Raw genomic sequence first — 260,445 nt, forward strand, 5'->3', positions numbered from 1 at the left:
TCCTCATCTGACTCCTCTACCCCAGATGACTCCTCCTCTGTAATGCCGCAGGTGTTGATGATGCCGCAGGTGATGTTTCCCACAACTCTTCCTCCTCCTGTTCCTGGTCACGCTCCTCTACAGCTTGATCCACTCTACGCACAGCACGGTCCAGGAAGAAAGCGTATTGGATCAAGTCACTGATGGTGCCTTCACTGCGACTCATTGGATTTGTCACCTCCTCAAACGGACACATAAGCCTGCAGGCATTACGCATGAGTGTCCAGTACTCCGGCCATAACATCCCCAGCTCCCCAGAGCATGACATTTCACTGTAGTTGTACAGATATTCATTGACAGCTTTTTCCTGTTGTAGCAGGCGGTCAAACATGAGGAGCATTGAATTCCAGTGAGTCGGGCTATCGCAAATCAAGCGACTCACCGGCAAGTTGTTTCTCCACTGAATATCGGCCAAGCGCGCCATGGCTGTGTAGGAACGCCTGAAATGCCCACACACCTTCTTGGACTGCTTCAGGACCTCCTGTAAGCCTGGGTACTTAGACACAAATCTTTGGATTATAAGATTGAGCTCAAGTGCCATGCAGGGTACATGTGTCAACTTTCCCAAACTCAAAGTCGACAAGAGATTGCTGCCATTGTCACACACCACGTTGTCGATCTCCAGGTGGTGCGGGGTCAGCCACTGAGCCACCTGTTTTATCAGAGCAGCCAGGAGAGCTGCTCCAGTGTGACTCTCGGCTTTGAGGCAAGACATGTCCAAGATGGCATGACACCATTGTACCTGGCATGCAGCATAGCCCCTGGGGAGAGAACGCAGCAGTAGAGTAGCACTCAGCCGAGGAGGAGGAGGATGACAGCGAAGAGGATGTAGCAGGAGGAGAAGGAGAGAAGGTGGCAGCAGGCTTGCCTTCAAGCCATGGAGGTGTCACAACTAGGTCTGCTGCACAGCCACTTACCCCCCGCTTGCCAGTGGTCGCCAGGTTGACCTAATGTGCCGTATAAGTAATGTACCTGCCCTGACCGTGCTTTGTAGACCAGGCATCCGTGGTCAGATGGACCCTTGACCCAACGCTGTGTGGCACAGATGACACCTCTTGCCTTTCAACATCATGGTACAGTTTGGGTATCGCCTTTTGAGAAAAATAATTGCAGCCTCGTATCTTCCACTGCGGTGTCCAAATCGCCACAAATTTTCGGAAGGCCTCAGAGTCCACCAGCTGGTATGGTAACAGCTGGCGAGCTAACAGTTCCGCCAAGCCAGCTGTCAGACGCCGGGCAAGGGGATGAGGCAGACATTGGCTTCTTCCACTCAAAGATTTCCATTACGGACACCTGGCTGCTGCTGTGGGCAGAGGAGCAGGAACCGCTCAAAGTAAGAGGCGGAGTGGAGGAGGGAGGCTGTGAAGGTGCAAGGGATAAAGCGGCTGACGATGCTGCACCTGAAGGAGGAGGCGGAGGGTGGCTTTGCATATTTTTTGCTGCTTTTCCTCAGGTGGTCATCCCATTGCCGTTTGTGCTTTCTCACCATGTGCCTTCGTAAGGAAGTTGTCCCCACGTGGGTCTTGGTCTTTCCACGACTCAATTTTTGGTGGCAGATAGTACAGATAGTATCGCTCTCATCTGAGGCAGACACACACAAAAAATTCCACACCGCTTAGCTCTGGAATGATGGCACTTTGGTGGTGGCATCAGCAGCTGACCTTGAAGGGCATGTTGCCTGGCTGTGCATAGGTGGCGATACATGGCGCCGGACACTGCCACGAGCGGTTTCTGACAAAGAGCCCCCCCCCTGCTTCTTTCATCAACTCATCTCCTCTTACTCCTCTCTGACTCCCCCCCTGAACTGTCCCCCTGGTCATCATGTCTATTGGGATCCCACGTGACATCCATGGCAGTATCATCATCATCGGCATCATCATAATAATACTCCACAGCTTCACTTGTATCAGACACCTCCAAAATTGCACCAACAAGAGGTACTTCATCATCCTCACACCTTACGTACATACTGACGCTTAACTCAGACATATGAGGTGGTGGTGTAACATGCTTAGCGCCATCATCTTGTAACAATAATGGCTGTGAATCAGTTAATTCCCCACCAAATAACTCCTGCGAAGTGTCAAATGGAGCGGATGTGGTGCTAGTAGTAGCATCAGTGGTGGCTGCGGATGAAGATATGTCACGGTTCCGTGCAGAAGCTGAGGAAGATGAGATGTTCTGTGTTAAATTGTCAACTACGTCCTGGCAATCTTGGGAGTTGATGGCACGTGCTTTCTGAACACTGTACTTTGGTCCAGGGCCGCACAAAATCACATCAGCACGACCTCGAACAACCCTGCCAATTGGCCTGCCTCTGGCTCTGCCTCTGCCTTTTGTTTTGTCCATATTGGGGGGTATGAAGTGAAAGGTATGCACTGACTTGACTAATACAATGTGCAGTCACACAGGTGCAGTGAAAATGGATGCACTGACTACTGGTATATAAAACAGCGTGCGGTCACACAGATGCAATGAAAGGTATGCAGTGACTGCTGGTATAACAATGTGCAGTCACACAGGTGCAGTGAAAAGGACGCAGTGACTGCTGGTATAACAATGTGCAGTCACACAGGTGCAGTGAAAAGGACGCAGTGACTGCTGGTATAACACTGTGCAGTCACACAGGTGCAGTGAAAAAGGTATGCAGTGACTGCTGGTATAACACTGTGCAGTCACACAGGTGCAGTGAAAAGGTAGCAGTGACTGCTGGTATAACAATGTGCAGTCACACAGGTGCAGTGAAAATGGATGCACTGACTGCTGGTATATAAAACAGCATGCGGTCACACAGATTCAGTGAAATGTATGCAGTGACTGGTATATAAACAGCGTGCGGTCACACAGATGCAGTGAAATGTATGCAGTGACTGCTATATAAAACAGCGTGTGGTGACACAGGTGCAGTGAAAATGGATGCAGTGACTGCTATATAAAACAGTGTGCGGTCACACAGGTGCAGTGAAAATGGATGCACTGACTGCTGGTATATAAAAACAGCGTGCAGTCACACAGATGCAGTGAAATGTATGCAGTGACTGGTATATAAAACAGCGTGCGGACACACAGGTGCAGTGAAAATCGATGCACTGACTGCTAGTATATGAAACAGCATGCGGTCACACAGATGCAGTGAAATGTATGCAGTAACTGGTATATAAAACAGCGTGCGGTCACACAGATGCAGTGAAATGTATGAAGTGACTGCTATATAAAACAGCGTGCGGTGACACAGGTGCAGTGAAAATGGATGCAGTGACTGCTATATAAAACAGCGTGCGGTGACACAGGTGCAGTGAAAATGGATGCAGTGACTGCTATATAAAACAGCGTGCGGTCACACAGGTGCAGTGAAAATGAATGCACTGACTGCTGGTATATAAAAACAGCGTGCAGTCACACAGATGCAGTGAAAGGTATGCAGTGACTGGTATATAAAACAGCGTGCGGTTACACAGATGCAGTGAAATGTATGCAGTGACTGCTATATAAAACAGCGTGCGGTCACACAGGTGCAGTGAAAATGGATGCACTGACTGCTGGTATATAAAAACAGCGTGCAGTCACACAGATGCAGTGAAATGTATGCAGTGATTGCTATATAAAACAGCGTGCGTCACACAGGTGCAGTGAAAATGGATGCACTGACTGCTGGTGTATATAAAACAGCGTGCAGTCACACAGATGCAGTGAAATGTATGCAGTGACTGGTATATAAAACAGCGTGCGGTCACACAGGTGAAGTGAAAAGTATGCAGTGACTGGTATTATAATACAATATGCAGCAGTCACACTAGGCACTGAATGTGCTGGGCCTGGCACAGTATAGCAATTAGCAAGAACCACCTGCGACAGACAGGGCTGTATATGAAGTGTCAGTGGTGGGCCACACACACACAAACAAAAAAAAACACATCACAAGAACATCAGCTCTCAAAAGAGCTGTTTTGGTGCTGCTTTTCAGCAACGAACAACTTTTCAGCAAGGAACAAGCTAACCAGAGCCTAAGTAAGCTTTCCCTATGTCTGCAGCATCCTCTCTGCCTTCTCTCCCTAACACAGCAGCACACAGAGTGAGAACATGGCCGATGCTGCTGCCTTATATAAGGGGGGGGGGGGGCTCCAGGAGTGAGTGCAGCCTGATTAGCTGCCATGTGTCTGCTGACTGTAATGTAGAGGGTCAAAGTTTAGCCCAAAGATGTAATATAGGGAGCAGGTCCAACTTGCATTAAGTTCGTGTTCGGCCGCGAATGCGAATCTGTGATGTTCGCGCAAATAGGTTCGCATGCGAACCGTTCGGGACATCTCTAACCAGGCATAAGGGGTGTCTCTTATGCTCTTATGGTGTGTACACACTTGACAGATTAATGAAAGATCTTAGACCAATTTTACCACCTTCCATGTAGTATGAGAGCATACTCTACACAGTATCTATTCTATTGAGCTGAACTCCCCCATCAGATAAAAATCTTTGCAAGATGCTGTACACAAAGATGCTGTACACATTCAACAGATCAGAATCTGCAAAAGATCAGTTCCTGCAAAAGATCCGTTCCTGCAAAATGCATTCATAGTCTATGAGATCTGCAGATCATCATACACACCTTGTTTAACAGACATTCATCTGCAGATCAGATCCACCAGGATGGATCTTCAGATCTGCAGATTGTCAGATATGCAGATGAATGTCTGTTAAACAAGATGTGTATGATGATCTGCAGATATCATAGACTATGAATGCATTTTGCAGGGACGGATCTTTTGTAGGAACAGATCTTTTCCAGATACAGTACTGATCTGTTGCATGTGTACAGCATCTTTGTGGGCTGGATAATCAGAGTTCCACTTAAGCTTCAATAACTAGGAGAAACATGAATATATGTTACAGTGTTGACATTTTAAAATGGCAGCTATATAATCAGCATATGAAGACAGTTGAAAACATTTCATTATTCACTTTCCTAAAAATACCTAAGCATTCTGTTAGAATGTCATTATAAACTACATATTTGTTAATCAAACTTGTTACATATCATTACAATGCCACAGATGGTCTATACCTGGCAATGAGAATCATTCTGTTTGGTGAACTGACATTGTGTATAAGCAAGAGTATGACCTCATTCAGCACCGTGATGAAAAACAATACACAGGACATCCCGCAACACCCAACTATAATATTAAACGGCTGGTGGTCTATTATTTTTTTTCTATTAACTCAGATCACCAAATACAAAAAAAAAAATAATGCTAAATGGACAGGAAATTGGAAATACGATCGTTACCTGTTATTGATATGTGCACAAGAGATAACCAAAAAAGCTTACAGCAAAATGTTTATTTGTCCCTTAAAGCCCTATCACAATCCCAGCATAAACAATATGCACTAATAATGATGATGCAAAAAGGTTTTGAACATATGGAACATACAGGTGCAGCAGATCACTGGTGTCAACTTCTTTTCCATCAGACTTGTTGCAGGTTCTTCTGCCTCATTGCTGGGTGAGTGGCAGGGCACATAGCTCCTCTCCACGCCCTTGGAGCTTTGTGCCCAAAGGATGGGGCATATCCAGCCTCCGCTAGGCTTGGCCCTGGTTGGCAATAGGAGTCACATGCAGTGTAGGGGAAAAAAAACTATAGAGTGGTAAAATGCATATTTAAACCACTTTACTGCAATAGGGAAGCATCACTTGCGTTTTTCTGTGACGCGAAAATGCATGCGAATCTTGCAAGTGTGACCCCTGCCTCACCAATTGATTTAGGAAAAGTTTTAGGGCCCTGTTCACACTTATATGAATTTGTCTGCATCATGCGTTTTTACGTTTTTGTTTCACCGTACATCAAATGTATTTCAATGACATCGCATTTGTCCTGTGTTTTTCTGTTTTAGTCCCTTACGCATTTGTTCTGTGTTTTTCTGTTTTAATCCCTTATGCATTTGTTCTGCGTTTTAAAATCATTGATTTTTTCCAGAAATCATTTAAAATCAATGGTGTGCGATTCACGTTTTATGGGAGTGGGAATGCAGTAAAATCGTGTTTTTTGAGAAAGTTCAAATACAATTTTGAATTAAATAGAAACACTTTCATGTAAATGAACTTCTTTGGTGTGCACAGGAAACAGACAAACCAAAAATATATGTACAGATGAGCACAGAAACGCAAACGCAAACCACAGAGGAAGAAAAGAAAAATCCACATTTATGTATGGGAAAAAAATATGGAAAATCGCGTGTGAAATTCACATAGATAAGTGTGAAGGCTGCCTTGGGGCGTGAACACATTAGAGTCTTTCTGTCTGCTTTTCAGCAGTCTGTAAATTGATTTGTTGCTAAAAAGTGGACAGAAGTATGTAAGTATGTTCAAACCCTCAGAGAAGTTAATGAGGCCAAAGCTGCAGCAATCTAACATTCCACTGGTTTTATTCCCCTTTAAATTTTAACATCGATTTTTCTCAAATGCTACAAGGATTTAAAGGGGAACTTCAGCCTAAACAAACATACTGTCATTAAGTTACATTAGTTATGTTAATTAGAATAGATAGGTAATATAATGTTTTACCCACCCTGTTTTAAAAGAACAGGCAAATGTTTGTGATTCATGGGGGCTGCCATCTTTGTCATGGGGGCAGCCATCTTTTTGGTTGAAAGGAGGTGACAGGGAGCATGAGACACAGTTCCAACTGTCCTGTGTCCTGATCACCCCTCCCAGCTGCACACGCTAGACTTCAATGTCAAATACAAAATGTAAAAAAAAAAAAAATTGCACCAAAACAGCAGAACGAGAGCAACAACATCAGAAATCCCATCATGCTTTGCACAGCATCAGGGGAAAAAAGCCCGGGCAGTTTTCTTCTGTGCAGCTAAAAATGAGGCTTGGATAAGAGAAACAAAGTTCTGATGCTGTGGAACTGTTAAAGAAACACCAGGCCTTTTCAGTGCTGCTAAGTCGATTTTTAGTCCGGAGGTTCACTTAAAAAAAAAAATTGTCTTGCTCCCATTGTTGACCTTGACATACACAGTAAATCTGGTGACAAAACATGTACATTTACAATGGCCAAAAATCCACTGCAACATGACATTGCATTAATAGCCTTCGGATAGCCTTGATATACATCCCAAATTTAGTGTTGACATCATGTATAAAGGCTTTGCAATCAACTGTGACAATTGGCCCCATAGACTTCAATGCAAATGTGAAAATTAGGTGAATTTTTTGACTGTGATTTAGCAACATTTTCGCTAAGCGATAATTAGTCAAATTCACTGTGAAATCATGTTTGGCAATTTTACCTGCTCATCCCTAGTTATAATGTCATGTAGTGCCAACTACTAAGCTTTCCTGTTTGGATGCTTCCTGAAATGATGAATCTCTGATAATACCAGCTACTGGATCCACTTCCTGTGCTGCCTGAAGTATTAATTATAGGTTGCCATGGTTGATGATGCTCTGTTTCTCCAGACGCTGTCATCTTTAGGAATCAAGGGCTATGCACATTCCTGGATTTCCTCTTACACTCTTACTCTTACACTCTTATACTGTCTCCTTCTCTTACACTAATTCCTCCCCATGCCCACTGTCTGTTGGTGTAACTCAAGGCTCGGTTCTTTGGCCACTTCTTTTCTCAATCTACACTCATGGCCTGGGACAACTAATTCGCTCTTTTGGTTTCCAGTATCACCTCTATGCCGATGACACACTACTATCTAGAGTCCCCGACTGTCTATGTGCTGTTTCTGCATTCATGTCCTCCCGCTTCCTCAAACTCAACATGAGTAAAACCATCGCTATCCACGCCCCCAATTGCAACCTTAATTGTAGACAACACCCCAATAACCTCAAGCTCTAAGGCCTACTGCTTGGGGGTTATACTTGACTCAGAGCTCTCATTTACACCTCACATTGTCTCATTAACTACTGCCTGCTATTTCAAGCTCAAAACATATATTCCATATTCGTCCCTTCCTTACACAAGAGGCCACCAAAATGCTTGTACATGCCTTAATCATCTCCTGCCTAGACTACTGCAACACCCTGCTCTGTCGTCTACCAAAGAACAGTCTGGCACCTCTCCAATCCCTTCTAAACTCAGCTTGCTGCCTCATTCACCTCTCCACCCGCTCCTCTGACACAGCCCCACTGTGCCGTTCCCTCCACTGGCTGCCTATTACCCAGAGGCAAAAAATATTCAAAGTAAACAATAAGCAATAAACAATAGGTTCGTAATCCATGTTAGAGACATTCAGAAACTAGATAAAAATATCTATAAACACATCTAGAGAATCGGTGTTATACCGACATTGATGCCTGCATGTACTATTGACCTGTATATATACAATAAACATATGTGCATGCACTCTTGTCCAGTAAGTACATGCGGCGCACACTGCATGCACCCTATATGCAGTACACGCCGCACGTACCCCTGTTCAGCGCATAAGCAGCTCTGGCCATGATAATAAACATGCCGCCAGTAGGCAGTGTGTATAAACAATATGGCAGCAAAGAGTAGGTAGGCAATTTACATATAAAACTATGGCAAAGCTCTGAGTACCAGAGTGGAAAAGAGGTATGGCAGTGTGTGTTTAAAGGTGGCCATTAAGGGTCCAATTTCTAGCGAAAAATCATTTGAGCGTTCAGAAATGTTGATCGGATTGGTTATAAATAATCTCCACTGATGGGCACAATCGATTACAAACGATTATTGAAATAGTCGTCCGATTTGATTTTGGTCAAACCAAGATTTGGATTTTCTAGTTGGTTGTGATAGATAGGAAGCAGCCTGTGCTTAAAGAGCAATGTGGTCATGATGCGCAGGAGAGTCCCGGGCAGCGGAGGAGGTGCAAAGCCCAGTGTGGGAAGCCTTTGAAGGATGAGAGTCAGTATTTGATTCTTGAGTCAAGGTTCACCTCGAGTTCTCTTTAACATAGAGTGAATTTCATTTTCGGATCCAAGATCATCTGCATTTTTTTTCTGTGATCAGCTTTTTCATCCTATAGCTTGGAGCACACAAGTAATCCTGAAACCCATTTTTGCATGGCCTTCCCTCTTACTTAGGCTGCATATGTTACAAGTGACTGTGTGCCACATGTATTTCTGTATATCAGTTTGTGTTCAGCATGACTGTTTGTTTAGGGTGCAGTTCAAATATCAGTGCTGTTTAACTACTTGAGGACCCTGGGCTTACACACCCCTAGTGACCAGGCTATTTTTTGCAAATTAGGCCATTGCAGCTTTAAGGGCTTGCTGCAGGGCCATACAACTCAGCACACACGTGATCCCCCCCCTTTTCTGCACACCAACAGAGCTTTCTGTTGGTGGGATTTGATCCTCCCAGGATGTTATATATATATTTATTTATTTCCTTTTTTTATCAATCATTTTTAATATTTTTTTTTAAACCCAGCCAGCCAATCAGCGTGATCAGCTGTCATAGGCTTTGCAACAGATCGCTTCCCTGCCTCCAGAGGGGACAGCCGTGTCGTACGGCTGTCCCCAGTACAGCACTGTATCACAGGTAGATGCCGGATTCACTGTGTAACAGTCTCCTAGCGGCGATCGCCACTGGGAGACTGATGACGGAGCGAAGCACTGATGAGGGAGTCCCGTGCAGTCATCCTGTGCCCACCCCATCACTACGGACCCTCCATTCAGAGGCTACTGCGCATGTGCAGCCCTGCGCCGCACGCACCCTGATTGCACTCCCGCCGTCGGGTACCGATTTTCCCATACTGCGCATGCACATAACACTATCGTGTGCAGAGGAGCCGCAATGGGGAGGCACATGGCTGGCCAGCTTTGAGGGAGTCACCGCTACTGGCTGGAGGGTCGCGGGATGATGGCGCAGGCACAGGATGACTGCAGGTTGCTGCAAGAAGCCCCAGGTACCGTAAGTTAAACTGCTTTTTTTCAGACTTTAGATATCTTTTAAGGCTGGGATTCCCAACTCCAGTCCTCAAGAGCCATATCCATGCCAGTGTTTAGGATGGACAGAGAAATAGCGAAGGTGTCCTGATTCAGTCAAATGAATAAAATTGAGCTGTGGCAAAAATGTGTGAGGATCTTGCCCCTTGAGGACTGGAGTTAGGCATAGTGATGCTCAAATACCCCTTTTTAAAATTCGAGTTTGGTCGAATTCGAATAGTAAATTATTCGAGGTCAGTCGAATATTCGAGTCGAATAATTTTTACTATTCGATTCGACCTCGGACTTCGAGCTCACTATTCGAGTCGGTATTCGAGCTAACTATTCGAGCTGACTATTCGAATTGGCCTTAAATAGCTTCCAACACTTGTTTTGAGGGTGAATGATGCAAGAAACCTCTTTTTTTCCAAGTAACAACAGCAAGTGATTATGTGGGGATGTTCCTTTAAAAAAAAATGTGGAAAGAGAAGTTGTGTCCTTAATTTTGTTCAGTAGTGTTACTGTATATACTTGTTCTTCTTCTTCTTTATCTTTCTTCTTCTTCTTCTCGATCTTCTTCTTCTATATTGTCTTCATCTTCATCTTCTTCTTCTTCTTCTTCTTCTTCTTCTTCTTCTTCTTCATCTTCTTCATCTTCTTCATCATCTTCTTCTTCTTCATCTTCTTCATCTTCTTCATCATCTTCTTCATCTTCTTCTTCATCTTCTTCTTCTTCTTCATCATCTTCTTCTTCTTCTTCTTCATCTTCTTCATCTTCTTCATCATCTTCTTCTTCTTCATCATCTTCTTCTTCATCTTCTTCTTCTTCTTCATCTTCATCTTCTCCTTCCTTTTCAATATCGTCTTCTTCTTCTTCACGTATTTCTCTTTTCAATTTTTTTTTTAAAGAAATGCAGCTATTTTTGAGCGTAACAAATAGCTGGTGGGCGCACGCATGTTGGAAGCGCCATTGTATGTGCTCCCTGGCAGTGGAAACACAAAGACAGCAGGAGGTAAATTCAGCAGCAGGAGGAGGAGGATGAGTGTGTGGCAGCAGGCAGTCAATGAGGCAGGCAGCTCGCCGTGACATAATAGCCCTGGTACCTAGCGGTGATACCAGGGCTGTAAATAAACACAACAGGAGGTCCCAGACAGCGGTCGTGCAGCCCACATTGTGTCCAATACACAACTGGGACAACACAGTTTTCAACCCGGGCACCTCAGAAAAATTAAACCTTTTTTTTTTTTTAATGGTTTGTTTGGTTTTTGGTTTTGCAACTAATATAGCGATTGTTTGACGTAATAGCTGGTGGCAGAGTGGCAGCAGAAGGTAAATCATCTGTGTACCCTGGCAGTGGGAAACACAGACAGACAGCAGCAGCAGGAGGAGGAATGGAGGAGTAGGCGAGCAGCTATTGTTTGACGTAATAGCTGGTGGCAGAGTGGCAGCAGAAGGTAAATCATCTGTGTACCCTGGCAGTGGGAAACACAGACAGACAGCAGCAGCAGCAGCAGGAGGAGGTATGGAGGAGCAGTGTGAGTGTGGCAGCAGGTAGGCAGCGTGACATAATAGCCCTGGTACCTAGCGGTGATACCAGGGCTGTAAATAAACACAACAGGAGGTCCCAGACAGCGGTCGTGCAGCCCACATTGTGTCCAATACACAACTGGGACAACACAGTTTTCAACCCGGGCACCTCAGAAAAATTAAACCTTTTTTTTTTTTTTAATGGTTTGTTTGGTTTTTGGTTTTGCAACCAATATAGCTATTGTTTGACGTAATAGCTGGTGGCAGAGTGGCAGCAGAAGAAGGTAATTCTGTGTACGCTGGCAGTGGGAAACACAGACAGACAGCAGAAGGGCAGTACACAGCAGCCCACTGTAGGTGTAAAATGTGTGGCTGCAGGCGACGTAATAGTCAAAGTGAACCAGGCTGGCTTAGTGAGCAGGAGCCAGGAGGTGGTAAAGGGTGGTAAGGCACATTAACGATGGTTCCGGCAGCCAGTTCATGTCCCCCTCTCGCCGACAACAGGGGCCAGGAACTCGCCTTCCACCCACGCCTGGTTCATCTTGAGAAACGTCAGTCTGTCCACAGACTTGTGAGACAGACGTGAGCGTTTCTCGGTGACCACGCCACCAGCTGCACTGAAGCAGCGCTCGGACAGCACGCTGGAAGGGGGGCAGGACAGCACTTCCAGGGCGTACTGCGCCAGCTCGCTCCAGATCTCCATGCGCTTGACCCAATACTCCATGGGATCAACAGGGGCATCGCTGTCAAGCCCGCTGTACGACCCCATGTAGTCAGCCACCATGCGGGTCAGGCGCTGGCTGTGACCGGAGGAGGATGCTGCTGCATGCATCTCCTCTCTAGTCACTGCTGCCGGAGCCTCTACAGTCCTGTAGAGCTCGTGGCTGAGAGACAGCAGGTCTGTGGGGCGCTTGCTGCTGCTGGATGCAGGCACCTGCTGCTGCCTCTGTGCTGGCTGCTGGACAGTGGGGGTGGAAGGCTGGGGGAAGGCTTCCTCCAAGCGCTCAACAAGGGCCTGCTGCAAGCTCCTTATTTGTTGCGCTGGGTCTCCTCCTGCAGGCGGCAGGAACTGGCTCAACTTCCCCTTGAGGCGTGGGTCCAACATCATGCTGATCCAGATGTCCTCCCTCTGCTTCATCTGGATCACCCTGGGGTCCCTGCGCAGGCACGTCAGCATGTGCGCTGCCATTGGGAAGAGGCGGGCCACGTCTGCTGGCACATCGACGTCAGTGCTGTCCTCATCCTCCTCCTCTGCCGCCTCATCCTCTCTCCACCCCCGCACCAACTCAGCTGCGCTGTGCTGATCCCCCTCATCAGCAGCCAGGTCAGGGACCTCCACCAAGTCCTCCTCCTCCTCCCCCTCAGAGGTGGACTGCGCAGCTGGTTGCCGCTCCTGCTGGTCCAAGGCTGCCGCTCCCTGTTCCAGCAAAGCATCGAGGGCCCTGTTCAGCAGAGAAACCAGGGGCACCCACTCGCAGACCATAGCATGGTCCCTGCTCACCATGTTTGTGGCCTGCAGGAAGGGAGCCAGCACTAAGCACACCTGCTGCATGTGCCTCCAGTCATCATCGGGGACGATGGACGGGAAGTTGCTGGTCTTGTCCCTTCTCAGAGCTGCGGAAACAGTGGCCAGGGCAAGGTACTGTTTGACAGCGCGCCTCTGTTCAACCAGACGCTCCAACATCGCCAGGGTGGAGTTCCAGCGAGTCGGAACGTCAAGGATCAGCCGATGGCGTGGCAGATCCAGCTCCTTTTGCACGTCTTCCAGGCTCGCACAGGCTGCAGCTGAGCGCCGGAAGTGACGCACAACATTCCTTGCCGTTTCCAGCAGTTCGCCCATCCCCTGGTAGGTGCGCAGGAACTTCTGCACCACCAGGTTCAGCACGTGGGCAAGACAGGGGATGTGGGTCAGGTTTCCCCTGTCTATTGCGGCAACCAGATTGGCCCCATTGTCGGCCACCACCTCTCCGACTCTGAGGCCTCTGGGGGTCAGCCAAATCCTCTCCTGCTCCTGGAGTTTGGCCAACACATGGGTTGCCGTCAGCTTGGTCTTCCCAAGGCTGACCAAGTGCAGCAGCGCTTGGCAGTGGCGGGCCTTCACGCTGCTGCTGAGGCGGGGGGTTTGGCCAGGTGTGCCGGAGGATGGCAGAGGATCGGAGGAACCTGCTGCAGTTCCCCTGAGCCTGCGGGGTGGCACCACCCACTGTGTTGCTGCTGCTGCTGTGCCCGCTGCTGCTCTCCCATCCTCACCCCCTTCCACCAAGCTGACCCAGTGGACAGTGAAGGACAGGTAGCGGCCTGTCCCGAAGCGGCTGCTCCAGGAGTCCATGGTGACGTGGACCCTTTCACCAACCGCGTGCTCCAGCCCTCGCTCCACATTGGCCATCACAAAGCGGTGCAGTGCAGGAATGGCCTTGCGGGAGAAAAAGTGTCTGCTGGGGAGCTGCCAGTCTGGGGCTGCGCAAGCAAGCAGCGCACGAATGTCGCTCCCCTCCTGCACGAGCGTGTACGGCAGGAGTTGGGAGCACATGGCCCGTGCCAGCAAGCCGTTCAGCTGCCGCACGCGACGGCTGCTGGGAGGCAGAGCCCTAACCACCCCCTGGAAGGACTCGCTCAAAAGGCTCTGGCGTGGCCTTTTGCTGACACGGGAATCAGCAGACACAGCAGAGGAGGCCACTGAGGACTGGCTGCCAGAACAGGCCTCAGTGTCGGCGGCAGGAGTTGCAGAGGGGGGAGGAGCAGTGCGTTTCCGCACTCCTGCTGGTGCTGCTGGAGGAGCAGGAGGGCGGGTGGCTGCTGTTGCTGCTGCTGCTGCTGCTGAAGGCTGTGCAGTGATGGGTGTGGTGCCACTGCCAGCACCAGATGCCTTCAGCCTCTGGAACTCCTCATGCTGGTGGAAATGTTTAGCCGCAAGGTGGTTGATGAGCGAGCTGGTGCTGAACTTTAAGGGGTCTGCACCTCTGCTCAACTTCCGCTGACAGTGGTTGCAAGTGGCGTACTTGCTGTACACAGTGGGCATGGTGAAAAAGCGCCAGATTGGTGACAGAAACATCCCCCTACGGCATGGAAGCGCTGCTGCCTGTCTCCCTGTGGTGGTTGGGGGGGGGGCTTGGGTGCGGCTGGTGGTGGTACTGGCTGATGCTGCTGCTGCTGCTGCTGAGCCTGAGACACCAGCAGGGTGTGGGACGCTGCCAATGCTTGCAATGATGCGCCTCCTTGCAAGGCCCACAAGCGCATCCTCCTCCTCCTCCTCAGAGCTGCTGAGGACGACATCCCCTGGAGGTGGTGGCACCCAGTCTCTGTCTGTCACCGGGTCATCATCATCATGCCCCTCCTGAAACATGTCCTGCTGGGATGATGACCCCCCAAACTCCTCTCCTGATGCATGGATGGGACGCTTGACTGTCGCCACAGTCTTGCTGTCCAATCCCTCCTCCCCCAAAGTGCCCATCAGCATCTCCTCCTCAAAATCGCCAACAACAGCAGACAATACCCTGATGGTGCCTGGGGTAAAAAGACTGCTGAGTGACAGGTCGGCGACTGATGGTGAACTGGCCTCCTCCCCAGGCCCTGCTGGGCGGCTGCTGCGAACAGGGGTGGTGGTGGTGGTGGTGGTGGTGGTGAGGGTGGAGGCCTCGGATGCAGAGCTGATGGCGGGCTGCTCATCCTCCGTCATGAGTTGCACCACAGTGTCTGCATCCTTTTCCTCAATGGGACGTTTCCGACCCGGCTGGAGGAAAATGGGAGCAGGTGCTACACGCTGCTGCTGCTGTGTCTCTGCAGCGTGAGTTGCAGATGCTCCTGCTGGGCGGCGCCCAAGGCGTCCACGGCCAGTGGCTATGGGAGGAATGTTAGCCACTGACGCTGCTGCTGCTGCTGCGGAACTGTGCATGGTGGCGCGCCCGCGGCCGCGGCTTGCCACAATGCTGCTCCCTCTCCTCCTGATTCCCTTGCTGCCCTTCCCCTTGCCCAAACCGCGCTGGCTGCCACTTCCAGACATCTTCAATGTTTTGGGCGTATAGACAAAAGTTTTTTAAAAGGGCGGGTGAAAAGTGGGGTACTTTAATGGAGTGGGTTGGTTGGTGAGGTGACTGAGTGAGTGTCCCCTAGTACAGTAAGTAAGTAGTAACAGTCAGGAAGTACAACTAGCAGTTACAATAATCAGTAGTAATCACAAGTAAATTTAGTGTGTGTACACTCAGACAGTGAGTGCGCGCACGCAGGAGCTAGTAGCCTATGAACACAGTGACTGAGTGTCCTAGACTCCTAGTACAGTAAGAGTAAGTAGTAACAGTAAGTACAACTAACTAATTACGATAATCAATCAGCGATCAGAAGGAAATAGAGTGTGGGTGGTGTGTGTACACTCAGACAGTGAGTGACCGCACGCAGGAGCTAGTAGCCTATGAACACAGTGACTGAGTGTCCTAGACTCCTAGTACAGTAAGAGTAAGTAGTAACAGTAAGTAGAACTAACTAATTACAATAATCAATCAGCGATCAGAAGGAAATGGAGTGTGGGTGTGTGTACACTCAGACAGTGAGTGCACGCACGCAGGAGCTAGTAGCCTATGAACACAGTGACTGAGTGTCCTAGACTCCTAGTACAGTAAGAGTAAGTAGTAACAGTAAGTAGAACTAACTAATTACAATAATCAATCAGCGATCAGAAGGAAATGGAGTGTGGGTGGTGTGTGTACACTCAGACAGTGAGTGCGCGCACGCAGGAGCTAGTAGCCTATGAACACAGTGACTGAGTGTCCTAGACTCCTAGTACAGTAAGAGTAAGTAGTAACAGTAAGTAGAACTAACTAATTACAATAATCAATCAGCGATCAGAAGGAAATGGAGTGTGGGTGGTGTGTGTACACTCAGACAGTGAGTGACCGCACGCAGGAGCTAGTAGCCTATGGACAGTGACTGAGTGTCCTAGACTCCTAGTACAGTAAGAGTAAGTAGTAACAGTAAGTAGAACTAACTAATTACAATAATCAATCAGCGATCAGAAGGAAATGGAGTGTGGGTGTGTGTACACTCAGACAGTGAGTGCACGCACGCAGGAGCTAGTAGCCTATGAACACAGTGACTGAGTGTCCTAGACTCCTAGTACAGTAAGAGTAAGTAGTAACAGTAAGTAGAACTAACTAATTACAATAATCAATCAGCGATCAGAAGGAAATGGAGTGTGGGTGGTGTGTGTACACTCAGACAGTGAGTGACCGCACGCAGGAGCTAGTAGCCTATGGACAGTGACTGAGTGTCCTAGACTCCTAGTACAGTAAGAGTAAGTAGTAACAGTAAGTAGAACTAACTAATTACAATAATCAATCAGCGATCAGAAGGAAATGGAGTGTGGGTGTGTGTACACTCAGACAGTGAGTGCACGCACGCAGGAGCTAGTAGCCTATGAACACAGTGACTGAGTGTCCTAGACTCCTAGTACAGTAAGAGTAAGTAGTAACAGTAAGTAGAACTAACTAATTACAATAATCAATCAGCGATCAGAAGGAAATGGAGTGTGGGTGGTGTGTGTACACTCAGACAGTGAGTGACCGCACGCAGGAGCTAGTAGCCTATGAACACAGTGACTGAGTGTCCTAGACTCCTAGTACAGTAAGAGTAAGTAGTAACAGTAAGTAGAACTAACTAATTACAATAATCAATCAGCGATCAGAAGGAAATGGAGTGTGGGTGTGTGTACACTCAGACAGTGAGTGACCGCACGCAGGAGCTAGTAGCCTATGAACACAGTGACTGAGTGTCCTAGACTCCTAGTACAGTAAGAGTAAGTAGTAACAGTAAGTAGAACTAACTAATTACAATAATCAATCAGCGATCAGAAGGAAATGGAGTGTGGGTGTGTGTACACTCAGACAGTGAGTGCACGCACGCAGGAGCTAGTAGCCTATGAACACAGTGACTGAGTGTCCTAGACTCCTAGTACAGTAAGAGTAAGTAGTAACAGTAAGTAGAACTAACTAATTACAATAATCAATCAGCGATCAGAAGGAAATGGAGTGTGGGTGGTGTGTGTACACTCAGACAGTGAGTGACCGCACGCAGGAGCTAGTAGCCTATGAACACAGTGACTGAGTGTCCTAGACTCCTAGTACAGTAAGAGTAAGTAGTAACAGTAAGTACAACTAACTAATTACGATAATCAATCAGCGATCAGAAGGAAATAGAGTGTGGGTGGTGTGTGTACACTCAGACAGTGAGTGACCGCACGCAGGAGCTAGTAGCCTATGGACAGTGACTGAGTGTCCTAGACTCCTAGTACAGTAAGAGTAAGTAGTAACAGTAAGTAGAACTAACTAATTACAATAATCAATCAGCGATCAGAAGGAAATGGAGTGTGGGTGTGTGTACACTCAGACAGTGAGTGCACGCACGCAGGAGCTAGTAGCCTATGAACACAGTGACTGAGTGTCCTAGACTCCTAGTACAGTAAGAGTAAGTAGTAACAGTAAGTAGAACTAACTAATTACAATAATCAATCAGCGATCAGAAGGAAATGGAGTGTGGGTGGTGTGTGTACACTCAGACAGTGAGTGACCGCACGCAGGAGCTAGTAGCCTATGAACACAGTGACTGAGTGTCCTAGACTCCTAGTACAGTAAGAGTAAGTAGTAACAGTAAGTAGAACTAACTAATTACAATAATCAATCAGCGATCAGAAGGAAATGGAGTGTGGGTGTGTGTACACTCAGACAGTGAGTGCACGCACGCAGGAGCTAGTAGCCTATGAACACAGTGACTGAGTGTCCTAGACTCCTAGTACAGTAAGAGTAAGTAGTAACAGTAAGTAGAACTAACTAATTACAATAATCAATCAGCGATCAGAAGGAAATGGAGTGTGGGTGGTGTGTGTACACTCAGACAGTGAGTGACCGCACGCAGGAGCTAGTAGCCTATGGACAGTGACTGAGTGTCCTAGACTCCTAGTACAGTAAGAGTAAGTAGTAACAGTAAGTAGAACTAACTAATTACAATAATCAATCAGCGATCAGAAGGAAATGGAGTGTGGGTGGTGTGTGTACACTCAGACAGTGAGTGACCGCACGCAGGAGCTAGTAGCCTATGGACAGTGACTGAGTGTCCTAGACTCCTAGTACAGTAAGAGTAAGTAGTAACAGTAAGTAGAACTAACTAATTACAATAATCAATCAGCGATCAGAAGGAAATGGGGTGTGGGTGTGTGTACACTCAGACAGTGAGTGCACGCACGCAGGAGCTAGTAGCCTATGGACAGTGACTGAGTGTCCTAGACTCCTAGTACAGTAAGAGTAAGTAGTAACAGTAAGTAGAACTAACTAATTACGATAATCAATCAGCGATCAGAAGGAAATAGAGTGTGTGTTGTGTGTGTACACTCAGACAGTGAGTGACCGCACGCAGGAGCTAGTAGCCTATGGACAGTGACTGAGTGTCCTAGACTCCTAGTACAGTAAGAGTAAGTAGTAACAGTAAGTAGAACTAACTAATTACAATAATCAATCAGCGATCAGAAGGAAATGGAGTGTGGGTGTGTGTACACTCAGACAGTGAGTGACCGCACGCAGGAGCTAGTAGCCTATGAACACAGTGACTGAGTGTCCTAGACTCCTAGTACAGTAAAAGTAAGTAGTAACAGTAAGTAGAACTAACTAATTACAATAATCAATCAGCGATCAGAAGGAAATGGAGTGTGGGTGTGTGTACACTCAGACAGTGAGTGCACGCACGCAGGAGCTAGTAGCCTATGAACACAGTGACTGAGTGTCCTAGACTCCTAGTACAGTAAGAGTAAGTAGTAACAGTAAGTAGAACTAACTAATTACAATAATCAATCAGCGATCAGAAGGAAATGGAGTGTGGGTGGTGTGTGTACACTCAGACAGTGAGTGACCGCACGCAGGAGCTAGTAGCCTATGGACAGTGACTGAGTGTCCTAGACTCCTAGTACAGTAAGAGTAAGTAGTAACAGTAAGTAGAACTAACTAATTACAATAATCAATCAGCGATCAGAAGGAAATGGAGTGTGGGTGGTGTGTGTACACTCAGACAGTGAGTGACCGCACGCAGGAGCTAGTAGCCTATGGACAGTGACTGAGTGTCCTAGACTCCTAGTACAGTAAGAGTAAGTAGTAACAGTAAGTAGAACTAACTAATTACAATAATCAATCAGCGATCAGAAGGAAATGGGGTGTGGGTGTGTGTACACTCAGACAGTGAGTGCACGCACGCAGGAGCTAGTAGCCTATGGACAGTGACCGAGTGTCCTAGACTCCTAGTACAGTAAGAGTAAGTAGTAACAGTAAGTAGAACTAACTAATTACGATAATCAATCAGCGATCAGAAGGAAATAGAGTGTGTGTTGTGTGTGTACACTCAGACAGTGAGTGCAGTGCGCACACGCAGGAGCTAGTAGCCTATATGAACAGTGACAGTGAGTGTCCCTACGGGTACAGTAAGAGTAAGTAGTAAGAAAGTACAACTAACTAACAATAATCTATCAGTAATCAGAAGGAAATAGAGTGTGTGTACACACAGACAGTGAGTGAGTGCACACACGCAGGAGCTAGCTAGTAGCCTATAAACAGTGACAGTCAGTGAGTGTCCTACTCCTAGTACAGTATAACTACAATACTATTAGTAAAGGACAGCAGAAATACTGGTATAGATGAGAGAAATAAACAGAGGACAGCTGCCCACAGAGGCAAGGCCCCCCTGAGGCCTAAACCTGTAAGCTTGCAGCAGCTGCCTGTCTCTAATGTAACACACAAGCTACTAACTAAAATACAATGTCTATCTAACTAACAACAATATAGGTGTATATGGCAGGTGTAGGTGAGCAAAAACGCTAGGTAAATGATCACAATAGAGCACTTGCTAAGCCAAAGCACAAAGGAGCAACTCTCTCTCTGTACAAGTCTCAGGCAAGCATGGAGAAACGGAACATGGCGGCCGCTATTTATAGGGTAGGGGCTGGCCAGGGTCCCCCTCTGTGATTGGCTGCCGTCAGAGGGCCTGGGAGCCCTCTGATTGGCTCTAAGGACATCAATCTGGGCTATGACGCTATTCGAGCTCGGTACCGAGCTCGAATAGCGCCGGGTTGCTCGAATAGCTCGAATAGTGAATGGGCTATTCGAGTGTACTCGGATAGCCCATTCGAATAGCTACAGCTATTCGGAGCTCGAATACCGAGCTCGAATAGCTGAAAAAGAGCTCGAATATTCGAGCTACTCGAATATTCGAGCTCTGCTGAGCACCAGGCATCTCTGCTTTAAGGAGTCGTAAGGGGAATGTAGTCAGCGAAGGATCGCAAGATGTATCACTAACCTTTAGGCTAGTGACATGTTCTGTTGTTAAGTGTGTGGGAGGGTTATAGTGCTAATGAAGCGGTGAACCAGTGATGTCACTTGGTGGGTGGGATAAGTAAGGAGAACAATGCTCTCAGTCAGTGATTGGCTGTCTGGATTTGCCAAGCGGATCGCTGGCTGAGCAGCTGGGGGCTGCTGAACACATGCTGGATTCTCAGCAGAGACAGTCTTTTGTGGCAGCCCTGGCCTAATTTCATCTAACATATGTATGGGGCTTTAATTGAGGTTGCCCACGGGACCATGAGCCTCAAATATACATTTGGCCGCAGCGAGCCGGCCACTTCAAACACTATACATTCTGCAACATTAACATTTTAAGTGACGTCAAGTATTGTATTATTCACCTGCAACAGATTTTTTTAATTGTTGCACTATTCATCTGTAACACTTTTAATTTAAATTGCTCACCTGCTATTCACCTGCTATTCACCTGCTTAGTATTCACAGAGTGAGGTAATCCTCCCCAGAGTCCCCGCCTTTACTTGTCAGAGACACAACCTCACTGGCATGCTATTTTTATACCCAATCATGGTCACAATCTGCTGACAATTAACTTAATTAGTTGCAAGGTGAGCCAACATGTTTTGTGTTTTTCCACTATTGCACAAATTTACCATTTTCTTGTTAGCCCGGCCCAACCTATTTTTGAAACATATTGCTGGAATCATATTACAAATTTGCATATATTGTCACAAACCAATTACATTTCTCAGTTTCAACATTTAAAGTGCTATCTTTGTACTATTCTGAATTAAATATAGAATTGACATGATTTGGAACTCACCACAACTACCTCCTAAGAATTTTTTTATTCTTTTAACTACTGGTTTTATACTTTTGCCGCCTCTGTTCTATTCTGGTCATATATATCCACCCCTGGTGGAGGGGGATACCCCTTTTTTCTTTCTACTATCCACAGAGAGCGACTGTAGCGATTGTGGAATTATCTCCGTGGTCAGCGCACAACATGTGCGCTGACACTGCGGGAACCCTCCACAAGCGTTTGGATAAGGGAACCCAGCTTTGGTGCAAATGCACCTGTAGAGAGAAATTCCAACCGGCAGATGGAGCTGTGGAGTACAGAGGACCGGGTGTCTCTGTACAATCACAGATGCCAGATGGAGATTGTACGATGTGGAGCAATACAGGGCAAATTAGCCACTCGAGATAGAGTGAGCACAGAGACAGAATGTATGTATGTCCACCAATCTAGTCGCCATCCAGCGACGGTTGACATACAACAGCAAAGACCAAAGTGAGAAAGCAATCGCAAGAATGGCGATTGCTAACAGAGACACTAGATGGAGTAAAGACAGGACATAGAATGAATAAAGACAGAACCAATTAGCAAACTGCAATCCAACACAAAGGAACAGATAGAACTAGCTAAACACGGTCACCACACGTTAAGCGCAATAGCGACAAAGCGCGTTCAAAGCACGGTCACCGCACGTTAAGCGCAACAGCGACAAAACGTACCAACCCTGACTAACAAATGAAACATGGAAAATGAAAGCTAACAGATAACGCGAACACTTGCTAATCGGTTGCCTCACCCAGACAACAGCAAGCGTTCGTTCCAGACAAGACAGACAGAAGGAGTAACCAGTAGAAACCGCAGCTAAGGTTAAACTCCAAGGTATAGACAACAGAGATCCACCGCCTCTATCGCTAGGGCGAATGCGATCTAGGAACAGGACAGAACGATTCACTTTCAGCCACCGCTGGCGACAGTACCATCGCACGGACCAGACAAGACAGACAGAAGGAGTAACCAGTAGGAACCGCAGCTCTGGCTTACACTCCAAGACAGGGTACAGAAGGATCCACCGCCTCTACCGCTAGGGCGGATGCGATCCAAACAGACAGACAGAAGGAGTAACCAGTAGCAACCGCTGCTCTGGCTTACACTCCAAGACAGAGTACAGAAGGATCCACCGCCTCTACCGCTAGGGCGAATGCAATCCAAACAGACAAGACAGAACTAGGCAATACAGATAATAAACAACCTGACTGCACTAGAAGGAATGCTAGTGCACTCCCAAGGATAACTACTCTAAGACAATATTAGCAAACAGTAGCAGAGGGCTGAAACTCAAGATAAGTCCAGCAGAACCAAACATTTATGACTAGCAGGGAATTCTGGGAGGAAATGGCATGTATACTGCAAGCCTTCAAGAGAGGCAGAGCTATCAATAACCAGATGAGTGAATGCAAATCCCTCACCAGAACAGCAAGTCTGAAACTTGCAGAGTGAAAACAGGTCTCCTTTCCAGGGACCTGCAGCATGCAGACCTGAAAAATGGTCAAAATGCTGCCTGCCTGTTCAGACAGCAGAGCAGATCATTACAGCGACTTCTTAATCCTGAGTGAGGACTGGACAATCTCCTCACCTGCCTATACAGTGGTTGCCTTGGAGGTAACCCTGGTTTGTGAGTATAAAATTGTACTCTGTCATTACTCCTACCTGTATAACAATCTACTACACTATATTGGGCTCTCGGTTTCTCTTTTACATATCACCACATTTTGTATTTATTTATCACAACTTTTTTTTTTAATGGGGAGATTTGGTTCTGGGCCCTTTTACACTTAATGTGTCGAGTTGAGTTGCGGCCCATTTTGGCAAATGGGACGAAACGCAATTAAACACAAAGCATTAAGTGTATAAGGGCCCTTCAAGAGAGGGACAGTTCCTCTAAAAAGCCCTAAAACAGGGACTGCTGGAATCTGTGTGTAAGGGCTGGTTCAGACGGACGTTTGGAGGCGTCGAGTTCATTGGCGTTGCGTTCGTGATGCGTTCAGGCTTTCAGCAGCGTTCGCATTGCGTTCGGATGCGGTCGCGTTTTTTCTTCCCCTAGGGGAACATTCCAGGGGCGGTTAACCGCCCCTGGAAGCAACATGTAGCTTCCAGGGGCTCCTTGAACGCCAGTGAAAATCGGGACCCGAACGCCGCGTTTGTGCAAACGCGCGTAAAAGCTTGGTAAAAACGCTCCCATTCACTTGAATGGGAGCGTTTAACGCCAAGCCCCGAACGCTGGCAGTAAACGCTCTGCAAACGTCCGTCTGAACCAGCCCTTATATCTACAGTATATTTCAAGACAGAATTTATTCATAGATTCTCAGATCTGTTTTTCACATTATATACTTCACATTATGTCCACTTTGTATCATGTGTACTTCATGGTGTGAACTGAGGAAAATACTATATATGTTTGAGAAATATGCCATCTAGTGGCAACAGAGACATCTGAAATTAAAGCTGAACTTGAGACAGACAGCACAAAGCCCACATAGTACAAAGCAGGTATGTTGGGCAGCGGAGGCTGGCTGGTAATATGAGCGCAATGCTGATTGCGGCTTTAGTGTTGCCCAGTGTATAATATCTGTGCCGGAGGCGGAGCATAAGTACAAAACTTCTTAACAACTAATAGCGCCGGCAAGCGGTGCAGATACCGGCAAAGGGAATGTTTAGCGGCTGAGATTGCAGCTCAGATATCGGTAAGAGTAGGGAGTGGGTGGGTTAGTGTGAGAAGAGGGTTAGGTAAAGTGGTAGTAAAATATCATTAAAATAACCTTTATTCTACTATTGTTATTAGCCAGTGCCCAATAGAAGAATAGCGGTAATTTTTACTGATATTCTATTAGCGACTTCACTTGATGCCCAGATTACTGCAGTGGCCATTTTCAGTTTATGCCACATAGAATAAACTGATCACCCCAACATTAAACCTCTGGCAGGTAAAGTGAATAACATTGATAATTCACGCACGCCATTCCAACGGGTTCTCAGACGCAGCTTTGAATAGCATCCTTATACGAGGTCCAGAAGATATGTCTGTTGCGATTTATCTTACTATTTTGTGATATATTTATAAACTGTTGAAATTAGCCTTAACTATGAGTTCTTTGAAGGACATACAAGGTGACAAATAAAATCAAATTTTACTTACATGGGGCTTCTTCCAGCCCCTGGAGGTCTTCTGGGTCCCTTGCCGCAGCTCCGGTGCTCCCCGGTGGCTAGCTGGCTGCCCATAAGACTCGCGGCCCATCGATGGGTCAGTGCTTCTGCATGAGCACGTGCGCAAACACGCCCATGTCATCTGACGCAGAGTAGTATACGCCCGGTGACGTAGGTCTGTTCATGCATAAACAGAAGCCCCTACCTGCCAATGGGTTGGCGAGCCTTATGGGCGGCCAGTGGGACACCAGGGAGCTCCATAGCTGTGGCAAGGGACCCAGAAGACTTCCAGGGGCTGGAAGAAGCCCCATGTAAGTAAAGTTTGATTTTATTTGTCACCTACTTTATCCTTTAAGCTGGGAATTTACTCCTGAATAAGTGAAAATTACCTGTGTGAGGTTCACGAAATGTGTCAAGTTTTGTCTTACCTCAGCTGAAAAAAGCATAATTACTGTGATATTTAAATAATATTATGGTTATATTCATTCATTAGAAGTGTCTGAAGCAATAGTGGATGCACTTCAGAAAAAAGGAGTTTCTACCAGCTTTTCTCTTTATGCACTTTATTTATAGGCAGAAATGTTACAATAAATAAACGCTGTTTATGTAAAAATGACTACTGTTGATGGCAAAGTGTGTTGTTTCGCCAATTTTATGATGTTTATATATTGTGAAAAAAACTTTCTATATATTTTTTAATAATAAATAAATTGACCTGACTTATATCTACTTTACCCTAAATGATGTTCCTATAAACGTACATTATGGGCAGCACGGTGGCGTAGTGGTTAGCTCTCTCGCCTTGCAGCGCTGGGTCCCTGGTTCGAATCCCAGCCAGGGCACTATCTGCAAAGAGTTTGTATGTTCTCTCCGTGTCTGCGTGGGTTTCCTCCGGGCACTCCGGTTTCCTCCCACATTTCAAAAACATACGGAAAAGTTAATTGGCTCCCCCTAAAAAAATTGGCCCTAGACTACAGTACTTACACTACATAATCTAGACATATGGCAATGGTAGGGATTGGATTGTGAGCTTCTTTGAGGGACAGTTAGTGACAAGATATATATATACACTGTACAGCGCTGCGTAATATGTCGGCGCTATATAAATACTAAATAATAATAATAATAATTATGCCTGTGAAAAATCCTAAGTGCTTCTCCAATTAAACAATATATATGCAAACAGAATGAGCAATAACAAATGTATACTCTACTTATGAGGTTGGAGGTTACATATTCTGTAGTGGCTGGATAGTGTACTGGTTAAGGGCTCTGCCTTTGACATGGGAGACCAGGGTTCAAATCCTGGCTAGGTCAAGTATCTATTCAGTAAGGAGTTCAAGGCAAGACTCCCTAACACTGCAGGGTGGCCTCTTGAGCGCGTCCCAGTGGCTGCAGCTCTTGAGCGCTTTGAGTCCGACAGGAGAAAAGCGCTATACAAATGTTCAGATTATTATTATTATTATTATTATATTCTCCTAATTCCAAATTTGAACTTTTTTACTTTTTTTTGTTATGCTGGGTTCCTTTATGGCTCTATGATTTAGAACACGGATTAATTTGTTACACTGGCACATGCCAAAGGTTGGCATTATGGCATATACTAGGATTAGACAGTAGGCGGACAGACATTTCTTGAAGTCCATGGCAACTGCAATGATCCAAGCTACTGTGATATGGGTCTAATTGTAAAAGTTAGTTAAACCAGTGAGCAGCTTCACAATGCAGGAGAGCATCTTCACAACTCATGGCTTCTCCCAGTTTGCTTTGGTTAATACCTCCCATAAGTGGTCCAAGGAAAGACAATCATTGAGTTAGTAATGCCCATGAGTGTTCAAGGCTGACTGATGCCCTGGGTGGGAAAGGCTAGCCTGTATTATGAAGTCTCAAAGTTGAGCTACTATAGCACAAAATGCCAGGAAACTTCATGTGGGCCATGAGATAAAGAATGCACACTGCAGATACTATCTACATGGAATTTGTATGCTCTCCCTGTGTTTGTGTCGGTATCCTCTGGGCACTCTAGTTTCCTCCCAAACCCAAAAGCATAATGATTGGTTAATCAGTCCCACTAGTCTCAACATTACCATAGACCATACGTGCCAAACTCTGTCACGTGGTGCCAAATCTGGTACGAATATCCATAAAATTTGGCCCACAAGCGTTTTACCCCCTCTGCATTATGTGTGGCTCACTCTAGACCACCAGGGAAGCTATATTGGAGGTGAAGCCCTAGATCACCAGGAAGCTATATGGGGCAGGGGGAAAGCACTACCAGTAGGGTACTGTATAGGGGTGCAAAGGGGGACCACTAAGCACCAGAAAACTGTTTAGGGGTGGGAGGGGGACCACTAGACTGTAGGGATTTTTATAGGGGAGTGAGGGGGATGACCAGAAACCAGATGACTGAACAGGAGAGGTAGGACCACTATACTCTAGGAAACGGTATAGGGTAAGTAGGAGGCATTAGACAGCAGGGAACTGTATAGGGGAGGGGGCCACTAGACAACCAGGAAATGTATAGTGGCAGTGACGTAGCAATAGGGGGTGCTGAGATTGCGACCGCATCAGGGCCCTTGGGCCAGAGGGGCCCTCCCTCAACTGCATTATTAGCTTTCTATTGGTCCTGTGCTAGTAATAATCACTTCTATAGATGCTTTGAAAAGTAGAAATCAAAACCAAACTGTTCCCCATCCCCTTCTTGCACCTCTGACAGTGTAGTTGTTCTTGGCAGGTTTTGATGCGCTGTATCAATTGTTATGTATAGAGCGCTTGGGGGGCCCCAAGGTAAAACTTGTACCGGGGCCCATAGCTCCTTAGCTACGACCACTGTATGGGGAAGGGAGAAGGACATCAGACACCAGGGAACTTTATAAGGGAGGAAGGTGGTCACTAGACATTGAGGTTGGCCCGTGACTTGGTCCTAGCGTTCGATTTCGGCCCACTTTGTATTTGATTTTGACACCCCTGCCTTAGACTAAGGATATTAGGCTGTGAGTATGGTAGGAATTAGATTGGGAGGTCCTCTGGTGGACAGTTAATGACTTTTCATTAATTTACCGATATCAGCTAGCTTAGCGATCTGTAGATAGTACATCCCATGCAGAGTCTTGTCTTGCCATGGCACCTCTTCTTGGTCTCCCTTCCATGTCTCCTGATGTTTTAGCATTATCTCCTCATTCGTGGGTGCCATCTGATGTACTACTGGGAACTGTTTTTTTTTATTCCCGGATAGCTGCTTTGACACTCACCAGATCTTGCATACCCTTTTTTCAGCTGCTATAAAGCCAATTATTATACAATTATAAAACACTGCATCCCATAATTGATGCTAAAGGATACACACTATGAAGTGCTAATGGTATGCAAATGCAAATTTTTAAAAACAGGGACCATTATATTCCTTAAAGAGACACTGAAGCAAAAAAAAAAAAAAAAAAGATATAATGACTTGTATGTGTAGTTAAGAAATAAAACATTAGGAGCAGAGAAATAAGTCTAATATTGTTTCCAGTACAGGAAGAGTTAAAGAGAATCTGTATTGTTAAAATCACACAAAAGTAAACATACCAGTGCGTTAGGGGACATCTCCTTTTACCCTCTGTCACAATTTCGCTGCTCCCCGCCGCATTAAAAGTGGTTAAAAACAGTTTTAAAAAATTTGTTTATAAACAAACAAAATGGCCACCAAAACAGGAAGTAGGTTGATGTACAGTATGTCCACACATAGAAAATACATCCATACACAAGCAGGCTGTATACAGCCTTCCTTTTGAATCTCAAGAGATCATTTGTGTGTTTCTTTCCCCCTGTTCTCATGCACTAAAGTTTCAGGCTGCTCTTTTCTTCCTGCAAACAGCTTTGCCCTTGTCTGTAATTCCTCACTATGTGAAAGCCTAGCCAGCTCAGAGGACGATTTATCCAGCTTGTAAAAGATAAGAGAGAAGAGAGAAGCTGCTCTAATCCTAAATAATACACAGGCAGTGTGCATAGAGGGGCCTGGAAGGGGGAGTTCATAGCAGAACCACAACACTGAAGAACTTGGCAGCCTTCCAGACACAGGCCGACAAGTCTGACAAGAGAAAGATAAGTTGATTTATTACAGAGACTGTGATAGTACAAAGTGCTGCAGTAAGCCAGAACACATTAGAATAGCTTTTGGAACTTGTAGGATGATAAAAAACAGGATGCAATTTTTGTTACGGAGTCTCTTTAAGAAACTCCAGTTGTTATCTATGAGAAAGGGCCATTGAGCTGCACCACTTTCAAAGTTGCAGAGAACTCTGGCTTCTGAAGCTTATTAACTCAACTGTCAGTCACTGTATTTTCTTTTTCTCTGCAGAGGACAGTTCAATAATTCATTGGCCTGCTCTGTAAAAACATTTAGAATGCTGAGTAGTATGTAAACTGCAAATATTAGAGAATGATGCAATGTTATAAAAAACACTATATAACTGAATATAAAAATATGAGAATATTTTCTTTGCTACTAATGTTTCAGTAATTATCCATACTAAACATACAATTCATTATATCATATTTTATTTTCCGCTTCAGTATCTCTTTAATAGCAGGTTTTGATTAGTGGGCTGCACCATGCCTGCGTAGTAAGCTGAAGCTGCTTGTGCAGGCACTGCAAGGCACCGTGCCTGCGCAGTAAGCTGAAGCTGCTTGTGCAGGCACTGCAAGGCCATACTTGTGAAGAGAAACATGGACGTGAACTTTCAGAGGGCCCCAGGCAGCGGAGGTGGTATGGAGGAGGACATGGGAAACCTCTGATGGATCCAGAGCCTTCCCTCCTCTAATGGCCCATACTCACGGGCAACTTTTTGGCATGTCGCTAGCACACGGGAGCGTGTGCGCGACATGCCGGCGACAGCTCGTCGCCAGGTCCCTCCGCATACACACGGCGGAGGGACCTGGCAACTGATGCGGCGGAAGCTGTCGCTGTTGTCCCTCCCCCCGCCGGAAGCGCCGTCTATTTGCAATTATGTTGCTGTCGCTAGTCCGCGTACTCACACGGACTAGTGACAGTTGCGGCGGAGTTGCTTGCGGCAGCGACTGTCGCCAGGCGATTGACCGCGCCAATCGCCTGGCGACATCAGCGACGGGCGACAGTTCGGGGTGCGCGCCCGTGCAACGCCGCATACTCACGGGCGACCCGTCGCCGCAACATGCGCGCGCCGCATGTTGCGGCGACAATTGTAGCCCGTGAGTATGGGCCATTAGGTAAGTAGCTGGTTTGTTTGTTTGTTTGTTTGTTTTATTCATACGCCTCAGGTTAAGTTAAGAAACATGGAGTAAAATATTTTATCCTAGGAGTGATATAAATCTCGTCCTGGACCATCCCAGCTACAAATTCCCACACAGTGCTGCTGCAATGTGGAGTTTGTATGTTCTCCCCCCAAACCACCTATCGATCATGGTGGCAACAATAAGCTATGGCTGTGATAGGTTTTAAAGGACCTCTGTTGCGAAAACAGAAAAAAATTAAGAAGTACCTTTTTTCCACAGTAAAATGAGCCATAAATGACTTTTGCTGCTGTCACTTACAGCAAGTAGTAGAAATTTGACATTACCGACAGATTTCGGACTAGCCCATCTTCTAACCCTGAGAACCCCCCGGTTCTCAAAGTTTTCTTTATTTTTAAAAGCACTTAGTGAATGACAGTTGCTCCGTCCAACTGCAAAAAAAGTGTGCAGTGAGCAGGGAGGCTGGGCATCATCTTTGTATAAATCTTTTTCAGGGAATGTCTTTATAAAGAATAAAGATCATACTGAGAATCCCCCATGAAGAGATGGACTAACCAAAAAACCTGTTGGTGATGTCAGATTTCTACTACTTACTGTAAGTGACAGCAACATAGGAGAAGAGTAATGTATGGCTCATTTACTCTAGAAGACATGTACTTCTTATTTGCATGTGTTTTAAATTTTAAGATTTTCGCGACAGTTCCTCTTTAATTGTGAATTAACTGCTCAGTCACAAACTGGGTTTGTCTCATATGTGGTGTATCAAACTACAAAAGAAAAGTGGAAGTAAGGTAAAATTAAAATGTCTGCGATGGGGGATTGTCACTGCATGTCTATGGGAAGCTTGTCATGTATGGTGGCAACACAATGCTGAACAATGCTGCCATCTAGTGTCACATTTGTACAAGTATTGCAGAACAAAAACTGATCACTGATAAATAAGCACTGTATGTTGAAAGTAGGAACATAAATGTTCTTGGCGGAAGGTAAACCCAAATATTTACAGTGTTACTACTCGTCTGATTATTAATTGCTAGGGAGGATCCATATTGCCATATATTGTGAAATCCTAGGCAGCTCATTTAAAAGGATTGCAAAGTTAGGTCTCGTTCACATCAGAGACGTTTCTGTGCGCTTTTCACAGTGCATTGCCCTGTGCGTTCAGCAAGGTATTGATTTTCCCATGTAATTGAATGTAGCTGGTTCACATCTATGCAAAAACGTAGTGTTGCATGCATTTCTGTGCATTGAGCTCAGGGGCGTAACTATAGAGCCTGCAAGCCATGCAGGCGCAGGGGGGCCCAGAAGAAGAGAAGATATGCCGCCTGAAATGGGGCACTAGGACCTGGGAAGAGAAGGCGTACTTCCTGGACAAGGGGTAGCTTGGATGCTTCGCTTCTCCATCCTTGCCATTGCCCCCCCCCTCAATCACACAGTGTGCATGACATAACCCCTCCTGCTGCAACACCACACAGTGCAGGCTGGGAAGAAGAAAGCCGTCGTAAGTGAGACCCAGCCTGCCTGCAGCCAGTGTCACTGTGCGGGCTTGTGACACAGCCAGCCTGCCTTCCTGCGGCTGTGTCGAGATGGGGACAGGACTGGTGGAGAGGCTGGCCTGAGACTACAGGGCTGGAGACAGTGGTGTTTTTTTTTTAATCTATATACTGCATGGCTGCCTAATTTATTTTTTTTTAAGGCAGAAGGAATTGGTCCTGATTACTGTTTTGGGAAGGGGGGTGGCAGGGTCTGGTGCCTGCCTGATATGTTTTATGGGTACTGGGAGGGGTGGGGTCAGGGGGTGCCTGCGTCATTTCCACTTTGTGGGGGGGGTAGGTGGGTGATTGACTGCTTAATTTATTTATTTATTTTTTGGAGGGGGGCTGCCTGATTTGCATTTTGTGGGGGTTTGCCTGCATGATTTCTGTTTGGGTGGTTCGGAAGGGGGGCCCCATCCAAAGTTTCGCAGGAGGGCCCAGTGGTTTCTAGTTACGCCCCTGATTGAGCTGTAAACCGCACTTCAATGCAAGTGAACGGGATGTGGTTTTTTAGCGCATAGAAGCGCATGCGTTTTTTACCCCTAAATACATTTACATAAAAAAAAAAAAAAGATTTATTGTCAACTGCTACTGCTACAATAAGCAAAATGCGCTTTAAAGAAGTGCAGCGCAACACAGAAAAGCGCACACAATCGTTTTCCACCATGCGCTTTCTCACGTTTCTCAGTGCAGCAGATTAGAGTTGGGCCGAACCTCCGATTTTAGGTTCGCGAACCGGGTTCGCGAACTTTCGCGGAAGGTTCGGTTCGCGTTAAAGTTCGCGAACCGCAATAGACTTCAATGGGGATGCGAACTTTGAAAAAAAAAATTTATGCTGGCCACAAAAGTGATGGAAAAGATGTTTCAAGGGGTCTAACACCTGGAGGGGGGCATGGCGGAGTGGGATACACGCCAAAAGTCCCCGGGAAAAATCTGGATTTGACGCAAAGCAGCGTTTTAAGGGCAGAAATCATATTGAATGCTAAATGACAGGCCTAAAGTGCTTTAAAACATCTTGCATGTGTATACATCAATCAGGTAGTGTAATTAAGGTACTGCTTCACACTGACACACCAAACTGTTCACTGAACAGAACAGGTATACAGTGGCGGGTTCACTGAACAGAACAGGTATGCAGTGGCGGGTTCACTGAACAGAACAGGTATACAGTGGCGGGTTCACTGAACAGAACAGGTATGCAGTGGCGGGTTCACTGAACAGAACAGGTATACAGTGGCGGGTTCACTGAACAGAACAGGTATGCAGTGGCGGGTTCACTGAACAGAACAGGTATACAGTGGCGGGTTCACTGAACAGAACAGGTATGCAGTGGCGGGTTCACTGAACAGAACAGGTATACAGTGGCGGGTTCACTGAACAGAACAGGTATGCAGTGGAGGATTCACTGAACAGAACAGGTATACAGTGGCGCCTTCACTGAACAGAACAGGTATACAGTGGCGGGTTCACTGAACAGAACAGGTATGCAGTGGCGGGTTCACTGAACAGAACAGGTATACAGTGGCGGGTTCACTGAACAGAACAGGTATGCAGTGGCGGGTTCACTGAACAGAACAGGTATACAGTGGCGGGTTCACTGAACAGAACAGGTATACAGTGGTGGGTTCACTGAACAGAACAGGTATGCAGTGGTGGGTTCACAGTACAGGTATGCAGTGGTGGGTTCACAGAACAGGTATGCAGTGGTGGGTTCACAGTACAGGTATGCAGTGGTGGGTTCACAGAACAGGTATGCAGTGGTGGGTTCACAGAACAGGTATGCAGTGGTGGGTTCACTGAACAGGTATGCAGTGGTGGGTTCACAGAACAGGTATGCAGTGGTGGGTTCACAGAACAGGTATGCAGTGGTGGGTTCATAGAACAGGTATGCAGTGGTGGGTTCACAGAACAGGTATGCAGTGGTGGGTTCACAGTACAGGTATGCAGTGGTGGGTTCACAGAACAGGTATGCAGCCAGGGACAAGCTAAGCCTAACTAATCTTTCCCTATGAGAGAGTGTGCAGCAGCTCGCCCTACTCTCACTAATGCAGGCACACGAGTGACCGTAATGGTCGCCGCTGCCTGCCTTTTAGTAGGGGGGGAGTGGCTCCAGGGGCTAGTGTAGCCTAATTGGCTACACTGGGCCTGCTGACTGTGATGTAGAGGGTCAAAGTTGACCCTCATGGTCTATTATGGGGCGAACCGAACTTCCGCAAAAGTTCGCCTGCGGGACACGAACGCGAACCACGGAAGTTCGCATGGAACCGTTCGCAGGCGATGTGAACAAGGCCTTAGTGCAGATGTGTATGCATAAAATGTAACTATGTTTAGCAAGCAGGGGTCCTCAAATTCGGGGGGCCGAATCAACTACTAACAGACTGCTGGGGGGCCAGAGTACACATAAAATGATGTAGAAAAACATTACATTGAACCTAGATATTGTAGACCACACCTATTATGATGTGTGGCCCTCATGTCTCCCATTTAACCAGAACAGATGTTATGCCCCCAATACAGCAAGTGCAGATAGCCTGTCACCCAACTCAGCGAGTGCAGTTATTATGCAACACCAACACAGCAAGTGCAGATACCGTGACCCTAACATAGCAAGTCATATGTATGCCATATTATCATGTAATGGCCACATCTATAAGTAATACATTTTGTGTGTGGGGGGCCAGTAAAAAAGCCTCAGGGGGCCGCATTTGGCCCGCGGGCCTTAGTTTGAAGACCACTAAGAAACTATGATAGCTAACATTGCTGATGACCTGATTTTAAAAGGAATACAGACAAATGGCTCGAGTTACAATGTTTCAGGCTAATGTAACACATGTGCAGTGCGATTGTCCTGCGGCAGGAGAGGCCGGAGCAGGACAATCACGTCGCACCATTCCCCCGGGCATAATACCCTGCGGCAAAGTGCGCTAACAGGGTAATATGCGTAGTAAAATTGTACATAGGTAGATCATTTTGACTTGTTAATTTTTAAAGTAGTTCACAAGCCGAAAAAGTGTGAGCACCTCTGTTTTAAATAATAATAGGTATACCTTAGTCCCTAGGTTCTCAATGTGTGGTACTGTTAAGCTTGGAGGTGTAATCTCCACAGTCAGCATACAACACATAAGCTGACGTGAAGGAGGTACACACACCAGCACAAGGGATCAGGATATCCCCAGTTTAGTGGAGGAGAGGACTGACTCCAATAGGAGATTGTGGTGCACAGAGCCGGTGCAGATCCGAACAGCCACAAACAACACTTTCGTAATAACGTCTCAGCGCAAAGTAGCGCTGAGCGCATAAACCAGGACTGAAGAGATCAGAACAAGTAGACAGAATGAACGCTTGCTAGCTAGCGGCTACTTAGCGACAGCAAGCGTCCAAAACCAGACAGACTGGAATGAGGCAGCCAATGCGTTGCGGCGATGGCGTGCCTCACAAAGACAGGACAGGATAGTCAGAAAAAAGCAGGATCAAGATAGATGAACGTAACACAGATAAATATACAATAAGTATGATTTCCTAGCGTATTACAATTACAGCTATCAATGAAACTATTCGTAACGTCTGACTAACATATGTATATATCGGCAATGAACCGATATATGACATAAGCAGGAACTCTGACTAAGACTGGAGTAATACAGGGAACAGGACTCAGAAGGATTCGCTATCTCTTTGCAGAGATGAACGCAATCCACAAACAGGACCAGGAACAGGATAACTAGCTCAGCGTGCTGGAACGCTGACTAACAGAACACAGGATATAAACAGTTCGTGTACGTATATATCAGCGACACTGATGTATCAACGTAACACGAATTCAAGGAAAATAACAAAATGCGCAAGTATGCGTATATATTGGCGATGAACCAATATATGACACAAGACAAGCAAGTAACAACTTCTAGAACAAGAGCAGAACTAGGAGGACTCGCTGACCCCTTCGCAGGAGTCAGCGCAGTCCACACGGACCAGGAACGAGGTGGGGCACGAGCAGAGTAACAGATAGAATCTGAGACTATGGTAGCCCATGAGGCATTGCAGGAAGCAGTTCTTTATACTGAGGTCATCCAATGGGAGCAGACCTGCAGATTCCCACACAAGTGAATGGTAATTAATCACAGGCTGATAGCAGGAAAAGGCAGACAATGATATGCAGCCTGCAGGAAAGGAACCGCCCCTCCACTGCAGCAGACAATGTTTGTTTACACAAAAGCATATTAAACTGTCATTAACTTCAGAGCGACTGCAGATGGAATCAGCAACTAGTTTAAGTGCAAACCAAACTATGCAAGCAAATGCATGTAATGACATTAGAACTGCTTGGTTTGCAATACCACTGCAGTCAGCAGTAAACGCTGCAGAAGCGATCATAACAGTACCCCCTCCCTTAAACGCGGCCTCTGGACGCCTATGAAAACTGACATATTTCTCCTGAACCACCCAAACCAAAAAATCAGAAGTGGGAAATCCAGCAAACTGATCTGACTGAAAATTCATGAAGGTCGGATCCGTCCGACAAAACCAAATTCCCGAATCAGTCTCACCAAAACTAGACCAATTGGAACCAGAACCTACCGAACCATGCCCGTCAGCACTACAAGCCTCAGTGTGACACCCATCAGAACCACGACTTCCAGAAAACAACCCCAAGAAACTCTCTGCGCGATACCCACCGCCTTCCAAGGACTGTCCAAAAACGCCAAAGCCTTTGCAATGCCCACCGGAACTGTCCTTACCAACACAAAACCCACTGTTGAACCAGTCCAAGGTACCAGGACAAGTTTCCTCAGAGATCTCCCAGAACACTTGGAAGCTCCAAAGAGATCCCCACAGGTCAGAACGCCCCTTAGGCTCACATGGAGAACTATCAAGAACCCCTATGGAACCCAGGGCAACTCCAGAGTCAGGGTCACAAGGACAAACATCAAGATCAGGGCTTTTAGGGACCAGAACCATCTCCGGGCATGCAGGCCAACCGGCAACATCAGAACATGTCTCCACTAGGGAAGCACGTGAGCACGCTAACACAGACACATCTGGGCACTCTGGTATACGAAGCACATCTGGGCACACCGGCACAAGAGAAACCTCTGGGCATGTCAAGGAACTGCGAACCTCAAAGTCAGTCAAGACAGGACCGAAACCAGAACCGGGCAAAAAAAATTCATCATGACTAGACTTCACAGTTACTGGATTCTCACTAAAAACTGCAGGATCAGACTTAGATGTCGCTGATTCCAGCAGGGTTATTAACAAATCATGTTCAGGGGCATTTACAAGACAGGGCAAATCTTCTGATGTATGCACTGAACTAGACAGGGTTCCCATAGCTTCTTCTGGACTAGACAGAGACTCATCAAATACACTGGACTGGAGCTCATGAAGGGCTGCAAAACAAGTCAATATTGCAGCAATCCCCACTGAACTAGGCAAAACTGAGAAACTCACTGGACAGGAAGGGGACTCTGGAACTACTGCCACACCGGGCAGAAAACCAGAATTTTCCAGGATACAGGGCTGGGTCTCAGAAACACTCATTAACCCGGACTGAAATTCTGAGATTTCTATTATTTTTTCCAGCGAGTCAGAATTATCCATGTTACAGGGCAAGACTTTTGAAACATTCAGAGGACAGGGCTGGAGTTCCTCGGCTGTTACAACACTGGAGAGGGACTCAACAACATTGGTTAAATCAGACTGTGTACAGGGCAAGGTATCTAACACACTTGCTGACGAGGACAATATTTCAATGGCTTCTGCTTCGCTGGGCAGAAATTCATCAAGTTTTATTAGAGCAGACTGTAATTCCAAAACAGCTGCTAGACAAGTGAATATTACTGTAACACCAACTGAGGTAAGCAGTGCCTCAGACTGCTCTGCTAGAGGGTTTGAAGTATCCAAAGTACTGGGTGAAGCATAAGACTCTGTGACCACAGCTTCACTGGACAGGATCACCGAACAGTCCACACTGCAGGGCAAAACCATGGAAGCACCTGCTGGACAGCATAATGATTCTGTGACCTGAGTTTCATTGGAGAGATCTACTGCACAATTCATGGTACAGGGCAAGTTCACTGGAACATTTTCTGAACACGGTAATAATTCTGCGATTTCGGACTCACATAGCAGACGCTCTGAGTTATTCATGAAACTAGAGTGAGGTGTAGAAACAGGAAGATCAAAACACAATGTTTGCGCATCTAAATCACCATTCAATTGTGAAATTGGAAAATTCAGATGCTGGGGTTCTGAGATTTCTGGACAGGATTGCTGGGACTCAGAAACTGATGTAGTGCATCTATTGGCATGTGCTGGATCAGACAGGAGTTGAACTTTATTAACACAGGTAATTTCTGCAGAAGTGTTTGCAGAGACAGGCAAGATTTTTCTGGTGTCTGTTTCACTGAACAAAGACTCATGAGTACTGGCTAGGCTGGACTCAGAAGTCAGCAGGACCTCTGGGTCCTCTGCTGAGAAATTTGTGCAGGGTAAGATTAAGGAAGTATTAGTAATTTCTGTCTTACTGGGAAGTAACACTGAGTTATCCATGGTACAGGGTGGAATTACAGGAACTTCAATTTCACACAAAAGGAGCTCTGAATCACTCGCTGAATCAGCCAAAGGTGCTGAAGCAGGCGAGTCCTCAGGAACTGAGGAAGTGGAACAATCTCCACTTGACAGTGTGTCTTCCCTGGTATCAACTGATTGAATCGTATAAAAATCGTCCAAAATCATTCTCCACACATCGATCAATGGAGCCACAAAGTCATACCCACACACACCAGTTTTTATTAGGTTATAGGCAGACTTAATGCATGCATTCAATACTAATTCACTTTTTGCACTGTAAAACTGACAAAATGAACTTGCATCTTTCTTCCATTCATAGACCAGGGCTTCCATCTCTCCTTTCTCAAATGGAGGATCCCATGCATATTTAACAGCTGAGCATTCCGGCTGATCATAGTTTGCAAATGTGTTAGTGGCAGAAACATACATTGGGTTATTTAGCAGGTGATTGGCCGATTTCTTATTCCTAAGGCCCCGTTCACACTTGCGGTTTTGCTAAAACCGCACCGGATGTCCGGACCGCACCGGAGCCGGATCGGACCTGACCCGTACGGTTCCAGTCCGGATCCGGTCCGGTTGCATACGGTTTCCGTGCGGTATGAACACGGTTGCGGTCCGGATCCGGATTCTTAAAGAGATAACAACCTGTATAAATACCTGGGGTTCTGGGAGGTCAGCAGAAGCTCTGGGGTCATTGTTGGAGACAGCTGGACGTGTGGAGACCATCCTTGGATACAGAGACAGCAGTTGGGACCATGGATCCAGTCATTTTTTACGCTTATTACCTGGGAATTCTCTCCTTCTTGTTGTTTACCTACTACTATGTGGGGAGAAGGCGTGCTCCTCGCAGGAGATGGTGGGTGCACCCTCTACTAGCCAGGAGGCAGAGGAAGGGAGAGTTCCAGGCCCTCTACCGGGACCTCAGACGACACCCACAGAAATTCTACAGCTACACTCGGATGTCTATTCCCCTGTAAGTATCTAGGCCTAAATACACCAACCCCCACCATCCCTAAACACCCCACCCTCACCCCCACAACACCTCATCCCTGTATACCTAGCTAAACACACCACCCTGACCCCCACACCCCTGTATACCTAGCTATACACTACACCCCCACCCTCCACAACACTCCCAAACCTCTGTAAACACACCTCCCCCATCCTCCACCCAACACCTTGTCCCACAACATAATTTACAGCTTCTTCCTTTCCATCTCCTGACAGGTTTGATACCCTTTTGGAGATGGTGAAGGATGACCTTAGGAAGAAGGATACCACGTTCAGGAGAGCAGTCACACCACAAGAACAACTACTCATCACACTGAGGTATGTAAAAACAAATTTTTGTATTGCAAAAACAACCACTTTCCAACATGGAAACATTCTTCCAACATGGAAGACAAAAAATAACATATCTATGGTATAGCCCGGTCAGTTTTAAGGAACACCAACCACCAACTTTGTGCTGGAAGAGTTGCAGGGCATAGCTGCCCAAGTGTCTTTCGGGGACACCAGTCCCTAATATTAAAGTGCTTCAAAAACCTAACCACTGGCACAGGACCCTCTGAGCCATGGATGAAGGACACAGGTCAGTGAAAAGGCTAGGCCTCTCACCGACCAGTGTAGGTGTCCTTCATCCATGGCTCCAAGGGTCTTGTGCAAGTGATTAGGAACAAGAACAAAGTGAGGAGCAAGAGGAACCGATGGCAGAGGAGCAGGACTACAGGTAGTGTCTTTCGGGGACACCAGGCCCTAAATTTTTAGTGCTTCTAAAACCTAACCACTGGCACAGGACCCTCTGAGCCATGGATGAAGGACACAGGTCAGTGAAAAGGCTAGGCCTCTCACCGACCAGTCAAGGTGTCCTTCACCCATGGCTCCAAGGGTCTTGTGCAAGTGGTTAGGAACAAGAACAAAGTGAGGAGCAAGAGGAACCGATGGCAGAGGTGCATGACTACAGGTGCAGTGCAACAGGCACAAGGTTGTGACCCAGGTAGTGTCTTTCGGGGACACCAGGCCCTAAAATTGAAGTGCTTTAAAAACCTAACCACTGGCACATGACCCTCTAAGCCATGGATGAAGGACACAGGTCAGTGAAAAGGCTAGGCCTCTCACCGACCAGTCAAGGTGTCCTTCATCCATGGTTCAAAGGGTCTTGTGCAAGTGGTTAGGAACAAGAACAAAGTGAGGAGCAAGAGGAACCGATGGCAGAGGTGCATGACTACAGGTGCAGTGCAACAGGCACAAGGTTGTGACCCAGGTAGTGTCTTTCGGGGACACCAGGCCCTAAAATTGAAGTGCTTTAAAAACCTAACCACTGGCACATGACCCTCTGAGCCATGGATGAAGGACACAGGTCAGTGAAAAGGCTAGGCCTCTCACCGACCAGTGTAGGTGTCCTTCATCCATGGTTTCAAGGGTCTTGTGCAAGTGATTAGGAACAAGAACAAAGTGAGGAGCAAGAGGAACCGATGGCAGAGGAGCAGGACTACAGGTAGTGTCTTTCGGGGACACCAGGCCCTAAATTTTTAGTGCTTCTAAAACCTAACCACTGGCACAGGACCCTCTGAGCCATGGATGAAGGACACAGGTCAGTGAAAAGGCTAGGCCTCTCACCGACCAGTCAAGGTGTCCTTCATCCATGGTTCAAAGGGTCTTGTGCAAGTGGTTAGGAACAAGAACAAAGTGAGGAGCAAGAGGAACCGATGGCAGAGGTGCATGACTACAGGTGCAGTGCAACAGGCACAAGGTTGTGACCCAGGTAGTGTCTTTCGGGGAAACCAGGCCCTAAAATTGAAGTGCTTTAAAAACCTAACCACTGGCACATGACCCTCTGAGCCATGGATGAAGGACACAGGTCAGTGAAAAGGCTAGGCCTCTCACCGACCAGTGTAGGTGTCCTTCATCCATGGTTTCAAGGGTCTTGTGCAAGTGATTAGGAACAAGAACAAAGTGAGGAGCAAGAGGAACCGATGGCAGAGGAGCAGGACTACAGGTAGTGTCTTTCGGGGACACCAGGCCCTAAATTTTTAGTGCTTCTAAAACCTAACCACTGGCACAGGACCCTCTGAGCCATGGATGAAGGACACAGGTCAGTGAAAAGGCTAGGCCTCTCACCGACCAGTCAAGGTGTCCTTCATCCATGGTTCAAAGGGTCTTGTGCAAGTGGTTAGGAACAAGAACAAAGTGAGGAGCAAGAGGAACCGATGGCAGAGGTGCATGACTACAGGTGCAGTGCAACAGGCACAAGGTTGTGACCCAGGTAGTGTCTTTCGGGGAAACCAGGCCCTAAAATTGAAGTGCTTTAAAAACCTAACCACTGGCACATGACCCTCTGAGCCATGGATGAAGGACACAGGTCAGTGAAAAGGCTAGGCCTCTCACCGACCAGTGTAGGTGTCCTTCATCCATGGTTTCAAGGGTCTTGTGCAAGTGATTAGGAACAAGAACAAAGTGAGGAGCAAGAGGAACCGATGGCAGAGGAGCAGGACTACAGGTAGTGTCTTTCGGGGACACCAGGCCCTAAATTTTTAGTGCTTCTAAAACCTAACCACTGGCACAGGACCCTCTGAGCCATGGATGAAGGACACAGGTCAGTGAAAAGGCTAGGCCTCTCACCGACCAGTCAAGGTGTCCTTCATCCATGGTTCAAAGGGTCTTGTGCAAGTGGTTAGGAACAAGAACAAAGTGAGGAGCAAGAGGAACCGATGGCAGAGGTGCATGACTACAGGTGCAGTGCAACAGGCACAAGGTTGTGACCCAGGTAGTGTCTTTCGGGGACACCAGGCCCTAAAATTGAAGTGCTTTAAAAACCTAACCACTGGCACATGACCCTCTGAGCCATGGATGAAGGACACAGGTCAGTGAAAAGGCTAGGCCTCTCACCGACCAGTGTAGGTGTCCTTCATCCATGGTTTCAAGGGTCTTGTGCAAGTGATTAGGAACAAGAACAAAGTGAGGAGCAAGAGGAACCAATGGCAGAGGAGCAGGACTACAGGTAGTGTCTTTCGGGGACACCAGGCCCTAAATTTTTAGTGCTTCTAAAACCTAACCACTGGCACAGGACCCTCTGAGCCATGGATGAAGGACACAGGTCAGTGAAAAGGCTAGGCCTCTCACCGACCAGTCAAGGTGTCCTTCATCCATGGTTCAAAGGGTCTTGTGCAAGTGGTTAGGAACAAGAACAAAGTGAGGAGCAAGAGGAACCGATGGCAGAGGTGCATGACTACAGGTGCAGTGCAACAGGCACAAGGTTGTGACCCAGGTAGTGTCTTTCGGGGAAACCAGGCCCTAAAATTGAAGTGCTTTAAAAACCTAACCACTGGCACATGACCCTCTGAGCCATGGATGAAGGACACAGGTCAGTGAAAAGGCTAGGCCTCTCACCGACCAGTGTAGGTGTCCTTCATCCATGGTTTCAAGGGTCTTGTGCAAGTGATTAGGAACAAGAACAAAGTGAGGAGCAAGAGGAACCGATGGCAGAGGAGCAGGACTACAGGTAGTGTCTTTCGGGGACACCAGGCCCTAAAATTGAAGTGCTTTAAAAACCTAACCACTGCCACATGACCCTCTGAGCCATGGATGAAGGACACAGGTCAGTGAAAAGGCTAGGCCTCTCACCGACCAGTGAAGGTGTCCTTCACCCATGGCTCCAAGGGTCTTGTGCAAGTGATTAGGAACAACAAAGTAAGGAACAAGAGGAATCAAAGGCACAGGTGCAGGACTACAGGTGCAGTGCAACAGGCACAAGGTTGTGACCCAGGTAGTGTCTTTCGGGGACACCAGGCTCTAAAGTTCAAGTCCAGCAAAAACAAAAGTTCCCTGACATGGTCATCTGAACACCTCTGAACCTTGGTTGAAGGAGATGGGGCAGGGAAAAGGTTGGGCTAAAAAGCCCTGGGATGGTATCCTTCCTCCGAGGATCGGAGGTATTCAGAGGAGCATGTCCAGGAACAATTTGACTTTTTTTTTCAAATTGTATCGGCACCACTACTAGAAAAGGTGGGAGTTGCTGCCTGGAAATCTGGACTCTCTTGGGTGCTGGTCGTGGATGAGCTGGACCCTGACAGCGGTGGCCCATATTGACTGCCTCTGTAGCCGGTGTACATCTGTGATGATTGCCAGGTGGGCACCGCTGTTGGTTGTGGGGGTCTAAAAATTGGTGGTTGCAATAATGGCGTGTCCATGTGTTGTTTGATCACCTCCAGCAAAGTGGAATGGCACGCCATCATGTTTTGGGAAGGCACCTTTTCCAAATATGGTATTAGAGACATCACAGTGTGAAAACACGGGTGTGCCTGCAATTTCAGTAGTTCCTTGCTTTGTTGATGCATTTGCTGCATCATGTTCTGCAGCTGGCCCACCGACTGATGATGCTGCGCACGCAGTTGGTCGATTTCTCCTCTGTGTATCTCATGCATCATTTTAAGCTCGTCCCTGTAGTGCCCATGTACAGCGTCGAGCTCACATTGCAGTGAAGTGATGTGGGACTTGTACTGCTCCATGATATGGCCCCTGTCCTCATCTTGCAACTGCCGGGTTATGAGAGTTTGGTGGCTCTGAAGAATCCCGAGAAGTCCGGAGACAGCCCCGGACATCTCGGACTCTGTCTCTCTCCTTGTTGGGGGGAGGGTACCTCGACGCCTCACTGGTGGGGTGGTCCTCACTGGTGGTGTGGCAGCATCTTCCCGTCCTCTGGCCTGTGTCGGGGTTGCCCTGCGCGCTGGTTGTGCTGCAGTCTCTCGGTGCTCCTCACTTTGTTCTTGTTCCCCTGGATCTTCCATAGCGGTCGATTGTGGAGGTGCAGCTTCTTCCACACTCGGTCCTGCAACCTCAACATCCAAGCTCTCTTCTACCAAGTCATCATCAAAGGAGAGAGCTGGGATAGCTAAGGACTCCCTCCTCCTACTCCTCTCTTCGGGGCAATAGGTTACATCGGCGACGTCATCATCCACCAAGCTCTCCTCACTGCTGAACCGTGCCTCCTGGGTCGGTTCCTCTTGCTCCAAATTGTCTTCAGTCCTGTAGATAAAAACAATATTTATTGGTGTGCCAAACAGCATGTGGCGTCAATTCACAGAGCTAGCAAACACTAGCAAACACTTTATCAACCGTTTCTACCAAACATTTGATAAAGCTTGTGAGAAAAGTTCGCTAGCCATGGGAATTGAGGCCAGTTTATAGCAATACATGGCCGAAGTCATGGTAGTTGTCTGCTAAAATGAGCTCTCAGTTCCTGCCCACAGTAGTGGTACTCAGAGGCGTAGCTAGGGTTTTCAGCGCCCGGGGACAAAGACTATTAATGCGCCCCCTAAGGTGAAGGGGCGTGGCCAAATATGGGCGTGGTTATGGGTGGAGCCAAACGTACATGGAGGTTAGCAGGCTCACGCTCACCCACCCTCCCTCAGTAGGTACCTTCCAGCATGTTCCAAGACAAATTCAGCAATCATGAGCTCCCCCCCATCAAGACAAATTCCGCAATCATGAGCAAACATGACCAACTCAGCAATCATGAGGCCCCTAACAAGACAAATTTAGCAATCATGAGGCCCCCAACAAGACAAATTCAGCAATCATGAGGCCCCTAACAAGACAAATTCAGCGATCTTGAGGCCCCCAACAAATCATGAGACCCCCAACAAGACAAATTCAGTAACCATGAGGCCCCCAACAAAACAAATTCAGCAGTCATGAGGCACATAAATAGACAGCATTTCACATAAATAGGCAGAATGCCCCCTTAATATGGTAGACACCTCTCACCTGGCAGCAGTTCCCCAAAATACACTCAATCTGACAGCAGTGGTTCCCCAAAAATAGGTAGCCCCAGTATAGGTGGCCAGCAGTATAGATGTCCCCAGAACAGGTAGCCAGGAGTAGAGATGTCCACAGAACAGGTAGCCAGGGGTATATGTGCCCAGTATATGTAGGCAGGGGTATGTGTCCCCAGTATATGTAGCCAGAGGTATATGTGCCCAGTATATGTAGCCAGGGGTATATGTGCCCAGTATATATAGTCAGGGGTATATGTGCCCAGTATATATAGTCAGGGGTATATGTGCCCAGTATATGTAGCCAGGGGTATATGCCCAGTATATGTAGTTAGGGGTATATGTGCCCAATATATGTAGGCAGGGGTATATGTGCCCAGAGTAGGTAGCCAGGGGTATATATGTGCCCAGAGTAGGTAGCCAGGGGTATATGTGCCCAGAGTAGGTAGCCAGGGGTATATATGTGCCCAGAGTAGGTAGCCAGGGGTATATATGTGCCCAGAGTAGGTAGCCAGGGGTATAGGTGCCCAGAGTAGGTAGCCAGGGGTATATATGTGCCCAGAGTAGGTAGCCAGGGGTATATATGTGCCCAGAGTAGGTAGCCAGGGGTATATATGTGCCCAGAGTAGGTAGCCAGGGGTATAGGTGCCCAGAGTAGGTAGCCAAGGGTATAGGTGCCCAGAGTAGGTAGCCAGGGGTATAGGTGCCCAGAGTAGGTAGCCAGGGGTATATATGTGCCCAGAGTAGGTAGCCAGGGGTATATATGTGCCCAGAGTAGGTAGCCAGGGGTATATATGTGCCCAGAGTAGGTAGCCAGGGGTATATATGTGCCCAGAGTAGGTAGCCAGGGGTATATATGTGCCCAGAGTAGGTAGCCAGGGGTATATATGTGCCCAGAGTAGGTAGCCAGGGGTATATATGTGCCCAGAGTAGGTAGCCAGGGGTATAGGTGCCCAGAGTAGGTAGCCAGGGGTATATATGTGCCCAGAGTAGGTAGCCAGGGGTATATATGTGCCCAGAGTAGGTAGCCAGGGGTATATATGTGCCCAGAGTAGGTAGCCAGGGGTATATATGTGCCCAGAGTAGGTAGCCAGGGGTATATATGTGCCCAGAGTAGGTAGCCAGGGGTATATATGTGCCCAGAGTAGGTAGCCAGGGGTATATATGTGCCCAGAGTAGGTAGCCAGGGGTATATATGTGCCCAGAGTAGGTAGCCAGGGGTATATATGTGCCCAGAGTAGGTAGCCAGGGGTATATATGTGCCCAGAGTAGGTAGCCAGGGGTATATATGTGCCCAGAGTAGGTAGCCAGGTCAGGTGTCCCCCTCCCCAGCAGGAGGGGAGCAGCGCAGAGAAGAGGAAGAGCTGCTCTCTCTCCCTCGCTGTCCCCTCCAATGTCTGTCCGGGACGGTGCTGGCAGCCGCGGGCGGAACTTACCTCCGTCTCTCGCAGCGCAGGATGGATCTGCCGCTACTCTGGTCTGGTCCAGACCAGAGCAGCGGCTGCGCACCCGAACTTCCGCCCGGCGCTGGAGCGAGACGGAGGTGAGTTCCGCCCGCCGCTGCCAGCACCGTCCCGGACAGACATTGGAGGGGACAGCCAGGGAGAGAGAGCACCTAAGGTGAGGGAAGGAGGGGGGATATGGCCCCCCTTCCCCACCGTCCGCACAGCTCTCTCTCTTCTCTGCGCTGCTCTCCTCAGGTCTCCGCAACAAAAAAAAAACAAACAAAAAAAAAACCCCGAAGCTCAGCTGGGCGCCCTTGGGGACCCGGCGCCCCGGGGCACTTGTCCTACCCCGACCCCCCCTAGCTCCGCGCCTGGTGGTACTTACAGTCTAGGTTCCAGGCTTGCATTGATGAAAGACAATTGCTTGGCAAATTGGTAGTCTTTTTGTCGCTTTCCCCCGCCACTGCCACTTCGTTCGGCAAGTTTTTTCTTCCGTAGCCATTTCACGTATGCATCACGTATATTGCGCCACCTTGTCTTGAACCTTTCTCCTGTAACGACATGAAAAATTGATTTCGATTATTTCTCTTGTAGGTACATCGCAACTGGACAAACATATACATCGCTACATGTCACATTTCGTATTGGGAAGAGCACGGTGGCAGGCATCGTCGTGAGGACTTCGAGGATCCTTTGGACGCGACTGAGGGCCAGATACATGCCTGTGCCGGACACCACGAAATGGGAGGAGATCGCCCAGGGCTTCTGGACCGAGTGCAAGTTTCCTAATTGTGTTGGCGCACTGGATGGGAAACACATCCGGATTCAGAAACCCGTGGGTAGTGGCAGCCATTATTTCAACTATAAAAAATACTTCAGCATTGTTCTAATGGCAGTGGCAGATGCGGACTACAAGTTTGTGTACGTGGACGTGGGGTCGTACGGTAGTTCCAATGACTCTGGAATTTTCCAGCGTACGACCCTTTGCCGGCTGATGGAGAAAGGCAGACTGCGTCTCCCCCGTGACAGACCCTGGCCTGGGACAAGGGCACCGGCCTACCCCTATGTGTTTGTGGGGGACGAGGCCTTCGCCCTGTCCGACCATGTAATGCGTCCGTACCCAGACAGGGGACTTGATGCCAGCCAGCTACACTTCAATGCTCGGTTGAGCCGTGCAAGGAGAATGGTGGAGTGCACATTTGGGATCCTGGTGTCAAAGTGGAGGGTGTTCCACACGCCCATGCTGCTGAAACCGGGCAACGCAGTTGTCGTGGTGAAGGCAGCATGCATCCTCCACAACTTTGTGCGGCAGGAGGAAAGAGAGACTCCGGAACCCCCGAATGTGCTTCCACTAATGCCCCTGCGGAGGTATGCAACCAGGCCAAGGGTAGTGTCACTGCGGAACAGGGACCAACTGAGACTTTATTTTACCACACCACCAGGACGAGGATGAATGTTTGGTTTTTAATATGTTTTGTTGAAATGTGTTTATTTTGGAGTTTCAAGTTTTTAAGTGATTTTAAATGTCTTAATTTTTTACAATAAATTGATGTTTAATAATTGGTCATTGTGTATGTTTTATGTGCACAGGTGGGGTACATCGCAGGTGGGTGGGAGACATCACAGGTGGGTGGGAGACATCACAGGTGGGTGGGAGACATCACAGGTGGGTGGGATACATCACAGGTGGGTGGGATACATCACAGGTGGGGTACAGGTGGGTGGGATACATCACAGGTGGGTGGGATACATCACAGGTGGGTGGGATACATCACAGGTGGGGTACAGGTGGGTGGGATACATCACAGGTGGGTGGGATACATCACAGGTGGGGTACAGGTGGGTGGGATACATCACAGGTGGGTGGGATACATCACAGGTGGGGTACAGGTGGGTGGGATACATCACAGGTGGGTGGGATACATCACAGGTGGGGTACAGGTGGGTGGGATACATCACAGGTGGGTGGGATACATCACCGGTGGGTGGGATACATCACAGGTGGGGTACAGGTGGGTGGGATACATCACAGGTGGGTGGGATACATCACAGGTGGGGTACAGGTGGGTGGGATACATCACAGGTGGGTGGGATACATCACAGGTGGGGTACAGGTGGGTGGGATACATCACAGGTGGGTGGGATACATCACAGGTGGGGTACAGGTGGGTGGGATACATCACAGGTGGGTGGGATACATCACAGGTGGGTGGGATACATCACAGGTGGGGTACAGGTGGGTGGGATACATCACAGGTGGGTGGGATACATCACAGGTGGGGTACAGGTGGGTGGGATACATCACAGGTGGGTGGGATACATCACAGGTGGGGTACAGGTGGGTGGGATACATCACAGGTGGGTGGGATACATCACAGGTGGGGTACAGGTGGGTGGGATACATCACAGGTGGGTGGGATACATCACAGGTGGGGTACAGGTGGGTGGGATACATCACAGGTGGGTGGGATACATCACAGGTGGGGTACAGGTGGGTGGGATACATCACAGGTGGGTGGGATACATCACAGGTGGGGTACAGGTGGGTGGGATACATCACAGGTGGGTGGGATACATCACAGGTGGGGTACAGGTGGGTGGGATACATCACAGGTGGGTGGGATACATCACAGGTGGGTGGGATACATCACAGGTGGGGTACAGGTGGGTGGGATACATCACAGGTGGGTGGGATACATCACAGGTGGGGTACAGGTGGGTGGGATACATCACAGGTGGGTGGGATACATCACAGGTGGGGTACAGGTGGGTGGGGAACAGGTGGGTGGGCCACGGGTGGGTGGGCAACACGTGGGTGACACAAATCCATAGCAAAAGTGGAATACATCATAAGCTAACCACAAGCCCCCCAAAAAACTTCTAGTCAACATACCCTCTGTGCCTTGCTGTCTCTTGCTCAAGTGCTCAAAGTCCTCCACATACAGCTTGGCAATTTTTTTCCACAGGCCTCTGCATTTTTTGATGTTGCTGTGGTCCGCATCCCCCTTGTCCCACAGGGCTGGTACCTGCTGCACCTGTAGGATGAGGTCTTCTGATGTGTAGGGCCTCACCCCCTCGTTATCAGACATATCGTCAGACATGTTGCTGCCAAAGAGCTCCAGCATGAAGTCACTGCTGCTCCACTCTGTGAACGCTGGTGACATGTGGTCCCCATCCAAAATGGCCACCATACCATAGAGTCAGCATAGGAAGTGTGGTATAACATCCGGTTTTTATAGCCAGTGTGTTGTGCGCTCTCCGGTTCTCATTGGTTTCCATTGGCCGGATGCAACATTCCGGCTCCGGTCCGGATACGTCAGCCGGACCAGCCGGACCAAAAAATAGCGCATGTTGGAACAGACGCCGGAGTCCGGATCCGGTCCGGCTCCGGTCCGGACGAAACGGACGCATGTGAACGGTCGCATAGACTTTCATTGCTATGCCGTGCGTCCGTTTCGTCCGGTCCGCATGCGGTCCGGCTCCGGCACGGCTCCGGCACGGCGATTCCGGATAGCAACCGCTAATGTGAACCGGGCCTAAGGATCTCCAGTACCTGTAGCAAGTGTTGAACTGTAGTGTATGCAAATTTCCCTTGCTGCACGAATAAATTGATCTGTTCAATACTCTGTAATATATCTTCATAATCATATTCAGATAATTCATTTAAACAAGAACTTTTATTTTCCCTGGCTAGCAATGAAAGTTCATTAGTAGTTTCATAGGTCCATTTGACTCCCCTGAATGGTGACTGAATTTCATTATCTGCTACTGGCGGAGTCTCATTACAGATCTGATGCGCAGTCGCCAAGGGCAACGACTCCGCTGATTGTAACGCTTTTCTTTTGGAGCGTTTACGTTTGGCTTTAGACCCTACTGCCTTAGCAGAAGAAAAGTTATCAGAACAATTATCTGCTTGCTGATTATTTTTGTAGGCAGTAGAAGGAGCAGCTGATTGACAAGCTGCCAGGAGCTTATCAAAAGGGCTAGGCAAATCGGTTTTGCGCAGCCAGTTATGGATCACAAACGCTAGAAATTCCAGTGGTCTCTCTTTTAAATTGGTATGATCCAAGACATCGTAGGCCCACTGAAACAATCTTCCCTTAAATAAAACATAAACTAGCTGGGGGGCCCACGTTGAAACAGGAGTAGCCTGGAGCTCGGGATTGGCCAGGAACCTGGTACATTCAGAAAAAAACTCATTTTCTGTTTCAGAATTGAGTCTCTCAAATTTCTTAAAGGAACAGGAACCATAACAAACAGTGTCATTTTTGCTGGGAACCCCCCCCACAATGGGGATTGGTAATGGGGCTACCATAATGTTAAGCTTGGAGGTGTAATCTCCACAGTCAGCATACAACACATAAGCTGACGTGAAGGAGGTACACACACCAGCACAAGGGATCAGGATATCCCCAGTTTAGTGGAGGAGAGGACTGACTCCAATAGGAGATTGTGGTGCACAGAGACGGTGCAGATCCGAACAGCCACAAACAACACTTTCGTAATAACGTCTCAGCGCAAAGTAGCGCTGAGCGCATAAACCAGGACTGAAGAGATCAGAACAAGTAGACAGAATGAACGCTTGCTAGCTAGCGGCTACTTAGCGACAGCAAGCGTCCAAAACCAGACAGACTGGAATGAGGCAGCCAATGCGTTGCGGCGATGGCGTGCCTCACAAAGACAGGACAGGATAGTCAGAAAATAGCAGGATCAAGATAGATGAACGTAACACAGATAAATATACAATAAGTATGATTTCCTAGCGTATTACAATTACAGCTATCAATGAAACTATTCGTAACGTCTGACTAACATATGTATATATCGGCAATGAACCGATATATGACATAAGCAGGAACTCTGACTAAGACTGGAGTAATACAGGGAACAGGACTCAGAAGGATTCGCTATCTCTTTGCAGAGATGAACGCAATCCACAAACAGGACCAGGAACAGGATAACTAGCTCAGCGTGCTGGAACGCTGACTAACGGAACACAGGATATAAACAGTTCGTGTACGTATATATCAGCGACACTGATGTATCAACGTAACACGAATTCAAGGAAAATAACAAAATGCGCAAGTATGCGTATATATTGGCGATGAACCAATATATGACACAAGACAAGCAAGTAACAACTTCTAGAACAAGAGCAGAACTAGGAGGACTCGCTGACCCCTTCGCAGGAGTCAGCGCAGTCCACACGGACCAGGAACGAGGTGGGGCACGAGCAGAGTAACAGATAGAATCTGAGACTATGGTAGCCCATGAGGCATTGCAGGAAGCAGTTCTTTATACTGAGGTCATCCAATGGGAGCAGACCTGCAGATTCCCACACAAGTGAATGGTAATTAATCACAGGCTGATAGCAGGAAAAGGCAGACAATGATATGCAGCCTGCAGGAAAGGAACCGCCCCTCCACTGCAGCAGACAATGTTTGTTTACACAAAAGCATATTAAACTGTCATTAACTTCAGAGCGACTGCAGATGGAATCAGCAACTAGTTTAAGTGCAAACCAAACTATGCAAGCAAATGCATGTAATGACATTAGAACTGCTTGGTTTGCAATACCACTGCAGTCAGCAGTAAACGCTGCAGAAGCGATCATAACAGGTACGCGTACCCCAGGGAGTACTTCTGGTGGTTCCAGGGGGTACTCTGGCTTGATATAGATAACCAAGTATAACAAATTTAGAAAATTATAAATCTTATTTAAAGAGACACTGAAGCGAAAAAAAAATGATGATATTATGATTTGTATGTGTAGCACAGCTAAGAAATAAAACATTAAGATCAGATACATCCGTGTAATTGTTTCCAGTACAGGAAGAGTTGAGAGTTGTTATCTCTATGCAAACAAGCCATTAAGCTCTCCGACTAAGTTAGTCGTGGAGAGGGCTGTTATCTGACTTTTATTATCTCAACTGTTCCTGGACTATTTACTTTTCCTCTGCTAGAGGAGAGGTCATTACTTCACAGACTGCTCTGAAAGACTCATTTTGAATGCTGAGTGTTGTGTAATCTGCACATATTATAGAATGATGCAATGTTAGAAAAAACACTATATACCTGAAAATAAAAGTATGAGAATATTTTCTTTGCTGCTAATCTTCTAGTAATTATTCAGAGTACACAACCAATTCACTATATCATATTTTTTTTTCGCTTCAGTGTCTCTTTAAGCAACACCAAATTGGTGTTTTAGCTCATTAAAATCAATAGTAAATGCTTATAAATTGTTTAAAACCAATTATCATGTACTACAATTAAATATATATTTGTCAAGTGGTACCTGTGATAATGTTTACTATGCTAGGGGGTACTTGGTGAGTACAGGGTTTTAAAGGGGGTTCACACCAATAAAATGTTGAGAAACGCTGTGTACTTCTAGGTAATTACATCACCTTCTTTTGTATATTACAGTCTTCTTATCCTCAAACTTCTTTCATCTTCTGTTCTTTAAGTTCTTCTGTCTTCTTTTCTTCTGCCTTGTCTTCTAATATCTTGATTGCGACTCAGTGTGCCTTCCATCCCCATCATAGAACTGACCAGGAACCCTGCCAGTGAGTATCTCAGTATTCCTAGTGTATCCCATAGATCCTTGGTGTGTACCAGTGGGAGTTCAGTAGGAAATATTAAATAAGCTCTTTGGCAGGAAATGTAATACTTAAATTTGGCATGGAGCATTTGTATTGGTCCATTAAGCCTGTATGAGGGACAAGGGGTTAAAGAAGTTGAGGAGAATGCTGTGATTTTGTAGAAAATATACAGTGGGTTGCAAAAGTATTCAGCCCCCTTGAAGTTTTCCACATTTTGTCACATTACTGCCACAAACATGCATCAATTTTATTGGAATTCCACGTGAAAGACCAATACAAAGTGGTGTACACTTGAGAAGTGGACCGAAACTCATACATTATTCCAAACATTTTTTACAAATAAATAACTGCAAAGTGGGGTGTGCGCAATTATTATTATCTTAAAGTACATCTCTGGTGTACATAAAGACCTCCTAGGTATGCAAATTGTGGTCAATTCAAAAAAGGCTGTGCCTTAAAAAAAAATCGGGTCGGGAAAATACTATTAGTCTTTCTTAATATTCTATTTAATTGCCACAGCTTAGATTAACTTCCAAGAAACTTTACACTGCTTGGGTAATTTCCCCACTAGCTTCTAACAGGTACCCAAGAGGTTAAAACAGACACACAGCCTAAGGTATTCAGGGGATGCCTGGCTTGTTATCATCGATATTGCTCTGCTGCTGCTGCCTGGGAGGCTTAAAAGCTTGTCCCGCAGTGGCGAAGGCTGCGGGTCTTATCAGATTACAACATTCAGACTTGCAGAACAGGGGCTGTTTCTATTGGCTCCCTGCTCCTGTCAGTCACAGCGGTCTCTGCTTCTGCTTGTGTGAGTCACGGCTCCTGCACAGACTCACACAGACTGTGCATAGTTAAGACCACACCAGAGCTGTCAGTAATTACCGTGGGTATTAAGGCTTGTTCTAGTTTTCATGAATTGACATTTGCTGAGATTTACTGACATGTGTTGAGGTATTTACCGCACAAGTCGGTAATTTACCTCACTGCTCTGTAATTTCAGCTTGCTGTGCGGTAACAGCCTTTATGAATTGACATTTTCCTAAGTGCTCAGTAGAGTCAGCTGTTTTCTGCATTACCGAATGCGGTAATGCTTTTTGAATCGAGGCCATTGTCTGTGTAGTAAGATTCATCAGAGCCCCATATCACCCAGCTCCTGGTGCGCAGCTCCGCCCCCTTGCAAGAAATGGCCTTTTCCTTTTTTATATCTGATAAAGACATTTTGGAGGGATTTTTATGTGATGATGCAAAGCTACACTCTGTAATCAGCATAATGCAGGGTTCCGGTGACTCCTATTACACAGATAATGTGCCAGGGCATTAAAACTTTTCAGCGGTAGCGTACCTCTGAAGTTTTTACGTACACCAGAGATGTTCTTTACTGACCCATATACAGTGTAGAGTAAAGACTTACCATGGGGCTGCACAACTCCCTATACTGTGTACTACGTTAGGGAAAGGGTGGGATTTCTGGAAAGGCAAAGGCAGAGGCCTTGGGCAGCTGATGCTCAACTGGGCATCTGAACATGGAAAAGGGGTTCCTGCATATAGAGCAGGAAACTGCAAATGGAATAGGGAGACTGCAAATTGGGGGAAACATGTAGAAGAGGGGCCCTATTACCCAAGGGAGATGAACCTGAAAGAGAGGGATTGCTATTCATGGATGGTACATATGAAAGAGAGGGCTGCAAATGGACAAGGAGGAATGGTGCTGCATATAGACAGGGAGGAGTGGTGCTCCACATGGAATGGGAAGAGAGGTGGTGCAGGAGGGGTGTTGCATATAACATAAGAGCAACAAAAAATTTGCTTAGCCCCCCCCCCCCCCAAAAAAAAGCATAAATATGGCCTTAGTTAATAGTTAGGGATGCTGGACACCATTCCAAGTCTGATAAAGTTGGCCCACATCAGCAGCCAGTGCCACCACACCACTTGTGATTTAGCACACATGGGTCCATTGAGCCGAATACGTAAACATTGTCTGAATTTGCACATTTTCCTATACAAATGGGTGGCTATTGTACTAGCCAGAATGGCAGCCTGCCCACACATTCACCAAACATTTTCAGGCAACACAGGAGAAAAATAGGTGTGTCCAGTAGAAAAACTTCAAGAAACTCCAGAAACCGGAAAGAAAAATCAGAAAACACTAGGAGAGCCTATATTGGGCTTGATTCACAAAGCGGTGCTAACCCAGTTAGAGACTTTAGGCGTGATAACCATTGCACCACGCTAGGGAAAAGCCAGTTTAGGTGTGATAAGTTTAGGCGTGAAAAGTTTAGGCGTGATAAGTTTAGATAAGTTTAGATCACGTGCAAATTCCCGCGCGCAAAGCAGTGCCATTAAACTCTATGTGAAGTGCACCAGACTTTGCTAGCGCAAAACTTGTGATCAGCTGTGCACTGCGGTGCTAACCCAGTTGGTGCTTAAACTTATCACACTTAAACTTATCATGCCTAAACTTATCACGCCTAAACTGAGTTTAGGCGTGATAAGGGGCTTTTTACCAGGGTGCTAACTGTTAACACCGCTTTGTGAATCAAGCCTATTGTGTAGTAAAACTATAAACATGATGATATGGTAAGTAAATTACTACTTACAAACCCGGGTTGCTAAAGGCAACAACGGTAATGAGCAAGTGGAGAATCTGGTCACCACAGATCTGTGGATGAGGCTTCTTTAAAATTAAAGCAAACCCAAGGTGAAAATAAACAATGAGATAAACAATTGAGGTAAACAATTGTATGTGTCCCCCTACCCCTAAAAAAGATTTTTTATAAAGATATCCCATGGTTTTATTTTATATTTAAACATTTACAAAGTAAATTTAATGTTTTATTGTCTCTGCTCAGTGGCAGCCTACTAAGTGTCCCTAAACAAAAATACAGGAGCTATTGACCTTTTTCTATCTCCCTCTCCTCTCAGAAGTTGTATTCTGCCAGGAAAACTTTAATGGCTGTAACTTGCGTATTGATGATGTTTACTTTATTCCCGACAAGGTACCAACAAGACAGAAGCTGCCACTTCCATGCCTAGAAATTAACTCTTTCAGGCAACAAAATAAAACAAGTAAAACAGCCTGGTTATTAATATGCTTTGTACTGTACATACACATGCCTATCTCATCATGTCACGTCACCTCGGGTACACTTTAATGTGGGTCGCTCTCCAAAAATGTGGATCACTGGGCAAAGTAACAGTAGAAAAACCCCTGTTTATGGGGAAGGATACTGGGAGGAAGCACCCCAACAAAAAATTCTTTATGTGCAAAATTTGTCAAGATTGTAAAACAAAACAATCTCACCTCAAACCATAAAAGACAATTTTTACTGAACACTCAAGAGGACAACAAGTTTCCTGTGTCTTACCCGCTTCTTCGGGTATCATCCTGTCAAAGAGAGCCCGAAGTGGGTTCATGAAATAAAAAAAAAAAACTAGGCTACCTGATCCGGGGGGCTGAGCGGAACAGGTAGCCTCCAAAACCGCCGCTCCAGTGGGCCGTAATGGCCCACTTTCACTTTCATGACCTCTGTGTCGCGACGCTGGAATGAGAGATTCATTCTCTCATTCACAGCATGCAGGGAGGCGGGAAAGCAGCAGTGGGTGCGGCCAGAGAGAGAGAGCTGCCCAATGGCAGCTCTGGAAACCCTGCAGGAATGCCCCTGGCGGGCATTTTGAATCAATCTCCCACGTTTACCTCCTAGATAGCAACGAGTATTGTTGCTAATCTCAAGGGGCTATAGCGCGGCCAGAGGCGGGACAAGGTCCTCCAGCACCCAAGGCTGAGACACCAAAGTGCGCCCCTCCATCCCTCCCACCCCAGCCGTCACACACTGATTGCTATTAGACTAAGAGGGCCACAGGGCCCACAACCTCCCCAACACCTTAATATCTAGTTATCTGGCTTGCAGTCACTGCTATGTATCCCCTTTTCTTATTTCTTTCTGCTTAAAACACAATTAGGAATGACAGCTGAATGAATTGTGCGCCCCCTCCTACACTGCGCCCTGAGGCTGGAGCCTCTCCAGCCTATGCCTCGGCCCGGCCCTGAGCGCGGCGGGGGGAGGGGGGGCAGAGAGCAGCAGGAGTGAGGACACAGAGGCATGTCATGAGGCAGAGAACATGCCTCTGTGCCCCATCTGCGCCCCCCAAAAAACCACCTCAGGTTCTCTTTAAGTGTCCAGTGAAAATTGTCTTATATACCTTATTCCCTCGTTTGAGAGGAGATTGTTTTTTACAATCTTGACATATTTTGCACATTGGATTTTTTGTTGGGGCGCCATATGTTATTACATAGGAGAAAAGTAATTTATAGGGCATTTTACTCTGGGAGAAATGTAGTATGTGTACACATTTATTTTATTTTTTTTCATAATAGATGTCCTTTAAGAGCAACACTTCCTTCAGCTTTGCTGTACATGTTTGTGAGTGAAACAAAACGTCCCTCCAGAGGGGTGGACATGAGATTTTGCTGCATTGGTTCACTAGTAGTAAATAGAGCCCACACCCATCATTGTCCTTCTGTAATGAAAACAGACTACATCAAGAGAACAAAGAAATATTAAAAAGTGAAGTATGAATGGAAGCTTTAATAATCTTTGCTGTTAGAAACAATCTGCTTGGCAGGAGTCACTGAACTGCACTCATTTCTGCAGAAACAGTTACCTCCCTTCCTCAAGAGGCAAACCCAACTTTCCATACAATCAGGCCCCTGTCTACATAAACAGCACTGTGGGAACAGCTGCTCATCAGAGTATTAAGCAGTAAATGAAAAGTAACAAATTAAAGGGAGTCTGAAGCGATACTGGAAAAAAAATACCCAGATACTCACCTAAGGAGAGGGAAGGTTTTGGGTCCTATAGAGCCATCCCTTTCCTCTCCTGATCCTCACGTTCCCCCGCTGGCTCCCCTGTAAGCAGTCTCCGACCGGTCACTGCCAAGGATTCAGAAGTCTTCGGTAGCCCGAGTGCTCCTGAAGGTGGGCCTCTCCGTACTGCCCATGCATGAGCACGCTGTATCGCGCAAGCAGTACGGAGCTGCCTGTCTTCAGGAGCACTTGGGCCCCTGAAGCCTCTTGCGGTGGGAGATTTGAACGGAGAAGCCTTTGGGGGAACAAGGAATCTGTGAGAGGAGCGGTAAGGCTGTATAGGACCCAGAGCCTTCCCTCTCCTTAGGTGAGTATCTGTTTTTTTTCAGTATCGCTTCAGACTTACTTTAAAATAGCTTCTCTGGAATACGTTAACCACTTGCCGCCCGCACACTCATACAGTGCGGCGGCAAAGTGGTAGCTGGAGGACCAGCGACGCAGATCTGCGTCGCCAGGTGCCTCCCTAATTAATCAGGGAAGGCCGCTCGCGCGAGCGGCCGTTTCCTGTTAGATCACGGAGCGGGTCTCCGTGAATAGCCTGCGAGCCGCTGATCGCGGCTCGCAGACTAAATGTAAACGTAGGAGACATTTGTCTCCTTTGTTTACATTGTACGGCAGCGCCGTTAGGCAGATTGGCAATCCCTGGCCAATCAGCGGACGGGGATCGCCGCCATGTGATAGAGGACATCCTGTCACAGGCTGCACAGGACGGATAGCGTCCTGTGCAGCCCCGATCCCCAGGGGGGCCAGGTAGGAGAGGGAGGGGGGGATTTTGCCGCGGAGGGGGGCTTTGAGGTGCCCCCCCCGCAACATGCCAGCCAGGAGGAGCGATTAGACCCCCCCTGAACATCATCCCCATAGGGGGGAAAAAAGGGGGGCGATATGATCGCTCTGCATGCCAGCTGATCTGTGCTGGGGGCTGCAGAGCCCACCCAGCACAGATCACAAAAAACAGCGCTGGTCCTTAAGGGGGGGGGGGGGGGGGGGTAAAGGCTGGGTCATCAAGTGGTTAAAGTGTACCCAAGCCATAACTTGGGTCACTACAGGAAATACTTACCTAAAAGGAGGGACGCCTCTGGATCCTGTAGAGGATTTTCAACATGGCCTCCAGTCCTCCGTTGCCACTTGAGGAACCCCCCCCCCCCCCAAAGTTTTCCAACAAGGGCTTGTTGGAAATCTGATAGGGACCACGTTCCGCTTCAAGCACGAACATCACCATGCTCTGCCTGTGTGACTATGGCCGTGTCTGCACAGTAAGGCAGAGCTGCTTTTGCAAGAGAGACTCGGTGCTACTGTGCAGCTGCGGTCATGCTCATGCGGGTGCAGTACGGCCGCACTCGTGCCAGAAGAGGAGTGCAGCTCGATGTTCTGGAGCGTCCTGGTGAACGTCGGCAGGAGTGAGGAGGAAATCAAGGCATACATCAAATAAGGGCGCAAGGAAAGAAGGGCACGGAGTATAGATGAAATTTTAAGATATTGTCTATAACAATTTTTTTTATCATTTCTTCATCTTTATCTAAAATTGAATAATAAATACGTTAAAATAACAGTATTAAAAAGGGCAAAATATCATCTATAACAAAGAAAACGAAAATATATTTAAAGTCGTAATGAGCACAGTAATACATTGCTAAATATTACCAATATTTTACTACAACTAAACCTAATCCTACTCTCACACAACCTCCCCTGGTGTATGTAACCCTAAGACCCCTCCTGGTGGTACCTAACTATAAGACCACCCCTGGTTGTGTCTAACGCTAAGACCCCTCTGGTGGTGCCTGACCCTAAGACTCCCCTAGTGGTGCCTAACCCTAAGACCACCCCTGGTTGTGTTGTGTTTAACGCTAAGACCCCTTTGGTGATGCCTAACCCTAAGAAACCCCCCTCCGGTGGTGCCTAACCCTAAAACCCCCTTCCTAACACCTAACCCTAAAACCCCCTTCCTGATGCCTAACCCTAAAACCCCCCATCCTGATGCCTAACCCTAAAACCTTCTTCCTGACACCTAACCCTAAATCTCCCTTCCTGATGCCTAACCTTAAAACCCCTTTCTCCGCTGCAAAAAACGTTAATTCAAAAAGCGATACATTTGTAAGATTGTCCATTAGCCCCAGGTGCCCAAATTTCCTGATTCCAACTTGGGAAGCCTCTATAGGATCCAGAGGATTACCTCTTTTTAGGTAAGTATTTCCTTTTTGACCAAAGCTTCGGCTCGGGTTCACTTTAACCCTTTCTCTATCAACGTGTTGAAATCTATGTCCTGTGCAAGGCTATGCGGGTCTGACAGGATGTAGATTTCACAAAGGCCACAGCACGCTCCCATCAATCCCACCATTTGTGCTGCTGTGGCACAGCGTCTTGATAACTCAGCTGTCATAGTGACAGCTGAGCTCTGTGGGCACGACAGAAAATGATTTCATTGGCTCCTGATCTTGTGATCACTGTGAACCAGTCATAGTGATCACAGCTTGATTTAAAAGCGAAAGGTTCTGGTCCGAGGCTAGAGCCACGCAGTTTGGAACTGGTTAAAGAAGCACCCCAGAATATGCTGAATAACAGATTGCCACAATTATATTACTATTATTATTGCCTATTTATTTAGTGCCAACATCTTCAGCAGCATTCTACAAACTATAGTCATGTTACTAACTGTCCCTGAGAGGAGCTCTAATATCAGTTATTGCAATTCCTTTTCGAATACTGTTTTTTGTTAAATTGCTGGAAAGAGCATTTCTACTATTGTAAATAGGAGTGAGTGTCCGTAAGCTTTAGGGAGCTTTCACACTAGGCTGGTGCGTTGCAGTATTTTTACCGCACCCCACTGTAGGGTAATGAAAGTCTATGGGGACTTTCGTAAAGACGCGTTGTGTTGCAGCGGAAGTGACATATTCACCGCATCCCCGCCGCTAGGACAAATCTACGTTAACTCACGGTTCTGCGTCAGCCTGCGTCAACAAGCGGGGGACTGGAAGTCGTGTAAGTCTATGGCGACGTACGTAACGATGTTGTGGTGCGCATGCTCAGAAGCATATTTTTACAATACGCTTCTGTGCACTTCTGTATTTCCGACACAGGAAGTGAGAGCAAAGGAGTATCACTTCCTGTTTGGCTGTCAGCCAGAAGGGGATTAGAGTGTATTAACATGGTAATCCCCAAAGGCATGTTATTGGTAGTGTGGCCCTGCTAAAGCCAGTCAGTAGTCTGAATCCGGCCTTAAACAATCGTTTGAAGCTTTTCCATACACCCTTGCTGTATAAACAGCAACTAGCTAAACCTAGGAAAGATCATGGCCGTATAACCCACGAAGCGGCCAAGGAAATTGCCCCAAGGAAACATCTGGTGACAGGCCCCCTAAACTGCGCTCCGATTTAGTGCAGATAACTGTGCGGACATGATTTATTATTGACCTGAAGAAGTGTGCAAGTCCCGTGAAATGCGTTGACCTTGTTTGGCGTCAAGTAAACCTTTCTCTACACCTCCAACCTGAAGTAAGACCGTTCCTTACTATTTGTAGAATCACATATACAAACATATTGGGGTGCCTCCTCCCACCCAGTATGATAAATAACAGCTTTTTTTCACAAGTGCAGAATTTTATATAAAAAAGGTAGACTGTAGTTTGCTCATAATGAAAGGCCATAATGCTTCCCAGAGCATGTCCTTTGGACAGATAAGGGGGTTATTTGGTAAGTCGCAACAACTCTATGTCCACAGATGAAAAAATATAAACTTTCAAAGAACGGAACACCATACCCACTGTGAAACATGGAGGAGGTTCTTTGGGAATTGCTTTGTGTGGCAGATGGCCTTGAATCTGTGCAGCGAATAATTAAATCTTAAAAAGAACCGGAGACAAAGCACCCTCAGGTATTTTACCATATATATCAATGGGAACATGACAGTAAACACTTACTCTGCTCTTTGTTTCATTCTTCTCTGCACAGTCTGCCTGTTATCAGCTCTGATAAAAATCCCCAACTGAGCATTCAGTCTAGCTTTTCCCCGGAATGTTATAGCTGAGTCAGTCTTCTGTGATGTCTTTTCAAGACCAAGTCTGCCCCCTTGTGGCTCTGATTTCCTGCTATGTATCCTCGTAGCAGGAACGCAGAGCCAGAAGGGGACAGGCTTGGGCTTGAAAAGACATCACTGAAGACTGACTCAGCTATAACATTCCGGGGCAAAGCTAGACTGAATGCTCAGTCTGAGATTCTTAGCAGAGCTCATAACAGGCAGATTTAGCAGAGAAGAATGAAACAACGAGCAGAGTAGGTGTTTACTGTCATGTTCCCATTGATATATATGGTAAAATACATGAGGGTGCTTCGTCTCTGGTTCTCTTTATGGTGTACTGAAGGGAAAAAAGTGCCCAAAATGGTTACTTACCTAAGCAAAGGGAATAATCCAATGGCTTCTCTCATTCCCCCACCTCACCGTTTCAGCGCCGGGACCCCCAAAAGGTCGTCTGCGTTGCGCATGAGTAGACTGCTTGCGCCTGCGTAGTAGCCAAATGGGCTTGGCTTTTTCTGCTGATCCCGAGTAGCAGCTCCTTGGCACTGCATAGACAAGGGCCAATTTTACAACTCAGAGGCCCATAGGCACATGCATTCTGGTGTCCTAAACTCCACCCCTGAATGCAGGCCACACCCCCAAGTAAAAATATTCTGAACTCTAATCTCTTACTTATGTCACTAAAGGCTGCCACCAGATCGACCAGCAGATAGATCCCTCTGTGATCGAATCTAATCAAAGAGGGATCTATTGGCTGCCTACACTGCAAACAGATTTTGAATAGATTTCACTATGAAACGATTCACAATCTGTGGAGCTGCCACAGCTGGGCTCCAGCTTCACTTTACTTCCTGTCGGGGGAAGTTTAAACAGTAGAGGACGCAGGAAGAAGTGAAGCCAGTCGGAGCCCAGCGCGGAGAAGTGACAGCGGGGACATGCGCCAGCGGAAAAGGTAATGTATTGCCGCTAGTGTCAGTCGTCGGACATTTGAATGCCGCTATCGACGCACTCCCGACCCACCGGCGATCAAGTGAAATCTTCAGCGCGGACAGATCGACGGGAATGATTGATTTCGGACGGAAATCGATCGTTCGGTTAGCGTTTGCGCAATGATTTCACAGCAGACTCGATCACAGTGATTGTATCTGCTGTACATCGGCGGGAAATCGTGTAAGTTTATGGGCCCCTTAACTGTCCTTATAATCTTACACTCTAATCACTCTAATCATCCATAGTGACATGAGACAAGGATTAGGGTATAAGTGAGGTTAGTGATATGAGGTAGGGATTAGACTGTAAGCTCCTGAGGTCAGTGATCTGAGGAGGGGGTGCCTTATGGAAAATCTAGCCCTGGCATAGGCGCAGGTTGTCCTATACCTGTAAAGTGTGCCTGAGCTCATTCAGGCAGCTGCAAACTTCTGAGGGTCCGAGTGCAAAATCTGTGGTAGGAGGATGTGGGAAACTTCTGGAGGATCCAGAAGTTTTCCTCTACCAAGGTAAGTATCTAACTTTTCACCTGTAGATTTTACAGGTTTGCTTTAAGACAATCAAGACATTGTTGAGTAAAATATATATATATATATTTTTTTAAGCTTTCTTGGCTCCTGTTGCATGCAACAGGAGTCCCGGGTAAGCAAGGCTATTAGCCCCATGCACGGAAAAAGCGTGAGTGCCCTAAAGCACCCCCACAAAACGTGCATGAGTAGCCACGAGCCCCACAATGCAGCAGGGCCCTTCCGGTTGTTTCCCGAAGGGAACCTTCCCCCTTTGCCTTCGGCTCAGGGGGTGGCATCCTCCAATACCCGAGGGGTTGGAGAATCCTGGAGTCCTCCGAGGAGGACCCCGACTGTGCCCAGTGGTTACCCAAAGGGCCTGGCCATGTGGCAACCGTGTCCACATGGTCCGGGTGGCTCCCCCGAGAGGGAGCCGGGTGGGAACCGAAGTCCCCGGTGCCAGCAAGCTGGCCCCGACCTTGCGGCCGGAGTGATAAAAATTCCGCACTCTCCCTAGCCAAAAGGCCGGGGAGCTGCGTTAGTTGGCTATGCATATGGGCAGTACAGACCAAAGCACCCTACTTCCGCCTGGGATCTGCCACATCCCAGGTTTTTTCAGGTGCACCTGGAGCGCCACTTCCAGGGGCAGTACGCCTAAGCAAAGCCCTCAGCCATTCAGCTTCGACCATGGTATAGATCCATTCAATCAGCCTCTGGGGAGTTACGACAAGAAGGGACACCCTGCCACAATGCCATCCCTCAAGGTCCCACCAAAAATCTCAAGAACAGATACTACACTTGATCTTAGCCAAAAGGCCAAGTAAAATATATTGCCTGACGTCAAAAACCTGCCTCAGTTGCAGGTCTTAGGTCCTCCACCAGAAGACTGTCTCATAACATGCAACTTAAATCACCCAAGTGGCTTTTTGTGAGCCCAGATCTGAAACCTGTTAAGAACTGAAACATGCAGCCAGAAGAAGGCACCCTTCACATCAAATCTAGCAGCTGAGCAGTTTTCTAGCAGAGGGTCAAACCAAACACTGACAGGTCCAGACATTTCACTGAGAGCAGCAGGAATTGCATGTTTGCAGTCATCGCCTTTAAAGGTTGTGCAACAAAATAACATTTGCATTTTCTCCAGCCTTGAGATATTACCACCCTGTGACTAGATATCACATTTGCCAAGAATGTAAAATAGTTTCTGGCACAGAACTTTGAAATGACAGTGCGGTGCCAGAAAGGGAGAGGCTTCACACCAAGTCAGGAAAAACAGTGGATAACACACAGAAAACATTTAGGGCTCGTTCACACTAGTGGCGGTTTCGGCCTTTTTTCAAGCGCGGGCGATTCTTAAATTTCTCCCACAAAACGCTTGAGCAACAAATCTCTATGAGACGGTTCATATCAGCGCAGTCCGTGCGCTGTGCGTGCAGCAAAGCGGTGCCTGTACCATTTTTGGGTCGATTTTGCCTCGATGGAAGGTATAGGAAAAACGCAAACGCTCACAAAACCGTGTGGTGATTGTGTTCCCGTTTTTAAGAATAAATACATTGTATTTTTTCTTTTCGGGGTCAAAGAGTTCACTTCCTGACTTGCGTCAGGGAGTGAATAAAAAACAAACGCTCAGGAAAAGCGCTTAGAAAAGCGCTTTTCACAAAAATGCAATGCCTACTCAAGCATCGGGAATCAAAAAAAAAATTGCTCCCAAAAAAATCCCATTGTGAACACTAACTCGAGCGTAACGCAATGTGAACGAAGAGAATTGGAAAACATTCTTGCAGGCTTCAGAAGAAGTTTGGCAGTAATGTTAGCTTTTATTACTTTTTGGGACCTGACAGGTTTATTTAAAACTAGGCAATTAGGCCCGTTTCAAAAATGGGCTAGAATCAGCGACCGACGCAACCTCCTAGGATTGCCCTCGGAAAAAAATAACAGCAGCTACAGCATCTGTTGGATTGACGTCTTATCAGTTGTTTAAACAAGAGCAAGCATACTTTTTCTGGTTGTTTCACAACACAAGTTGTTTGATAATTGTGCTGCCTAAAAGACCGCTGTTGAGCGTGTGTATAGGGCTTAAAGGGGTTCTGTAGGGGGAGGGGGGCTGAGGATAAAAGCTGCCACTTACCTGGGGCTTCTATCAGCCCCCTGTTGCATTAATGTCCCACGCCGTCCTCCTCCGATCCGCTGTTCCCCGCTGCCGGCCCCGTTCTAGCGAGACGTGCCGACCAACTGCGGCTGCGCGGCCACGTGTCTGCTCGCTCCCGCCCGCGTCATCGGAAGCTTACTGCGCAAGCGCAGTAAAACTTTGTACTGCGCCTTCGCCGTACACTTCCGATGACGTGAGCAGCAGCGTGCATTACTCGTCTTTGTCAGACGAATAATTGCCCGGTGCTGGCAGCGGGGGAATGGCAGATCGGAGAAGGATGGCGTGTGGGACATTACTGCTACATGGGGCAGATTGAAGCCCAGGTAAGTGGCGGTTTTTATCCTCTCCCCCCCCCCCCCCCCCCCCCTACAGAACCCCTTTAAGAGCAGAGTGTGAAAATCAAGTACTATGCAGTTTTAATTGGCAAAAAAGCAAGCAGCAACAACTAAAGTGCAGAGACGTAAGCTGATGGATATGTAAAATGAACGGCCATCAGGTACTTTTATATGACTTTTATATGTTTTTTATCAGGTGCTTGGCAGCTACTTATCTGGTGCAGAATGCGCTGTGCTGAATGCATAAAGGGCGCAGTGGGCGCTGTGTTGCACGGCATGTGCTTCAGCTGAACACAAACAGAAAGTGTACACATATGACAAATTCTCGCTAGATACATTATAATATATAAATACAGTACCTATGCAATACATTACAATGGGAGCTTGCAGAGCACAGGCACACCTTCAGGGCTCTGCACCCGCAGACTGATGCTTCCTGAGCCTCTGCCTGGCCGTGTCTGAGACAATTTAAGTCCTATGGGAGAAAAGCAATTTACAAATGTTTTTCTTGTTGCTTTAAGGCCCGTACACACACTATATGGATGTCGTCTGATAGGGATCGGGAGCCGATACCTCGGGCGTCATCGATGGGCAGAGGCTGTACAGAGGCATAGTTAGCCTGCGGGCTAATGACGTGTTTTGTTGCAATGCGAGAGGGGGGCAGAAGGCAGACGCAGTGGTGACGTCACTCGGCGGAAGGGGAGTACAAAGCTATCAGCTGTCACGTGGCCAAATGAATCCGCCTGGCGGATCGCTGTACACATCCCAGATTATGGGCATGTATGTGGTTGCAACATACGTGCCATAAGCAGTGGCGTAGCAATACGGGATATAGAAGCTGCGACTGCACCCGAGCCCCTCTTATTAACTTTTGATTAGTGCTATGCTGGTAATGAACTCTATGGGCCTGATTCACAAAGCGGTGCAAACTTTTTCGCGGACTTTTGCGCGCAAAGTGACGCGATTCGCGCGATCGCGGACTTTTGCGCACGCAATTTGCCGCAAATTGCGCGCGCAAAAGTCCGCGATCACGCGAATCGCGTCACTTTGCGCGCGCAAAAGTCCGAGAAAAAGTTTGCACCGCTTTGTGAATCAGGCCCTATCTGTGCATTGAATGGTGGTCATCCTTAAAGTGTACCAGAGCTGTAAAATTAAAAAGATTTTATACATACTTGGGGCTTCCTCCAGCCCCATCCGCTACGATCGCCGTCCTCTGCTTCGGGAACCGGGTCCCTACACTTCCGTCAGTCGGATCCAGTCTGGCGTAAGAGAAGTGCGCTCTCTACGTATCTTCAGCAACTACTGGAGAGATACGCAAAGAGCGCACTTCCTCTGCATAGCTGGCCGCAACTGACATCAGTGAGGGGACCCAGTTCCTGAAGCTGCGGGGAGTGGAGGACGGCGGCGTGGGATCGATCGGAGTGGATGGGGCTGGAGGAAGCCCCAAGTATGTATAAAATCTTTTTAATTTTACAGCTGAATCCCTTTAAATTTCCTTAGGCCAGAAACACACTTGGAGCGATTTCTAAACGCTAGTGATTTGAAAAAGCTCTTACTAATGCAATGCTATGGGGGATTTTTATAAAATCACATTGCTCAAGTGGGATCACACCCATAGCATTACATTAGCAAGGGTTTTCAAATTGCAAATCGCTCAAAAAAAATCGCTCCTAGTGGATGGCGCCAAGACGCCATGTGCTCCGCAGGGGCCAGGATTGGATTTACCATAAGGCACTGTAGGCGTGTGCCTACAGGCACCTGATGAAGGAAAAGCGCCTCACCCCCCCCCCCCTCCAAGTGCCTTCCTTCCTCCTTACTTGGCATTTCACTGATGAGAGCTCCCTTCAGTCAGGGGCAACTCTCGCTACTTAATACTGAGGTTCCTCTAGCTAAGTTATACTTGGGGGCACCTTAAAGCACCTGTAGCTACCTATGACGGGCAAGGGAAGTAAGGGAGAAGTCTAAGAAGTCTCAGTCTAAGGAGAGCTAAGACAGCCAGCACACTTGCGGTGCAGTTTGGTGGGGATTTATAGGTTCCTGGAGGGCGATATCTAAGGCGCCAGGACAACTGTACCTATAGGCTCCTCTGAAGTAAATCCGGGCCTGGCGAGGTGATGGAGAGGACACAGGAGGTGGGTGCTGGCAGATAGGTGAACGTATATGGTGGGACATTAGACTAGGGCTATGGTACTAGGGATTAGATTGCGAGTGCCTCCGACACAGGTGCCCCCCAGTTTAGGTAGGGAAACTTAAGCCATGCCCCGTGTGGCATTAATCCACACCCCAGATTTTGCAGGAAGGTGCCAGTGGGTGGGAGAGGGTGACAATGGGCAGGAGGGGGGTGCCAGTGGGTAGGAGGAGGGTGCCCGTGTGTACGGAGGGCAGTACAAAGGCAGAGAGAGACTGCAGAGAGACACAGCTGAGAGGGAGAGTGACAGCTGAGAGGCAGAGAGAGAGACAGCAAAGAGAGAGAGAGCAGAAAGGCAGAGAGGGACAGCAGGGAGGCAGAGAGAGAGCAAGAGACAGCAGAGAGAGAGAGACGGCAGAAAGGCAGAGAGAGAGAGAAAGAGTGCGAGCAGAGAGAGAGACAGCAGAAAGGAAGAGAGAGAGAGAGAGCGAGCAGAAAGGCAGAAAGAGAGAGAGACAGCAGAAAGGCAGAGCGAGAGACAGCAGAAAGGCAGAGAGAGAGAGAGCAGAAAGGCAGAGAGAGAGAGAGACAGCAGAAAGGGAGAGACAGCAGAAAGGCAGAGAGAGACAGCAGAAAGGCAGAGAGAGAGAGAGAGAGAGAGAGAGAGAGAGCAGAAAGGCAGAGAGAGAGAGAGAGCGAGCAGAAAGGCAGAGAGAGAGAGACAGCAGAAAGGCAGAGAGAGAGAGAGAGAGCAGAAAGGCAGATAGAGACAGCAAAGAGACAGAGAGAGAGAGAGAGGGCAGTGGGCACAGAAAGGGAGAGAGAGACAGCAGAAAGGCAGAGAGAGAGACAGCAGAAAGGCAGGAAGAGAGAGACACTTACATCCTCCACACACCTATGGACTATATACCCCAACCCTCTATATCCTTCCCTTATTCCCACAATTCCCCTCCCCAGGTTAATGTTTTGTTTTGGCAATGCTAAATGTATTTGGCCCTGCCAATAAAGCTAAAGAATAAAGCAGGGAGAGAGCGCAGAAAGGCAGAGAAAGATAGACAGCAGAAAGGCAGAGAGAGAGAGAGAGCAGAAAGGCAGAGAGAGAGAGAGAGAGAGAGAGAGAGAGAGAGAGAGCAGAAATACAGATAGAGACAGCAGAGAGAGAGGAGAGAGGGCACAGAAAGGCAGAGAGAGAGACAGCAGAAAGGCAGAGAGAGAGACAGCATAGAAGCAGAGAGAGAGAGAGAGAGAGAGCAGAAAGGCAGAGAGAGAGAGAGAGAGAGCAGAAAGGCAGAGAGAGAGAGAGAGCAGAAAGGCAGAGAGAGAGCAGAAAGGCAGAGAGAGAGAGAGCAGAACGGCAGAGAGAGAGAGAGCAGAAAGGCAGAGAGAGAGTTGAGAGGCAGAGAAATAGACAGCAGAAAGGCAGAGAGAAAGAGAGCAGAAAGATACAGACAGCAGAACGGCAGAGGGAGAGAGTGACAGCAGAAAGGGACATCAGAAAGGCAGAGTATAGTTGCCCCCAGTATAGCTAGTATAGTTGCCCCCCAGTATAGTTGCCCCGTATTAGTATAGTTGCCCCCAGTGTAGGTAGTATAGTCACCCCCAGTATACCATAGTTGCCCCAGTATGGGGGAAGCTTGGAAGGGTGGCAGGGAGGGGGGCCAGACTCCCCCACCTGGGTCCCCTCCTTCTGGCGCATCCCCCCTCCAAATTAGCAGCGGCAAACAGAATCGAGCATCAGCGGGCGAAGAGGAACTGCCCACCTTCTTTCTGCATTCCAGGCGATGGCGCGCAGCGTCATCGTCAAGTGACACAGGTCTCCGACTTCTTTGCCGCTCACTGTGCTTCCGTTAATCAGGAAGCACAGAGCGGAGAAGGCGGTGACCAGCGTCAAGTGACGATGGCGCAGTGTACCATCGCCTGGAACGCAGGAAAAAGGTGAGTAATTCCTCGCCGCCTGCTGGTGCCAGCTTCTGTTTGCCGCTAATTTGGAGGAGAGAAGTGCCAGAAGGAGGAGACCCAGGTGAGGGAAGTGGGGGGTCTGGCCCCCCTCCCAGCCGCTGTCCCTCCTTTTGTGTTGCTTCCTCCTCCTTCCGGGTTCGGTTGGCATGCCCCATTTTGCCCAATGTGCGGATGCCCATGTGTACCGCTTATCTGAGCGGATCAGAAACGAACCCCTCAGATGTGAACTTTGTTATAGACAATCATTGCACTAGTGCTTTCAGGGCGATTTTGAAAATAACCAGTGCTTAAAAAAAAATCGCAAAAACGCTCCTAGTGTGAAAGAGCCCATGGCCACCAAATGCATCCTCACCAGAAGCCAGGGGCGTAGCAATAGGGGGTGCAGAGGTAGCGACCGCATCGGGACCCTTGGGCCAGAGGTGCCCTGAAGGGCCCTCTCTCAACTACAGTATTAGCTCTCGATTGGTCCTGTGCTCATAAAAATCACTTCTATAGATACTTTGAATAGTGGTAATCATTAACAAACTGTTCCCCATCCCATTCTAGCACCTCTGACACTGTAGTTGCCATTGGCAGGTTTTGGTGCGCCATATTAATTGTTCTGTATAGAGTGCTTGGGGGGGCCTCATTGTAAAACTTGCATCGGGGCCCACAGCTCCTTAGCTACGCCATTGCCAGAAGCAATTCCTGTGACTGGAAAAACACTGCAGCAGGAGCAGCAGCACAGCTCATCTATATCCCTGGATGTCACAGGACCTGGCGGTGACAGCTGAGCTGATAAGAAAGGTGAGGAGGGCAGAGGACATGTGACACAGAGCTGCAGCAGCGCAGGGCGAGAGAGGCAGGAAGGATTTCCTGTTGCCAGGACAACGCAGGCAGCCGCCAGCCTGACCGCCGCCGCCTGTGTCTGAGGAGCCGCAGCTGGTCATGTGGGGGAAGCAAGATGGCGGCTGGGATCGCAAAGGATGCGGCGTGACTGCGATCTCCGCTCATCAGTCTCCAGTAGCAGCAGCAGGACAGCGGCTGCCCCCCAGCAGCGCCCCTCCTCTCCGCTCTGCTGTATGTAGCCCCGATCCTCCTCCCAGCCTCCGCACGGGGCATCTGTCACCTGGCTGCGATTGATGAGCCGCTTTGTAACTTTTGTGTTTGCTTTGTGCAGTGATGTGAGCGGGTCCATGCAGTGAGACCGGAGGGAAGCTCTATTAATAGCGGTGCAGATGGAGATCGCCGGCACTGCCATGGCTCTCTCATTATTTGGTGAGTACACAACTGCTTCTCATTCATTCATTGCTGCTGCTGGCTGGGCAATGTGTATTCTTCATGCATCTTTATCTATTGTTTCCTCTCCAGGCACAGCCTATAGGCGTGTGCTGCTGAGGGCTCCTCAGTCTGTCCTGAGAGCCAGGAGCATTTCATCTCTGTCCAACATAGATCAGATCCAAAGGCTGCATCCATCACAGCTACCCCCATCCAGAAATGTACCAAAATGGGAACAGAAAAGCCATTTCCAAGCAGCAATAATACTTATCCTTTTACAGTAGCTATATACGTATACATACTGGATAGCCTGTACATTTATTTGAGGAAACCAGCTTATCACTTATTTTGCACTGTGCCCCAGCTGCACTGCAGGCAGGGTGAGGTATGGGTTACTGGCAGCTGGTACAGTTGAGGTGACTTGGCAAGAAACCTCATGGGGAGGTGAGCCAGCGTGAAAGTCCAAATAGAACAATTCTCCAATCACAGCACAGCTGTCCACTTAGTTACATGGGAATTTCCCTATGGACTTTCATGCTGGCTCACCTTAATCATACTAGCACCTAATCTCAGCACCCTCCTGTCAGTTGGATAGCAGTAGACAGACAGCTCTCTGTCAGTTGGATAGTAGTAGACAGCTCTCTGTCAGTTGGATAGTAGTAGACAGCTAGATCAGTTGGATAGTAGTAGACAGCTATATCAGTTGGATAGTAGTAGACAGCTAGATCAGTTGGATAGTAGTAGACAGCTCAGTGTTCTCCCCAGGCTCTTTTAGCCGGGTGCTCCACCCGGCTAGTTTTGGTGACCACCCGGTTGTCAATGGCTCACCTCCTCCTGTGCTGTAAGCAGAGTTGCACACAGACGCACCGACCCTGCATTCTCTCAGCTATATCAGTTGGATAGTAGTAGACAGCTATATCAGTTGGATAGTAGTAGACAGCTATATCAGTTGGATAGTAGTAGACAGCTATATCAGTTGGACAGTAGTAGACAGCTATATCAGTTGGATAGTAGTAGACAGCTATATCAGTTGGATAGTAGTAGACAGCTTTATCAGTTGGACAGTAGTAGACAGCTATATCAGTTGGACAGTAGTAGACAGCTATATCAGTTGGGCAGTAGTAGACAGCTATATCAGTTGGACAGTAGTAGACAGCTATATCAGTTGGACAGTAGTAGACAGCTATGCCAGTTGGCTAGTAGTAGACAGCTATGCCAGTTGGCTAGTAGTAGACAGCTATATCAGTTGGACAGTAGTAGACAGCTATGCCAGTTGGCTAGTAGTAGACAGCTATATCAGTTGGATAGTAGTAGACAGCTATATCAGTTGGATAGTAGTAGACAGCTATATCAGTTGGATAGTAGTAGACAGCTATATCAGTTGGATAGTAGTAGACAGCTATGTCAGTTGGATAGTAGTAGACAGCTATATCAGTTGGATAGTAGTAGACAGCTATGTCAGTTGGATAGTAGTAGACAGCTATTTCAGTTGGCTAGTAGTAGACAGCTATGTCAGTTGGCTAGTAGTAGACAGCTATGTCAGTTGGCTAGTAGTAGACAGCTATGTCAGTTGGCTAGTAGTAGACAGCTATGTCAGTTGGCTAGTAGTAGACAGCTATGTCAGTTGGCTAGTAGTAGACAGCTATGTCAGTTGGCTAGTAGTAGACAGCTCTGTCAGTTGGCTAGTAGTAGACAGCTCTGTCAGTTGGCTAGTAGTAGACAGCTCTGTCAGTTGGCTAGTAGTAGACAGCTCTGTCAGTTGGCTAGTAGTAGACAGCTCTGTCAGTTGGCTAGTAGTAGACAGCTCTGTCAGTTGGCTAGTAGTAGACAGCTCTGTCAGTTGGCTAGAAGTAGACAGCTCTGTCAGTTGGCTAGTAGTAGACAGCTATATCAGTTGGCTAGTAGTAGACAGCTATGTCAGTTGGCTAGTAGTAGACAGCTATGTCAGTTGGCTAGTAGTAGACAGCTCTGTCAGTTGGCTAGTAGTAGACAGCTCTGTCAGTTGGCTAGTAAAAGACAGCTCTGTCAGTTGGCTAGTAGTAGACAGCTCTGTCAGTTGGCTAGTAGTAGACAGCGATGCCAGTTGGCTAGTAGTAGACAGCGATGCCAGTTGGCTAGTAGTAGACAGCGATGCCAGTTGGCTAGTAGTAGACAGCGATGCCAGTTGGCTAGTAGTAGACAGCGATGCCAGTTGGCTAGTAGTAGACAGCTATGCCAGTTGGCTAGTAGTAGACAGCTATGCCAGTTGGCTAGTAGTAGACAGCTATGCCAGTTGGCTAGTAGTAGACAGCTATGCCAGTTGGCTAGTAGTAGACAGCTATGCCAGTTGGCTAGTAGTAGACAGCTATGCCAGTTGGCTAGTAGTAGACAGCTATGCCAGTTGGCTAGTAGTAGACAGCTATGCCAGTTGGCTAGTAGTAGACAGCTATGCCAGTTGGCTAGTAGTAGACAGCTATGCCAGTTGGCTAGTAGTAGACAGCTATGCCAGTTGGCTAGTAGTAGACAGCTATGCCAGTTGGCTAGTAGTAGACAGCTATGTCAGTTGGCTAGTAGTAGACAGCTATGCCAGTTGGCTAGTAGTAGACAGCTATGTCAGTTGGCTAGTAGTAGACAGCTATGTCAGTTGGCTAGTAGTAGACAGCTATGTCAGTTGGCTAGTAGTAGACAGCTATGTCAGTTGGCTAGTAGTAGACAGCTATGTCAGTTGGCTAGTAGTAGACAGCTATGTCAGTTGGCTAGTAGTAGACAGCTATGTCAGTTGGCTAGTAGTAGACAGCTATGTCAGTTGGCTAGTAGTAGACAGCTATGTCAGTTGGCTAGTAGTAGACAGCTATGTCAGTTGGCTAGTAGTAGACAGCTATGTCAGTTGGCTAGTAGTAGACAGCTATGTCAGTTGGCTAGTAGTAGACAGCTATGTCAGTTGGCTAGTAGTAGACAGCTATGTCAGTTGGCTAGTAGTAGACAGCTATGTCAGTTGGCTAGTAGTAGACAGCTATGTCAGTTGGCTAGTAGTAGACAGCTATGTCAGTTGGCTAGTAGTAGACAGCTCTCTGTCAGTTGGATGATTGTAGACAGCTCTCTGTCAGTTGGATGATTGTAGACAGCTCTCTGTCAGTTGGATAATTGTAGACAGCTCTCTGTCAGTTGGATAATTGTAGACAGCTCTCTGTCAGTTGGATAATTGTAGACAGCTCTCTGTCAGTTGGATAATTGTAGACAGCTCTCTGTCAGTTGGATAATTGTAGACAGCTCTCTGTCAGTTGGAAAATAGTAGACAGCTCTCTGTCAGTTGGAAAATAGTAGACAGCTCTCTGTCAGTTGGAAAATAGTAGACAGCTCTCTGTCAGTTGGAAAATAGTCTGCTCTGTCAGTTGGCTAGTAGTAGACAGCTCTGTCAGTTGGCTAGTAGTAGACAGCTCTGTCAGTTGGCTAGTAGTAGACAGCTCTGTCAGTTGGCTAGAAGTAGACAGCTCTGTCAGTTGGCTAGTAGTAGACAGCTATATCAGTTGGCTAGTAGTAGACAGCTATGTCAGTTGGCTAGTAGTAGACAGCTCTGTCAGTTGGCTAGTAGTAGACAGCTCTGTCAGTTGGCTAGTAAAAGACAGCTCTGTCAGTTGGCTAGTAGTAGACAGCTCTGTCAGTTGGCTAGTAGTAGACAGCGATGCCAGTTGGCTAGTAGTAGACAGCGATGCCAGTTGGCTAGTAGTAGACAGCGATGCCAGTTGGCTAGTAGTAGACAGCGATGCCAGTTGGCTAGTAGTAGACAGCTATGCCAGTTGGCTAGTAGTAGACAGCTATGCCAGTTGGCTAGTAGTAGACAGCTATGCCAGTTGGCTAGTAGTAGACAGCTATGCCAGTTGGCTAGTAGTAGACAGCTATGCCAGTTGGCTAGTAGTAGACAGCTATGCCAGTTGGCTAGTAGTAGACAGCTATGCCAGTTGGCTAGTAGTAGACAGCTATGCCAGTTGGCTAGTAGTAGACAGCTATGCCAGTTGGCTAGTAGTAGACAGCTATGCCAGTTGGCTAGTAGTAGACAGCTATGCCAGTTGGCTAGTAGTAGACAGCTATGCCAGTTGGCTAGTAGTAGACAGCTATGTCAGTTGGCTAGTAGTAGACAGCTATGTCAGTTGGCTAGTAGTAGACAGCTATGTCAGTTGGCTAGTAGTAGACAGCTATGTCAGTTGGCTAGTAGTAGACAGCTATGTCAGTTGGCTAGTAGTAGACAGCTATGTCAGTTGGCTAGTAGTAGACAGCTATGTCAGTTGGCTAGTAGTAGACAGCTATGTCAGTTGGCTAGTAGTAGACAGCTATGTCAGTTGGCTAGTAGTAGACAGCTATGTCAGTTGGCTAGTAGTAGACAGCTATGTCAGTTGGCTAGTAGTAGACAGCTATGTCAGTTGGCTAGTAGTAGACAGCTATGTCAGTTGGCTAGTAGTAGACAGCTATGTCAGTTGGCTAGTAGTAGACAGCTATGTCAGTTGGCTAGTAGTAGACAGCTCTCTGTCAGTTGGATGATTGTAGACAGCTCTCTGTCAGTTGGATGATTGTAGACAGCTCTCTGTCAGTTGGATAATTGTAGACAGCTCTCTGTCAGTTGGATAATTGTAGACAGCTCTCTGTCAGTTGGATAATTGTAGACAGCTCTCTGTCAGTTGGATAATTGTAGACAGCTCTCTGTCAGTTGGATAATTGTAGACAGCTCTCTGTCAGTTGGATAATTGTAGACAGCTCTCTGTCAGTTGGAAAATAGTAGACAGCTCTCTGTCAGTTGGAAAATAGTAGACAGCTCTCTGTCAGTTGGAAAATAGTAGACAGCTCTCTGTCAGTTGGAAAATAGTAGACAGCTCTCTGTCAGTTGGAAAATAGTAGACAGCTCTCTGTCAGCTGGATAATAGTAGACAGCTCTCTGTCAGTTGGATAAGGGCCCGTTTCCACTAGTAAGTAATGCGAGTGCAGCTACCTTGCCGCATCGCATCAATTCCGCCGCCGGCCGCATCACTTTCACATCTCCGGATGCGGAAGTCCATGTTGGAGATGGGACGCGGTTGCGGCCGTGCGAAAGTCTGCAGCATGCTGCAGATTTTCGGATCGCTCCGCACCACACAACATGCACGCAGTGAAAACTCTTCTATTGCTGTGCATGTGTTTCAGCGCGCTCGCGGTGCGATGCGGCTATGTAGCCGCATCGCACCGCTCCTAGTGGAAACGGGCCCTGATAGTAGACAGCTCTCTGTCAGTTGGATTGCAGTAGACCGCTCTCTGTCAGTTGGATAATAGTAAACAGCTCTCTGTCAGTTTGATAATTGTAAACAGCTCTCTGTCAGTTGGATAACAGTAGACAGCTCTCTGTCAGTTTGATGGTAGACAGCTATGTCAGTTGGATAGTAGTAGACAACTATGTCAGTTACAGTGGAGGAAATAATGATTTGACCCCTCACTGATTTTGCAAGTTTGTCCAATGACAAAGAAATGAAAAGTCTCAGAACAGTATCATTTCAATGGTAGGTTTATTTTAACAGTGGCAGATAGCACATCAAAAGGAAAATCGAAAAAATAACCTTAAATAAAAGATAGCAACTGATTTGCATTTCATTGAGTGAAATAATTCACTTTTTCACCTGAGATTTCTCCTAGGAGATAATTTTTCATCTTCAATTTAAAATAACTTTCTAGCACTTTTCAACTAAAATAATACCAAAAAGTAGGTGAAAAAGTAATATCAAAATTATTTTGAGTATTTTCTTGCTTTCTGGTGACTTAAAAGGCATTTTATTGACAAGTTTAAAATGATCACCTAGGAGAAAACTCAGGTGAAAAAGGGAATTGCATATCGGCCCCTGTCTTTAACGTTAGAATTCTGAAGTTATTTTAAGGATAGAAGAGTTAACTTTAACCTAACCTGAGAGGGATACAAATGTTTCCTTTTAAACAATACCAGTTGCCTGGCAGTCCTGCTGATGTCTTTGGCTGCAGTAGTGGCTGAATCACACACCTGAAACAAGCATGCAGCTAATCCAATCTGACTTCAGTCAGAGCACCTGATCTGCATGCTTGTTCAGGGGCTGTGGCTAAAATTATTAGAGACACAGGAACAGCAGGAGAGTCAGGCAACTGGTATTATTTTAAAAGGAAAAATCCATATCCTTTTCAGTATAGGTTCCCTTTAAGGTGCCCATACACTGAGCCGATTAGCGTCCGATTGATCGAGATCGATCGCAAATCGATTGACCGGCCGATCGATTTGTGGCCGATTTCTAAAATCTAGGTCGATCTGTTGAGATTGCTTATCGTTTTGCATTGGACCTAATGGAAATCTGATGGCAAAAAGATGCCATCAGATCGATTTTCAATAGATTTCATACTGAAATCTGTTCCTAGTAAAAAAATGTTCCTAAACACATAAGATAGATCCGAAATCTATCTGATGATCTATCTGCTGCTAATCTAATGAGTGTATGGCCACCTTAAAGGGATACTGTAGGGGGGTCGGGGGAAAATGAGCTGAACTTACCCGGGGCTTCTAATGGTCCCCCGCAGACATCCTGTGCCCGCGCAGCCGCTCACCGATGCACCGGCCCCGCCTCCGGTTCACTTCTGGAATTTCTGACTTTGAAGTCAGAAAACCACTGCGCCTGCTTTGCCGTGTCCTCGATCCCGCTGATGTCATCAAGAGTGCACAGCGCAGGCCCAGTATGGTCTGTGTCTGCGCAGTACACTCCTGGTTAAATCAGCGGGAGCGAGGACACGGCAACGCAGGCGCAGTGGTTTTCTGACTTTAAAGTCAGAAATTCCAGAAGTGAACCGGAGGCGGGAGTGGCTGCGCAGGCACAGGATGTCTGCGGGGGACCATTAGAAGCCCCGGGTAAGTTCAGCTCATTTTTCCCCGACCCCCCCCCCCCCCCCCCCTACAGTATCCCTTTAAGAGATCTCTCCTTAACTTAAGACAGAAGAGTTAACTTTAGGTTTGCGTGAGGTAAAATGTTTCTTGAATACTACATACCTTATGGTGATAACTCTAGAAATGTTATTAAAGACAGGAGGTAACCTTAGTGAATTGAGGCCATAGTGTGCATGTGATAACAGCTAGACTCTTATGATGTCTAGACTGTGAAATGTTTAATGTGATCTTTTACCTTATTTGCACCTGCTTGCAGCTGGTCTGTGCTATCAGATGCATTGTTATTTTGAAACTGTGCATGAATTTTAGGGGAAGACTCGGGCACTGCAGACTCCTTCTGTAACCATAGAGATGGGATCAGGGCAGGTGTTATGAGCAGGTAGGGAGGTTGACAAGGCTGCATCCCCAGGGGTAGGAAGGGGAGCTGCTTGCATAGCAAAAGGAGAGGGGCTGATGGGACAGGAATAGCGGGGCTCAGTTCCTCTTATTATACATGAAGATGATGTATTGGGATGTGTTCTGAGCACTGCTGCTGCCACCTCTGGGTTTGCTTAGAAACTGGCTTCAGTGATCATTTGTAGATGCTGCAGATAAAACAGCAGAGTGAGTCTTGTCGTAGCTCAGAAGCAGCAGCCAAGTGCAGAAAGATCTGGACATGGCTAATGAAGGTAATAGATTATATTTAAAGTGCTAAGCAGGCCATCAATGCTCCTGTTCCATTCCTGGCAGAATCTCCTGGATAGCAAGTTTAATTTATAGTAATTCTGATTTTTGGACTAAAATCGGTTTGAAACTATTGATCGGAGAGGATGGAAAATCTCTCTGTATTGGGGGTGGGGCAGAAGTGACTGAAGACAAATGCCCCATAGCATTGCACTGCGCCCATCAGCGCTACAATGCGGCTCCATCAGTTTTCCAAAATTTTTTTTGCTGAAATCTAATTAAAAAAATGATGTACTGTGTATGGTAGGAATCGATCCTTCTTTCCGATCAGATAATCTGTGTATGGCCACATTTAGTGCACAACTGTAGTGAAAATCATGTAATGAATAAAATTGCTTATTTTTACAAAAGTTTGCTTTCCTGAAACAGAAAGAATTTGCGATAATTCAGGTTGGAGTGATCTTGAGATGTCTCCCAGTACAACACTGCTGAATATATGCAAATTAACTATTGTACCCTTAGAAGCTAAACTACCCTTTACTCTTAGGCCTGGAACCCACTGAAAACCGCAAACGCAAAACGCAACCGCTAGCGTTTTGTCTGAGCGGTTTGCAAGCTGATTCATGCGAGTTTTCGGTCGCGTTTTGCAACAGTGTATTTTTTTCCTCAGCGGTTGTGTAGCGTTTTGCGTTTCGCGTTTTTATCCTGATTGGTCCTGTGAATAATTTTTAATTTTGTTACAGTGTGCTGAACCGCAAAACGCTAGCAGAACCGCTCAGTTTAGGTTTTGCTGAGTGTTTCTGCTAGCGTTTCAATACTTTACATTGAAGCGCTAACGCTCCCAAAATGCTGCATGTCCTGCGTTTGCGTTTCTGGGAAACGCAAACGCTCCTGTGGAAGTTGCCCCATCCATTAACATCAGCTGAGCGTTTTGGCAAAACGCTAGCGTATCGCAGCGCTGCCAAAATGCTCAAAAAAACGCTCTTGTGGGTTCCAGCCCTTAGAAGCCCCATGCTAATGGGGCTTTTAGGACCATTGTAGTCCCTTACACACTCCAATGAGTTCTGGGTCACCATGAGCTTGCTGGTTAGTCTGTGTCTTATTTTTACAATATTCAGTTATAATTGATACATTATGCCAGTGTTTGTCCATTGTAAAATCTTTCCTCACCCTGATTTACGGTTTGAAATGTATCAAAGGTGGCAGCATCTTTAGTCCTGTCAGGTGCAGCTCTGCAGAATGTTTTGTTTCTTGAGTATTCCAAAGCCAGTACAATTCTTTGCCCTTTATACAAAATATACCTGGGCCCATAATTCACTTTTTCTCCTAGTTGCCTCCTAGAGTTATCTCCTAGGAGATAATTTTCATATTCTCTCTAAAATAACTTTTAAGCATTTTACAATTGAAAAAAACTACCCAAAAGTTGGTGAAAAATTACTATCATAATTATTTTGAGTATTTTCTCGATGCTGGTGGTTTAAAGCGCATTTTAGGACAAAATATGCAAATATCACCTAGGAGAAAACGGAATTGCATATGAGCATTCTGGTCTCCCACAATGCTCTGGGGGAAGAATTCCACATAGCTAAACAGCCTAGGCTAAGCATCACTGAGAGGGCAGGGTTAAATACCAATACTGTATATGGCTATAGAAACTTTCTGATACTGAAATTGTATTAAAGGATAACTGAAGTGAGAGCGAGATGGAGGCTGCCATATTTATTGCCTTTTAAACAATGCAAAGTTCCTGGCAGTCCTGCCGATCCTCTCTCTAATACTTTTAGCCATAGACCCTGAACAAGCGCATGCAGATCAGATGTTTCTGACCAGATTAGCTGCATGCTTGTTTCAGGTGTTTGATGCAGACACTACAGATGCCAGTATGATCAGGACTGCCAGGCAATTAGAATTGGACATATGGCAGCCTCCATATACCATTTACTTTAGTTGACCATTTAAAAGGGACCTGAACTCAGGACTTCCTCTCTGATCTAAAAGATAAGCAACATCATAATAAACTTTAAAGGGAACCTAAACTGAGAAGGATATGGATTTTTCCTTTTAAAATAATACCAGTTGCCCGACTCTCCTGCTAATCCTGTGTTTCTAAGGGCTCGTTTCCACTATCGCGAATCCGCATGCGTCCAACGCATGCGGATTCGCACATCTAATGCAAGTGGATGGGCCTGTTTCCACTGTAGCGTTGTTGAGGTGCGTTTTTTTCAGCGGTGAAAAACCGCACAAAAGAGCCGCAGAATTCGCCTGCGAGTGGAATGCATGCGAATCGCAGCTAATGTATTTAATGAAGAATTCGCATGCTGTTTTGGTATGCGAATTTTCATGCGAATTCGCATGAAATCAATGGAAAAGCACACCGGCATTGCCATGGTTAAATTCGCATACATCGTCATCCATGTGAATTTTCATGCGAATTCGCACAAAAAGTCGCATGCACACGCATGCGAAAATCGCATCCGCATGCGAATTTTGCCGCAGCGATTTCGACACGCAATAGTGGAAACGGGCCCTAATACTTTTAGCCACAGCCCCTGAACAAGCATGCAGATCAGGTGCTCTGATTGACGTCAGACTGGATTAGCTGCATGCCTGTTTCAGGTGTGAGATCCCGATAATACTGCAGCAAATTGATCAGCAGGAGTCAGCTTCCCTTTAAAGAAAGACATTTCTTTGTAAGGCCTAGTGCGCACCAGAGCGGTGTGGCTGCGTTTTGCGATCCGCTTGCGGGTGCGGATCCGCTAGGGTAATGTATTTCAATGGGCTAGTGCACACCAGAGCGGGAGGCGTTTTGCAGAAACGCATACTCCCGGGCTGCTGCAGATTTTGGATTGCGGATGCGTTTCTGCCTCAATGTTAACTATAGGAAAAACGCAAACCGCTCTGAAAAACGCCAGTTCAGAGCGGTTTGCCAGGCGTTTTTGTTACAGTAGCTGTTCAGTAACAGCTTTACTGTAACAATACATGAAATCTACTACACCAAAAACGCTTCACAAAACCGCAAAATGCTAGCTGAAACGCTACAGAAAACGAAGAAAAAGCGTTTCAAAATCTGCTAGCATTTTGCAGATCTGCTAGCGGTTTTTGGTGTGCACCAGGCCTAACAGCTGATACAAATACTGCAATACATCTGCAGTGTGTCTACTTCCTGCTTTCAAGGAAGCAGACATATTGTTAACATCCTGTGTTTACAAATTAGCTGCTCTGCCGAAGCAGAGGAGATTCTGGAGCTGACACAACAGAGAGATCAAATTACAGTTGTGATTAGTCACAGATGAGGGGAATTAGACAGGCTAAACCAGGCATGGGCAAACGTGGCCCTCCAGCTGTTAAGGAACTACAAGTCCCACAATGCATTGCAGGAGTCTGACAGCCACAGTCATGACTCATAAAGACAAATGCATTGTGGGACTTGTAGTTCCGTAACAGCTGGAGGGCCAAGTTTGCCCATGCCTGGGCTAAACTCTCTAAATACATGCAGGGTGCATTTCTCTCTGTTTTCCTCCTGCCCTGTGCAAGAGTTCAGGTCCACTTTAAAGAGAACTTGAACTGAAAATAAAGTCAAAATAAACATACACAGATCATACTTTCCTCTCATGTAGTCTACTCATCATCCTCTTTCTCCTCTCCTGCGTCCCATTTGTCCACTGTGATCAGTGGAATTCCCTGTCCTCCATTTTGAAAATGGCCATTACCCCATAACAGCTTCCTGGTCAGCACACTGTTAAACTGTAATATCGCCCACTTGAGCCATAGGGAAACATGGACATTATCTTGCACATTCAGTTGTAACTGACAGCAGCTGATATATAACTGACAGCAACTGGTATATTTTAGTTCTGACAAAATCATGTCAGAACTGGAAGGGATCACTGTATGAAGAAAATGGTGAGCTTCTAAGAGAAACTGACGGCGAGGTAAGTATGTAATATTCATTTGCAGCTACATCATGTGTTTATTTTAAATAATTTTACTCGCTTCAGGTTCCCTTTAAGCTTAAACGAGAGCCCTTACCGTGGTGTGAGTGCCTGATTTAGCCTATACTATTTTACCAATATGCAAGGTACAAGATGCAGTTGAAAATGTAACATTCATCCCTACTTTTTTTTTTTTTTTTTTTTTTTTTTTTTTTATGTACGGGGCTGGTGGATAAAAATATAAGTGTGTAACTTGATCTCCTCTGACTTCTGCTGTGGTGAATAGGGCCGCTCTCTGGGAGTTAAAGATCAATGAACTGACAGATGTTAGCTGCAAAGTGGAATCGTGTAAGATTTATTTTTGGCTGCAGTTTGTTCGATGACAAAACCTCCTTTTATAGTATTTACTAAGCACTGTGCTGAGGTCTTTGTTTTATAGTACTGTACTATGTATTATCAGTGACAGAACTATAGTTTTCTTAATAGTTTTCTGTATATATCATAAACTATTCAAACTGGTGTAAATCATTTTATCATTAAGGGCTCTTTTACATTTGGACGTTGCGTTTCAGGGGACATTAAGGTCGCATAACGTCCCCTAACACAACGCATGGGGGTGGTAATAGGAGGACGCTACATAGAGCCGCGTTATGCGGATCTTGGTACGCCTTTTTTGTCCTACAGACTGCGGAGATCACGTGATCGCAACATTACGCATATTGGCTGGCGAGCCAATAAGCGGCCGCTCCAGGAAGTAAACACTGCAGTGCATATCAATTAGCCATGTGGCTGGCCGCAATAGCGGACTCTCCCCTCCTCCTCTCTGGCCCCAAAAAACCCCAAAAAACATTACTGAGCATGTGCACACAGTCTAACGCGGCTAAAACCCTGTATAACGCACAGCATGCTGCACTTTATTTGAACGTGTAGCGTTACCCTGTAACGCAACGTGGGCTCTGTGAACAGCCCATTGATTTTACATTACTGTGAGTTGGGCTGCGTTACAGGCTGCACTAACGTGCGCCTGTAACGTCCCACTGTGAAAGCAGCCTTAAAGAGAACCCGAGGTGGGATTTCATTATGTTAGTGGGGCACAGAGGCTGGTTGTGCACACTAACACCAGCCTCTGTTGCCCCATGGTGTGCCTCCAAGACCCCCCTGCGCGCCGCTATACCCCCCACAGTGCTAGCGACACGCAGCGTGTCGCCAGCACAATGTTTACCTGAGCCTGTCTGTTAGCGCCGCTCCCCCGCCTCCTCCGTATCGGCGCTACCCGCTCGCTTCACTTCCCTCCAATCAGCGGGAGGGAAGGGACGTGGGCGGGTAGCGCCGATCAGTGTTGCCAACTCATCCCTTTAATTACTGACACATCTAAGTTATACAGGTTCTGGGGCTATTTGCACATAATCAGTGCCTTAACTGCATCTAAATAGCCACAAAACCTGTATAATTCATATGTGTCAGTAATTAAAGGGATGAGTTGGCAACACTGGCGCCGATGCGGGGGAGCGGCGCTAACAGACAGGCTTAGGTAAACATTGTGCTGGCGACACGCTGCGTGTCGCTAGCACTGCGGGGGGTATAGCGGCGCGCAGGGGGGTCCTGGAGGCACACCATGGGGCAACAGAGGCTGGTGTTAGTGTGCACAACCAGCCTCTGTGCCCCACTAACATAATGAAATCCCACCTCAGGTTCTCTTTAAGGACATCTGAGGTGAAAATAAAGTGTTGAGATTAACAATAGTATCTATCCACCTTCTCCTAAACATGACTTTTTTTAGATATCTCAGTTTTAGTTTATATTTAAACCTAGTTTTTTACGGTTTAACGGTTTCAGTGTCTCTGCTCAATGACACCTTTATTGAAGTATGCCAGAGTTTAGATCTTTGAACTATTTACCCTTTTTATCTTTTTCCCGCTCTCAGAAGCCATGTACTGACAGGGAAGTGATTTATGGTTGTAATTAGTTATCACTGAGGGTTATGCTATAGTCTGACCCAGTTCCGTCCCGGACAGAAATTGTCACTTGCATACCTAATGTTTAACTCTTTCAGGCAGGGAAAGAAAAAAAGGAACACAGTATAGTCACTTGTCTGCTTGGTATTGTACATACACATGTCTATCTCATTTTGTCATATGTCACCTCGGTTGTCCTTTAAGTGACTGTCATATAGAAAAAAAAAATCCTATATTGTAATTTTAAATACGTTTGAGCAGGCTCATCGGATCGGCACACTCTATTATTTCACTGGTAGTTTTCCATAGAGGAGTTATCTGATTGAAAACAATTGACTGTATTTTGCTTACGGTATCTAATACTGAGGAACTCTCATGATCATTTATCAGGCTGCGCAGTAATGGATTCAGAACAAAAATACAGGTAAAAACATCAAGCATTGTGTGGATCTGTGGGCAGTCTAATTAAAGTCTTAAAGGGACCCTGCATACGAATCCTCTACTGTATCCTGAAAGAGAAATGTTTTTTAAAAGTACTGTGAATTTACACTCTGTTTTCCGCTTCCTAATTCAGCCAGCTAAAAATTGAACACACAGAGCAGCTGTCTTTTCTCAGCACACATGAGAGCAAACAGCTAAGACTCCTCAGGAGAGGGGGGCTAATGAGGAAAATAGAGGTTGGGTAGAGTAGCATATCTGTCCATGCTGTGGTCGACAGTCAACACTGTTTTCATCTGGCTTAATTATAAAACATATAAAGGGTAAGAAACGAACAACATTGCTTTCAGTAAACATGTCTCTTTCAGGATTCAGTAGTGCAGTCATGCACTTGGATCCTGTACAGGGGACAGTATCCTGTACACACCTGAAGTAAGGTATGAAGAGGGGTATGTAGGCTGCCATAATTATTTCCTTTTAAACAATGCACTATGGCCTCAATTCACTAAGCTTATCTCCTGTCTTTAATAACTCTTCTAGAGTTGTTACCATGGGGATAAGGCATGTAGTACTCAGGAAACATTTTACCTCAGGCAAACCTAAAGTTAACTCTTCTGTCTTTAAGTTAACTCTTTAGTCCTTAAAATAACTCCAGAGTTAAAGACAGACTGTTCATTAACTGCGTGTGAAAATAACTACAGAAGAGGTAACTTAACTACAGAGGAGTTAAATTAACTACAGAAGAGGTAAGGAATGAAGAGATAAGATAACTCTCTCACTGTGTGGAGGTAAGTTATCTCTTGCCTTATTATCTCCAGCATGATCTTAGTGAATTGAGGCCAATTGTCTGGATGTACTGCTAATCCTCTGCCTCTTTAGCCATAAACCCTGAACAAGCATGCAGATCAGTTTGACTGGATTTGCCACATGCTTGTTTCAGGTGAGTAATTTGGACATTACGGATGCCAGAAAGATCAAAAGGACACCAGGCAACTGGTATTGTTTCAAAAGAAATAAACATGGCAGCCACCATATGACTCTCACTTCAGGTGTACACACCTTGCTCTGTAGCATCTAGAGAAGTGAATCTGCAAAAGGTAGAATGGCTGTAGTTTCAAGCTTCTACACCATCCGCAAGCAAATGGTGCGTCTGCTGCGCACAGGGACAAATATCACCTAAAATCATCGTTTTAGTGACATTTTTCCCTCAAGCACTCATACATGAGACAGGTGGGGATCCTTGGTTCTGCCACCACCCGGCCCCCCAAACCCGCATGCAACACCAAAGGGGGAGTGCAGGTGAGCCCCGGAGCTGCCACCACCACAGAATTCACTGACACTACCCCTTCTAGCTGATTGCCAAGCACAAGAGGAACAAATGCTCACTCCCAGGCAGCGCTCTGCCATTTACATAGGTTTGCCGACTGCCAATCAGCCATAGACAGGAGAGAGGGTTCAGTCGCACATAGTTGTATACTACGTGACCAGCTGGGGGTACCTTGTGTAGGTATTCCTCCCCCCCCCCCCCCCCCTAACTAATCTGCATACTAGGAGCTGCAAAAAAGGTTTTCCCACAATCGATGTATAGATGGGCTCATTTGCCCTGCCTGGAAAAATGAAGGAGCTGAACTTCAGTTTGTGGACATGAGTTGCTAAAACAGAGTCCTTTTTTGGAATCGTATTGCACAGGTTCTAAGTGATGTATACAGAGTAATGCTGTTACCTGTACTGGCAGCATAATGAGGGCTGCTGCTATCTGTATGTAACTGGTCACTTGGGCAGTTTTAGTAGGCTGTGTCCAGATATGCTGCTTATGTGCACAGCGATCCGCTGTACAGTTCTGAACTTGCAGATGCTTGCCTGCCGGGTGACGCGTTCCTGTTGTAGAAAAAATGTTAGTTCATTTGTCAAAGTGTTGACAGAATAGGCACAAATCATGTCTCCTTTTTCCACTTATATGAACAGGGTTAAATTGAAGAAGGTTTTAGCCTGTAGTTTCTATACAGTGCTACAGAAGAACTCCCCTTGTGTGTGTTGATGTGGCGTATCACAGTACTGTGCATTAGCTGAAAATTGCTACAAACATTTATCAGTACTATTCTACATTTATTTTGGGATTTCAAGTGTACCCGAGGCGACGTGACATGAGAGAAACGTGTATGTGCAGTGCAAAACATATTAATAACCAGGCTGTTATACTTGTTTTATTTTGCTGCCTGAAAGTTTCTAGGCATGGAAGTGACAAAATATGAAGGGGGAGACACAGGGTACATGGAGGGGGAGACACAGGGTACATGGAGGGGGAGACACAGGGTACATGGAGGGGGAGACACAGGGTACATGGAGGGGGAGACACAGGGTACATGGAGGGGGAGACACAGGGTACATGGAGGGGGAGACACAGGGTACATGGAGGGGGACATGGAGGGAGACGTGGAGGGGGAGACACAGGGTACATGGAGGGGGACATGGAGGGAGACACTGCACATGCAGGGAGACACAGGGTACATGGAGGAGGACATGGAGGGAGGTACAGGGTACATGGAGGGGGAGACACAGGGTACATGGAGGGGGAGACACAGGGTACATGGAGGGAGACGCACAGGGTACATGGAGGGAGACGCACAGGGTACATGGAGGGAGACGCACAGGGTACATGGAGGGAGACGCACAGGGTACATGGAGGGAGACGCACAGGGTACATGGAGGGAGACACACAGGGTACATGGAGGGAGACACACAGGGTACATGGAGGGGGAGACACAGGGTACATGGAGGGGGAGACACAGGGTACATGGAGGGGGAGACACAGGGTACATGGAGGGGGACGTGGAGGGGGAGACACAGGGTACATGGAGGGAGACACTGGACATGCAGGGAGACACAGGGTACATGGAGGAGGACATGGAGGGAGGTACAGGGGACATGGAGGGAGACACAGGGTACATGGAGGAGGACATGGAGGGAGGTACAGGGGACATGGAGGGAGACACAGGGTACATGGAGGAGGACATGGAGGGAGGTACAGGGGACATGGAGGGAGACACAGGGTACATGGAGGAGGACATGGAGGGAGGTACAGGGGACATGGAGGAAGACATGGAGGGAGGTACAGGGGACATGGAGGGAGACACAAGGTACATGGAGGAGGACATGGAGGGAGACACAGGGTACATGGAGGAGGACATGGAGGGAGGTACAGGGGACATGGAGGGCGACACAGGGTACATGGAGGGGGACATGGAGGGAGGCACAGGGGACATGGAGGGAGACACGGTACATGAAGGGGGACATGGAGGGAGGCACAGGGGACATGGAGGGAGACACGGTACATGAAGGGGGACATGGAGGGCGACACGGGGGACAACGAGGGAGACACGGTACATGAAGGGGGACATGGAGGGAGACACTGGACATGAAGGGAGACAAGAGGCAAACATGGACAAGGGACAGGAGGAGGACACAGAGGGGGGAAAGAATAGGACACAGAGGGGGACAGGAGGAGGACCCAATAATTGGAGGAGAACACCTACTAGACGCCTCTGAAATATGGACGCACCAGGTTTAGTGTATATTTTTTTTCCCCTGGTTTTTGCCCTCTAAACCTGGGTGCGTCTTATAGTCCCGAGCGTCTTGTACTGTCTGAAAAATACGGTAACTGCCAAAATAGTAAGATGCCAGCCAGCCTTCCTACTCATTCGGACATTCTTGCACCTCCCCCGAGCAACTGCTGTTCTGGCAATGTTTTTGAAAACAAAGAAAACCCTGAGAATCTCACTTGAGGAGATGGACTAGTCTAAAACTTGTCTGTTCTGTCTTTTTACTAATTACTTTTTTTTTTTTTTTGCTGTAATGGTCCTTTAAATTCACATAATTTCTATAAAGATTGAAAGTGTTATTACCGCACTGCCACTGCTATGATGTAGAAAAAGAAAACTGTTCATAGTTGTGAACTGGTTAGGAAAAAGCTTTTGTTCCTGTTCTTATAATATCCCCCTCACTTTGATTGCAGTTTTCCAACGTAATTGAGCTGTTAAGTAGCTTTGATATGAGTGACATGACATCCATACTCACTGAAGTGCTGTAAGCCTGAATCAATGCCTGATAGCAGCTGCCTGTCTGCTGCACAGATTATATTCCATCTCTGAGGAAGGCGCAGCACTCACAGTGATACAGAGCAGGTGCTTCACTGGCTGAACTAGCATGCAGCCTCTGAGGCAATCCGCTGCATTTTCAGGGTGTCTGCTCTTTCTTTGCATTATGCAGCCTAACGAACCTATTATTATTTGTGTTTTATGTCAGGTTTTCAATCAGATATTTTTATATGACAACTCTTTGCAGAGAAGTTAGGCGCACAGTAGAGGACAAATTGTGTTAAAGTGAACCTCCGGACTAAAAATCTACTCAGCAGAACTGAAAAGGCTTGGTGTTTCTTTAACTGTTTCACAGCATCAGAACTTTGTTTTTCTTACCAAAGCATCATTTTTAGCTGCATTTTTAGCTAAGCTCCACCCATCAAAGAAAACTGCCCGTGCTTTTTTCCCCTGATGCTGTGCAGAGCATGATGGGATTTCCTATGTTGTTCACGTTGCCTAGCAACTGGGATGGGTGATCCGGACACAGGACTGTTGGAACTGTGTCTCATGCTTCCTGTCACATCCTTTCAACCAAAAAGATGGCTGCCCCCATGAAATCACAAACATTTGCCTGTTCTTTTAAAACAGGGTGGGTAAGAGATTATATTACCTATCTATTTTAATTAACATAACTAATGTAACTTAATGACAGTATGTTTGTTTAGGCTGAAGTTCCTCTTTAACTTCTGCAACGGACCAAAACTGACATGAATGAATCCTTTAATAATCTGATCCGCTCAGACATGATGTGATATGTCCGTTGTGATGACAAAACTCTAGGGGCTCTTCCACACTAAAAATGTAACCACAATTAGGGGTGCAATTGGCAGACGCAACTACGGTTCCTGACAGAAAAAAATCAGCAATTCATTTTTTTCCAAATGGGATAGCAAAACAAAATGCTTAGCCCTATTTTTACTACTAGCCGACCCGTGGCGTAGCATACGCCGCATAAGTGGGTAGAGGGCAGGAAGGGGGTATTGGGCACAGTGGCGGGGAGGGGGGTCGGACCCCCCCTCACCTGGGTCCCCCATGTGCGCTCCCCCTGCAGCTTAAGCTCAGCAGGAACCCCCCCTCACCTGGGTCCCCCATGTGCACTCCCCCTCCAGCTTAAGCTCAGCAGGAACCCCCCCTCCCCCTCCTGCTTAAGCACAGTAGCAGCCGCCACTATTAGTAAGAGGCAGCGGGCGGGGATGCCTCACCTCTTCCGCTTTCCAGCGTGCGTTTCACTGTTGTCACTTCCTGCAATGCCGCCCACTGTATTGGTGTAATTTGCCTTTTTAAAACAGAAGGAAATCTGCAAAATTCAGCTGTAAGTGAACATTTGGGGTTACCCACAATGCACTGCTACTGCCAATTATGCTAATTATCTCTTTTTACCCTTGGTAAGCCAAGCAAGCATCCAGAACCACTGGTGTATAGCAATCCTATAGCTTTAAATTTTACACATCCATATCAAACCCACAAGTGACAGCCTGTTTTGGACTTTTGGTCCTCATCTGTACATAGCAAGGATTGATATGGCTGTATGAGATAGGGCTTGGACCAGTACAACAGAGTAACCAAGCAGCTCAGGGCGACCCAAACCACTCGGAATGTATAGGGGGATAAAAGGGACCAAAAAGACCTACTAAAAAATCAAAGCTTGGTGTAATTTGGCCTTCTTAAAACAGAAGAAAATCTGCAATAATTCAGCTAAAGGTGAACATTTGTGCTTACCCACAATGCACCGCTACTAAATATGCAAATTATTCCTTTTCACCCTTGGTAAGTCAAGCAAGCCTTGATTCACAAAGCCTGATTCACAAAGGCTATCATTCATAAAGCATTTACGCATGCGGAAATGCTTAAAACAGCTGACTTTACCGACCACTTAGCAAAGTCAGCATTCATAAAGGCTCTTTCCGCATGGAAAAATGACACTACCGAGCAGAGTGATAAATCACCGCCTTGTGCGGTGATTATCGGTACAAATGTAACAAAATGTTAATTCATAAAGATTTCCGCAAGCGGTGTGAGGTCGGGAAGTACTGCTCCCTCTGATGTGGCGATACCAATGTAAGTGAATGGAGACACACAGACCTCCCAGGCAGCTGCAGCAGAGCGGAACACGGAGAAATGTATCAACTCTGCAGCTTCCGTGTCTCCGCAAGCCTATCGCCTGCCTACCACCAGCCTAGTTCGGAGAATCTCCGCACTGCTACCGCACATGGATACTTTTTTATGAATGCCCACCCAGAAGTCTAAAACACCGCCAGCGGTGTTTTCCCGCACTGATTCTCCATACCGACAGCACTTTCATGAATGATAGCCAAAGCGGTGCAAACTGTTTAGCACGGGTGTGCTAAACATTTAGCACGTGAAGTGCCGTCCGCTGACTTTTGTGCGTGCAATTTGCCACGTATTGCGGCACTTTGCGCACGCAAAAGTCAGCGATCGCGCGGATCGTGGCAAAAGACCGGGATCGCGCAAATCGCGGCTCTTTGCGCGCGCAAAAATCCGCGAATGGCACTTCACATGCTAAACGTTTAACACACCCGTGCTAAACAGTTTGCACTGCGTTGTGAATCATGGCCTTATAGCTTTAAATTTTACACAGTCATATCAAACCCACATGTGACAGCCTATTTCAGACTTTTGGTGCTCATCAGTACATAGCAGGGATTGATATGGCTGTATGAGATAGGGTTTGGACCAGTACAACAGAGTAACCAAGCAGCTCAGGGTAACCCAAACTACTAAGAATGTATAGGAGGATAAAAGATACCAAAAAGCCCTCCTACTAAAAAAAGCAAAGCTTGGTGTAATTTGCCTTCTTAAAACAGAAGCAAATCTGCAATAATTGAGCTATAAGTGAACATTTGTGGTTACCCACAATGCACTGCTACTGAATATGCAAATTATCCCTCTTCGCCCTTGGTTTGATATGGCACTACTTCTTCTTCTTGCTTGGACCAGCCCCTTCTTCTTGCTTGGACTGGCCCTGTGGGCAGGGCGCTACTTCTTCTTCTTGCTTGAAGGTTGAGGCACTTACTCTATTATATATATGGATGTGATTTGCATGCACTCCCATTCATTTAACCCAAGAGCGGGATAAATGCAGCAGGCACTATCTTTGCAATTGGATGCAAACCGGATCTCACTACTCATACAGGGCATCGCAACAACTATATTAGTGATTGCAATCGACAACCCACATCTATTTCAATTACCTAAACAAAGCTTGTGCAGTGTGGAAGGGCCCAGAGCCCTGGGCACTGGAAGGAAATCGGGCATCATAGATGGCATGCTATCTATGACATGCCCACTATAATACACACACACACACACACACACACACACACACACACACACACACACACACACACACACACACACACACACACACACACACACACACACACACACACACACACACACACACACACACACACACACACACACACACACACACACACACACACACACACACACACACACACACACACACACACACACACACACACACACACACACACACACACACACACACACACGATTTTACATTAGATCCTCTGTGACCATCCATTTTGGTTACTGTCTAGTGTGAACCCAGTCTAAGATTTGTTTTCCAAATTCATTTTTAAACTTCGACATGCCAATGAATTGGTCATTCTGTCAAAATAACATTTATAATTTCGAAAAATGTATGCCATTCAAAACCTATGAGCTAGGTAAAGGGGGCCCATACACCTAACGATTTTCCCGCCGATATACAAGCGATTCGATCACAGTGATTGAATCAGCTGTGAAATTGCCGCGCACACCGCTGACAGAACGATCGATTTCCGTCCGAAATCGATCGTTCCCGTCGATTCCCATCGATCCGTCCGTGTGGAAGACTTTTCTCGATCGCCGGCGGGTCGGGAGTGCGTCGATAGCGGCGTGCGAATGCCCGATGACCGACGCAATACAGCGGGTATACATTACCAGCCGGCGCGAGTCCCCTGGTCCTCGCTGTCTTCTTTCCGCGCTGGGTTCCGGACCGGCTGCAGCTACACAGAACTTCCTGTCCCGGCAGGAAGTTTAAACAGTAGAACGCCCTCTACTGTTTAAACTTCCCCTGGATAGGAAGTTCAGTAGCTGCAGGAACGGTCTGGAGCCCGGAGCGGAGAAGAAGACAGCGGGGACCAGGGGACTCGCGCCGGCCGGAATAGGTAATGTATGCAGGGAGGGGGGGGGGGGGGGGGGAAGGGTGGCAGCAGGGGCAGCTCCACAGATTGTGATCGGTTTCAGGCTGAAATCGATTCACAATCTGTTTGCAGTAAAGGTGGCCATACGATCCCTCTCTGATCAGATTCGATCAGAGAGGGATCTATCTGTTGGTCGAATCTGATGGCAAATCGACCAGTGTATGGCCACCTTTAGTGTTCAAGATTGAAGATTGAAAAGCAATAGTGTTTTCTTTAAAGGACAACTGTCAAAGTTAACTAAAATTCTAAATGCCACATATATTTGTAATGATTACTAGCAAATAGCAATACAACATTTTTTTTAAATTGTTTTTTTTGTAATTCTTTTCATTTTTTTTTTTTTTTTTTTTTTTATGTGAAGAAAATTTTACATTTACAGAGAATAGTTTTCAGTGTAGGCACTACTATGGATGACTGTGCCCAGCACATCCAGCATACAGAAACAGTCCTCACTGTCTGTAATCCAGTGACTGAAATGTCTTCAGAATGATAGAAAGCAGAAATATAACATCAAATAGGGTGTAAATAACTCATCAGCTGTTCCTGTGTCTCTCTCTGCCTCACGCTTCTAAAGTAAACAGAGATTGCAGCCAGGAAGAGCTCATTCTAAATGGTAGGTGTAAGCATCCAAGAACAGGAAAAAAGTACAGGTCCTTCTCTTTAGATCCTTTCTCTGTAGTTGGAAAAATACTCTCAGCTGTGCTTGGCTGTTCTCGTATGATCAGTGTGTGTGGCCAGGGCATAAACAAAACAATAAATAACTCCTCAGTTAACAGTGGCAGCTACCGTGTTTCCCCGAAAATAAGACAGTGTCTTATATTCATTTTTACTCCAAAAAGTGTGCTAGGGCTTATTTTCAGAGGATGTCTTATATTGGCACTGCATGAGATATGTCCTATGCTGGCCGCCTCTTATTGCTGCTCATTGTAATGTCACAGTGCCGATCAGGCACCTGTCATGTCATCCCTGCACACAGTTGATAAACCTGCTGTGTGCAAGGATGACATGACAAGTGCCTGATCGGCACTGCACGATGTGTCCCCACGCTGGCTGCCTGTGTGAAGCCGCTGTACTGAAAGTGTAATCTACCGCTACAATCTAATTGGATCAAGCAGTCTGTCCTCTTGATCCCTTGTGTGTCCCCAGATGTCCCCTATGTGTCCCCTATTTTTCTCAGTGTGGCTGCTTTGTTCAGTCCCTTAGCCTGTGTCTCCTCTCCCTGTGTATTAAGTGCCCCCCCCACACACACACACACACACACACACACACACTTCTGACCCCTGTGTGGACACTCTGTCCAGCCTCCTAGCCTGTCTCTGCTCCCCTGCATTAAGTGTCGCCCTCCCCCCTTCTGATATGTGGCCGCTCTGTCCCGCCCCCTGACTGTGTCCTCCGCTCCCCGTGCATGTTAAATGTGACGGCAGCCAGCGTGTCTTACTGCATCCATGCTGCCCAGAGATCGCCGTCGTCCTCGCTTCTCCCTCTAGTAACCGCCGCTAGTGTAGATGATGTAATCTACACAAGCGCTGGTTACTAGAGGGAGAAGTGAAGACGTCGGCGATCTCCGGGCAGCATGGATACAATAAGACGCGCTGGCTGCCGTTACATTTAACATGACAGAGCGGCCACACGGGTCAGAAGGGGGGACACTTAAAACAGGGGAGCGGAGACACAGGCTAGGAGGCGTGACAGAGCCAAGAGACAGAGACATGCGGCAGGGGATATTGTGTACTGCGGCTGGGGATGTAATTTAGGTTTGGGGCTAGGTCTTCTATTCGGAGGATGCCTTATATTCAGAAAATGAATGAAATTTCAGCTTGGTCTTATAATCCGAGGATGTCTTACTTTAGGGGAAAGACGGTATCTACAGTGGCTTGCAAAAGTATTCGGCCCCCTTGAAGTTTTACACATTTTGTCATATTACTGCCACAAACGTGAATCAATTTTATTGGAATTCAACGTGAAAGACCAATACAAAGTGGTGTACTCGTAAGCAGTGGAATGAAAATCATACATGATTCCAAACATTTAAAAAAAAAAATAACTTCAAAGTGGGGTGTTCGTAATTATTCGGCCCCCTGAGTCAATACTTTGTAGAACCACCTTTTGCTGCAATTACAGCTGCCAGTCTTTTAGGGTATGTCTCTACCAGCTTTGCACATCTAGAGACTGAAATCTTTTTTGCAGAACGGCTCCAGCTCAGTCAGATTAGATGGACAGCGTTGTGAACAGCAGTTTTCAGATCTTGCCACAGATTCTCGATTGAATTTAGATCTGGACTTTGACTGGGCCATTCTACCACATGGATATGTTTTGTTTTAAACCATTCCATTGTTGCCCTGGCTTTATGTTTAGGGTCGTTGTCCTGCTGGAAGGTGAACCTCCGCTCCCGGGCCAACGTCTTTTGTAGACTCCAAGAGGTTTTCTTCCAAGATTGCCCTGTATTTGGCACCATCCATCTTCCCATTAACTCTGACCAGCTTCCCTGTCCCTGCTGAAGAGAAGCACCCCAGAGCATGATGCTGCCACCACCATATTTGACAGTGGGGACAGGGACAGATCAAGACCAAGTTGCGCCTGGGGCAAGGTCAGGTTTTGGCGCCTAAACTGCCATTCATTTTGCCGCCTTTTTAAGAATTGAACAAACTGTGCCTGGGGCAAGATACCCGCTTGCCCCCCCCCTCCCCCCCAGATCCGTCCCTGAGTGGGGATGGTGTGTTCAGAGTGATGTGCAGTGTTAGTTTTTCAGCCACACAAAGCGTTTTTCATTTTGGCCAAAAAGTTCCGTGTTGGTCTCATCTGACCAGAGCACCTTCTTCCACATGTTTGCTGTGTCCCCCACATGGTTTGTGGCAAACTGCAAACGGGACTTCTTATGCTTTTCTGTTAACAATGGCTTTCTTCTTGCCACTATTCCATAAAGGCCAACTTTGTGCAGTGCGACGAATAGTTGTCCTAAGGACAGATTCTCCCACCTGAGCTGTAGATCTCTGCAGCTCGTCCAGAGTCACCATGGGCCTCTTGACTGCATTTCTGATCAGCGCTCTGCTTGTTCGGCCTGTGAGTTTAGGTGGACGGCCTTGTCTTGGTAGGTACAGTTGTGCCATACTCCTTCCATTTTTGAATGATCGCTTGAACAGTGCTCCGTGGGATGTTCAAGGCTTTGGAAATCTTTTTGTAGCCCAAGCCTGCTTTAAATTTCTCAATAACTTTATCCCTGACCTGTGTGGTGTGTTCTTTGAACTTCATGGTCTCGTTGCTCCCAATATTCTCCTAGACAACCTCTGAGGCCATCACAGAGCAGCTGTATTTGTACTGACATTAGATTACACACAGGTGCACTCTATTTAGTCATTAGCACTCATCAGGCAATGTCTATGGGCAACTGACTGCACTCAGACCAAAGGGAGCTGAATAATTACTCACACCCCACTTTGCAGTTATTTATTTGTAAAAATGTTTGGAATCAAGTAGGATTTTTGTTCCACTTCTCACGTGTACACCACTTTGTATTGGTCTTTCATGTGGAATTCCAATAAAATGTATTCATGTTTGTGGCAGTAATATGACAAAATGTGGAAAACTTCAAGGGGGCCGAATACTTTTGCAAGCCACTGTACATGGTACAGCTCTGGCCCCTACGCTGACACAGGCTGTGATCAGAGACTTCTGAAAAGCTTCCGATTCTTACTGGCTAAAAGCTCTAATGGTATGTGGGGTTTACAGAATGACAGATTTTTTTTTGATAGTTCCTCTTTAGAGCAAAACCTGAAGCAAAGTTGTCTGCACGTGTCCTCATCTCTGCTATATTCAATGTATTAATAAAGTAACATGGCTCCACTAATGCACCTTGCCGTATGACCTTGCTGGCCAGAGCTGCAGAATGTGTCGTCATGGCGTTTTCCATCTGGCTTTTATCTTTTCCTTATTGCTTGGCTGTCCACGCACCTTGTTGGGTCTGGATGTGGACTGGTTGACTCCCTGGTGTTCGTTTATATTCAGCGGTCTGAGATACAGGACTTTTCTTCTCCCAGGGCTTCCATCTTGTTTTCTAGTTCTAAAAGTTGTTACCTGCATGTAACACCGTTTTCTGACTCTAAACTGTTAATTTCTGCCTCTTATTAGAATCAACAGTAGGAAGAGAGGGTATTGCTAGTAAGAGATGTCTTTACATGCAAAGTAAAAATAAGTATATATCACAGAGATTGCAAATATAGCTTTTTATAAAAAAAAATAAAAAATAAAAAAAAGCATGCATAGTCCAGGTTAACTTAATGGCAACTAAACATCTGGGATCTCCCTGAGTTTAGCTACTTAACACTGCTAACAAAGCAGATTTTTGTCAGAAACATCTGATTGGCTTGTTTAGGGTCTATGGCTAAAAGTATTAGAGGCAGAGGATCAGCAGGACAGCGAAAAACTGGTATTATTTATTTGAAAGGATATAAATATGGCAGCCTCCATATCCCTCTTACTCCAAGTTCCCTATAAAATGCGCTCCAAATTCACATCAATTTCAGTAATCGATATATTTTTGGTTTTTTTATTAAATCAGTATTCCAAAGCATTTTTATAAACAATGCACTTTGTATGGAACTGCACTTTCTACTCATATTACTGCTTAAATCTGGATGCAGCCATGATATTTTACTTGCAAAGCACCCTGGGCATTCTGCCAACACTCATTTATTTTAATGTGGTTAGGTAGAAAAAAGTAAGTTTAATAAGGGCCTTTACACCTTGTTAAAGTGAATGTTTACCGGATAAAAAAAAAAAAAAGTCAGATACTCACCTAAGGAGATGGAAGGCTCGGTCCTAATGAGCCTTCCCCCTCCTCCCCCGGTGCCCGGTCCCGCGCAGGATCCCCCGTGGCAATATTCGACCAGTTCGGTCAAATACTGCCACTTCCGCATGCCTTCGGGAGCTTTCGGAAGCCTTCGGGAGCACTCGGGCTCCCGATGACGCGGCCGCTCCATACTACGCATGCGCGAGCGCCCTCTATGACGCTCTCACGCGTACGTAGTATGGAGCGGCCCGTCTTTGGAAGCCCGAGTGCTCCCGAAGACCTCCGAAGTCCCTGCGGCGGCGGACGCGAACGGGGGAGCCAACGCAGCACCGAGGGCACCGGGAGAGGAGAGGGAAGGCTCATTAGGACCGTGCCTTCCCTCTCCTTAGGTGAGTATCTGACTTTTTCTTTTTTAATCCGGTACCCATTGGCTTTAATGATATTTCTGCACATGATGAAAACTTTTTACTCCTGTATACTGTGTGTGTATCTATCTATCTATCTATCTACACACCTCAAGGAATATTAGGAACACCTGTTCAATTTCTCATCAATGCAATTATCTAATCAACCAATCACATGGCAGTTGCTTCAATGCATTTAGGGGTGTGGTCCTGGTCAAGACAATCTCCTGAACTCCAAACTGAATGTCAGAATGGGAAAGAAAGATTTAAGCAATTTTGTGCGTGGCTTGGTTGTTAGTGCCAGATGGGCCGGTCTAAGTATTTCACAATCTGCTCAGTCACTGGGATTTTTATGCACAACCATTTCTAGGGTTTACAAAGAATGGTGTGAAAAGGGAAAAACATCCAGTATGCGGCAGTCCTGTGGGCGAAAATGCCTTGTTGATGCTAGAGGTCAGAGGAGAATGGGCCGACTGATTCAAGCTGATAGAAGAGCAATGTTGACTGAAATAACCACTCGTTACAACCGAGGTTTGCAGTAAAGCATTTGTGAAGCCACAACACTCACAACCTTGAGGCGGATGGGCTACAACAGCAAAAGACCCCACCGGGTGCCACTCATCTCCACTACAAATAGGAAAAAGAGGCTACAATTTGCATAAGCTCACCAAAATTGGACAGTTGAAGACTGGAAAAATGTTGCCAAGACTGATGAGTCTCGATAGTCAGAATTTGGTGTAAACAGAATGAGAACATGGATCCATCATGCCTTGTTACCACTGTGCAGTCTGGTGGTGTAATGGTGTGGGGGATGTTTTCTTGGCACACTTTAGGCCCCTTAGTGCCAATTGGGCATCGTTTAAATGCCACGGGCTACCTGAGCATTGTTTCTGACCATGTCCGTCCCTTCATGACCACCATGTACCCATCATTCAAACCAAGGAAAGGAGCCCAATACCATAATAGAATAATATAAGCTGCTTGAAAACGTCTCAATGTGTCAAACAAAATTTGTTAGGGACTTATCCATACATCACAAAATCATTAAAAACAATAATTAAAACCCCTGTTCTAATCCAAAGGTAATTGGAATTCAACACAGCAGCGAAATAAAGTGGCAAGTGCTGTGCAATATTGTGCAAAAAAAGGGGGGATTTAACATGAATCTACAATATTGGATGCAATGTGCAAATGTGCAAAAAAGGTACAAAAAACGCACACAACTTGATACATCAAAAATTGATGATAACAAACAAAAATGGTAAAAAAAATACATGAAAAAATGATTGCAAAGTGACACTGGACACTACCACAATTCCAATAAGTTATATAATAGATGATCCCAACACATAAGTGCAAATGAAATATAAAGTGCAAAGTGCTTACCATAAGATGTCAGATTAGCTGCATGCGGAGAGACTGGGGGACTGCGCAGTCCCCCAGTCTCTCCGCATGCAGCTAATCTGACATCTTATGGTAAGCACTTTGCACTTTATATTTCATTTGCACTTATGTGTTGGGATCATCTATTATATAACTTATTGGAATTGTGGTAGTGTCCAGTGTCACTTTGCAATCATTTTTTCATATATTTCTTTTACCATTTTTGTTTGTTATAATCAATTTTTGATGTGCAAAAAAGGTACAAAAAACGCACACAACTTGATACATCAAAAATTGATTATAACAAACAAAAATGGTAAAAGAAATATATGAAAAAATGATTGCAAAGTGACACTGGACACTACCACAATTCCAATAAGTTATATAATAGATGATCCCAACACATAAGTGCAAATGAAATATAAAGTGCAAAGTGCTTACCATAAGATGTCAGATTAGCTGCATGCGGAGAGACTGGGGGACTGCGCAGTCCCCCAGTCTCTCCGCATGCAGCTAATCTGACATCTTATGGTAAGCACTTTGCACTTTATATTTCATTTGCACTTATGTGTTGGGATCATCTATTATATAACTTATTGGAATTGTGGTAGTGTCCAGTGTCACTTTGCAATCATTTTTTCATATATTTCTTTTACCATTTTTGTTTGTTATAATCAATTTTTGATGTATCAAGTTGTGTGCGTTTTTTGTACCTTTTTTGCACATTTGCACATTGCATCCAATATTGTAGATTCATGTTGAATCCCCCCTTTTTTTTTGCACAATATTGCACAGCACTTGCCACTTTATTTCGCTGCTGCGTTGAATTCCAATTACCTTTGGATTAGGACAGGGGTTTTAATTATTGTTTTTAATGATTTTGTGATGTATGGATAAGTCCCTAATACATTTTGTTTGACACATTGAGACGTTTTCAAGCATCTTATAATATTCTATTATGGTATTGGGCTCCTTTCCTTGGTTTGAATAGTGTGTTGTTTAGCCCAATTGGACAAGTGTGTCCACAGTATTATTATATAGCTCTATAGTTGTGTTGCACACCATGTACCCATCCTCTGATGGCTACTCCCAGCAGGATAATGCACCATGTCACAAAGCTTGAATCATTTTAAATTGGTTTCTTGAACATGACAATGAGTTCACTGTACTAAAATGGCCTCCACAGTCACCAGATCTCAACCCAATAGAGCATCTTTGGGATGTGGTGGAACAGGAGCTTTGTGCCCTGGATGTGCATACCACAAATCTCCATCAACTGCAAGATGCTATCCTATCAATATGGGCCAAAATTTCTAAAGAATGCTTTCAGCACCTTGTTGAATTAATGCCATGTAGAATTAAGGCAGTTCTGAAGGCGAAAGGGGGTCAAACACTGTATTAGAATGGTGTTCCTAATATATATTTCTATAATTAGATTGTTCCTGACGAGCAGCACACATTTCCAGGCATATCCTGATAAATTTTCCCTGTGCGTTCTAAATTCTGATGTTGTTGGAAAGGCCGGATTGAGGTTCCTTGTTGTTTGGCCCGCAATGTGGTGGTGGCAGTGTGCGCTATCTCTAGAGGGCCGCTTTTGTTGTCACAGCTTCCTTAATATTTCCTCTCCTGCTCTCTGCTCACACAACAAGGAAGGGTGAGTGAAAGTTGTTCAGTCTCTAATGAATGGACAGGAAAGGAAATGCTGCTCCAGCTGAGATATAACCAACTCTCAGCGATAAGGTAGGAGCTTATATAATGTTATGTATAATCATATTATTTCCGCTATTTAGCGCTAATCCTATGTGACTGGTACAGATATTGCCACACAGTGCAGTGTAACCCCAGGACTACTGTGGCTACGGTCATCTTGGGTGAGAATTCTGTCATGTGCAGTGACCTCTAGTGGTGGCTCTATGCCTTACTGCATTGCTGTCCCCTGCTGCCATTGAGTAAAGCACAGGTATGCAGGATCTTATCATTAAAAGATCAATAATGTTTGAATGGTCAGAGGAAGTTGCCTACTGACACTCTACAACTATGTACACAAGCTAGATTAAACTCTGAGGTGGCTCCTACCAGCCGGTTCTACTAAGTATTTAGTGTGTACAGTGGCCCCTGATCCTCTCAGAACCTGGCCGAAGGGACGTGGATGGACAAAGCAGATCCTACATCAGGTCTGCTTTGGCTGTCCATGTTGTTGCTGTGGGGTACTGTGAACCCAACCTTGAAACTTAATTAGTGTGTCACCGCATTACGGTTATAACCAACCAGCACACCAAAATGTAATAGTTCAGGACTAACTGATCAAGAAACTCCAATGAAATAGAAGAAAAAAAATATGCATCATAGTATAGAAAATGTAATATAAAAAGAATCTCAGTACAGTACGTGTTACAAACAACAATGGGTTTGCTTCATTCAGAACAGTTTTTATAACACCACTAGTAAAAATGTTCTTAGTATGAGACCTTCAGGCAATACTGAGTGCATAATTTAGAAGTGTTATAGGAGCGTTTGAAACTGAACAGTCTGTCAGCTTCTATGCAGGAATCGTGTATTGAATCAGCTGGCATCTACTCATGGCAGCTGGTTTGAAACCACAGAGACAAAGAAGTAGAAACAGGAAAAGAAAAGGATAAAGGGGGAGTAAGAATAGACTAAAGAAAGTTTAGAGGGCAGAAGGAACAGGCGGGGAAGGGGACAAAGCCCAGGCATGAAGGAGAGGCTGAGAAGACAGCTAGAGGTCAAAATTATCTCCCACTGCCGTCACTGTGATAGTTTCATAAGCTCAATAAAGCTTACCTATTCAACTTAATCTAGCAGGATCATATTTGGGTTATCAGAAAACAGGGCCCATCGGAACCCGAGGTGTAAGACCTATGGAAGCTGCCATATTTATTTCCTTTTAAACTATACCAGTTGCCTGGCAGTCCTGCTGTTCTTTCTGGTCAGTACAGTCTCAATCATACACCTGAAACAAGCATGCTGCTAATCTTGACAGATTTGTCATAGACATCTGATGTGCATGCTTTTTCAGGGTCTATGGTATAAAGTATTAGCAGGACAGCCGGGCAATGTGTATTATTTAAAAGGAAATACACTTGTCAGCCTCCATTTACCTCTCACCTCTGGTTCCCTGTAAACTGTGCTAAAATGCCCCAGTTCAGGCTTTCAATATCTACGCATATGATGGTATATTTTTATTTAAAGAATAACTTACTGTCATTTTTTATTAGTCCAAGTTCTATCTGCATAATCTTTACATGACATTTGAATGCAAGGAAAAATGATTTGCATATCATTACTCATCCCTAACCAGCAATGCAACTTTATAAAAGCCAGATGTCTCTTATTGCCCTGCCTGCAGGAAGAAGCCATTTCTTTGCTCTTATAGTTAACTTTTTTTTTTTTTTTTTTTTTTTTGAGAATGGAGACACTAAACAAGAACTGATATGCCTGTGCAAGGCTGTTGTGGTGCTGGCCACAGAGAGTTTATCACAACTGGTTGCTGCCCCCTCCCAGCATCTTTTTGATTACACTGCATGGTGTTGAGAGCAGATTAGTGACAGTTTGACAGTTCAGGCTGCTGTTCAATCTATCCAAGCATCATCTCACATTGGCACAGGAAGACTGTTTTGCAAACTCAACAAGGCAAATAATAAAAAGAGTAATGCAAAAATAGTCTATGTGCAATGATCAAAACTTTGTGCAGTGCAAGCTATGATATATTCCAAACAATATGTATGAAATAATAAAAACAAATGATTATAGTAGACCATGAGGTCTTCTGAGAGATAATTGGTGACATGACTACAGTATGTACTTTGTAAAGAGCTTTAGAGGTTGTCTGCACTATAACACATCATAATAAATATACAGCTTTTTGGATAACCTATGATCTTTTCTTTATACTCCGTACAATTTTTTTCATTGTACTGTGCCTTCTCTAGTACGATTACAACTATCTAGACTGAGGCCTAGTGCACACCAGAGCGGTTCTGCTGCGGTTTGCGATCCGCTTGCGGGTGCGGATCCGCTAGGGTAATGTATTTCAATGGGCTGGTGCACACCAGAGTGGGAGGCGTTTTGCAGAAACTCATAGGCCTAGTGCACACCAGAGCGGTTCGGCTGCAGTTTGCGATCCGCTTGCGGGTGCGGATCCGCTAGGGTAATGTATTTCAATGGGCTGGTGCACACCAGAGCGGGAGGCGTTTTGCAGAAACGCATACTCCCGGGCTGCTGCAGATTTTGGATTGCGGATGCGTTTCTGCCTCAATGTTAAGTATAGGAAAAACGCAAACCGCTCTGAAAAACGGCACTTCAGAGCGGTTTGCCAGGCGGTTTTTGTTACAGTAGCTGTTCAGTAACAGCTTTACTGTAACAATACATGAAATCTACCACACCAAAACCGCTACACAAAACCGCAAAACGCTAGCTGAAACGCTGCAGAAAAATAAGAAAAAGCGTTTCAAAATCTGCTAGCATTTTGCGGATCTGCTAGCGGTTTTTGGTGTGCACTAGGCCATACTCCCGGGCTGCTGCAGATTTTGGATTGCGGATGCGTTTCTGCCTCAATGTTAAGTATAGGAAAAACGCAAACCGCTCTGAAAAACGGCACTTCAGAGTGGTTTGCCAGGCGTTTTTTGTTACAGTAGCTGTTCAGTAACAGCTTTACTGTAACAATACATGAAATCTACTACACCAAAAACGCTACACAAAACCGCAAAACGCTAGCTGAAACGCTACAGAAAAAGAAGAAAAAGCGTTTCAAAATCTGCTAGCATTTTGCGGATCTGCTAGCGGTTTTTGGTGTGCACCAGGCCTGATTCCACTTTATTCATGTATTTTTTATTTTCCACGGTCATGTCCATGTTTGTTATATTGAAGACAAATCTCCTGAAGTCATCGGCCTAAAGAGAATAGCTTGTGATCTGTATTTCACTTAGTGGACCGCGGCCAAGACCGAATCATATTGTCCATGTTCACCGCTTCCATAGCGAATGCATCTTGGCTGGTTCCCCCGCTCGCAGTCAGACTGTGGGTTGTTTAAGGATTGCGTGTATGTCTGATAGAGCAATTACCATATTATCCTGGGCTTCCAGTTCATTGTCTATAGACCCCCCTGTGATCAAAACATTCTGTTCTGACTGCAAAACAGCTGGATCAGTAGAACTGATATCATGCCGGCGACTGATCCGGATAATTGTTCATGAAGATGAATTGATCTGCTTACATAGTTAGTGCATGTTTACAATATTAAATCCTTATTCCAGGCATAATTATTTTTCAGGTAGTCTGAGTAGATATTCAGTGACAAATTTTGTGTTTGTGTTTTATAAGCCTAACTATAAACCACAGGGAAAAGAGTACTTTTCTGCCTTCAGACTTTATCCCCCCTCCTCACTCACCCTAGCAGTAAAATAACTTCAGTTAGAAAACATAAAAGTTCCTAAATAGTGTAAACCGTCTGGTAAGCAATATTATTGATCATGTGACCACACTGTCGGTTGTTCAGTGGAGAAGTAGTGCATCCAAAACAGAAGTGGAAGTAGCCAATTGGAGAATGGGATCTGGTTAATTTTTCTGTCATATCAAAGACCTGCTGGAGATTTAATAGTGGCTTCGGCATGAGCTAAGGTTTATACTGACACATAAGTACTTTGTAAACCATTTTTGCATGGAAATATTTTTATTAAATAACATTTGGTTTTTGTTACTTGGGCACTTTAGATTCAGACAGTAGATTTTCCTTTAACCTTTTGATTGCCATAAGCAACCGTATATCACCGCACATACTTTCTGACACCCACACTTTGGGTGTGAAGTGGGGGGTTGGCCTATGTGCAGGGAATAGATTGGGGGTGATGTGTGTGTGTGTGTGTGTGTGTGTGTGTCGCCCTCCGTATGCAGAGTGCGCTGCGTATTGTGCTGCAGAAGATATGGCTACCTGTCGGTCACTTCAGCTTGCATCCTCTAGTGTTTTGTAGACTTTCCGAATTGGCCATTAGAGCTCCCAGGCTCATTGCGGTCACATGACACTGAGCCTGGGGGACGGGAAGCCTCTGTGTTATCCAGAAGGTTCCCTCTACTGAGGTCAATATCCCAATTGGGCACTGTTTTTCCTTTACATTAAAGGAAGCATCAGCGGAATTAAGATAATCCAGATTTACTTACCTGGGGCTTCCTTCAGCCCTCCATAAGTCCCTCACTGCGGCTCCACTCTCAGCAGGTCGCCCAGGGTACCCCCTGCAGCAACCGCCAGCCTGGCGAGGTCGGCGGCTGCTGCACACGTGTGAGCGTTCACGTCCATGCTCCCGTTGCCAGGAGCGTTCAAGCAGGTGCAGTACTACTGCTTCTATGCATAACACTCTTCCCAATCAGAGCACAGACTTTGCACATGCAAAGTAGCTGTTGACTTTGCCAGGTCGACGGCTGCTACAGAGGAGAACCCGGACGACCCGCTGAGAGCGGAGCTGCGGCGGGGGACACATAAGCTTGCAGGGGCTGGAAGAAGCCCCAGGTAAGGAAATCTGGATTTGTTTATTTCCCCTGATGTTTAAAGCTCTGCAGAAGAAGTCAGCACTACATAAATGCACAATAATAATTAAATTATACGTTGCTTCTTTGCAGATTTTTTATTTAATGCTGAAGCACCATCATCTTTTCATCGGTAATGTTATCAATGTTGTTGTTTTATTTTCCAGATAATGATGAGTACAGGCCGCCAGTGTGGAAGTCTTACTGTAAGTATTCCCATGTGATGATAATCAGTGCTTTGACTTTATTGTAGGATGCTGCTGAGGAAAACACATTGACACAGGCTGGAAAGAACGCACTGTTGAAACATTTGCTGATAAGGTGGGGGTTGGCTGTCATTCTAATGGCTATCTGGAAGAAACAGGAAAGATTTCAGAGCCTAGAGCAGCTACTGACTTCACAACGAGCGGAAATTCCCATTTCCTTATTTATACATTTTGAACACCAGCTTTATGTATTCAAGGTCGAGCTGGTCCAAAAACTAACGCAAATGATTTTTTTTAATTTTAACCGATAAGAGGCTGTTCTTGATGGACCTTTAGTTTGACACCTACATCCGATCATCAAACAATTCCCGACTCCTGATTCCTGACTTATTGTATTTGCCAGATTAAAGAGAACCTGAGATGGGTTTGAAGAATGCCATTAGGGCACAGAGGCTGGTTCTGCATACTATCACCAGCCTCTGTGTCTGTACTGTGACCCCCCCATTAAAAAAAAGCCACGCTAGCGATACGCAGCTTGTTGCTAGCTGGCTGATTACCTGAAGGCTGCCAGTCACCGCCGCTCTCCTCCCCGCCTGTGTCCCTTCCCTCCCCACCTCCGTAAGCTGATTGGAGGGAAGGGACGCGGACAGGGAGCGGCGATATAGAGGAGGTGGGGGAGCAGCACTGAGTGACGGCACTCAGGTAACCAGCCAGCTAGCGACAAGCTGCATCTCGCTAGCATGCCTTTTTTTTATGGGGGACAGCAGAGTGCGGGGGGGGGGGGGGGGGCTGGGGGACACAGTACAGACACAGATGCCTAATAGTATTCTTTACAGACAGCTTACATATAATAGCAGTAGAGTATTGTACCGTGTTAGCCATCAGTAAAACCAAGAAGGTTTGAGTCGGGATGATAGCATTTCTTAGCTAACCTAAAAGAGAAAGCGTACGTTTTTGTCTGATAAGCCTTCTTCAAACTCTGTTCTGGTATGCATTCAGGAACAGAGTCTTTGCAGAAGGCTTATCAGCCGAGGCGAGCTCTGGTGTGATTTCTAGTGCTTGAAAGGTGCCTCCAGGTGGCTATATGAGAGAGACAAGGAGTCCAGTGGTGCAGTATCCTTTGTACAAGTTGGTATAATAAAAGATATAGCTGTTATACTCACAATGGTGGGTTGCAAAGACCTGCAACCACCGTTAGAACCTACGGGAAAAACAACTGCTCCCGCTCAGTATTCCATTCTGCTTGGCAGGTGCCGGTTGGTCGCACCCCTTGGATTTATTGGAAACTCTGAGATTTGCAATAGGGAGCCCCTAAGGGTATGTCTAATCTAAAATGCACTGTTGAAGGTGCCCTATATTTGAATATCCGGTGTACGATGTATATATATAAAAAAAAAAATATATATATATATATATATATATATATATATATATATATATATATATATATATATATATATATATATATATATATATATATATATATAGGATCTTGCCTCCTTAAAGGACAAACCACTAGGGTAGGTATACGTTTTTTTATTCATTCATGCACTAAAAGACAATGCATTTCACGGGTGCTGGCCCGCTTCTTCAGGTCAATACAAAAAATGCCTTCGCTGCAGACGACCGTCCTTTTAAGGACTATTATATATACACCTTATAATAAAATATAGGGAACCTCCAACAGTGTATTTTAGATTATCAGCTGAGTGCTTTTAAGTTAGCCAGTAAAATGGTATCATCCTGATTCAACACTTCTTGCTCTTAAGGTGACCATACACTTATAGATTTCCAGCAGATACGACCATCAGATAGATTTCTGTCAGATGACTGTCAAGTCCAGTCTGACAGGAATGTATATGATGTGTGCCACACACTAGGAACAGATTTCCAATTGATTTCAGAATTAAATCTATTGGAAATCTAGGGAAAATCGATCTAAATGCAGTACTTGACCATTAGATCTAATGCAACTCTATGGGCCACTGATCTGCTGCCAGCAGCAGATCGACCTATATTTTTCATCCTGTCAGATCAAATTCATTGAAATCGGCTTCAAATCGATCGACCGATTTTGATTGAATCGAATTTTGATTGATCAATTAATTCTATAGAATCAATCGAACGATCGATGGCTGAAATCGACCAATGTACGGGCCCCTTTACATGTAATGGCACTTAAAGAGGAACTTTACCAAAAGATAGTAGTGTGTGTGTGTGTGGGGGGGGGGATCAAGACATTGCAAAGTGATAAGTTAAAAAATAAAAGCTGGATAAAGAAATGATTCATACTTGCTGTGTAATTTGTTCATGGTGTTTGATCCTCCATGAGCCTGCTGGTCAGCATCATTTACTGCTGACAGACATAAGAGAGCAGAAACTGCCCTTATCTATAACCACAACACTAACCATATGTTAGGCTAAAAGGTTGTTGTGTATGTACGTGTGTATACATATACATACATACAGTGTACATGCATACAGTGTACATGCATACAGTGTACATGCATACTGTGTACATGCATGCATACATACATACATACATACATACTGTGTGCATACATACATACACTTTTTTTTTTTTTTTTTTTCTGGAGTGGAGGGTGGAAAGATTACCACCATCATAGGGATGCTGATTTGCGTATGCAGCATTGGGAGTTAGCACTATCATCTTTGTAACAGCTTGCAGCCATTTCAGAAAGTGTACCCAATGGCTTTTGTACTGACTAATGCTGAGCATACACGGGTCGATCCGGTGGCCAATGAGCCGCCGGATCGACCCCCGCTTGTCCGCGCGGATCGATTCCCACTCATTACCGCCGGCGCTCCTTATCAGCCGCTCGATTCCCCGCTATTGTCCGCTGGCGGGGATCGAGCGGGGAATCTATCCGGTAGGTCATCGGACCTGTCGGATATTATCAATTGAGCTATCAGGCTCGATTGATAAGCCGGCCCAAGTTGTATGCCCAGCATAACACTAGAGTACACTACATTTTAGGATTTTTTTGTGTGTGTTTGTGTACCCATTTTTGTAATAGAAAGTAGAGAGAATATAAAGGGAACCTGAAGCAAGAAGTATATTGAGCTGCCATATTTATTTCCATTTAGTCTCCCTGGGAGTGTGATTATTTCCTGATTTTAGGGTCTAAAGTGGTACACTAGACTCTAAAAGCAAGAAAAGTAATTATACCGCAGATAGATCTGCAGCAAGCATTGCACTTTACTCACCTCATTCGGATCCAGCGCTGCAATTCTCCCTCCTGTTCTCCAGGTGGTGCTCTACCTGTGTGGTGAGATCGCGGTCTGTAGTCATGTGACAAACGATCCCTCTGGGGTGAGATCCCCAAGAGCCTCCTAGGATTGGAAGAAGACTACCAGCATCTAGATCCCGGGGAAGGTGAGTTACACAAGCCTTCTGCGTGCATGCTCTGCATAAGCCTACTGGCGGCAACCAAGAGCCAGACTTGGGATTACCGCTAACAGCATCTTTTATCCACCCCGAGCCTGGCTAGATATTCCCGCCAAGGAGGGTAAACAATACCAGTTGCCTGGCAGCCCTGCTGATCTCTATGGCTGCAGTAATGTCTGAATTACACCAGAAACAAGCATGCAGCTAATCTTATCAGATTTGAGAAAAATGTCAGAAACACCTGATCTGCTGCATGCTTGTTCAGGGTCTATGGCTAAAAATATTAGGGGCAAAGGGTCAGCAGGACAGCCAGGCAACTGGCAATGCTTAAAAGGAAATAAATATGGCAGACTCCATATGTCTCTCACTTCAAGTTCCCTTTAAATAGATATATCATACTTGAGACCCCCTGATCTGCAAGTAGCATTAAAATGCATAGACTGTTTGCATAGAGTTGTGTGCACAGTATGTATTTGTTTTACAAGATGTATTTATATTAATGTATGTAAAGCAATATTTTTGCTTTGTTTCATCCAGTGTACCAGCTGCAGCAAGAGGCTCCGCATCCGCGAAGGATTACTTGCACACAGGAGGTAGGTACCCACAGAGGGTCATTTCAGATATCCAAGCATGTGCAGGGAACAGAATAAATCAGAACAGTCCCTCAGTGTTTTTTATTTGGGGCTTGATTCATGAAGCTGCGCTGCTATAGCAGGATGAACTCCATGACAGCAGTGCAACCTAAATTCAGGGAGGCACGCGATGCACAGTCCTGCAGCATAGTGTACCTTCCTTAGTTACTTACATTAGCAACGCATGTTTCTTTAAATGCCGGCCGCTGCTGTGAAGTACCGCGATACTTCACTAGTGCGGCCGCTACTATGTTAATTAACATAGTTTCTATGTAGTAACTATGTTAATTAACATAGTAGCGGCACAGCATTGGCCGGCATTTAACCACTTCATAGCAAAGAAATGAACAGCGCTACTTAAAAACAGATAAGTGCCTACCTGCAAGATAGTGCAAGCCCCACTTGTGGGATAAAATACACACCTAGCATACACATAACCTGTCTACCACTGGAGGATGTTGGTTTCCTGTGTTAAGTACTCGTCCCTCCCACTGCGGAGAAGTCATCCCCCTATGGGAGGGGATCTAACACTAACTAAATCCTAACCTATGCATATGCATAGCCTGGGTGCGCTACCAAGTAAAATCGAAAATTGAAAATTGCGCCAAAGGTGGATCAGCGCATCACCAGGCCGCCTCCAAATGGCCTACAATCAGAGGTGCGCTGAGCCCCCCCCCCAGAAACTGCAAACGCACCTTGAACCGAAACAGAAGCTCTGCATATACACCAAAAGCAAGGCTGCTAAGTGGGAGCAGCTGACCAAAAATGAATTAAATTAGTACACATAACCACTTCAGCCTTCAGTCGTTTTTTCATGTTATGCATCCGAGCAATTTTCACCTCCCATTCATTCGCCAATAACTTTATCACTAATTATCACAATAAATTGATCTATATCTTGTTTTTTCCACCACCAATTAGGCTTTCTTTGGGTCGTACATTTTGCTAAGAATTATTTTTTTCTAAATGCATTTTAAATGGGAATATTAAGAAAAATTTAAGAAAATTCATTATTTCTCAGTTTTCGGCCATTATAACTTTAAAATAATACATGCTACCATAATTAAAACCTATGTATTTTATTTGCCCATTTGTCCCAGTTATTACATCTAAATTATTTATAAATAAGGAACACGCGCTAGTGATAATGATTTAATCTATAAAATTCTCATTATAAGATGTCATAGAGGTAGTATAAGGATTTGCATAAACCCACATGTGCATAATGATGAGGTGGGTGTTGATAAATCTGCATAAGAAAAGCTGTGAGGTGCCAAAATGAGCTAAGTACTTGCATAAACCCACACTTTGCATAATGATGAGGTGGGCGGAGATAAACCTGCACATGGGTGGTGGAGCAGGCAAAAACCTATTTAAGTGGATGAACTATGTCGAGTAAAATCAATCCTCCTGAAGAAGGCTAACGTATTATAGCTGTAACACGTAGAGGTTCTCTTGTAACTGAATAAACCGTTTCTGGAGCATTTAGGAACTAAACTGGCCGCAATATCGCTTAGCGACCATTTGCACATCAAAGGATCCTATTGCTTTAAGGTGACGTCACCAGAAAGAGCAGCTTACGGCTTGCTGGAACAGACAGCGGGCGTCACGCTTAACTTGTCAGCAGGAAGTGACGTATGCGACCAAGCATCGCCGAGAGCTGAACGGAAAAGGGAGCTCTGAAGTACCCGGCTGAGTCTATAGCTTGAAGATCGGGGAGAGGAGCTTCTAAGACATAGAGGTACTCTGATTGAACATAGTTTGCTGTAAAGTCACGCTTGAAAAAGCGTTTGTAAACGAGACTGTTAGCACATATGAAACGGGCTGAATCCACTGAGGCTGATCTATGCAGTGTGACTTATAAAGTCTTAAAAGATGCCTGTGTGAAAAACTGACAGCACATATGAAACGGGCTGAATCCACTGAGGCTGAGTGATGCACTGTTGGAACTGATACCTGTTTATTGCACAAAATTGATCAACTCTTCTCATGAATAGGATCTTAATATACGATCTATTTTTGGAATAGTTGCTGGAAAGAAAGAAAAGAAAAAAGCCTTTTTTCTGTGCTCCAGGAATCATATGCTATTAAGGACTGCCAACAAGCAATCAAGAGTCTAGGTGTAGATCTTAATTGGCTCAGGTTGTTAGGAAGAGGTTTTTTTTACACCTGATGAATTTATGGTATGATTGTGAATAGTATGAAAGGCATGAGTGTTTTGTTATAGGTGTGGTTTTTTTAGCATTTTATCTATGTACATGATAATTTTATAGATTAAATCATTATCACTAGCGCATGTTCCTTATTTATAAATTGTTTATAGTTGATTTTTGAGGGTCCTGGGATCACCTCTTTGGAACTTGCAGCTTAGGTGTTCTAGTCTCCTTAGCGCCAACTTCTGCTAATAAAGTTTACATCTAAATTATGTCCCTATCACAATGTATGGTGCCGATATTTTATTTGGCAGTAAAGGTGCATTTTTTCAGTTTTGCGTCCATCACTATGTACAAGCTTATAATTTAAAAAATATTCATAATATACCCTCTTCACATGCATATTAAAAATGTTCAGACCCTTAGGTAACTTTGTTTTTTTTTTTTTTCTTTTTAATTGTAATTTAGTTTTTCTCATGAAAAATTTTATTTGGGTAATTTTTGGTGTGGGAGGTTAACAGTTTATTTTTAATGTAATAATGTGTGCTTATTTCATAAAAAAAGTATGCAGATGTAGTTTTACTATATGGCCACAGTCAATTTTTATTTATTTTTTTTTGTCCTGGAAGCCAGCACTCTCACTTCCAGGAAGCATAAGGAGGACGGGGAACTTTTTTTTTTTGTTTTCTTCAGAAAGATTGTGGCTTCTCAAAGAAGCAGTCGGTCTTTCTGCCAGGGACTTAGATCAATGAATGGGATTTATGTTCCCTGTCATTGATCTCCGGGCTAACTGGGGGCGGCATGGGAGCGGGCGCGCGTGCAGGAGCGTGCAGCAGCACAGCAGCAGCCTTCTGGAGGTGACTGTAACGTCCAAAAGGCTAAAATGGTTAAAAGAACGCAGCTTCATGATTCAAGCCCTTGGTGTGAAAGGGAGAGGACTTTTAATTTCTGTACTTATTTTGAAGATGGAATGGATGACGCTTGTTGATGGGCCAAGCTAGTAAGTTACAGACTTATAAAAATAAGTATTCGTATAGCACTTTTCTCCAGTCAGACCCAAACACTTGAAAGCTGTAGCCACTAAGGTCGCTCAATAGGCCACCCACCCTGCAGTGTTAGGGAGTCTTATTATAAAAAACTAAAATGTTTTTTCATCATGATGATGATGTTTACAATGGAAACTATGATGGTTATTTCCACAAACTTAACTAAACCTTTTTTTTGACTTTCTGAAATGTTCAACTTGCGTTATATTTTAGAAAATAATTTTCCCAGCAGGGACTTACAATCTGTAGTCCATATCTGCTAACGAGGGACGCACACTAACATACTAGTTGTTTTTTTTTTTTTTTTTTAGGATTGCTGGGGCAAAATGTATTGTTCAAATTAGTGTATTGAAAGTTCTACATCCATCTCAAAAAGGTGATCACTGCACTATTAAAGTGTACCCTAGATGGTGAGGGGGGAGCAGATGGGACACTGAGACATGTTCCCTGGTTCATGACATGCCTCTCTGTCTCCTATGCACCATTCACTGTCCATTCCCCTCACCCCCTCCCCCTCCCCATGTTTTTTTTTTCTCCCACAATTTTACCAACATGCAGCTCCTCGGCAATCTCGAGAAGGAGCAACCCTTGCAGGACAGGCACTCCTGCAAAATGCCCACTATGGGCGTTCCTAATGCCCCTTCTCCAGCTCTCATTGTGCAGGTCTGCCTCTCCCCTTTTGATCCTCCGTCTCCCTGCACTCTGCTCCAGGGTTGCCAACCTGATTTCTAGTTTCTGACGGACAAAAAGCCCAAAAAATCTGGACACCCACAATTTTGGACGGACAGGGGGCGGAGTCAACAGCGCAGGGTTATGGGTGGGGCTTAATTGTGGGCGGTCACTTTAAAAAAATGTTTTAATATAAATTAATGGTTGCAGCAGGACTAGGGCGCCGCATAGGGATCCCACAGGTCCTCATTACTCTTTACTACCCCATTTCACCCTCAAACCACTCCCCTCCATATCGATGTCTTGCTTACGTACTCATTGGTGGCGAGTGCACTTCTGATTATCTCTCTGCTACAGTACTGTCTGGTAAAAGCCCTGTGTGTCATCTGAAAGGTGACTAAATGCTGTAAGCCTGCTCAAAACTGTGTATTGGTGTTGGTTATGAAATGAAGCCACGCTGGTACAAAGCCCTGAGCAGGTTTATATTGCACGGCTGCCTGTCAGATGACACAGAAAACACTCTCATGTCCCTAAATGTATCAGTGCTGCCGCAGTGGGGGTATGCTATTGCTATACAGACAAAGCAGTGAGGTCTTGTAGCTCCTGCAGCAATGGTGACCCTGCAGAAGGAATGGTATAACTAGTGGAGGCTACATGGTGCACACCTGTAGAAAAATGCTGATCAAAGGTGGCAGGATGGGGGCTGGCAATGCATTTAGGGCTGGTGGAGGCAGACTGCAGTCAACAGGCACTCTATATGTGTGTTATGTGTGATATATGTGTATATATATATATATATATATATATATATATATATATATATATATATATATATATATATATATATATATATATATATATATATATATATATATATATATATATATATATATATATATAAATTTAGCAATAAATGAGCTAGTCCTCACCTCTCACACAGCACTGCAACAGGAATAGGGGAAACTCTTAACATGGCTCAGACGGCCTCTACTGCTGAATTCAGGCATGATTGAACTCTGCATGACCTGATCAGTGGTCACAAGCACCAGACCAGAGCGAGCTCCGATGGAATGCGGTGAGGGATAGCATTACTGAGGCCTCGTTCACATCAGGGCCGTTTCTGTGCGCTTTTTACAGCGCACTGCCCTGTGCGATCAGCAAGGTATTTACTTTCCCATGTAACTAAATGTAGCTGGTTCACATCTATGCGCTGCGCTGAGCAGCGTTACAGAAACGTAGGGTTGCATGCATTTCTGTGCGTTGAGCTGGAAAGCGCACATCAATGCAAGTGAATGGGTGCGCTTTTTTAGCGCATAGAAGCGCGTACAAGTGCATAGAAGCGCATGCGTTTTTTACCCCTAATTGGAGAAAAAAATACATTTACATACAAAAACAAAGTTTTATTGACAACTGCTGCTGGTACAACAACCAAAACGTGCTTTAAAGAAGCGCAGCGCAACGCACAGAAACGCGCACAAGCGCATGCGTTTTTTACCACGCGCTTTCACACGTTTTTCAGCGCAGCAGATGTGAACGAGGCCTGAGTTGGGCTGCTGTGCTCCATTAGCTGGCCACACGCTCCAAGGTCTAGCAAGTCTGACTGTTTTTACTCACTTGCTTCTATCATGCCCATGCCATCCCGGAGAAGACTACAGACGATCAAAGCAGCAGCTGGAGGCGGGGCCCGAGCCTGGGACGTTTGCACAGTGAGGGAAGAGATCTTACTGGCGGGGAGGAGTGAAGACTGAGTGATGTATCGCAGCAAGAGAGAGAAGCTGCAGTACATCACAGTAGAATCCACAAATTGACGGACACACTGAGCAAATATACGGGCAGTACGGACGGGACAATTTTGCCTCATTATTCACGGACTGTCCGTCAAAAGACGGACGCTTGGCAACCCTGCTCTGCTCTGTGATGAGACCACGTCGTAACCCCAGCGGGTCACTAAAAACATCACTTATACAGGAGTCAGGGTACAAGATACTTACAAACTGGTACCGGACGCCAGATAAACTACATAAAATGTTCCCTGACTCAAGTCCACTGTGCTGGCATGGAATAGTGAAACAGGATCCCTAGTCCATATTTTTTTGATCTGTACAAAGCTGGCCCAATATTGGGATTCTGTAAAATCTATTTTAGCCCAGATCTGTGGGACTCCCGCATCACAGATCCTTCATTTTTTCCTTTTACACAATACTAGTATTAGTTTGAAGATATAGAAAAAATCACTAATTAAACATCTTGTCAATGCAGCTAGAATAACTATTGCCAAATTTTGGAAATCTCCCCAACCTCCCTCTGTTTGAGACGAAATAGAATATTTTAGACAAATGGAAGATCTGACATATACCTTATACAATAGAACTATACAGTTCAGTAATAAGTGGGCTCCTTGGTTAGAGTTTGTGAAATCGGAAGAATATGGGAGGACTATGGCCGATGACCTGTAAAAGATGTAATTTTGGCCCCAGGCAAGAACTGAGCGTATATTATTGAGATATTTCCAACAGATGTCGAATTAAAACAACCCTCGGAGCTGCTCTCCCCTCCCATCCCTTAGCCCACACTAGCTATATCTCTGTTTCCTTTCTCTTTTCTTTCTTTTTCTGATCTCTTATTATCTTTCTATCTAAGGAAGCGTGGTCTGAATTATGTTTTGAATACGATTTTGTTTAAGTGAATATGGGTATCAGATAATAGGCTTTACTTTGTATAATTGTCTGATCTAGAACCCCTGGATGAAATGTGACCTGTTATTTTATATGACCTAATATATTGTGTGTTAATATGTATATCTATTATATACTACTTTGAAAAACAATAAATAATCTGTAAAAAAAAAAAAAAAACACTACTACTTGATGTCTGGCCACAGGAGTGGCAGTAATTGAGGCCGCCAGATCTCGCTAACTCCCCGGGATCATGTAGCATTTTTTTGTTTTGTTTTTTGTTAGTATAGTTGCCCCAGTATCGCTAGTATAGTTACCAGGGCGTTGGAGTCGGAGTCGAGGAGTCGGGGCAATTTTGGGCACCCGGAGTCGGAATTGGAGTCAGATTTCTTAAACTGAGGAGTCGGAGTCGGATGATTTTTGTACAAAATCCACAGTATTAGACTAAGGAGTCGAGGAGTCGGAGATGGAGTCTGGAGTCGTGGTTTCATAAACTGAGGAGTCGGAGTTGAAGTCAGAAGATTTTTGTACCGACTCCACAGCCCTGATAGTTACCCCTAATATAGCTAGTATACACTCACCTAAAGAATTATTAGGAACACCATACTAATACGGTGTTTGACCCTCTTTCGCCTTTAGAACTGCCTTAATTCTATGTGGCATTGATTCAACAAGGTGCTGAAAGCATTCTTTAGAAATGTTGGCCCATATTGATAGGATAGCATCTTGCAATTGATTTAGATTTGTGGGATGCACATCCAGGGTACAAAGCTCCTGTTCCACCACATCCCAAAGATGCTCTATTAGGTTGAGATCTGGTGACTGTGGGGGCCATTTTAGTACAGTGAACTCATTATCATGTTCAAGAAACCAACTTGAAATGATTCCAGCTTTGTGACATGGTGCATTATCCTGCTGGAAGTAGCCATCAGACGATGGGTACATGGTGGTCATGGAGGGATGGACATGGTCAGAAACAATGCTCAGGTAGCCCATGGCATTTAAACGATGCCCAATTGGCACTAAGGGGCCTAAAGTGTGGCAAGAAAACATCCCCCACACCATTACACCACCAACAACAACAAGGCATGATGGATCCATCTTTTCATTCTGTTTACCCTAAATTCTGACTCTATCGAGACTCATTAGACCAGGCAACATTTTTCCAGTCTTCAACTGGCCAATTTTGGTGAGCTCGTGCAAATTGTAGCCTCTTTTTGATATTTGTAATGGAGATGAGTGGTACCCGGTGGAGTCTTCTGCTGTTGTAGCCCATCCGCCTCAAGGTTGTGCGTGTTGTGGCTTCACAAATGCATAGCTCGGTTGTAACGAGTGGTTATTTCAGTCAATGTTGCTCTTCTATCAGCTTGAATCAGTCGGCCCATTCTCCTCTGACCTCTAGCATCCACAAGGCATTTTCGCCCACAGGACTGCCGCATATTGGATGTTTTTCCCTTTTCACACCATTCTTTGTAAACCCTAGAAATGGTTGTGCGTGAAAATCCCAGTAACTGAGCAGATTGTGAAATACTCAGATCGACCCGTCTGGCAGCAACAACCACGCCACGCTCAAAATTGCTTAAATCACATTTCTTTCCCATTCTGACATTCAGTTTGGAGTTCAGGAGATTGTCTTGACCAGGACCACACCCCTAAATGCATTTAAACAACTGCCATGTGATTGGTTGATTAGATAATTGCATTAATGAGAAATTGAACAGGTGTTCCTAATAATCATTTAGGTAAGTGTAGGTGCCCCTGTATAGTTAGTATAGTTACCCCTGTATAGCTAGTATAGTTACCTAGCTAGTATAGTTACCCCTGTATTGCTCGTATAGTTACCTAGCTAGTATAGTTACCCCTGTATAGCTAGTATTGTTGCCCCTGTATAGCTACTATAGTTGCTCCTGTCACTTTATGAGCTGGCGGCCGCTTCCTCTTTTAGATTGCCCAGTAGCCCCTCTCCTCTTTGCAGCATCTTCTATTACAGCAGCGCGTCCTGCGCCTGCTGTAAGGAAGAGAAGGTAGCAGGACAGTGGCTTCCTGTAGCGGCGATAAACATCGCAGTTACCAAGGGAACTGCTGTCCTGCTTCCTTCCCTTCTTTACAGCAGGCGTGGGACGCGCTGCTGTAATAGAAGATGCTGCAAAGAGGAGAGGGGCTACTGGGCAATCTAAAAGAGGAAGCAGCAGCCAGCTCATAAGGTAACGGGAGGGGGGGTGAGGGGCCAGGCTCGGCAGAGAACTGCCCACGGACCGGCAGTGGGCCGGGGATTGGGGACCCCTGCCTTACAGCATAAGAGCTTTAAAAAAGTATTAAATGGATCAACATGGCCCCTAATTTCATTCCCAGCCAGGGCACTATCTGCAAGGAGTTTGTAAGTTCTTCCCGTGTCTGTGCGGGTCTCCTCCAGGCACTCCGGTTTCCTCCCACATCCCAAAAAGAGATAAGTTAATTGGCTTTCCCCTAAATTGGCTCTAGACTATGATACATACACTACACGATACACACATAGACCTATGACTATGGTAGAGGCTAGGTTGTGAGCTCTTCTGAGGGACAGACAGTGACATGACTATATGTACTCTGCACAGCGCTGCAGAAGATGCTAGCACTATATAAATACTAAATAATAAGCCAGTTACCAGGGCTGATTGACGTAGAATGGAGGACAATGGTAGGATGGCATGTTTATGGGGCTGGAGGAAGCCCTGGGTAAGTAAAAGAACGTTCAATTGCGAGGTCTCTTGGTTTCTTTCATCTCAATTTTAACAGTACTGAGAGATTAATGTAATTTAAATACACAATTAAACCCGAAGAAAAGACTTGTCAAAATCTTCTGTAAAATGTTGCTTTTCAAAAATTCAATTTTTGGTGAGGAATTAATCCGGGCACCCTCAGATTTATTCAAACTTACAATGGCTCGAATGACAGACAGGTGAATCACAGCAGGTGCACGGGACTAGCACATTGTTACACAGCATTTCAAAGGAGGTTTGCCCTATGTAAACCTCCGACATTTAATTTGGTGTGTTTTGGTGCGCTCCTGACTGTCATGGTAAGAGTAAACACCGTGGTGAGCCCAAAAAAGCTGCCTGAGGCCTTTACAAAGAAGATTGTGAGGCCTCATTCACACCTAAAAACAAAACCGTAAGCGTTTTGCGCGCTGTTTTTCTTCCCTCCCGGCGCTTCCCTGCGCGTTTTTTGAAGAAGCGCTTTTCTAAGTGCTTTGCCAGATTGGTTTTAAGATTCACTCGCTGACTCACGTCAGGAAATGAACTCTTTGACCCGGAAAATAATAAATACAATGTATTTATTCTAAAAAACACGAACACAATCGTCACATAAAACGGTTTTGTGAGCGCTTAGCGCTCTTCCTATACCTTCTATTATAGCAAAAACGCCCCAAAAATGGTACAGGCACAACTCTGCTGAACGCGCAGCGCACGGACCACGCTGATATGAACTTTCTCATAGAGAATCATTGCACCAGCATTTTGTGGGCGATTTTAAAAATCGCCTGAGCTTGAAAAAAGGCCGAAAACGCCCCTAGTGTGAACGAGCCCTAACGGCTTACAAGCCTGGTAAGGGATTTAACCTATTGGTCTCTGCACACGTCATCTCGACGGTTACAGGACTGCTCTGTATTCTCTTGTTTTGTGTCTTTTCTAAGAGACAGCAGGGGGCAGTACAGACTAGCGAGTTAAATGCATCTCCATCTCTGGGTTCCTATTCTTGGTAACCAGCATTCATAGCTATAGCTGGTTGAATTCTGTCATTTATGGAAATATCCCCTACTTCGCGTATGGTACGAGTTATGTTTTAAATGTGCCGTATATCCCAAATTTAAAGACATTTAACAGCCAAAGGGACTGGTCTGGTACTCAATTATCACATTAGTAATAACAATGCAGAATCCTCCTACATACCCAAAACATACAGATAAGTTAATTGGTTTCCCCTTAAAATTGGCCCTAGACTGAGACATATGTAATGGACATGCGACTATAGTAAGGATTAGATTGCAATACAGTGCATTATAAAGGAATGATGACAAGGTATTTATTCTTTTTTTTTTTTTAAATTGGATATAAAGCTTTATTTACCTGGGGCATCTTCCAGCCCCTAGAAGTCTGTGGTCCTGCCGTTTCGCTGTGCTCCAGTGTGCAAACTGCTTGTCGCCCTTGTTTCGATTGGCTCATCAGACTGGTATGGTAGTTCAGACATCAGATTGTGAACACTTATCTAAACATTTGAGGTCTATAAGACATGGCTGTGTACTGGTTAAGTGCTCTACTTCTGACACAGGTGACCTGGGTTCGAATCTCTGCTTTTCCTGTTCACTAAGCCAGCACCTATTCAGACCTTGGGCAAGACTCTCTAACACTGCTACTGCCTATAGAGCGCTTCCTAAAGATTTACTATAGATGTGCAAGCTCTTTACTTTGTTGAAAACTGCATAGGGGCCTCATCCCTCTTTTCCAGCTGTTGCACTCCCCCTAGAGACCATGGGTTGGATCCTTTAGTGTGTGTGAGACAACACTACAAATGTCCTTTAGATTGTAAGCTCGCAAGGTCAGAGCTCTCTCCCCTTTTGTGTCTTGGAAATTATTATACATTTTATTTATCATGTAACTTTTATCACTGTCATTACCAATTCTGCATTTTGTATCCTGTATTTTGTATCATTTTTGTATTTTGTCACGAATTATGTATCTTGTATATTGGTGTACACAATTGCCTGTATTATTATGTACCCCATGTTTGTTTCTTACTTTGTACAGCGCCACGGAATATGTTGGCGCTTTATAAATCAATAATAATAATAATTAAGGTATAGGGCCTTTTTTTTTTTTTTACTTAAAGTATATCTGGCCTAAGGCAAAGCTACCTAAGGTAAGCACTGAGGTATGTTCATGCTGAATTTACATACCTCTGTGCATTGTCCGTTCCTCTCCTCAGTCTCCGCAGTCGCTCCTTGAAAAATGTGACTTTGCGCTAAAGTCAAATTTTCAAAAAAGTTGAGGCAGACTTGCTGCGATGTCCCCTCCCATTAGGCGAGAGAGGCTCCAGCCTCAGGGTGCAGTGTAGAAGGGGGCGCACAACTCACTCAGCTATCATTCCCCTATTGTGTTTGAAGCAGAGAGAGATAAGAAAAGGGGATGCCTGGCAGTGACTGCAATCCAGGTAACTAGAGACTAAGGGGTTGGGGGCCCTGGGGCGCCTCTTAGTCTAATAGCAATCAGTGTGTGACAGCTGGGGTGGGAGGGATGGAGGGGCGCACTTTAGTGTCTCAGCCTTGGGTGCTGGAGGACCTTGTCCCGGCTCTGCCCTCTTACTCCCTCCTCTTACCTGCCCCATTCACACCCTTACAAAGGCTGTATAGGAATACATGGTGTTGAGTCAGTCTCCTGAACACTGCAACGACTCATACACACACTAGACTGGACTTGGCTGAGGCCGAGAATGTACCACGTATACTGAGATCCCACAAGGTCACTTGGTGATCAGGCACTACCCTTTGCCCCATCTGCTGGAAGCTACTTTATTGTCCATGTAGGTGTATCTTTATAATGCTTTTTCCCATCTGTATTACCCAAAGGACCAAGCCCGATCCCTACAGGTGACACTGATTCTCCATGTGTTAAGGGGCAAGCATCAGTCTGCATTAAAGAGAACCTGTAACAAAAAAAAAAAAGTTTCCCTGGGGTGTACTCACCTCGGTGGGGGGAAGCTTCAGGGTCCCAATGAGGTTTCCCCCTCCCCTGTAGCTGCAGGCAGTCCAGCGCTGGCTCTCCCAAAGTGTCCGGTAATCCTCCCTCGACAAGCCTGACGAGCGCTAATTTATTTACCTTTCCTGGCTCCAGCAGGGGCGCAGTATCGGCTCTACGCACGGAGATAGGCAAAAATAGCCGATATCGGTCGGGTCTGCTCTACTGCGCAGGCACAGGAGGCTTTTGTCTGCGCAGTAGAGCGGGCAGACAGCGATCGGCTATTTCTGCCTATCTCTGTGCGGAGAGTAGATACTGCATCTGTGCTGGAGCCGGGAAGGTAAATATTTACATCTCCGCTGTTCGGGGAGCTTTATCGCTGCCAACGTGGAACGGGGAATCTTCAATAGGATCCGGAGGCTTCCCCCACCCGAGGTGAGTACCACCCAGGGGAGATTTTTGTTACAGGTTTTCTTTGAAACAGTCCAACCCACAGTCACATGACTTGAGTATCAAGTATTACACTAAGGTAGTTTAAAAACTTTAAAGGACCACTATTGTGAAAAAAGTAGGCAGTTAAAATCTGACAGAACCTACAAGTTTTGGGCCAGTCCATCTCCTCATGGGGAATTCTCAGGGTTTTCTTTATTTTCAATGGCATTTCCTGAACAGCCGTTGCAAAGTCTAACTGACAAAATAGTGTGCAAATGAGTAGGGAGGCTGGCTGGTATCTTACTATTTTGGCAGTTAAAGTACTGTTCTGGAAATGCTGTTGAAATCAAAGAAAACCCTGAGAATCCCCTATGAGGAGATGGACTGGTTCAAAACCTGTCGGTTCTGTCAGATTTTAACTGCCTACAGTGGTCCTTTAATAAAAATGTATACTGTATGGATGGATACAAAGAATAGTGTTTCTGGAATACCGCTATAAGCTGTTTTAATTTCAGCTGAATATGAATATGTATTTGAAAGGTCATGGTGGCATTGTTTACTACACACAGCTGTGTTTAGTGTTTTTTTTTATATGAAATCCTAAAATGGTGTCTTTCGGAGCAGCTGGAGAGTGGGTGGAAAAGACAACTGTTTCATTTAGATTCAGGAATTGAGGCTTACAGTATGTTTGTATCTTGGTATGTTTACAGGTTTGTGGTCTTTTGCCCCTTTTTATTATACTGTGCTGTCTTGTATGTTATGCTAGCGCTTTATAGCTGAAAAATGAGTAATATAGAGATTGTTTTCAACCATTTCCAAACACAGGGTTGGTACCACGTCCTATAATAACAATAAGTGGGATCTATTCACTGTACACTCGTTCTTTCTTTTTCTTTGCAGGTGGAAAATAGACCAAAGTATTATGGAAGAGAGTAAGTAGAGCTTTGTATTTATTTGGTGCCATAAATGTATCTCGTAACATTGCACCTGTATCAAGTGTTTGTGTCTTAGAGATTATGCTTCTACTTTGTGTCAAAATGTTGCTTTTTTTCTGTGCCTTTGAGGCCTCTGTACCCACTAGTGTCTGCAATCTACTGTGACAGTTTTGCAAACAAATGCAAGTGGTGCTATTATTTTATTTATTCTACATCAATTAGCCATAACATGAAAACAGTTGACATTATCTCATTTCACTTAAAGGACCACTATCGCGAAAAAGTAGGCAGTTAAAATCTGACAGGTTTTGGGCAAGTCCATCTCCTCATGGGGCATTCTCAAGGTTTTCTTTCTTTTCAACAGCACTTCCTGAACAGCAGATGCAAAGTCTAACGGATAAAATAGTGTGCAAGTGAGTAGAGAGGCTGGCTGGTATCTTACTAATTTGGCAGTTAAAGGATATCGCAACCGAAAAAAATGATAGCTGCAGTGTGTGGTGGGTTAAAAGTACATTCCATCTGCTCCTCCTGCCCCCCTCTGTCTGCCGCCGCCGTTAGTCTAATATACATCTCGGTGTACGGCAACTTGCTTGACAGTTGACCCGGAAAAAATGCGCTCTGTGTGCGCAGTATGTCCACCCCTCTTCACTCCTGGCCAGCGCATAGTGAGCGGCTCAGAAGCACGCTGATCCCTCGGTCTCCTCTGGGCTGCGTGTGCGCTCCACTCCACCAAGCGTCACATGATTAACATGTGACGCTTGGTGTAGTGGAGCGCACACGCAGCCCAGAGGAGACCGAGGGATCAGTGTGCTTCTGAGCCGCTCACTATGCAACGGCCAGAAGTGAAGAGGGGAGGACATACTGCGCACACAGGGCACGGTATGTCCGGGTCAACTGTCAAGCAAGTTGCCGGACACCGGGATGTATATTAGACTAACGGCGGCAGACAGAGGGGGGCAGGAGGAGCAGATGGAATGTACTTTTAACCCCCCACACACTGCAGCTATCATTTTTTTTCGGTTGTGATATCCTTTAAACTGCTATTCAAGAAATGCTATTGAAAACAAAGAAAACCCTGAGAATCCCCCATGAGGAGATGGACTGGCCCAAAACCTGTCAGATTTTAACTGCCTATTTTTTTTGCGCTACTGGTCCTTTAATCACCTGTCAACGGTTGGGATACATTTGGGAGCAAGTGAACAGTTCATTTGCTAAATTGATGTCTGGGAAGCAGGAAAGATGGGCAAATGTTAAGAACTAATCTGCTTTTTACAAGGGTTTAAAGGTGATGTCTTTAAAGAACAACTGAGGTGAGAGCGACATGGAGGCTGCCATATTTATTTCCTTCTAAACCATACCAGTTGCCTTGCAGCCCTGCTGGTCTCTTTGGCTGCAATTATACCAGAGACAAGCCTCTCCATTGAGTTAGCCTTTTATATTACTGCACATCAATGCAGATAAATCATTCAGGTCTAAGTTTTGTTTGAAAGCGCTGCCATGCCTCCCACTGTATTTTATATTAATGCCCCCAGTTTATGTTCCATTTATCGTAAAGTCACTGCTATAGTTTCCTCAGTCATTGTTCCCTCAATTATACTGTAGTTACATTTAGATGTATTGTGTTCCCTTCATTATTCTGCTCCTGCCTCTTCCAACCATCATGCACCTTCCATTATAGTATCCTGTGAAGTGTTCCATTCATTATAGTGCCCTCTAGTATTATTGACCTATACCCATTCATTATAGAGTCCCTGCAAGTGTTCATTGCAGAACCACACGTGGGAAAGCCACTAGATGGTTAGATTTTTCTGTCCCTCCCAGTCACAAACTCTTCCTGGGTGTGCGCACGGTCTTTTGAATCACACTGTCTGGGTGGACATGTGACATAACAGTCACATGACCATCTAGTCAGTGTGACTTAGAACTGTAATAGCAGTGAATTGGCTGGGAAAGGACAGTAGTCAAGAGTGAGGCAGGGCAATATAACCAATCAGTGCTCCTCCTTATGTGCAGCCCCGCCCTGGGGGAGGGGGCCAGCTATATGCCCAGCAGCTGCAGGAACATTACCCTGACACAGACTTTAAGATGCTGGCCTAAAGGCCCATACCCACCGAATGATTTGTCACGAACGATTTTGCACAGTGAACAATGTTTTCATATCACGCAGCATTGTTTGTTTAATGTAAATTAAACAAGGTTTACTGACGCACACCACCCACAGCAATAATTCGTCTTTGAACGACCGACAGGTCCAATTAAGTCGTTGAGAATCGCTCCAATCCTCATTGACTTGCACAGGTTCCTGCGATGGTGTAAACGATCGTTTACATGATTGTTGGTTTCCACCGCTGCAAATGACGATTGCAGATGCAGTCAAATTAATCTGAGAGACAATCGTTGGTCGGTGGCGATCTTTGATCCATCTGGCCACATCTGCCGGTGGGTATTGGCTTAAAGTAAAACTCCGGACTAAAAATCGACTCAGCAGCACTGAAAAGGCCTGGTGTTTCTTTAACAGTTTCACCGTTTCACCCCATCAGAACTTTTTCTCTTATATAAGCCTCATTTTTAGCTGCACAGAAGAAAACTGCCCGGGCATTTTTCCCCTGATGCTGTGCAAAGCATGATGGGATTTCTGATGTTGTTGTTCTCCATCTGCTGTTTTGGTGCAATTTTTTTTTTTTTTTTTTTTTACATTTTGAATTTGACATCTGAAGCCTAGCGTGTGCAGCTGGGAGGGGTTATCAGGACACAGGACAGTTGGAACTGTGTCTCATGCCCCTTGTCACCTCCTTTCAACCAAAAAGATGGCTGCCCCCATGACAAAGATGGCAGCCCCCATGAATCACAAACATTTGCCTGTTCTTTTAAAACAGGGTAGGTAAGAGATAATATTACCTATCTATTCTAATTAACATAACTAATGTAACTTAATGACAGTATGTTTGTTTAGGCTGAAGTTCCCCTTTAAGATCTTAGGAAGATGAAAACCAATTTGCAAACACAAAATGGTCCATGATGATGGCAACATGTCTTCCTTTTCGTTTTGGTAATAAATACACCTATACCGAGTTTTCTCACTCAGATCCATTTTTGCAGAGCAGTAGGTAGGAATTATAATTGAAGCTGAAAGTTTGTAATAAATCTGTCACACTATTCAAGTTTTGCATTTGCTGTGTGAATGTATAAATATCCCCATTTTCTGAATATGCAGATTTATGTCTCCAGCACACTATACCTTTGCCTCTCGTGTTAATTATTTTGCCTGGAGACCAAATAAAATGTATCTTTTCTTTTCATACCCAATCCATCCATAACAGAGTGACCTTCCAGGTTTAATAACCGGGGCAAGAGCGCTGATTCACAGTAAATGGTTATTGTTACTGGTGCTAATAGATCACTGCTTATTACCCACATATGTATCCTAAAGGCATCAGTCTGACAGGTTTAGTGGTACTTCCATTTATTAATCTCATAATCGCAGATACCACTTATGCAAATATTATGTAAAATAGTATTTCAATTATTTTTTTTTTATTTTCATAGCAGACCTGCACCTATGCATGTACCACTGTTAGTTTACCTATACTTACAACCCCAGGAACCTGAAGTGGTTAAAGGGGAACTGAAGAGAGAGGTATATGGAAGCTGCCATGTTTATTTCCTTTTAAGCAATACCAGTTGCCTGGCAGCCCTGCTATCCTCTGCCTCTAATACTATTAGCCATAGACCCTGAACAAGCATGCAGCAGATCAGGTGTTTCAGACTTTGAAAGTCAGATCTGACAAGATTAGCTGCATGCTTGTTTCTGGTGTTATTCAGATACTACTGCAGAGAAATAGACCAGCAGGGCTGCCAGGCAACTGGTATTGATTAAAATGAAATAAATATGGCAGCCTCCGTATACCTCTTACTTCAGTTCCCCTTTAAAGGAATTCAGAGGTAAAACAAAAAAAAAAAACCTTTACTCACCTTTGATCCCTCTCTGTCCCCCCAATCCCCTCCAGGATCCCATTGTCACTTTCGGAAGGCCTCCCACTCAGGCCCAGGTTGCGGGCTTCTGCATGATCACGCTCCATATCGCTATGAGCATTCTGTGGTTGTACAGTAATACTGCACATGGGCAGAACGACCTGAGTGACGTGGACGCAGCGGTGCATGCGCAGAAATCTGCAACCCGGGACTGAGTCAGTGGCCTTTGGCAAGGGACAATGGAATCCTGGAGGTCATCGGGGCCAGTGATGGAAAACACAAACTTCTAACAGCTGGAAGATGGCCCAGGTGAGTAAAGATTTTATTTATTTATTTTACCTCTGAATACAAGTGGTTTAAAGAGGAAGTTTACAGCAACATAGTAGTAGTGGGGTAAAATAAATATTTACATTGTAAAGTGATAAGTTTAAAAATTGGAAGATAGATGAAGAAATGATTGATATTCACTGTGTCATTGGTTCATGTTGTTTGTTTCACCCACCCTGAGCCTCCTGGTCAACAACTTTACTACTGACAGACAAGAAGGGGCTAATAGGGATTAATTAATCCCAGTGCTTGTGCTAATTAATACCCCATTTCAGTAGTCCTATGCTTGTATCTTTACTACTGACAGACAAGAAAAAAAAACCGCACCAACTGCCTTTATCTACTAACACATCCTCTAGCAATGTGATAGGCTAAAAAGCTGACATATATACAGTAGAATCCCGTTATAGTACATTCCAAGGGACCAGGAAAAGTAGTTTACAATATCAGAAGTTTCCTGTATCAGAAATGTTCATACTCAAGCACATAAAGTATACTATAGTACTGGATCTTAATTCAGTCAATAATTGGGAGTATTTTTTTTTTTCTTTTCAATCCTTTAGCAAGCGAGCACAGACAATATTTAAGCTGCATCAGAATGCACAGTGCTCAATATGTAGGGATTTGCATGCAGTAATCATGCAACAGCTTTTGCAGGAAGCAAAGGTCTCACCAGTTAATGCAGGTGCAGTATTGATAGTGTTCTCCTCTGACACATTTCTGTGTCTGGATGTTACTGTAGCATTGAAGCCATGCACAAGCTAGTCACAGATGAAGGCAGTTAAAAATCAGGCAGCAGCTTACACGGGAAGCATAGGTATCTTTAGCTATTGCTTTTGTGGTAATCCACACAGGCCCAGAGTAGTGTATGGATAGCAAGCGGGCTACAAATGGCTGCCAGCCCGACCGCTGACTCAGGCTCATGGGTCTCAGACTGAGGTATGATGCATCCGCCCGCCCACTTTCCACTCTAGCCGGATACAGAATATTTTAGTGGTCAAAATACAGGTCTTCTATAACAGAAGTTCTATTATATTAGGGTTTACTATATCAGGGATTACTTGTATATAATTATGGTTGGTCAGGACATGGACATTTAGTTTACGATACTCGAATGTTCCCACAATGCAAAGATGTTCATAGATCGTAAACTACAATGAGAAAGGATAACTGGGTCTCAACCTGGATTTTTTGCAATTATAGCAAAAAGACAGTGATGAACAAATCTCTCTTCTCAGACGTGAGAGTAGATTGATAGACAGGTTAAGTACACTGACTCCGAATGGACTAAATGATGATTTCAGTCTGAAATGCTTTTTATGAACCTGTTATGTCAACCTGCCCCTTTAATTGGTGGTCTCTCTTTACTTAAGTATGTTCTCGCCCCTTTGGGGGTGTGTTTTAACCTTTCATGTGATTTATATGCGAGTTTGGGCTGTATTTGGCAACACTTGATAAAGGCTGTGAGGCCGAAACGTTGTGTGCTCTGCTACTGTGGTGTAAATAAAGCCACAGCTATAATTGCAAAAAAAATCCAAGTTGAGACCCAGTTATCCTTACTCATTGTAGTGCTTTCCAACACCTTTGGTGGATCCCGGTGTTTAACTGGTCGATTTCCTGGTACATGAATTTCCAGCGGTTGAGCCTGGGGGTACTGCTTTTGCCTTATAGATAGGAAACTCTCAGGGCTATGGCCCTGACATCACACTGTGGGAGGAATTTCACCACAATATCAGCCATACAGACGCTCTCGCCATACACTTATAGATTACTATCCGATGTGACAAAGTTAATTATCCTTCTTCAGCCTGAATCTGATGAAAGAGGGATCGAATTCTACCATATGCAGAACATTGATTTTCAGTAGATCTCAGCAGGATGTCTATTGCAAATTAATAGAACCGCAGTGTTACACTGTTCAATGCAGTGCAACACTATTGCCCGTCAATCAACCACTGCTCTTACCCCGCCTTATGCAAATCTCCTGCCCATTCAGTGCTTTTGTTTGATTTTGTTCAAGTATGTTTTTGCTCATAAACATCTACCATGTTTTTCTTGTAGTACTTGTTTTCAGGTTGCCGATTAGCACTGCTCATAGCAGGACTTGACTTGAGCGTTATCCTTTAATCCTTTGTGTCTCCAGGTTTTTTGGTATGATCTCACGGGAGGAAACAGACCAGCTGTTAAGTGTTGCAGAGGGAAGCTATCTAATCAGAGAGAGCCAGCGTCAGCCTGGCACATACACATTAGCATTAAGGTAAGACTAATGGAACTATTGTTTTTATCAGGTTTTTCAACATAATTTATCAATTCTGCTGTGCGGGGCTTCTGGTCTTCAAAGGTCACACAACATATTATGGGGCTGATTGAGTTGGACATCCGTAGAGACCTCCAGGCATCCCCAAACGAGATATCATGAGTGATACAGCAAACTCGTGTTGTAATAAAGTGAGAGTACTTTTAACATTTCCTCCCATTGCTCCCCTATTGGTATTTATGGGTGTAAATTTTTTTTAAATTAAATGATTGTAAGCCTTCGGGCAGGGTCCTCCTCCTTATGTCTCCTACTTGTTCACGCACCTTCATTACCGTGCACTTATCCTATGGATCTGAGTGAACTCGACTTGCCTAATATCCATGTTCCCATCCAGTGACTGACTAATATGACATATGAAGTGGTTTTAGATATTGGAAACCTGGATATTTTTTGAATGTTGACCAACTTGGTGACTAGGTATTATTTGTTTCCTAGAAATGTACAGGTGTCTACATGGACATTGTAGCTTCTCACGATAGACAAGACCGTAAAGTATCTGTTATCCAACACCAATGAGGATTGGCTGATGCAGGATAAGTGTGCTTTGTGGTTTGCACGAGACTCCATGTTAAAAATAGACCCCGTTAATATAGTACTGTACCCCATTCTATATACAAATCATGAACTCTATATTAAATGTTAGAATACAGAAATTGAAAGCATATTATCCCTTTTGGGAACCCTGGGTCCTATAAGCACAGCATATCCCACAAACAGCCTAATAGTGGCCACTAATGATCCAATCTTTTTCATCCAATCTTACCATTTCTATGTAATGTAAGGGAACTGCCTATATTATCAGTTCAATATATTCACTCAATTTACCCTTCCACTGCATAGATTTGGCAAAATTGGATGAAAAAGATTGGATCATTAGTGGCCACCTTTAGAAGTTGGCCTTCACCCATGACTACTGCCAGCAGTTTTAGCTGGTTGGTGGGACTGCTGGCAAGTTGAGTTTTGGATAATCGGGACTCTATGTATACAGTATATGCTTTCTTCAAGGACCAGGAGAGGAACGGAAAGGCCCTACTGAACCCAGAGCCTTACCTCTCCTTAGGCAAGTATCTGGGGTTTTTACCTTTAAGCCGGTTGTCCCACAATCATTCAGAGCAGACATTGCAGCATCTGCTCTGGTGGTCTGTTTGGAGTCTGTAGCAGATGCGTTTCCACCATAGGTTTTTCTATGGAAAATGCGTCCACTTATCTAATTAACATACAGGTCAGAACTTTGCATTCCACTGACTGCAATAGATCCAGCGGATCTGTTGCAAAATGACATATGTGAGCAGATCCTATTGATAACCTAGGATTCCTTGACATGTCAGTTGGCCGATCTGTAAGGCTGGTTTCACAGTGTGACGTTACAGGCGCACGTTAGTGCAGCCTTTAACGCAGCCCACCGCACAGCAATGAAAAATCAATGGGCTGTTCACAGTGCCCACGTTGCGTTACACAGTAACGCTGCGCCATAAGTCAACGTACTGCATGCAGTACTTTGTAAGCGGCAGAGCCGCGTTAGACTGCTTGCACAAGCTCAGTAACATTGGGGAGGAGCGGAGAGCGGCCAGGCACATGGCTAATTAATATTCACTGCACTCAGTGACGTGCAGTGTTTACTTCTTGGAACGGCCGCTCTGTGCGGCGATTGGCCGGCGGGATCACGTGATGCCACATGCGTCCAAGAGTGCGCATCACGGCATCACGGACGCCAAAGTGAGCTGCACAACGCGGCTCACTCTGACGTCCAAAGCAGGGAGCACCAGGCGTTGTGTTAGGGGCACGTTATGCGACCATAATGTCCCCTAAAACGCAACGTCCTGGTGTGAAACCAGCCTAAAACAGACAAAAGTGCCTGTGTTTTTGGTCAAGTGTGAAGAGCTTTAAAAGCAACGTTTAATACTCCAGATAACCACCTCAGTAGGATCTTTAGTGAACTACAGAAATATGAAGCTGGCTTTGATTTTGCTGTTGTCACTATATAAAGTACAAAGTAAATGACAAATCTGCTCTGACGAGTACCGCTCGACACCTACGCTGCTGCACTCTCCAGGGAAATGTATTTTAAACTCTAAAACTTGCGTTCTTAATGGATATGTTTCCAATGGCAACATTGTCTCTGGTAATTTCTTCTATAGCCAGCGACAAGTGCTGACTGTATTGTATGTGACACGTGTCTGAGCAGTGATCACACGTGTGCACCTGTGTCATTGAGGTTCTTATTCCTTCATGTGCAAGTGAAGGGCAGCATTATATTGCATAATCCGTAATCCATACTGGCCATGCTTGTCGCTTTGTGTAAATGCAATCTGCATGCAAAAGTAAGATATCAGTTCTAAAATGAAAATCGCAATTGCCTCACCTAGACAGTGGATTTAATCCTGCTTGGGAATTGGCAAACTACTGGGTTGCATTTACTGGCTCATCACAGTTGTATTTCCCTGCAGCATGCGATTCTTTGTTGCTCACCTTTACATGAATTTGCAACTCAGCCAGGCTAAGCAGTCCTAGCCTTGTACTTGGTCCTGGTCAGCACAGTGGTCCTGAGCTAGATTTTGACTTGGGACGCTGTGGGGTCGATTTATAAAGCATTACCGCATTCAGTAATGCTGAAAACAGCTGATTTTACTGAGCACTTAGGAAAGTGTCAATTCATCAAGGCTGTTCTCCTCTGTCAGAATTAGTGCGGGACTCACAAAACTCACAGAAGCAGAGAGGATTCCCTATGACTCACTGGAGCAGAAGCCCATAGGAACAGCCCCTGTCTCCTGCAAGTGATTTTGATAGGACCTGCAGCCTTCTCCAGTAAGTTCTGCTTTCCTACCCTCCAGGCAGCGTGCAGAGAGAGATGGAACAAAAGACGCTCCCCCTGCCTCCCTTTGGCAGTTTAACTGGTTTGGTTCCTTTTTTAAAAATGCATAGTAGCTAGTGGGGAAATTACCTAAGCAGGGCATGTGTAATGTATCCTGGACGTTCATCTAAGCTGTGGCAAAGAAATCAAATGTTAAAGGACTTACGAGGCCAAGTATAGAAAAAAAAAAAGTTAGCTACCTGCATCAGCTTGTAAGGCACGGAGGACGCCGTCCGCACCCTCCGTGCCGTTCCGATGTGTCCCCGCCGCTCAATAGCTCCCCGAACGGCTGCACAGCTCTAAGGCCAACCCCCCGATCCACGCTACTGTTACGTGGATCAGGGGTTGGCCTTAGAGCTGCGCAGCCGCACTTGCGGCTATGTGGACTGCGCAGCCGCTGCCAGCTCCGGCGGCCATGTTTGTACAGGCTGGAGAGCCCGGGCCGCGCGGTCGGGGACCGTTCGGGGCCCGGGCTCGGCGGGAGGGCTCGGACGGCGTCCTCCGTGCCTTACAAGCTGATGCAGGTAGCTAACTTTTTTTAATTTTTTTTTTCTATTCTTGGCCTCGTAAGTCCTTTAAGAAAGACTAATGGAGACAAATTTAGAGCAAGCAGAGGCAGTATAACAAACATTGAAACGGATGTCAGGATGCCTCTTATTATTGTAATGCTGTCTCTGCACGGAGCAGTATGTAATAACGGACATCTCACACTGCTCTGCTGTTACCGAGAACTGGACTTCTGGAAATTACTGAACTTCTACCGCACCTGTGAAAATCTTGATGAATTGGCACACATAATTCTAAAATACCAAATGTGGTATTCTCCCAACTTATTTGTTTATCGAACAGCCTTGATAAATTGACGCCTATCTGTATGGAGCTTGTATCATCATCTACCATGTATGGCTTTCCTCCTGATACTTAGCTGTCGTCCCGACAGTCCAGTATATGGAGGTTACTGAATTGGTTGTCTTCCGGGAGTACCTGGATGTTCGGATGCAGTAGAAACAGACCATTGGGGGTATCAGAAGTCTGCAGCATGCAATCCATTTTTTTTTCCTGCACCGCAGCGCAATGGCTAATTCGCAGTGACATGCATTAGTTGTAGTTTCGAGGCGTATATTTGCATTGAGAATTCGCACTTGGTGGAAATGGGCATTAAGAAGCAGAATACCATCTACTGAGGAGTAGATAAATAACCTTTAATTTGGTATGCTGCAGGAACTGCAAATAACAAATATATTAATAATCTAATCGTATCAAGTAGTAATAGGATAGAAGAACAGGAAAAAGGGGAAATGCAAAATACAACTGTCTTTCAAAACTAAGACGCCAAAGGAGATGAGCACTATCTGTTGTGAAGTGGTTTAGAGAAGGCTTGGTTACAGCATAACCGTTTTACAAGTCGTTGCACTGTCATGTGATTGAAATGTAATAAAACACTTCACAAGGGGTGGTGCCCATCTCCTTTGGTGTCTTGGTTTGAAAAATCGTTTTCTTTTTGGATATGTAGCACGTTCGGAAACTGATCGCTATACAGCATCGACTGGATACAGGGAGATCCAAGCTCATTTTCACTTGCATGTAATTGTGATGGAGACGAGTGCCGCACAAACTACCATTTCCACTTTGAGAAAAAAATAAATACAAATTTATGAAGCTTGAAAATGGACCAATCGAATCCCACCACTCAAGTGATGTAGTACTGGCAGCAGATTCATAATTTTCCCAAATGTTGATACCGCCAATTGAAGCCATACAGATCTTTTTTGCTAAGATTTTTACCATTCCATTTTTATAATGGGAGAAATAGATTTTATTGTACAGGATTTGAGAAACCAGCTATCTGGCATGTAACTGCTGTATTTGTTATTCTGCTAATGTTCCTTTTGTGCTGCATTGCACTTTGTGGTTCAAGCTGTCTGGTGTAATAATACATTAGGCTGTAAATTGCGGGCTAGTTTCAGCGTGGTTTGCAGTGTGAAATTAGAGTTAATGATATCGCTTGTTCATTGTAATGTTTAATTACATGTGGTTTTATCATTGCACAGTTAGATGAATGCTTTGAAAACAAATGCTTGTTTAAGACCATTGCTGTTCCTTCCTTAGCATTACGCATACGTATCAGATTTTTTTTTCAAGAGCATTAAAGAGGAACTGTAACCAAAATAACATTATGAATAAAGTCCCCGGTTCGAATCCCAGCCAGGTCAACATCTGCAAGGAGTTTGTATTTTCTCCCCGTATCTGCGTGGGTTTCCTCTGGGCACTCCAGTTTCCTCCCACTTCCCAAAAACATACAGATAAGTTAATTGGCTTCCCCTAAATTGGCCCTAGATTATAATACATGCACTACATGATACACACATATGACTATGGTAGGGACTAGATTGTGAGCTCCTCTGAGGGACAGTTAGTGACAAGACAATATACTCTGTACAGCGCTGCGTAAAATGTCAGCGCTATATAAATGCTTAAATATAATAAATACTGGCAAGTGATCTTTGCTGAATGTTTGTTTACTGAGAGTTCTATAGCAAGTACAAAAACCTAGCTGGTCTCCCAGAATGCTTGGGGGGTGGGGAGGGTTGAGAGAAGAGTCCACATAATAAACAGTTTAGGCTAAGCCTCAGTGGGAGGGCGGAGCTACATGCCAATCTACAGCAATATATAGTTTTAGGAAGTGTTTCTGCTATGCTAAAACTCACATACTGTGTTTAATGTAAAAGTGGGTATCGTGATTAATTTACTGCATTCTACTATATGTCGTTACAGTTCTTCTTTAGTATTTTAATGTGAGTATGGCTAGTGTTTTTATATTAACAGTTTGCACGCAGTACAGTTATTTTGGTGAAGATTTAAAGAGGAACTGTCGTGAAAATCTTAAATCTTAAAACACATACTAATAAGTACATTTCTTCCTGAGTAATTACTTCTCTCCTATGTTGCTGTCACTTAAAGTAGGTAGTAGAAATCCGACATTACCGACAGGTTTTGGGCTAGTCCATCTCTCCATAGGAGATTCTCAGCATGGCCTTTATTCTCCATAAAGACACTCCCTAAATAAGATTTATACAATGATGCTGGGCAGCCTCCCTGCTCAACGTACACTTTTTTGGCAGCTGGACGGAGCAACTGTCATTCACTAAGTGCTTTTGAATATAAAGAAAACCCTGAGAACTCCCTATGAGAAGATGGGCTAGTCCAAAATCTGTCTGTAATGTCAGATTTCTACTACTTACTGTAAGTGACAGCAACATACGAGAAAAGTGATCTATGGCTCATTTTACTCTGGAAGAAACACACTTCTTATTTGTATATGTTTACATGTACTTTACATTTTTAAGATTTTTGCGAAAAGAGGTCCTTTAAAAATTAGTGCTGGAGGAGAAGGGTTGGCACGGTGTTTCTTAACTCCTTATTGTCCAGTGCTGCATAATATGTTGGTGCTTTATAAATACAATAAATATTAATGATAATAAGAACTGTGAATTGTCATTGGACAAGGATAATGTTTTTTTTTTACTTTTAAAATGTTTTCATTGTCCTTCTGTGAAGCTGTTCCTAGTGGGTATTAGACTGCCCTTTAGCTGGGGCAGTGTCAGGATTCCTCACCTCTCCTGGACCAGCATCTGGCACATACAGGTACCCATGTGCAGAACTGAGGCATAGTGTCAAGCTGAGGCCTGTGCACGCTTTTGTGGCAGCTGGGTCATCCACACTATGCCAGGCAAAAAACACATATATAAGTACAAAAAGAAGAGAACACGAGAGCCCAATATAGTGTAGTATGTATTGGAAGTTGGAAAATTGGAAGTAAGTAAACGATAATACTCACAAACCAGGGTTACCCATTCAGGCAACCACTGTAAATACAGGTGGGGAGATTAAGACCTGTCCCCGCTCAGGATTAAGACGTCACTCTCTGTAGATCGGAAAGAAGGGGGTAAAACACCCCTCCACCAGAGGTGGACACTGGTATCGCAGAAGGTGAACAGAGGCGTCGACAGGATAAAATATGAAACAGAGGCGCTGGGCATCATCACGACATATCGCTATTTGATACTCCTTGTTATTGCCTGAGGAAGCAGGAAAATACCTGTGAAACGCGTTGCTTTGTTTTTCTGGAGTATGCGAATAAATTTAATCTTGTTGAAAATAGACAGTCTCATGTCTGCTTCGGGAAGGTAAGTCCACCACTACCTCCCTAGCAAGTTTTTAAAACTTTTAGCATATTTTATCCTGTTGGCGTCTCTCTTCACCATCTGCGACACATACATAAGTAGATAACTACTTACTTACTAGCTTGATTACTCTTATTCTTTTAAGTTAGCCAATAAATGATATCATCCTGATTCAAAACGTCTTGCTTTTACTGATGGCTAACATGGTACAATACCCTACTGCTACTACTTGCTTCTGTGACACTGATCATGGCCTGTCAGACCACCCGCTTGTTGCTGAACCTCTACAAGATTGACTACCCAACTACTGCTGAACCTCTGCCTGACTGACTACCTGTACTGTTACTGAACTCTAGCCTGGCCAACCACCTCCCTAGTAGCTTTAGAGCTTTGTCCCAAATTCCCTGTTTGCCTCTCAGGTTTCCTGGACTGTGAGCTGTAAGAGAGGCTTAAAGAGACACTGAAGCGAGAAAAAAAAATTATGATCTAATGATTTTGTATGTGTAGTACAGCTAAGAAATAAAACATTAGGATCAGAGACAAAAGTCCAATTGTTTCCAGTACAGGAAGAGTTAAGAAACTCCAGTTGTTATCTCTCTGCAAAAACGCCATTAAGCGCTACGACTTTCAAAGTCGTAGAAAGGGCTGTCTTCTGAAGTTTATCTCAACTGTCAGTGAAGAATTTTCTTTTTCTCTGCCAGAGGACAGGTCAATAGTTCACAAGACTGCTCTGAAAAAATCATTTAGAATGCTGAGTAGATGTTAAACTGCAAATATTAAAGAATGATGCAATGTTATAAAACAAACTATATAACTGAAAATAAAAATATGAGAATATTTTCTTTGCTACTAATCTTCTAGTAATTATCCGTATTACATAACCAATTCATTATATCATATTTATTTTTTTGCTTCCGTATCTCTTTAAATAGGAACTTTAACCAAGGATTTAACTTCATTCCAATCAGTAGCTGATACCTTCTTTCCCACGGGGGGCGCATATGGCTGGTGTTGTGGTGAAACCCCTCCCACAATGTGATGTCATGAGCATGGTCCTGACAGTTTCCAGTCTGTGAACCTCATTGCATTGTGGGAAATAACTTTTCCAACTGCCAAGCAAGCAGTATCTCCCTCTGTAGATCGCTCCGTAACGAACATTCCGCACAAATCACCTGGCAGGACTAAAGATGTCGCCGCCATTGATCTATTTCAGAATGTAAATCAGGAAGAGGAAAGATTTTACAATGGGTAAACACTGACTAACTAATCTATAAATGAATATTGTAATACGCCCGACGTATGCTTCAGGAGGATGCCGGGACCCACTATGCGGCGGGCTAAAGGCTGCGCTGTCGCAATCGCTGCAAAGGGTACTGCGCAGCCGCGGATCAAGGCGGCGGCCATCTTAGGCTATCTTCATCGATGCGACCCGTTCGGTGGGGTCGGGGCAAGCCCTGGGGGAACGGAAAGGCCTACACTGACGGCAGAACGGAGCGGAGGACGCGCAGGGCGTCCTCCGTGGATTCTGCTCAGAAAAAGGTAAAGTGTAATTTTCTTTGTTTTGGCCTCGGAAGTCTTTTAAGTCGCCAATCCCAAGGTACATGACAAATTAAATGCACAAAGCAGGAAGCATTGTAATTATGGAATAATCACCTTAAGTAATCAGCAAACTAGCACACCAAGTACACTTTTATGCTGTTATTAATCTTGTGGCAAAGGTGGCGCTTTGTCGAGCCAATGAAAGTAAAAGTATAGATCTAAACTAAAGGAAGTATTGAGACTTATGCTTGGTACACACTGTTTTTTTTTTTTTTTTTTCTCATTCCAATAAAACCAAACTGTGCCTAATGTGAAGGGACAGAAGCTGATCTTCCAGGACATAAGAGAGAGGCCACTGTTTTTATTCATTTTCAGCAATAAAGAGGTATTCACAGGGTTTTCTTTGTTTGGCTATATTCTGGACCCGTTACTTTGCTTGTGGTTGCAAAGCACATAAAGCCATGTTGTGTTCTGTCTGTTTACAGTAACTGCTACATTTACCCATAGATATGACACACCGTTTTTTTTTTTTTACAAAGAAACAAATTAGATTATGAATCTGTGTGAGAAGTGCAAGCCAAGCAAAATCTCTCTGCATTCTCTATGAAATCGTTCTTTTAAATTAAATCCATACCATTGCCTGTACATCAATCATGTTACTGGTATAATATCTGCTACCACAGAAATCCCCTGGTAGTATAAGGTGAAACATATCGTGACCAGGCCATTAATGTTTTAGCTGCTCTTGGTTACATTAGACTGATTTGTATGTGTAGCTCTGTGGAACAGAATAAAGTGGAACAGAATAAAGTTGAAAAGGTGCTAGGAAGGGTATAGGGCTGAAGAACTGAGTAATTAAGTACAATTTTTAATCTGTTAAAACGTGTACTAAATACACATGAGAGAACGGTTCTAGAAAATGGACTAATTTTTCCCAGAACGTCATTTCGGACCGCACCCCTGGATGAGACTTGTCTCCCTCCCCACTGTGGACAGGAAACTGTTAAAAGAAGAATTTGCATAAGCAATAGGCAGCCACATATAAGATACTACACCTGCCACAGTACCTCAGTTTAGTTTCCTGTCCCGGACGGGATGCATGGGAGAGGTCTCCAGGAGTGCCATCCATGTCATGCGGCAGGGGCAGCGTTTTCCAGGGCTCCAAGCAGCACTGTTGAGTGAACAGTCGGAGCCCTGCAGCGTGGAGGAGGCTTTTCCATCGGAGGCAGCAACTTTATGCGCGCATGTGCGTGCATTGGAGAGAGTTCACTTCCGGTTGAACCGGAGGTAGTCACACGCTGGCGTCCCGCGTGATCTGAAGTCTGAGCCGGGCGGCAGGGGCCGCGGCGGTGATTAGGAATCGGCATACAGCTGATTCCTTAAGGTAAGAAGCTGATTAAGCATATGCTTAGCCGGCAGGGGCCGCATGCATAATTGGATCAGCTGCATCAAATCAGCAGCACAGGTATAAGTTTGTAGAGTCCATGATGCACTCTGGTTTGTGGCTGGGATCATGGAGGACGCCTCTGGGTCAGCTCCTGCACAATCTGCTGAATCTGCCCAGGATCCCTCTCTGGCAAGTAGATGTGATTATGTTTCTTCTGCTTGGCTGGATGTATGTTATGTATAGAGGGATTTGTCTAATGGCTGGCTATCGTTTATTATGTTTTATACCCCAAAAGACATACGGTAAGACTGAGAAGGTTGAAAAGTCTGAAAAATCTTCTACTCAGTCCAGTCAGCATGGATTGGCAACTCTGAATGGAAATTGTGCCAGTATTGTACAGAGAAGGTCCACAGCAATAGGGAATTAAAGATTCTGCTATTGCTTCTACCGCCTCAGCTGCTTCAGATGGGCCTGGGACTAGTACTGCTATGGCTGATCTACCTGTTATAGCTAATCCATCATCTCCTATGTTGTCTGCACCTGTAACTATGCCTCCTGCTTCCAAGAGACATAGGCCTCTATTTATTGAGCATTCCTGCATGCGGTAATGCTCAAAACAGCTGACTTTACCCACCATTTAGTAAAGTGTGCATTCATAAAACCTGTGTCCGCATGAAAATCTATAATTCCTGAGCAGGTGCGGGAAATTAACAACTTGTGCGGAGATTATCACAACACAGGTCACTGAAGGTTAATTCATAAAAATTAAAGCAGGCAAATGTGAGCAGAGAAACCCTGGCTGTTTAGAGAAGGCGATAAGCCAGCAATAACAGGCAAGCTAATGGAGAGACAGACCTCCCAGGCAGCTGCAGTGAGAGCAGAACAAACTGCATCTCAGAATACCCAGGCTGTGTTTTTAACCCCTTGGGTACCTGTTTTCAGATAAATTTCACATCAGAAAGCCTGCATGTGTAACATTCTTGAAGTTCTTCGAAGCTGCAGCAATTAAATAGATTGTTTAAAAGAACTAGACAGATTCAGGGCAAGGAGAGGCAATTTAAGCAAAAATGCACATGTAAAGGAATGCTGGGGCTGCCTCCTTTACAGTAACTCTCTCTGCACAGAGAAAATGTATCAGACTAGGAGAAAGATTTGAGTAAAACTGACTAAGGGCCTTTTTTTCATTACTCTGCGAGTTACGATTTGATTCTGATCACGAGGTACGTTAAACTAATGGAAACTGCAGCAGCAATTTCCATTAGTGCAATCTGATTGCGATGCGATTTGGACAAAGCACAATCGTCATCCTCCTGCATTGTATGCAATTGAGCTGTACTATAAGTATAGTAGCGCAATCGCATAGTGGAAATTGAAGTGCGATTGGGATCGCAAATGCGGTTGCGATCGCATTTCATAGTGGAAAAGAGCCCTAACCGCAATGTTTTTTTTCCCCTGAATTAATGAAAGACTTACTAATAGGTATTAAGTCTGAGCAGAAATCTTTGACACCTTTGGATCAAATGTATGAGAGTTTGGCGGATCCTCATTCTCGGCTTATTCCAGTCCATTCTACTCTTAAGATTAGGATTAAGGAGTGGGATAATCTAGGAAAAGTTTTTTTTTTTTTTTTTTTTTTTTTTTTTTTTTTTGGCCCAGATCATTATCTAAATGTTTTCTCCTGAAGATCAGGGTTTTGGGGAACCCCGCCTAAATTGGATCCATATTTTTCAAGGGTATCAAACAAAACTGACCTACTTTTTTGAGGATTTCTGGGAAATTTTGAATGATTTCCCTAAAGTTTGGAATGCTTCCAATTATCTAGTGGACGCTTCAGATGATACGGTTAAACTTATGGCCAGAACTACGGCATTAGTTAATTCAGCCAGAAGAGGTGTATGAGTAAAAACTTGGAATGATGACAATTCTTCAAAATCAAGTTATGTGGTGTACCTTGTGAAGGGGGTCTGCTGTTTGAGTCAGACAACCCTCTAGACAGAACGGCAGACACACATTTAAAAAAAAAAAAAAAAAAAAAAAAGTGTTCCTGTTAAAGGAATTCTATCGATTCACATATTTTCAATTGACACAGGAATTGTTTGGGAAGTGTTGCTAAGTACTGGTGTATACATTTTAGTAGCAACCTCTTTGTTTACTGTTATCAAAATGCTTTCAAACTTTACTGACAAAACTGACTCTGAGCCATGAGGAGAGGGGAAATTCCCCTCACACTTGATCAGATAACTCTGTGTAACTGTGTGTGACAGAGAACAGCTGCAACTTCTGTGTCCTGTTTCGGACTGAAGTGTCTGTAGAGAGCAGAGGAAATGTAACTAATTGTTACAGCTTTTCATACTGTTTTTTTTTTTTGCTTTCAGAGTGAGTTTGATATTTGCTTTCTGTAGTCCGATATGCAACTCTGGCTGTGCATTGAAGTAGATACCCCTTCTGCAATTGATTTGTCCCAATATAGCTAATCCTACCCTCAGTAAATTACAGCTTTTGCCTCTGATATTTAACATGAAAGGTAGGAAAATGTTTACACAGCAACTTAGACATTATTTCTACATTGTCATTTTAGAACACTTGGGTATCGATAGTATTCCTTTAAGAAAGGACCTTTTCAAAGTAAATGGTCCTTTTGTCCCTCCATCTAAGAATAAGTCAGATCCCTAGTCCTCTAAGGGCAGGAGATGGGCTCTCTACAAGTCACAGAAGCCTAAGGGCCTGTTCAGACTGCACACGTTTCCAGCTGCGTTTTGGAAACGCGTGCAGAAGGCCAACACGCACGACATCAGACAGTGCATAGAGTGCACTGTCTGATGTTCACACTGCATGCGTTCCGGACCTGTGCGGTCCGGGAACGCATGCTGCACGCAGATTTAGCAAAAACGCGCGGCTGTCCCATTCACTTTTCAGTGATGGGATTAGCCACGCAACGCATGCAAACGCGGATGGCGTGCGTTCGTACGCGTTGCGTTCGTACGCGTTGCGTTCCACATGCGTGGCCGTCCGCGTTTGTAATGTGAACCGGCCCTAAGTCCAACTTCACTTTTACCAAGAAGTCAGATAAGCAATGACGCTAGTATTCCAGTGAGATGGAGAATTGCAAATTTCAAAACATGGCAACTACAGTGCACAAAATATTGGTTATTTAGGCTTCTTTCCTAATGGGACGTTACAGGCGCAGGTTAGAGCAGCTTGTAACGCAGCCCAGCTCACAGTAATGAAAAATCAATGGGCTGTTCACAGTGCCCACGTTGTGTTACACTGTAACGCTGGACGTTTAAAGAAAGTGCATCATGCTGTGCGTTATACACGGTTTTAGCCGCATTAGACTGTTTGCATATGCTCAATAATGTGTGTTTTTTGTTTTTTCTTGCAGGAGAGGGGAGAGTCCGCTGTTGTGGCCAGCCACATGACTAATTAATATGCACTGCAGTGTTAACTTCCTGGAGCGGCCGCTTATTGGCTGGCAGGACCACGTGATGCGGAGTTTTCCGATCACGTGCTCTCCAGTCTTTTGCCGCATGCGCCGTTTTCGTCCGATAGTATGCGTCAAAAAGTACGCATCACAGACCCATCAGGAGATGCATAACGTGGCTCTAAATAGCATACAACTTCAAAGCTCACATGCATTGCGTTGGGGGCACGTTATGTGACCTTAGCGTCGCATCTAACGCAACGTCTTAGTGGGAAAGAGCCTTTAAGGTGTTTTTTTTTTTTTTTTTTGGAGGGATACAGAATAGAGTTTAGCCAGCCTCCTTTTAAGAGCTTTTGCATTACTCCCCGCTTGCAGGACCAAATAAAGTTTTCAGCCCTACAATCGAAAGTCCTTTCCCTGTTTAGAAAAAAAGGGTAATTCGAGAAGTACCGAAATGTCAGAGGACAGGGATTCTATTGCCCTGTGTTTTTTCTAGTAAAGGAGCTACAGGGAAATTATCAGTTCATACTAAATTTAAAGAGTCTAAACCAGAAGGTAAAATACAGAAAATTCAGGATGGATTTGATCTATTATTCATCTCTTACAGAAGGACGATTTCCTAGCCTTTCTAGACTGAAAAGATGCGTATCTTCAATTACCGATACATCTGACTTCTCAATAATACTTAAGGTTTGCCATCCAGATGGAGGAAGAGGTAAGAATGTATCAGTTTAATGCTTTGCCCTTCGGATTATCCTCAGCTCCAGGGTTGTTTATGAAGGTAATGTCTGGGGTTCTGGCTACACTTAGACATTGAAAGGTTAACATTTTGGGTTACCTTGATTTTCTGTTTTGGGGGACATCTCCCAATTCGGTAAGAGATCAGATTGTTACGACAATAGTCTTACTACAAGATTTAGGTTGGATCATTAATTGGGAGAAATCTTCCTTAATTAAATCCTACACAGATTATACATTTGTTTGGGCTATTTCATTAGCATATCAGACACAGGGGGAGCAATTCAATTCTATCATGGCTCATTCCACAAGAGGAATTTCGACTTCTTGGGCAGAGAGGGCAGGGGCCTCTATAGATCAGATTTGCAGAGCTGCGACCTGGTCAAGTCACAATACATTTGTAAAGCACTATCGCCTTAATGTATCTGTCTCTGCAGGTTTATCCTTCAGAAGGAAAGTTTTGCAAGCTGTGGTCCCACCCTAAGGTTTTAACTCTTGTATATCGTCTCATCCAGGGGTGCTGTCCGAAATGACGTTCTGGGAAAGACCACTTTACTTACGGTAAAGTCTTTTCCAGTAGTCATGAGGACAGCACCCCTGCAACCCGCCCTTATTTGGGTAGGAAAGAGAAATAAGTTTGTGTAAGCATCATTAAATGTCCGTGTCATCTTTTTATTAACTGAGGTACTGTGGCAGGTGTAGTATCTTATATGTGGCTGCCTATTGCTTATGCAAATTCTTCTTTTAACAGTTTCCTGTCCACAGTGGGGAGGGAGACAAGTCTCATCCAGGGGTGCTGTCCTCATGACTACTGGAAAAGACTTTACCGTAAGTAAAGTGGTCTTTTGCCCTACAATGAAGCCAGATCCTTATCAATTATTCGGAGACACTCAAAGATTCACAATAAAGTTGGCATTGACTAGATTTTTCGAACTCAAGGGACAGAAAACAGTGAAACCCTCTATTCCATTTGTCACTAACCTGCCAGATGATACTGAGACTTTGGCCTCCATTCATCAAGCATTGCTGCATTCGGTAATGCTGAAAACAGAGTTAACAGAGCATATAGGAAAATGTCAATTCATCAAGGCTGTTACTGCATGAAAAGCTGAAATTACAGAGCAGTGAGGTAAATTACAGACTTGTGCGGTAAATACCTCAACACATGTCAGTAAATGTCAATTCATCAAGGTTACAGAATGCGGTAAAGCCAAGTTTCATGTTTGATCTTCACCGGTGCTCTGTGGTGGTGAAAACCAGCTTCAGATGTCTTTGGTGTGGATATCCCCATTATTGACAGAAGCAGGGAGCCAATAGAAACAGCCCATCTCCTGCAAGTCTGGATGATCGCATCTGATAGGACCCACTGGCTCCTCCGGCGGGTCTAGCTTTCCTACCCCCCAGGCAGAGATGCAGAGGAGCTAGTGGGGAAATCGCCTGAGCATGTCATGTGTACTATCTCCTGGAAGTTCTTCTAAGCTGTGGCAACTAAATAAATGTAAAGAAAGACTAATGGACAAATTCATATTGAGCAGAGGCAGTATAACAAACATGCACATTTAAAGATGTGGGGATGCCTCTTACTATTGTAATGCTGTCTCTGCACAAACAGTTTGTAGCAAAAGAGACAACTCACACTGCTCTGCTGTTACTTTGTGAATGGGCTTTGGTAAATTACCAAACTTCTACCGCACCTGTGAAAATATTGATGAATTAACAAAAAAAATTCTAAAATGCTGAATGCTGTATTTTAACAACTTTTTTTTTTTTTAATCGAACAGCCTTTGATGAATCGAGGCCATTGTGCAATAAGATATTAGATAAACTCATCACCACAGGTCCACGTTCAACCCCACCACATAGCAGGGATCCATTTGTGACCTTCAATAAATGCGTGACCATTGAATTCAACAAATTTCCAAAACAACATTTAGAATACAAGAGTAACCTTACTAAGGAACAGTTTGAAGCAATAGAACTCCTGAAAACAATGATAACCTAATAATCTGAGCTGCTGATATGGGAGGGGGAGTGGTCATTCAAGACAGATATGACTGTCTGTCAGAGGTGCATAAAACTCTGGGTGACCGTATCTACTACTCGAGATTATCTCGCAACCCCACTGAGGAACTGAGCACACAATGGGCAGTTAGCATGTTTTGAGTCTCTCATTGGCTCGAATTAGTATGACTAAAGGCTCATACACTCATGCAACTTTTCCACGACTTTTATTTTCCGCGTACCAGCCAACTGAACGGCCAAATCACTTGCATACTGCGCGCGCAATCGGAATGAGGGACTGCACGATATGGATGCATTCAAAATAAGTACAATGTACACACGTGGCTAACTGCAAGTCAGCCATGTGAGTCAAACCGCCTGTTGGATTGGGCAAACCACTTGTTATCAGTCGCTCGTCTAGTTTATCACACGTTCACATGCCCAATTATCGCCCAACAGACCAGGTTTGGATGATATTTGGGTGGAAATTTGCATGTACAGTGGTGTGAAAAACTATTTGCCCCCTTCCTGATTTCCTATTCTTTTGCATGTTTGTCACACTTAAATGTTTCTGCTCATCAAAAACCGTTAACTATTAGTCAAAGATAACATAATTAAACAACAAAATGCAGTTTTAAATGATGGTTTTTATTATTTAGTGAGAAAAAAAACTCCAAATCTACATGGCCCTGTGTGAAAAAGTGATTGCCCCCCTTGTTAAAAAATAACTTACCTGTGGTTTATCACACCTGAGTTCAATTTCTGTAGTCACCCCCAGGCCTGATTACTGCCACACCTATTCTAATGAAGAAATCACTTAAATAGGAGCTATCTGACACAGAGAAGTAGACCAAAAGCACCTCAAAAGCTAGACATCATGCCAAGATCCAAAGAAATTCAGGAACAAATGAGAACAAAAGTAATTGAGATCTATCAGTCTGGTAGAGGTTATAAAGTCATTTCTAAAGCTTTGGGACTCCAGCGAACCACAGTGAGAGCCATTATCCACAAATGGCAAAAACATGGAACAGTGATGAACCTTCCCAGGAGTGGCCGGCCGACCAAAATTACCCCAAGAGCGCAGAGAAAACTCATCCGAGAGGCCACAAAAGACCCCAGGACAACATCTAAAGAACTGCAGGCCTCACTTGCCTCATTTAAGGTCAGTGTTCACGACTCCACCATAAGAAAGAGACTGGGCAAAAATGGCCTGCATGGCAGATATCCAAGGCGCAAACCACTTTTAAGCAAAAAACATTAAAGTGAACCTTAAGCCAGAAAAAAAAAAGTTTTACTCACCTGGGGCTTCTACCAGCCCCCTGCAGCAGTCCTGTGCCCTCGTAGTCACTCACTAATCCTCTAGTCCCCCGCTGCCAGCTAGTTTCGTTTTTGCCGATAGGCCCGTCAGGACTGGCCATGCGTAGCTTTTTCCGCATTCCTGACTAATTAGCGCTATTGCGGACCGCAGCGCGTACAAAAATACGCGTTGCCGCATATCTATGCGTGCGTAATGCGGCAACGCGTATTTTTGTACGTGTCGCGGCCCGCAGTAGCGCTAATTACAGTCGGGAATGCGGAAAAAGCTACGCGTGGCCAGTCCTGACGGGCCTGTCGGCAAAAACGAAACTAGCTGGCAGCGGGGGACCAGAGGATTAGTGAGTGGCTGCGAGGGCACAGGACTGCTGCAGGGGGCTGGTAGAAGCCCCAGGTGAGTAAAAATAATTTTTTCTTTCTGGCTTAAGTGTCTCTTTAAGGCTCATCTCAATTTTGCTAAAAAAAAAAATCTCAATGATTGCCAAGACTTTTAGTAAAATACCTTGTGGACCGAGGAGACAAAAGTTGAACTTTTTGGAAGGTGTGTGTCCCGTTACATCTGGCGTAGAAGTAACACAGCATTTCAGCAAAAGAACATCATACCAACAGTAAAATATGGTGGTGGTAGTGTGATTGTCTGGGGTTGTTTTGCTGTTTCAGGACCTGGAAGGCTTTCTGTGATAGATGGAACCATGAATTTTGCTGTCTACCAAAAAATTCTGAAGGAGAATGTCCGGCCATCTGTTCGTCAACTCAAGCTGAAGCGATCTTGGGTGCTGCAGCAGGACAATAACCCAAAACACACCAGCAAATCAACTTGTGAATGACTGAAGAAAAACAAAATGAAGACTTTGGAGTGGCCTAGTCAAAGTCCTGACCTGAATCCTATTGAGATGTTGTGGCATGACCTTAAAAAGGCAGTTCATGCTAGAAAACCCTCAAATAAAGCTGAATTACAACAATTCTGCAAAGATGAGTGGGCCAAAATTCCTCCAGAGCTCTGTAAAAGACTCGTTGCAAGTTATCGCAAACGTGATTGCAGTTATTGCTGCTAAGGGTGGCCCAACCAGTTATTAGGTTCAGGGGGCAATTTCTTTTTCACACAGGGCCATGTAGGTTTTGAGGTTTTTTTCTCACTAATAAAAACCATCATTTAAAACTGCATTTTGTGTTCAATTATGTTATCTTTGACTAATAGTTAACGGTTTTTGATGAGCAGAAACATATAAGTGTGACAAACATGCAAAAGAATAAGAAATCAGGAAGGGGGCAAATAGTTTTTCACACCACTGTGTGTACGAGCCTTAAAGGACCACTATTGCGAAAACATGTAAAATTTAAAATACATTTAAACCTATACTAAGAAATACATTTCTCCCAGAGTAAAATGAGCTATAAATTATTTTCTCCTATGTAGCTGTCACTTATGGTAGGTAGTAGAAATCATAGAGCTATCAGGTTTTGGACTAGTCCATTTTCTTCGGGGTGGGTTCTCATGGTTTTCTTGATTTTCAAAAGCATTTAGCGAATGGCAGTTGCTCAGCCCAACTGCTAAATAGGATGCAAACAGGTAGGGATGCTGGGCAGCATCTTTGAATAGATCCTTTCCAAGAAGAGCTTTAGTAAAAAATAAACAAAAATACTGAAAATCTTAAAAGATCGACTAGTCCAAAACCTGTCTGTTCTGTCAGATTTGTACTAGGGATGATCGGAACGAACAAATTCCGATCCGCCGGAATTCGCGGATTCCGCCATGTCTAAATTCTGTCGCTATGAAATTTCCGCCGGATTTTTACGATATTCCGCGGAATTCCGGATTCCGACGGAAAAATTAAAATAATCGCAAATGGAACCTTGCTTATGCTATATGGTAGCCCATAGACCCTATACACTGTTCCCTATGTCCTTTTCTCCCTCCTACCTTCTTCCCGGAGGGAGGAGGGTCTCGTCTACCAGGGAATTGTAGAAGGGAATCGTCTTCTTGGATATATCATAATGGTACATGCTAGGCTGGCTTCAGCATGTAGTGTTGGTGGTGGTATAGTGAGCTACCTACCGAGCACTAGACCTGGGTTCAATTCCCGGCCAAGACCTGGATTCAATTCCCGGCCAAGGTTTGTAAGTTGGCTTTTAAAATTCTATAATTCCCTGGAAGACGAGATCCTCCTCCCCGGAAGGAGGGAGTGAGGTAGGAGGGAAGGAGGGAGTGAGGGAGGAGGGAGTGAGGGAGGAGGGAGGAGGGAGTGAGGGAGTGAGGGATGAAGGAGTGAGGGATGAAGGAGTGAGGGATGAAGGAGTGAGGGATGAAGGAGTGGAGTCTACTGAGTAGAAAGACTTCTTGTTAGACAGAAATCAGTTAGGGGGGGGGGGGGAATTTGAATTCCGCGGAAATCCGTTTTTGTTCCACGGAATTCGTCGCTTCTGAACCGGAATCGGCAAATTCCGGCCGGAATTGTGGAATTTAAAAATTCCGCGGAATGCAGCAACCAACCCTAATTTCTACTACCTACTGTAAGTGACAGAAACATAGGAGAAAAGTAATTTATGGCTCATTTTACTCTGGGAAAAACATACTTTTCATTTGTAAAATTTTGAAAAGATGTAAACATTTTTTTTTTTTTTTTTTTTTGTGATAGTGGTCCTTTTAAGTAGTAGGCATGAAATGTGTTAAAGAACACTTTAGGTGAGAAGAATATGTAGGCTGCCATATTTATTTTCTTTTAAACAATACCAGTAACCGACTATGTCAGAAACACTTGATCTACATGCTTTATCAGGGTCTATGGCTAAAAGTATTATGCTGAGAATACACTGGTCATTTTTTGCGGCAGATAGATGGTTAGATAGATAATTTCCAACATGTCTGATCTCCCGTTCAATCATTTTGCCGCTCGATTCCTGATAGAGGTCAATGGAAAAAGATAAGAAAAACGAGCGGAAGATAAGCAAATTGAGTGGAGAATTGAGCTGCAAAATCGATCAAGGGGAGAATCAAGCGGAAAAAAACGACCCGTGCATTCCCAGCATTAGAGGCAGAGGATCAGCAGGATAGCCAGGCAACTGGTATTGTTTAAAAGGAAATAAAAATGGCAGCCTTCATATCCCTCTTGCTTCAGTTGTCCTTTAACTGTGCATTTTGTACAGTGTTGTATAGCTTGGAAGGAGATTGTGGCCATTCGGGATTATGAATGTTTTATAGGTCAGCAGGTTTTGATTGATGAGCTTTCTGATGCACTGAAACAGGGTAATGCATTTCTAGCTCCTTTCCAGTAAGATTATACCAATAGCAAAGGTGAGTTTCCAGTCACATATTGCAAAGTCCGAATTTCAAAATAATAAATCAGGATTTCTGAATCTTTGAAGAGTCAGGTCCATGAATTAAAGAGCTACTTTTAAATATGTTGGTGTAGCAAGTGGTGTGGAGCTATTTAACAGTTGCTCCACTATTGCAGCTGTTGCTGTTTTGTTGTTGGTGTACCTGAACTCAAGAACGCTTTTTGTAAACAAAAGCTAAGGGTGGACTCACCCCACTAATCAGTGGCTGGATAGTGTACTGGTTAAAGTGGACTTGAACTCTTGCACAGGACAGAAGGAAAACCTAGAAAAATGCACCCTGTATGTATTTACAGAGGTTAGCCTGTCTAATTCCCCCTCATCTGTGACTTATCACCACTGAAATTTGATCTCTGGTTGTGTCAGCTGACTACCATGGCAGGGCAGCTAATTTGTAAACACAGGATCTTAACAATATATCTGCTTCTGTGAAAGCAGGAAGTAGACACACTGCAGAACTACTGCCCCTGTGCAGAACACTCCCAGCCACTGGAGCGTCAGCCACAGAAGATGCCAACCTGGTGAGGTCGGCATCTGCAACGGAGGGGGACACCGGAGCTGCGGTGAGGGACACATCGGCTGCAAGGGGCTGGAGGGAGCCCCAGGTAAGTAGATCTTTTTTTTTTTTTTTTTTTTCTCGGATGTTTCCTTTAAATGTATACAGTGAGAATAACATTTTTTTTTTTTTATTTTTTTTTTTTGGGTACAATATTCATTTATAAAGGATTAAGTCAGTGTTTCAAATCTTTCCTCGCCATGATTTATATTCAAAAATTTATCACAGGCGATGACATCTTTACTCCTGTCAGATGCAATTTAGCGGAATGTTTTTTTACTAAATTCTAAATCCAGAGAAAATAATGCCTAGTCTCCTAGGATGCTCTGGGAGGAGAGTTTCGTGTAGCTAAACAGCCTAGGCTAAACATCACTGGGAGGGTGGCGTTACATACCAATATACAGCAATGTATACATATAAGGTAGTGTTTCTGGTGCAGAAACCAGGAAAATTTCTATAAAAATAGCTATCCTGTATAATTTACATTATGATTCTTATAATTTGTTAAACTTTATAAAGTCCTAACCTATTATGCAGCTCTGTACAATATATAGGGGAGACATCACAGCATTAAACGTTACACAGGGACAATATCACGTTCCTTAATGACACACAAAATAGTTATGTAAACCATGTAGGGATAAGTATAGCAGATGTGTCACTGAGGATATATGGGGATGCAGAAGAACACAGAGGGAGAGGGTCCCTACCAAATAGGCTTGCATCTAACCACTTAGGCCCCATTCACACTTGCAAAACGCTAGCGTTTTGTTGAGGTGATTTTTGGCGATTAACGCGAAAAAAATCGCCATTCACACTTGGCAATTTTTTCGCGTTTAGCGCCTCTATAGCACTAAATGTGATCGCCAGAAAATGGTACAGGCTACACGTTTGCGTTTGGCGACAAGTGAGATCGGGCCCATAGGGTATTATTGCACTAGCGCTTTAAAAAGCGCTAGCGCTTGAGCGTTTTGCCGAAATCGTCTGCAAAACGCTCTGGTGTGAATGGGCCCTAACTGTATGTCACTACAGTGCCCCTTTAAAGGATTCCGGACATGATTCAAGAGTAAAACTTCATACATACCTGGGGCTTCCTCCAGACCCCTTCTGCCTGATCTGTCCCTCGCTATCCTCCTCCAACTCCTGGATCCTCCGCTATGGCTGCCGGTCACTTCGGGAGTCAGAGCTTACTGCGCATGCGTGGCCGACCCACTGAGAGCTCTCTCGCCTACGCAGTGTTACTGCACAGGCGCAAAACACTCCCACCTGCAGGAACGCGACGGGGGAGCGAGCGTGGTCACACTGGATCTGCGGCGACAGTCCCCGACTGGCCAAAGTTACCGGGAGGATTGCATAGGGGGACGGTGAGGGAGCGATCAGGCCGAAGGGAGTGGAGGAAGCCCCAGATATGTATGAATTTCTACTTTTGAATCATCTCAGGTACAGCAAGATTCTGGACTATGGACCTGCATGCTTATCTATCTTAAAGGACCACTATCGCGAAAAAGTAGGCAGTTACAATCTGACAGAACCGACAGGTTTTGGGCCAGTCCATCTCCTCATGGGGGATTCTCATAGTTTTCTTGGTTTTCAACAGCATTTCCTGAACAGCAGTTGCAATGCCTAACTGACAAAATAATGTGCAAGTGAGTAGGGGGCTGGCTCGTATCTTACTATTTTGGCAATTAAACTGCTGTTCAGGAAATGCTGCTGAAAACAAAGAAAACCCTGAGAATCCCCCATGAGGAGATGGACTGAAACCTTTTGGTTCTGTCAGATTTTAACTGCCCACTTTTTTCTCAATAGTGGTCCTTTAACCACTTCGGTACCAGCAGCCTCTGCCCCCTTAAGGACCAGAGGCTGCTGGTACGCTAAAACGCTGCATCCCGACGAATCGCCGCAATAATCAGTCGCTCCCGCTGGTCACGCTGCTCTGTCCACACCGCAGGCTGCTCTCTCTGCCGTCTCTATGACGACAGGGCGCTGTGCGCCGGTCAAGAGCCGCTTTCATTGGCTTCTGACCCTGTCACTCAATGTAAGCCAATGGGATTTGCTTACAGTAATGACAGGGCCAGGAGCCAATGAAAACAGCTCCTGCCCGGCTCACAATGCTCTGCCATCATAGAGGCGGCGGGGGCGCGCAGTGAATGGGACGTAGAGCTTACTGCAGGTCAGAACCGCAGTGCCACCTGCTCGCCGTAGATTTAAACTGCGTCGGTCCGCAATAGGTTAAGAATGATACAGCACAGATAAGGTTCATAGTCCAGAATCTTGCAGTAATTTTTTCGTTTTAGAATCTTCTTGTGAGTTCTGTTGGAGGGTAGGAGTAGGAAGAAGACAATTAAGTGTTCTGAAAAAGTAGGTGTTAGTGTTTCAGAGCCTTCTGTTCTTTCTTAACAGAAGATACTGATTGTTGTAGGGCTATCTGGTTGCCATGGTTTCCCTTCCTCCACATGCTTGCTGGCAAGTTTGGTTTGCAATGAGTTTTCAAAGAATAAGCTTCTTTTCATGTGAAATGTACACAGCCGGTCCTCCACTTCCTTACAAATAGCATAAAAACTTATCTGGGGAATGGAGATCAAACCTCCAAATGTGGAGTCTTTGAAAACATCTGTTTGCTGCAGAAAAAATATATAATCTGAAATCTCAACAGATGCTTTGCCAAATTTGTTTACTGTTCTCGTCATGCTAGTGCAAAATCTCATTGCCATGACTGATTATTTCCGTTCAAGTGAGGAGGAGTACACTGTAAAAACTCTTCAGTCAGTAATACTGAATCTTATGTGTTTTTACCGCTCTTCCATAAACCTGCAGCAGAGGAACATTTATAAAACCCACGCAGTCTTAGGGTCCTCTTCCACTAGCAAACAAAAGGAAAACTCAAACGCAAGTGATTCAGATTTTTCATCAGTTTAGTTGTGCAATTGTGATTTTGCATTTATCTTTTAACATGAAGCTCAATCGCAGGTAACATCACTCCAAAAAGCGATTGCTATTTACAGAGAGTCGAATCACAATAGTGGAAAATTGTTTTCACGATTCCTATTTTAAAGTAGCAATGCTAGCGTTTTACGATTTTGAAGCAAATCGCTCTCAGTGCAAAAGGGCCCTCAAAGCTGTTGGTATGTCCATTTTTGCTTAAAGGGAACCTAAACTGAGAAGGATATGGATTTTTCATTTTGAAATCATACCAGTTGCCTGACTCTCCTGCTGATCCTGTGTCTCTAATACTTTCAGCCACAGGTCCTCAACAAGCATGAAGTCACACTGGATTAGCTGCATGCTTGTTTCAGGCGTATGATTCAGCCACTACTGTAGTCAGCAGGACTGCCAAGCAACTGGTATTGTTTAAATGGAAACATCCGTATCCCTCTCAGTTAAGGTTCCCTTTAAGGACTAAGGCGGCAGATACCCACCAGAGTTTACATATAAAGATATTCTGTGTGCGGCTATTCAATCACCACCTGTTCTTCCCCAACTGCGCATGCGAATTACCCCATTCAGTTGCTTATCCAGCAATGGAGTGGCCATCAACCTAGTTGCTGGGTGGCTGAACACATAGCCATCCATGTGGACTAGCACTTACACGCTTAGAACCCTTGTACAGTACAGAAGGAAAACAAAGAGAAATCCACCCTGTATAAATTTAGACAGTTTAACCTGTCTAATTCCCCCTCATCTGTTTCTAATCACCCATCGGTTGAATACTGCTCTGTGAGGCTTTGGGAGCCCAGGTGCTCTATACTGCGCTTGTGTGAGCGCACTCTCCTGTGCATGCGCAGCACGGAGCCGCCCATACTTGGATCACTCAGGCTTCCAAAGCCTCCCGTAGCGGTAGATTTGAATGGGAGTGACAGTGCTGGAACCAGGACACTGTGAGAGGACCGGGAAGGCTCTATAGGATCCAGAGCATTCCCTCTTCATAGGCAAGTGTTTTTTTTTTATTTTAATCCATTTCCGATTTTTGCTTTAAAGGTCAACTGAAGTGAGAAGAATATGGAGGCTGCTATATTTCTGGTTAAGTGCACTGCCTCTGACATGGGGAACCAGGGTTGGAATCATGGCTAGGGTCAGTAACTATTCAGTAAAGAGTTCAAGGCAAGACTCCCTAACACTGCAGGGTGGCCTCTTGAGCACGTCCCAGTGGCTGCAGCTCTTGAGTCCGACAGGAGAAAAGCACTATACAAATCTTCTGCTTATTATTTTCCTTTTAACCTTCCTGGCGTTCTGATTCCTGCGGCTCTGCGGCCACGGGAACGTTTTTTATGTGCATATTTTTTTTATTTTTTTTTATCATGTAGCTAGCCTACATGATTCCCCCCTCCCTGCGGCGTCCCTCCCACCCCTCCGATCGCCGCCGGCGCAAAGACCCATCCGGAAATCCCGTTCTGAACGGGATTTCCTTCAGGGCTTCCCCCGTCGCCATGGCGACGAACGGAGTGACGTCATCGACGTCACAGGGAGTCCCGATCCACCCCTCAGTGCTGCCTGGCACTAATTGGCCAGGCAATGCACAGGGTCTCGGGGGGTGGGGGATCAGTGTCGAGCAGCGACGAGCAGGTAGGACACGCAGCAAGCAAAGTGCTTGCTGTGTGTTTTTAAAAAAAAATTATTCAAATCGACCCAGCGGGGCCTGAGCGGTGACCTCTGGCATCTCTGGACGAGCTCGGCTCGTCCAGAACGCTAGGGAGGTTAAACAATACCAGTTTCCTGGCAACCCTGCTGATCTATTTGGCTGCAGTGGTGTCTGAATAACACCAGAAACAGGAATGCAGCTAATCTTGTCATTGCCAGATCTGACAATAATGTCAAACCCCTCATCCTGCATATGGTTGTTTAGGGTCTTTGGCTAAAGGCTCATGCACACGTCCCAACAATCTGCCCATTGTTAGTTGGGTGTGTGCACAGTTGACAAACAACCATAAAGGGGCCCATACACCTAACGATTTTCCCGCCGACATAAAGCCGTTTCGATCACAGTGATCGAAACTGCTGTGAAATCGCCGCGCACACCGCTGACAGAACGATCGATTTCCGTCCGAAATCGATCGTTCCCGTCGATTCCCGTCGACCCATCCGTTCGGAAGGTTTTTCTCGGTCGCCGGCGGGTCGGGAGTGCGTCGTTAGCGGCGTTCGAATTCCCGACGACCGACGCAATACAGCGGTAATACATTACCTGCTCCAGCCGGCGCGAGTCCCCTGGTCTTCTTCTCCGCTCGGGCTCCAGAGCTACTCAGAACTTCCTGTCCTGGCAGGAAGTTTAAACAGTAGAGCGCCCTCTACTGTTTAAACCTTCCCTGGACAGGAAGTTCAGTAGCCGGAGTGTGGCGGGGCCGGAGTGGAGAAGCCAGCGGGGACTCATGCCGGCCGGAGCAAGTAATGTATGCAGGGGGGGGCGGCAGCTCCACAGATTGTGATCGGTTTCAGGCTGAAATCGATTCACAATCTGTTTGCAGTAAAGGTGGCCATACGCTCCCTCTCTGATCAGATTCGATCAGAGAAGGATCTATCTGTTGGTCGAATCTGATGGCAAATCGACCAGTGTATGGCCACCTTAAGACCAACTGATTACTGGTTGCCAGATCCAACCGGCGGATCAGTCTGACCAACTATCATGCAGGTTGGAATGCGTGCACAAGTCTTTTGAACAACTTTGTTGTTTTTGAACACAGACATGTTGTGCAGTTTGTCATTTAGCTTGTACGCATAGTATTTAAGTGAGTTGGTTGTTTAGTTGGTTGGCGTGTTTGTCTGAATCACACTGCTGAAACAAGCATGCAGTTTACTGGGTCAGACTTGGGTCAGATAATCTGATCTGCGTGCTTGTTCAGGGTCTATGGCTAAAAGTATTAAAGGCAGAGGATCAGCGGGACAGCCAGGCAACAATGTCAGCCTCCATATCCCTCTCACTTCAGGTTTCCTTTAAACATGTGTTGCATTATATTCATTAATATGCTTAAAAAATGTTATGTACTATGTTATTCTAAACAAGTTTTGTGGTTTCATTAGCGAAGCTTGTTTTTGTTGGTTGTATTTGATTAGTGCTCTTCCTGTATGTAACCAAACATGCCTTAGCTCTAGCATGCATATCACAGCTGTGTTTAATGTACAGATTGTACACCGTATTGCCGGAACTGTCATTTATTTCACTAATGACACAAGTGTTGCAAGTTTGTGTACTTTACTTTCGTAATGCTATCTAATGAAATGAAACCCTTTCTCATAAAAAGGATAATTTGTGGCGTTTAGAAAAAAATGGGTTTCATTTATGTCCTGGGGGGCATAATCCCCCCCCCTCCCCCTCTTTATCAGACAGTGCAGGCTGCACACAGACCGGTGACAGCTCTCTGCATCTGTGTTTTCAAAACAATTATATGCATAGGTGATGTCTAGGGGATGGGATTAGCAAAATATAAAAAGGAGTATAACTAGTAAAAGCTTAAGTTAACAGAATTGTTTGGCACATAAGGGACTTAACATTCAATTACCTTAAGCTTTTATTCGCTGTTGTTACTACAGGAGGTAAGTTAATTACCTACTGTCCCTTTGAATATTTTATTTTTTTCCCACCTGGCCACCTCGACATCACCTATATATATAATTATGGTGGCTGGATAGTGTACAGGTTAAGGGCACTGCCTTTGACATGGGAGACCAGGGTTTTAATCCTGGCTAGGGGCAGTACCTATTCAGTAAGTCCTTTGGCAAGACTTCCTAGCACTGCAGGGTGGCCTCACAGTGGCTGCAGCTCTTGAGTGCTTTGAGCCCAACAGGAGAAAAGAAGTGCTATACAAATATTTATTATTATTATTATTATTATTATTATTACAGATAGTCCCCGGTTAACGAACGAGATAGGGACTGTAGGTTTGTTCTTAACCTGAATCTGTTCTTAAGTTGGAACATTGTGCCATCTCTGTCCCCTGTACCTCTTCTGTGCCTCCAGTGTCCCCCTCTGTGTCACCTCTGCCCTCTGTACCTGTTTATACAAGTTTAAAGCCATTTATTTTCTTTGAGTTTTTTAAAATCGGCTTTCTTTAAAATTGGCTTTCTCAAAAACTACAAGTCCAATTTGTAAAAAGAAAAAAAGGTTGGTACTTGTTCCCATGGAAACACAGAATGCCTTTTGTATGACGGGCGGTTGTAAGTCGGGGACTACCTGTATAACTATGTTGTTTTACTAGTTACTGTGGTTGCCCACTAAAACTAGGAGCACACCCGATCGATGACTATCAATTTCCAGCACACCTAAATTATGGTCGCTTTCGATTATATTGTATTTTGATGTTTCTATTTCTCCTGTAATTTCTTTCCCTCTCTAAAGCTCTCTACATGTATTTAAAATGGACCCTGCAGAGAGAGTGGTAAGGCTGCACAGAATGTAGCATTACTCTTAGGCCCCTTTCACACTTGGTTGTTTTCGCTGCGTTACCGCAAGGTAACGCTAAGGCAGGAAAATCTATGGGCCTTTCATACCTAGCCAATATGATGCGCCGAAAGTGACGTTTTCACCACACAGTCGGCATCAGGAATCCGCGCATTGGTGGCCAGCTTGCGTGGCTACGTGCGGTGGACCGGTAGTCATATAAGTCAATAGCAACGAAGCTTTTTGTAAACTGTTTTTGCGTCAACATTGCGTTGCACATTTGCAGAAGCTGATTTTTTTAATACACTTCCGCACAATTCGCATTTCCGCTGCAGGAAGTGAACCCTAGACAGCCTCACTTCCTTTTTGGCTTTCAGCCAGAGGGGGGGATTACTGCAAATTAATGTCAAAATCCCTGAAGGCTATTTTTAGCGGTGCGATCATCCCATCGCACCGCTGCCGCTAGTATCCAGTGTGAAACCGACCTCAATGTGCACTGTGTAAACTCTCATGGTTATTTTAGGAGACCACTGCTGATATACATGCTGTGGTAACGCACAGCAACACTGTCCGCTCACCATTCTCTAGACAGTAGGTGAATACCAGGCAGGAGGAATGCTTAGATAGTTAACTCAATTAAAAAAAAAAATCTTGTTCTACTGGAAAACAGAAAGGGACTTCAGAGAATTTCTTACTAGGGCTAGTATTATATGTACCTATGCTTATTTCATCATGTCACTTCAGATAAACATTAAGTGTTACATATGGTCTTGCACTATCTTTGTACTGGGTCTTGAAATATGCATTATAATGAAATGGCCATTATGTTTTTATTCCAGTCTTTTACTTGTGGCCATCTCACATTAAAACCTCTTGAGCTGAGGCCATCACTTAAGGCTGTCAGCCAACACGTCTTTCGTAAAAACCTCTTGATTTTCAGCAAGCTTTCTACAGAGCTTCCTTTGTAAAACACCAAAGAGTTAGTTCTTGGCCTCCGGCCAGGAATAAAGAATACTTACCCTTGTGCCATTCTGTCCCATTTAGCCGAGACTCTGGCAACAGATGCGTTTCAGTGTAATTGTTGGCACGAGAGCCAAAATGCTCCCTATATAGCCTCTTCCTAGTAAATGACAAGGCTGTGGAGGGCTTGCACTGCATCAAATCACTGTATTTATGAACTGCAGTAGAAGAGCTTATTGTCAGAGCATGAAACATATTCTAGGCAGGCGGTTGAAAAAAGACATAGTTCTAGTGCTGTAAAAATATCTCTAATGAATTGCTGCTGGACATATTAAGTTTTCCATGTATGTGATGAACTTTTTTGTATAAATCAGTTTGTAGTCCTTTATTTTTTCTTTACTTGTTGGGTTCCTCCGTTCAGCCTCAAAGTATTGACATTCTCAAAAAAAAACCTAAAAGATCTGAGCACCCCCATCAGGAACCTGTACCCACGGCAAGATTGCAGAGACAGGTCCTGATGTTTTTTGAACAAACTGAGAGGAGGAACAGCCTTATTTAAGACAAAATAAGGCTGCCACCCTCAACAACACTTTGCAAAATTCAGCCACCACTAGCAGTCGTACGTTAACGCATCTATGAGACACCATAAACGCACAGATTCCTGCACTGAAAGGAGATCTGTCTATGGCAAGTACTGCTGTCGAGCTGCACGCACTCAGCCTGTCGTTCACGTATCTTGGGTTAGCCATGGGCTCTAGGCCAAAACTAGGGGAACACCATATACACAATGCAATCTCACGCGAGTAGCAATGAAACAGAGCATACAATTCGGCACTAATCTGTAACACAGCACTCTGCAGTCTCTTTATAGGAGATGTAAATTCTCTGCTTATTACTCAGAAGACTAATTTATTAAATAGAGATTTACAGGTGAAACTTGACAAATTAGAATACCGTGCAAAAGTCCATTTATTTCAGTAATTTATCTTAAAAGGTGAAACTAATATATGAAGTAGGTGTTTTGGATTAATTAGCTGATTAGAGGCTGACACTTTGCGCTTAGAATATTGAACATTTTCACAATATTCTAATAGTCTGAGATTTTGATTTTGGTGTTTTTATAAGCTGTAAGTCATAATCATCAAATTTATAATAAATAAAGGCTTGAAATATATGAAATAGACTCATTACATGCAAAGAGAGATATTAGTTTCACCTTTTAAATTGAAATAAAATTGGTTTTGCATGATATTCTAATTTTTTTTGAGTTTCACCTGTAATATTCCCGAAAAATGTAACAAACGTAGAAAGAATATATACAAAAATATTTACAAAAACAAAAGTAAAAATGACAGACACACAACAAGACATTTGCTTATAAAATGTCTCATTTCTGCCATGGAAGGGCACGAGTTAGCTGATCAGGTCAGGTACTTTCTCTGTCTCAGGAACCCACCTTCGGAGAAAGACCCTTACTGAATATGAGAGCTAGTTCTTATAGGAGACAATGTACCCTGGGGCTACCGAAACTTCTAATCCAAAAATAATCAATATCCCTCCTATTCTATAAAAAGGGTGACATTTTTTAAATGTATGCAATCATCAGAAAGTTTCCTGTATCATCAGCTGATTATATTTAAATGTCATTACAGCAGACTTCAAAGGAGATGCAAATGCATCACTTTAAAAATGAGTTTATTTTGGATGCAGCAGACGGAATATGTGGACAGTCTAGGCGATAATCAAAATGTCACTCCAGAACTCTCCTAAGAAAATGAAATACAATGCATACAGTGTACATAAGATGGTGTTTCACACACAGCAGACAAAATGTGGACAAACAAGTCTACTAACTAAGATTTCTATTGTGTCATGTATATGTCACACCTCCATATACCATTACACCCTCCCCCCATATATCTAAATATCCCCTTTTCTTCATTTTGAGGCAGATTTGGAAATCAGACCAGAAACTTCAGGCTCTACCATGATGGAAAACATTTTGTTGGAGAAAAGAGGTTTGAATCCATCCACGACCTGGTGACGGATGGCTTGATTACTCTATATATTGAGACTAAGGCAGCAGAGTACATCGCCAAGATGACCATTAATCCAATATATGAACATATAGGCTATACTACGTTAACCAGAGAGCCAGCGCATAAGAAGCATATGCCAACGGTGAAAGAGGCACATGATGAGAAAGACTCATCGGGGGAAGATGTCACTGCTGAAAATAGGGTGAGTGATGGTCTGAATTCTTCTTGAACCTGAGAGCTTATGTTTGGAGACTTGAAATTGAAAGGTGTTTTTTGGCGTGTCTGGGTTTCAGCTTTCAGGGCTGTATGAGTTGCTGCCTGGCTTCTCATAGTTTGAGATTGTCTCCTTACTATCTAGCTTCTTATACTTGTTGGGGCCAGATCTTTACACTATCTAGCTTCTCATATTAGTTGAGACATGAACTTAACTATCCCACATCTCATACTTAAAGCCAGATCTTCACACTGCCTAGCTTCTCATATTACTTGGGACTAGATATTCACACAGACGGAAGACACAACTCGACATAACCTTTCCACAATACCTGCTTCTCATGCTTGTCACGGTCCAGTGTCCACACCACCTGACTTTTCATAACCATGGTGTTCCAATTCCCACACTGCCTGTTTTATCATGCTTGTTGTGCTCCAGTCCCATACTCACTGGCTTCTCCTACTTGCTGGGGTCCAAGCCTCATGTTGTAGTTATACATTTTTATGTCTGGTTCTTGGCTATTGCTAATCCAACACAAAGAAGAAAATTTCATGTCTGTTATATTGTTTTTTTTATACTATAATACTTAAAAGTCAAGCAGTAAATTACTGACTCAATTTGTAAAAGCCACAGCAGCTGAACAGAGCTGTATGTTCTGATTTGTTCAGTCTCTGCATTTCAGTTACTATAGTTCCTTTGGCTCAAATGGTGAAAGCAAAGCATATATGGCATAATGGATTTCTTAAACTAGGACTGAAATCAATTCTTCAAACCTCTCCCATAGATCCATACTTCTGTACTTAACATATGGATGTTTCCTTTTTAAAAATACCTTTTGCCTGGCAGTCCTACTGCAGTAGTGGCTGAATTACAGACCTGAAACAAGCATGAAGTTAATCCAGTCTGACTTCAGTCAGAGCACCTGGTCTGCATGCTTGTTCAGGGGCTGTGCTTGAAAGTATTAGAGACACAGGATCAGCAGAAGAGACAGGCAACTGGTAATTATTTAAAAACAAAAATCCATATTCTTCTCAGTTTTTGCACTAAGAGTGATTTCCCCATTGATGCAAGCTGTAGATGTGTCTTTATAGGCAACATAAGAAGGCTGACGATGGTATTTTGTGAAGGTTAGAATTTTAAAGTGGAAATGTTAGACTCTCTAGTGGTCTTATTGCTGCTTTGTCTTTGGTAGAGTTTCTCTTGCTTTATCTTCTATTGACATTCACGTCATTGCTGGAAACTGATTTCCCCATTTTCCCCTTTAGATAGCATAGCTCATATGTTCTTATTGACAACCCACTAGGGATTTGGTGAACTTGTCGCTCTCCTTTTTCTCAATTCTCCAAGGGAAACCATATAACCTGATAGAAGGTCCAAACTTTAAATTCTATCTAACTTTAAATCAATGGCTGGATTTCCACTTTAAAGTTTGAAACTTGAAAAATTAAATACAGTGTATGTGAAATAAGTACAATGCCTAATGCATACTACATCCTTTCTTATCCCCGTATAAAAACATTTATTGCTATATGAGATCCCTGTTACTTGCAGTGCCGTCCACTACCGTTGCGGATGAACCGTAAGTGAGGTGCCCGCTGCATTGTGGAATAATTCTATATAGGCCTATCGAGATAGGCAACACTAGAAGGGCAGAAGTGAGGACATAGCATGTCTTCACTTGCCCTTCACATAGGTGGAGACAGAGAGGGCACTGAAGCAAAGAAAATAACTTGCGCTGCCTGAGGGAGGCTGTAAAACAGACAGGTAATGTTGTATTTTCACAAGGAAGGGATTAAATGACTAAAAGAGGGGAAAACCTTGTTCACACTGCTCAGCAACACCCTCTCAGTACCACTGGTCCAACATTTCTCACTAGTGTAGCCGCTGAAAAGATAAACCTTTTTGGAAACTGTTTAATTTTTTGAAGACAGCCCCATTTAGCTATATTAAATGTGGTCCCCTATAACCTGGGTTTTTTTTCCCCACATCCCAAAAAACATACCGATTTTGGTTAATTGGTTCCCTCAAAAATTGGCCTTTGACTATAATGCGAATGTAGCCTGTGATACAGATTATGTTGTGAACTCTTCTAAGGGACAGTTATTGAAATGACTATACATCTAATAATAGTAACACTAGTGACCCCAGCCTCCCCTCTACCTCTTTGTTCGTCCATCGCTGTGTTGGGAAAACCTTTGGATGTAGGCCAACAAAATCTTTGAGTTTGCAAGTGACATTCCTTGAATGTTCTCACCTAAAGACGGATGTCCAAAGCATTGGAGAACGCCTTTTGCCATGCACGTTCTCTTATTTGCTATAGAGAACAAATCTGTGACAAGCAACTCTTGACTGTTATTCACAAGTTCTGGACTTTTCTTCTCTGGGTGACATTATGATGTACCGTATATTCCGGCATATAAGACGACCCCCCAACTTTTCCAGAAAAATATAAAGTTTGGAATATACTCGCCGTAGAAGACTACTCCTCTTCTAATGCACACCAAATAAAAATTAAACAAACATCCATGTACTGGTGCTATGTATGAACAGATACTGGTGCTGTACTGTATGTGGTACCCAGTATATAACAGTATATAGGCAATTGACTGGTTGGATTGGTCAACTCTCCCTCTGCCTAAGTGGATTGGTCAGCTCACTTTGTCTACCTGTTTATCAGAGCGGTATGGAAGAATAGATCGCGCTGTGCCCATAAAACACGCCGCTTTCCCCCGTCTGGCCCAACTTGTATCCTATTTACCTCCTTCTCTGCCTCTCAGATCTCGCACATGCTCACCTGCGCCGCTTCCCTACAGTCCTCAGCAGCGAGATCTGAGAGTCCATAACAGGATAGGGCGTATCACCCGGCATCAATGACACCCGGCGTATAAGACGACCCCTGACCTTTCAGATGATTTTCAAGGGTTAAAAAGTAATCTTATACGCCACAATAATATACAGTAGTATCTTTTCCACTGCAAAGTCCCAGATAAACAGTATAGGAATGGTCCCTGGGTACTGATCCCTGAGTTATTCACATGTTTGATAACCACCATATACAGTATTATCTCTGAAACGTTGACAATAGTCAACTTTAGTCACTTTTTAGTGACCTTTAGTTACAGCAGATTTTTTTTATCATTTTTCTGTGTGAGAGGTTTACTTTGACTGTGTGAAGTTTTTTCTTGCTAAAAGCGTTGCTATCCTCTGTATTTGATACAGCAATCCTTTCATGACGGAACCATTAATGATTCAGAATGCATCCCTGCACTGAATTTTAGTTATAAATAAGTTTTGAGGACTTCAGTAGTTTGACCCATTTGTATGCTCCAGCTTTCCTGCTGTCGGGCGGCAGCACATCAAAGGTTCAGCATGTTCTCAAAACGTTTTGGAAAATAAAGTTGACATCTCAGTCTTTCCCAACCTCTCCTGTCTGCATACATCCTCCGTTGATAGCAAAGTTTACCCGTCTATAAATAATTCCCTTCATTAAGGGTATGGGATGTGAAGTCTTTACACCTGATTAGCTTTCACCTGTCAGAACCTGGCAGCTCTTAAAATAAATGGGAGTTGGTAAATTATTCTTTTATTTTTATACTCCTCAAAACTGCTTCTTGTGTGACTTAATGGGGTTGTTGAACACCAAGATTTTGCTAATTGTATTCACTTTATTTTTCATTTGGGGCTATGGGTAACTGAAATTTTACTGTATGTATAAGTGAGGGTAGTCTATACCTGGCCCTGGGGCATATCGGGCTGCTGCCTTGATTTCATAATAAAGGGTAAAGGGAACTCCAGGTGAGAGGGATATGGAGGCTGCCATATTTATTTCCTTGGAAACAATGTCAGTTGCCTGGCAGTCATGTTGATCTTCTGGCATAAACCTTTAAATGAGCACATGGCTAATCCCATAAAAGCTGAGTCAGAGTACCTGTTCTACTGCATGCTTGTTCAGGGTCTGTGGCTAAAAATATTAGAAACACAGGATCAGGTGGACTGCCAGGCAACTGGTATTATTTAAAAGGAAATTAATATGTCAGCTTCCATATCCCTCTCACCTCAGGTTCCCTTTAAAAGGAAACACACACACACACACACACACACACACACACACACACACACACACACACACACACACACACACACACACACACACACACACACACACACACACACACACACACACACACACACACACACACACACACATATACACACTTTTTCTCCCTCAAACCTCATACACACACGCAAGGACTGTCACCTGGCAGGGATTGGGAGTCCATCCCTTGGACAGCAGTTTGGGGCCAAGGCTGTACAAAAGCGTTTCTAGCCTGTAGTCTAGGAATTAATTCTGTTACTATGGGGGGCGTGGCACACAATGTATCAGCACAGATTGGGAGGGGTAAGAAGGGAGAACAATGGAATTGGACAAGATTATCCAGATCCCTCATCGACGCCTTAGGAAGGGGGGTATCGGGCGGAAAGCATCTGAGCAGGGATGTCTAACTCGAGGGCCGAGGTCCTTGCACATTTTTGGCACAGCTCAAATTGTTGGGACTGAATCAGCATAGGTGTGGTTCATCAAGTAGAACACATTTTTCGTTCCATCACTTGCATGGATATGGCCTTCAGGGCCTGGAGTTCTACATCTGTGATGTAGCGTGTGTGCAAAGCTTTACTCTCTCCCACCCTTTCCCATTCTCCATCCTACCAATAGAGCCATTTGAGTCTGTACCTATTACCAATGGAGGCCAATAAACCTGAAGCATTTGTTTTGTTATATGGTTATTTTAAATTAAGACTATAAGCATGCTGTAAACCAGCAGTACTGGATGTGTGTCTTTCAAAGACACAATGGAATGGTTTGCACATTCATTTAGTGAGCTGCCAATGTATTAAAGTAAATATTTTTTTCACATGAATTTGAATGTTTACAAATGCTTTTGTAATTTAAACTATGTTCAGCACTGGTAATTAATATTTGTTTGATTAGAGACTTTTGACCAGGCCAGGGAACCACAAGATTTATTAGCTTCTTCTTGGCACGTGTCCTTTTTTGAAACCTAAGGACTGTGGCCTGCTTGTGTCTGATTTGGACAACTGTGCCTGGTAATAATGGTGTAATCCTTTGTGTGGCATCCTGTTGACTTCCTACCAAAAGAAACATCTTGTCCAATCATAGTAGGAAGACACGGATGTACAGTCTGTAAAAGAACAGAGCAAACACCTTTCATAACTTTTAATTATAGCTTTTCTTCAAGATCTGAAAGGGTTGTGTTTTTAATACGCGTTGCTATGCTTTATCAGTTTGTTGTGCATTTTCTTTTCATTTGGTTATGCACAACAAAAGCTTTAGCCAACTTCGGATGTGTACACGTGGCAATGCTGTGGAAACCTAAAAGTACATTGTTCCCTAAGGAACAATTTTATGCATCTATAATCTACATGAATAATTTTCTGGAATACCAGATGAGTATCAAACGACAGATTAAACAGTTGTGTTGTATGAATAATTGGGGCTGATTTCCCTAAAACAGGAAGCTAAAGCAGGAGTGGAACAGTTGCTTGGAACAATCTGTAAGAACTAAACTTCCTCTCTGCTTTAAAAGATTAGCCACAGCATGATAACCTTTATGGGAAAAACATTCCGTTACAATTTCTGGCAATCCTAGAAAAAAACACAAAAAACCCCTGAAGTTTTACTTGCTTTCACTTTTGCAGAAGGCTCTGAAAGGGTTAAGCCTCTGTGTTTACTTTATGAAGAGCTGCCTAGGCAGAGTCCTTCTGCAGCCTATTCCCAGTTGCTGATACAAATTAATTAGACAGGTTTATCTGCCTAAACAAACACAGAACACAGATACGTGAATTTCTCCTACAGCTATATGTAGAATAAAGACTTTTCATTGTGTGCTGTGCAAGAGTTTGGCTCTGCTTTAGATTGATAAATGAACCTCAGTAGATTGAATGATTCAAGTTTACCATGTGATTGTAGTAGAAATCTGTCACAGATGCATCTTATGATTGTTTATTTTTAGTATATGATAGTAGTGGAAAAATGTACTGTAGTCTTTAGGTGAACTCCAGGAATTTTTTCAAAATGGCTCACTGTTGCTCCCAAGACCTTAAAGGCAGATATACATTAGTTTAAATATTGTTCTAAGTGGCTACAGTCCTGGCCAAAAGTTTTGAGACTGTCAAAAATATTAGTTTTCACAAAGTTTGCTGCTAAACTGCTTTTATAGCCTATAGCTTTACATTTAATACAGCCATACCAACCCCACATGCAGACAGCCTGTTTCAGACTTTTTGTCCTCCTCAGTGCATGGCAGGGATTGATATTGCTCTATGGGATAGGGCTTGGAACAGTACAACACTGTAACCAAGCAGCTCAGCTAGATAATTTGCATATTCAGTAGCGGTGCATTGTGTGTAACCACAGATGTTCACTTAAGCTATGTTCATATTATAAAACGCGGATGGCCGTGTGTTTGGGAACGCAGCGCGTACGAATGCACGCCATCTGCGTTTCTAGGCATCGCGGGGCTGATCCCATTCACTGAAGTGAATGGGTCAGCCGCATGTTTTAGCAAAAAATGGGTGCAGCATGTGCTCCCGGATCGCACTGGTCCGGAACGCATTAAGTGTGAACATCAGACAGTGCAGTCTATGCACTTTCTGATGTCCTGCGTGTCGGCCTCCTGCACGCGTTCCTGAAACACGAATGGAAACGCGTGAAGTGTGAACAGGGCTTTAAAGTGTATCCGAGATTAACTTTTACTCATTGCATAATTGTGTTCCTTACATACAGTTTATAGGGCATTCCTCAAGCCAAAACATTTTTTTTTATGTTTTAATACTCGAATTCCCTATAAACTAAACAAGCCTCGCCCACAGCTCATAGTGCCTTGGCACTCCATGTAGCAAGGGCTTATGGGAGCTCGGTCTGGGCAAGAGGAGGACGAGGAGGTTACTAGCCATAGATTTCAGAGGGGAGGAGGGAGCAGGAGAGGAAAATGAGCTGAGGGCTGGAGATGCAGTTGCAGCTTTCCTGTGTGTAATGTGACAAACAAAACATGACCGCTGTCATTGTATCACAGGAATAAATAACATGAAACTGTTGAAGCTGTTTGCAGCTAGATTTGCTGTGTAAACTATCTAAACTTTAGTTAAGATATATAGACAAGTTACTTGGCATAGTTATTCATATGGAATCCACTTTAAAGCTGAAATATTGTAAATTCCTTCTGTTTTAAGAAGGCAAACCATACTAAGTAGGAGGGCTTTTTGGTGTCTTTTAGTCCCCTATACTTTCCTTTGGGATTTAGGGTCACCCCGAACTGCTTGGTTACTGTCTTTTAAACAGTGGTTTAAAAAGTTGGAGAGACTAAGGGTTAGATATCTTTTTAGCCCATTAAACTATTCTTAGAGGGTGTATAGTTTATGCCAGCCTTTGCATAGCTCCTCTGTGATGGAACAAACTCTTCAGTATTTACACGCTCCATCCCATTAATACTTTGTATTCTGCAAGCTGGTTATGTAAGCCAATGAAAGGCTATGCCTCATAGTCTGATAATTAACAATTTATGTCTTTGTGTCTAGATATATTTAGGCCATTGAGTAAAATGATGCCTTGTGTATAAGAACGTAAGTTGTGGCTTTGCATGCATGGTTTTAGAAGCAGGGTCAACAGAATATGTAACGCTTTACTCTTTGAAATCCCTTATGTAAAATGTTTGTGATCATGTGATGAGAACTAGACCTCGTTATAGCGTTAGTTTATTCTAGCGTTGCAGCATTCACGAATTCTTAATTGAGTCTTTAACATGACTCCTTAATTACTGTATTTTTTGGACTATAAGAATCACTTTGTCTTCCAAAACTGGGGCAAAAAAGTCCAAAAGGTACACCTGCCAATACGTACCTCCGCAATGTCGAGGACTTTCTGTACTGTTCCCATGCAGAGGAGGACACAAGGGGACAAACGGAGGGCACGGGGATAAAGGGGCATAGCGGAGGACACAAGGAGGGCAGAGGCAGAAACATGGGAGACACAGGAGGACACGAGATACTAGGGGGCATGAGGTACAAAGGGGACATAATCCACCAGATGCCCCTTCACCAAGGATACACCAGGTTTAGTATATATTGTTTTCCCCTGGTTTTTGTCCTCTAAACCTAGGTGCGTCTTATGGTCAGGAGCGCCTTATACTCAGAAGAATATGGTAAGTAGGACTAAACTTTTCAGCTCTTATTAGAACAAACTTTATTAAATTCTTACTAACGCTAAGTGGTGTATGGAAGAGGAGTTCAAGGCATATGGGGGGTGGGAGAGAACCTACTGATAGTATTTCACAACTAGATGTACAGTGATTTTAGTCTGTGGCATAATTTTAGCAGACCATACAACTGCTAGTACCTTACACTATGTGGGCACTTCTGCGCGTCTTGCCTAATGATAGGCCTGAATCTCATTAAGGTGCCACATCTAAATGGTGGTTTTGGAAATGGTAGGATTTTATAACATAATATGAGTTTTGTTCATGGCGAGCTGCTTTCTTATTGCAGCTTACCTGTATATAATCCAATCCAAATATAAGCCGAGGTACTCATTTTTTTTTTTTACTTGAGAAATCAGAAAAAAAATTGTTTGACTTGAGTACAAACCTAAGGTAGAAAACCAAGGGCGATATGCAATTCTTTTTTTTTTCTCCTGAGTTTTCTCTTATGCTGGGAATACACGGTTCGTTTTGTAGCTGATTAGTTGCTGCGATAGATAATTTCCGACCTGTCCGATCTCCCTTTCGATTCTTTTGCCACTTGATTTCTGAGAGAAGTGAATGGAAAAAGATAAGAAAAACGAGAGGAAGATAAGAGCGGCAAATTCGATCGAGGGCAGAAATGAACAGTGTATTCCCAGCATAAGGAGATCATTTTTCATCTTCAATTTAAATGAAATTTTTAGCACTTTGCAATGGAAAAAGCACCAAAAAGTAGGTGAAAAAGTGCTGTCAAAATTATTTTGAGTATTTGTTTGCTTGCTGGTGGTGTGAAAGGCATTTTATTTACAAGTTGTGAAAATATCATCTAGGAGAAAACTCAGGTGAAAAAGTGAATTGCATATGGCCCCAGGTGTCTATTTTTAACATCCCCCATATCACTTTCCTGGTGGTCTAGCGGCTCACTCCCCTAAAAAGCTTCCATTGAAGTCTAGTGCCCGCCCATCCCCATATATTTTCCCTGGTGATCTAATGGCCCCATTCCCTCACTTGTATAGCGTTCCTGGTGGTCTAGTTGCTCTTCCCCCTCTCTGATACAAAATCCCTTGTAGCCTAGTGGTCCCCCCAATCCCTATATAGCTTCCTTCACTTCCCTGGTGGTCCAGTGTCCCATTCCTTCCCCCTATATAGCTTTCCTGGTGGTCTAGTGGCCCCCTTGCTCCCCTGTATAGCTTTGCAGGTGATCGAATGACCCCTCTTCTTCCCTAGTGGTCTAGTGGCCCCACCTCCCTCCCCCGTATTATACAGTAGCTTCCTTGGTGGTCTAGCAGTCCTCTGCCATACATTTTACCTAATAGCATTTTCTTGGCCAAGTAAGGTTATATTTATAAGAAACTTCACTTATTAATTGCTTAGTTATCATAAATGATCATAGATGATCTGACAATCAAAACGACATGATGGGGAAACCAAACTGGGTACTCCGCTTATGGCTTGATTTATCTCATAGGTACTAAGGACATTTATGGCATTAAATATTCTTACTAAGGCTCGGTGCAGACTATAGTGTTTTAGTGTCCTAGGTTGAATGGGATAACGTTTAGTCCTTTCTGTTGCATAGGACATGTGATAATAGTTATATCCAGTCTCCGAAAAAATTGTGCAGCTCATAACTTTACATTCTGCCACTGCAACGGGCACAAGCCTGTCTGGATGGATCCTGTGTAAACTCAGGATCTGTTGACATTTTCGCTTTCCATGAATCAGTCCGTTTTGAGGCTCAAATGTGAGCCGAGGCTCAAAAGGAAGCAATATTGCAAGCTAGAGTTTAGTTTTTCTTTTATTGCTCTAAGGAAACCCTGTTATTACATAAGCTAACATTCAAGCGCATCTGATCAAGCTGATATCCTTTGTACCAGTCTAGTGAGGATGCTTCTGTTATACAGCATGTAACTCGCTCTGCAGAACACTCCTCTGCATTCACTTGTGCTTTCTTAAATTGTACAGTATTATACAAGTATAGAGAATCTGATGATGGCACAGCAGAGAGCAATTTGTATACGGGTCATGATGGTATTCTGCAGAATTTCTTGTATTGTCCTTTTCGATAAAACTCTGCTTGATCGTTAAAAAAAAGAAAAAAAAAAAGAGTTGAATAACATTATATAATAAACGTTTGCCCCAGGAAAGACAGGCATGTTTTTGTAACATTCTAGAGACTGCAGAAGAATCCTGGGAAATTAGTAGCTACAAAAACCCAAGTCATTTTGTCCAGCACTGACAAGTATGTCATGGTAAAAATCACTGATACCACATTATTCCACCCCCCCACCCCCCCATATTCTAGTGCTTGATGGGGACAGTAAACTTAAAGTGAAGATTAAGTGACATGTGATGAGATAGACATGTGTATGTACAGTGCCAAGCGCACAAATAAAAATGCTATACTGATATTCTTTATCTGCCTGCAAAATAAATACCATAAGGGAGGTTAAGCCTTGTACTAAAGCCAGATGGTTTGCAGGCTTTCAGCGCCACCTCTGCTGACAAACTAGTGTGTGTACGCTGACCCCCTGACGCATCAGCGACAGGTCCAGACTATGGGATCATCTTGTCCCAGTGCTGTCCAAGTCCACTGTTCTCCCTTCATATCCTCCACTCTGTTGTGCACTGAACCTAATCCTTCCACCTCCCTCCATAGGTACAGAACACATCTGATTACAACAAAGAGGAAATGTGTGCATCAACCAAGTTAAAACCTGATAAATCTGGCTTTGCAAATTTGGCCTAATTGGCTTATCACGAGACATTGCTCATGCAAATATGCATTTGCTTTCTCATGCCAAAATATGCAGGGTCTAAAACTAACACCGCAAAGCGGTTGCCTAAAGGCTAGCAACGCATCTGTACAGCATTGGGCCCTAGAACCGTTGCCCAAAGGATAGAGTCCAAATCTCCATGGGTGACAATATTCATGCATGTGTACTTATGGCATATATCTACATGATTTTTTGCTGTGCACTGTTGCCCAGTGAATGCCTGATTAGATAGTTGCATGAATTAACACATGTACAGGGGTTTATAATAAAGTGCCCTGTGAGTATTTTGATTAAATGACTGGAGACTGTATTACTCCCATGTATGACCCACCATCTACTGCAGACTCGCAGCAGACAGGTTGTTCCCACTTAGAAGAACTGCAATGTATGATAACTGGAAATGGGCTGAATACGGTATTACTGTAGAAATATAAATAACCTGAGCTAATAGCAGTCTAAACAGGATACAGTGAATCAAGCCTAGAAACCATAGTCCCAACTCATAACAAGGAAATAAAGTCTGTTAGCAGAAGTACATGCCTAATACAACAGCTGACAAATGTTATGTTGAACATATTGTTGCCGCAATATGTTGAACTGCAGTTTTCTGTTAATTGATCTGATACATACAAGCATGATCTGCTGTAACTGTGGCATATTGACAGATTGTCATGTGCAACAGAGTTTTGTTTATCTTGGTAAAATATAACTCTAGGTATGTAGATGCCAGTGGATATGATATTGTAGGTATTAATATCTGGATAGCTCTTCTCGGGCGCTTTAACCTCCTTGCCGGTTATCCCGAACTCAGTTCGGGGTAACCTGCGCAGGAGGATTTCTCAGGCCCCGCTGGGCGGATTTGCATAATTTTTTTCCCCGTGTAGTACGCGATCGCCGCCGATTCGCCGCTACCCGCCGAGCCCCCCTCGCCCCAGACCCCTGCGCAGCCTGGCCAATCAGTGCCAGGCAGCGCTGAGGGGAAGGTCGGGATTCCCTCTGACGTCACGACGTCATCCCGCCCGCTCGCCATGGCGACCGGGGAAGCCCTGCAGGAAATCCCGTTCTGAATGGGATTTCCTGCTTACTCTGATCGCCTAAGGCGATCGGACTGGGCGGGGGGATGCCGCCGCTCAGTGACTATCATGTAGCAAGCCCTGGGCTCGCTACATGATTTAAAAAAAAAAAAAAAAAAAAGTGCTGCGCTGTTAAAGTGAGACTGTCAGCCATAAAATAAAATTCCATGTATCCACTGCTCTATTTGTTATGCAGTCTACAACCTCACACTACATTGCAAGCATTCCAATATAATCATAAATGTTTGTGCTGTAATAAATCGTATCTGTCAGCCTGGTTTGGTACATTGCCAAGGAGATGAAAGCTTATTGTTCTCTCCCCTCCTACATTCCTGCTCCTCACTGATTGGCTGAGGGCAGCTTAGTGTGACATGATCGGACTAGTAAAAACAAAAAGACACACGGACACCGGGAGCCCAATATCTCGTAATAACGTCACAATATTTGGTCAATTGTAAAAGATGTTATACTCACAAGCGTAGGTTGCTTATGAAGGCAACCACTGTCAGTGCATGTGGAGAAAAACCGTGTCCACTCGGCCTTGTAGCTCACTACTCCTGGGAAAATGCGCCCTATGTATCAATAGGAACGCAACCCCTAACTAGTAGGGTGAGGATTTTTAGCAATTCAAACAGTAGGAGGCGCCCCTCAGTTTTACAAAGTTTTATGGTATATAAGTTCTGATTCACAAAGGTAAGAGTATAAAGTCTGTGTTTGAGACAAGAAGAGACAGAGCGCACTCAGGGGAACAGTACAGCAGTAGATTGGGTGAATTCAGAACAATCTCACCTCTAGAAGTTGCTGGCGAGCCTGTACAGGAGTAGCCAGCGTGTAGGCTTTTATCCCTCTAGCCAGGGATCAGGCACAAAGGCAGCTGGATTCCTCCTTCACTCGGATGGTTGTTGGCAGGCAACGAGCGGCTCTGAAGTTGTACACCCTGTCTGTATGCAAGTCCGCTATATGCGGTTGCACAAACAGATTGTGGTGGATTTCAAAGCATCAGCTCCAGGATTGAGGGATCTAAAAGCAAAGCTCCACGCTGCTCCATGAGTCTTGCACCGGCAGTTCACGGGCAGTTGGAGTGGTAGTCTGATTGTGATGCAGCAATGCGTGTAGGAAAGAAGAAACGGCGGCTGCCGTATAGTGTTAAGATTTATTAAAATATATTGCAACGCGTTTCAGGAGACCAAGTCCTCCTTTCATCAGGCGTCTTTGCCTAATGAAAGGAGGACTTGGTCTCCTCAATCCTGGAGCTGATGCTTTGAAATCCACCACAATCTGTTTGTGCAACCGCAACTTCAGAGCCGCTCGTTGCCTGCCAACAACCATCCGAGTGAAGGAGGAATCCAGCTGCCTTTGTGCCTGATCCCTGGCTAGAGGGATAAAAGCCTACACACTGGCTACTCCTGTACAGGCTCGCCAGCAACTTCTAGAGGTGAGATTATTCTGAATTCACCCAATCTACTGCTGTACTGTTCCCCTGAGTGCGCTCTGTCTCCCTTTTTGTCTCAAACACAGATACTTTTGCCACCGAGGTGGATACCAAGAGCAGCACCTTTATCCTTCCCCTCTTCTACCCTGCCACACTGATCGCTCCTTCTGTTTGCCGGAAGTAAACCGCCTGCTTCTTTTCCAAATATCTTCTAGAGTATAAAGTCTTACCTAGATGAAGACTCATGAAGTCCAAGTGCAAAATAAATTATTAACTTATTTATCAGTCCATGGGTCTTCATTTCAGGTAAGACTTTATACTCTTACCTTTGCGAATCCGAACTGATATACCATAACTTTGTAAAACTGAGGGGCTCCTCCTACTGTTTGAATTGCTAATGTGACATGAGGCTGAGAAGGGAAATACACCTCACCCCTCTGCAGAAGCTGCTGAAATAAGATCGATACTGTGCTCACATGTATTTACAAAACCAGCTAGATATGGCAGTGGAGGAAATTACCTCAGAATTGTAAGTAAAGATGGATAATACCTGAAACAGTTTTCTCTTTATTTATTATATAAAATTCACTGAAATGAAACCGTGGAGAGTACAATACATATGTAGGTAGAAGAAGTATCTATCTACTTGTAGATGTGCTTTATTTTCCTGGGATAGTATGGCTCTCTCTGCTGCTTTAATGTTTTTGGTACTAATATTTTTCCTGCTGTCATGGAATTCCATCACTTATAAACCTGTTTTAATGTTGGATAATCGAAGCATGTGTAGTCATTGTCAGGATAGAGGTAAGGTGCTAGTATGGTTGAGGTGACCCAGCGGGAAACCCCATAGAGAACAGTTCTCCAATTACAGCACCCGCTACAATTTGAAGCTTTCTAATTGACTGACTAGTGTGGGCATAGTTATTATTACTAGCTATCCAGAACCTAAAAGTTGTAAAGGGTGCTGTCATTGGAGGACTGTTGAAACAGCAACAAATCACATTAGCGGAATTTCCCCATGAGGTTTCCTGCTGGATCACCTCAACCATACTAGCGCCAGAGCTGATATTCTACCTTAATTTTCTACGCATCAAGGATATTTACTGTTGAAAAAAGGGATAGTAAATCTATACATAAGGTTGTCTATAGGCTCTAAACAATAATACAGGGCAATTATATTACAGATTTTGATCTGAAGCACAAATCTTCCGCTTCTCAAATGTAACCCCCTGAAAATGACTTACAATAAACAAAGCTTCATGTTGGTTTGCTTTCAAGCTTTTGTAGGTATTGCACAGTTTCTGGTACATCACATCTTCAGGATCCTCTTCCTTTTTTCTTATTTTCTTTGCAGCAGCAGCAGCTATGTGATTGTAAGAAAATAAACATCTGCTTCTCCTTGGTGGATCTCTCCCAAGAGCACCATCTGTGATTTTGGCAAAGCTAAAATGCATAGTCAGGTGGGATGTGTGTTCAGATTGAGTGAGATTCATTTTAAGCTCCCACGTAGGTAGAATCTGTCTGTACCAGAAATGGCTCTTCGACTACTACAATGTAATGAAAGGGCCCCAAAAAGCTGTTACGCTGTCACTCTTGTCCCCTCTCTCCACTGTGTGTCTTTCTCTACCATGTGATACAGAGCTGGCACATTTATCTGTTTTGACTCCCCATGTGTAGACTCCCAGCTTGCTTTAAGTTTCTGAGTTTCAGAATTATTTTGCATATTCCAATCACCGGTGTGATCAAAAAGACACAAATGGTCTCTTCTAATAACCAGAAAGGAATGGGAGGGAACAGGTGAATATGGGAACATGAAACACAGGAACAGGTGAATATTAATAACTTGTTGGCTTTGTATTCAAATAAACAACTGAGTAAATTCGTACTCTGCGCGTTATTAATCTTCCTGGCAGTATAATTTTTTCCTGATTTTAGAGTCTAAAAGTGGTACAATCTTTTTCATGTGCTTTTAGACCCTGAAAGCAGGAAAATATCATACCGCAGATAGATCTGCAACAGTTTCTGCACTTTACTCACCTCTCCGCGATCCAGTGCTGAAATGCTTTTTCCTGTCCTCTGGGTGGTCCTCTACCCTATAGTGGGATTGCCATCTGTCGCCATCAGCGTAACCCTCACAGATAAGGAATTATAGCCATAAACACTTTCCTGGTAGGAAATTGTTTCTGAGAGCAGTAAAGAGATTAAAAGGGTCAATAGTTCATAGATTTTAGCTCTGGCATATCTCAATGTGTCATTGAGCAGAGACAGTGAAACAAAAAAAATGTAAAAAGTAAATGTAAATATAAAATACAACTCTGGGATATCTAAAAAAAAAAAAGGGGGGGGGGTCATATACATATAGGAGGATATATACAATTGTTTATCTCATCAGTTTATTTTCACCTCGGTATTCCTTTAAGTATTTCAACTCCAGTGGTAAATTCTTGTTGATCTGCTAGTTGCCTGCCAGGGTGGGGAGAGCATTACTCCTTCACTGTGCAGTCCAAAGAAACTTCAACAAGTCCCTTAAACATTTCTGCTTTTTGCTATTTTAGCTTTCAGTTGTTCTCCATGGAAAGAAATTGTCACATTACAGATCGGTGATGTCTGTTTTTTTTTTGTTTGTTTTTTTCCAGCCAGTAAGTTACAGTTTATACCCTTATTAACAACAAAAATGTCTGGGACTAAATAATGGTTTAGGGCTGGAACCCGCTACAGCGATTTTTTTTTTCGAGTGTTTAGGCAACAATTCAAAATGCTAGCGATTTCCCTAAGCGCTTAGCTAATGGATGGGCCAAATTCCAGTGAAGCGATTGCGATTAGCAAAATCGCTAACACAGGACATGTAGCATTTTGTTGGCATTAGCATTTGCGTTTCTGCAATGTAAAGTATATAAATGCTGGTGTAATCGCTCATGAATCGCTACACATAGCGATTTGAGTGCGATTTTAAATTAATGTAAACTGTAAATAAAATTATGATACATTGAAAGGGCCAATCAGAATTAAAATCGCAAATCGCTACACAATCTCTGGCAAAAGGCTTACACTTTTTAAAATCGCTACCAAAAGCACCAGAAAATGCTCAAAAAATTGCTTACAAAACGCTCAATAAAAACTGTAGTGATTGCAATAGCGATTTGTAGTGGGTTCCAGGCCTCAGAGTTGTTTGAATACAAACGTTTTTGTTTTTTGGGTATTTGAGTATTTTACGTGACTAATTAAATCCAGATCACATTGAGATCATTAAATCCAGATCATTTTTTTCATCTGTGTGATTGTATGTTGACAATTAAAAGAATGAGACATTTGCCGTGGGCAAACCGTGTCCTCAATCAACTGAATTGCTCATGTTCTAGTAGTGCTTTGTTACCAATTAAACACAGCTTGCATAACTATACAGAAGATGAGTCTCGAAAATGCACAAACTCTGTGAGAGCGTATCCTGAAATATTATTTGCGCAGAGAACATTCTGCACATCACAGAGTCTATTAGAAGTGATTATGATAGGCATCAGCAAGTGATTTCTGTTAGATCAGACTTCCTAAAGCCGTTTATTTAATGCTGGACTTGCATACCACTTACATACATCAAATAAAAGCCGGAAGCCATTATGATTCCATCCTTTGGATGTAAAAATGTGCATCTGACTTTGATATGTACATTTGATGGTAAATCCGTTTGTTGATGCCAGTTTTTTTATGTAAGGTCCAACATGCACTGTCAGATGTTCCCAAAAGATTAGATACTAGCTCTGGGAAAAAAAAAAAAAATAAAAAAAACCAGGGGTGCTCACCAGTGATCTCGAATTCGAATTTACCCGTGATCAAGGGTAGTTTTTTATGAATCCAGAAGTCGAATTCGAAGATCGATACCGATCACGAATTCGATTGTATCCGAATTTTACTCTCAAATTTGGGTGTGATCACGGGTGTTAAACCCATGATCACGAATTCGGAATTAGCTACCGTTGCCCAAATCCCGCTGACTTTAAGGGGGCAAAGCCCCCTTAAATGACAGAATCACCAAATTTGCAGGTTATGTTAAGAAGAAAAGTGGGAGCAAGGGGAATTTTGTTTTTGTTTTTTTTTCAAAAAGACCTTAGAAAAAATACATTTAAATGCCGGTCAATGACAGATCGTGGGAAATATTTCCCAGCAGTTAATAGCAAAGGCCCCTTACATCCTAGCAACACCAAATTTGCAGAATATGTTAAAAAGGATAGTGGGAAACAATATTTAAAAAAATTTGGGGAATGTTCTGAGTGTGGGAAATCTGAAAAAAAATGGCGTGGGGTCCCCCTTCCTGAGCCTCTGTAACCCCTTGGCCCCCATGCAGGCTGGGATAGCCAGAATGCGGAGCCCCGGCCAACTGGGGCTTCGCACCCTGAGCTATACTAGCCCGCATGGTCCATGGTATGGGGGGGCTCCTGGGGAGAGGGGCGGCCAAGCCTTCCCCTCTCCCCCCCCCCCCCCCAAGCCCTTGTCCAATCCATGGACAAGGGGCTCTTCCCCACCTCCGGTGGCCCAGTAGGAGGTGGGGGCGACGACTCCCTGGGGGGGGGGGGGTTCATGGTGGCATCTGGGAGTCCCCTTTAAGAATGGGACCCCAGATGCCCACCCCCCTCCCAGGAGAAAGGAGTATAGGGGTACAAAGTACCCCTTACCCATTCCACAAAGGGTTAAATGAAATAAAAACACAACAATGAAAAAAGTGCTTTAATAATCTTAATTAACCAGAAATACTTACCTGTACCTTTAAAAAAATGTTCCCACGCCAGTATCCTCGGTAATGATCCAACCAATACAATATCCTCCATTCTTGCGCTCTTCAATTACCTTGATTGAAGATCTCCCACGGCATTTAGCTATACACTATACCTTAGAATGCTTCCTGCCGATGCATAGCGCCGGCTCCCGCTGTCCTCCTCGCCTCCTCACCTGTCACACCCACCTAGGCTGGCACCCGGTGCACCCATGGGTGCCAGCCTAGGTGAGGGTGACAGGTGCAGCCAGGTGGGGAGAGGCAGCGGGAGCAGACAGCTATACGTCCGCACAGGACGCATTCTAAGCTATAGTAACCGCCTCATGAATGAGCCGGTTCTTTTTGTATTGAATCAAATTAATCGGTTCAGAGCCAATTCATTCGATTCACTACAAAAAGAATGAATGAGCCGGTTACTATAGCTTAGAATGCTGCACCTAGCACCCATGGGTGCACCGGGTGCCAGCCTAGGTGAGGGTGACAGGTGAGGAGGCGGGGAGGACAGCGGGAGCCGGCGCTATGCATCAGCAGGACGCATTCTAAGGTATAGTGTATAGGTAATTGCCGTGGGAGATCTTCAATCAAGGTAATTGAAGATCGCTAGATTGGGGGATACTGTATTCGTTGGATCATTACTGAGGATATTGGCGTGGGAACATTTTTTTAAAGGTACAGGTAAGTATTTCTAGTTAATTAAGACTATTAAACTACTCTTTTCGTACCCCTATACTCATTTCTCCTGGGAGGGGGGGACTCCCAGATGCCACCATAAACCCCCCCCCCCTCCAGCGAGTCATCGCCCCCACCTCCTACTGGGCCACAGGAGGTGGGGAAGAGCCCCATGGATTGGACAAGGGCTCAGGGGGAGAGGGGAATGCTTGGCCGCCCCTCTCCCCCGGAGCTCCCCCATACCATGTACCCATGCGGGCTGGTATAGCTCAGGGTGCAAAGCCCCAGTCGGCCGGGGATCCGCATTCTGGCTATCCCAGCCTGCATGGGGGACAAGGGGTTACAGAGGCTCAGGAGGGGGGACCCCACGTCTTTTTTTTTTTTTTTTTTTTCAAATTTCCCACACTCAGAACATTCCCCAAAATTAAAAATGTTTTTTTGTTTTTTAAATATTGTTTCCCACTATCTTTTTAACATATCCTGCACATTTGGTGTTGCTAGGATGTAAGGGGTCTTTGCTGTTAACTGCTGGGAAATATTTCCCACACTCTTTGACCGGCGGCATTTAAATGTATTGTTTTTTTTTCTTTGAACTTTTAAAATCGATTTTCTCAAAAAGTATAAGGTCTTTTTGAAAAAAAAAAAAAACATTTTAACCTTGCTCCCACTTTTCTTCTTAACATAATCTGCAACTTTGGTCATTCTGGCATTTAAGGGGGCTTTGCAATTAACCCTTAAAGTCGGCGGGTTTTGAATCACGAATTCATGATCACAGCCCAATTTTCCCCTGACCCGTATTCAAATCCACCCGAATCGAATTCGAGTCCATTCGAACCGGCCGAATCCGAATTTGACCCGAATTTGAATGGACTCAAATCAAATTTGGGTACATTCGAGCTTCACTGAAAATAACCTCTTAATTGATGTTCAACTGTCTAATCAACTGGTCACGGGTTGGGAAAGGTTGTTCTTTAGAATATTTGTGTGGCTAAAGGCGCATATTTGTGTGGCTAAAGACTGCTCCCGGGTGGCAGTCGTTCTGACGACAGTTGCACGGGACTAAGATGCAAAAATAAATAGGCTAGTTGCTCATAGGTTTTGTGAAAAAATAGAAAAATTGGCTTTAATGAAAACGTTGTGCCATACACAGACCAAACCAATAAAAACAATTAAAATAGCCATAATGGAACTTTGGACACACTCACACTGCCCATACATACCACCCCATTTATATCTCCCTACTGGTACCAGTACCAATTGTACTGTGGTCTTCAGAGAGGGGGAGAGAGGGTATTAAGCTGTATTTGGCCAGTATGACAAGTGTTATCCCATGTGGTTTGCAGCTTGCATGTAGAGTGTATGTCTGGAGCGATCTCACCACTTTTGTTGTCACCAGAATGGCTGGATTGAGTGGTCCACTCCTCTCACGTTGACAGCTCAGTCTTCGGTCGCGACCCCTTCTTGCCGTCAGACCTTGTCCCCAGCTCAACCCACCCTGCCGGTAAGCACAGGCGGGGAGCTCTGACAGTCCGGCTGTACGTGCAGCGACAAATTCTCCAGTACTACGCTGTTTGGCTGCAGCCACCCACGGAGTTCCGGCTATGGCACTTGAACCTGCCCACCTACACGTTGCGCCCGCCCACTTGCGAGCTTCGTCAGGATGTGCGTAGGTTCTGATTGGCTGGGCTGCGCTTTTATTACAGATGCATTTTAAAGAGACACTGTAACATCAAAAAGATCCCCTGGGGGGTACTCACCTCGGGTGGGGGAAGCCTCCGGATCCTAATGAGGCTTCCCACGCCGTCCTCTGTCCCACGGGGGTCTCGCCGCAGCCCTCCGAACAGCCGGCGACTGTGCCGACTGTCAGTTCAATATTTACCTTTGCTGGCTCCAGCGGGGGCGCTGTGGCGACTTTCGGCACGGAAATAGACGAAAATACCCGATCTCCGTCGGGTCCGCTCTACTGCGCAGGCGCCAGAAACTTGCGCCTGCGCAGTAGAGCAGACCCGACGGAGATCGGGCATTTCCGCCTACTTCGGCGCCGACAGCCGTCAGAGCGCCTGCGCAGGAGCCAGGAAGGTAAATATTACGTCACCGCTGCACGGAGGGCTACAGCGAGACCCCTGACGGATGGAGGACGGCGTGGGAAGCCTCATTAGGATCCGGAGGCTTCCCCCACCCGAGGTGAGTACCCCCCAGGGGCCGTTTTGTCGTTACAGTTCCTCTTTAAGGGCAGCGAGGCACTTCCGCCTTCTTACTTCCGCCCATAATAGACATCACCATGGCTCCCATCACTATTACACATCAGCAGAGGTATCGTCCATAGGAAACTATAGCGTACTATTGTACATCTGTATCCGCTTCAACCGTTATTCACCGTTATATCTTCAGACACAGTGCACAAATGCTTTTTCCACAGGCGATCTTCCATCTCACATTCCAACCACTTGTCATGTATTATAATAACCACTCTTAAAGATATATGCCGTGTGTGTGTGTGTGTGTGTGTGTGTGTGTGTGTGTGTGTGTGTGTGTGTGTGTGTATATACAGTGGAGGAAATAATTATTTGACCCCTCACAGATTTTGTAAGTTTGTCCAATGACAAAGAAATGAAAAGTCTCAGAACAGTATCATTTCAATGGTAGGTTTATTTTAACAGTGGCAGATAGCACATCAAAAGGAAAATCGAAAAAATAACCTTAAATAAAAGATAGCAACTGATTTGCATTTCATTGAGTGAAATAAGTTTTTGAACCCTCTAACAATAAAAGACTTAATACTTAGTGGAAAAACCCTTGTTTGCAAGCACAGAGGTCAAACGTTTCTTGTAATTGATGACCAAGTTTGCACACATTTTAGGAGGAATGTTGGTCCACTCCTCTTTGCAGATCATCTCTAAATCCCTAAGGTTTCGAGGCTGTCTCTGTGCAACTCTGAGCTTGAGCTCCCTCCATAGGTTTTCTATTGGATTAAGGTCCGGAGACTGACTAGGCCACTACATGACCTTAATGTGCTTCTTCTTGAGCCACTCCTTTGTTGCCTTTGCTGTATGTTTTGGGTCATTGTCGTGCTGGAACACCCATCCACGACCCATTTTCAGTTTCCTGGCAGAGGGAAGGAGGTTGTCGTTCAGGATTTCACGATACATGGCTCCGTCCATTTTCCCGTTAATGCGATTAAGTTGTCCTGTGCCCTTAGCAGAAAAACACCCCCAAAGCAAAATGTTTCCACCCCCATCCTTGACGGTGGGGACGGTGTTTTGGGGGTCATAGGCAGAATTTTTCTTCCTCCAAACACAGCGAGTTGAGTTAATGCCAAAGAGCTCTATTTTGGTCTCATCAGACCACAGCACCTTCTCCCAGTCACTCACAGAATCATTCAGGTGTTCATTGGCAAACTTCAGACGGGCCTGCACATGTGCCTGCTTGAGCAGGGGGACCTTGCGAGCCCTGCAGGATTTTAATCCATTGCGGTGTAATGTGTTTCCAATGGTTTTCTTGGTGACTGTGGTCCCTGCTAATTTGAGGTCATTCACTAACTCCTCCCGTGTAGTTCTAGGATGCTTTTTCACCTTTCTCAGAACCATTGACACCCCACGAGGTGAGATCTTGCGTGGAGCCCCAGAGCGAGGTCGATTGATGGTCATTTTGTGCTCCTTCCATTTTCGAACAATCGCACCAACAGTTGTCACCTTCTCTCCCAGCTTCTTGCTAATGGTTTTGTAGCCCATTCCAGCCTTGTGCAGGTCTACAATTTTGTCTCTGACATCCTTGGACAGCTCTTTGGTCTTTCCCATGTTGGAGAGTTTGGAGTCTGCTTGATTGATTGATTCTGTGGACAGGTGTCTTTTATACAGGTGACTAGTAAAGACAGGTGTCCTTAATGAGGGTGACTAATTGAGTAGAAGTGTCTAACCACTCTGTGGGAGCCAGAACTCTTAATGGTTGGTAGGGGTTCAAAAACTTATTTCACTCAATGAAATGCAAATCAGTTGCTATCTTTTATTTAAGGTTATTTTTTCGATTTTCCTTTTGATGTGCTATCTGCCACTGTTAAAATAAACCTACCATTGAAATGATACTGTTCTGAGACTTTTCATTTCTTTGTCATTGGACAAACTTACAAAATCAGTGAGGGGGTCAAATAATTATTTCCTCCACTATATATATAGTTTTAATTTTTTCTCCCAGTTTTCACATATAGGGAAATTCAGGGGATTCTAGATATTACCACCAACTCTCCCCCATCTCCCTAATCGTTCCTCTCTCACAGTTGCACGGGACTGCAAGCTGTTGGCAGACTGATGAGACTGTTTTTGACCGAACCGCTTGGTTCCTGTCAAGCTCCTGCTGCACGCAATACTCTGCACAGAGCTCCCAGCGGCTAGCCAGTGTGTAGCTCGGGATTACCGTCAGGGAGGTTAACGCCGCCTGGAATTTGAGCGGCAGAAGGGTGAGCCATCAATCGGCTTACCCTGCGCCAGAGTGACCATGCAGCGATAATACATGTATGTGATAAGACAACCTGGTGGCCCAAGTCCCCAGCACCAACTACAACTTGAAAGCTGCTGCCGCTATGGCGACTTTGACTTTCAGGTAGACGTCACTTAACCGATGTTGGATCTGAACCAGGACTTTTGCTTACGAAGTGCTATTCTTCCTGATTTTCTTAGTCCTTTTTAGACTTCAGGCTGACTTCAAATATTTTTTTCCTTGTACTTTATAAGAGTTCAGTAGAGCTATATAACTTCTGGTTTGTTTTTTAAATCTCTTAAAGGACAACTGAACTGAGAAGACTATAGAGGCTGCCATATTTATTTCCTTTAAAACAATACCAGTTGCCTGGCAGTCCTGCTGATGATCTCTTTGGCTGCAGTAGGATCTGAATCACACACCTGAAACAACCATGTGGCTAATCCTTAGAAAAAGAGTCTTTGCAGGACAGAAACGCAACTGGCAAATTACTGGAAAATGAAGTACAGTATTCAGAATTAATTCCCTTTGTCTAGGTGGACAAAGACAAGGAAGCAGAGTCTATGGAAAAAAGGTGACTGATGGAAGGAATAAACATAAACCAAGCATTCATAACCTTTTAAAACTCAATTTCTGGAGAAATCTTGGAATCTAAAGCAGTCCAAATGGAAATGAGCTGTACAATATCCGCAGTTATTTGGAAAGGGAAAAACAATGCAGGCAAAACTATAGAAGGCCGAAAGGGGAAAAAAAGGTGCTCCCATGTGGAAATCAACTGATACAAAGTATGTCCATATATCGGAGTATATTTTATCGGAGTATCATTGCACAAGCTCTGATACCCCCACAGACTACACATGCATCAAACTGGTATCCAACAGGTATCCATGCAGGACACGGGTATCCATGTCAAGATTTGTTTGTATTCATCCACTTACTTAGATTCATATGTGGCATTGGGGTAGCAGAGCGTGTATACAGAGGAGGAGGTTTTTGTCAGAATGCATGAAAGTTTATATACTCCATCATACGCTATTTTTTTTTTTTCAATCAGATACTTACCTATTTATAGTAGGGATGAGAGTGCTTAGGAGAGCTTATGGAGAAGCTTGAGATCAGATGATAGATTTGTAAGGTTCTGATTTGCTGTAATTACTTTCTTCCTGATTTAGCACATGATCATTACCAGGAAATCAGAACCTAACAAATCTATCAGATGATCAACCTGATCACATGCTTCTCCATGAGTTTGCCTAAGCATTGCCATCCCTTATGCTGGGTATACACTATGAGATTTTATGGTCGATTTACTGTCAGATCGATTATTTCCAACATGTCCAATTTGCTTTTTGATCGATTTCCGAGCATTTTCCGATTGATTTCTGGTACATGTAATCGGAAATCGATCGGAAAATGCTCGAAAATCGATCGGAAAGCAAATCGGACTTGTTGAAATAATCGATCCGACAGTAAATCGACCATAAAATCTCGGTGTGTACCCAGCATAAGGGTGAGAAAAGGCTCTGGGTCTTATAGAGCCTTCCTGTTCCTCTCCCGGTCCTCTTGTTCAAGCGCCGTCACCCCCGTTCAAATTTGCGGCCACTCGCTTCCCAACTTGGTGCGGCTCCATACTGCGCAAGTGTGTGCTTGCGCATTAAGGGGCGGTCTGTCTTCAGAAGCACTCGGAGACACAAGTACTTCCGCGGTCTCCTGGAGGCTGACAGCTGATTTCGACCAGTTGGTCGAAGACAGCTGGGGGGGGGGGGGGGGGGGTTTGACACTGCTGGAGCACAGGGACCATGAGAGGGAAAATAGTCTCTCTTTAGGACCCAGAGTCCTCCCTCTCCGTAGGTAAGTATCTGATTTTTGTTTTTTTAAACCACTACAGATTTAAGTTCCCTAGTAATTTGTGCTACATTAGTCTTGTAAAGCATTTCCTTATCACCTCTGAAAGTGAAGCGGTTTTAGCAAGCTTTTAGTAGTTCTGTACTAGCACTCTAGTCACTGGGAGACTTGTCAGTTTTTCCCCATGTGGGATTTTCCAGCTTATCAGCGTTTCCATTTTTAGTTTGCCTCTAATGTATGCCTACTTTTCTTATCACAGATTCCCTAAACAGCATACATGTTTGTGGGGAAGTGGATTACGTTAAACGCTGTTCTACACCCCTAAAGAAAAACTAATTTTAGGACTGCTGCTCCCTGGGGGATTCCTGTGCAAAATATACTTTATCTTTTAATTCAACAGTGGCTATTTTTGTTCATTTTAAAAACACCAATTGCCTGAGCTATTAGTGCTAAATTCTCTTTACCATCTGTATTGTGCATACGTGGTCTCTGGAGTGATGGTTTTCATTTACATTACAGTAGTGATTGTTTGATGGGACTTTCAGTTTGATAACAAAATCACACCTATGCAAAGTCAAACTAAAGGTACGTACACACGTACACACGACCGGTCGTTTGGAAAAATCCGACGTGTGTATGAACCTTACAAAATGAAGAACAATTTATTCATTTGACCAAACAGTAGATCTGGTAAGTTGATATCACAGGGGCGGCAGCAGGAAGGACAAGTTCTTCTGCCTCCTCCTCTATACTTTTTCCACAATATTGTCAGCGATATACTGGCCACTATTGCGGAGAAGCTGGCGGCTGCAGCACATGCATGAATCACCAAGAGGCACTTAGGTTTAGAGGGGAAAGAAATATACTAAATCTGGGCTAGTCTATGGTGCTGGGGCATCTTGTGGAGCTTATTTCTTCTCCCCCCAAGCTGTCTCTGTCATCAGTAGTGTGGTTAGCAGGAGTTCCACTAAAGGCAGGCTATGAAGATAGGCAGGTCTGTGGTTTAGAAAGGTGAGGTCTAGGTGGTTCCAGCAATTTCACTCACTCCAGCTTCCCACTAGCCTGCATGCAAAGGGAGACAATCTGGGAGGCACTCCGCTCAAAAGCGACATGTAGGTCAGGCAGAGACCAGGGAGGGTGCAAGTGGGTTAGGAGACCTTAGCACTTCAGGTGCTTCAATGTAGAAGCTTGAAGTCCGGAGCCCTATGGAGCTTTGGCATTGAGGGCAATGAGGAGCATAGTGTAGCTGGTGCAGGTGGAGAGGCGATCCGGAGAGTTGATGGATGCCAAGGGTAGAGGTTCAAGTTTTCAATCTGTTGCTCTTGGAGTGAGCGGCATGCAGCAGATAGAGAGCCAGGCTGTCAGAACATGAAGCTGGAGGGTGCTATGCTGGGAATACACGGGGTTTTTTTGGTCGATTTTCCATCCTATCTATTTTCGATTTGATCTTCCAGTTGATTTCCTGCTCGAAACTCTTATCTTTCCTTATCTATTTCCATTTACTTCTATAAAAAATCGATCAGAAAAATGATCGAAAATAATATCGGACATGTCGGAAATTATCTATCGAACCATCTAGCTGCCGAAAAAACTTATGGTGTATTCCCAGCATTAGAGTCTGGGATCAGCAGTGAGCGGAGGTCAGAGCGTTGGCAGGCAGGAGTGAGGTGGGAGCTCTGCTTTTCCAGAGTGCCAAAGCCAGCTGGTAACCGGGGCAGGGGGGTCCGGACACGCTGGGGGTCAGCCAGGACTGCAACATCTGCCGTTGGTGGGAGAATCTTGGGAAAGGGCTCTGGAGCTCCGCAGCACGTTTTCTCAGCCATCTTGCTTTGAGTGTTTTGCGGAATAAAAGATGCACTGTCTTTTTTTCTCCCCCAGTTTTGGGGAGAAAAAGTGCGTCTTATATTTCAAAAAAATGCGGTATGTCTTGAGTAAGGGAACATACCTACTTAAATTTGATATTCAAATAGATGACTACAGGTCTTCATCAAGAAATGTATTTATTTTACAATTTTATATTATACTGTTCATTGTTTCCAAAAAGCTTTAAAATCATTATCAGTAGCAGTGACATCTGATAGGTCATTTCTACTGATAGAGTGCAGTAATTTGCCCAATGATGGTGTCATGGTCCCATCCGCGAGACCATCGGCATCAGTTATCAAAAGGAGCAGTGGGTGGCTGTGATTGGCCGATCAGGCACCAGCACCCCCACCTGATTGGTTGCATGCTGACCGACCATGGTGCTCTCTCGACGGTGATGGTATTTATATGGGGGGTACAGTAAATATAATAAGCGGTATATAAGATGGGGGTATATGTATGTGGGGGGCTCAGCCTCCAAAGTTTGCTTCAGGCAGCAGAAAGTCTAGAACAGGCCCTGTGTACACACATTCTCAGTTCTGGCATCGCACATGTCTATCACCGCAGCATGGTGGTAAAGGAGAACCCAGAGAGGTAGTTTTGAAAGTTTCCCACCCTGCCAGCTGAGGCTGCTGTCACCAGAAGGAACAATGCCAGAGAACCCCTGCAAAGTCCTCAAGGAATTCTGGGGTTCCAGGGAACCTTGGTTGAGAAATTCTAATACAGCATGTAGGGTATCAGTACTGACATGTCATTGTGCATGCGTTGTGTGAGCTAGGGAATATTTCGAGTAGGTTTTTTTTTCTCCAATTCATTATTGATGAAATTTTAACCTAACTAAATATTCCTGTTGGAAAATGCTGGCCTTTATAAGACGTTTTCCTCCTCTACTTGATTACCACCCCTGTATTCCTTCAGCACTGCTATAATACAGTAAGGAAACAATCCAATCCGTGGGAGGAAACCTGCTGGGAAGTAGCTGCTTGCTGTACAGGAAGAGTCCATCACAAAGATGAATGGCCCCACTGATGGGAAAACCTGCGCATTGATTCATGGTGCCTCCGTATACTTAAAGCAGCACAGACTTTATTCTCGTTTATAACAAATTTATATTTGTCTCTTAGATTTGAGATATATATATATTATCCTGACTTTTTTTTTCCCTGACTGTGTAAAAAGAAAAAATAATGGGGTTTTACTCTAATCTAAAGCCTTGTATGGACGTTAGATTCCGCCACCTAGTTATTTGCATCTGTTTCAGTAGTCTTAAAGGACAACTGTAGCAAGAGGGCTATGGAGGCTACCATATGTATTTACCTTTAAGAAATCAGTAAAAAATCACACTATTCACACACCTGTCACAGGCCTATTCTTCTCCAGGCCTGGAAGCCGTGCTGAGCTCCCGCAGGTACACCACTCCTGCAAACACTTGTGTATAGATTCAATAAGGAGACCGCACACGAGTTGCTTCAAGTAATCTGTATTAGTGGCATACAGTTACAGAGCCGACATGGGACACGACATGTTTCGGGGCGTAGCCCTTCCTCAGGCTACGCCCGAAACATGTTGTGTCCCATGTCGGCTCTGTAACTGTATGGCACTAATACAGATTACTTGAAGAAGCAACTCGTGTGCTGTCTCCTTATTTGATCTATACTTTTAAGACATACCTGGCCTGGCTGTCCTGCTGATCCTCTGTCTCTAATGCACTTAGCCACAGACCCTGAACAAGCATGCAGCAGATCAGGTGTTTCTGACATTATTGTCAGATCTGACAAGATTAGCTGCATGCTTGTTTCTGGTGTTATTTAGACACTGCTGCAGCCAAATTGATCAGCAGGACTGTTAGGCAACTGGTATTGTTTGAAATGAAATAATAAATCTAATGTAGACAGCGCGATTCTGTTGCGTTGCAGTCTTGTCCCGAGCGCAGTGGTTGTTCTGACGTGTTTAGGGTACAATTGAGCTCCTATATTGAGTATAGTATCTCAATCACAATAGTGGAAATTAGTTTGAAATGTGATCGCACCACAATGCGATTGTGACCGCGTTTCATAAAGAGCCCCAACTAATACCTATTTTTTAGCATCCTGTATTTTGAAACAGTCCCCTAGCCAGCAGAATGCACTATGGGAATTGATACGATACTGCACTCCTCAGGGCATATCTGAATTCGGGGCCAGCTGAACTGTGCTCAGCATCTTCACCTCTGCCACACCCATTCTTTCCTCCTATGACTGATTGCCTGCAGACACTGAGGAGGAATCTAGAGTGAACCGAACTCTACCCAGCATCTTGACCTCTGCCACACCCATTCCCTCCTACTATGATTGATTGCCTGCAGACACTGAGGAGGAATCTAGAGTGAGCAGAACTCTGCTCAGCATCTTCATCTCTGCTACACCCATTCCCTCCTCCTATGACTGACTGCGGACACTGAGGAGCAATCTAGAGTGAACTGAACTCCATGCAGCAGCTACTCTTATACTATCCCTATTCCTTTTTAGTATTCCTTAGATTGGCATAATTTGAATATTATCAGCGCATGCAAGGTTTTATTGGGTGCTTGCTTATTGGGGTGATTTTCTGTTAATTGGGTGCAGTTCAATTGACATGTCAGCAATTTTCTAAATGGGCATTGGAAAATCAATTTATATAGTTGCCTAGGGAACTGCTTTAAGGTACTCTTGTACAATGCATGCTACTGTTTATATAAATTAGAGCTCTGTAACTGAGAAGAGTGTGTCAGCAGTCACACATCCTGATACTAATGTAGTCGGCTCAGTTGGGAAATGTTATTGCACTCGGTCAATGTGCGGCAATAAATTCTGTGCCTGGCTTTCATCAAGTCTAAATCCTTTTGCCTTTCACATTTCTGGTAATTGAAGTTGGCTACAGAACAGATAACTTGTCACCAAGAGTGTGATAGACAGTTCCCTCTCCTTTTCATTGCCCAACGAGAAAACAGAGTATTCTCAGTAAGAACATTGTTTAAAGTGGACCTGAACTAATACACAGGACACAAGGAAAACCCAAATTAATCCACCCTGTTTGTGTTTAGAGAGAGGAGCCTTTCTAATCCCCCTCTACTGTAAATAATCACAATTGTAATTTGATCTCTCGGCTGTGTCCGCACTGGATTCCCGGCAATCCTCAACAGAGCAGCTAATTTGTAAACACAGGATGTTAACCCTAGGTCTGCTTGCATGAAAGCAGGAAGTAGCCACAGTGCATATTTATTGGAGGATTTGTATCAGCTGGTTTTATACTAGCCTTCCCTATATGTTTATATAGGTATTTAGGGATCATTTCCATTAGGGGTGCTTCAAGCCATTTTTGATACTCCTTCAGTTTTCCTGATTGCGGAGATGCTAATGTAATACTGTAAATTGCGGTACCACATTTCTACTTATGTTATCCGATTCTTGACCATGTGTACCGTTTATACTTAAGTGTAAACCTAGATTTTTTTGCTCTTAAATGGCCTCCCCAAAGCAAGATCTAGGTTTATACTCTGGTCCACGGTTAGGGGGCACAACTTCTTTCCTTCCTTCATCTCCCCTCTCTCCCTGTGTCCCATATCACAGAGTATTAGCAGTGGAGGTGCTTAAAGAAGGGGTAATTTTGCCATAAATTATTAGGTAGTCAGTAGGCTTCTGCTTCACCCTGCGCCCAAATTTGCCCTTGCCGGTTTTGAATTTACGCTCACTAGATACCATGGAAACCTATATAGGGGAAGGAAGGGGAAAACTATATAGGGGAGAGACTGTGGAACACCAGGGAAACCTATATAGCGGTCGGAGGGAAGAACTGCGAGACATCAGAGAAACCTACAAGGGTAAGGGAGAGGGGAACAATTAGACCACCAGGGAAACCAATATAGGAGATGCCAAGTTACTAGTGGTATCGTTGTACTGCTTTGGGGACCGGAAGGTGTATCCTGACTGAAGTATATCCTGACTGATCCTCCTGAGTTGGTCAGGACAAAGTACATGAGGAAATTACTGATTTGAGGGTTTTGGGGAGGGCGCCCTCTAAAAACACGACTTATTGATAAGGGTAGTTGTTTGTATTGACCTGAGGAAGTAGGGCTGAGACCCGTGAAACGCATTGTCTGCAATATATAGTTACATAGTTATTTGGGATGAAAAAAGACATACGTCCATCGAGTTCAACCAGAGAACAAAGTAAAACACCAGCCTGCTTCCTCACATATCCCTGTTGATCCAATATAACCGTTCTATAATAAAGACTCCTTAATCCCATCCGAGTGAGTCTTCATTGGAGGTAAGATACCTCCTTTTATATTTCTGCATAGTAACCACATATAGACTCACCAATATAGTAGTCTCGGACGCCTCCTCAAAACCCTCAAATCAGTTGTTACCCACACCCCCAAAAGGGGTGCTAGTACCTCCCACTGCACGCAGTTCACCAGTGGAAAGGCCCACAGGAGGAGAACGACCACCCTGTTCCAGAAGGTTCTAGGTTACCGAGCGGGAACATTTTTTTTTCTGCATGTCAATACGGTGGTTGCAGGACTGCAACCCATCCTTGTGAATATAAATTACCCACAATTCCCCACTTATTTTTCCTACGGATACTGCACTATTGGGCTCCCGGTCTCCCCCTCTCTACAGGCCTAAGGATCTCCACTCCCATTGTGAAGGAACTCTCTCTAAGACTTGGACCAAATCTGCATGAGGAAATTACCACTGGAGTTATGCTTAAGGGACTAAAACTAAGTACACACATGCAGGAATTGTCACCCATCGGGAACTAGAAATGATCCCTCATGCGACAGTTCGCTGAATGATGCTGTACAGACTTATCCCTAGCCTTGAGGTGGGGCGGAGGGATGACAACCAGGTGACGACAGATTGGCTTCAATTGGTCGGCGGCAACATCGTGCTCGGGGGTCGTTAAGGACAGGACGGATACCTGAGCAATGTCAATCGTCGGCTGAAACGGTCGGTATCTTCAGTTTCTTATGACAGTTATCGTATGTGTGTACGTAGCTTTTCAGTGCTAGCGTGATCACCCTCAACTGAATTGGTGAGATACATTATTTTTCTTGAGGGATTGATGGACTCTAACCAATAGTTTGTATACAAACATCTCAGATCTAAAAAGCTAAGCACACTGTTGAAAGGCTGGCCTAGGGAAGTGGGAGCTAGTCTACTTTAGGGGACCCACCGCAAATCCCCATAGACACTTTCAGCTGGGCTGCAGAAACGGTACAAATGTCCGCTTTCACCTTGTTTAAACCCCCACAAGCCTTATACCCATGGATAGGTAAGCATATCCTCTAACGAATTGTGAGGTTTTCGGTCCAAAAAAGAGTTGAAATTGGCTGTGTAGGAGCCGCCGAACGGCCTTAATCTCGGTTCCGTCGGCCATCTTCGTTCTGCTGTGCAGGTCCTTTCTTCCTCCTCATTGGAGGGTTTGTTAGCTGCTGACAGAAGCTGGCACGCCCCCACCGAACAATCCCTCTAATGAGGAGAAAGAAACGACCTGCAGAGCAGAACCAAGATGGCTGACGGACCCGAAATTGCGGCCGTTCGGCGGCTCCTGTACAGTCAGTTACAACTTTTTTTTTACCGAAACCCGCAAAATTCGTTAGAGGACATGCTTAGCTACCAGTGGCTATAAGGCTTGTGGAGGTTTAAACAAGCAAACTGAAGACATTTGTTCCGTTTTGCAACCCAGCTGAAATTGTCTATGGGGATTTGCGGTGGGTCCCCTAAAGTAGACTAGCTCCGGGAAGGGTTGCATAGACACACTGATTTTAGATTTGTATTACTAGAATAATTTTACTTAACCTTCAAATTGTGTGATCTGGTTAATCAATGATCATCTGTAAACATAGGCGGTCTTCTTAAATGATCACAAATTGTTTGGGTCAATGAAAGACTGCTTTGTGCATGTAGTTCAGGTCAGTAGATAGGCCGATACACACGCCTGAGCCTATAGTCGGTATGTGTGCAGCGGCCGCCGACCCGCAAGCAGTCCAGCGGATCAACTCACTCCCCGCCACAGCCAATCGCATTGTCTGTGCCACTCCCCACACATCCCGCTTCGTCATCTCCCTGTCCCCCTGCAAACGCGTCTGTACAGGCCGGCCAGCGATGTTGCCCTAGAATCTGGTCCCGATCCCTGACGGTCAACATTAAATAAGAGGTGTATACAAACCTTTATAGTTATTAATAAAATATCACTGATTAGGGTTTCACAGTGACTACGCCTCACATTATGAGAACATGGGAAAAGTCTTTTTTTGGTACATGTACTGTGGGCAGTATCTCCATGGCAACCTACAAGATGAGCTATCTGGTCACATTAAAATAAACTTAAGCTCCTAGGTAATATTCTGCAGAAAAAAGCCTGGACATGCCGGTCATGGCAGATGTACTTATATTCAACACACACAAGCATTAGAACACAGCAGTACATGCATCCAGCTACATTTGAAATTGGTCAGCAGGTGCTCGTCAGCCAATCAGGATGCACTGTCATACACCCTTTACCTGCCATACCACATCCAGCAGCCATTAGCATTCAGGTGGGAGGCTTCAGCCGGACGCCATCGCAAGATTGCATCGCTAGCAGGACCGCCCCGTGCAGGCATCCCTCCCACAGGGGTCCCTCCCTAACCGCCCACCTGTCCGCCATGTCCTAGAGCTGAAAAAAACGTTTAAAAACACACGATTGGTTCACACGATGGCCAGGGGCCCCGGACCTCTCTCACTGGCCGGGGCCCCAAGGCCAACACATGATACCTGGAGGGGAGTGCAGGTGGGCCTGGACCTCTCACACCCAGGCTCTGGACCTCTCACATCCAGAAAACCCACCAACACTGCCTCCATACTGAATGCTAAATTCAACACACACAAGCAATAGAACACAGCAGTACATGCATCCAGCTACATTTGAAATTGGTCAGCAGGTGCTCGTCAGCCAATCAGGATGCACTGTCATACACCCTTTACCTGCCATACCACATCCAGCAGCCATTAGCATTCAGGTGGGAGGCTTCAGCCGGACGCCATCGCAAGATTGCGTCGCTAGCAGGACCGCCCCGTGCAGGCATCCCTCCCACAGGGGTCCCTCCCTAACCGCCCACCTGTCCGCCATGTCCTAGAGCTGAAAAAAAACCGTTTAAAAACACACGATTGGTTCACACGATGGCCAGGGGCCCCGGACCTCTCTCACTGGCCGGGGCCCCAAGGCCAACACATGATACCTGGAGGGGAGTGCAGGTGGGCCTGGACCTCTCACACCCAGGCTCTGGACCTCTCACATCCAGAAAACCCACCAACACTGCCTCCATACTGAATGCTAAATTCAACACACACAAGCAATAGAACACAGCAGTACATGCATCCAGCTACATTTGAAATTGGTCAGCAGGTGCTCGTCAGCCAATCAGGATGCACTGTCATACACCCTTTACCTGCCATACCACATCCAGCAGCCATTAGCATTCAGGTGGGAGGCTTCAGCCGGACGCCATCGCAAGATTGCGTCGCTAGCAGGACCGCCCCGTGCAGGCATCCCTCCCACAGGGGTCCCTCCCTAACCGCCCACCTGTCCGCCATGTCCTAGAGCTGAAAAAAAAACGTTTAAAAACACACGATTGGTTCACACGATGGCCAGGGGCCCCGGACCTCTCTCACTGGCCGGGGCCCCAAGGCCAACACATGATACCTGGAGGGGAGTGCAGGTGGGCCTGGACCTCTCACACCCAGGCTCTGGACCTCTCACATCCAGAAAACCCACCAACACTGCCTCCATACTGAATGCTAAATTCAACACACACAAGCAATAGAACACAGCAGTACATGCATCCAGCTACATTTGAAATTGGTCAGCAGGTGCTCGTCAGCCAATCAGGATGCACTGTCATACACCCTTTACCTGCCATACCACATCCAGCAGCCATTAGCATTCAGGTGGGAGGCTTCAGCCGGACGCCATCGCAAAATTGCGTCGCTAGCAGGACCGCCCCATGCAGGCATCCCTCCCACAGGGGTCCCTCCCTAACCGCCCACCTGTCCGCCATGTCCTTGGGGCCCCGGCCAGTGAGAGAGGTCCGGGGCCCCTGGCCATCGTGTGAACCAATCGTGTGTTTTTAAACGTTTTTTTTTCAGCTCTAGGACATGGCGGACAGGTGGGCGGTTAGGGAGGGACCCCTGTGGGAGGGATGCCTGCACGGGGCGGTCCTGCTAGCGACGCAATCTTGCGATGGCGTCCGGCTGAAGCCTCCCACCTGAATGCTAATGGCTGCTGGATGTGGTATGGCAGGTAAAGGGTGTATGACAGTGCATCCTGATTGGCTGACGAGCACCTGCTGACCAATTTCAAATGTAGCTGGATGCATGTACTGCTGTGTTCTATTGCTTGTGTGTGTTGAATTTAGCATTCAGTATGGAGGCAGTGTTGGTGGGTTTTCTGGATGTGAGAGGTCCAGAGCCTGGGTGTGAGAGGTCCAGGCCCACCTGCACTCCCCTCCAGGTATCATGTGTTGGCCTTGGGGCCCCGGCCAGTGAGAGAGGTCCGGGGCCCCTGGCCATCGTGTGAACCAATCGTGTGTTTTTAGATGCACTTATATGTTTGCATTTTTAGTTCTTTTAGCGATGCCATTTTGACTGATAGCACACGCGTCTGTTAGTTTTGTGTGTGATGTTCTGCATTCTATTTCTGCATTTCATGCCTGTTTGCATTTGGGAAACCACTTGCATGTTTTTCTTAATGCATGCGAAAAACACATTCATGAGTGAACTAGGCCTTGGATTAACATTGGGTCTCAATTTTGCTGTGCAGAAAATGTGCATGAAAACATACACCTGTCATTGATCCAGAAATAACATTAGCTGTGTGGCCAAGCAGTGGAGAAGATTTTGTGGGCAGAAAGGTAGATCATAAAGCTAAAATTGAAGGCATAGACAAGGGCTATAAAAAAAGCGAGTATCGTGTAGGGTTCGGTGTCTGATATGGGGTTAGGAAGATAGAGTAGGTCAAGGGTTAGCTTTCTTATTTAGGGTTAGAATGTTATAGTTGGGTACCAAGAAGCCTATGGATTTCTCTGATTGCTGTTTGCCAGAACAAAACCTATTGGCCTTGCTTTACCCGACAACTCAATCTGGCAATGTACCAATGCGACTTGTAAACAGATTGCCATGGTTGCGTGATGCTGTTCTTATCAGAGGCTGGCAATAATCCATCCCAGCGGATTAGGTTTTTGCCAAGAAAAAGGCATTCATTCAGCAGATGGTCAGCTGTCAAGGCCGATGACAGCTGACCAAAGAAATCCTGTCTTTTGGTTCCTCAAGTAACATGTGCAACCTGCAGTGGAGGACAGAGACTTGCCCTTCCCAAACTAATGATGTGGTTCATCACCATTTCAAAAGGTGTTCAGAGCACCAGCGCTTTTCAATTTTCATTTAATTTTAATTGAGTCCAGGGTCTAGTCTCAAATTTCTGAAAGCCCAGTACCAAGAAAGGCCTGGTGCACACCAGAGGAGTTTTTCTGAGCGTTTTGAGTTTTTAAATCTGCTGCTAATGTTATCCTATGTGTCTGTGCACACTGGAGCAATGAGGTTTTGTAAAAATCCCCATAGCATTACATTGGGAAGAGGTTTTGAAACCTCTAAAAGCTCTTCCCAATGTAATGCTATGGGGGTTTTTTACAAAACCTCATTGCTCCAGTGTGCACAGACACATAGGATAACATTAGCAGCAGATTTAAAAACTCAAAACGCTCAGAAAAACTCCTCTGGTGTGTTTCAGGCCAAAGAGATGATTATGTTATGTATTTATATTGCACTGACATCTCATGCAGCACTTAGCCCATAATTGTATCCCCAGAGGATCTCTCACAGTCTAATCTCTACTATAGCCAAAGTCTAATGAACTGAACAAAGGGCCATTTTGGGGAGAACCTATTCAACCTTTGTTTTTTGAATGTGGAGTAAAACTTGTGCAAACCTGAGCACATGCAGTCTCCATGCAGATAGTGGTTGATTCACTAAGACAAATAGCATGCCTTCTCAGAGTTAACATGCCTTATCAGAGTAGCATAGCTAGCGCTAAGAACTTATGCCTGCTAATTGGCAGTGATGAGAGTTCCACTCTTCCTGTCCTGAGCCCCTGCGAGTCCAATCACTTCAAAGGCCGTTATCCCCGCACTATGATTGGCCCAATAGGCTGCCTGTCAGGCAGCCTATTGGGCCAATCAAAGTGCGGGGCTAATGTCCTTTAAATTACCTCAATTAACCTCCAACTCGGTTACAAATACCCATGTCCAAAATAAATTACAAAATGTAAAGAGGCACAGTAGTGAAAAAAAGGTATTTAAAGGGAACCTAAACTGAGAAGGATATGGATTTTTCCTTTTAAAATGATACCAGTTGCCTGACTCTCCTTCTGATCCTGTGTCTCTAATACTTTTAACCACAGCCCCTCAACAAGCATGCAGACCTGATGCTCTGACTAAAGTCAGACTGGATTAGCTGCATGCTTGTTTCAGGTCTGTGATTCAGCCACTACTGCAGCCATAGAGATCAGCAGGATGCCAGGCAACTGGTATCGTTTAAAAGGAAACATCTATATCCCTCTCAGTTTAGGTTCCCTTAATTTCAATTGCTTTTTTTTTTTTTTTTTTTGCGATATTAATTTATAAATTAGTTAGTCAGTGTTTGCCCATTGTAAAGTCTTTCCTCTCTAATTTACAGTTTGAAATTATTGTCAGGTAGTGACCTATTTAGTCCTGGCAGGTGATCTCTGTGGAATGTTTGTTTACTGAGTTCTAAAGGCAGTAGGAAATATACCTGGTCCCCCAGCTGGCTCAATTCCACATAGCTAATCAGCCTACGCTAAAAATCACTGTGTGGGTGGGGCTGCATTCAATATATAGATATAGGAAGTGTTTCTAATTTTGAAACCAGGAAAATTACTGTAAAAGTGGGTATCCTGAATAATTCACTGGATTCTCTTATTCGTCACTACAATGCCTCTTTAAAGTGAACCTGAGACATTATAATAACAAGGTTTTATACTTACCCGGGGGTTCCTCCAGCCATGAGCACCGATGAGTCCCTCACCATCCCCCCGAGTGCCTCCGTTCAGCCGCCATCAATCCCAGGAATCTGTCTCAGTCGCACCAGTAGGCTCTTCTGCGCTCTGTATAAGCAGAAGAGCCAACTGGTGTAACTGGGCCAGATTACCAGGACTGATTGCGGCTGAACGGAGGCACCCGGGGGTGGGGGGATGGTGAGGGACGCATCGGTGCTCATGGGGCTGGAGGAACCCCCGGGTAAGTATAAAATCTTGTTATTATGACGCCTCAGGCAGGGGCGTACCTAGAAATCCCCCTGCGAAAATGTGGTTGCTTGCCCCAAACCCCACCCCCCTTGCCCACTCAGGGCCGTTTTGGGGGGCAGAAGGGGTCGCAGCATGAGGGGAGAGCAATTGGCCACCCACATTGGCGGGGAGCGGGGCCACTTTCCTCCTCCCTCACCTCAGGCTCCCCCCTCAGCGCGCCTTCCCTCCAGCATTAATAGGTAGCAGCAGCGGCGGGCAGGAACACAGGCATACCTCCATGTGTTCCACCGCGGAGATCCGATCTCTCCTCATGCTGCGACCCCTTCTGCCCCCAAAAAAGCCCTGGGGGACTCCGCCCCCCCTCCCCGCTGCTGCATGGCTTGCAGCCCCTATTGTTACGCCACTAGTCTCAGGTTTACTCCCGCAGAGAGAACATTTTGTGTAGTTGTATTAGAATATAAGTTCTTGCTGTGGGTTGTTCACTACTAAAGCCACATAAATTAAAAAAAAAAAAAAATCTTGTCTTGGTTTTCTGGATCATTTTATATTTTCCATTGCTTCCCATCTACAGTAAATCAGTTCCGTAGACCTCTTTTCTTTTTTACTCATACTTCCTATTCTGTGATATTTTAACATGCCGCTACTATTGTTTCAGAAGTATTCCATTTACCGGGAAATTCATGTGTAGTATATTTTGAAGACCTGTACGAGACCCAGACCGTGTAGCCTTCAAAGACCTGCGATCGGAAGAAAGGGCTTAGCTATTTTCTGCTGGTCTGCGTTCTCTCAATCATTTCCCGAAGATGGCCAGCCTGGATGCAGAACAGGTTAGGAAGTATGACTAAGCGTGTCTGTGGAATGGAAACAAACCTCCTTTCTGCAAGAAGAAAGCCAAGAGATCTTATCCCTTTACTTCTCTTCATCTGAAATTTTACACAATGAACATTTCCAGGCCTTGGCCAAACGCCATTTCCAAACAGACGCAGCTCAACATATTAAACAGAACACTGCACTGATTAGTCATTTATTTACATACAATAGCTGAAGATCTCCTCTTATTACTAGCCTATTATTTTAACAAATTACCAAGGTGAGGCAGAGTATACAATGGAAATAACATTCTATCTGTGTGATTTGTTATCTCCTATCTGTTTGTTTTTAGGCATTGTTGAAGGAATGGTGCGGTTGATTCATTTAACATCGGTAATATTTCCGTGTACAGCAATATTATTTCCGTGCGTAGGTACTGCAAGATAGAACGGTTATGTGCATGTTACCATAGTAATGGTCACGCTACTGGTGTACAGTGGGTCACGCTACTAGCGGTACCTATGCGTGGAAGTTATGGTAATATTGCCGTGTGCTATGCATGCACGGTAATGTTACTAATGTTTTAAAGCGAAACCGTAAACAAGAATTGAACTTCATCCCAATCAGTAGCTGATACCCCCTTTCCCATGAGAAATCTATTCCTTTTCTCAAATAGGTCATCAGGGGGCTCTGTATAGTTGATATTGTGTTGAAACCCCTCCCACAGGAAACTATGACGACCATGGTCTTGGCAGTTTCCTGTATTGGCACCTCATTGCATTGTGGGAAATAGCTGTTTGCTGCTTTTTTCCAACTGCCAAAAAAGCAATCAGCAGCTACTTCCAGTGACATCACCTGCCAGCAGTAAATGTCACCATGTGATAAATGTCAGACTTTAAATCAGGGAGAGGAACGCTTTTACAATGGGCAAACGCTGACTAAATCATTTATACATAATTATTGTAAAAAGGATTTAATTTTTTTATTCCATTATCTTCATTGGAGTTCCTCTTTAATGAATCAACTACAAAATAACCAACAGTAAATTTGTAGATTTCAGGAAGAGGCAATCATGGTTTAAAAAAATTAAAAAGCCTTAAAGCATTGTAGAATAGTTTAAAGTACACTTTAGCTGAGAGATCCATGGAGGCTGCCATATTTATTTATTTTTAAACAATACCAGTTGCCTGGCAGCCGTGCTGGACTATTTGGCTGCAGTAATGCCTGAATAACACCAGAAACAAGCATGAGGGCTAATCCAGTCAGAATTCCTGATCTGAATGCTTGTTCAGGGTCTATGGCTAAGGGCTGCATTGGGAGCCACGACTCCCGTTCTGCTGCCCAAATCGCTAAGCCGTGCCATGCACAGAAGTCTCTGATATACTGTAGATTTGGTTGGGAAGCCATGTTGGAGATAGGCAGTGCTTTCCTGTGCAGCTTGTATGCGGGTAAACTCTGCGGATCTGTATATAGTGCAAACGGCCCCGTACACACGCTCAGTGAAAATCGTTTGAAACCTCTAATGCCAGATTACGTCGTCTTGGATGACAGTCGTGTGCACAAATGTAGCCAAATGGCAACAAGTGACCAACACCTGGCATTTTCCCGATCCAACCAGCAGATCAACTCATACGACTGTTGGGCAGATATTGTGCTGACAGCCATGTGTGTACAATGTTGTTTGGACGTCACTGTTCTACTACATGCAGACATGTCATGCATAATGTGGTTTCCACTAGTACACACATTATTTTAAAGAGTTGGTCGTTTTCAACATCACTGTGCAGAAACGGGTCTTTTCACGACCTCACCAGTAAAGTAGTTTTCTTCGGGTGACATCACTGGCCCGAGGCTATACAGATGCATAGTCAGCCTTCAGGCTGAAGGAAGATGGAGCGGCATAGGTATTGCATCACAAGGCGAGCGGCAAGTACAAAATAATTGGCCGAGTTGATCCACCTGGCGGATCACTAACCGGTCAGAACGTTGAAAGTAGGAATGCAAATCTTCTGTCTGAACGATATAATCAATTGATTTTAGGTAAAAATCGATCAGAATTTAATTGATCAGACACATTTTGAAAAATGATATTTGTAGGGCCACCTTTAGTCATGTGACTTTGTAAAGCACTGCAGAAGATATAAGCGCTATATAAACTTATAATAATACCATGGACAGAAAAAAACGGTAGGATGTCCTCTGAGTCCAAAGCTTCCTGTGTGACAACAGTGCCTGGAGTGCATCTTCCACGTCGTAAACTTTCACTCCCTGGCAAGTATGCATGGTTAAGCTACAGCTGCCTTTGGAAATAGTGATCAGATTATATCCACACTATTCAAACACCATCTGATATCCAAATCAATCACTTGGCTCCTCTATACACAACAAAAACCAGCTCCACTGTGCAGAAATGAGTAATTGAATCAATACTCACTGCTTGGCTGGTCTCCTTCACACTATGCTAGCTCGCTAAGTGACGATTTGCCTGAGTGATTCTGCTAAATCATCATTAACACCGATAACCTAACCCTCCATTAACACTGATAGAAGAGCCCCATTGTCTTCTGTGTATACTGCAAGAGCAAATATCATAACCATTCTAAGTGGTATATTATCAGTAATACTGAACTACTGTGTGTTATCAAAGATGACTGATTTGGTGGTGATTGTATTTGCCGCTATTTACATTTTCATTATCGGCTTGCAAACTGTACAATACTTCTTGCCCATAGCTTCCTACATACCTATGAGGACTGTCACCTGCAAGGATTAGGACTCGATCCTTTGGGCCACAGTTTGAGGTTGAGTGCTGAAGAGATGCATCACTAGCCCAAAGGCTAGCGATGCATCTCTTCATATGGAGAGGGGGGGAGGGAGGACACGTGGTGCACAACAGAGTGGCTTCTGGTGGGCGGGGTGGAGAAAAATGCACTCGGGTCTGGTGGGTGTCAAGTATCGCTAAAGGTTTGTCATGCTGACTTTTTTTAGGCAATTTCGGGGGAGTGGCGCGAAGTTCCAGTATAGAGGCTAGATCCTTGGCCAAGGCATTTAACGGCTACTTCAGCAGTGCTTTGCCACACACCGGTTGATTTGGGCCCAATATGCCAAGCTATTTAATCCTTATCCAATTGGAAATCAATCAGATAGTGATCGATTCCTTCATCACACAGCACTGCAGAAATCTGGCAAGCACCAATCCTATCTCAAGCGTTCTACTTCTTGATGCAGTGCAATGCTATAGGTAAGAGGTCCACCACCACTCCTCATTTATTAATGCTGGCTCATACGCCCATGCATGGGTACTAAGGGTTGCTGCCGCTCAAATTATGCTGGTCATTGTTTTATTTTTATTTTTTTTTACCTACCATAACCATGTTTCCACCTAAATACATGTGTGTGACTCTATTCGCCTGCCTTAGTTTACACACTGATGTAGAGATGGTAAACTGCCTTTAACATTTTCAGTGTGAACAGGTGCGTTAAAGAGTAACTATCCTCCCTTCCTAGGTTAGTGCGGTAAGTCTGTATCTGGGTAGCCTTTCTCACAATGCTCCCTCAGCAGTCAAATGCACCCGTCCTCCTGCTCTCCAGTGTCCGTCCGCGTACCACAAATGCACAGTAGCGCAAAGGCACGAACACATGGACAGTAGAGGATGCAGGGACACGGGGTTTATTATATAGGATGCTTACTTCCAGAACCACTGATGTATAGCAAGTCTGTAGCTTATACAGAGTCACATCTACCCCACATGCAGACAGCCTGTTTTGGACTTTTGGACCTCCTCCGTACATAGCAGGGATTGATATGGCTCTATGGGATAGGGCTTGGACCAATACAACAGAATATCCAAGCAGTTCGGTGTGACCAAAATCACTAGGAAGGTATAGGGGGCTAATAGAGAGGATGGGTAAAAATACAGTCTTCATGTGACATACTTTATTATTGGTATGGTACAAGAGTCTGAGATTATGGGAAGCATGTTTCCCTGCAAGGCGACGGTCCTCGTGTGTGTACAAGTTTTAACGCTGAATGCATTAGATGTGAACAGCTATTGATTTATATTGGTTTACATGGGCTGTCTGCTTCACAGAAATGCACAACGTGTGAAAAAGCCTTTAAGCTTTTATGCATTCAAAGATTGTATTAGTACTGCTAAAGTCGCCATACATGAAATTAGTTTCTTTGTAGTTTCAAATGCTTTAATGTAAGTCTGCCAGTGATGTAGTGATTTAGGGCAGTTTATCACTCAGAAACAGGCATTTTGACACGTTCACTGAGTGGGCACAAGCCATATTGTTTTGTACTGCATTGAGAACCCTTGTATGAGCACAGTCCAATGACTTTTTCCAGGTACTGAAGGCCTATCAGCAGCTGACATGGTTTACTTACATTCTGCAGTACTGTTATCTGGCCTTTAGTTGGCACTGTGCAATAGATGGAAGGTAGCCTCCCTATTTATTTCAGAAAAACAAAAGTTTGCTTTCCTAAAACAGAAAGAATTTGCGATAATTCAGGTTGGAGTGAGCTTGAGATGTCTCCCAGAGAAACACTGCTGAATATATGCAAATTAACCATTGTACCCTTAGAAGCTAAACACACCTCCAGAACCGCTGGAATGCAATGATGTGTCAGCTTGTTAATTTGTACAGAGCCATAATAATCCAACATGCATACAGACTGTTTCGGATTGTTTATTTCAGTAGAGGGGTCTTCTGCTGACACCTAAACTATAGACTGAGCAATGGTCTGACTCTGAACAAAGTGAAGCATGGGCAATTGCTGCAAGTGCTAGTTACCTAGGAAGCATGCCTCAAGCCTGGAACCCACTACAAAACGCTATCGCTAATCGCAATCGCTAGCGGTTTGTAAGCAATTTCATGAGCGATTTTGGTGGCGTTTTTAAAGTGGCCGTTTTTTTGCCAGCGATTGTGTAGCGATTAGCGTTTTTAAATCTGATTGGTCCTTTCAATCAACTTACATTTTTTTACAGTGTGCAGTAATGCAAAATCGATCTGTGCAGGTTTTGACGAGTGATTATGCCAACGTTTATATACTTTACATTGCAGAAACTCTAACGCTAATCACTAAATGCTACAAATGCTGCATGTTCTGTGTTTGCAATTTTGGTAATCACAATCGCTCCAATGGAATTTGGCCCATCCATTAACATTAGCTCAGCGTTTAGGGAAATTGTTAGCGGTTTGAATCGCTCCCTAAACGCTCACAAAATCGATCTAGTGGGTTCCAGCCCTGAGCGTGTGTGGTGACTTTATTTCAGTAGTGTTCTTTTTGTGCCACTTGTACTATAGACTGAGCAGACGGGATAGACTGGCATGTATAAGATTACAGTGTGCCAGTTGCTGCAATTACTAGTCTCCTAGTAGGATGCTGTACAATAGTGTGTTTGGTTGGGTGGGAGGAGGACCTGGAGAATTTTGGGTGGTGTTGAGTGGCAACAAGGAAATTTAAGATAAGTCTTCTTCTTTAGAACTTGTTATGAATACACTTTAATCCATGGATGAAAATCCCGACAGACGGTTTCCATCTTCCCAGACTAGATTGTGTGCTCATCTGAAGCACAGTACGTAACATTTAATTGTTGGATGCTGTCTGTGAAGTGCAGGGGATGTTGTCCCCTGCAAATAAATGCATAGCAATGACTTTCCGCAACTTGATCCAAAAAAAACCTTAACGTTAATTGATTTTACATGGCTCTGGCCAGGTCCTAGCCTGTAATACTGAATGATCAGTGTAATGTACATAGGTACACTTGGTGTCTCCCATGGCAGATATAGATAATGTGGTTCTCCATGTCTGATCATGCTAATTAACGAATCAAGACATCAGTGAGTAGCGGCAAAAATCCATGGCTGTTAATGTGACCAAAGTACAGACTAATTAGAGAAAGTCAATGATCAGATTGACTAGCTGGACTGATCCTGTATATTATGACACACAATAGTTCCCCCATAGCAACTAAATTCCCTTTAGTTAAATATTAAAAACTTAACTCAATCAAAATTCCATGAATTGCATCACATGACCACACTTTGCACCACATTGTTCAATTGTGCCCTTTTTGTCTTGACCCCTCTAGGAACTCTACCGCAGCGTCTAGTATTTTTAGCATGAAAACAGCTATAGGTTATCTCCTAGTCTTGTTTTTGCCAGTGTGAAGTCATATTCTGGGATTTTCCATGTTGCCTGTGAACAGAATTGATTGTCAGCGAACACAGTTTACATTGAACATGCAATTCAAGAAAGTATTAGTCATCCATTCCTCGTTATCTTCTCCCGACATTGCTGTACGCCCCCCTCCTGCTTTAACCCCCTCCTTCCTGACCGTTCCTGCAATCCATATTTTTTTCAACATTCTCAAAGTGATGCAGCCCAGTGCTAGTTAAGCAATCAGAGCCTTGCGTGGGGGGAAAGGGGGGAGGGAGATAGGAGTTGATGAATACATAAGAGCTGCTGCTCTGTTCCATTGGTTAGATATCCTGTTATTGTGACCGGTCTAAAACAGCGTGACTGCTAAACCCATTCCCCCCTCTTCCTCATTCACTATAAGCTGATCTCTCCAGACTCCACGCATCCTTCACAGCGACACTTCTTTCTCCCAGGCTGGGATTTTAAACCATTGGGACACTGGACTGTTATAAGTCCTTTAGAACACATCTATTTAAATGGAGACAAAGCAAACTTGGCTTTTAAATGCGCTCTCTAAGAACTCTGGCTGTCATTACAGACTGGATAACAAAAGGAAATCTTAGAACAGTCACTTCATTCCTATATTTTTCATCAATGTCCATTTGCTGGGTGTTCATTTGTTCTTCGTCATTTTGATTTAATTTTCAGACTTTTTTGGTTTTAGCACTGCTGTGTAGTGTTGGTACTATATTTATTTAATATTTTTTTGCTAATAGAAGAAAAGCGGTATTTTTTTGTATCTTCCTCGTCTTATAATGCCTTCAAGAGAGTCACTGTCTGAGCGTAAATACGTTCCACCTGCATGCCACCCCCGAAAGCCAGAAGGGCAGCAGCCGGATCTGCTGACCGCTGCACTGGGGGCGAAGCTGAACTCGCGAAAGACCTCTGCATCGTTATGGCAACCACTGAAACTCTTTGCTTATTCGCAGTTAACATCACTGGTGAGAAGAGCGACGCTGAAGGAGAACGAACAGGTTCCCAAGTATGAAAAAGTCCACAATTTTAAGGTAGGACCTTTTTCTCTTCTTGCTGTGTTTCTGAATATTGTTGTTTTTGGAGTAAAAGTAGTTTACATGCCGATGACTCTCTTCTTATGTTGTTTATGTAGCTGTTTGCCAAGTTTTGTGTTCTCCCAGTACTGGATCCCATGTTGAGAACTTTTTCTGCTAACAGTGTGTAGCTGGCCTTATGCCTGGTACACACCATGCAATTTCCTGTCAGATAGACGGGTCGAATCGATAATTTCCCACAGGTCCAATCTATAATTTTTCTGATCAATTTTGTATAGAGATGATCGGAAAATCGATCAGAAAAACGATCGGAAATCAGATCGGTTCCTGACGGAAATAATCGATTCCACCCATCTGTCTGATGAGAAATTGCTTGGTGTGTACCAAGAATTAAAGGGAACCTGAAGCAAGAGGCCTCCTGCTGATCTCCATGGCTGCAATAGTGACTGATTCACGCAACTGAAACAAGCATGCAGCTAATTTGTCAGACACATCTGATCTGCCTGCTTGTTCAGGATCAATGGCTAAAAGAATTAGAGGCAAAGGATCAGCAGGATAGCCAGGTAACTGGTATTGTTGAAACGACAACTGAAGTAAGAAGAATATGGAGGCTGCCATATTTTATTTCTTTTTAAACAATACCAGTTGCCTGGCAGCCCTGCTGATCTGTTTGGCTGCAGTAGTGTCTGAATTACACCAAAAACAAATAGCTAATCTTGTCAGATCTGATAATAATGTCAAACACCTTATTTTCTGCATGCTTGTTCAGAGCCTATAGCTAAAAGTACAATCAGCAGGATAGCCAGGTAATGTGCATTGTTTAAAAGGAAATAAATATAGCAGCCTCCATATTCCTTCTCACTTCAGATTTCCTTTAATTTTGTTATGAAGCACATTTGTATAAAGAAATATGAGAATATGATGTTTTGTGTTCATGTTCTTCGAAGTGCTCAGAGAGTGAAAAGACTGAAACCATTTCATTATCTGTGAATGCCGGTACAGAGGATTACTGGACACACTAAATATTTGTTACCTGAAACGATCTTATCAGGTGGTTTTGGGTAGTACCCATGTACAGACACACTGATGGGCTTTAAGCCAAGTACCATGTTTAACTACACCGAGGGGAGTGCATGCGCTAGCTGCTCAGACTTGCTTGGATTCTTTTGAAGTACCTGCAGAACAATAGTTAGCCTAGTGAGAGAGACCTATCCTCATGGATTAGAAGAGGACACTACATTGAGGGACACCTGTCAGGGGTGTTACTTCAAATCATCAGGCCCATCATCAGGCCCCCAGGCTTTGAAGGGGTTCCCCAATGTTCATACCCTCCCCTTTCCGCACATTAGTTATCCTCACAGGCGGGGGTGGTGCTGTCTTGCAAGGGCATAAAGCTAGTGTGGCCATCATGATCTTCACACCTATAGCAAGTGTAGCCACTAAAACACCTGATTTGGAGGCGCAACCTCTGTATCAGAGGGTGGGAAATTGTGTAGTCTTTTGGGTGCCCAGACTATTCATTGTCATACCCATACTAAATGTACAGCTGTGCTTAAGTGCAAGCACTCTTCTTGGGCCACGTCTATATGTGCATAGAGCCACCCTTCAGGAAGTGACATATTAACATGCACCTCCCACAATTTCACCAGAAGTTTGGAGTACCTGGATGAGTTGGTAGGTGCTTTATGGGCTGGATAAGTTATTCAAAGTGCATATGGGCAAACAAGGAGCAGAGACTGCCAGTACAGCAAAGCGGCACAAAACGAAGCCTACCAACAAATCTCCGCATGGGCCCAACGCTCTCATCGGTGATGCCGCACGCCCATCGCCACATGTCCCTCTCTCTGCTGTCTCTATGGCGGCAGAGCGCTGTGTGCCAGTCAGGAGCCGCTTTCATTGGCTCCTGACGCTGTCAATCAATGTAAGCCAATGGAATTGGCTTACAGCCATTGGTCAGGAGCCAATAAAATTGGCTCCTGACCGGCTCACAGAGCTCTGCTGTCATACTGACCGTAGGGCAAGTGGATTGCGGCGGGGACAGAGCAGCGGGATCGGCGGCTACGATTGTTGAAATCTACATCCTGTCAGAGCCACGTCGCCACATGCAGGAAATGGATATCAACCACATTGGTGTGGAAGCGGTTAAGAATAAACTATAGTATCTGTTAATGGGGATCATTTTATTTAGCACATTGTGGGATTCTCCTTGAAGTTCTACATTTTTTGAAAAACAATATATTAGAGGCTATTGGAGATTTATCGGATTTAGACATCAGCTTGATCACCTGGAGACCTTCATGAAGCCTTTATTTCCTCTATTGTTTAGGCTTCAATCATCAATAATGCTTTAGTTCTGCTCCATAAAGCTGCAGAGTGATGATCTTCTCCCCCCAATCACGCCACGATAACGATGTTTCCAGCCAGCTTGCGGTGGATTGCTAATATGTAGGTTAGCCGTTCAGAATAAACATATGCTTTCCTAGGCAGATCCTCCAGATGGTCCTGGGGTCTTGTCTGGCTTTTTCTGCAGGATTAATGAAGTGGCCTTGCAGGCTAACAAGTGTCTATTCAACACTGCGAGGCTGGCAGATTCGCTCCTAAGTGGCGTTGGGATACTTTCTCACGTTCACAATGATTTGCTGACATTCTAATTTGTCTACATGCGCTCTCAGCCTTTGTGGCATATTTTTCCTTGGAAATGCAATTGTGCACCTACGTGCCAGATGACAGATCAGAATGCTGTCCGTCCATATTGTGGTACCGTGGCGTCTGTGCTTAGTGCGTCAATCTCTAATGACTGATGCCAAAGGAGACAGAAGCCAATGTGTGTGGTATGGAGGTTCCACTGGAGCATTATAGCGCACTGGCACAGCTATTGTGGAACACATTTACCAATCGTCATTGTCACCTTATGGAAGTGTCAGATTAGACTTAAAGTAAATTTACATTAAGTACTGTTTGCGTTTGAGGGACTGTAGTGAAAATAACATAATGAAATTGCCCATTTTTTCCAATATTCATTTATAAAATATTTAGTAAGTGTTTGCTGATTGTAAAATCTTTCCTCTCCCTGATTTACATTCTGAAATGTATCACTGGTGGTGACCTCTTTAGTTCTGCCAGATGATCTGTATGGCATGCGAGTTACTGAGAGTTAGATAGAGATATTGCTTTCTTGCCAGTTGGGAAAAGTCATTTCCCACAATGCAACGAGGTTCACAGACAGCAAACTTTCAGGACCATGGTCATGACATCACACTGTGGGAGGGGTTTCACCACAATATCAGCCATACAGCTGTCCCTGGTGATCTATTTGAGAAAAGGTAATCATTTGTGATGGGAACGGGGGTATCCACTACTGATTGGAATGAAGTTCAATGCTTGGTTAAAGTTCCTCTTTCAACTAGCTATGCTTTATTTTATAAGCCCACTACTGTTTCTGTAATAAAGAAACGCTGTTTACGGGATGGCTGAGACAAAAACTATTCTGCGTTTCCCTTGGAGTGGAATTATGCTATTAAGACCATATAAACATCCTGGCTCCACTTCTGACTGCTTAGATAAACTCCCACAGTGCACAGTTATATCATTTCCTGGTACCATAGGAGTTCATCTGTTCAGTGTGTGGGCAGGGAACCAGTGTATGAGGGCTCAAGGCACACACTATCGTTAACATGGGCTAGTAACATTTTATACGGTTTACCTCATTCACCCTTGTTAATGATTACTATAGACTTTAGATTTTCAAAGGTGTAACCATTATTTATGTATTTTATTTTTTTTTTTTACTACTGTTAGCGCTATTTTAGAAAACAAACCGTCTCAAATTAAAGTATCGGCATTTACAATAAGCAGTTAACGAACATACCCCTTTCAAACCCCCACAGTCATACCTTTAAAATTGCTGCCTGTTAACTGGGACGTGAGATATTGCTGATAGAATATCCACAATTTTCTGTTACTACGATTTGCTTCGTTATCTCCTAACACTTACCCACCTAGCCCCAATGTATAGCAAATGACCTTTATCAGCTGCAATTATATATAGACAAACTTTTTGAAAGTCCAAAGATCTTTTACTGTAACCTTCATTAATAACTGATCCACGCACTCAGAGATATTATAGCCTAGCTCCTTCTCCCAAAATGAGCACCTGTTGCCCTATAGCCACTAATTTAGATCGTGGTCTATGGAGGCACCAATTGGCTACGAACACCACTGCACCAAAATCTCATGCTCCGCCCCCAGGACCCTAGAACTTGCTCCACAGTCATCAGGGCCTGCTTGATCAGAACAAAGGGTTCTGCTTTGATTAAGGTGCCCATACACTCGTCAGATTGGCAGCAGATAGATAAGAAATGCATCTGATGATCTATCTGATGCGTTTTTAGAACATTTTTTACCAGGAAAGAATTCCAATAGATTTCAGTTTGAAATCTATTGAAATTCGATCTGATGGCATTTTTTTCCCATCAGATTTCCATTAAGGCCAATGCAAACTGATAAGCAATCTCATCAGATCGACCTACATTTTCCACCCTGCAAGTTCGATGGAAATCCATCGAAATCGATCGAAATCGGCCATCGATCGGTCGATTGGCCAACCGATTTGCGATCGATCGATCGGGATCGATCGGTCGGCCAGAAAATCGGCTGAGTGTATGGGCTGCTTTACATCCAGAGCTACTGCTCTGTCTTGAACACTAGGTCTGCCTAGCAAAAAAAAAAATTTAAATTCTTTCCGTTTGAGTGAAATAGTAAAGCCATCTATTTCTCTATCAGTGGCAACACTTAGTGTCTGATGAAGCATGAGCTTTGGCTTCTCACATCACATTCTTCTGAGTGCACATGAGGTGAGTGTGGGGGATGAGGGAGGGCATCCAGCAGCTGTACAACTGTAATCTTTTAAAAAATTTTTTTAGATACTCACCTAAGATGAAAGGCGTTGGATCCCTTAGAACCTTCCTCTCTGCGTCCCCTCATTTCTCCGCCAGGCCTCTGTTCAAAGATCTCGCCGGCTGCGTCTTCAGGTCTCCTCGGAAGTCCTGGACCACTTCAGAAGATGAGCGGATCCGAGTACTTCCGTGGCCTTCCGAGGAGACCCCAGGGCCTCTGAGCACCCTTTATCACTGGCGCATTACATCACCCTGTTTTGCCACAGCGTAATGGTAAACCAGTGAAAGCCTATGCGGCATTTCATACCTTTCGCGCTGTACCGGAAGTCTCCAATTTAACGTGCAGGCAACAGTGCGTTAGGGCCCAACATGCGTGATGACGTGCGAAGACCGGAAGTCTACGTTCCCTTTGCAGCGTGCATGCACAGGATTACGTTTTTCGGGACACTTCCTTGCAATACGTATTTCTGCCACAGGAAGTGAGTGCTAGAGAGCCTCTTTAAGGCTCTCATTAGCATACATGACCAATCACCGCACAGTAGTGCAAGTATTAGAGAAGGCTTTTTAAGCGTTACACTGCATTCATCCGATCACGCTGCACCAAAAACACTGGTTGGTAGTGTGAAACCAGCGTTAGACATTAAAGTCAGAGGATGAAACTGGGTCCCGGTGGTGGAACGAGGGACACAGAGGGCAATAGGAAGGCTCTAATGCTAGGTACACACGATACAATTTTTTTGACAGATTTACTGTTCTATTTCCAGCAGGTCCGATCTTTTTTCTGATCGATTTTCCCATCAATTTTTCATAGAAGTGAACAGCAAATCGATCGGATATCAGATTGGACATGTTGGAAATAATCGGCCTGACAATAAATCTGTCAGAAAATTTAATCATGTGTACCTAGCATAAGCAATCCGGAGTCTTCCATCCTCTTGTACTAGCTTTTTTTTTTTTTTTCATTATAGCTTTACAGTTTTTCTTTAAAGGGAACCTGAAGTGAAAGGGATATAGAGGTGGCCATGTTTATCTCCTTTTAAACAATCCCAGTTGCCTGGTAGTCCTGCAGATCTATTTGGCTGCAGTAGTGTCTGAATCACACACCAGAAACAAGCATGCAGCTTATCTTGTCAGATGGGACAATAATGTCAGAAACACCTGATCTGCTGCATAGGGCTAAAAGTATTAGAGGCCGAGGATCAGCAGGACAGCTAGGCAACTAGTATTGCTTAAAAGGAAATAAATATGGAAGCCTCCATATCACACTCACCCCGGGTTTACTTTAAGGCTTACAGTTGTCTTTTAAGCACCTCTTCCTGGGTGGCTTGGTTACAAGGCCAAATTTCTAACAAATTTTAGTTTGTTGCAAAATCCTCATTTTGAGACAAAAGGGTGACATTTTGAGACACTGCTTACTAAGCTGTCAGATGGTACATTTACATCTCCAGCTGAGCATTAAAATGTTGTTGCTCAGCCTCTCACTATATAAATGATTGAGTAAGTTTAGTGTTCCTGGCCGGGGCGCCTGTTACTGCTGCTCTGCTGCCTGCTCCATCTACCTGTATGGCACCTTTTTACGAGAAGGGTCTCCAATCATTTTGGCATGTTTATGGATCTGACAGCCAGAGGCTTCCGTGGGGCAATGAATATAAATGTATCCTCTTCCCCCTCCGGCAGCCGGGAGATTGAAAATATGCTGATTGTTGACACCCTGTCTGCCGGAGAACTCCACTATATAATCACATTTTATGCTGCTTTGTGTTTTATTGATTTCCATAATGTCCTCATACATAGAAAGCGAGGCCACTGGAGACTACTGTGATGGCCACAATTCTGTTAAGAAATTCTTCATCCTCTTGTGAACTGAAATCTGAAATTCATGTACCAGCCATGAACATAGGCCTTGTCAGGCTGACAGAGTATTGTTTCCACATTCCAGAATATTGCAGACAGCTAAGCATCACCCAGCCAAACTGTAGCTGTAAGAATTCATCCACAAAACAACCAGGCTTTCCCTACTTCACTCTGTTTATATCCATTAAAAAACACAAATGTGTTAAATAACTTGACCACCCCCAGAGTGCAACTAAAAACCTTTGGAGCCAGAGCTTTGTCATGCTGCCCCTACCCTGTGGAATGCCTTGCCAAATTTAATCAAGACGGCTCCAATCCTGGACATGTTTAAATCAAAACTGAAAAACCACCTTTTTTAGTCTGGCATTTATGATCAAATAAGTTTTCCGTCTGTATACATCATTATGTACTGATCTGAGACAAGCTTATGCGCTTTGGGTCCTACGAGAGAAAAGCGCTTTCCAAATGTTTTTGTTGTAAATATTCTGCATTGCGCCTGTTCTTAGTATAGTGTGTGTGATCAGTGTGTTTGTGTTCTCATAGGCTTTTTTTTATCTTTTTCAGGTTCACACTTTCAGGGGTCCTCACTGGTGTGAATACTGTGCCAACTTCATGTGGGGGCTGATCGCTCAGGGAGTAAAATGTGCAGGTGAGTGACATCCATTCCCGTATCTAGGAGCCTTTATATGCAGTTTGATTAATTAAAGTGGACTCAAACTCTTGTACAGCGCACAATGAAAAGTATTCATTACACATATAGTTGCTTGAAGAATGCATAAGGCAAACCTACAAAAAAAGCATTACCTGGGGCTTCTTCCAGTCTTTTGAAGTCTCTCTGTGCTGCCCTGAAGTTCCGCTGTGGTTCTGGTTGCCACTGTCCCCTTCTACGGCTGGGTTGTGGTCCTCTGCGCATGTACGAATGTGCCGGCTCTCATGGCCAGGATTTGGCAGCTTTGTGAACTGTGCAACGGCAGAGCGCTCCTGGGCCACGGTGTGTATTAGCAGAAGACCACAACCGAGCTGCAGATTGGGATCTTACGAAAGGGGACCACGGCAATCAGAAGCACAGCGCTAGACAGAGTGACTTCTAGGGGCTGGAAGAAGCCCCAGGTGAGTAAAGCATTTTTTTTGTAGGTTTGCCTTATGCATCCTCTAAAGGACACCTGAAGTGAAAATAAATTAATAAACCATTGTATCTATCCTCCTTCTCCTAAAAATGAGTTTTTAAGATATTCCACAGTTTTTTATTTTATATTTAAATCTGATTTTTAAGTTTTTACTGTTTTTAGTGTTTCTGCTCAATGACACATTCATTGAAGTATGCCAGAGCTAAAATCTATGAACTATTGACCCTTTTTATCTCTTTCCTGCTCACAGAAGCCATTTTATGCTAGGAAAGTGGTTTATAGTTGTAATTTCTTATCAGTGAGGGTCACACTATAGTCTGATCCAGTCTTGACTGAGACAGGAACTGCCATTTACATACCCAGTGTTAAACTTTTTCAGGCAGAGAAACAAAAAAAGAACACAGCCTAGTTATTTGCTTGCTAGGCACTGTACATACACATGTCTATCTTATCATGTCACATGTCGCCTCGGGAATCGTTTAAGAAACTCACTGCTGCTGTTACTTATTTGTTTATCTGAACTGTCTTTTCAGTAAGGAGCTCTGCCAGGATCTCTTCTGGCTCTCTGCTCATACATAAACTCTGAGGCTTAACCAGTTCAGTGCCAGGCCTAAAAATTAGTTGCACTAAGCGGATCAAACTTCTATGCGGTCCGCGATAATTCCAGGCAGGCGGATGCGGTCCCCTATACAGCCTATGGAGGTAACGCATCTGTCCTGAGCTGCAGCCGGACCATTGGAGCGGACATTACACTGTCCACTCTGGCACAAGTGGGAACCGAACATAAGTGAAATACCGATAAGACCAGATAATTCACAAGAGACAATTAGCGAATCAACTCCTATGATGCTTCAGCTGACTAATAGTTGGGGATTTGCAAGTATAAATTGAGAACAAGACCACCTACTGTAACAGCTACTGTTGTATAGAACTTTTCCCTGATAATAGGGGGTTTCAGATTTGGGGCAAGAGATCACTTTGGGTCTGGAAACCACTATTCACACATATAAGTACACTGAGACAAATGATGTGCGTAATAGAAAATACAACTCTTTGGCTAACCCAATCCTTTCACCTGTGGGGGCACTCTGTACTTGGGGGAGGCTGAGAAAAATTGTAACTCCTGGCTAACGAGTTGTGGGGGTAGCTAATCTCCGATGAGAACAAAGAGCATATTGCCATGTGCTGCAGATCAAGGGATAATGACAATAATCTATTCCATTTCAGTGCACCATCTGGGTTTGTGTTCCAGCCACACAGTGCATCCACTTTTATCCTGGAGCTGTCTTAAATGTTCTGATTTTGATGGAAAAAGAACGCATTGATTATGGGTTTAGTAATTCCGTCCACCGAGGCTTTACTTGGTGTAAATCACAATTCATTGTAATGTATTTTATTGGTGATAGGTTGGGGTACTGGATAGAAAATTACCTATTTGCACTCTTGTACAGAAAGAAAACCTGGCAAGCATGGTAACCGAATGGACACGTAGAAATAGACAGAAAGTCACAAAGCTGCAATCGTTTCCCAAAGCAGCCAATCAGGATTCAGCTGTTAAATGAAATAAGGATTTTGATTGATGGCTCATGGCAATTTTTTTTCTTGGCACTGTCCTGGATAAATTAACCCTACTTTTCATTTTTGTGTAGCAATTGCAGGTAGTCTATGCTCAGATTATGGAAAAGAAAAAGGGGACATCAGATACGTGACTCAGTATGGCTTCCATCTGTTTCCGCATGAATCATTAAAAGGGATTTTCATTTGGTCACTTGGAGGGGGGCTGTTTTAGAAACCTGGATGTTATGATAGGGACCAGGCACATAGTAGCATCAAGCAACTGAATTATTCTTGTCACAATGCTTCTAGAGGTGTGTTTATGATTCAACCACCATTTAGGACTTTCAGCTTTACTTCATGAAGCTGAGCCCTACCCCTACTAGCCACACCCATCCACTGATGCAACTCCCCTCCTATATTCTTCTGCTACAAACTGGAGCACACTCCTATTTTAGTTACGTGGGCATGCAAGGGGGAAAGTGATGGCTCTGTCAACTGAAGCCACACCCTCCTATTGACAGCCTATCATGGATGTCTATTTCTAGTAGTGAGGCATGGCTTCAGATTAACTGGAAATGAGCAGTTTGCTGAGGAGGAGACCAGGATCTATGAAATTAGGCAGCAGGAATTTTCCTTTTTTTGTTCTGCAAACAGAATAACTTTTTATACATATTTTAATAAACTGATGTTCTATTAAATGCATATAAAAAATTGTTTAAAAAAAAAAATGTACCTGAGATGGACAAGTCCTATTTACTTACCTGGGGCTATATCCAGCCACCCCCTCCCGTATTCTTACAGGTCCCTCGGTTTCCTCTCGGCCAGCCGCTGTGCCCCTCCAGTAGCTCGCTTACTGGACCAGTCGCGGGCTATTGCGCATGCACGGCCCTGGCTGCACACTTTCTCGTTTGAGGAGGCGGCTGGCCGCACGTGTAGTAGCCCGCATAAGGCAACCTTACAAACAGTGGAGGGGACCTGAAGGAAACCAAGGGATCTGTAAGGCTACGAGAGGATGGAAGAAGCCCCAGGCAAATAGATCCTGTCCACCACATCTCAGGTTTACTTTAAAGGACAACTGTAATGAGAAGAATATGTAGGCTGACAGATTTATTTTCTTTTAAACAATACCAGTTGCCTGGCACTCCTGCTTATCTATTTGGCTGCAGTGATGTCAGAATAATACCTGAAACAAGCGTTCAGCTTAGCTTGTTAGATCTGACAATAATGTCAGAGACACTTGATCTGCTGCATGCTTGTTCGGGGTCTATGGCTAAATGTACTAAGAGGCAAAGGATCAGTAGGATAGCCAGGCAACTATTATTGGTATTGGTTAAAAGGAAATAAATATAGCAGCCTCCATATACCTCTCACTTCAGTTGTCCTTTAAGACCATCTGGGAGTCCGAGCCCATTTTATACAAAAGCATATACGGTACACAAAAGATGCATCTGCTCTTAACCCAATACAAGCCTAAACATCCAGACAGCAATTATCACTTTTATGCTGCTTTTTTCAGTATAAGCCTGTATATTTCTAGGTCTCAAAGGCCTTCAACCCAGTAGAATAACTTTCTGCTTGCTAACCTGTGGCTAATGAAGCATGCCCATGAAGTCTGTCTGTTTTGTGGACCTCCAGGCATTCTCTATGGTTAGACCTCTAGTGTAGCAGGGCAGAGAGTATAGGAAGGGACAGATGATGCTCTTCATAGAGGTAGAGCCATCTGCAGCTCATGGCTCAGCAGTAATGGCAGGTGATCTGGAATTATGCATCTGCAAGTGTACTCATGTGCATAACATACATTTGTTCATATTTTACTTAATGCAAGGCAGTTCAGGTCATCGTATTAAATGTATTTATTATTGGCAACATATACTGTTGAGATGGTTATTTTTTTAAAGGGCCACTCCTCTTCAAACTAAGTAGTAAAGAAAGAGGTAACGCCCCTCCACCAAGAGTGGACAAGCAGCAATAGAAAATTGATGAACCAGAGGCACAACTAAAGATAAAATGCATTAAAACCTGGTTTAAAAGGAAGTAGCAGTGGACTTGCCTCCCATTTGAAGACACAAATGGTCAGTTTTATTCTCCAAATGTTGCAAAGTGTTTCAGGGGATACAACCCGCTTACTCATGAAAAAATAGGAGTATCTGTATAAGAATCAGTAAGCACTTGGCAATAGTATCAGTATGAGATCCCTGAATCTCATGTAATCTTGCTCGGACCAGACGATAAGTCACACATTTTTTAAAATTCCATCTCTGGTGTACTACAGAAAATCTTTTATTTTCTATTTATATCTTTTTTTCTTTTTATAACAAAACCAACCCTGAGTGCATCCTTTTGAAATCTACATTTAGGGCAGCGTTCTTTGGAATAAGTTCATTGTACAGTTTATCTCATTCAGTAAAAAAATCCCAGTGATGAATCCCATGACTCTTGAGTGATCCCAGCTTGGCTGCTGCAAACAAGGGTTGCTCCAGCTTGACATTTTTTGCTTTTAGAATCAGTTTTGAACAACTTGTCAGTTCACCAGATTCTGTAAATTTATGGCATTTTAAACAATTTACAAATCTTTTTTTTTTTATGTTTGTCATACATTTGCTGTTTTTACAGTATATTTGTATTTGTTTTCCAGATTGTGGTTTGAATGTTCACAAGCAGTGTTCAAAAATGGTTCCTAATGACTGCAAGCCGGACTTGAAACATGTCAAGAAAGTTTACAGCTGTGACCTCACCACGTTAGTTAAAGCACACAACACAAAGCGGCCGATGGTGGTGGACATGTGCATTCGAGAAATAGAGTCCAGAGGTGAGACCTGCTATGATCATGTATCAGTGCTTAGCACATTGCCAAGTGGCCTTTTAGCAATTCTGTTTAAAGCCAAACCTACTTAATCTGAATACAGATTGCTGAAAATTACCATAACAATAGCCACATGCAAAGCTCAGCTAAAAACATAGACTTGCATTGCCCAAGGCCTGGTTCACATGGGCTTAAAAAAAAGGTCTGTTTGAAAATGGACCCTAAAGGATGTGAACGGATCCTATGTTAGGATCCTTAAAAATGAAGATAGAAAACAGAGAGCCCAATATAGTGTAGAATTTAAATAAATATAGCAAAAGTTAAAAGCAGCAAGGGTTACCCCACAGGTAAATCTATGTTAGGATCCATTCACATTGCTCCATTGGAATAGATCCGTTCAGACCATTCCGCCAAAGTTTTCAGAGGGAGCAGCCTGGAGCTGTCGGTAACTGACAAACGGCCATTCGGAAAGTAAGATGGCCCTGTACCAGTCTTTAGACCTTAATTCAAAAGAAAATCTAGAAAGAAGCTGAAGGTTCGAGTTGCCAAACATCGGCCTTGAAACCTTACTTGCTGGCTGAGGATCTGCAAAGAGAAGTGGGTCAAAATCCCTTCTGAGATGTGTGCACACCTGGCGACCAACTACATGAAATGTCAGACCTCTGTGATTGCCAACAAGGGTTTTGCCACCAAGTACTAAGTCATCTTTTGATAGGGGATTTTGAGGGTTCTTTTGTTGTTCTGTCTCTCACAGCTACAATAAACCTATCATTTCAGCTACGGTGTAGACTGGTCATTTATTGATTAGAGGGCAAACGAGCAAAATTAGCAAGAGATCAGATATTTCTTTTCCTCACTGTAATGAAGTCACTTCTAACGTTAATAATAAGGCTACTGAATCTCAGCCGAACCACATGAGAATAAAAAAATACTGTCCAATTTCTGTGATCAGAATTCTCTTTGAAGCATTCTCAGTATGAGATCCGAGATGTCTAAAAAACCATAACTAACACGCTAACTAGTAAGGTCTATAGCTAGGTGGCAAGGGCAAATGAAATGTACACATCTTTATTTTGTCTGGAATAAGGGACACAATTCTATTGCTGTTTAATTATAATTATATGGGCAGATTTTACAGAATCCTCTTATTGCATCCCAAAGCAATCACCTTTTCTGCTATGGCTGAACAGTAGAATCTAGTTATAGTAAACGCTGATATAGTAAACCACTCAATATATAGTAAACGCAATCCTCAGGTCCTAGCAGATATGTCTGTAAATATACTGTGCAATGTATGCCCAATTCTGATATAGTAATCAACTTTTCCTTGTTCCTCGGAGTTTACTATAAAGAGATTCTACTGTAGTTACTCCTTTAGTCCAAGTGTGTAGCTGAGGTGTGGCATATTGCAGGGATATACTGTAGATATATTATAGGGTATCCATTTTTAATTGTCTGAAGTCAGAATAGAACAAAGTTGGTTTGTGTACAGATTTGCCATGTTGACACAAAATTTTGGTGCATTGCAAAAAATGTAATCTGAACAAGTTTGATTTGTTTTACAGGCTTGAATTCTGAAGGACTGTATAGGATATCAGGGTTTACTGATCTCATTGAAGATGCCAAAATGGCCTTTGATAGAGGTAAAGTATAAATGAAACAAGTAAATGTATTTTAACTAGTATATTGCTTTTATTATGTTAGCTTTTTACTTGTGCAGGGAATCCTGTGATTCACTGTGAACATTTTTCCCTACAGTGGTCTCAGTGGTTTCCGCTCCTCTGCTTGGCAAACACCCATTTATACATCTAGTTTGCCAAACCTGGCATTTGCCAAAAGCACAACGTGTCAACTAGTATTACTGGCCATTTTCTTCTGTGGGATAACTAACTTCAGTCAGAACGGCTGAAATGAATCTGTGTCACTCCAATGGGCCGCATCAAAAAACGCATATGCATTTTGTATGCGTTTTCAAACATTTTGTTGCATAATTTTTAAAAATGCACATAATGAAAGTCAATGGTAACGCAATGTAATGCGTTTTGTATGCATTTTTCTATGCGTTTTTTTTATTGATTTCAGATGTATTTCCGCTTCCTGTTGTCTCCCCAGTGATTTGCATAAAACGCAATTGGAAAACGCATATAAAAGGCATATGCGTTTTGTATATGCGAACCGCAAACGCTTAAAACCCCGTGCAAAACACTAGAAAAGCGCATATGTGGAAAAGCGCAAATGCACAAAAAACGCACAAAAAAAACCCGGCACATGACAGAAAACGCTACCTTTCACGCACTGACAAGTGTGCACCAGCCTGAAAGAGTAGGAAAACTAAAATTGAAGCAAAGCTGGAGCAGGATGGAGTATTTGCTCAGTGACCGATCACAATCCTTTTTTTTTTTTTTTTTTTTTTTTCTGGGCACCTGAATCATGTTTGTACTGCTTTTACTTCAGTCACTTTTACAATCATCCATAAGTGTGGAGGACTGCTGCAGTCACTTTAAAGCACACCTGAACTGACCTAAAAATTATACATTAGATTGTGTGTATTATGAGGTTGTGATACATACAGTTCCGCCTTGTTTCGCCGAGCTCCCCTCGGTTCCGCCTCTCTACTCCTGTTCGGTGCTCTGACTAAAGCCAATGAAAGGAATGAAGGAGTGGCACATGCTCCCTTCCACTCCGCTGCCTGTATGTTCATGTTCGCACTGGCCGCTTCCTCGAAACTGTCTTCAGTTTTGGCCACGAACAGGGGCAGAGAGGCCAAACAGAGGGGAGCTCCAGTGAAACAAGGGGACCTGTAAATATCACAACCGCATAATACACATATACACACATTCCAGTGTTGAGATTAGATTTATTTTAGGTCAGTTCAGGTGTCCTTTAGAATGTTTTTTTAGCCTCATAAAATGTAATCCTGTATAGAACCTGCTGTTACCGATAACTGTTCTTTTCCAGATGGTGAAAAAGCTGACATCTCTGTGAATGCCTATGAAGATATAAATATTATAACTGGTGCACTGAAATTGTACTTCAGGGAACTGCCAATTCCACTTATCACATATGACGCTTACCCCAAGTTCCTCGATTCTGCAAGTAAGTATATATACAATGTACTGCAGTGATCTAATCCTAACCTATTAATGGCCCTCTCCATGTAGGAATGAGTTGACCTGTTCCAATGTCCTGCTTATGCTGCCTCAGCACACGGCCGTGCAGTTACAGCTCTGGTTTGCAGAAATGCCTACTGATAACATTTGGTATCAAGCTATAACTAAGAAAAGTTTAATGGGTCCCTACGGACACCATTTTGTGCCACTAGTTGCAGTTAATGTGTTGTTGCAAGTTTTATGGTAATTTTATACAAATCTATGAACCCCGAAAATATGCCTAATTTGACTGGTCTGTTTTAAAATTGTATAAACGTGCATTATATATATATGTGTGTATATATATATATATATATATATATATATATATATATATATATATATATATATATATATATATATATATATATATATATATATATACACTCATAGATTATGCTTCACCTTGCAATTATTTGCATCTCTTTGGCAATCGCTATATGCAACTGATTGGACTTTAGTTTACTGAACAAAGTGGTGTCAAATAACTACTATTGCCCACATGGATTGGGATTCAATTCCTTGGGTGAGGTTTGGGACCATGTGCTGTACAGATGAGTTGAAAGTCTTTTGGCTAGCAACACATTCTGTTCCTGTGGGGGGGGAGAATGAAGACAGCAGCTTTAAATGGGCGGGGTAAGTAGGATGGGGCTCAACTGAGAACGAACTTGCACGTGTACGCTAATGGCCAACTCTATCCAAATGTTGCTTGTGAAGTCTGGCCAATTCTGGTAAGTCAATTCACATGTTGGGTCGGTTTATTCCTCTGAAGTCTACTTATGTTTCACCCATGTATCGTGAATAGGCATTACAAGGATTTAGGAGCCAATGATGCAATCAGAGAGATGATCGGATACATTTTACACCTACCAGGGGCGTAACTATAGCCCAACCGTGGTGGGGTGGGGGCTTCGGCGGCCTTATTCTCCTGCCTTTGCCCATCAGCATGCAGAGTAGTGCAGGGAGCAGTGTAATATTTCCCAACTCCAGCGCTGTGGGTCTCCTCTATGCGTCACAGCTGCACACGTTCTGCTACCATTCGCCAGCTCCCAATCACATGACTGATGCAAGTCAAATGATCGGGAGCCAGTGGAGGCAGCACAGAGTGGGCAGCAGTGAAGCATGAAGGAGACTGGCAGCATTGGTGCAGGTAAATAATACACTCCCTACGCTATTCTGCATGGGGGAAGGAGGTGTTGAAGGATGGATTGTGTGTGGGAGGGGAGAGTATTTTTATATATTTTTTTTTTCTTTATTGGCTTGCCGCACTTGCCGGGGGGGCCATACATTCTAGTTACGCCTCTGCGCCATACTATTATTGTTATTATCATTAGTATAAGTAATAACCTCTACAGATCAACCACTTACCCACCACAGGTTATTTCCCTTTAAAAACCAGAGCATTTTTCACATTTCACACTCCTCCCATTTATTCATTATTACATTTATCACTACTTATGACACCGAAATGACCTTTTTGCCACAGATTAGGCTTTCTTTGGGTGGTACTTTTTGCTAAGAATAATTTGATTTGCATTTTAAAGGGAATAAGAAAAAAATGCATTATTTCTTAGTTTTCAGCTATTATAGTCCACGGGTGGGAATAGGTTAAAGATACCGTAATCCAAACTCTCTGATGAAAATGACTGTTTAGGATTGTGTAGAGGTTAATGTACTCTTTTTTTTATTATAACACAGTTTTGTTTCGATGTTCCTCATTGTTCTTTTGTCCCGCAGAGGCTGCAGACCCCGATGCCCAGTTAGAAGCTCTGCACGAAGCATTGAAGTTGCTACCTCCTGCACACTGTGAATCATTGCGGTATCTCATGGCTCATCTGAAGAGGTAAAAAGCCTTTTATTTTTAAGAGCTTCCCAGTTCTTCCTCCAGCTAAAAGAAATGATGCCATGCCCATTGGCAGTGAAACTGCTTTTCACATTGAGAGGCTGCCCAGTCCCCTTGCAGCAGGACACGCTAATTGGCCACACTCCTCTACATGATACAGTCCCCATAATCCTTCCCTTTATCGTTTACGGCAGGCCCACTCCAGAGGCTGTGCAGCACGCTAGATAACAGAATTAGCCAGCGTGATTATTTAAATAGCATTTCCCTGTTTTACTTCTACACATCTACAAACACGTCTGAAATAAAAATCCCATTTACCTTGATGGTTACACGCGCAAAACAGAATTTGGACTTTTGATGATTAGCCAACAAAGAAAATGAACTTCTCTCTGTGGAAATACAGCCAGAATAAGATTTGTTCCAGCTTGCCTGGATCACGCTCATAAGTGTGTTTTATATTTACAGAGCATATTTTCTATATTTTGTACATTTCAGTTATCAGCCCCGTAACACAAGTCAAACTTTTGCCATTCAGTTAGATTCGAGCCAGCACTGAAACAATAAGCGCCAGGGTGATTGCTCTTTATAGAACAGAAGAGTTGGTTGCTTCAAATACTTTATAAAAATCAGGATACCGTATTTATCAAAGTTCAGCTACTACAAATATCATTACTGTTACAACTGTTCTTTTTTTTTTACATTTTTGTTGTGGTTCCTAAATGTTTTTGAGATGACCGGATAATAAGATGACAGACCCAATGGGGCTCTCTACTGTGTAACTATTATGTCTTTGCTGGCCTTTCTGTATATTTCTCAGCAAAACAAATAATTCCTAGGGATGGCCATTGAAAATCAGAAGAGCGTTTTGAAGCATTCATAACAGAACTCAAATCTGAACTTGTGCTGGCCACGGTGGAGGAGGGGCTAGCACAACGGTATCACTGCCTCTGCACTGCCCTCCATGTCGAGATTCATCTCTGCAAGACGGCCTCCTTCTCAGCCAGAAGGAGGAAGTATTGGAAGGATTGAATGTGACGTGAAGCTCTGCACACAGAGGCGGCATCGTGCCACGGTCCGCATATGTTCCGCATGCTTCAGAAAGCTGTTCTGATTTTGAATGATCATCCCTACAAAAGACTGTTACTACCTGCTCTCCTAGGCAATACTGAAAAGAAATAGAAGTGGAACAAAAAAAATGCAGTTCCTGTTACTGTGGATTGACATATTGTTACCATCATCCCCGTCCACTTGTGCCTTTACATTCCAGTAACCAGCACCTGGCATGCCATACCCAGTATGCACAGTAAAAGTATTTAGACTCTGCTTATTCTGATAGTAAACAAGCTAAAATGTGTACTGACCACTGTTTGTATACAATGTTTACACACTGCTTCAGTTGCTTCTGCAGGCAGGTGTAAATTAACTGTGCACACTTATTGCTATTTAAAGGAATTCAGAGACTATCTATAATAATAGTTTTATACATACCTGGGGCTTCCTCCAGCCCCACACGCATAGATCGCTCCCAGGTCGCCGTTCTCAGTCTTCTGTAACGCCGGTAATGGGTCCCGTAACTTCGGCCAGTCTGCACAAGAGAAGTGCGCTTTGTACGTATCTCTCTGGCAGTTGGTCGCGACTGCCCGAAGTTACGAAACCCGGTATCGGCGATACAGAAGACTGAGGACGCATGGGAGCGGTCCGTGCGTGTGGAGCTGGAGGAAGCCCCAGGTATGTATAAAACTTTTATTATACTTTAACTATTAAAGTGCTGATAACACCCACACACATGGAGTATGAAGAACGGGTTGCTGATTCTGCGATGTAAACATTGGAGTGATGAGTTTGTATTTCATAAGAGAATTAAAAATGTATAAATCATTACAGATTTCAGTACAATAACTCTTTATAGGAACCCCGAATTGAGGGTGCCATATTTAATTCTTTTTAAACAATACTCGTTGCATGGCATCTTGCTGATCTCACTGGCTTTAGTTATGTCTGAATCGCACACCTGAAACAAGCATGCAACTTATCTCGTCTTGTCATGCTAATCTGCATGCTTGTTCAGGGACTATGGCTACAAGTACTAGAGGTAGAGGATCAGCAGCATAGCCAGTCAGTGTGCATTGTTTAAATGTAAATATCCTTCTCACGTCAGGCTTCCTTTAAAGGCTCAGTCACCCTTAACATAATGCAGTTAGTAATTTTGAGAGAATCAACATTCACTATTGGCCAGTGCTTGCAGCGGTGACCCCAAACCACCCAGATGGGAGCAGTTAATCAAAACTGTAGCAATGCAATGGTGTTAAAAAGACTTCATTTAGGCCAGTGATGGCTAACCTTGGCACTCCAGCTATGGTTGAACTACGAGTCCCATGAGGCATTGCAATTTTCACAGCTCTAAGCACCTAACTTGGGGGGGGGGAAAGGGGGGCAGAGGCATGATGGGATTTGTAGTTTTATCACAGCTGGAAGCCCAGGTTAGCCATCACTGATTTAGGCCTATGTTTTTTCACAGAACCTTTACAATGTGGGAAGAAGCATAAAGTAGAAAATTATCAGTGCTTTTTAAATAGGCCTCTGCAGCTTTTAGGGGTATGGAGGTTTAATGTTGAAGCAATACCTAATGAATAGCCATGACCTGGCCTCCAAGGCTGCTGGTTATTGGATAACATGCAGAATACTGACTCTGAGTAATAACGGCTTACGTACATTTCATCATGACACTCCTAATTAGCAGAAACTTGTCATGCAATATGGCCTCTCAGTGTCTTGCTGCGAGGGAGCTTTGGCTTCCAGCGCGCACAAGTCCGTTGGGCAGGACTAAGACACAAGCTAGATGGTGTCCTAGCAACACATAATAGGACCTTCCCGTTGAATAATGTCACAGCCTGTGATAAACTCAAACTGAAAAGTACACAATGCTTTGGGGGGGACGGAAGCGAGCGGGTTTATTTGCATGCTCTGGTTTGTCTGCTATGCCCTTCAGATAACCCTTCATTTAGATTCACAACAAGCATAATGAGATGTAATTTTGCATTCCCTACAGGGTAACTCTTCATGAGAAGGACAATTTAATGAACGCCGAAAACCTTGGCATAGTGTTTGGACCCACGCTCATGCGGGCACCAGAGCTCGATGCCATGGCAGCATTGAACGACATCCGTTATCAGAGACTGGTGGTGGAAATGTTGATCAAAAACGAGGACATTTTATTTTAACCAAGGAAAGACAAACGAACTGTATTCCCGGAAAATGAAGGATTACTTTGCTACAGAGACAAAAGAAACTTTCTACCAATGCCATCAATTGTCATTGTGCCTATATGCAGGGGCGGCAGCCATTTTGTGAGAGAACGAGAGTTTGTGAGACTCGTAAACAAAATGGATGACAAACATTGAATGTATCCAGAAAAGTAACTGCGTTTCTTTTTCACAATATCAAATCAAAGTTTTGGAGCTAAACCATTATTCTATTGAGTGTTAAAGCAGATGACAAGGGTAGTAGATTTGGGTGAAATGAAGTAGGGTTGAACGCTCGCATTTTTAGTGTACAAAAATGGCTTTATTGAAAACTACATTTTTAGAGACCATTTCCACCTAGAGTGAAATAGCAATGCAAATCTTTGCATTAACACTGAAGCCAAGCATTTCACTGGAGTCGTTTCCGCTGAATGCGGTTTTTCCTTTTGCGATGCTGCAGATTTCCGCACCATGCTCTGTCACGTATGCAAATCGCGAATAATGAAAATCAGATGGTCTCAAATGCGAATATTTACATTTTCTATGCAAATTTTCGCATCTACCATCCTTCTTCCTGTTTGTGTAGTCACAGTTATGTTGCTATGGAGATTAAAAATTGGATGCGAAAATTTGCATTAAAAAACGCACCTAAAAAGACATCTGTTTTCCAAATGGCATTCAGTTTGCATATAAGAATTTGGATGCAAAATGCACAAATTACTAGTGGAGATAGTTATTATAGCAATAACACCCTTATTGGTGTGAATCAGAGATGTACTTTGGATAACATTTAGATAAAATCCGAATGAGTTTCATTTGGATTTCATCCTCTAATTAGTGCACCTGAGCAAGTGTGTGCAGGAGGGGTGGGGGTGGGGGGGGGGGGGGGTAAACTTACGCAGCAGCCTTCTTCCTTAACCCATCCCACAGTGCGCCCCACGCTGCGCCACATGACTACTACGCTTCAGCCTTCAACCCGAAAGGAGGAAGTGTTTGTAGTCACGTGACGCGGCTTGGGACACGCCACAGGACGGGTTAAAAAGGAAGACTGCTGGGTAAGTTTAACCCCCCCCTCCTCCCGCACACACCCACTCAGGTGCAGTAATTAGAGGATGAAATCCGAATTTTATCTGGAGCTCATCCCTGGTGTGAATAACCCGTGTTTTCACTTACTGTCCCAGAGATAAGTTATCACTGAAACGGATGCCCTGTAGGCAGTTCTTACAAGAACAGGAATTGGAGGAAAGCCTTCCAAGTTAAAACTCCTAAAAACTCACATAGGCTCTTCCTCATGGGATCCATCATTTAAAAAGAAAGTTTTGGATTGATCTGAACTGCAACGGTTGATGTTGGTTTTGTGAAAATATAGGGGTATGTTTACAAAAGTATGTTAAAATTGCTGTGAGCAGCAATTTTGTTACAGTGTTTGCGCAAGTAGCGTAATATGAGTTGCGCACATAGCACGGGTTGTGTCATGCATAAAACACATGCGTTGCAAGTATAACACGCAATATGCAAATAACTCAAAGGAAACCTACATTGAAATAAAAAAGAGCAGTTCTGCTTACCCGGGGCTTCTTCCTGTCCCTGCGGTCTTTCTGTGCCTGGGTCATCTCTCCAAGATCCTCTAGTCAGACTTTTTTTTTTCGCCTAAGTTTCCCTTTAACGTAAGTTGCAATATGGTGTGTAAACACTGGCAACATTTTAATGTACGTTCATAAATCTAGCCCATAATCTGGTCTTCTGCAGACTTGGTAGTACAGTAGCTGCAGTAGCCCGGTTCCTCCCCAGTTCAATAGGATACTGGTTGAGTAACTGAGACTGTACCAAATAGCCTCAGTTACTGCTGAATGTATGTGCTTATGTATCTGTGCTAGTGACATTCGGTTACAAATTCAGTAGCAGCGACTATGATTTTCTTTGCGCTGCTCCAGCTCCTCTCATTCATACTGCTAGGTTTGTTGTCCTCCTATCACACGGAACCTTTTGTGTTTGTGTACCTGTCTTGGGGATGTTTGACTGTAAGCTCAGTGGAGTAAATGATGCGAATGGTTCAGCAAACTTTTCTCTGAATAATATGTTGACACACTGGCAATAACTGTAATATGCTACAAACAGAAGTTTAGCAGAGCAGTTTCTCACTCTGATGAGAAACCTGTGCTAGTCATTTAAGCTTTGTAGTCCTCTCACAAATTCTCAACCTGTTGAATTGGCAGAAACCAAAAGCTTAGACTAATAAAGCCTGAGTAACTACACTCCAGAATGGATGAAGTTGGTCCTTGACTAGGCATCATGAGGTGATATTGACCTTTTTCTGTCTCCCCCTGCCCTCAGAAGTTGTATTCTGCCAGGAAAGGTTTTATGGCTGTAATTGGCTTATCAGTGATATTTGCTCCAGACAAAACAGAAGCTGCAAATTGCATGCCTAAAATTAACTCTTTCAGGCAGCAAAAGAAAAACAGCCTGGTTAATATGTTTTGTATAGTACGTACAAATATTTATCTCATCATGTCACATTTCCTCAGGTTCACTTTAATTGTAAATAAAAAATTTGTCCCGTTTCAGTTTAAAATGAATCCTTGTATCCTGCTATAAAAAAAAAAATGTTTTTAAATCGAACAGCCAAACATCACAGCAGGCTGTTTAATCAAGTGATGCCTACCTAATTATGGATTAAAAAATATCTTCCATGTAAAAATGTATGGTTTTAAAGCAGTGCTGAGCTGCTAGTTCCTGAAGAGCCATTGCTCAGGTCACATCAGGGCATCAGCAGCTGCTGCTGAACAGTTAGGCTTGCATAGCTAGCCCGGGGATTTCATCCTCATCTTAGCAAATATTTATGAATCAATGTGACATTATGTGCAGGGGGAAGTGACAGACATGCTCACCACAGTATATTTCCACTGTCCTTTCTTTCGGAAGAGCCACCATCTTTTATTGCCAGCATATTATGCAAAGAACTGAGTGAATGACCACCTACCCTGCTGACTGTCACCCCTGTCTTCTATCTGAAACAGTTCATTACCAGAAAGAAGGGTTATGATAAGTACGCCATTTTCTTCTGCAAAAAAGGCCTAATGTTAATGAAAACTTTGTGTCTGGAGTACTTTCAAAGGAATAGGCTTTTTGTTTGTTTTTGTTTTTTCTTTAATTTTTATCTGTTTATTTATTAGACTTGGTATTAAAACCACACCTTCTGCTGCTGGTTTATGAAATGTTTTTTTTAAGCACAAAGGTGCTGGTTTTGCTTTTGTGTGGTAATAAGAAAATCTGTCCTAAACTATAAGATTTAACCCATATGCTGGGGATACACGGTACGTTTCTGTACCGTGTATCGGCCAGCTGATAATATTTAGCTGGCCCGATCATGCTGCTCGACCCGTGCCCGCTCGATCCCCGCCGGTGGACAATGGCAGGGAATTGAGCGGTGATAAGGAAGCACAGGCGGGGACGAGCGGCAATCGATCCGCGCGGACGAGCGGGGATGCGCCGGCATCGAGCCGCTGGCTCGATCCGGCGCATAAAACGTGCCGTGTATGCCCGGCATTAGACTGCCATTGTCTATAGATATTCTGTGTTTTCACATCCATTTTCCACAGACATCTAAAAGCTTTTTAATACAAAGCTACTTCTGCCTGCAGCGGACATCTAAAGGCATTTTTTTTTGTCCCCATATTCCTTTGCCATGGATGTGTTAAAGGCGTTTAGTACAAAGTTTGGGCTCAGTGCCATCTTTTTTTACTTCGCTTGAAAAATGCAAATAATTCTAAGTTGATGCAGAAATATGCTTGTACATTTATGCAACTTGAATATGGACCAGAAAAATGCTTTTACTGTAGGATTTGATTAGATTTTCATAACAATGAGTATAATGCTGTATAACTATTAGCATAATTCTCTAGTTTCTCAAATTTATTTGCACCTCAATAACATCCTACTGACTAATGTGGACTTTGGAACATGAACATTTGGGCAAGACATTTCATGAACACAATACAAACCTAGCTGGCAATGTAGCTTTTGGTAAAACAAAAAGCTAGCAGTCTCAAGGTGGCCAAACACCATACAATGTTTTAAATATCTGTTCAATTTAAGAATTGCAATACATTTTTCTGACTGATTGTAACATTTCGAAAATATGACCAATGTACCACACACGTATGTTCAATTTTCCCCCCAATAATGATAAAAATGATTGGAAACACTGACAAAATTGCTAGGGTGTGTATATTAATAAATTGACAATCCAACACACACCATACAATCTTTAGAAAGATTGAAGAAAAATATCTGGCATTCCGGATCGATTAAATTGAAGAAAACTGGCGAATTACCGTAAAGTCGGATCATTTTATTGTATCGTGTCCAATTTCTAGTGAAAAATCATTTGAGCAATCAGCAATTCTGATTGGATTGGTTGAAAATAATCTCAGTTGATGGGCACAATCCATTATGAACGATTATAAAAATAGTCCATTTGGATTTTTGTTAAACCAAAATTTGGATTTTCTTGATTGGTTGTGATAGATAGGAAGCAAAGATTGGTTTGTTGATGGTGTAGTGGACGATTTTTCTTCCGATCAGAATTTCTGATCGCTCGAACAATTTTTCGCTAGAAATTGGACAATTAGTGGCCACCTTAAAGGGATACTGTAGGGGGTCGGGGGAAAATGAGTTGAACTTACCCGGGGCTTCTAATGGTCCCCCCCCCCCCGCAGACATCCTGTGTTGGCGCAGCCACTCACCGATGCGCCGGCCCCGCCTCCGGTTCACTTCTGGAATTTCAGACTTTAAAGTCTGAAAACCACTGCGCCTGCGTTGCCGTGTCCTCGATCCCGCTGATGTCACCAGGAGCGTACTGCGCAGACACAGACCATACTGGGCCTGCACAATACACTCCTGGTGCCATCAGCGGGAGTGAGGACACGGCAACGCAGGCGCAGTGGTTTTCAGACTTTAAAGTCTGAAATTCCAGAAGTGAACAGAAGGCGGGGCCGGAGCATCGGTGAGCGGCTGCACGGGCACAGGATGTCTGCGGGGGACCATTAGAAGCCCCGGGTAACTTCAACTCATTTTCCCCCGATCCCCATACAGTATCCCTCTAAGGGTTAATTATCTTTCATTAACTGAATCTGCTTGGCGTTTGCAACACGAGAGCTGTATTTACTGCAGCAGTAAAAAAAAAAAAATTAAAAAAAAAAGATGCTTTCTTGCTAGGAGAACTTACTAGTCGAACTAGCAGGCTGAGCTCCAACTCCACTTCCATCTGTAATATTTCATACTTTTCCATGAAGATTTTTTAATGTTTTTGTTTGGAACATATTTAAATAAAACACGCACTAGTAAGTGATTGCTAGGCTGCCCCTGGCACTTTTCACACATTATTAATTACATTTTGTGAAGGATGATTTATTTGCCTACTTTGGCTGTGCTGCCCAAAACACTCTGTCATTTTCTAGATGCAGGGATCTGTAGATAAGTTTGGAAAGGAGAGAGATGAAAGAAAAGCAAAGCTCTTCATGGGTATTCTTAACTCCACAAACAGTTGAAGTGGGGAAGGAGAACTATGATGATGCAAGCAAAACGTCTGTTGGCATAAATGTTAATAAAGCGTTTGGTATTGTCCGATCTTCAAGTTCCTATGTCTAGACAAATGCTAAGTGCTTTGTACACAGCCAAACACCTCTTTCACAAATATTAATTTACATTTTCATGTGTGAAAAATTGAAAGGCCCGCTTGAAAACAAACTTGGGTAATAGAAACAGGACGCAAGTTAAAACGACAATCGGAGAATACCTACCTTGAAAACTGCCAGGCTATACTTAAGATGCTCCATAGCAGAGAACCTGGTGGTGATCAGTAAATCTGTCCATCACTTTTAAAAGAAGGCTGAAAGGACTTCCTCCTGATGCTGGGACACTACCTCCTGACACACATAGCAATTCTCCAGGGAGTAGCTATAGTACAGGACAAAACCTTTTGTGCAGTTTACACTGAAGGTAAGATCCAGTTACTATTCAATTAGGGGTAATTTTAAAGCTCCCACCTGACCAAACACACATTTCAGGGTTCTCTGCACCCTGATATTGATTCAGCTTACAAAATGACTGCCTCTTCTGTATAGGAGCCTAAAGTGAAATTTGACAGCGTTTTTCTGTGTACTGAACAGAAGCAGCTTTTCTATTGTTGTAACTGTGGCAATCAATGATATTGTATAAGCAGTGATGTCCATTCTGTGCCATGACTGCTGTGTGTTTACAGTGTAACCAGGATTTGTAAATGACTGCATGTACGTCTCCGTTTTTGTCGGAGGCCTCTTTTAGGTAAACGGGTCGTGACTGTAAATCAGCATGTGTTTCTTTTTTTCCCCCTCCAGAGTGAGATTATGTGGTTCAGGCTTTTATGTTCCGCATAATCCGTTTAGGATAATGAATTTGTGAAACGGTTCTTCTACTTTGTATTGCACACCATTTTCTTTCTTTGTCCACTTTTTGTTGCATTATTTGCCTAATTTTATGTTTCTTCCCAGAAATAATGACCGTGAGTTTTTATAATGTTTACTGACACTTTTTGGCGTGGTGACGACAGCTGCCGCTGCTGTGTTCTATTTTTTTATTGTGTTTTGTTCTGGCATGCACCTATTAATTTATTAAACCTAGGTTTTAGAAAACATGTCTCTGGCTTCTTTTTCTTCGTGCTTTCTCTTGTATTGATTATTGGATAAAATGGTTGACAAAGTTTGATTGCCTCATGTATGACCACATTCAGCTGATGGGCAGCTCTAAATAAAACGTATAACTAAACATGGGACTGGAAGGATTGGGGAGCGGGCAAATCATTTATTTATTTTAGTATTTACGGTTTATAGCACCGACCTCATCATCAGCCGGCTAGTGGAAACCAGCCCTAACTCTTTCAGACTGTAAGAGAAAAAAAAAGGATCATGGACTACTATTAATGTTTTTGGCACTGTACATACACATGTTTATCTCACATCTCACCTCTGAGGTTCTGTAAGGCCAATTTTTTGGGGGAAGCCAGTTAACATCTGTATATTTTTGGAATTTAGGAGGAAACCCACATAAACTAGGGGAGCACATGCAAATACCATGCAGATAGTGCCCTGGCCCAGATTTGAACCGAGATCCCGGTCCTGAAAGGCTATAGTGCCGTCATGTAAACATGCACTACATGATACATACACAGACCTATGACTATTGTAGGGAGTAGATTGTGAGCCCCTCTGAGGTACGGTTAGTGACAAGACAATATACTTTGTACAGCGCTGCGTAATATGTCAGCACTATATAAATGTCAACAAAGGGCACAGAGACATCATTGGGGCAAAATAGCAACAACCTGCTACCCCATGTGGTGCAACTGGTGATAATCTTTTGACAGGCTGAAGTAGCCTATCTGAGAGGGGCCACTCGGCAGTGCATAGCTGATGCGCTCTAATAGACAAGTTACCCAACTCCCTTTTTAAAGGTAAGCTTGTTACTTCTGGCATTTTCCCTGTGCTGACCATTTGACTTTATTTTGCCTTAAAGTGAACCTTAACCAAGTAAAACTATTTAACATTAACACATGATGTACATGCAAATGAATAGATCCTTTCAGAAGCTCAACATTTTTCTTCTAACAACCTCCAGTTCTGACTAGATCTAGTCAGACTTGTCTCTCCAGAAGCTGAAAACTTTGCAGAGTCTTCACGTTCTCCTCATGTCTGCGTGGGTTTCCTCTGGGCACTCTGGATTCCTCCCACATTCCAAAAACATACAAATAAGTACATTATTTTGCCCTAAAAATTGGCCCTAGACTATGACTGATATGAAAATGATAGGGATTAGATTTCGTGTCCGCCTTAGGCACAGTCAGTGACAAGACTATATACCCTGTACAGCTCTGCGAAAGATGGCGCTATATAAATACTTAAAAATATTTTTTTCACTATATCAGTTGCTGTCAATTATAACTGAGAGGACAACTGATGTGCAAGGTAATGTCAGTGTTTCTCTAAGGCCATCTCCATTTTTAAAATGGATGATGGAGAATTCCATCGATTACAGTGGATAAAGAGGATGCAGGAGAGGAGAAAAAGATTGATGAGTAGACTATGCAGGAGGTAAGTATGACGTGTGTTGTTTGTTTGTTTAGTTTGATTTTTTTTTCAGTTCAGGATTGCTTTAAGGCTCCCTGCACACTGCATGCGATTCCAATTCCGCTTTTTAATCGGTTTTTACATTCGATTCCGAGTTTTAATCTTTACTGCATGCTGCATTTTTTTTATCTGTTTTTCTGTTGAATGTATTCAGGGAAAATCGGAATTTGAATCTGAATCGGAAAATGGATTTGCAGTTTGCAGGAAGCCTAAAGTAGACAACGGTGAACAGGCATGAAAATCTCCAGCTTCTGATGTACAGGAATCTGTAAAAGATACTCGTGTATAGAAGTCTGATCAGCTTCTAACATTAAATCCCTTCCCAGAGGATCAATGCTTCTATATAGTTCTTCCGTTACCTATAATAAACACAAACTGCGCCTGCTAAAGTACAAACGGGTGCAATAGCATATGCTTCAATCGAGTGTTCGCTATCACAAGTCCTTGAATATCAGTCTATAGTGCTGTGACAGCGCTCCTCTTCTACAATTTAAACATAGAAAAAACAATCGCACATAGTGCATTACTGTGAATCACAAAGTACAGTTCCCCACACGTGCATAAGTGCTCAATTGTGCATCACTCGTGGTCTCTACAGCCCCTCCACACTAGCAGCTCACCAGATTGACACCACCTCACAGTCCAGGTGGGTCTAGCGCTTAGCCTATAGAGCGGCCAACTCCAATGACACTTCCACGATAGTTTAGTTCACAATTGGATGATCCATATTTAATGACAAGTTCCACATGAAAAACATATAAGAACACACATAGCATAAAACCGTTGGGCTAAAAGTTATGGCCTGCGCAATATCAGCGCACTCACTTGTGTAGGAAGATAACAGGCATTTCAGGCACTGCAGCCTAGCAATAAAGCTTCTCTGCTGGCGGTGTCGGCGTCCCGAACTTCCCCGCTCCTCGTGGCAGCCTGTCTCCTGACCTTCCAGATCCCAGTGACGTCAACGCTCCTGGTGACCAGGAGCGTTGACGTCACTGGGATCTGGAAGGTCAGGAGACAGGCTGCCACGAGGAGCGGGGAAGTTCGGGACGCCGACACCGCCAGCAGAGAAGCTTTATTGCTAGGCTGCAGTGCCTGAAATGCCTGTTATCTTCCTACACAAGTGAGTGCGCTGATATTGCGCAGGCCATAACTTTTAGCCCAACGGTTTTATGCTATGTGTGTTCTTATATGTTTTTCATGTGGAACTTGTCATTAAATATGGATCATCCAATTGTGAACTAAACTATCGTGGAAGTGTCATTGGAGTTGGCCGCTCTATAGGCTAAGCGCTAGACCCACCTGGACTGTGAGGTGGTGTCAATCTGGTGAGCTGCTAGTGTGGAGGGGCTGTAGAGACCACGAGTGATGCATAGTTCTTCCGTTACGACATAAATGGTGGTAACACTTTAAAGTTCCTTTTAGGAGAGCACTGTGATGTAAGCTTCCAAGTTCAGGTATAAATTTCAACTTGTTCAATATATCTTAGAGAGTGTCCGCATCAACTCACGTGACCAGTGTCCTGGATAATCTGCAGCGGTTACTCACAGAGATTTGCTCGTGTGCATAAACATCGAAGGTCCAGAGGCTTACGAGGTGACGTCACCCAACCTAATACGCAAGCCGGATCAGCTGATCGGAAGTGCGACGAGCGGGGCTCTGTGTTTGACAAACGGAACCCACGTATGCCGCAACAGGACGCCGAGAAACGCTTAGGAAGGCAGCGGGCAGAAGAAACTTGTATGAGTGAGGAAGGTCCCAGTGATGAGATGTTTATGCACACGAGCAAATCTCTGTGAGTAACCGCTGCAGATTATCCAGGACACTGGTCACGTGAGTTGATGCGGACACTCTCTAAGATATATTGAACAAGTTGAAATTTATACCTGAACTTGGAAGCTTACATCACAGTGCTCTCCTAAAAGGAACTTTAAAGTGTTACCACCATTTACGTCGTAACGGAAGAACTAAATAGAAGCATTGATCCTCTGGGAAGGGATTTAATGTTAGAAGCTGATCAGATTTCTATAGGGGAGTTTGAACAAAAATAGATAGAAGGGCCCTTCTTATGTGTATGTGAATGTTTGAAAGGGTGATTTGTTTGTGTATTTGCACAGTTACTGGCATCTTGGCATATTGTGATTTTAACAGATTTTGAATAAATTGTGATATGGTATTTTTCAAGATTAGCGCATGTTATTGATATTTTTATGATCTATTAATCTTCTGTTTGAGGGTGGAGGGATTCCCTCATATATTGTGCAGCTTAGAAGTTGGATTGCTTAGCGCCAATTGTGACAGATATTTGACGACTTGTAAAAGATACTCAACTCACTGTCCAACCAGCAGGTTAGTTCCCCTTCAAGGCCAATCTGGTTGCTGGGACAACAGAAGAATCTAATACTGGGATTACACCATACAATTTTCTGTTAGATTTTTCTGTTATGCTGGGGATACATGGTACATTTCTGTATCGTGTATCGCCCAGCTGATCCGGCCAGCTGATAATATTCAGCTGGCCCGATCATGCCGCTCGACCCACGCCCGCTCGATCCCCGCCGGTGGACAATGGCAGGGAATCGATCAGTGATAAGGAAGCGCCGGCGGGGACGAGCGGCAATCGATCCGCACACACGCGCGGGGATGCGCTGGCTCGATCCGGCGCATAAAAGTGCCGTGTATGCCCGGCATTAGATTTTCTAAATTCAACATGTTGGAAATGTATCTATCTTACCATCTATCTGCCAAGCAATTAGGCATTGTTCTACTCAGCAGGAGATGGCCAGAAGACAATGCACCAGAGATGATGACCATTCTCTACAGAAAATAATCTAATTATGCATTCTAACAGAAAATCTAAAGGTCCGTACACACGCCGGACTGGAGGAAACGACGGGTCCGTCGTCACCTCCCGCTTGGCGGGCGTTCCAGTGACAGTCCGGGGTGTGTACAGTCTGCAGACTGATACGGCTGTTTCTGAGCGATCCACCAGGCGGATCGCTCAGAAACAGCCGTATCAGTCTGCCGACAGACTGTATACATGCCGGACTGTCTGCTGAAAACACGCCCAGCAGGAGGTGACGACGGACCCGTCGTTTCCTCCAGTCCGGCGTGTGTGAGGACCTTAACAGAAAAATCTAACAGAAGAATCTAATGCTGGGCATACACGGCGTGTCTGATGGCTCGATTGATAATATCCGATGTGTCCGATCACCGCTGGGATCTATTCCACGCTGGACGAGCGGGGACGCGGCGGGGGTCGATCCGGTGGCTAATCGGCCGCCGGATCGACCCGTGTATGCCCAGCATAACAGAAAATTGTATGGTGTAATCCCAGCATTAAAGGGGAACTGAAGAGAGAGCTATATGGAGGCTGTCATGTTTATTTCCTTTTAATCAATACCAGTTGCCTGGCAGCCCTGCTGGTCTATTTCTCTGCAGTAGTATCTGAATAACACCAGAAACAAGCATGCAGCTAGTCTTGTCAGATCTGACTTTAAAGTCTGAACCACTGAAACACCTGATCTGCTAAATGCTTGTCCAGGGGCTATGGTTAATAGTATTAGAGGCAGAGGATCAGCAGGGCTGCCAGGCAACTGGTATTGCTTAAAAGGAAATCTACATGACAGCCTCCATATACCTCTCTCTTCAGTTCCCCTTTAAGCTACATTTTCCCAGTAATACTAATATCACAAAAAGGAGTTCCCGCCTCCTGCACACAGGGTGGATGTTGGAGTTACTGCTGGAAATTATACAGGATAAATCCTCCTTGCCTGATCTTCCACCTGACCTTCAAATTCCTCTTTATCATTTCAAAGGTTAGCATGGGTGTCGCTTGTTCTTAAGAAGCAGTGTATTAGAACACAAACTGTGGAAGAAGACAGACATACCTGCAGATACATCTGTTCCTGGATTTACACAGATAAATTCAAGCATCACCAACACTTCTCTGGCTAACAGCGGGGCAAACGCGGAAACTACACGGAAGGCTGACCGCGCGGCAGCTAGACCGAGTAGCAACATTTGGGGAGCCTTTCGGAGGCCACCAATACGGGGGAGAGCCCGTTGAAAAACTCATGCTGTCTTTTACCTGGAGAAAATTGTAAGTTAGGGTGACCATATTTTGATTTCCAAAAAAGAGGACGATCACAACAGCATATGGGCGTGGTCATGGGTGGGGCCAAATATACAAGATCTTAGCAGTGTGCTGTCCAACTTTGCGGGCATGGAGGTCCGTTTTTTTTTCCAGACCACATGGTGGAGGGCCGGCCGACCACAAAATGCAATCAGATTCACAGAAGATTTCCCACAAAATGCAATGAGATTGGCAACAGATTTCCCCACAAATGGAATCAGATTGGCAACATATTTCCCCACAAATGCAATGAGATTGGCAGCATATTTCCCCACAAATGGAATCAGATTGGCAGCATATTTCCCCACAAATGCAATCAGATTGGCAGCATATTTCCCCACAAATGCAATGAGATTGGCAGCAGATTTTCCCACAAATGCTATGAGATTGGCAGCACATTTCTCCACAAATGCTATGAGATTGGCAGCATATTTCCCCACAAATGCTATGAGATTGGCAGCACATTTCCTTACAAATACAATCTTATTGGCAGCAGCTTTCCCCACAAATGCAATGAGATTGGCAGCAGATTTCCCCACAAAATTCTCTTCCTGCCGCCCTCAGCACACTTGCTCCCACTCATGCCTGCTCGGTGTGTGTCACTCACCGCATGGCAGCTCCAGCCAGGGTCGGACTGGGACACTGAGGGCCTACCAGAGAGTTTTCAGCCTGGGGCCCACTCGCCTCCTAATTTGAAGCTCTCATACCTATGTACTCTGTAAAGTACTGCTGAAGATATAAGTGGTACATAAAAATAATATGGTTGGTAGGACATTAGACAATGGTAGGGATTAGATTGTGAGGTCATTTTAGGATAGTCCGCAACATAAATATGCAGGAAGGGTTCCAGGAATTTTTTTTAGTGAGAGTAGTGTGCAACTGCTGAATCCACTAGGTGGGGTAGCTGGTTAGCGAAAAAAGATGTGTGGCCATGCACTGGATAATAAACATGGTCATGATGGGTCTTGGGCATGGCCCGGATTAGGATTAGATTGTGAGCTCCTCTGAGGACAGTGAGTAACATGAGTAGGTGAGTCTGTGCAGTGCACACAGACTCACCTACTGATGGTTCCAGGGGCTGAAGTTCCTGTGTAAACTCTGTACTACCAGATTAGCCGCACCCAGGCTATGCATATACATAGGTTAGGATTTAGTTAGTGTTAGGCCCCTCCCATGGAGGATCGACTACTTCGCAGTGGGAGGGACGAGTACTTAATAGGTTGCATGCAAGCTGTTACAGGAAACTAACATCCTCCTCCAGTGGTAGACAGGTCATGTGTATGCTCAGTGTGTATTATATCCCACAAGTGGGGCTTGCACTCTTTTGCAGGTAGGCACTTGCCTGTTTTTAAGTAGCGCTGTTCATTTCCTTGCAGTGCAGAGTTTAGACAGGAACTTCAGCGCCTGGAACCATGAATAGGTGAGTATGTGCGCATTGCTTAAATTCCTCCCCACTTCGATCTGTAATGCGGCGGGGTGGAGTGGAAATGCTGAGGGGGATGCGGGGGACATATGAAAGAGTATTCATTCCAAGGGCACTAATTTAAATTAATTTCTAAAGATCCTGCTGCCCTAAAGTTCAGACTGGGCACCAAGTCCAGAGGGGATTATGCAGGGAGGAGGGGGGGATGTGGGGATGCCATAGGGGAGTAAGGGAGGAAATGACATCCCGATTGGCTTCAGATGTAGGGACTCAAGATGGCCCCTGCCAGGTATAAGAATTCTCTGAATTTATTATATAAAATTCTCTGAAATCAAAAAGTGGAAAGTGCGTTATATCTGTTATGTAAGTAGAGCAAGTACCGGTACTTATCTACTTACGTATGGTTTTTTTTCCTGGCATGGCTATCAGTTCCTCTTTAAATATTTGTAAAGAGATCTGTGCAGTAGTGCACCTACCAGGCCTCTCTCCACATGCATGCAACATGCATGGATGCTATCATGTCAATATGGGCCAAAATCTCAGAGGAATTAAGGTTGTTCTGAAGGCAAAAATGGGGCCAACAAAGTACTAGCAAGACGTACTTAATAAAGTGACCAAAAAAAAAAAAATAATAATTTTGTCAATGTGTGTGTTTGGCTCATGCATTACCCTAACATTCAGTAGGCACGCACCCACAGAAAAGGCAAATGATGGAACAATAACCTCGAAACACTAAATACAGCAATCATGACCGTCAAATAATAAATGCAGCAATCATTGCCCCACAGAAACGCAGTAGGCATTACTTACATATGAAATGCAGCAAGAATTATCCCACATAAGAAATACAGCATCCATTATTGGCTGTGGTTGCTGCTTTTCCGAGGGAGAAGGTAACTGGAGCTAGGGAGGGTGAGAGAAGATTACTAGGGCTAGTGGGTGGAGGGAGAAGGTCTTGGGGCTTATGGAAGGAAAGAGAAGTTCACAAGGCTAGTGGGGAGAGGGAGAAGGTCCCTGGGGCTAATAGGGGAGGGAAAAGGCCATGGGGCTGGTGGGGGAGGGAGAAGGTCGCTGGTGCTAGTAGGTAGAGGGAAAAGGTCTCTGGTGCTAGTAGGTGGAGGGAAAAGGTCTCTGGGGCTAGTGGGTGAAGGAGAAGGCAGCTGGGGCTAGTGAGGGAGGGAGAAGGTCGGTAGTGGGGGGGGGGAGAGTCGCTGGGTCTAGTAGGGGAGGAATAAGGTGGCTGGGGCTAGTGGGGGAGGAAGAAGGTTGCTTGGACTAGTAGAGGGAGGGAAAAAGCCATGGGGCTGGTGGGGGAGGGAGAAGGTTGCTGGGGCTAGTGTGGGGAGAGAACAGGCCATGGGGCTGGTGGGGGAGGGAGAAGGTTGCTGGGGCTAGTGGGGGGAGAGAACAGGCCATGGGGCTGGTGGGGGAGGGAAAAGGTTGTTGGGGCTAGTGGAGGGAGGGAAAAGACCATGGGGCTAGTGGGGGAGGGAGGTTACTGAGGCTATTGGGGGGAGGGAAAAGGCCATGGGGCTGGTGGGGGAGGGAGTAGGTAGCTGGGGCTAGCGGGGGGAGGGAAAAAGGTAGCTGGGGCTAATGAGTGGAAGGAGAAGGTTACTGTGGGGCTAGTGAGGGAGAAGGTTGCTGGTCGTAGTGGGGGGAGGGAGACTGATGCTGCTAGTGCATACTTACTGGCTACCTCCTGACAGCCAAGTTTCTTCTTGCTCCAGGCAGGACTTGTTCCAGGGGCAGGACTTCCTCTAGACAGGAGTCAGGCTTCCTCCAGACAGGGCTTCCACCTAGCCACATGCTCCTCAGCATCCCATTCCCACAGCTGAGGTCTTACAGTAGCCAGAAGCCCTCTGCTCGTGTACCATGCAGGGGCGGGTCTACCGCCATCAGGGGCGTGGTTATCGTCATCAGGGGGCGGGCCTTATGACGGAGTCACCTCTCATCTTGTTGTCCCAGACGAGGGTTTTTCCTGCAAGGGGTGGGGCCTTCTCTAGATAGCCCCATAGCTAAAGGGAGAAACGCTGCTGCTGCTGCTGTGACCGTGACCTCTACAAGCCGCTCGTAGGCACAGCATATTCCCATACCAAGTCCCCACCGCATGTCAGAAGCCTGTGGGCGGGGCTTAACAGACCCTGGCTCCAGCTACACACATATCCCCTCTCCTCTCCCATCAGCCCCAGCGGCACGCACGCAGGGCTCCGGGCGACACAGAAGCTTTTAAAGAGGCGGCTCGTGTTCGGCTCCCAAAGTGCTCTTCCCCGGACATTTAAAAAAACCGGCCGGATGCCCCGGACAGGTCTGAAAAAGAGGACCTGTCCGGGGAAAAGAGGACGCTTGGTCACCCTATTGTAAGTGCAATAAATTTTTAAGGCTTTTAAAACCATACAATATTACGCTATGTGAGATTTTTTATTTGGAGGTTATCTGTCAGCACTTGTGGATTGGCCTAGCCCACTAAAGACACAGTTCGATAAGGTCGGGGGTGACCTGGGAATAACCCCAAGGCGAGACTAAGACCTAATTGGGGGTCTTAGAAAAAGGTGAGTCCCTTTCCAATATTTGGTGTGGTGGTGGTGAGAACGATTTTGGCAACACAAAAGAACTTTTATGATAGAGAGGATTTCCCTCCTTCAGGAGCAGGATTGTGTAGCGCTTAATATCAAACCCAACAGTAATACTAATATGGTTTGGCACTCCAGACCTACATGTGCTTGTTCTACTGGTGGCCACAAGAGGGAGCCAATGCATAATGAACATAACACATAGTTCTGTATAGTGTAGTTCTATTCTTTTGAAAATGGTTAGATGTTGGTGATGAACTTCCTATGGAAGCTGATGCTGAACTTTCAGTGTGATTTAAAGGAAACCTAAAGTTATGGCAACATGGAAGTTGAAATCTGTTATTTTATTTTAATAACTTCAGTGAAGCAGAGTAGAGCTTCAAAGTGGTGAATGCTATTTGGCAATCCATAAAGTGATGTTCTGGCTGAGCAGCACTTTATAAATATGCAAGCATCACTTACTGATGATCTGGATAGACAGTTTAACATGTTAGAACTCGCAATACATCTGGCTCTATTCAAAAAACTTCTCATAAAGGTCTTAGTTATCACCTAATTGATAAAAAGGTAGCAGGAAAAAAGGGGTGCAGGATGAGGGTGGACGAAAAGGGCGCCACAAAATATATCATTAACAACATTAGAACATTATCGATTTAGAAGCTTGCAAAGTTATAGTTTTTGTCATATTATTTTGTTCATATGTACAGATTTTACGTTTTCAAAGGTATTATCGTTTTTATGTGTAAAAGGGTGTTTCTCCAGAGGGAGTGGTTAGGGTTAGGCATGCCCAGGGGGAGTGGGGGAGTGGTTAGGGTTAGGCGCCATCAGGAGGTGGTAAGGGTTAGCCACCAACAGGGGAGGGTTCTGTGTGAGAGTAGGGTTGGGTTAGGCTATATTGTTGAACTACGTAATGATATTTAACGTTAATATCTTTTCGTTATTATTTTGTTGTCTGATTTTACAACAGTATTTATCGTTAACCAAGCTTGACAACAATGTTTAACGTTATCAGATTTCGTTAACAACCGGCGCCATTTCGTTATCAAGTCAGGCCCTTTTTCATGCACGCGACAAAAAATAGCCTTTCAGCACGTTTACAAGCATAATAATCACTCAAAGTAAGTTGTTCGTGATTAACTTCATTTCAATATTTTCTTACCTTAATTATAATTCTTTTTTTTTTTTTTTGCTCCTTGGGAGCTTAAAAAGTAACATACAGGTCCTTCTCAAAAAATTAGCATATTGTGATAAAGTTCATTATTTTCTGTAATGTACTGATAAACATTAGACTTTCATATATTTTAGATTCATTGCACACAACTGAAGTAGTTAAAGCCTGTTATTGTTTTAATATTGATGATTTTGGCATACAGCTCATGAAAACCCAAATTTCCTATCTCAAAAAATTAGCATATTTCATCCGACCAATAAAAGAAAAGTGTTTTTAAAACAAAAAAGTCAACCTTCAAATAATTATGTTCAGTTATGCACTCAATACTTGATCGGGAATCCTTTTGCAGAAATGACTGCTTCAATGCGGCGTGGCATGGAGGCAATCAGCCTGTGGCACTGCTCAGGTGTTATGGAGGCCCAGGATGCTTCGATAGCGGCCTTAAGCTCATCCAGAGTGTTGGGTCTTGCGTCTCTCAACTTTCTCTTCACAATATCCCACAGATTCTCTATGGGGTTCAGGTCAGGAGAGTTGGCAGGCCAATTGAGCACAGTAATACCATGGTTAGTAAACCATTTACCAGTGGTTTTGGCACTGTGAGCAGGTGCCAGGTCATGCTGAAAAATGAAATCTTCATCTCCATAAAGCTTTTCAGCAGATGGAAGCATGAAGTGCTCCAAAATTTCCTGATAGCTAGCTGAATTGACCCTGCCCTTGATAAAACACAGTGGACCAACACCAGCAGCTGACATGGCACCCCAGACCATCAATGACTGTGGGTACTTGACACTGGACTTCAGGCATTTTGGCATTTCCCTCTCCTCAGTCTTCCTCCAGACTCTGGCACCTTGATTTCCGAATGACATGCAAAATTCGCTTTCATCCGAAAAAAGTACTTTGGACCACTGAGCAACAGTCCAGTGCTGCTTCTCTGTAGCCCAGGTCAGGCACTTCTGCCGCTGTTTCTGGTTCAAAAGTGGCTTGACCTGGGGAATGCGGCACCTGTAGCCCATTTCCTGCACACGCCTGTACACGGTGGCTCTGAATATTTCTACTCCAGACTCAGTCCACTACTTCCGCAGGTTCCCCAAGTTCTGGAATTGGTCCTTCTCCACAATCTTCCTTAGGGTCCGGTCACCTCTTCTCGTTGTGCAGCGTTTTCTGCCACACTTTCTCCTTCCCACATACTTCCCACTGAGGTGCCTTAATACAGCACTCTGGAAACAGCCTATTCGTTCAGAAATTTCTTTCTGTGTCTTACCCTCTTGCTTGAGGATGTCAATGATGGCCTTTTGGACAGCAGTCAGGTCGGCAGTCTTACCCATGATTGCGGTTTTGAGTAATGAACCAGGCTGGGAGTTTTTAAAAGCCTCAGGAATCTTTTGCAGGTGTTTAGAGTTAATTAGTTGATTCAGATGGTTAGGTTAATAGCTCGTTTAGAGAACCTTTTCATGATATGCTAATTTTTTGAGATAGGAATTTTGGGTGTTCATGAGCTGTATGCCAAAATTATCAATATTAAAACAATAAAAGGCTTGAACTACTTCAGTTGTATGTAATGAATCTAAAATATATGAAAGTCTAATGTTTATCAGTACATTACATAAAATAATGAACTTTATCACAATATGCAAATTTTTTGAGAAGGACCTGTAGATAAGGTGAAAACGGGTGAGAAAGTTTTGCGAATCATGCCCAATAAGGCTTTTTTCATACTAGTGTCTTAACGTCATGCTCAGTACATAGTTCAACCTTGGATCTGCTGCCCTCCAAGATGACAGCATTTGTAACACTATGTGTGCCAGCATTTGGCAAGCAGTGCAGTTCCCCAGCAGCAAAAACAACAAAACACCTCATGTCACAAACAGGAACTTTAACCCAGGATTGAACTTCATCCCTATCAGTAGCCGACACCCCCTTTCCCACAAGAAGTCGTTACTTCTGTATGGCTGATATTGTGGTGATATAGCTCCACAAAGAAAGATCACTCTTCACCAAACAAACTTTATTTGTTGCATTTTTGTAATGCAGCTTGCTAAAATAAATGCAAGGACATACATGTGACTGCTCTGCATTTGGCTTTCTGACGGGAAGTGGCGAGTGGGTGTGATTAGCCTAACTAAAAAATATGCATCCTTGTGGACATTTGTACACCTGCACTCTGCTGTGAATGAGTGATTGCAGGAAAACTGGAGACACTGTAGTAGTTTGAGGCAGGGGTCATACTTGTCGGCTTTCATGCGCGTTTTCTGCACAGAAAAACTGTTTTCAACTGAGAACTCATGTTAATCAATGAGCTAGGTCACACTTGAATGCAGATTTTGCACGCAGAAAAAAAAGTGACATATTGCGCAATTTGTCAGTTTTCTCTATAAATTACATTAGCTGTTGTAAGGTAGAGGTCACATTTGTCTTTCAGTTTTCTGAAAAGTGTAGAAACTGAAAGACAAGTGTGACCCAAAGCAAGATTGTCAGCCACAAAACCAAATTCTATTCAAACACAGCAGTGTGTTTAAAATGCTGCCAGAAATCTCTCTCTGCAAGTACAAACTCTCCAATCTCTTCAGGAATCTCTCTGCTGTTATTATATTTTCTCAGTCCCCATGCTTTTTTCTGTGCTATTGCCAATGACCCTTCCACCTTCCTGCTTCTCACTGATTGGCTGAGCAGACTGCTGCCTAGCTGAAACATACTCTGCTGACTCATATTTACAAGCAAGGCTGATGTGACTCAGCGATTGGAGGAGAAAAGAAAAAAGTTAAGGGAAGACATGACATCAGGATATAGCCTCAAACTGTGGGCAAAAGACATTGTTCCCACCAGGAACAGAATTCTCTTCATTTACTATATAACATTTACTGAAATCAAAATGTGGACAGTATAAAACGTGTTATTTAAGTAGATCAAGTATTTATCTACTTCTATATTTTTTTTTCCTCCCTGGCATAGTATGGCTAATCCTCCTGCTTTAAGGTATTTGTGATATTGTACTTGCTGATTTGTACAGACTTCTGAACCAATAACACAGATAAAGAAAGAAGTGAAAGTTCTGGGAAGTCTTGTATTTCAAACCATATACTGTTGCAATAGTTCCTAGCAAGTATTTTTAGCAGTGTAGGAGATTATAGCTGGTGTAAATAAAAAATATTTACCGTATATACTCGGATTCAAGTCGACCTCGTATATAAGTCGACCCCAATATTTGACCCTCTTAAGCTGTCATTTTTTAATGTCTCAAATATAAGTCTACCCAGCAAACTTGTGGTTAAGTCCAAACCTTCTGTCTTTGGAAAAAATCATAAATATGGTTAAGGGCATCATAGTGGCGTAGTAGTTAGCGCTGGGTCCCCGGTTCGAATCACAGGCAGTTCAACATCTGCAAGTAGTTTGTATGTTCTCTCCATATCTGTGTGGGTTTCCTCTAAGCACTCCGGTTTCCTTCCACATCCCAAAAACATACAGATAAGCAAATTGGCTTCCCCTAAATCGTCCCTAGACTATGATACATACACTACACGATATAGACATGTGACTTATGGTAGGGATTAGATTGTGAGCTCCTCTGAGGGACAGTTAGTGACAAGACAATATACTCTGTACAGCGCTGTGGAAGATGTCAGCTCTATAAAAATACTAAATAATAACAGAGGCAAGATACCTGTAGCAACCGTGTATGATCCCCATGCATCTTCCCCACACTGTGCTGCTGGTAATGTGTTATTAACAGTATATCACAGTGTTGGAAACATGCTTGCAGATCATCAGGGGTTAATCACTACAAGTATCTTTAATCAGTTAGAAAAACAAGGATAAGCACCAGTGCACACAGGAGCTGATAGGGAAGATAAGCCCAGTCCTGTGCTTCAAAGTAACATGTTAGTGAATTAGGGCTCTTTTCCACTATGAAATGCGAATCGCATTTCAATTTCCACCATGCGATTGCGATTGCGATTGAGCTACTATACTCATTATAGTCCAGCTCAATCGCATACAAAACGCGGCAGGACGACGATTGCGCTTTGACCAAAATCGCATCGCAATCGGATCGCACTAATGGAAATTGCTGCTGCAGTTTCCATTAGTTCAATGTACCTTGCGATTTGCGATCAGAAGCAAATCGCAAATCGCAGGCTAGTGGAAAAAGGCCCTTACCCAGTCTGGATTCAGCTCACTCCCAGTCACCGCTGATATCTTTCACAACTCACTGAAGCACGCTGGCTTCAGCTCTCTTGCCACTCTGATCCCCTCCTCCACTTCCTCATATGTCATTAGCTAAGAAGACCGGCCAAATCTGAGTGTTGTAAAGGAGAGACCTTGTGAAGCAGACTGCTTCAGTGCTGGCTGCCTGAATAGATAACACTGCTCTCCCCAGCGCTGTGCAGTGAAGCTGTCATTGTATCAGCAGCTCTGACAAGGCACCAGCTACAACGGAGGATTTCCAGCTGCTCCTACCCCGCTGGCTGCCACAGAATCACGTGCTATCAGAGCGGTGGCCAGTCCATCCTGCAGCTTGCAGGGGGGGAGCTGCATTATCGTGACCAGGCATCTAAGCAGGGCCGGATTTGTACTCTTAACGCCCTAGGCCACTGCCACCAGCCACCCCCCTTCAGTATAGGTAGCGAGATGACCCCTCCCCTTTCCTCTAGTATAGGTAGCCAGATGACTCCTCCCCCTTTCCTTCCAGTATAGCTAGCCAGATGATCCCTCCCCCTTCCCACTAGTATAAGTAGCCATATGACTCCTCCCCCTTTCCCTCCTGTATAGGTCAGATAACTCCCTTAATCCCTCCCTCCCCTTCCCCCTTCAGTATAGGTAACCAGCTCGCCTTTACACCCCAGCAGCCATCTGTGCCATTCATTTCTCCACTTGTCTCCATTGCAGAAGCTTCCTCTTCCTTTCCGTCTCCGATGCTGCCCAAGTCCATAGCCGTCAGCCAAAATGCAAACAGGCACAGAGAACAGGCACAGAGAGGAAGGTGGCTTCTGCACAGGCGGCTAGCAGCAAAGTGCCGTGGTCAGGTGCCCGCCTGATCTCACTGCACTGCAGCATTTGCAAGCTTGCAAATGCTGCACCAGTTTAACCTTGTGCTTTGGTGCCCTTCATCCTGTGGTGCCCTAGGCCATGGCCTAGGTGGCCTTGTCCTAAATCCGGCCCTGCATCTAAGTAAAGTAGAGGGACACAACCTGCCTGGCTGGCAGCACTAGAGGGGCAGAAAGCGGTCCATACGCGTCACGTGACTACAAACACGTCCTCCTTCAACCCGGAAGGAGGAAGTGTTTGTAATCACGTGACCGCCGCTTGGACCGCATCGTGGGAGGCGCCGAGGGACGGACCTAAGAAGACGTCAGATAGGTAAGATTAATCCCCCGCCCACCCCGCACAGGTGATTTTATTTAACAGGATGAAATCTGGATAACAACTATCCGGATTTCATCCAAGTTCGGATTTGAGCATCTCTAGCAAGGAATATATATTGTACAGTTTGCACAGGCAAGTACATATGTTAAAACTTAATGTCAAATAGAGTATTAAATCCATAAAAAGGGCAGTTTTAGACATTTACGCGCATCAGTCATTTGTATTCACGTACTAGACTGAATTGTGATGAAAATGTTTTTATTGGGTTGATTCACTAAACATACCGCGCTCAACATGCGACCGCACACTATGGCTATCATTCATAAAAGTGTGGTCGGTAATGAAAATCTGTGCGGGAAAACACCGCTTTCAGTATTTTAGACTTATGTGTGGTCATTCATAAAAAAGTGTACAGTTGCGATAGCACTGCGGAGATTTCCCGAACTAGGCTGTCGGAAAGGCAGGCAGTAGGCTTGCGAAAACACAGGAAGCTGCCAAGTTGATACATTTCTCCTTGTTCCGATCTTACTGCAGCTGCCTGGGAGGTCTGTCTCCATTAAGTTAGCATGGTTATCGCCACATCCGAGGGAGCGATATTCCCCGTCCTCATACCGCTTACGTTAATTTTTATGAATTGACATTTTGTGACATTTTTTAAGATAATCACCACACAAAGGGGGTAATTTATCGCTCTGCTCTGTAATGTCAGCTTTTCATGCGGAAACAGCTTTTATGAATGGAGATTTTGCCAACTGGTCGGTAAAGTCAGCTGTTGTCAGCATTTCCTTATGAGGAAATGCTTTATGAATGATAGCCTATGTGTGGACCTGTAAGCTTAGCGTGTGCTCTTAACTTACGTGTGATCCTTTGAAGTGCCACATAATGTGATGGTAGCGCAACCACAATTCTTCATTAGCGCAGCTGCTAATACATTAACCACTTGAGGACTGCAGGCTTGCACCCCCCTAGTGACCAGGCAATTTTTTTTTCAATTGAGCACTGTGCAGCATTAACAGTTTATTGCTCGGCCATACAACTTAGCAGCCAAATTAATCTTACCTCCTTTTCTTGCCGCCAACAGAGCTTTCTTATGGTGGTCTTTGATTGCTGCTGCAATCTTTTTTTTTTTTCTTTTTTTTTATTAATGAATATAGAGCTGAATTAAAAAAAAATTACTTTCTTTTTACTCTCCCCCCCCCCCACCTTAAATTAGCCCTAGACTGCGCTCCATACACTGCAGTACCCTCTCATAGGGTGATGCCTATGAGAGAGATTTGATTGTGAACCAATCAGAGGGACAGCTGACAGGGCTGTCCCCTGTACAGCGCTGCGCTAGATCACAGCGCTGTACAAATGTTTATTTGCTTTTTTTTTTTTTAAGTACAGCCTTCCAGCTCCGATCATGGCTGGCAGGCTGTTAAAGGGAACTGAGCACATTCTCTTTCACTGGAATCTCTCCTGGCATAGAAGCTGCCATGTTACACCCTCCCCTTCTCACATTCCTTATTTACAGAAGTCAGAGATGCTATCTTGACACATTGACACACACTATGTCTTTGAAGAAACAGTCCTAATTACTCACCCCTTTTGTTGTCTAATAGCATTGTTTACCTCTTGGAAATTAGCCCAATAAAACAATTAGGTTCCTGAAGTCTCTGCGGTTGGGGACGGTCGTGCAGGCCTGCTGAAACAGGCTAATTAAACTACTTTGAATGTAAAATACAAGGTAAAATAAAAGTTTATTTTAATAATGAAACAGATTGTTGGCATGCATTTTTCATGTGCTATAGAAATGTCCTGAGTGATAAAAAAAAGGTGCTCGGTTCACTTTAACAGTCTCCCTGCTCAATGAGATGAGATTGGAGGTGTTGGTTACAGCTGCCCTGCCCAATAAAAAATACACACCAGTTTTGGGTTTGTTTTTCCCAAGAAGCATTGTCTGATGTGAATGATGCCTTGCACAAAAGAGCTCTCAGAAGAGCTTACGATTAATAATTGTTGATCATTGTTAATTTGTTAATCAGTCCACGGTAAGACAAATTGTCTATAAATGGAGAAATTTCAGTACTGCTGCTACTCTCCCCAGGATTGGCCTTCCTGTAAACATAACTGCAAGAGCACAGCGCAGAATGCTCAATGAGGTGAAGAAGAATCCTAGAGTGTCAGCTAAAGACTTACAAAAGTCTCTGGCATATGCTAACATCCATGTTAGCGAATCTATGATACTTAAAGAGTAACTGTTAGGCAAAAAAAGCTAATTTAAATCTCTATTCTCCTATGTTAAACAGTTTGGAAGGAAGCCAACAAGGCAATACTGAAGTAAAAAGATATCTTACTTTTTTGTTGGCTGAATAGCAATCCTCTTTATCCCCAGGCTGCTAAGGAGGCCACAGGCTGCATAACAGGAGGTGCAGAGCATGCTGGGAAGGTTTTTTTTCTCTCCACTGCACTCCCTGGTCCTCCTCTTCATTTCCCTATCCTGCCCTAAAGTTGCTTTCACAGTGGGACGTTACAGGCTCATGTTACAGCAGCCTGTAACGCAGCCCAACTCACAGCACTGAAAAATCAATGTGCTGTTCACAGTGCACACGTTGCATTAGAGTATACTGCACGTGCCCGCTATTGTTCCTAGCCACATGGCTAATTAATATTCACTGCACTGTAGTGTTGTCCAGATCATGAACGATTCGGATCTTTGATCCGGAACTTTTTTGTGAGTCGAATCATCCAAGATTCGGTTCACAGTGGATGTCTGGAAGAAACAGGAACTGCAGCTTCTGTGCACAAGCACAATCTTCCTGCTGCATCTCTCCCTGCACCTCTCACTCTGCTGCGAAGGATTCAAAGATTCGGTTCAAAGATCCGGATCTTTTCAATGATCCGATTCGAATCATCTGAATCATTGAAAAGATCCGGACTTCCCAATATATAACTAAAACGGCTCACCGCGGTTCATCTGACAGCCCCCCTGAGACGATCGCCCGCACCCCCCCACACACTGACAGCACGATCGCCCGCACCCCCCATGCCCCCCCCCCCTCTACCCCCCACTGTCAGGAGCATCAATCTCGGCAAATACCATGTAACAATTTGGTGAAATCCAAACGTGGACAGTGAAATGCATATGTAATGTAAGTACAGCCAGTATTTAGCTACTGATATATGTGTTTTTGTTCTCTGAGACCTTATACCTAACAGCTCCTCTTTAAAACACTAAACAAGAATAGAGTTCATGGGAGGATACCACAGAGTAAGGCACTACTGTCCCAAAATAACATTGCTGCACGTATACAATTTTCAAAAGAGTACCTGGATGTTCCACAGCAGTACTGGCAAAATATTCTGTGGACAGATGAAACCAAAGTTGAGTTGTTCGGAAGAAACACACAACACTATGTGTGAAGAAAAAGAGGAACAGCACACCAACATCAAAACCTCATCCCAACTGTGAAGTATGGTGGTGCAGCCATCATGGTTTGGGGCTGCTTTACTGCGTCAGGGCCTGGACGGATTGCTGTCATCGAAGGAAAAGGGAATTCCAACGTTTATCAAGAATTTTTGCAAGAAAACTTAAGGGCATCTGTTCACCATCTGAAGGTCAGCAGAAGATGGGTGTTGCAACAAGACAACGATCCAAAGCAAAGAAGTAAAGCAACAATAGAATGGCTTAAACAGAAGAAAATACACCTTCTGGAGTTGCCCAGTAAGAGTCCTGACCTCAACCCGTTGGAGATGCTGTGGCCTGACCTCAAGACAGCGATTTATACCAGACATCCCAAGAATATTGCTGAACTGAAACAGTTCTGTAAAGAGGAATGGTCAATAATTATTCCTGACCGTTGTGCGTGTCTGATCTGCAACTACAGGAAACGTTTGATTGAAGTTATTGCTGCCAAAAAGGGGTTCAACCAGTTATTAAATTCAAACGTTCACATACTTTTTCCACCTGGACTGTGAATGTTTACTAGTGATGAGCGACAGATGAAATCCGAATGACTTTCATTCGAATTTCATCCTCTTAATTAACGCGGGTGGGCGAGGGGGGTTTAAACATACCCACCATATGTCTCCTTTGATCCGTCCCATGGCGCCTCCCACGCTGCGTTCCAAGCGCGTCACGTGACTACAAACACTTCCTCCTTCAACCCGGAAGGAGGAGGTGTTTGTAGTCGTGACCGCGGCTTGGAACGCAGCGTGGGAGGCGCCATGGGATGGATCAAAGGAGACGTATGGTGGGTACGTTTAAACACCCCTCACCCACCCGCTCAGCTGCGTTAATTAAGAGGATGAAATCCGAATGGAAGTCATTCGGATTTCATCCGTAACACAATCGGTGAGCATCACTGATGTTTACATGGTTTGTTCAACAAAAACATGGAAACATTTAATTGTTTGTGTGGTATTAGTTTAAGCAGACTGTGATTGTCTATTGTTGGGACTTAGACGAAGATCAGATCACATTTTATGACCAGTTTGTGCAAAAAAATCCATATTATTCCAAAGGGCTCACATATTTTTTATTGCTACTGTATTACCTGGCACAGCGGCACCTTGATCTGAAGAAGATGATGCTGCGCCGGATTTTATGTCCGACATTGGACCTATAGAGGAAAAGTCCAATGTCGGACATAGGCCTCGATTCATCATTGTCTTTGCGATAACTTTTTCCAGTTTGTTAAATTACCGAATTCGAAGTTTATCGATTTCTAGTTGTATTCATCAAGGTTTTTCGCATTCGGTGTGACTTCGATAAAATATCGATAACAATGCGGTATCCATTCGGTAACGTGCCGATATTTCCATTTTACAGTGGTATTTTAACACAAGGCCATAAGATTCCCGTGGAATTGTGGGTAAAAAGGCAGTCGCGTAGCAGCATTCCAAATAGGGATTAACACCTGGACCAGGATTCTGGAAGTGGCTTGGGACAATCCCACAATTTCGCCAGCTACGGCTTGATAGGAGCCTTTTCTGAAAAAATGTAGTGCAACTAGCAATTTAGTTAACCCTGGCACTGCCTGTGTTCCCTTACTAGATAATTCAAGAGAAATTTAGATGTCCTGGTATAGCAAATAAATCCATTCTCTTGTAAATTGATATGGTTCTAGACCTTATTCTTGCCCTTCTGCGCCTTTGAATCACTCTCAGTTGATACATAACCACTTCAAATGGCTCCATCTTCTCTGTCAGCAATGATCTGACAGGAATAACGACAGAGCAGTGAAGGAGATAACTAATCCTAAATGTAATGTTAAACCACGGCCACTTTCATTTTCATGAATTGCACTTTCTTCCGTTTTATCGCATCATTACCGAATGATTACCGATTGCTCACTAACAGCTGTAGATAACTGATGAATACTGAAATCACCTTATCGAGTTCGGTATTTTACCGAGCTGTCGGTAAATGATTCGATAAGTCTTAATGAATCGAGGCCTAATTCCACAACTAGGCTCTCTGTTTACTAAGTAATCAGAGGGTACATTTAGATCTCTGATTAGAATCTGTTGTAACACAACTATAATACATTATTTTGCCTAATTTTTCACCAATGAATAAAATATGGGCCAATTACAAATGATTTTAGTAGTGACAAAAGTTCAACTTCTAATTCATGTCTGGATGTATTATTCTGTTGCAAATTGTTCTATGAAATGAAGCGGCATAACATTAATTTACCCCAAGGACAGATTCTGCCAGCTGGCTATTTCATGCTGAGCTCTGAGAATCTGTTGAGGTAGCACAAGGCCCAGATGTGAGCACTTGCCTGGATTCACATAGGGGCGCTGATATGGTGTGAGCTCTCTGAGATTTTCTAAGGCCTGGTTCACATTAGTGTTTTGCCAACGGAACAGGCTGTACGGTTCCATGGTCCGTTCTGCAGGACCCAATTTTCCGGACCGTTTCGCTGAGCGGAACAGAACCGGAAGGTTTTGCAGCATATAGGAACCAATGAAAACTGACGTTTTACAACACACTGGCAGGAAATCGGCTAGTTTTCACCGGATCCAGCTGGCCTGATCCGTATGTCCGGTTCCGTAAAACAACGCTAATGTCAACCGGGCTGAAGCAGACAACTGTGAACCTATAATGGCAAACAGTCATCAGATGTGTCACTTGCTTCAGACTCCATTCACACTAAGGCTGGATTCACAATGTACGAATAAAAAACTGATCCTGTGAAAACTGATCCGTTTTCCCTTTAAATTGGACCTAAACTCAGAATCTCCTCTTTGGGATAAGCCACAGCACAATAACATTTAAATTAAAACATTTTGATGTTACAACTTACATAAATCCTAAAAAAACAAAAAACAAAACCTCACGTGTATGTTTAATATTTACATATTCTCACAGAACCATGGAACAGCTCACAACCCTGATTTACACTTTTTGATTACCTGCTGATAAAGGCTAATTAGATGGGCGGAGCACTCTAAACACACAAACAGTGAATTTCTTAGCAAATATAGGTGTTTTCATTGTATGCTGTGTTTGGGTTCGCTTTAAATGGATCCGTTTGTTACATTGGCTATCAGTTTTTCATCCAGTTTTTTCACCTGTTGCCACATTCCTCCACTGCCACTGCCACTATCCGTTTGTGTCCCTGCACACTAGAAATGCTAGAATACCAATCCCAGAGCCCAATCAGAAGCATCAGGCTCCCATTGGTTTGCAAAAAAAAAAAAAAAAGGAATCCTCTCTGAGCACCAAGGAGGATTTTCATTGGCCCACTACTCATTGCAAAACCAATTAGAGCCTAATGCTTCTGATGGGCCTCAGGGATTGGTATTCCACCATTTCTAGTGTGCAAGGACCCCAGTGGAGAGTTGACGGCAGAGGCAGGGAACCCGAATGGATGATGGCAGGCGAGTATTTTGTAAAATGTATGTGGCGACTGGCGAGCAGCCTGGACAGGACAGAGACGGTCTGTTCTCATAGGCTAGTATTAATTCAGTCGGCCTCCAACGCCATCCACTTTGGTCGGCCAATATGGAAAATCAAGTAGGTCTAAAACGTGCATTCTGCTTGTCGCAATGGACTTAACGGATCCATTCCAAATGGACTAATGTGAACAGATCTTATTGCTTTACATACGATCTGCTTGCATTTGTTCTGTTGTTTTTACTGGCAGTGTAAAAAGAAGTCTAGTGGTGGTAGGCTGTTCTGCAAATGCCTATAGAGCAGTTTCCTGGTGGCAACTGTCTGTGGCTATGAAACGTCTAAACTAGATATTTGCGTACATGGCAGTTTGCCGTCAGGCCACTTTGGCGCAGGATGAGCCAAATGACTGCTCCACCTGCTCCCGGTTAAATTCCTGGCGGCGTTAATTACCATACCTTCTCTGAGTCATAGCAACTCGGATCACCGGATCCCCAAGTTACCTGTGCGTGGGCCGCGGACTATAGCGGTGCTGCTAAAGCCGCTGCAAACTCAGGCACTGCACGCACCATGTGCCAAGAAGCCCTGCCTCAAGATATTTGCCCGGACTTCCCAATAATACAGTTTGCCTGAACTGCTCAAAAACCACTGCGGTAGTGTGTTTGAATGGAGCAAATCTTCATACAAACTAATTAGCATTACCGATATGCGGTATTATGCCGACTTTAGAGGTTAAAGAGGAACTTCATCCTAAACAAACATACTGTCATCAAGTTACATTAGTAATGTTAATTAGAATAGATAGGTAATATAATCTCTTACTCACCCTGTTTTAAAAGAACAGGCAAATGT

General features: G+C 44.5%; 1 protein-coding gene across 1 annotated transcript; it reads left to right on the plus strand.

Annotated features, from left to right (window-relative positions):
* Window positions 1–70,665: 70,665 nt before the first annotated feature.
* Window positions 70,666–230,749, plus strand: CHN1 (chimerin 1). The gene is made up of 14 exons (XM_068247020.1): window positions 70,666–70,970; window positions 71,071–71,168; window positions 106,700–106,738; window positions 110,685–110,740; window positions 124,366–124,397; window positions 130,843–130,956; window positions 162,619–162,907; window positions 209,341–209,418; window positions 216,735–216,819; window positions 221,490–221,663; window positions 223,223–223,300; window positions 224,616–224,753; window positions 226,544–226,649; window positions 229,699–230,749. The coding sequence occupies exons 2-14, from the start codon at window positions 71,129–71,131 to the stop codon at window positions 229,868–229,870; spliced, it is 1,401 nt and encodes a 466-aa protein (XP_068103121.1). The 5' UTR covers window positions 70,666–70,970; window positions 71,071–71,128; the 3' UTR covers window positions 229,871–230,749.
* Window positions 230,750–260,445: the final 29,696 nt, after the last annotated feature.

Source organism: Hyperolius riggenbachi, chromosome 7 (assembly GCF_040937935.1).
Source record: "Hyperolius riggenbachi isolate aHypRig1 chromosome 7, aHypRig1.pri, whole genome shotgun sequence".
Lineage (NCBI taxonomy): Eukaryota > Metazoa > Chordata > Amphibia > Anura > Hyperoliidae > Hyperolius > Hyperolius riggenbachi.

Coding starts and splice junctions, on each gene's coding strand:
- CHN1 (XM_068247020.1), top strand. CDS start 71,129: ATGGAGATCGCCGGCACTGCCATGGCTCTCTCATTATTTG. Junction 106,739..110,684: donor GCCAGTGTGGAAGTCTTACT/GTAAGTATTCCC, acceptor TGTTTCATCCAG/TGTACCAGCTGCAGCAAGAG. Junction 223,301..224,615: donor CAAAATGGCCTTTGATAGAG/GTAAAGTATAAA, acceptor GTTCTTTTCCAG/ATGGTGAAAAAGCTGACATC.